Source organism: Calonectris borealis, chromosome 1 (genome assembly GCF_964195595.1).
Source record: "Calonectris borealis chromosome 1, bCalBor7.hap1.2, whole genome shotgun sequence".
Lineage (NCBI taxonomy): Eukaryota > Metazoa > Chordata > Aves > Procellariiformes > Procellariidae > Calonectris > Calonectris borealis.
Genome location: NC_134312.1, coordinates 116,759,977 through 117,047,236, shown reverse-complemented (window position 1 = coordinate 117,047,236; position 287,260 = coordinate 116,759,977). Strand labels below are relative to the sequence as shown.

General features: G+C 43.4%; 6 protein-coding genes across 33 annotated transcripts; 4 read left to right on the top strand and 2 right to left on the bottom strand.

Moving 5' to 3' along the window:
* Positions 1 to 4,386: 4,386 nt before the first annotated feature.
* Positions 4,387 to 6,629, bottom strand: OLIG2 (oligodendrocyte transcription factor 2). Its single transcript, XM_075174367.1, has one exon. The coding sequence runs from the start codon at positions 6,627 to 6,629 to the stop codon at positions 5,751 to 5,753; it is 879 nt and encodes a 292-aa protein (XP_075030468.1). The 3' UTR covers positions 4,387 to 5,750.
* A 93,081-nt stretch (positions 6,630 to 99,710) lies between these two features.
* Positions 99,711 to 115,370, top strand: EPCIP (exosomal polycystin 1 interacting protein). Of its 10 annotated transcripts, none has more exons than XM_075171491.1 (3): positions 99,711 to 99,871; positions 110,579 to 110,754; positions 111,135 to 115,370. In XM_075171491.1, exon 3 carries the CDS (start codon positions 112,382 to 112,384, stop codon positions 113,054 to 113,056), a length of 675 nt encoding a protein of 224 aa, XP_075027592.1. In that variant the 5' UTR covers positions 99,711 to 99,871; positions 110,579 to 110,754; positions 111,135 to 112,381; the 3' UTR covers positions 113,057 to 115,370. The 10 variants fall into 10 exon arrangements, with proteins under 10 accessions (XP_075027592.1, XP_075027582.1, XP_075027550.1 ...); XM_075171481.1 differs by having other exon boundaries at positions 99,711 to 100,124; XM_075171449.1 differs by having other exon boundaries at positions 99,711 to 100,124; positions 108,508 to 110,754.
* Positions 115,371 to 117,310: 1,940 nt separating this feature from the next.
* PAXBP1 (PAX3 and PAX7 binding protein 1) lies at positions 117,311 to 146,022 on the top strand. Of its 3 annotated transcripts, none has more exons than XM_075171427.1 (18): positions 117,311 to 117,849; positions 119,616 to 119,744; positions 121,413 to 121,589; positions 122,923 to 123,018; positions 123,759 to 123,862; positions 124,709 to 124,929; positions 125,861 to 126,050; positions 130,829 to 130,952; positions 133,249 to 133,348; positions 133,800 to 133,915; positions 136,231 to 136,430; positions 138,490 to 138,634; positions 138,794 to 138,915; positions 139,666 to 139,742; positions 140,004 to 140,070; positions 141,665 to 141,811; positions 142,226 to 142,380; positions 144,539 to 146,022. In XM_075171427.1, the coding sequence occupies exons 1-18, from the start codon at positions 117,399 to 117,401 to the stop codon at positions 144,654 to 144,656; spliced, it is 2,739 nt and encodes a 912-aa protein (XP_075027528.1). In that variant the 5' UTR covers positions 117,311 to 117,398; the 3' UTR covers positions 144,657 to 146,022. The 3 variants fall into 3 exon arrangements, with proteins under 3 accessions (XP_075027528.1, XP_075027519.1, XP_075027539.1); XM_075171418.1 differs by having other exon boundaries at positions 117,313 to 117,849; positions 122,923 to 123,144; XM_075171438.1 differs by lacking the exons at positions 140,004 to 140,070; positions 142,226 to 142,380; positions 144,539 to 146,022 and having other exon boundaries at positions 117,313 to 117,849; positions 122,923 to 123,144; positions 141,665 to 141,758.
* A 7,748-nt stretch (positions 146,023 to 153,770) lies between these two features.
* On the top strand, positions 153,771 to 220,208 carry SYNJ1 (synaptojanin 1). 10 transcript variants are annotated; one of them, XM_075171231.1, is made up of 32 exons: positions 153,771 to 154,041; positions 155,382 to 155,527; positions 166,925 to 167,011; positions 167,417 to 167,684; positions 169,218 to 169,443; positions 170,695 to 170,778; positions 171,576 to 171,637; positions 172,230 to 172,326; positions 173,686 to 173,855; positions 175,927 to 176,008; positions 178,251 to 178,403; positions 181,522 to 181,687; positions 183,458 to 183,481; positions 187,804 to 187,995; positions 188,136 to 188,220; positions 189,498 to 189,638; positions 190,007 to 190,199; positions 191,476 to 191,634; positions 193,842 to 193,998; positions 194,351 to 194,468; positions 194,585 to 194,800; positions 195,597 to 195,675; positions 196,738 to 196,900; positions 198,971 to 199,177; positions 200,173 to 200,301; positions 200,925 to 200,963; positions 206,061 to 206,108; positions 207,749 to 207,787; positions 207,882 to 207,952; positions 211,488 to 211,596; positions 212,301 to 212,521; positions 217,011 to 220,208. In XM_075171231.1, exons 2-32 carry the CDS (start codon positions 155,404 to 155,406, stop codon positions 217,863 to 217,865), a joined length of 4,764 nt encoding a protein of 1,587 aa, XP_075027332.1. In that variant the 5' UTR covers positions 153,771 to 154,041; positions 155,382 to 155,403; the 3' UTR covers positions 217,866 to 220,208. The 10 variants fall into 10 exon arrangements, with proteins under 10 accessions (XP_075027332.1, XP_075027341.1, XP_075027359.1 ...); XM_075171240.1 differs by lacking the exon at positions 183,458 to 183,481; XM_075171258.1 differs by lacking the exon at positions 200,925 to 200,963.
* A 135-nt stretch (positions 220,209 to 220,343) lies between these two features.
* CFAP298 (cilia and flagella associated protein 298) lies at positions 220,344 to 230,464 on the top strand. 8 transcript variants are annotated; one of them, XM_075171363.1, is made up of 8 exons: positions 220,344 to 220,377; positions 220,637 to 220,816; positions 222,681 to 222,848; positions 224,670 to 224,737; positions 226,925 to 227,083; positions 227,574 to 227,705; positions 229,875 to 229,970; positions 230,071 to 230,464. In XM_075171363.1, the coding sequence occupies exons 2-8, from the start codon at positions 220,678 to 220,680 to the stop codon at positions 230,179 to 230,181; spliced, it is 873 nt and encodes a 290-aa protein (XP_075027464.1). In that variant the 5' UTR covers positions 220,344 to 220,377; positions 220,637 to 220,677; the 3' UTR covers positions 230,182 to 230,464. The 8 variants fall into 8 exon arrangements, with proteins under 8 accessions (XP_075027464.1, XP_075027443.1, XP_075027454.1 ...); XM_075171342.1 differs by having other exon boundaries at positions 220,362 to 220,429; XM_075171353.1 differs by having other exon boundaries at positions 220,373 to 220,401.
* An 11,506-nt stretch (positions 230,465 to 241,970) lies between these two features.
* On the bottom strand, positions 241,971 to 282,164 carry EVA1C (eva-1 homolog C). Its single transcript, XM_075171218.1, has 8 exons — positions 281,911 to 282,164; positions 266,534 to 266,730; positions 262,971 to 263,094; positions 259,776 to 259,928; positions 249,187 to 249,330; positions 244,681 to 244,752; positions 243,827 to 243,916; positions 241,971 to 242,501 (listed from the first exon to the last, which is right to left on the bottom strand). Exons 1-8 carry the CDS (start codon positions 282,035 to 282,037, stop codon positions 242,113 to 242,115), a joined length of 1,296 nt encoding a protein of 431 aa, XP_075027319.1. The 5' UTR covers positions 282,038 to 282,164; the 3' UTR covers positions 241,971 to 242,112.
* Positions 282,165 to 287,260: the final 5,096 nt, after the last annotated feature.

Here is a 287,260-nt window from a genome sequence, read left to right as displayed (position 1 = left end):
GCGTGTTTGGACTTTCAAAGGCTGAACCAGCAAGTACTTCATGCCCTTTTGCAAAGGCGGAGCTGGTACAGTCTCATGGCCCTGTTGCTGTCCTTATAATTACTGCCTCCCCTTAACAGTTTTTAGTAGAAATATTTAAATATTGTTAAATGCCTGTAGTGGAAAATTCAGTTTCGCTGACCCTGCGATCCCCAGAGGGTTGGCAGACTGCAGTGTGCCCGAGGCTTATTTTTAACCCGCACCCCCTGGGATGGAAAGGGCCAACTCTCGTGGCTGGAGCCAGGCTTTTGGCAAACCTCCCTTCCCATCCCAACCCCTACATGGGCAACCAGATTTTCAGAAGCACAGGGCTGGATTGTGGGTGCTGAGCATTTGCAGAGATGCTGGTAACTCTTCTGAAAATCTGGCCCTCAGCTGTGCATTCAAAAATGCCTGAGCATTCAGAAATAATCTGGGTAACATTGAGTCACGGGCCCGGAGGTCTCCATCGCAGAGGTGGAAATACCACTCTGACACAGGGAAATCAGAGCTATGCTGCGAGCACCGTCTTGCAACACCAAGCGAGAGCTGCTGGTCTGGTGGCATCATCAGAGGCTGTTTGGCTCCTGGCTCACCGGTGTCCTGTGGGCCATCCTCTGGGGGATGGCTCAGACAGTTTGCAGACTGTCAGGGTACATGGGACATCAGTTTTTCACCCATGGAAGTGTAAAAACAAGCCCTGTTTTCTAACAAGGGAAACAGCACCCCTGGGCTGTGCCACAGCCCTAGCTCTTGTCTCTGGAACGATTATCAGTTCCAGTTATCACGTGTCACGTCCAGCACCCTGACTCTGGCATGGGGAGATTGCAGTGATTTCCAGGGGGAGTTTGTCCCCAGAATATTGGTACGATGAGGCTTTCAAGGGGAAAAAAATTAGGATTTTCTGTCTCCAACTTACAGGTATAACTAGATGTGTGTAACCTGTGCTTGTGTACCTCACCCTGCCAGTGGCTCCTGCTCCGAGCAGGCCCTAGTTTGTATTACTGGGGAGAGGTTTGTAGATAAAAAAGAACCATGTCTTTCTGTGAAAGACTGATATTTGGAAAACTGTTAAGGGGGATTTGGATACTCCCTCCAAACATTAACTCAAATGAAAAGGAAGGGAGCCCGCAGCCCCACGCAGGGGGCTCTGACAGATCCCATCCCACAGGACTAAATGGGCAGCGAGTAGAGCTGGTGCCCTGGTACCTCCCTGCGGAAGAGGCACACGTGCCTTGCAGGAGCCATGATCCTGGGCCTGGGGGGAGCAGCATGCCTCGGTCAGGGTTTCACAGCAGATTTTGGGCTACTTGGCTCAAAATTTGCCAGGCAGAAGCTGAAGAAATCCCCTGTTGAAATGAGACAAGGACATTGGGGGGTAAATGTGGAGGAACTGCCTGGGTGTCCTGACGTGGCCAACCTTTCCCTTCCCCTGGCCTTCCCTGAAGCCCTGTGGTTTCTGCCTAAAATGTGCTGCCGACCTCTGGCTGCCCCTCTCTCCCCTTTCTGTGCTATGCTTGGGAGAGTTGGTGAAGAGGGGATGGGGTGAAAGGGAAGGGAGAAGGGGGACGTGGGGAAGGAGGAAAGAGAAGGGGAAAGTGGGGAGGAGGTTGGGGAAGGGGAAAGGGGAAAGGTGTGGGTGTGAAGTGGGGCCATCGGAGGGAGCCGTCTGGGCGGGGGCTCCCTCCTGTCGGGACAAGTCGCGATAGACCTGAGACAGCCTAAAATAGCAGGAGGGGCGTGAAGGGTGGGGTCTGCCCGGCTTGCACTGAAAACAAGGTTAAATTCGGAGGACCGGTGATCAGCGGGGTGGGGAGCTGAGGATTAGGAGGGCCGCTCCAGCTAGGGGGGGGGCTGCAGGAGGGGCTGGGGGCTGCCTGCGGGAGCAATGCAGGTCCCCGGGCCCAGCTGGAGGCGCAGGTGACCCCTGGCAGCCCCGCCGGTGTGCGCTGAGCATATGGGCTCGCCCCGCCTCGCCGTAACCCTATCTGGCCGGAGCGGCGGCTTCGGCTGCGGGCGATGCAATCAGGGGAGCCCTGCGGGGCACTCCGTCGTGCAGGGGAGCATATGGGGAACAAGGCAGGCGGGAGGGCGCCGGGGGCCCGGCAGGGCGGCTAATTTCATTTGCAGGTAGCCCAGGAGGAGGGGGACCGGGGGAGCACAGCTGGCGGCCCGGCACGGCTCGGCACGGCTCGGCCGAGGGGCTGCCACCAGCCCCGGGGGGGGATGCGCAGCCCCAACCGACTGGCAGCGGGCGGGCAGGGGGGTCCGGAGGGGACCAGGGTGCCCCCGCTGCTTTTGCCACCGCGGGGCCCGGTGGGGCCGAAATGCCTCCGCAGAACAGCCGGATCCCCACGACACCCCCCCCACCTCCCCGGGGCGGTGCTGCCCGTCGGGGCTCCCCGGGGCCACCTGTTAGCGGCGGGGAAAGGCCCTCTGGGTGGGAGAGCGCGGTCGGGGAGGCAGACGAGCAGGATTTACCAGCTTCTGGCCACTGCCGACTTTTGCATCTGTCGGGGTGCTAATTATTGCCTTTAATAGAGACAAAGAACAGCTCCTAATGATGCTCCCTCTAATTCTCACCTGCTCCTGCCCTCCTTCCGCAGCAGCACTCCCTCGCCGGAGCCCTGCTAATTGGGAAAGCTGCTCTGCTTATTGCGGCCTCCCTACAGATGGAGGGGACACACGACGGCGGCAGGCCTGGGGCGGGGGGTGCAGGGCAGCGGTAGCAGGAGCAAAACCGGGGAAGGGAGGCTACATCCTAAGCGGCGCTGGCCTGACGGGAGCTCCCCATCCTCGCCCCGGCGCGGCGGGGCTCGGCACCCCCGGGCCGCCGCGGGCTGGGCGGAGGAGCGGCCTTTGCCCCTGGTGGTCTCTGCCCCTTCTCCGGCCCAGCCCGACCTTTGGCTTGCAGCGGAACCTGGCAGAAGGGCGGCCATCGGGGGGACCGTCCCAAGCCGCTGGCAGACACCTGGCTGTTAGCCCCTTATTTTGCACGAGTTTCTCCCCGCCTCCCCGCCGGAGAAAGCAGAAGCGGAGGGGCTTGTACCGCAAGGATCGTCTTCAAAGCCGCAGACCGAGACAGAAGGTAGCACCCTAAGGCGGCCTTAAAGCGAGGGGCAGCGCCAGCGCCATCCTGGCCACCAGGGTCAGGGCCAGCTCTCCTGTTGGGATGCCCGCCCCGCCGATGGCCGGTCCCCCTCCTCGGCGTTGGTCCCCGGGGCTTCATCCATCTCGGCGTTAAATGGAGTTTGTTTGCCAAAATCGGCACTGAGGGTGCCGGGAAGGGGAGCTTCTCTCCGGGGGCTGGGGCAGGTCGGGCTGGGTGTCTCTGGAGAAGCGGCGGGGGGGGGTATTTCTCATCATCACTGGGGGGGATGCTGGGGTGGGGGGCACTCCTTTCCGAGCCCCGTTTCCCTTCCCTGAAAGGGTTGGCATGGGGCGAGCCGCCGAAGGAAGGAGCAAACCCCACAAGGCAGGAGCCCGGAGGGGCTGTCGGGCCGGGACCGGCTCACACCCCGCGGGGACCCCAGCCCGCCCCTGCCGCCTGCCCGCGGGGACCCCAGCCCGCCCCGGCCGCCGGGAACCGCTTCGCTTTACTCGGTTTAAAAAAAAAAAAGGTCCCGCGGGTCTGGACTCGCTCTCATTCCCCCGCGGGTGTCTGTGCGCCCAAAACTCCTCAATGGTCTGTCACGATATATATATGCTATTTCGTATCTATGCGCATGCAGTTAGCTAGTTATTTTACATAGCTCTCTAGCCATTTATCGGTCTAGAGAAAGACGTGTAGGGATCTGCTTGGGCAAGGACGGGGGTTTTGCGGTCTCCCTGCCCATCCGCAGCGCGGAGCGCGGTGCTGGGCGGGAGCGGCCCCCCCGGGGCGGGCGGCGGCGGGACCGTGGGAACCGCGCCCGGGGAGCCCCGCTGCCCGTCCCGGCGCCCCCCTGGGGGCAGCCGCCGCCGCCGGGGGCTGCCGACCTCCTTTTCCTCAAAAAACAGGATTCGCTTGGGTTGTTCCCCTTCTTGCAGGAAAAGGGGAAGCCACAGGCTGCTCCACGCCCGCACCCTGCGTGCGTGAAGACAGCCCTTTCCTTGGGGTCTGCGAGTGGGCGAAATATTTCCTGCTCAAATACCTGAGTACAGAGCTGCTAAAATACAAACGGGCGAGAGATACTATCATCTTCGGGAGGAAAAAAATAAGACTGTCCCCAAATAATTTTCCTTTCCGTGGATTTTCGTTTGGTTGGTTTTTGGTTGAAGGTCAAGTGCGCAGAAGCGATTACAGTGAGCAAACACCCCACCGCCAAGTTTAATGTTTCCTTTCCCCGAATTAATATTTAGCTCTTGCCAAGCGCTGGATTCGGTAGACAAAAATTTTCACGTTACGAACCCAGTAACAGTCGTTTCTTTCCTTGCCGCCCTTATTCTGCGAGGAACAAATGAGGAACGGGGAAAAAAAAAAACAAAACCCGAAACGGTTTCGATTAGTCGGCGAAGCAAACTAACAAAAAACTTAGGGAAAAGGCAAGGATGCGCCTACAATGTTCCCCTCGCTTCCCCGCTTCGCGGCCGGTAACGCGCCGTTGGCTGTCCCGCCGCGGTCCCGCACCGGCGTCGCTACCCGCACCTGCCTCCGCCTCCCCGCTCGCCTCCGAACAGCAAGGAAGAGGAAAAGGCCATTTATTTAAAACGCTTTTTTTTTTTTTATTTAAAATCTCAACAGTGGATCACTTTTTTTTTTTTTTGCAACCAAACAAGTAATAAATATTATTTAGCAACTTTTTTCTTTTTTTCTTTTTTTTTTTTTTACAAAAATAAACAGATGATAAAATCTCTGCAAGGGGCAGCGATAAGAAAAGTTGTTATTTCAGAAACAAGCCCAAGTTCTCAGTATTGCAACACGGACAGTGTGAAAGTTCCTACACAGAAAGAGCATTAAAGAGTTCAAACTTTGTTAAAGGTGGCAGGAACGGAAAAAAAAAACGTGTTATACGCTTAAAAAAAACACCAAACCAAAACAAACCCAACAACCCCCAAGAACCCAAACCAACGAAATCAAAGCAAACCGACCCCTTATTCACTCATGAGGCTTACACAGTACAAGTGCACGGACGGAAAGCTCAGGCAGAGCGGACTTGCATCGTTATCGTTGAACGGTATATTTACAAATCCCGAACCAGAAAGAAAACCGAAAAAACGGCGGGCGGGGGAGCGGGGGAAGGGGGAATAAACCGACTTTCCCGGCTGCGCTTCCACCCGGAGCCCCGCTGCTCCCCCGGAGCGGCGGCCGGGTGCTGCGGGGATGGGCTTCCCGGGGCGGGATGTGACCCAGAAACGGCTCCAAAGGCTCTACGTGTTGAAGCGAAACCGGGAGAGGGAGGGAAACGAACAAACAAACAAACAAACGAGCGAACGAGCAAAAAACCCTCCGCAGTTTTGGTTCCTCCGTTTGCGACGAGCCTAGGGCTATTTTCCCCTCCTAGCGAAGTTACCGACCACAACGTAAAATTAAAAAAAAAGAAGATGCGCGGGCGTTTACTTGTGCCGGGCTGGTTTTCCCCGCCATTTGTGGAGCAGGGCAGACCCCGGGCCGGGCTCCATCCCCTGCCGCCGCCCCTCCGACGGCCCCGGGAGCGGGGGCGGGGGACCCGCCGCCGCCGGGGGGTCGCGTTTGTAGGTCCTGGAGGTGCCGGGGCGGCGCGGGGCGCGGCGGGGCGGCCCCGCCGAGGGGCTCATTTGGTGTCGGTGGCTAATCTGGGGAGGCTGGCGGTGCCCATGCCGGAGACGTGGTGGTGCGGCGGGGCCGACACCTGGCACATGCTGCAGGGGCAGGGCATCCCCCCCCAGTGCTGGAAGCCGCTGCCCAGCGGGGCGGCGGCGGCGGCGGCCGAGGGCGACTTGAGGAGCCCGTGGGGGGGCCGGATGGAGCTGACGGCCGAGAGGCCGGAGCCGGGCAGGGAGGCGCTGGAGACGGCGGCGGGGGGCAGGATGGGGTGGTGGACGGGGTGCGAGGCGGGGTGGCCCGGGTGGCCGGGCAGCGGGGCGGAGTGAGCGCCCATGCCGCCGGGGCAGGCGGCGGGGTGGAAGCCGGCGTGGTGCCCGCCGTAGATCTCGCTGACCAGGCGCTTCATCTCCTCCAGGGAGTTGGTGAGCATGAGGATGTAGTTGCGCGCCAGGAGGAGCGTGGCGATCTTGGAGAGCTTGCGCACCGACGGGCCGTGGGCGTAGGGCATCACCTCCCGCAGCCCGTCCATGGCGATGTTCAGGTCGTGCATGCGTTTGCGCTCCCGGCTGTTGATCTTCAGCCGCAGCTGCTGCAGCTCTGGCTCCGTCATCTGCTTCTTGTCCTTCTTGGAGGAGGAGGACGACGAGGAGGAGGAGGACGACGACGAGGACTTGAAGCCCAGCTTGTCCACCACCACCACCCCCGCAGCGCTCATGGCGCTGCGCAGCTCGGCGCTCAGCTCCGGCGGGGAGTCGCTCTGCGTGGAGCTGGACACGGTGCCGCCCGTGAAGCCCCCGCCGCTGCCTTTATTCCTGGCCGTGAGGAAGAGGTCATCTGGCTCCGGGGAGGACGGGCGGCTGGAGACCAGGCTGGCGTCCGAGTCCATGGCCCGGCGGGCGGGACGGCGGCGCGCACCGGGCTGCCTGCGGGGAGGGGAGAGAGCCCGCAGGCGGCCCCGGGTCAGCGCCCGCGGAAACTTGGCCGGGCGCCGCCGCCGCCCGCCCGCCAGGTCGCCAAGCCCGCTCCGCCGCCGCTCCGCGGGGCCGCCCTCGGGGGGCGCCTCCCGTCCCCTCCCCTCCCGTCCCCTCCGTCCCGTCCCGTCCCTCCCTCCGCGCCTCTCCGCCGGGCCGGGTCTCGGGGGGCGCCGCGCCGGGGTGCGCGGGCGCGGGGAGCACTTACCGTGCGCGGGGCGGCCGTGGGGAGCGGCGCGCCGTGACGGGCGAGCACGGCAGCAGCGCGCACCTTGCGGCGGCGGCGGCGGCGGCTTTATAGCCGCGCCGGGGAGGAACGATGTCACCGGGCGGGAGGGGGGCTGCGCCAATCGGCGGCGGCGGCGGGGGGGGACGGGACCGGGGGGGGCGGCTGATGTCACCGGGGCCGGTCCAGCTCGATGGGGCGGGCGGCCGGGGGGGCGACGGCCGGCAGCGGCGCGGGGAGCCCGGCGGGGGGGCGCAGTGGGGGGGAGGGACTTTTGTCAAATCCGTAATAAAGTGCAACAATGACAGCGCCGGGAACAGCTGTTGGGGGGGCGAGACGGGACGGGGACGGGCCCAAACAGCCCCTGGCCCCGCCGCCGCAACGCCCTCGGGGAGGCCGCGCTGCCCGGCTCCCGCCAGCGCGTCGGTGTTTCCCCGTGCCCCGTCCCGTCCCGTCCCGCCCCGCCGGGAAGCGCTCAGCCCCGGCCCCGGCCCCGCCACACGCTCCGGGCAGCCGGCGCGCTTCCCGCGGCGGGTGTCCCCTCCTGCCCCCAGTCCGGTCGTTATCCTCCCGTTAAGTGCCGCAAAGGGAGGCGGAGGGGTAGAAAAAAGTGATTTCGACCACCCCGTTCCCCACGAGCGGATTTCCCCGCAGAGGCCGCCGGGCGGTGCCGGGCAGCGCCGGCCCCAGCGGGACCCCCCGGCTCCGGCCCCGCAGCGACCGGGAGAAGAAGCCGGAGCGGCCACCAACACCTCCCCCCAAACAACCCTCCAACAAGACGGGAGCATCAGAGGGGAGAGAAAGAAAGAAAGAAGACGTTAACAAAAAAACCCAGACATTAACAAAAAAGTGACTTTCGGAAATGCCTCCCGCCTCCCTCCGCGCCTCGCCCGGCTCCCGGCGAGCCCCTTCGCCCCGGCAGCTCCGCGCAACAGGGCCGGGGCTTCCTCCCACCGGGGTAAATCCCCCCGGCCCCTTTGCCTTTGTTGTATTATTTTTACACCCGTGTGTTTCCCAGCTGGCCCGGCAAGCCTCAACCATCCGTTAAATATGTATTTAAAACGTTAAGAAGTGAAGCGTGGAAATGTGTTTCCCAACGGTTGCGGGGATGATCCGTAACAGGTCAATTAGGAAAATCTGTCCCAGCGACAGCCGGGCCCGCCGCCGCCCGCCGCCCGGCGTGTGTCCCGCTGCTGCCCGGGCGGCCCCCGGCCTGGCCACCCGGGACGTGCCCCGGGCTCCCCCCGGCCGGCCGGGCGGAGGGGCCGCCCCGGCCCTCAATTCCCGCACCTGCTTGCGGGGCTGCGGAGCCCGGCCGGGGGACAGGCGGGGGGGACACCCCCCCACCCCGGGGGATGGAGGGAGGGGTAAGACGGGGGGAGCTGGGGCTGAGCCCTGGAGGTGAGCAGCGGGACGGGGCGGGGGGGGCACGTCTGTGCAAACTTTGCATTTATTTCATGGTCGGGAAGCGGTGAGGCGGCAGCGGGAAGCCTGCCTCTGCCTTTTGACTGATGGCTCTATACGGCGCATTGTTGGAGCCGCATAAAACAAGGCAACAACGAGCACAACTAATTAAGCCCCGACGCCTTTCCCCCGGCCGCCGGGTCTTGGCAGGGCCCGGCCCCGGGAGACGGAACGGGCCCCGGCCAGGCCAGGCGGGGCGCCGGGGCGAGGGACGGCTGCCCCCGGGGCCGCGGTGCTGGGGCGAAAACGAGGAAAACGCCGGCATCGCCCGTCTCCCTCCCGCCTCCCGGGGCTCGGTAATTTTCCTTCTTAAAAGGCTGGAACCTCTCCTTAAAAGCTCGGACCCGCCGCCCCTCCGCACCCCAAACGGATGGGGGGTCCCGTCCTCCCCGTCGGGTTTGCGGCCGCGGGCTCAGCCCCGGGGACAGGGTTTCACCGGCCACTTCTTCATCAGCCCGAGGGCGGGACGGGCCCCCCAAGCCCCCGCGGCCGTGCCGGCCCGCCGCCCGCTCCACAGCCCTGGGGGCTCCCGTTCGGCCGGGCGGGGCGGGCAGGAGCCCCCGCGGCGCCGGGAGCCCGGGCGGAGGCTGGGGGGAGCTGCCGGGGACTGGCGCAGAGGTGGGGGTTACCTGCCGGGAGGGATGGCGGGGGAAAAGCGGCGAAGAGCCGCCGGCCCCTGCCCCGGAGGAGTGGGGATGGGCAGCGGGCGGGGGCGCGGCGGGGGCTGTGGGACTCCGGGGCCGGGCTGTGCCCTGGGGAGGCAGTTCTCGCAGCACCCTGGGGATTCCGAGGAGGGAGAAGTGGGCAGCGGACTCCTCTCTTTTCCTTTTTTCCCTTTTCCTTTTCCTTTTCCTTTTCCTTTTCCATTTCCTTTTCCTTTTCCTTTTCCTTTTCCTTTTCATTTTCATTTTCATTTTCATTTTCCTTCTTTTCCTTTTCTTTTTTCTTTTCCTTTTCTCCTTTTTTTCCTTTTTTCCTTTTTTCCTTTTTTCATTTTCCTTTCTTCCCCTTTTCCCCTTTTTTTCCTTTTTTCCCCTTTCCCTCTTCCTTTTTTCCTTTTCCTTTTTTCCCTCCCCCGCCTCCAGAGAGGAAACCCGGAGCCGCCGCCAAGGAGGAGCCGGGGTCTATGTCCCTAACGGGGCGAGCAATGCCTTTGATGATCACCGTCCGTCTGTCTGGACGTGAACTCTGTCCCGCCTGCAGCCCGCGGGGCTCCCTGCGCAGGGGAGCGCGGAGTTTGCGCGGGGCCGGGGCGGAGGCAGCGAGGCGGTGCTTCTCTGCCGTCCTCGTCGGAAGGAGGGGGGGTGCAAGGAGGAAGGGGGGTGATCTCTGCCGTGAGATGTCAAATTAAATGTCACACGTTCCCCGCTTCGATTCAATAAGGCTCGATACTGCAAACTGCCTCTCGTCGGCGCGTCCCGGGAAGGCGGCCACGCAGGACTCCCAGAGGAGCCCTTCACCCCGACTTGCTTTTGACACTAAAATGTGGAGCAGAGCCTATTTTCTTACCTATGAATATGTATTTTTTTCTTTTTTAATCGCGACTGTAGGCAACTAAGGCGTGAATGAAGGCAATCAGGGAACATGATGAAGTGATAACTTAATAAAAACCAGACTGTTGCTTTCATGTTGAAAATCACTCGGAATGTCATTAGGTTATTGTTTGGGATTGTTACTGCCTATACTCCCTCAAGGCCTACGGCCCAGAGTCCTTTCCTCGTGGATACCACACAGCTACACTGAAAGTGCCCCTGCCCGGCTGTAGGGAATCTGAGGCATCCGAAGGACGAAGAGCCTGTGTGTGACCGCGGCTCCTTGAGGATTGGCAGCTGAAAACAGTTTTAATGATGCCTCGGAAACTGTAAGGCCTGATCCCCAGTGCGGTCTGCCTCCCATCTGTTAGCAGGGCTGTGGGCTCGACATTGGGCTTTGGAGCTCCAGAGCCTTTTAAACTTTCCAGCTGAGAGTGTGGGCTTCAGGGAGTCTGCTGGGGTCACAGCTGCCCCCCCCCGAATGTGGCAGGACCACAAATCCCAGCACCTGACACTGAGGACATGAGGATGCGGGGGTCGCCTGCAAGCTCTCTGCTCGCTGCTTAAAGGTATGAGGGGAGTCTCATGAGGGCAGGGAATAACTTCTCAAAGGTTCAGGTTTGGTCCTTTTTTTCGTTTTTTCTTTTTTTTTTTCCTTTTCTTTCTGGATGATTCTGAATCAGATACAAATGTATTTTTTGTTGTTCTGGACTTACAAGTGAAGTCCAGCCTGTGGGCTTTGATGATGTTCCACCTGCCCAACTAACATGTTCGATACCTGTGATCTCTCCAAGAAAGGGACCCCAGTTCATTGAGCGGGGCAGTCGTTTTTATTCTAGTGGGAGTTGTCTTTTTTTTTTTTTTTCAGTGCTAGATTTGTTTTTGTTAGCACTTGTTCGATTGAAATGTTGGAGACACATGCTCTTTGCCAAAAACTCAGCATGTCTTCCCATTCAATCAGACTGGAAAAGCTTCTAATCTTCACAGGAGTCACCCAGAGGGAAGTCTCAGAAATACCAGAGCTGATGTTTGTGATATTTGCAGGATTAAAAATATGCAGGAAATAGGCCATCTCCTATTCCCATCTAGAAGAAAAAACCCTCTTTATTTATAAACTTTTGTCACTTATAAGCCTGCTATCATCTACAACAAATAATTAGATTGCTATTTAAAACCCAGGCTAGTTTCTGTGTCTCACATCTTCCAGGCTCTGTTGTCCCTCCTCTCAAGCATGGCCATTTACTCCAACAGGACAAGTCTCACACCTGTAAGATTAATGGGGACTGAATTTCTCTGACCTTAAGACGTTATCAAAACCACCTCATCCAGGCTCCTTTTAACTCTTCAGTGCGGATGTAAGACATACAAGATTTCTGAGCATCATTTGTTGTGTTTAATGCAAGATGCTGCATTTTTTACGAGATATGGTATGATTTCATTTAATACATTGCTTGAGGAAAAACTTGAAGGATGCAACACATAACTCCATACCACCATTTTATTCCCTTAATGAAAGGCAATTCCTAAATCTTATAAAACAGTATGATAGCTATTTCGTTTTAACAGCTGCTATGTGTTACCAACAATTTCACTTCTCATCGACAATACTGTCTCCTACGGGCAAATGAGGAGAAAGAGGCTGAAACACCAAGATGGCGCAGTGCCGGCAGGCCCGCACGCTGCCCCGCTGCCACCTCCTGCCCTGGGAGCCCTGGGCAGGCACCCGTTGACCGCCACATCGCAAAGTGTTCAAGCTCTTCTCAGGATCAGCCTCATGCCGAGGCTTCTTTTTCAGCGCTGAGTAGAGAAATACCCGTGAGGCACCGTTTCGTTGTGGCTGGCGAAGGATTTCTAGTCTGCAGAGGAGTGGGACCTCTGCAGAAAAGTCACCTCGCTAAGCAGAGGTGCGCTGCGCATCATGCCTTTCCTCGGACCCAGAGACGGGAGGTGAAAACCTGCCAGCCTCGGCTGTTGTTTAGTCCAGGTACCGCTCTGTTACATGCGCAAATCCTCCCCAAATGAGCTGCCGTAACGGGGAAGGAGCAGTGGGAACATCTGAGAGAAACAAATCAGTGCAACTGCTAGGATTGGCTTTGAGACAGACAGAAGCAAGGAAACGGAGCTGGAGAGGGAGTTACAGATCTATGCTGTGGTTTGCCCAGCCACACGCAGTTTTCTGTCCCACAGGAGGTCTGAACTGGGGACGCCTTTGAACTGGGCAGCATTTTTGTGATTTTTTTTCACATTTCGCCATTTGTCTGTATGTGGCACTCTTATACTACCCTTCATCTCTTTTCCACTTTCCATGTCTTTATTTTGACTGAGAGCTCCTTAGAAATGAGAGAGTCCTGGTGGAGTTTTAGTGATGAGCAGAACATGAAAACATGGGTATATTTTGCTTCCCATGCGAACACCTGCTGGAAACAAAATTTTCCTCAGGTTATTCCTTTGTCCTGTCCCTACCTTGCGCTCAGGAAAAAAATGCTTTAAAGATCCCGATGCTAATACGTTGTATCTGTCCGGCTGAGCCCCAAGGATTTTGTTGCTGTGTGCTTGTCATGGAAATGTTCCCCCATCTGAAGGTGTCGGTGCCCCTCAGAATGGGTTTCATATGGTGGCAACAATGGTCAGGCTCATGCCGAACCACTTGCTGGCCGTGGGCATTTCACTGCCAGCGTTACGGGAGGCCCTTGACCCTCAGGATGGAGAAGTTCTTAGCCGATCTGTTCTTTAATGTAGAAAAAAGAAGATTAAAAAAGGCTGGGTAGCAAAAGTCTCTACTAGGAATTTGGCGAGATTTCTCCTTAATTTGTGGAGACTTTTGGGGGGCTGTCGCCTTCCCGTGTCGTACCAGGACTTGCATTAATGGAGTAGCAGCTGAACTAAGCGTTCGGAATGAACATATCAAAGCCCCGAGTCTGTACGACACCATCTCTTGTCGCCCATGATGTCAAAGGTTGCGGCGAATGTCTCCCTCGCTTTCTGGGTGGCATTGTTCGGGACAGTGGCCCCAGCAGATGGCCCGAAAACCGCACCTCGGCCAAGCAAAGAGGGACCACATGTGACGAACCATAGATGTCTCATTAGCAAACGGGGGGGGGGAAAGCAAGGATGAGAAAAAAAGATAAAAAGAATACACAAAGACATTTACATATTTACATTGTTTCTCCCTCATTTCCAATTCTCCTTTAGCTGAAGTGTCAGTGGGCTCGCTTTTCTCCTTCTGTTTGTATGTTTACTTGTGCTAAATAGATTATGATAATCAGGCACATAAATGCATGCAACTGTTATTATGGCATTTTAATCACAGAGTTTTTCACTGGAAGCCTTCATTAGAATTCTCATAATCTCACTTGTTAGTGTAACAAACAGTAATAAATGCCAAGGAACTGGGATTAAGTCAGAGACATTCAGACATTAAAGGAGGAATATGGAAATGCTGTCAAATCTCACATTATTTATTGAAATGTCACGTAAACAGTTCAGGGCTTTAAATATCTTACTCATTAGAAGGAGAGGGTGCACGGCCACCTGAAGATAGCAATTATATTGTTTTAGGCAGTGCTGGAACCATATGTCTCTCATCGACTCTTCCCAACTTTGCTGGGCTACCCGGGCACTTTCTAGCTATTTGTTCATATTTATAAATTCCATCCCTGAGACGTTTAGCTCGGAGGGGGGGTTGCTCCCGGACGGCCGGACACAACACGGAAAGGCCACGCGCTGGCTTTTACGTGGCTCTTCTGTATCTTTGCAGAGTGATGCCCACCGTACCCGCTCGCACCGGGGGTCCCAGCTCCACCATCTGACCACGGAGGCGAAGGTCTCCTGACACCATCTGAGGAGGCCTCCTGACACCTCCTGCCAACCATCCCTTGGCAAAAGGAGGGAAGCCTGCAATGATGTGCTAGAGTAGCCCGGGGATTTACCCCACTGCTGTTCCCGCAGGCTTGCTTCGGGGGTGCAGCTGAGGGAGCAAGATGGGGATTTGCCACTGATTTTTCAGACCATAAAAAATGCAGCGCATCCCTTGAAGTCCTGGGGAAATGTGCGCTGCTCAGCCTGGGAGCGGGGCTGCACGCACACCCAGCCCATGCCTTCCTTGACAGGCGATGCTTGCCTCCCTCCGTGCGTTAACCCGCTGCTGCGGGGAAGGGATGCTGCTCATAGCAGAAGAAAGAGAAAATAGCTGCTCTTTTCATGCAACTCAGTTGACACGTTTTATACCGTGCAGGCGAGGCCTCCTCCCACTGATGAATATGCACCCGCGCTCCCCCCGCTCCCCGCGGGAACGGGTGCGGAGGTGGGCTGCAGGGCCTGGCCCCCTGCCACCGCCGGCGCCTATGTAAAACACTTAAGCAGCGGAGTTATTCACAGTGTCTTTTTTTTCTTCCCCCCTTTTTCCTTTTGTATTTTTCCCTTTTAAGAACAAGACGGAAAACTGTGAAAGACAACCACGGTCATACTGAGTTTCCCACTGTTCGGCTTATGGTGGGGCATCCCTTGTGGCCATCTAAGATGCGCCCTCCCAGGTGTGGGCGAGATGCTGAAGCAGATGAACGGCCTTAGTTTTGCACGTGCTATTTTTCTGCGTTCAACCAGGCAGTAGTAAAAAGTTGTGCAGGAAGAGACAAAATCTCACCATGGCAAAACTCTTGTTGGCCCCAAAGGAGTGAGGACCCCAAGTCTTGTGGGGACCGCAGAGGGATTAGTTGAATCTATACTGGAAGTGAAGTCTGATTCCCCTTTCCAGAAAAAAGACCCATTTTACAGGAGGCACCATATACGTGATAGTTCAGTAAAATTCTGAATCAGCATCCTCTGCAAGCGTGGCAGAGAGGGAGCTGTCGTTCATCTGCCTGAGAAAGAGAAAATCTGTATTAACAGCAGGAAAGAAAGAAAAAAATGAACTGCTGTGCAAATGCTGTATCACCCAGGATTTTTCATACTGACTCAAATGCAAAAGACAGATGAGGGTTATCTAAAAGTACAAGTTTTGATGCTTTCAATCTGAAGTTTCTGTGGTCTCTCCCTCCCTCCCTCCCCTCCTAAAATACAAACCATCCAGAAGGGATTTATGTTCACAGGAGCCAATGTGCAAGCGAGACCACTTCATTCCAAACTCCCCCCTTGAAACTTGGAGGAAATATTTTTGCAGACTCACGTGCGACAGCATTTTACGGGACTTGGTAGCCCTCTCACCCCATGCTACGCTTGAAGAGCCCCTCTCTGCTTACGAGATCAGCCTTCTCTTTTTGATGCCTGCCACGCCGTTTGAGCAAACATGGGTGTTTCTGTGCTATAGTCGCCCCCCCTTTCCCATTTGAATTGCTTAAAGGGTCCTCCACAGACAGCCACTCCTCAAGCTGTTGAGCTATGGAAAGATGTTCTTCAGTTGGCAGGGGTTTTATATATTTGCTGGAAGGAAAAAAAAAAAGAGGAGAGATTCCTTGCTTTCGGTAACACGCTGGCAGGAGTTTTGATCTTTTGTATAACATGCTGAATTTATTACCTTGGGTTCTTCGCACTGTTTCTCCCTCCGCCGGGTCGGGTGGGGAGCTGTGCTTGCCTGGCCGGAGCGGCGGCCCTGACCCGCTCCCATGTGCGCCTGGGCTCACTTTATCGAGGCGCAGCGATTTAAAGCACATGTTCCTTTGGAACCGCTTGAAGAAAATGTTCGCAAGTGAAAATTTAAATGCCTTAAATAACATCACTTGTTTTAACAGTTCCACATGAAGCCTCCCCCTGTCAATCCACCGACGATGCGAGTGAGGTCCTGGCGTGCTTCGCCTGAGCAGTACATCCTCCAAAGCCGCCTCGGAGGATAAGGCTCTCAGAGGAGCTGGAAGGGTTTCGTTGCCAAAACCCCAGAGCGGCTGAGGCTCTGCCGTTCGCGGCCGCCTCTCGTGTTAGCTGCCGGGGTGCCCGGCACGGAGGTGCGAGGGGGGGCCGGGGCAGGGAAACCGGGAGGGCTCAGGAAGGAGCCTGACCTACAGGCAATGGGGAGGCTCAGGTCCAGCGACTTGTGAGGGAAAGGCTTGGGAAGGACCGGGAGCGTGTAGTGAGAGAGGGCAGAAATGCAAGTTCCTGGGGGAGGGAAAGGGAAGGGGAAGGAGCGGTGGAAGGTGTGTTTCCGGGGATGGGGAGTGGAGGAAAGGAGTGAAGTGATGCAGCGTTAGGAGTGAACGTCTCAGGGGGCAAGGAGGAGGGGGGAGGGTGTTGGTGAGAAAAAAGGGGCAAGATCGGAGAAAAACTGTTGAGGATAGCTTGGGGGTTTTCTGGAAAGTCCGAAACAAGGAGAAAAGTTGTTGCCTAAAAAGGAAAAGAATTCGCAATGACTGTGTAAGCTGTTCTCCAGGCTTTAGAAAGGTCTCTATATTCACAGCATGTGTTGCATGGATTTAAACCTTGCTTAGCTGTTTACAATGCAAATAAAAGTTAACCTGAAGAAAGACCTCCATGTATTTTGACTGGACAGGTGTTGACCTGTACCAATAGAAATGAATCCAGAAAAATCCCATTTTCTCAAAAAATGAAAAATCTGTAATTTTGTGGTCTACCAGCAAGGATATGGTTTATGCTGGTTGCCCCAATGGCCTTCTTCCCCCCATTTCCAACGCTCTTCCCTCCCATCAGAACTCTGAAGAAATCCAACCACTGTCTAGTGTTGTCCCGGGCATGGGACACATCCTGATGAAGGGACCTGTGTCCTTGCTGAGGTTAAATGTCTCCGAGGCAGCAGGTGGCTCCGTATGGCCATACTCTCGTTTCACGACTTCTTGGCAAGTGGCCAGCAGAATGGAGCAAGGCACTTTTATGTCAACTCTGCGTCCCTCACGGCACCAGAAAAAGGGGTCAGGACCCCAAGGGTGACCTGTAGGGCCACAGGGAGCTGTGCCCTGGCACCTGCACCGCTTTGCCCATCCTTTACTGGGTACACATGGGTGATTTCACCCGTTTGCCATTCGATGCCTGATCTGTGCAGCCCACCTGATACTAGCAGGTCGAGGTCAGACACCTCTCGTGTGCGTTGCATACATTTCCTTCTTGCTTTGTTGTGGGCATTCGTGCCAGCTAAAGTATTTCAAGGCTTGTATCTGCCCGTGGAAATGCTCCTCTTCGGCTGCAAATCTCTCGCAGCGCGTCTGCCTGGGCTATTAGCAGGGGAGCAAGACTGGCCTGCTAGCACGACTGCAGGCACGCCTAGTTATGAGGTGCTGAGCAAGAGCCATATTTCTGCTAGAGTGAAAGGCAAGGATTTCTGTGGCGTGACAGCCTCCGCGGCCCCGGGTCTGACTCGACTGTTTTACTTTCTGGAGCGCTCTTCGCTTTCTCTAGCCAGGAGGCCTCTTTCTTTCTGCCTCTCTGTCTCTGCTCTCGGTTTTCTTGGGCTTCCTGGGTGGTGGTGGAGTTGTGATGTCTTGAATACCAATAGTGAAGCTGAACATATGTGAACCTTTCCTAATCCTGCTAATCTTCCTTCAAAAACCTTCCTGAAAGTGTAGGCAACATCCAGATTTAAAAAAAAAAAAGGGAAAAAAAAAAGCTACTGAGCATTTTAATGACAAATAATCTTTGTAAAGGGGGAGGGGTTTTTTGCCTCAGCTGGAGATGGAGCTTATGAACTACAGCAGGTAGAAATAACTGCTGTATTACCTCATGTAATCTCTGCTATTCAGGGTCAGATTAGGCCTGAATGCGAGACGAAATAGACTTCTCTTTTAAACCGGGGACTTTGTCCCCACAACGGCTATTAGGCGGTAATTAGTTGTGACACAGAATTACCAGCTGCACAATGGCAACCGGAGCCTTACAAGTCCTTTGAAACGGCTTGGAGGAGCTGAATAGATGCTACTTTCAATTTTTAAATTCTGCTCAGAGATAGGAATTATTGCCTTCCCTCCCACGCACCGCTTCTCTCCTGGCTTACATGGTACTTCCATCAGAGAGGGAGCCGGTACCAGTTGAAATATGGATGTTCCCAGTCAGCCGTCCCACCGGCTGCCCGCAGCTTTTGGCAGGAGGGATGAGATAACAACTTCTTCTTTGATCTCATTAGCTGCGATATTGTTGCGATGACTCGAGACTCGTGTCGACACGCTGGATGCTTTGAGACTTCCTAGAGCTTTGAAGGGGAAAATGAGACCTAATGAAATCAGTCAATGTAGAGGTAGGACAGGGCTGGGCTTGCCCATCGGTTAGGGACTCGAGTGACTGGAAAGCTGTCTTTGTGTGCCATCAGGCATGCCGCACACGCGCCGCGCTTCCCAGCGTACCTACGTATCGCTGGCAGCCTCTGCCTTGCATCAACGCTGCAGCCTCTGCGGTATTCGGAGTGGAGATCTGAACCGGGCCTCTGTAATATAGATTGTAGCCAGATGTGAACCTGAAACTTTTAGGAACTGGAAAATGAATATTGAGAGCTAAATCTCTATGCCGCTGCCAGTGCAGGGATGAAGGATCATGCTCCGAGTCTTCAATCTAATCAGCAGCACCGGCAACCCCGGTACATTGCGCCTTCCCCAAGGCAGCTTTTTGCAAACTGTTTGTTCAGCAATAACATGACAAATGTTTTATTCCCAGTTCCAGCTAGTACTGTAAGGCATCGTGGAGGCTGAATCATAAGGCAAAAGGAAATCTCTTTCCTACCTGGCCAGTCCCGGCACGCTTGTTGCGCTCGGCTGCTAACGGCCCCGAGGAGAGCAGAAGCCCAGTTTCTTTAATGTCCCGCGCCCTCCCCTGAAGTTTTGTGGAGGCACGCCTTTGCCACTGGCTGCCACAGCAGGGGACACCTGGCTGTCCCACTCCTCGGCGGGCAGTGCCTCCGCTCGCACCCACCAGGCAGGGGAAGGAGAGCCGCTGGGAAGCAGGATGGACGCAAGCGGCATTGCGGAGGGGCCGTGCTCAGGAGGCGTGAGCTAACGAGAACGTGGGCTTGACTGAGAGCTCTTTGGTGTGCCCAGCAGCCCGGCTGCTCCTGTGTTAGTCCCCGGGTTGACCAGGGGAGTAGCTTCAAAGGGTGGTGGCTATAGTCTACCCGTATTTCCAAAAGTAAAAATACTATAGTAGGGACTATATGTTACATATTTCATAGACAGACAACATGAACACGCGCACTTTTGTGCTCACATCCAAGTACTGCGTATGCCTCCCCAAAAGAAAAAGACATAAAACCCACACAGCCTACAAATGCCCAGGGATCACCGAACCATGGGCTCTGCTTTAAAATGAGAAAATATTTTTCTTTCATATCTAGTACTGGTCCATCTTCCCTGCCCCATGCATAATGCTCATGATTAAAGTGGGAACACAGCATCTTCCTAGAACGTAAGGAAAGCATTCACCTGCGGACCTGTTAGCATGCACCCTGTGATATTTTTTAAAGGAGCACGTTGCAACAAGGAGACAAATTATACTGGGCAGTTAAATTAAAAACAAAAGCCCAGGTTTTATTACCCTTCCCCACCTCCTTCCTGAAGTAGTCCTGTTGATTTCAAAGCCAAATTAAATCTCTCGAAAGAGAGAGGAACAAAACTGGCAATGCGCTCCGGTACTTAGGATTGTAATTTGTTAATTTTTCCACGGTAAATTAATTAAAATCGGGACCTTTGATGTAAGCACATAATAATGTAAGATTTTTTTCCTTAGGTATCACTTTCACAAAATATCTAAACTTCAGTGTTAATTAAGAGAAAAGTTTTTAATGATTCTAGAAAGAAAGAAAGAAAATGTGTTAAAAAAATGAGGCTTAAAATCCGTGTTCCCCTTTCTAGTGACTGGAAACCGACCTGTTCCTGCTGACCTTAGCAGGCATTTGCCATCAGCCTCCCCGGAGGGGACTGGACCCCTTCTTCTCTGCCAACAAACTGTTTTCTTCCAGTTTAAGTGTATATCCAGATTAACGACCAAATTAGTGGCACGGTCCCTGGCTCCGAAGCGGGCACGCCGGAGGGGCAGAGCCTGACCTCTCGCCTTGACTTCCCACATTAATCTCGAAACCTCTTGACTTCCCGAAGCCAGATCCTATATCTGCGCCGCAGCACTAGCATCTGCGGTGACTTGGGTTTGCTCCTGCGTGCTGCCGGCTTGCTTCAGCTTTGAGATTAAGGCGGTTTATTTGCCAATTGTGCTGTTTCTTACCATTTGGGAAACACCGTGTTACCCCCCAAATAACCGTGGCTTAAAGGCTGTGTAGCCTTTCTCATGCTTTACACCAAGGCGCAGGGTGTAGATGGGGCTCTCCAAGCTCTTGTTAGCCGTGTAGGGCTAAGAACGCCACTGAGACAACGGGGCCACTATTATTTACATCTGCTTAAATGCACGGCAGGCAAGGGGCTGGATGGACCTCGCTCGGTCCCAGCCGGTCTGCGTGGGGCAGACGACGTTACGCTCCCTTCCTAAGCGGGGCCGCGCTGGGGCGTGGAGGTTAAGTGTCTTATCTGTCCCGGCGGGCGCTTGGATCCAAATCTCTTGACCCAAAGCTGGCTGCTCCCGCCCTGCCAGGGATGCTCGTCCTGCTTCCCAGCCCCTCGCCTCAGTGACCGTGCGCTGTCTTAGCCTCTATCAACAGGTACTAAATATGTCAAGGACTGAAGCAAGAATTCAGGGATCTACCCTCAAAGGTTTTGTTGATTTATCTTTGCTATAAATCTATTTCTTTTGAGTGATCTGAAATTGATTTCAGGCTCATTCCTCCGTTCCCCCATTTGGTTGTAATTTGGGATGTCAAGGAAATTGTGTTGAAAGAAGAAGATGAGCCGATATGAAAAGGGATTATCTGTCCCATATGGGTAGAAGATGCTCGTGCGGGGGAGAAGGGAAAAGAAAATGTTTGTCTCTACATGTTTGCACATGTGCAGTGTCAGGCAGGAGTGGGCTTCCAAGAGGAAAGGAAAAATCAAAAGAAAATCCTTAGCTCAACAGAACCATCCCATGACAAGTTAGTTGCTTCGTTAAGACCATCCCTTGGGTAGGGAAGGATATACAGGCAAGCGTCCTCGCATGGGAAGTTTAAGTATCCGGTGGGCACTATTTTAGTATCAAATAAGGCCTTTTGCTTTCTGAGGAAACACGCACAACTGAAAGGATAAAACAGATCCCTTTTGCAGATCTGTCGGAAAATTATGAAGTATGAATCGGGAGAACACTTTCTCACTTTTCGGTGTTTTTCATCTGGATTCACTCGGAATGAGAGGACTTCTGAAGATGGCGACAAACTTTTGATGTCATCTTTTGCAGCTACGTATCGCTCAGGTAAAAACAGTGACGGATACTTTAGCATGTATCATATCCCGTGTGGATACTCTACATCTTATTGAGAAGGGGCTGCTTTGCCACATGAGTTTGTCACGTCTGGGAGCCTCCCTGCCTCCTGCAGTGCTCAGGTGATCTCCCCACCTCACCACCCTGCTTCTGCAGCTGCCGGGGCCGGGCGAGGAGGTGCCTGTCACTGCGGCTTGACGTGTCCCTCAGCGAGAAGCGTTTTTTGGAGCTCCTGTGTTTAACTGATGCTCTTTTCCCCTCACCTCAGGCTCTCCCCTGAGCTCAATGTCCCAGCGGTTGCCCTTGGCTTCCTGCCACCAGCCTGTCCAAGGCCACCATATGTTTGGATATCCCCAGACGTGCCCTCCCTTTCTGTCTGGAAATTTTGCCCCAGCGGATCTGAGCCTCGGACGTGCTCTGTGTTGGGCAGCCGGGGCCGTTCACTCCAGGAGGCCAGGCTGTAGCATCCTGCACCTCGATGGGGTGAACGCTTGGCTAGGAGCTCTTGGGAGGGTATCTCCTCACCAGTTTTTGTCCCCATCTGAGAGCCTGCCTGGCTGTCTCCTAGCTCCTATCCTGGCAGGTCTTGCCTCAGGGGAGGAGGAGGGGATGTGCGGCCCTGCTTAGCCTGTGGCATCCTGCACACTGGCAATCACTTATACATCCATATACTTCTTCCCCTTCCCTTCCCCACCCTCGTTCTTCTAGCGTGCAGCCAGGCTCCGTTTCCTTGTCTGATGTCCCCCCCAACTCTCTTCCCAAGGTGGGATTCAGGATGCTCTTGCATAGGCAGGGATCTCCCCATCCAGAGGGGCTAGGGAAAGAGCACGGTATGGCCAAAACCACTGTGCTAAAGAGCATTGGAATGACTAATAAGAGGCAGGGGTCCATCGCAGACGGCCTCTGCTCTCGGGGGTGGCACACAGTCCCTCAGAGCCAGCTAGACCTGAAACACTGAGAGCCCCTCCATGGAGGACGGCCTGGGTACATCATTCAGAGCAAGTCGGGCAATATAAGCACAGAGCACCTTCTCACCTGGCCATTGAAGGCACCTGAGACACAGTGAATGTCCCTCTTGTGTTGATGTTTGTCCCTGGAAGGCGCATCAAGGAAGGACCATTCTGCTCCACAGCTTCTTGCCAGTAGTGGTAATTTGAGGCTGCAGAACTAGGTGCCTACTAAAACGTGCATTTATTGCAAGAAGCTTGACCAAAAAAAGAGGAAAATTTAAGAAAGTAATAATATTTGCTTACAGCAGCTTGAGGAGCAAATCTGCAAGTGTCAGGTGGAGCTCACCTTGCTGTTCCCATGCCCAGCAGCTCCAGGTCCTGCTGCTGTGGGACAACTCACTGCCTTCACACTGGCGATGCCCACAGTGGTTTGGCATGTGCAAGTCAGAGGCTTGTGCGTAGCTGTGATCCAAGGCTTTTAACACCCCCTGCCCCCCGCCCCCTCCTGCGGGCATTGTCTCAGAACGGAGCCCTATCGTCCTCTCTTGGGGCTGAGGACCTTGCTCTGCTCTCTGCTCACATGTCCTTTGGTTTGGCCTCCAGCCGGGTGGTGTTTGGTGCCAGACGTTGCGCAGGGGGAGATGTGACGAGGTGCAAATAGGGCTGAAGGCTTCCCCCTTTCTGGGCATTGCCATTTGCCTTGTCCCCAGGGGTGCTGCGCAGTTTAGCTGCACACCCCTAGATGCGGGGACCATGACAGCCTGGCCGTGGGCACGTCTCCACCTCTGCAGGGTGCAATGACGGCATTCACTTCTGTGGGGCAGCGGGAATAAAAGAGGAGAGAAAGACTTGCAGTCTGTGCTTACCGCTGGGCAGATGAGATCCAAAGCTGATAGTGTTATCTTTCTGGACACCACATTATAGGTCCTGTGTTTCCAGGCTGGGAACGGTTCCCTAAACAAACATATTTGATGGACATACACAGTCTCTTAGCTGAAATCACTGAGGCCCATCTGTTAAGATGGCATAGTGCCCACTCCCAAGTTGGTGAGATGTTGGCCATAGGGCATAAACACCAAGTAACCGTGGGTTTAACATGAGCAGCCGGCGTAATCATCTAAACACTCTCCATCTCTCAGGACTCTGTGTCTCCAGCCAACGCTGCCACAGCCTTGCCGTCTTCTTCTTTGGGCTTTTCCCTGCAGGCCACTAGTTTAAGATACTGGCCCCAAGGCTGCTCCCCAGATGCAGGCAAGAAAGACTGGACTTTCGTCCATCGTTGTGCCGTGGAGGAACAGGGAGGGTGCTTTCTCCGAGAAAACCTCCCACGGGCTTTGTGTGTGTTCATGCTGATCCAGGAGCTGGGAGGAAACTTTATTTCCATAAGCAGAAGAGCTTAAGGAGCTTTCTGAGTAACAGTATGCCTAATTAGCAAGGGGGCTTGTAATACCTACATGTGGTGGGCAAAGGCAAACAGAGGTTGGGCACACATGTGGACCAATAATCAGGGTGTTACATGTCCTCCTTTGAATCAGCAAAGTTAGTCTCCTCCAGCAACGGCCCAAGCTGCAGACTCGAATACATCTACAGTACTGTCAGCCTCTCACCCCTGTGGCTACATTGATTCAGCCTGCCTCTGTAATCTAACCCAAAGTCATTTATATCAACAACAAAGTATTTACTTGGAAAAGCTCCGACAGTTTAACAGAGCTTCTGTGGGGTTTTGCTTGATCTTTAGTTGTTTGGGTTGTCCAGGCCAGAGCAACTTTTTGAGAAGACTAGCCCTCCTCCTGCTCCACAGCCTTGAAAATCCCTCTTTCAGGACCTACCGTTTGCCAAAATGGTGGCTGATGGTTTGAGTTCCTTCTCAGAAATAACCACCCACCCGGGGGGTCACAGACTGTCCCGCTAAAATGGGAACGAAGCAGAGCTTCTTCCAGGGAAGAGCCACCACTGGAGGGGACCCGGAAGAACAATTTTTTTCTGCTTGGAGCATAACTAGAAAAGCAGTCCAGCATTTTTTTTAAGGTTGGCAAGCGTGGAGCCGAAGGGGAAGCCAAAGGAATTCAGGATGGCAGTACCAGCAATGCTAGCACTTAGTGCACTGAGGAAACTTTTGGTAGTTCTGATAAAACACAATTGTTATGCGCCTACTGCAGCTAAAATGTGTAATTGCGATGATGCTATCTTTACTGCTCTGGAGCAGGAAATTGGCCTAAGTCCAGTGAAGTCAACAGAGCAATTTTAGTCTTTATAGTAATGATGATGACATGTGGCACCTTTCAGAAAAGCATTCAGGAGTGTATTTACCTTACACTTGTCAGTTGCCAGCAGAAGATGATACTCTGTGATCTAAAATAGCTTCTTTAATTTTTCAAGTGAAGCACTGAAAAACAGTTTAACTTTTTAAGCTTCACACAAGTATCACTGATGTGAGATCTCTCCCTTGGCATGTCTGTGTGTATTAAATACTCCGTACTCCCTGTAAAACTGCACCAGTGAACCAGAGCATCACAGAAACGAGAATGTCATCAGGAAGCACGTGAATGCAATTAAATCATTTAGGTGTGAAGAGTGTAAGCTGATTTAACCCAGCCAGGGATCTGACTGGCTAACTGGGACTGTAACTCACTCGTCCTGAGCAAACTGAGTTTTCCTGTGCTCGGCTTCGCAGAGCTCTCCCCATTCTGGCTGATCTCTGGCCACATGCCCCCCTCGCTGCCTCATGCAGCTTATATTTGAGATGAAACAAAAGGCATGGGTTGTTACACTTTCATGGTTTTTATGATGCCCAACTCAAGTTAAACGTGATAGGCTTTACATGAGTGATAGCGAAAAATAAAGCAGTCAGCTGTTGGGAGGGGGATGTCCCTGTATTGCCCTTGTATTTAATAATGTGTGTAGTCGTCAAGAGGGCTTTGTACCAAAGATGCTCAATTTTAAATCCAGATAACGATATGCCTCTGCAGAGAGGTTTTTGTTTTGTTTTGTTTTGTCCTTGGGGAAGAGTGAAAGTCAGTGGCCTGGCTACGTCTTCTCTGGAGATGCTAAACTTCTTACTGAGCTTTTTACTAGTCCCTGCATAGTAAAACAGGGAATTTTTTTGAAAAAGACACTTCTAGCAGCTCTTAAAATTTAATACATGATGGCATTTCCTTTTTGCTGTTGTGAGCAGCCTGTGTTAATGCATTTGTTTGGACTGTTGCACCATATTACCAGTGCACGAAATATAAAACTGGTACAGCTTTTTTACGGAAACAGTTTTTTTTTTTTGCAAGTAATAATAGGGTTGGGCAAAAAAGTGACCTAGCTGCATTCGTTTCTGCGCAAAATTCTCCTGCCGCAAGCCTGAATGCGCCTTTCCCAACGCGTGACCCAACAGGAGTAAAGACTCCTAATTTATTGGAGGGGTGCTCTTTCAGTTTGTGTTTTATTGGTAATTTACAATGCCGAATGCCCTCATATTCACCTTTCCCTCTTCTCAAGTAGGTGAACACAATGGAATTGTCTTGGTTGCAGAAAAAGGGATGCTTTCTCTGAGCATGCCCCATTAATTGGGAACCGGCAGACAACTGACAGGAGTGCGGTGGGTGTGATTATCAGCGCCGGATGAGAGCCATTAACAAAATGGAGAGTGTCATCTTCAGAGCACAAATATTTTCCCTCGCCATAATACCCTCTCAAGGGGACCTGAAGTGGACCTGCATTGTCCCGTGCGCTCCCAACACCACCGCCGATCATTTTTTTTTTGCGACTGCCGGGATTTTCGGCGCCCGCGAGGGAGCGAGTGCGGGGCAGCCCGAGAGATGCCGGCACTTAGGGGCTATTGTGCTTTCTCCCCTCGGACAAAGCGTTCCCTGGCCCTTCTCCGCTGGCCCCTGGAGCCACATCGATAACCAAAAGCCGGAGGAATAATATCCCGGGCTTCGCCCCGGCATCTCCCAGAAGCGTTTCCAGGATCGGAAAGATTTTTCTTAGACGAACTGGTTTGGGTTTAATTCCTTCCCTGCCTGCTCTCCCCTTTTTTTTGTTCCCCTCCCGGCGGAACAGAGGATGGGTTTGTCGCCCTGAATCGGGAGGATTGTTCCACATCATCGGGCCATTCATCCTCTCCCCTCCCCTGTTGTAAAACACCAGCGCTGGCCCGGGGAACAGTGGGGGCATTGTGCGGCGGCACGATACCACCCAGATTTTACCTCGGCCCTCTCCGATCCCGGGTTTTGTTCCCCCTCAAAAGAAAGCATTTGCTCGGGGGAGGGGAGGGGGTGTTCCTATTGCTTCCACTAACACGGAGGTTAAAGGAAAGATTGATGGGAGAAAGTTCACCTAGAAAACCAGGATAAATTTCTGGCTGGCCAAGGCCAGTTGTTTCATTGTCCGGGGGCCATGTTTTTTGTTAATTATCTCTCACTCTCGCCTTTTATCGAGGAAACTGGCAGCAAAGCGCGGAGAAAGGAACAGGATATAGAGGTCAGCGGGTCCCGCTTGGCCACCTAGGTATTCCATTTTAAATGCGGAGGGCGAGCGAGGCGCAGGGAGAGCTTTTCGGGAAGGGGGAAATGGGGACCGTCAAAATAATAACTGGGGGTAGCCCCAGTATTCACACCCAAAACTCCCACTCCTGTCCCCAAGCTAAAAAAAGGGGGGAGAAAAAAAAGAAAAAAAGAAAAAAGGAAAGAAAAAAAAAAAAAAAAAACAAAAAAAAAAGAAAAAAAGAAAAAATTGAAAAAAGAAAAAAAGAAAAAGAAACACTGGAAAGGGACTTTTTCTTTCTTTCTTTCTTTCTTTCTTTCTTTCTTCTTAAAGGGAAGAAAGTTGCTTCAAACAAGACCATGTTGTCAAGGAAATAAACCTTAGCGAGGGTAGGCATTAAACACACAGCTGCTGGACTTGGCCGGCCCTTAGACACTGGTGGTAATGACAATGATTCTTGGTGGCAGCAAACCAGATCTAAACATAAATAGGGCTGCATGAAAGGAGAGGAAATGGAACAAAACAGTTCCTCGGGTACCACTGGCAGAGGAATAACATCAATTTCGATTAAAAAGCAAAAGAATTCTCCTGTTTCCACACATTAGTAAAGGCATGCAAATTCATAACTCACCAACAATGTACCTTTGAAATGCAGCTGCACCCCACAAACAGGGCCTTTCTCCCTGCAGAGAAGCAGCCCTGTTTTAAGCAGAAAGAAAACAACTATTGAAAAAGCCACAAGGGTCCCTAACAGTGGGGAGGGGTGTTGGGGAGAGGTGGAGGAAATGTGTTGGGTTTGGCAGATGCGGGAGAACAGTGTTTTCCATATAATGGAGCCTTCATATCTGGTCGTTCCCGAAAGAAACGGCGCTTCCCGGGATCCGCCGGCAGGTTGGCCTCAGGCAGCTGTTGGCAACGCCAGGCGTGGACGGGGGATTTCCATGGCCTGGGGGCTGCGTCCGGCGGAGTCGGAGGGACGGAGGCAGCTCCTGGGGTGGGCAGCACAAAGCCTACAGCATCCCCGACTGCTCTCCCATCCTCCCTGAGGGAGGGCCGCTCCTCTCACCGAAGTTTCGGCAGGGTCAGCATCCCCATGCTGCCCCTGCTGAACGGTCCCAGAGAGCTGTCCTTCCCACCTGCTGCTGCTGCAGACATCGCAGGGAGCATACCAGCTCCTGTGCTCGCTCCCTCCAGCCACCCGCCACGGCTCTCTGACCTGGCACATGGCCACCCATTGCCTATTGTGGGTGGACTGAGGTTACCTGAGCGGTAGCATCACCAGCAGTCTAATTTCTTAAAGAAGCACATCTAAATAAACTGCACTGCACCCAAAATATATGTTTAATATGAAATGAGCAAAAATCGAGCCTGACTTACCAGGCTTTTTGCTCTAACACTTCCATTCTTTATTCTGGATATAGTGGGTCTCCTTGCAGAGGTGTCAGCCAACTTCTCAAAGAGCAGCACAGACCGCTTGCTATGTAGGCACCTCCAAAACACCTGCTGAAGATGGCTGCGACCAGCTGGAGGGTGCTCAGCCCCCACGTTCCCGATAAGGCAAAGCCCTTGCTCGAGTGCAGGAGCGTTTGAGCACCCATGGAAGATCTTCTGGAGCTGCTTGCTTGGCGTGCGGGGATGGCTGCTTCTCTTGCCTCATTTTACACATATGGGAGATCGTTCCCACTAATTAAATTTCATCCTGGCTGCACCAGCTCAGTGAACGTATAGAAGATGTCAGAGTTTTTACGCTTGCCACATGGACTACAGCCTCTTTGAAAAGCCATGCGTGTCTCGAGTTGGTCTCGTGGGGACTCTGGCTGGGGGAGGTCTCAGGATTTGGCTTGTTCTCCATAAGGCAGGTTTTATTTCTGCGGCTGCCTCAAGTACTGTGCAAACCCATCACCAGAAATGCTCGCTATTGGATTTATCTTCTTCATTTGATAGAAATCATTTGGAAAGAGGACAAGGCAAAGCCACTGTCATGAAACAGTGTGGCATTTATATCCAGCAGACAATACCATAATTATTGGTCAATGATAAAAATAAATGGTTGTCTGTTGGTGAGTCACTGCTTCTAAGCCCCTAAACTGATTGAGAGCTCTTGCCTTGTCTTACTGTCCACCATGGTGACAGTTGGGTCACCGACTGGGCCCATGAGCCCTGGCAACATCTGACAACTCTTCATTAATCAGCAGTTTTGCTGCCCTTGCACGAGTTGCCCGTGTGGCGAGGAGCGACTGTGGGAGCATTGTGCGGGGCCGGCAGCGCGGCCGGGCAGATGTGAGGCAGTCCGTGCATGCAGACACAGGGGACTTCTGCTGCAGGGCTGGACGTGGTGATGGGGACCAGCAAAGACGTGTCCCACCCTGGTGCTGCTGGAGATGACTGGAGCTGGCACTGGTGAGCATCCTGGCCACGTCAGAGGAAGGACAGCCTTTGACTCCCGCCCAGTCACGCAAAACTCCTGGGAGCTGCTCATGAAGACCTTTGAGAAACACTGGGCTGGCCCTTGTGCGTCTCCCTGCAACTATCCAAAAAACCCTTCTTATGTGACCAAGCAGGAAGCCGAAGGACACGGCCCCACACAGAGCCAAAGGGAAGGGGTCTCATGGTGGGGCCGTGGGGACTGGAGACTCCCCCCCGGTGCCACGTGCCCTTGCTCAAGTACGCAGGCTGTGCGATGGGGCTGGGAGCAGGGTGCAGACCCCACGCCAGTATTGCGGTGTCTACCCCAGAACTGATGTCCCCACGGCCTTCGCTTCTGACTGACCCTAACGACTGGCGAGAGAGGGCAGGGGAAAGCTGCCCCCCAGGGACCCGAACCCAGGGACCCGGATAGAAAAAGCAAACAGCCTGGTTATGGCCATGTCTGGCTGGCCAAGGAGCTGCATTTCTCCCTGTTAGATGTCTCCAAGCGAGAGTACTGTCGTGTGCCCCACCGGAGGGGGGAAAGCAAGTCCCGTCAAGCCGCAGGGGGTACAATCCGGGACAGCTTGACATTTGTGTAAGACAGGGTCAGGACATCGTGTCATCCCGGCGCACCGTGTGCTGCTCGGCTTCCCTGCCAAATGCTGGATGCAAATGAGACGGCGATGGCGGGCCCTCAGGAGAGCCCACCTGGCTCGGCGTCTGCGCTCTCCGGAGGGAGCCGGAGCTGCGGTGGCGGGGGTAGAGCCCCTGCCGCGCCGGGCCGGGCAGTCCCTGCTCTTCCACCAGAGGCGTAGGACTCGGCTCCCCAAGGCGGCGGGGACCGAGGTGATGTCTGGGAGAAGGTACGAGACCTGTCACATTGTGATAGCCTCCTCTCAGTGACGAGCCAGAAGAGCTCAGTCTTCTCATCCGTCTCCTCCCAGGGTGCGAGGGTTCACGCCGGGAGGGGGCAGGCAGAGTCACCTCCCGGCCAAGCTGTGTCAGTAGCCACCTACCACGGGGATGTGATCGAGATCTCCCCAGCTGGCTGGTTTGCATAGTGTTGGGTTAGTTGTGAGTAGGAATGGCTTTACGACACCGCCTTAGACACGTGAGTTTTTTGTTCCCCTAATTCAGCGCTTAAAGACCTCTCATCATGAAACGATGTGCAATTCCCTCTTTTGGCTGGCATCACCTTCTGACAGGTGCCTTCTTGCAGGTTTGGCTTCATTCACCCTCTTTAAGAACTGAACATATGTTTGTCCATGTCTTCCAGGCATAATATTTGAGTTTCCTTGGCTCTCTTTTCTCACAAAATCCCTCCGCTTTGTTGCAGGCTGTTCTTTGTTCATCATTGTTTCACTATTTGTGATGGCACTTTGATGTGCTGGGTGGTTTCCAAGCAGAGAAGAAGCCTCTCTGGAGTCCCCAAAGATCTCCAGAGTGAAGGGGTGTACCAGAGCTATGTGAGCCTGATCCACAGCTAAGCCTAGTAATGGAGTGAAATTCAGGGAAAATATCAAGGTCTGGAACGACCACTGCTTTTATCTTGCTGAACTTTCCCAGTGCTGTACCCTTCCTCGGTAGTTCGCCTCACTGATATAAGCTGTGCAACCAGCTTCTAAAAATGCTTCTAATTACATCCTATCATCTCCTCCTCCTTTCTGAAGTAATTTGCAGTGTTTTCTCCCCCATATGGTTGCCTGTTTTATCTTTTAAATGCTCCTCTCCATAGGATGGAGATAGGATATAGGATATCTCCCCCTCCTCTAGCTGCCTTTCCAAACAGTATGCAAAAGGACAAGGTATGTTATGGACGTGCGAGGATGCAGCATGCAGAGCTGCCCTGCCTCTCCAATATCTCTGTTGGTCACTAAGGAGAGGCATAACCTGCCCATCCTCCCGCCAGTTCCTCCAGCTTCGCCTCCTTCCACAAGCATCCTCAAGGCCTGTCCTTTTATGTGCTGCTCACTTATTGCCCCGGGTCCCCATACTTAGCAGGAGATGCCCACACTCCCCCTCGACCCCACAGCTCAGCGGGGAGTGGCGTGCTTTGCTGCAGAGGCTCTTTCTTTGGGCAGAGACAATCTTTTCTGCACAGAGAGAGAACATTTGACCAAGCCTTCACTTTGTATTTCTCTTTGCCAAGCCCATATATTTCTTTTTTCCTATTTCTCAAGAAACATTTGAATTCTTTCTCTTTGGAAAGAAAACTGATTTGTGTCAAAAGGAAGAGACTCTAAGCTCAGAAACAAACATTAATCCTCTTGTATTATCTTTGGATGTTTTCTCTATTATCTTTCTTTTTTTTGCATTATCTCTTGAATCATCTTTAGTCTGTTTCTGGAAGACACCCCCTAGTATCTAAAATGCTCTCTGCACAGGCAAGTGCCCATTCCCAATCCCAGCAACTGTTGGTTGCACATCACACATCCATCATTTTGATGTCCAGTTACACAAGCTAATGGTCCTGCAGGCAGGACTCGTAGGATGGGAGCACGTGCCTGTGTCTTTGCAAGTCTGAGGCTTAAATTCCATAAGACAGGAAGTTTTTTTTTAAAAAAGATTTTCATTTGTTGTTTCCAGAAAGGTTTCAAAGAAAGAGGATGTGGTCTTTCCCCAAAGTTCAAAATCAGCGCAGCAAACTGACACAGAAGAATGCAGAGGAGAAAGCAAGGATAGTTAATATTAAAAGCTTATATAAAGCCTATGTGTGCCACATAAGCTGAAACCTCTGTACATACACACACGCGGATGATAAAAGGGAGAGTACACACAAAGTGTGTACTATGCTGATTTTTATCAGAAACATATCGATTCCTCTTTACCAGTATAGGCAGTCCTGCAGTCTTGAAATGCAAAGGAGAAAGCTTTCCTAAGAGATCAGAAGGGAAAAGCATTCTTTTCACAAATTTATTTTACAGCTGTATCAGTACTTTCCTTCCTTCCTTCCTTCCTTCCTTCCTTTTTCTTTCTTTCTCTCTTTATTTTTTTCTTCCCTTCTTCCTTTCTTCCTCTCTTCCTTTCTTCTTTTTCTTTTTCTTTGTTCCTTTCTCTGTCTCTTCTTTCTCACTTTCTCACTTTCTTTTTTTCTTTCTTCCTTTCTCTCTTTCTTTTTTCCTCTTTCTGTTTTTCTCTTTCTTTTTCCCTTTCCTTCTTTCCTCCTCTCTTTCTTTCTGTCTTTCTCTTTCTGTCTGTTTTTCCTTTTTTCTCTTTTCTTCTCTCGTTCTCTTTCTCTTGCTGTCTCTTTCTTTCTTGATCTTCTTCTATCTTTCTTTCTTTCTTAAATGTATCTAAGTAATCAATTTAATTGTACTTCAGTAGTTTGGAAAGTTACTTTTCTTTATTTCATACAAGCCTGTATTATTTTGCTTGACATTTTCTAGATGGTTTGAAAAACTTGCTAGGTTTCTCTTTCCTGTTGACACACAGGAAGGTCTGATGTCAACGCGAAGGGTAAAGACATCCCCATCCAAGTGTCATGAATTTGCTTCTTTTAATGTTTTTATCACTTCATTATGCATCTTTTAAACTAGAGAGAGATCTGAGTGGTGGCTAACACAACCTGATTATAATCTTGAACACTTGTTTTAAACCGAGGAAGTGCTGTGCAAATACTTCACCAGAATTTCCATTCTCCTTCTAAATGCTCCTCTGCAGAAGAGATTCGGCATATTTGCCTAGGTACTTAAATGAGTTTAATATAGCTCTGGGGCTTGAGAAGGAAGTTTGCAGCTGCACTGGCTTCTATGTCTTTAGTACACTCAAAAAGCCCCACAGCAGATAGCATTTATCTGGGGTTAAACCATGGCTTTTGTGCACAAAAAGTACAGCAGTGAATAAAAATGACTAAGTGCAGCTGTAAATCTCTAACCGAATTATTCAGAGAGAGTGAACAAATCTACACCCCATCATAAAAAGGAAGATCATCTTCCTTTAAGAATAGGGAGATACTGAGAAGTCTTAAAGTATATTAGAACAGCTTAGAGCTCTCAATGTGGGGGAGAAACCGTGTATATTATCCACAGTGCTAAGGAGATTATCAATGGATTTCACTCCCCAATCCTTTTTACAACACCCATCTCATTAGAATAAGTAATAAAGATGACATCACAGAAAGGCCTAATTGATCAAAAAGAGCTCGCTTAAACTGTGTCCAGATTCACTTCTGCATTCAATACCATTTTTTTCCCCAGAAATTCAGCTTTGGCTTTGACTGAACAGTTGAAAAGTTTTAGTATCAAATCAAACTAAAGTTCTTATTATGCAAAGCTTTCCCCAGTATTCTGCTTTGGTAAATGACCTCTATTAGCATGCAGATTGACTGGGGATTACCAGAAGGTTTCCCAAAATAATCATCAGAAAATGTCTTTATAAGGGCTACTTTCCCCCTCTGCATGCGCGGTCCCAGCCACTGCGCCGGCCGCCGGCCCCTCTCTCCTTCTGCTTCTGCGAGACACTCTGGAGAGCCACCCAGATAGGTAGCAGGCCTGATTTGCTGTCCCCAGATGGTCTAAATGCTGTTGTTTTCTCCAGCTACACTTTGAATAGGCAGTGTGATTCCCAGTGGAAACAGTGGGTGAAATGGTTTTATGCAAGTCAGCGGGAATTTTACCACAGATGCCCATACAGCCAGGATTTCGCTCTCTACCTTACTTGGAGACCATGTAAAAAACTGTGGTAGAGTAGACATATACAATAAATAGATGGTATTTTATGTACATGCATATTTAATCGTTCTATTTCTCTTGTAATCATTCCCTCTTAAATAAAGGAGAGAGAAGTTTTGCTCATACCCTGCTTTTACTCCAGAGTCCCACCTGAGTAACTTCAGCCCGTAGCATCTCCCCCGGGCGTACCTAGGACTTCCCGTAGCCCGGCACACACGACTCCGCAAGGTGGCTGCAGAAGACAGAGGGGGTGGAAGTGCACAGACATGCTCTTGGTGATTAGAAAGGAGAATATAACTGATAATTAATGCCACTAGAAAAATGGCCAGCTGTGGTTAGCCATGCAGAAAGTATTAAACATCAAGCCGGGGGAAACTTTGACCTGTTGTTTTAGAGCAAACGGCACAGCCTAAAACCTGTCAGCTGAAGCCTGACCTGGCATCACAGCACATTGTGTGCCGCTGCTTCTGGTTTTCCAAAATTGGCCCCAAGTGCTTAAAACTGCTGCCCTCCCTGTGCCAGCAGCGCATAGAGCCAGCCGGCCCCCTTGTCTGTGGCTGATGCCATGGGCTCCGGGGCTGGCCAGGGGTATTTGGGAGGATGAAATCCCAGCCACCCTCTCAGGGAGCCAGCGATGCCAGCAGCAGAGGGGCCAGGCATCCGCTTTAGAGAAATGTCATGGCCAGTTCCTGATTTGAGGAATAACACTGGTTCCCATCTCTTCCTCAGTCTCTGCCCTCTGGTAATACACAGCTTCAATGCTGTGTGTCGCAGGATGAGTATTAAAGTATCTTGCAAGCCAATGTGTGGGGTTTCTTTTTCGTTTTACTTTTCAGCCGTTTCCTTCCTCGGAGGAGTCAGCGCGAGCATGGCTCACACCGTTCCTGCAGCGGTGCCCATGTTCCTGCGTCAGGAGCAGGAAGAAACAGATAGCTTTGATCTTGCCGATCCCAAAGGTGATGGGAGGTGGTGAAGATAGGTCATGTTCTGCGGTTCTAACAACTGGGAGAGCTTCGCTGAGTCGAATCAAGCTCCATGGCTTTACCCCAGATGAAGAAGTAAAGCAGACTAGTGATGGCAGGATTGCAAGTCTCTCTCCACCCAACCTGGAAAAACCAGCTGGTAGGATTTGTGCCCCCACCAGCTGCCCCCCTCCAAGCCCAACCTCACAACCTGCAAGCCAGCAGCAGGCAAGTCCCAAATACCGATGCATCTAAATGCTACGGGGGACTTCTGTGTAAACCTCGGTGGTGGTGGTGGTGTTAATTATGCTTCCACCAGCACTCACATTATTTTATTATTTAAAATTTTCACATACACAGGAAAGCACTACTAGGGTACACTCACCTGTTGCAATTAGCTGAAGAACAAACAAATGAATGAACCACACAGGAGAAACGTAGTGAACTTGTGGGGTTTTATGCCCAGAAATCTTAGCATTGAAGCTTTGCTGACACAACGAAATCCCTGCAGGTAGATTGTAAAATTGGACGTAGTTGGTGGTACACCGTACTACAGAGTGACAGAATAAACAAACAAATCTTGCTGATTTTTTTGTCTGTTCCTAAAATACTCGTAGCACCAAATCCCATCACAGGACGAACAGGCAAAACTATTGCATCTCTTTGTCCTCATTTTAAAAAGTCATGTCCAGTCTCCGTGTCTGTCTTTAAAGAACAGCTCCCAAATTCACCGTGTTTCCCCCTCAGAAGAAGAGGTGATGCAAGGGGTTGGTTTGGCTTCTGACTTCAGCTCTCCACTTCCCAGCTTATAAACAACAGGACGCTAGGTGAGTGATGAGCACCAAGCCCAAAGCCGGTTCAGCAGCCGGCATCTCCTGGCATGGCAAGGCGGGCGGCCCCCGCAGCAGGACGATGCAAGCAAGGGGGATCTTGCACACCAAAGGTTTCCACATCAGATGCCCTAGTAAATAATTCACGTGCCAGAAAAACACTCCCTGTGCAAAAACTCCGTTTGGGGGATTTTGTCCCTGAACCTTGATTATTTAATGATATATTGTATAATAGAGTTATTTATATAAATATTATTATAATTATTATTGTAATTCTCTAACAATGTTATATAATTTTTCTCCTGTAGAGGTTTTTTAAATATGACTGTTTTCTCCTCTTTGGGCATTTAGCTCTCCTGGGACCTTGGTGTGTTCCTTGTTTTTTCTCTTGATCTTGATTTTGGGGCAGTTTTCACGGCAGACATTGAGCAAGCCCGGTTTGTTTTACAGTATGTCAGTAAAACAATACGCAATTGCATGAACCCAAAATCTCCGCAGCAGAAGCATTTCTGCTTGAAAGGAGGAAAGTGTGGATACCGAGCTAGCCGGGGTCTTTCAAAGACAAATGAAGTCGCCCACTTTCACAGATCGCTGTTTTTAGCCTGTGTAAATTGTAATACCACCTCTAGCACCATAGTAACTAAGCACTTTCGAGTACAGCTTTCAGGGACATGGGAAACATCTGTTATGTGCGGGCCATTCACTTCTCCTCTTCCAAGGAGGAGAGCCCTGCCAGAGAGGTGGTGGTTGCAGTTTCGTCGCCTTGGTCATCGTGTATTTATTGATTGATGGATTGATTTACTTTTTTAAATTTTTTTTTTTTTTAAATTTTTAAAATTTTGTTTTATCCTGCATCTGTATTAGACAGGACGAGGGCAGCCGCGTGTGAGGGCGGGAGCCATGGACAGAGCTGCACTGCCTGCCTGCAGGAGGGGCTGCCGAACACCCCTACCCTCCCAAACCCAGCTGAGCGGCCGAGCCGCTTTGCCCTCGGAAACGAGGCCAGGCCCTTGACCCCGACTCGCTGTTTTATATAAAGCTGGCGTAAACAGCAAGAAACTGGTTTACTGTGAGCTCGCTGGTCTGTGTGGCAGGGGAGATGTGCTGCAGCGGGTGGCTGAAAATCTCCCCGTCTAGGATGCCAGGTTTTTATAGAAGGGGAAAAAATGGAAAGCAATTCTCTCCCAGGAGCACGGGCAAAAATGGTGCCGTGGCATCAGGCCACAAGGATGCCAGGACGGGTGGAAAGGCAAATTAAAGCGTCTCTTTCTCTCTTTGCAGGAGCGGGAGCCAGCGTCCCGGAGGATGGAGTCATTCCTCCTGGATGTGCCCGGTGCAGTTTCACTCGCCCACTTGGAGGGCTGGTACATGCAGAACCCCTTTTGAAAACCTGTCCCTATAAACATTTGCAAATGGCTTTTGAGAGCTCCCGGGATGAAAGGGGCTCATACAACCGCATCCTGTCATTACTTTCTACTATTAGCTGACATTCACTGGATGGCGAATGCCCAGTTCTTTTAATATGAAACAAAAGGCCAGTGCTTGCTGATAATGAACCATTAGGTACTGTAGCTATATGTGCATTAACAGGATTATTTCCAGGAACTCTGCCGGTCTCTAACATAAAAGTCTGCGATATTTTAAAACTAATGTTAGTTTCTTTAATACGCCACCTTTACCCCGCGTTTGCAGTCGCTATCAGCCAAACACGGCAATGCAATCTGTTCGTTCCATTTCGTTAATAGGCCATCACGCCATCCTAGAGATGGTAGTTTGTAATGTAAAGAGGCTGTATTGTTTGCTTAACAGTCAAGTGACAAATTATTTAATTAGCACATATGCCATTTGTCTCCACAGCTGTGTTCATCATTCTAATTGCAAAGCAGTCTTAATTTATTGCAGCTATATTGCTCCCTAATACTAACACGGTAATTATATGCTTCCATTAGCCCACTACACCCTATGTAAAAAAAAAAAAAAAGGGAAAAAACCCAGATTCATTCCTCCACACAATGTATCTCTCTACTAGCAAAAGGTATGCCATCACTTGCTTAGGAAGGGAATGTTTAGGTAGCTGTTGGAAAAATGACAGCTTCTGCGGGTGCTTTTTTCCTAGCCACCTTCTTTAAACTTTTTATTGCTGGAATTGCCAGAATTTTTCCGTTTTGCTTTGTTTTGGAAAGTATTCTCGTTCCACGCACAATACTGTTTTGAGATCTCCACCTGCTGGAGAAATCCCAACACACGCAAAGGAGCCGGCCTCCGGCTTCGGGAAAACACCCAGCTCCTCCGCAGCCAGCGCAGCAACACTTGCCTTTCCTCCCCCTCCTCCTCCTCCTCCTCCTCCTCCTCCTCCTCCTCCTCCTCCTCCTGGGCAGAGCTGCCTCCCGGGTCAGAAGGAAAGCGGTACTGCCCACCATTTGGAGGCATTTTCATCTTCACAGATAAGGGTGAGTCTCATTTATTGCCACTTCTGGATACTCTGCTATATGCAGCAGGAGATGTTCAAGCTACCACCAAGTCAAACTGGAGAATTTGGTGATACATTTCCCTTCTGGCAACTTCTCGGAAACTAGCCCAATCTTCTTAAATGATGACATCTTTAAGAGGAGAAAAAACTAGGTAGCAGCCACCTCTACCCAAACATCCCCCCGGGAGGGCTGTAGCTTCCCCTGGCGGGGTGGCTGGCAGCAGAGGACAGCCGGCGCTGCTGGGCCGGGAGCTGGCCCTGGCCCGAAGCAAAGCTGAAGCTGAGCCAGGCAGAGAAGTCTGGGATGCTCAGGGTAATCCTGCCCCAGATACACCGGTGTGGGCTTATTCTTTTTGACCTCACAGAAATTAAAGATCATAAACGGTAGCTGTTATTAACAGCTAGCTGTTATTAAAGGAAGGGGAGAAGCAGCCTTAGATCCTTACTCAGCCAAGCAGTTAAGCATCTACTTAATTCTCTCTTCGTTAGGCAGAGCATTTAAGTGCATACCTAACTTTTGAGCACACAGTTAAGCCCGTCTGAAGTCGAGAGGATTTAAACAGATGCCTGTCTCTAAGCCCACGCTTAAGTGCTCTGCTCACCCTGAGCAGCCCCTGCAAAGGGCTCCGGGACCTGCCGAGCGGGGCGGGCAGAGATGGTGGCTGTAGGCACTGCTTCTTTCCCCGTGTAAGGAGTTTCGTTTCGTTATCCACCCTGATTCCCCCCTGGCCGTCAGAGCTGGCCCCGTCGGGCTGGGATCGCCCACCCCATGGGAACGAAGTCCTTGGGTTTTAAATGACAGGTCGGGCTTAGTTACTACGGAAAAAGGGGTTTCAGCTCGATCACCACGAGTGCCCCTGTGCTGGGTAAGGAGTTCTTCTCTGGTCTGAGCAGACCCCCGGAAAGCTCCCCCCTCTCCCTCTGCAGCAGACCCCCACATAAGAAGATGTCGGTGGCATGGGCCAAACACCGAGGCCACCTCTCGCTGCACGTCATTCACCTGGAGTGACTGACGGGAGGGCGAAAATCCCCCCGAGGTGAGGCAGACCTACGGGCAAGGGGGGAAAGGGCAGAGGAGATGGGCCCTGTCCGTGCTTTCAGGTGGCAAACAGTCAGGGACTCCTCCAGCCCTGCCTCCCCGCCAGACGCCAAATTCAACACGGCAAATGCAGCTCTATTCTTTTCCCCCCCCCTTTTTTTTTTTCAATGCGGACTACAAGGCCACTGCCAAAAACATATCCAGCACAATCAAACATCAGATGGTGACTCCTTTCCCACAGCTTGTGTGAGTGAAAACAGTGAAATTATACCCATGTTTTAGCGGCGAATCCCCTGGTGTTCGAGCGAGGCAAGCCCAGCACAGGGCTCTTGTTCTCCTGCTTTTTGTTCCTGGACTTGCACTGTTTTTAGCACTGGACACCATTCAGCCTCCATTCAGTATTGTATGTCACTTCACATATGGTTCATCCGCTCCAAATGTGTGCATGTACCCAGAAAATGCAGCTTTTCATTATGTATTCTCTATGTAACAGAAAAGATTAAGATGTAAGCCCAGTGAATGCAGCAGGAATTAGTTGGACAGATGAATAAGGGAAAAATGAATCTGGAATGACGGCGGATTTAGTCTAATGATGGTGGGAGGGCGTTAAGAACTTGGTGGTAGGTTTCAGCCCTTTTAATCCCAGACTGTGTGTGTATTTTGGCAGGAGAAATGTTTCTTCAGAACTACATCTAGAGGGATACAGTAAAAACACTTTTAACCTGATACAGATGAAAGGCATCAAAATTGTTGGGCAAGGTATCGCCTGCCTTTTCAAAAACTGTCTAAAAAATTTTGGTTGTTGTTGTTGAAGACCCTGCAGTATTTGGACAATATAAAAAAAACTGGTTTAATGAAAACGTGGAATATCAGCCCTGCATTTATGCATTTCATTCAGTTATTCTTCCTCTCGAGATATAATTTACATGGATATCCACTAATGAGGAAGCCTTTCGATAAAACTAGGAGAGGGGATTTCAATTTTAAAAGGAGAATAAAACGAATGCACGCTAAAGTTTCGTTACACCCTCTGCCCATAAATACTCTCCCTAAAATGCTCGTGATGATGAGTTAAAGATATTTAAAAATTCAGACATTTGGAGTGGAAAGGATGGAAGCTGGGAACTGTCAAGACTTGAATAAATAGAAAAGCAGCTCATTTGATATTGTCCATTTTCAGTGTTTTGCAGAAAACAAGGGGGGAAAGAAATCCAAACCTTCAATAGGAACATTTGGAGTTAAGCTTACTTCCTACAACAGTTTTCACAGGGAGAAAGAGATATTTTTTTGATTGAAAATCAACATTTGCATCACAATGGAGATATTTCAAAAGTATAAACACAAAAGGCTGCAACTTCAGAGACTTCTTGGTCAGCTGTGTTACTTGGTTTCTAGTACATCCTCTCATAACGGCCCCGGGAAAGAGATATTTACCAATTCAGAACATCAGTGGGTAATTCTGTGAGCTGTTCAGGGCAAAAATACACGCCGTTGTTTCTTTTGGTGACTTATGTTCACCCGTTCCCAGCACCGTGAGAAATCCAAAACAAACACTTAAAAATTGAGAGGCCCCATTTGAATTTTATATGGTTTTCTTTTTTAATAAGAAGCTTTCTCCATTTGAAAAATAAAAATAAACAAATCTAACCAGGAAAGCAGCCGGATAAATAACGATTCCTTCTGGCCAGCACCGAGTGCATTCTGACACATCTTGTGCATGTGGGGCCCTGATGGCTCTGCTGCCCAGCTTCCCTGGTATTAAACATTGGCATCCTAAAAAATAAGGAGCTCCTCGTGTATCCATTCAGTACCTTTTAAATGAAAGAAAAAAAAAGAAAGTGTTTTAAAAATCCTGGTAGTGATTTTAAAAATATCTCCCCCCTCCCCACACAAGGATTTTAAGGATTAATCCCTCTAAGAAGCTGAATAATAACCTTTCTAGTTACCGAGTAGAAAATTCATATATGGTCCTTTGAAGAAATTCTCTCCCGTTAAAACAAAAATAAATTTAATTTTTAGTTAAAATTCTTCAGTATGAGAAGGTCAAAATGCACAACTTACTGCGTGTCAACTTTATCTTGAAATATTTAACGACCCAAAACTCCTGCCACTGTCAGGCTGAATTCTCCTTGGGTGGTAACTTGCAGTACTTAGGCAAAAGTTATTACATTTTATGTTTACATATAAATTTCACCCTTCTGTTAAAATTTCCCTCCTTGATGCACAGCAAGTTTCACAGTGTGACCCAAATCAGACTAACCAGTTAATTTTACAGCCCTTTGCTCGTCCTTGTATGAAGAGTTGCACTGCGTTTTGCAACTGTGTTAAACCTCATTTAAATCTGGCTCACTTCTTTTTCGTGGGGATTGGCTTTAACGGCATGTTTAGAACCTAAGAAGAAATTACAGCTTTGCCGCAAACCAAACAAAATCCCGGTGCGCGCACAATGCGTCGACGATAATTTGTCTGCAGGGACAAACCAGCCGTGCCCTGGGCTTTGTGCACGTGGGCATTGAGGGTTATTATCGGTGTCAGAGCTTCTGCAGCGTCTTTCGGTGCTAAATACAGGGCCGGACCGTGGAAAATCAAAAAACAAACTCGCATGCGGAGGCGCAATAACTTCTTCCTAAGAGGGGAGGGCTGCGTGCCTGTGGCCTATTATCCCGCACTTACTTCTGCTCCTCTTCCTCTTCCAAGGGAACGGGGGAAGCAGCAGCGCCCGCAGGGCAGGCGCCTTCCGGCCGGCAGCACCCGGCAGCCCCGAGGGGACGCCCCGAGGGGTAGAAAGGGCGGCCGGGTTGCTTCTGCAGCTCCCTGGTCTTCCAACTGATTTCCAGGTTATCCAGTCCAGGCTGCTTTAATATTTACTTTATGTTATTTGATCTTGGAGTTAATTTTCAAAGTTTCACAGGTGTATGTGGGTTTCTTCTACTTCTGCATCTTGAATTTTTTAGGGGATTTTGTCACTGTTGCAGTTGTTACCACGGTTTGAGTAGCCATTTCATTACATTAAAGCCGAAGTACAACTTACAACGCTGCATCTATCACCCACAAAGCCATGGGCTTGTCCTCAGCTTGCTTCTCCTGGGCTTTACCCTGAGTCCACTGAAGCTGTTGAGAAGACTCTACAGGCTCATTTGAACCAGGTCCCAAGTAAAAACTGCAAATATGCGCAAGAAAAATGAGGAGGCCACAAAAATGAGGAGGGCTGGGAGGGCAGTAGCAGTAGCAGGAATGAGCCGGTCATAGCCATCTGCCACACACGTGGTGGGTCTTGATATCACAGAATGTTTATTGGCTTCAGTCCAGGAAGGCCTGGAGTCCAACAGAAGAGACTGGGGTGGCCTGATCATCTTCCCAGTCACAGGCTTTCAATCTTCATTTACTCACGGCTTCCTCAGTTCGGGTCGGGGGCAGGTAGGGTGGGATTATCTCACTGCAGCAGACAGCGGTCCCCCCACGGCTGGCCCCAGTGTAGCAGGTTCAGAAAACAGTGAAAACAACCTGGTCTGACACCCATTCTACTGGACCATGCAATTTTCCTGATAATATTCCCATATGTATTCAAGCACAGGGAAAGGCGTTCTGTGCTCACATTCATACACACACCTCCCACGTACCTGGGAAGACTTTGGAGATGAATCTAAGGCTAAAATGCTGTCTGTGAGAAGAAGAGAGCTCAATATGGGCTCTGAAATTTTGTATATAGGCATTCCAAGGGAGGCAGCTGACTTTTCCAGAAATGGGGCCCATCCACAAATACCTATGAAGTCCAGGGGCTCTGCAAGTTTGTAGTTCCTCCAAAAACCTGTGTGTTTTATTTACAGCAGTGACATCAATATCGAAGCCCAGCTTCAAGTGCACAGTGTGTATTTCACTTCTGTCAGAGTATTGTCAACCCTCCTAAGGCCCAAAACTTACTGTTATTCTTGGTGAGGTGGAGACATTTAAGTTGTATCTGACCAGACTATAGCTGTGTGGGTGTCTTTAAAACAGAGGAAAACCATCACTTCAAGTAGAACAGAAATGTCCTAGAATGAGAGCTGGGGACCTGGTTCAACAGTTGTCATCAGACAAAAAGTCATTATATGCCCTCAAAGACCCTTTCAATAACTCCAGTTCTTCATCAGCCATTGCCATGGGGAATGGGAACGTTTCCACCCCCTGTGCCATTTCCTGCACCCTAAGCAGGGGCATCTGTAAGAGGCAAAGCACACTGACAAGTCATGTCTGCCTGGTAGAAAGCAAGGGAGCCTGGCCCCAGGAACGCAGCATGTACCAGAAGAAATACTGTGGTCACAAAGCCTTAATGGGATGTGCCTTACTTCCTCCAGAAAACGTGTCCCCGACATTAAGCTTTTGGAAACCTGTTCTGATCTTCCAGAAGTTGTGTCCTCCCCTACACCAAGGGGACTGCCTTGCCTCTTGATCCTAAAAGGCAGGAGGGGTGTCCACGTTCCTTGATGTGGACAAGGTGGATTCACTAAGAGGATGAGGAGAGAAGGGTGCCATTTTGGCACCTGGTGCTAACTATCCCAGGCCCAAGGTAGGAGAATTTGTGGAGACTTAGCCTCTCCCCTCACGCTCCTGCTGGTTCCCTGAAACCTCACCAAATTGCTGGATCCTTAAAGCTGCACAAGCCTGTGTTGAGAGCCATACTGTAAAGGTTGAATTGGTCTAAAAATTGAAAAACATCTATTCCTGAACATTAGAAAGCAATTCCTGAATTCAGCATCTGGTTGGGGCAGCTGAGGGGCCCCTCCCTCCTGTAGGAGGAAAACCTGGCAAAACTCTAATCTGCCTTTTTCAGGAAACAAGATTGTTCTCCAAGTTAATGAATTTCTGGTTCTCCTTTGTTTATAGAGACCAAGTTGTCAAGCAGGGAGATCTTATGAAGGCTATGAAGGGTTTTCAGAGCATTCCCTGCCAAAAGTATAAAGCCTCTCCTGAAAGCTCAGGGCTTGGCTATCCTGAAGAGAGGTGTTCAGTACACAGTGCGGTTTCAAAGATGTGGCCAGTAAAGGACAAACCCACAGGTAAGTGAGAGAAAGCTTCATTGGCAGTTCAGGTGAAATATTTCAGAGAAGAGGTTTTTGGCAGCTTGGTTTTGCCTGGGAACTGCAAACACACTGCAGAAGCTTCTTTTCCCCTGCTTATAATGATAAAAAAAACAGTTTGGTGTATACAAGAAGTGGGCGAGCTGTGTCCTCCATCAGCTCGGATCTTGCTGGCGTAAGAAATAGAGGTTGAGTGCTCCTGCTCACATGTCCGCATGCCCTGGGTCCCAGTTGTTGCGATGGCTGCTGGTTTAACTAAACAGAGGGGAAACATCTGGAGCATTGTATCAGGGAAACCAGTCACTGCGTGACCAGACGGGGTGGTTGAGTTGGGTTGGGTACCCAGCAATTGCCCCGGCTGCAGGGCATGGGCAGCACTAGGAGGGCAGAGGCAGAAGTGAGAGGAGGTAAGGTCACCACTGGGCAGAAGGAAACGAGAGGTCTCCCCACAAGCTTGGAGAACACCTTGGGGTCACCCATGCTGCAGATGGAGAGCCCACTGGCAGTGCGAGCTCACGGGCTGCTGGCAGGGCACCCCTCTGGGGGCAGCAGGCATGTCCCGGGTTCACGCTGGCTGCTTTTCCAGCGACCACCCCCTGGAGAAGAAATGACCCTGTGTCCTTGGTGTCCAGGAGCCTCACCAGCACTGACTAGATGATCACCTTTTAATAATGCTGCAAAGATTATATTGATTTTCCAGGCTTTAATCACAAGGAATATTTTAACTATTATGTAGCAGTAACATTTAACGCCTTGGTTTACTTATTTAATTTTAGCAGGCAGACAATTCCCAGCAGATCTGGAAAACTTGATATGTGTCATCTTTTGAGCTGACACAGAATACCCCAAAATGAGGTTGTTTCACCTCTGCATTAATGCCTCCATCTCACAGACTAACACTCACTGGGACAAGCAAAGATCAGCTCACAGAACCAGTCTAGGCAACTGAAAGTCCCAGTGCTATACTTAAAGCATTTTTTATTGTGTATATGACCCAGTAGCATTTACCTAAAACACAAAACAAAAATAGGAAAGCAGATATGTTGAGACTAATGCTCCTAGCTGGCTGAAAGCAGGGGTGACTGGGAAAGTCTGGTGCCCTCAACCTCCCTACACGATTGCAGAGCGTAGGGGATGGGTGAGAAGGAAGCTGTTTATTTTCTGCTTGGAAGAAGACGGGCAGAGCACACACCGGGGAAGCGCATGGAGGAGCTGGCAGTATCTCTGAGCACCTCCAGCTGGGAGAGGAGGCTGGTGCTGGTGCTGGGATGCCCTGAGCCCGGAGACGCAGGCTAAGCCCTTGGGTACGGGCCAAGCACCCACACATCTAAAAGGAAAGGTCTGGGCAGAATTGAAATACTCTTACTCCTGGTCTGTTTTGCAGTATTACATCTCAGAAAGAGAGTGAGCATGATCCGTACAGACTGGCTTTGCGTACCAGAGAGCTGCGTTAGTACAGGAGGTGTTAATGAAGAGCCATCAAACAAGGCGAGGCAGCAGGGGTCTGGCTGATGGCTCCCATGTGCCTTTATTTCAGGTAACCTCCTCTCCCTGTCCTAGCACCATGTCAGGGGACCACTAATGCCTTCATGACCAAACTAGCCCCACTTATCTTAAATATTCTCATGCCAAGAGCCAACCTCAACAGTGTATCCTAAAAGGAAGAAAATCGAGACTTTCTGTCCCATTTCAGATGCTATGATGCACTCTTTTTGTTTTTTAGAGCCTGCCTGTGTTTTGTCAAGCTGCTGTCTGTGAGAGACGAGAGCCCTGGCTCTTCCCTCCTGGCCTTCACGAGCTGGAGGTACTGGGGCCAAGGGGTGCACGATGGGTGAGGCGTTCGGCATTTCTCCCATCTCGGAGTCACCAGCAGGAGCAGCAGGAAGAGGCCACCCACCTCGTATGGCAGTAGTCCGTAAACTGATAGCAACATCGGTAGTAGGGCAAGGACTGCAGACAGACTGTGGCACAGGACACAAATTATGTATGGCCAGTTAGGTTGGCCCCTAAAACCGTGTGTTTTCCCACAGGAGGCTTTTCAGACCAACCACTCCTTTCTCCAGCACACATCTGCAGCAGGAGCCATGCCAGAGCGCCATGCCAGCTCTCCTTCGCTAGCGACACAGGTACAGCGTGCGGTTTGCAAACACCACCCGTATGTCAGCTGGCGGGATATGTGCCGAGGCCTCTGCCACCTGGGCTCTGGCTGTCTTCTGCATCACTGCTGATACATCCTTTGGGAGCTACATGGCTAACGCAGAGGATGAGTCCAAGAAAGAGGTAAAGTCCACTGACAGTCATGGCCCACAGGTTGTGACCAGGTCGTACCATGCGCCCTAAAGGGATGGTTCTCCATGGGAGCAAACCCTCTGAGTCCTCCAGAAAGGCTTCAGTTCCAGTAGATCGGGGCTAACAAAACCAGACTCTTACACTGACAAAACAAATACACCCTTACCCCAAAAACAAGACATGTGAAAAGATGTAGTATTCGCTTGTTTTGAATTCTGCCCCCACATAGACACACACACATAGATGCAAGAATTGTCTTTCCAGTCGAAATTGTGTCTTTGTGCCTTTGGAGCCTGACACAAATCAAACCTTCCGAAGTATCATCTTGACCTCAAGAGATTTACTCTATCCTTTTACCCATGTTCTCTTTCCAGCCCCCTCAGCTCGCACCCATTTCACCAGCCGCCTTCTCTTTCTGACCTTATAAGGCCCTATTTATTTTTGCTCCTAGTTTTGACAAATGTTACTGTTTGAATAGATACTTTTTGCATAGATGTCTGCTCAAGCTGGATACTTGGAAAACACCAAACCAAGTGGTTAGGACATTTGCAGAAACATAACTCGTGGAGAAGCACAATAAAACAGAATTTTTCTGTGCAAATATTATTTTTTGACATTTCCCAAACACAGAGGCATAGGGCTTTTCACAGGAAAATCTGAATGATCTGAATCTGGCAAAAAGGCTGTTTGTATATATGTGTTTTACTGCCTTTTCAAAAATGCAGCCAAATCTGGAGAAATTATAACAAAATTATAATAATGAGAGTTTTGCACATGATCAATAAAGCCTTTGTCAATTTTAGCAATTTCATTCCCTGAAAACTCTGTTGGTTTTGGGTATGCTCCAGAGCCAACTACAATTTTTGATACATTTGCAGAGAAAAATCTCTGCAGTTACAATTTTCTTTTGGCTGATGGGGCAGTTTTCGACTTGGATTCAACCTGCGGGAGAACATTGTCTCTTCTGCTATCGGTGACCCACGGGAGGGAGTCTGCCTGGCTTAATGTCAAGAGGATGAGAATTAGCCTGCTTGGAGGTGAGGAAGGAGTGCAACTGGACATGGAAACTGGGATGGAGACTTGGAAACAGGCAAATAGGAGAGAGAAACTGGGTTTGAGAGTCAGAGCTGAGAGACCTGGGATCTGGACCAGGGAACCCTACGCGGTGAGACCAGAAATGGTCAGGGCTGGGACGCAGAACGCAGATGGGAGTAGGAGACAATGGTGGGGCCAAAACAGGGACATGAAGCCAGAGGTTTGGAAAAGGCTGGGTTTGGGGAAAGGGTAGGGAGGAGGGACAGGCCAGGACAAGTCCTGCCTGATGATGGATGGGGTGAAGAATTTGCCTCAACAAGAAACGTGATGATGCTCAGAGATGCAGAGCGTCTCAGCTGCAATTGGCATCGGTATGGGGGGATGCTTTGGTCTAATGAGATGTAGGTAATGCCAGAATACTATAAAACAACAAAGCCCCCTGGTTAGCTACTACTTTTGACTGCGACCTGGTGCCTCAGCTCACTCCAGCAGTATCTCCTCTCTCCCTTTGTCTGCTGCACTTTACACAGGAGTGGTGGAGACAAATACTTGTGGGGCATTCTGACACTGCTGTGCCCACAGAAAAGCCCGCAAGGACACAGATAATTCTCCACAGAGCTGAGCTTGAACAGTGTCTGGTAAATAAGATGCACAGCTACACACCAAACAGTGACGAGAAGCCAAATACTGAAAGCTGCTCTCTAAATCAGTGTAATCGATGTTGAGTAAGGAGAAAGTCCCTGAGAACGTGTGAAACTCGTACACCCCAAAGGAAAGGGGGGTGCCTGAGCACCTTCCCTTGTGTCGTGCCTCGTCTGTCAGATGAAGAGGCTCCCCGAGGGGCCGTGGTGGGGTTCCTGGGGACAGCTTTGAGGCATGGTCCTCCACCCCTACAGGCAGGAAAGTCCCTGCCAGTGCCTGCTTAGGTCAGGGCAGGGAAGCAATGACAGCCCACACCTTCAAACCCTGGGACAGGGGTTGTGAAAGGAAATTTTTTGGAGGAGTTATGGCAGGGCAAACTTTAATCCCGTGGAGAGGACTTGCCTGCAACTTCAGTGAGTAGGTTTTTTTCCTGAAAGTGCTCTTCCTTACATTATCTTTTAGCTTTTCACTTGTGAGCATTGATTTCTCAGCTTCAGCTTTATTTCCAGGTCGTGTTGGCACTACCTTGCCTCACATGAACAGTTTGTAAAATCTGCGTGTGGCATTTTTTCATTTTTGGGTGGAATGGGGCTACAGAGCTGTTTGACGAGGTGAGTCTGCCAGGGAACAATGTGAGCACATCCTAGAGAGCTCTCTGCTCTTTTACACTTCTTGGCCCTTTGCACTACTGTTGTGGGGGGCTTCCCAATGCTCATCCCTCCCTTGGTGCATGGCCAGCTCTGGGAGCACCTTTCAGACTCTGTTCTGCTCTTGGCTGTTACAAGTCCTGCTACAAATGTCTCTAAAAATAATCATTTAGCATATTGTCTACCCCACAGCATATGGTAAGATGCATGGTACAAATGCAGAGGGCATTTCCTTTTTTCAGTTGCCATCCAATTGTTCTCCATCTTAAATGGACCGCTGTAGGACCAGTACAGGGGCAGTATCCAGAATGGTGGAGCCCATAGAAAGCCAGGAGCAATGTATGTAGGGCACAGAGCCCAGATCTTCCAAAACACATAAGTACGTCCTTACTAAACAGGATGCATCCTGAAGTTTCTGCTGTTTTCTGCAAGACAGACTGAATCTCAATCAGATGTGGTGATGCTTGGTGGTGTTTGTCCCCTGTCCAGGAAAGCCCCCGTCCCCCCTGATGCTGGGAGGGCACTGGGAGGAAGAGGAGGGCTGACACTGGAGAGTTTGGTGGCACGTTCAGCTCAGTGCTGTTCCTCACCATTCTGAAGTGGTTTCATGTTCAGGGTTGTAAAAGTAGCAGTTGTAATTCAGCTGCCGATGTTGAACATCTCTGCTGCAAGTACAAGTAGGTTTGTATTTCACCATGTCTCACAGTCTGTAGATATGACGGTCCATCACTTTTGATCAAGTTCATGTGGTTTAATATATCTCACTTTACAACTTTTTGAAGCCTTATAGACACAAGGAATGCTCATGCTTTGACTGGCACTCAGTCAACATCTTTTTCCACGTTTGTTTTGCACTCCCAGATTGCTAAGTGCTGCTCCTTGCTGCGTTACACCGGGAAGACACTTGAGGCTGAAGCGGCCACAGAAACTTCAGTTGCCTTCTCCAGGGCAAAACTACTTTTTGTCCAGTCCTAAACCTAGACAGAGGTGCAAAAAAGAGGTAGGAGAACCAAACCGGCACAACAGAGTCAGTGACAGGAGTGGGTGGCAAACAAAAGGTACCTCTGCACTTCAGTGGTGAAGTAAGATAACTTGCACCAATTGAGCCAATACTTTGTGTATGCAAAACAAGTGTGAAAGACACCAGGAGATGGATGAATTTTTCCTGGAAGAAAGTAACAAGTGCTACGTTCTTCACCGATGCAGCTCCCTTGACTTCGTTGGAGCTTTACATTTTGTTAAGCGTAGAAGAGGAGGGCTGTTTATCTTGCATTTCCCATTACCTACTTCTCTGACACCACTCTGCTGCGGAGCTGGAGCTGTATGCATTTAATCCAGCCACTGGCCTGTGAGAACCGATCTGTACTCAGGTTTTCATACCAATTTAACACCGTCAGGTTAGAATTGGAGCAGTTAAAACAATCTGTCCTCAGAAGCCAGACCGATAGGAAGAGATGTGTAAATCTTGCGCAAGCAGTGCCAACGCGGCATTTGAGCTAGCCCTCAGCTGTGTTCATTTTTTGTAACCATATTGGGGCAAGCTGTACTGTTTTGTTACTCAGCGCTAATCCGACATCTGATGTCTGCCTCCCATCATTGTCTCTGGCACAGCTGGATTCAGCCCAGAAACACCCACCAGACTTGCACCCTTTAGTACTCATTTTCCAGCGCTGGGTACCTTATTTGCGGGAGGCTAAAAGGGCTGTAAAAAATCAATCATTTGATACGCCAGCCCTTTGCACCCACTTTGCACAGGCAGGTACAAGATGCTGTACAAGGTGTGAGCGGTAGGAAATCGCGCTGCTGCCCGTTGGCTTGCGTGCAGCTCAATTTGGCCTACTCCTACGGTTAAACTGCAGGAGTTGGTTAGCAGGCTTCCTAAATATCATGGCAGACTTGCATCTGCAAGCCTGCTCGCTGCTGCAGCTGCTTCCACACCTGTCTATTAATAGCCTCCAAACGATCTTTTTTTTTTCCCTGAAAGTTGCGGCTGCAAATTCACTTCGCAGCGCGACTTGATTATCCTAGTTATTAGCGCAAATCTTGAGTTAGACCTTTAAGGAAACACAGCGAGGTATCAGTTGTTAACTTAACACAGCTCTGCAGCTAGGATGAGAGCTAAGGTCGTGACCTTATAATGGTCAACCAGCCTATTAGTTTAGCAATGCAGGACTCAAATGTCATTTCAGCACCAGTCGGATGCTTGAATTTATTACCCAGAAAGCTCCTTACTTGAAAATGATAGGATTTTTTTCTACCAGCTGCTAGAAGTCCCCTTTTTAAAAATAATAGCTAGAAATCTGCACTTTAAAAGTTGTCTCTGCGCTCCTTAAATGGTAGAGTGACCTATGGCGAATGAGTAGGCAGAGCAGGTATGGCAAACCATTCGAACCGGTGGGCTTTCAGAAAAAGGGGGGAAAAGGCAAGATAAAGGAAAAAATGCCAATCGAATTTAAATGATGATCCCATTAAATAATGATTTTCATTTAGACCTCACCTTTCACAGTTTTCGTATTTTATGGCTATGTCTTACAGGAAACAAATTCTGCCCCTTTATTTCCTCCCCTCCCTCCCCCCCCCGGTTATTAATTTGTGATATTCTGCAATAATTTTAGTCAAGGGGGAAAAAAAAAGAGAGGAAAAAACCTGACCAAAAAAATCTTGCTGTATTCAGTCCCCTGAGAATGTTGGGTCGAGTTTTTTGATCCCTGTTGCTCATTGATTTGAGGGCTGATGTAGTGCAAGGGGTCCCTATTAGTGGCGTCTGTCACTGCTGTAATGTTTTTGTTATTTTTCCTCATTTGTTCGCTCTGACATCATGTCATTACAGAATGGTGCTGTTCAGGCCCTGCCTTGGCTGTTCGTTAGCGTGTGTTTAATGAGCAGCTTAATTGAGCTGTCTACTAGGCCACCTGTCACCCTCCGGACTTATTAACATACTAATGGCCTGACATTGTATTCTCTGACAGGCAACAGGGTTTACTGATTTGATGTCTGGACATGGGGATTTTATGCAGGAATGAGAGAGGATATTGGGAAGGAGGTTTAAAAACGCAAATTAACTCTTTGGTATCTATGTATTTATGGCTTGCTTGTAAAAGTTCAACACAAAGTAGCAGGGGGAAACGGCCCTGCTTAGCAAGCCCGACTTTGTCATTGCAATTGCAGCACGTTTCTTCAGAAGAAAATATGCTTGGTGTAAGAAGAGCAGGCTTTACTTCTATTACAGTATTATTGTTGTTGCTGCTTCAAAGGAGAAATCTTCTTAAGCACAGAGGAAAGTTTTGTGACTAGTCTTTTCTCTACTGTGGCTAAACAAATGAAAGGCAAGAAATTTCCAGTTAAGGGATTTAAGTGCACGACATTGTTCCCACCTTTTAAAGCCAGATGAAGACATTCATCGCCAGTGAACACTGTTCTGAATTGTAAAGGTTCAAAGAAATGGCTTAAGTGCATGCAAGTTTAATAAAAACACTTGTTTTGATTTGGTTATTTTTTGTTGTTGTTGTTGGTTGTGTTTTTCTCCAGCAGAGGAGTAGCAGACCTTCTGTCACCAGAAAACTCGGGTTACCGAGCAGATAACAGATCCAGATGGGGTGGCTCTAAGTCCAGCACTGCAGTAAATCCACCTCATATGCACACTGCACACCCAGACGGGGGCCATATTTTTGCGGGGTGGTGTTTTTCCTTCCCTGTAGGAAAGACTAGGGCTGGGTGGGTCTCACCAGACCTTTGCACAGGTCCAACCGTTACTTGCATTCAGAAGAGAAAGAAATCCACTACAGGCAAACGCAGTGCAAAGACAACCCCCGAGGAGTGTGGTTTCGGCTGTCAGCTGTTTGGTGATGGGTGACACGACCTCGCACAGGACTCAGCCAAGAGCCCAGGCAGCCATCGGGACCCAGCCACAGAGAAAACACATGGGGTTTTGGTCCCACAGCTGCCCAGCACCGTCCTCGTGGGTGCCCGCAAATGGGTCGGGACCTGGGGCAGGGAGAAACAGACCACATGGGGCAAGAGGGGTCCCCACCGCCAACGCAGAAAGGCTTGACCCGAGCAGTTTGATGACTAGCAGCTAGTCGTCTTTAAGCATAATGGGACAAAATAGCCACGCTTCCAGCAACACAAGCAGGGCTAGGCGGGAGGAGTCTTACAAAATACCACCCAGGGGTGACCGGCTTATTTTGGTGCATCTGCTTGAATAACACCCACCCGGATCTCTCCAGCCTTAATGGGCCAGCACATGGCTAGTTTTCCAGTTTCCCAAACTATGGATGGTCACAGATTTTAAGATCAAGGTATTCTAGTGATTATATGGCATGGTCCCCTGTAAAGCATCCACTGATACTGGTAACTTCTGGCTGAGCCAAGGCTTGTCTCTCTGAGAGTTTCTCATCATCTGAGTGAGACATGGGGAGCATGCACAAGAGGGAACTGGCTAGCACTCAGTTTCAATGAATCTGCCCTAAAGTGGTCTAGGAGGGCAGCTGACAGTAATTATACTTCTTGTCTTGTGGGGAGGAGGTCATTTTGGTCACTTCTGCCAAAGTTTGCTTTCTGGAGTTTGGTCAGAGTCCCAGGTCGCTTCGAACAACAGCAGTGACCAGAGCAGCTATTTTCCATCTGTCTTTGGCAAAGAAAGCTGCTCACTTTCCTCTTGAGTGTGGATGTTGCTGATGTGGTCTGCGCTTTTTGCCTCATCTAGATTAGATTCTGCATTGGACTCCCTGCAAAATCAATGCAGCAAAAAAAGTTAGAATAAAACACAGAGGCTTGCTTACCTCCAAAGCACATCCAGCTGTGCTTTGGGGCTGGTTATTCGTTGGCCTTCAGTTATAATATAGGCTGAACATGAGCCGGCAGTGTGCCCAGGTGGCCAAGAAGGCCAACGGCATCCTAGCCTGTATCAGAAATAGCATGGCCAGCAGGAGCAGGGAGGTGATTGTGCCCCTGTACTCGGCACTGGTGAGGCCGCACCTCGAACACTGTGTTCAGTTTTGGGCCCCTCACCACAAGAAAGGCATCGAGGTGCTGGAGCGTGTCCAGAGAAGGGCAACGAAGCTGGTGAAGGGCCTGGAGCACAAGTCTGATGAGGAGCGGCTGAGGGAATTGGGACTGTTTAGTCTGGAGAAGAGGAGGCTGAGGGGAGACCTCATCGTGCTCTACAACTACCTGACAGGAGGTTGTAGCGAGGTGGGTGTTGGTCTCTTCTGCCAAGTAACTAGTGATAGGACGAGAGGAAATGGCCTCAAGTTGCACCAAGGGTGGTTTAGACTGGATATTAAGAGAAATTTCTTTACTGAAAGAGTGGTCAGGCCTTGGAACAGGCTGCCCAGGGAAGTGGTGGAGTCACCGTCCCTGGAGGTATTTAAAAGACGTGTAGATGAGGCGCTTAGGGACATGGTTTAGTGGGCATGGTGGTGTGGGGTTGATGGTTGGACTCGATGATCTTAGAGGTCTTTTCCAACCTTAATGATTCTATGATTCTATGATTCTATGAATGTCCTTATTAGTTTCCTATTATTCAGCAAAGAACTTCAGGCCTCACTTCTGAAGTTCCAAATGCTATATTTTTTGTAAAGCTGCTCATTGTTTGAACAAGGCGTTTTTGCACACAGTGTCTGTCTTTAATTTCCATCAGGGTGCAAGTTCCCTTCTGCCTTCTCCTCTCTTCCAGGATCCCCTGTGTGCTGATAGGCATTGGGAAATATAACAGTGTCCATGGAAAACCTCAGAAAGAATTACAAGTTGAATATTTAGGATGGTTTTAAAATAATACTTTTAATACTGCATTGAGGACTACATTTATAGCATCAATGTCAACAGAAGTTTGTTGCTGCACGTACCCTCTTAGTGTATAGCCGAGGTTCTAGTTGTTACGTTAGGGGTGCACGAACAACAAAAAGTTCTCTGCGCTGTCAGAAGATTAAGGCTAAAGGATTTAGAGCTGCAGAAAATAGCACTGACCACCACTCAGGTGAGTAGCCTGATCAGGTATCTTTTCTTTCTGCTTCACTGAGAACGGCTGTGAGAGCTCAACCAGCATGTTTGCAGGTCACAGCTGGACTGCAGAAGATCACCAAAGGGTAGAAGATGGACATGAATCCAGCTCTTTGCAGTGCTTGTCCAGGATCCTAACCACAGATTCAGTGCCTCAACTTGGGAACTGCTTTCTGGGCATCATTTATTAATAAAATAAATATATGATAGAAATATTGTGGTGTAAATACATGTAGAAGGACATACATGAGGTACTGAGGAGTTAACTACTCCTAGCTATAATGACATGACAGAAATGTGCTGCCAGCTTGATTTGGAAGAGCATTGAGCAGACACGTTGAGATTTATCCAAGTTGGCTATTTTATCAGACAGAAACGTGCCCCATCCCTTTATAAAAGTTTATATTCTTTCATTTCTGCCCAGGGTATTTAAGCTATTTTCAGCAGATTTCTTTGAAGTCAAAGACCTCAAGAAACTGGCACCCAGGGCTCACAGGTCAAATGCTGATGGGAAATTTTCAGAACAAAACACTTGAATGATTTCACAACTCCCAGAATTTCTCGTAGAAAAGAAATGTCTGTTTCCCTTGGATCCAAAACTGAGGGAATCTGGGGAGTCACCCTCTCCTCATTCAAGTTAAACCACCACCTGAGCATGTTTCTCTTTTTCACGGGGTGCTTTCTTTTAAGAAATGGTGGGTCCTACTCCAGCAGCTATAGAGAGAATGTCCTATTATCTTTTTCAGTGAAAGAGTAGGCAAGGATTTTGCTTCAACTGAGCCATTGTATTCCATATGTTAGAGATGATAACCAACTAGGAAACACACACAAGAGCTCTTCTAGCCTTGCAATGACTGCAAATACCCCAGAACACCTTCTCACACAAACAATGAATAGGCAAAAGCCTTGATTTCCTGACGCTTTGGGATGTATCCAGATGTACCACGTTAGCTGAAAACAATAAAAGCCTGGAAATAAGGAGTTAAAGACAAAACTCATGCATGCCTTAATTCTTTCATAAAATGACACTGTCTCACTCCAAAGGGCTTCCCATCCCTCTCCAAAGTGACATGTATATTCAGCTTCTTCAAATGTACATGGAAAAAGGATGTCATCTTCCCACTTTATCAGTACCACCGGGTTTTCAGCATTGCTCGGCTGACTGTCTCGTGCCTTTGGGAGAAGACCTGCCGTAGACCTCAAGTGCAGGGCTGCAAAGGCAAATGCACTGTCTTGACCAGGTCTTGCGTGAAGGGTTTTGAGGCTGTTATTAATAAACGTGCTTCTCTTTTTGATGAATACTAATAGGACACAAATTTGCCTTGAAACTTCTTGTACGTGTGTGGAAGAGTGATTTTCCTGGCTGTGGAAAAAACTTACCTCTGAAAATGCAGGGTTGGGTTATACCAGTACTCACTCCTTCAACATGGGTTTCACCGATTCTGTTAAGGATTATTCAGTCTTTTTAAGGGGATTAAAGGCCAAGCTCATGCCCCTCTTGAGAAAGCAACAGGACACTTGTGTGACCAGGATGCCAGCAGGACCCAGCCTGAGGCCAGAAGCCAAAGTGGTTGAGCTGGAGATCTTTGCACTACCTCTGTAGTCATCTCTTAGAGTTCCAAGTTTAGTTGTATAAATCATTGAGCTTTTCCTTTAGTGACTGGTCCCGTCCCCTCCCTTCCAAATATTGCTAATGGGTCTGAATTTTTTTCCTTAAACTTTTAAATTTGAAAACACAAGAGATGGTAGGTACATTCCTCAACCTCATAGCCGATGAGAAAATGAAACATGTCATTTTAAAACACCCAACATTTCTGTTTTATTTCTTTGCCAAAGCATTCATCATTAAAAGAAATAGAGAAAGCAAGGAGCCCAAACTTTGTGGCAGTGCAGGTTATCGGTAATGATGGCAAATTGGCTCAGGTAAGCATTGGGCAGGGCTGCGGAGATGTGTCTTTTTGCTCTTGAAAATAAAGGGCAGAGCACTGAAGCAAGGGAGAAGGAACAGAATATTGCAAATTTGTCCTTGTTCAGTGCTTAATTGGACAAAAAAGCTATTTAGCTCTGCTACCATTGAAAATACACATATAAAAATATTTTTATGAAAAGGGAAAAAAAATGTGTTTATGAATTCACTACCATACTCTTGATTTTCCACTGGAATTAGAAAGACCCCAAAGCCTTTGCCCCCAAAAGCATGGCCACTTACTGCAAGACTAGTTTGAAAGCCCAAGCACAGACCAGGGGCAACACCTTGGCAGGACACGCTGGTGCATGGAAACACAGAGTCACGCTCCCATGGAAGAGCATAAATGAGAAGGCGATAAGGGAGAATGTAAGAGGAATGAGGGGAATAAATGGACCTATGCCTTAGGGAAGAAAACAGTCCCAGGCCTAGTTTACCAGAAAAAAAGGCAGCTACACTTATAAACTGCCAGAGACCTGTAACTTGGCAAAAGATGGAGTTGTCAGCTACAAATGACGGAGGGAGGAGGCCCTCCCCTCACAACCTCCCTCATAATAAAGCCATACTATTCCTGGCCAGGAGGCAGGCACAGGAGCCACGGGAGAGCTGTTTTAGCAGCTTGCAAACCTGAGCTCGAAACCCATTTTATCCCACACACTCTGTTTTCCACCAGGATCTGCCTTTTCCTCCCTGACATTTGTGGCCATAAGTATTCAACATGCTGGGCAGGATCCTGCACACCTCCAGACCCTGGTCTAGCAAGCAGAGTAAGTGCCCGTGCAGCCTTTTGCAAGGCAGGAGGCAGGTCACATACATTAACTTCATCTGGCTCCTAGTCAGCAAAATAAAAATTGTTGTTGCTTTTAAAAATCAAATCCTGCAGGACTTGCAGGAAACGGTGCTGTGGCACCTCTTCTTTCCTACCTATGGAGGAGAAAAGCAGGAGACAGGGTCACAGGCCTGTTGCAGGTATAGCAGATGGTAAATTTAATAAAAGAGGGAGATCATAGTGCTGGTGGCAGGAGAAACAGGGTTCCTCACCATTAAAGCTGAGTGATGAGTTTTCGTCAAGTATTTTACGTTCTGAGAAGTAGAGTTGCATTGGATGAAACTATTTGCAAATGTTTAAAAAATAAAGAAACTTAAAATAGATTTTTTTTAAGAAGTCACAGATATCTGAGAACCAATAAAGGTAAGTCCATTCCATACTTTAGAAGAAAACCAAACAAACAAAACCAGCGTATGACAAAGTGTGGGAATACAGAGTTGGTGTATACCATACTTACTTCTGCTTTTGGGTCACCATCCAAAGGTCACCATCCTGTGCAGCTTTTATGGACAGCCCATATTTCTTCAAAGTATGTTGACATGGGCTGTCCAAACAACTGCTCAGGGATGTGGGCTCTGGGAGGGTTCCCCTAGGCTATCATATACTGCTACAAACCACACAGCGTAGAGACCTGGGGAGAAGGTCCTTTGCTTTGGGCATGCTTGCGTCTGGCACCGTACTTCACCTACCCAGGATGCCTCAGAGGAGCTCCACAGGCCATTCAGAGATTGTATTATTGTCATTGTGAGGACAACAGCAATTCTCTTAAAAGGAAGGATCCAAAAAAGCCTTCATTTTGAGACTACTTAAAAATAACTAAATAAATTAATTAATTAAAAAAAAAAGAAAATTCTGACATTATCTGTTGGGTTGATCAAGCTGTTCCATACTGTTTCCTCTTTATTTACCTGCATTTGTGTTACAAAGTTTGCTATAATACAAAATCAAAGTAATTTGACACACAGACCCCTACTGAGTAGTTGAGAACCCAACAAGAAATGAGAACATTTAGTTTCAAAAAGACCAAAATGTCCATCTAATACTACTGGAATCTTCCCTCCTGAAGCAAAACTGCAGCAAAATCATCTTGATTAATTTTTGTCACTAGAGCGGTATTTGTCAGTTCAGCCATTTTATTGTATCAGATGCATGATTCAGCATGTTAATAAAAACTTCAGGGTGCAAAGTACAAATTCACAATCTCCTGTGAGACCAAAGGACATAATGTGTTTTATAAGGGTCTATAGCTTACTGGTATATGCGTATTGTGCACTGGCAAACACTTGTTACATTGGTCTGAAGCAGATGCAAGTTTGAGAGGCGTTGACAGGCTCTTGCTAGCACAGGCTCCTCAGCCAGCCTTGGACCTTTGTCTGCATGGTCACCCTATGGGTGATCTTGGAGTCTACAGGATAGCCACATTTCTGTGTTTTGTAGCAGGATGTATTATTGCTGGGGGCATGCTGGCAACGTAAATGTGTCTGCTAGCTTCTGTTTCTTTCCTAAGTAATATATTATTTTTATTCTTCATGTTTACCAAGCAGGAACCTATGAAAATCAGAGGTGTTATCCTCTCAGTTTGGGGCATAGTTGGTAAAATTAACAGCAATGAAAGAAGTGTCTATGTGGTTTTCTTAGGGACAAAAATCAGAAGTTAGAAAGTGCTGATTATGCTAAACCAGAAACTTGTCTGTTATTTCCAAAATAATAATACGTTACAAAAAAGCCCAGGCATTGGTTAACAGGCTATGTTCACAGGCTAAGAAGCAAGAAAATCCCTGAGAAATGCTGATTGAAAATTAGTCCATAGATTCCCCCACCAGGAGCAGCACGTTCTTCAGAGATGTGTGTTTATGACAGTCGGGAAACGGTGTCTTTCAGAGAGTGTCTGATTATTTTCATGATCCCGAACCAAGGGTAAAATCCTCCTCCCAGAAAAGACGGTGGAAGTTTTCACCAGTGGCAGGATTTTCCCCTGCATAATTTTAGTATAATTTCTTCATAGTTCATTTCCCCTTCTGTTGACAACACTGGATCAACCTTGCTGTCTTCCCAAGTCTGTACGGGGCTCAGATGTCACCCTGTGGTTGGGAACATCTCTGCCCCCTCTCTTCTCTGCATGGCCCTGTTGACTTCTCTTGGGGGGGACAATGTGGTGGGCCTCTCCAATTCCAGCTGTTATCTGTGCTCTGTCGTCCCTTTTTGTCTCAAGGGTTTGACACACAGACAGTCTTTTGTCTTGTCTTTTCATTAACTAAGTGTTTCTTTTGCCATTGGTCTAATGCTCACCCTGGTCATTTCCACAGGGTACTCCACTGGGTACCTCCAGAAGGGCCTCCCATAGTTCTTGGGTAATTTTTCACCTCTTCCTTACATTGTGAAATGCCTGATGATTTTCACCTGCTTGTTGAAACAATATGCTAGACAGCAATCTTCTAGACCGGAATATCTGAAAATTCCCCTAGGAATAGACTTTAGCAACATCCCTCTTTTAAACAGCGGTTCTGGTTTTGAACAGCCACATCCACCCTCCTACAGGAACAGGGAGAACAGCCAAAGGTTTGCAATGGAGCATGTGTCCTCTGATTTATTCTCCATGTTTATCCCCAAGGATCAACATGTTTATGAGCCATTTTCATCAATCCTGCAGTGTCCTAAAGGATCCCTGTTCTTTTCTCCAGGTAAGGCAGTTCATGTCGGTTTATGCCCAGTGTGAAGAATTTCTGCGGAGTCCAAGGGAAAGCTTTTTTCCAGCCAATCTTTAAGGTCTCGATAATGATTGACCTGTGTCAGGCACTTCTGGAGAGCCTGCACACCTCTTCTGTAACATCCACCAACACACACACACACACAAAAGGAGATTTAAGCAATGTTAGAAACACACAGTTTGTGATATATTTAGATAAACCCAGAAATGCTTTTGTCCATCTGAACTGCTCACCCTGTTTTTCTGCTGTATTTCTAATTTCCAGAAGAGGAGGATTATCCCACTAACTGCATGTCCGAGAAATGCAGACATACCCTCTTGGCTGTGTTTATGGGAGCTGTGGCTCTGCTCACGCCAGCCAGATAATACTGTATTGGGATTTGCAAACTTGCACTCAAGTAATCCGAAATACCGTGCCTCTTTCCTGTTCAGCTCTGGCAAACCAGTTTTCCTCAGAGATGGTTTCGACTAGAAACCATGCACAGATAATGCAGGTTGTACAGCCCAGCACTGGCTTGGGACTGGAGATGTGATCTGGATGTCCAGCTGCTGCCGCTGGAGAGGAGATGTGGGCTTCTTGGATGGGGGCATATGTGGGTGGATGCTAGTTGCCATGACAAGCTTGGTTACTAATGGTGGCCTGTGGGTAACAGCTGGGAGCACCTGAAAGACTGAGGAAATTCTTCCTGAGCCTTTTCTCACCTCCAGGTAGAGGAAAACCAGAGGAGAATGGGCACCAGGGACTTGGCTGCGACACCAGAGCAGATCATCATTGCTTGCCAGCAGCTCCCGGGACACAGTCAGTGGCATAAGTGGCTCTGTTTTGTTGCCTGGCACATTCTGGGCAGACTTAAGATGGGCAATGGTGGGGGGCAACAGCTTTGTGACCTGGGGCCCTTTCTGCACTGTCAAGACAACAGCCAGGGCAAGGGAATGCTTTTAGACCATCAGCCTCTCTGAAACCTCTGGGCAGGATGGCAAAATCTGTCCCAAAGTGCTGCAGTCTCAAATGGACATTCCCAGGTTTCCTGCTCCCTAGGATTTTTTCAACACCACCACCACCACAGTGAGCATCTGGAAATGTCAGTTTAAATCAGCCAGGTTCTATGTTTGCTTCAGTGACTCGTTCTGTTCGCAGCAGTGTCTTGCACCTGACAGGCAGAAAGCACATGAGGATCCCTGTTCCCTCGCTGCCCACCCCGTGCGCCTCTCCGACACCTCCGCGCCTAGGTACAGGCTGCATCACTCCGCTCATCTCCACTTACCTGAACTGAGAAATGTTTTAACAAAAAATATAAAACGTCTTTGTCCCACCTCAGGGGCAGTTATATTCTCAGCATCGCTTTCCCCAGTCCCTCCTCCTTTCTGCCTTCCTGGGGACGCTGGATGTTGCAGTCTCGCAGTCGGCATGCCAGATGAGACGACACTGCCTCCAGCCTCTGACCTGATGCTTACTGCAGGTGAAAAGATCATTCAAAAAAAAATCTACAGGATTAGGTGCTGCTGTCACTCATCCTCAGAAATCTTTCCACGTATTTATGGTAGCAGTTGCTGATCTATATGGACACCCATTTTGAAGATGGTGACTTTATTCTAATAGGTAATTCTACACCTTCTTGTTCCTGCAAAACAGGCTGAGCTATTTCTAAGGTCATGGCCCAGATCTGTGTCTCTACAATGAACTTTGACTGGGGTCACGCATTTAGTTTTCAGTGTGTCTGCAACTGAATGGACATTACACTGACCCCGGCTAAAGAAGCCAGTACTGAAAATGCTGCCTTCAACAATTAATAGTAACTCGTTCTGATCCTCAGGCTGGCCAGTTAAGATAGCAGATGTCAGGAGCAGCTAGGGCAGATGGCCTTGAGCCTTGTCCTGCTCACCAGTTGGATGTCATGAAGTACAAGGACCCTTGTTCAAATGTGCTTTCAATTTTTCTGTTTTGCACAAAATAAAATTATCAAGCTGATAATTATTCTTCCAATTCCTGTACCTAGGGAGAAGGAATAGACAAACTCCACCATATTTGGATCTGATTTGGAAGAAGAGATGCAGTGGCAGCATTCTGTGAAGCCCAGGAACTGAAATATGGGTCATCATAACATCGTAACACATAGAAGACAAAAAATTTTCCCAAACACATTAAATCCAATGGGATAGAGAAGTAAACTGGCATTCTTGCCTCATTCTACCTGGAGAAGGGAAGAGAAAGGAAGCACCTCCAATTAGTAATGCTCCCCAAGGTATTTCCTTCTTCAGTCTTGTTTTCAGTTGCAAATTTAAAAGATCGTGAAAACCTTGGGGGTTATTTTTCCTTCACAATTTCTTTTCCACCAGAACAGTTCCTGAAAATGAGGACAGAAGAAAGCACGATGTTTTGCTCCTATCTAAAACCATAATCTGAGCCTTTTCTCTAAAAAGCTGTCAGATTGCCTTTTTTGGAGGCAGTATATCTTAAACCTAGCAGCTGGTTAGCCTTTTCATTAATGTGAAAATACACCCCATCGGTCAAATCACAGCCTTTCAGAAAAGAATAGCTTGCATATGCTTAACCAGACTTGTTAGGTTTCAGCCAGTGACATCCCTGAAGAAGATGAGGGCAGGCTTCAACACCAGACCGAGCCTGAGTCCTTCAGAAACTAACTCCGGGCCGTGCCAGGAGAGCAGAGGACATGTCTCTCTCCTGAGGACCTCCCCACTGACAGCTCACGTAACCTCAGGATGAAAACCTCAAAGATCAGAGAACTCTGCTTCTCGTTTGCCAGGAGGGCATTTCATCTGCCATTATTTGCTACATTATCACTGGAGCTCTGAGTTAAGCTTTGCTTATCTGAGTGCCTTTGCCGTCCAGACAGCAAGTGATGTGTAAACTGGAGCCTGCTCATCTCCACTGGTGTGCCCCTATAGCCTGCCCTGGCTAGGGGTGGAGTTGTCCTGATGGCTGACCTGGGTCTCTCCCGGTGGTAGTATCTAGCTAGTACAGTTGCCAGTTAGCTGCGGTGATTTTACAAAAGTCTGGAAATTCAAAACATGACTTTTTTTCCTTTTTCAAGAGCTAGCGAGAAGTCTACTCACATCCACGTAGCCCTTGTTAAACCAGATGGAAACAAAGATTAACCAGCAAAAGAATGTATAGCTGGGAAAATAATAAAAATGAATATCATTACATGCATCTGGTTTGAGGGAAAATTAAGATAAGGCCATAAGCCCTTAATAAGTCTAGACATTATAAACATGCAGGGAGGAGATTATAAGCATACCAAAAAACAGTCTGCATGAAGTGATTTATCATGGGCACATTATAAGATACTACCATGCCCTTCCCTCTAGGAGATGGCTTAGGGTCTAACGAATGAATGAGGAGCACCAGGCTCCCCGGACACAGAAGTTAAAGGCGACAAGATTTACTACACCCATTCAGCCCCGGATCCACAAAGGAGCCAGCTCTCATTATTTTCAAGGGGGGTTATGGTGCTAAATACGTCAAGGCCGTCTTCCTCACTTTTGAGTGCCTGCCATTGTTGCTATTGAAAGCCACCGGAGCGGCGTCAGCCTCACCCCCGTGGCTCTGGCCCTCCACGTGGAGCCCGCGCTGGCTGCAGATGGCAACCATCAGCGCCCTGTCCCATGAGCAACAAAGGGCCGGGAGAGTTACGGGGTGGCCACTTAACCTGATTAATGCTCTCCCTCCACTCGTAGGTAGACAAGACAATCTTACTGCCTGTTTCTGGCTGCTCACCATGCTGCTTGGGGAAGCTGTGGTCCTCCATCTTTGCTCCTTGGTCTTGCCTTCCCCTAGTTTGGGGTCAGGTCCTGCCTCCTATTTCCTACCATGAGGTACCTGAGCAGGTCGCCTGGAGAAACAGTAGAGGCTTCAAGGACAGGTCACACGAACCTTTGTATATGATGGATTTTGGAGACTGACAGTTGGAGGGAGGGACACGGGATGAGTAAATTGACCTGTCCAGACCACACCTCGCTCTGTGGGTCCATGCCTGCTCTGATCACTCTCATGGAGATGCCCTAACTTGTCCTTACAAGCCTTGCAGTAGCTGCCAAGGGCACCAGCTCCCAGGACTGCTGTAAGTGGTGCCTCACTGCTGCCTGTGTCAGTAGGAAACGGAGTTTTTCAGTGCAGCTTGAGAATCGTGCTGATTTAATCTCCACCCACTCTTCATGGAGGACAGCAGCTCTTTAGAGGACCTGCCTGAAGGGCTTACACAAGTGGCCAGAGCGCTCTGGAGGCTCAATCCCTCATCGCTCTATTACCGACGAGAGCTCCATGTCCTCCTAAGGGTCCCCAAGGCTACACACGAGCTGGGGACCCAGCCCTATGCTTTGTGAAGGCTCCTCAGGATCCTCATCCAGGCAAACCCAGAAAGCATGTCAGAAGCACTTGGAGGAGAAAAAAAATGTGCACAACACAGTGCTGTGCTGGGGATGCTCACGCTTGTTCCAGGGGTGCTGGCTGAAGAGTGTGGGCGATGCTGTGAAGCAGCTGCAGAAATGCTGTCCTGACCCTCAGAAGCCGAAGTGACACCCAGTTGTGCTGGCAGGACCACGCTGCCTCCTCCTCCTGCCCTCTGCTGGGTGGTGTTGGCGAGACTAGCACGGGAGAGAGCCGGCGGAGGGTCCCAAGTGGCTAGAACGGCAGGCCGTGTTCAGTGAGAGAGCATCAAGGAGAGCGAGCAAGAGAGGCTGAAAAGCAGATGGTGTTATGGAGCTTGACCAGAGATCAGGATGCGTGTTGTGTCTCCAATGAGGTCTTAAAAGGAAGACCTCATCTACTCTGCACTGGCATCGAACGTGCGGTGGCTCCTGACCTGCAGGGCTAAGTTCTGGTGCAGCTACGGCTCGTGATGCCCCTGGGTCCTGCTGTTTCCTCTCCGTATCTCAGTGGGATCTGATGGGTATGATTTGTGAATTATTTTGACAGGTCCTCTCAGAGAAGATAAAATGCCAAAGAAAAAAGTACAATTCAATGAAAACTATGGTTTTCATATCAGAACTATTTATCCATAGCTGCTCGTGTGTGGTACATGCTAGTTATTCTTGAAGATCTACCATTTGGAAGAAAATTTTGTTTTAATACCACTGATGCAGTCCCTGCTATTTGCAAGAACAATTAATTTCTGTCATGCTGTGTTGGGGCATTGCCAAGAAAAACCTAGATCTGATTGTAGAGCTGAGTTCTGGCTTTTATAGTGTCTATGTACCAGATCGCTACTTTGCTGCTGCAACTAACCCTGAATATGCCTGTGGCCAGACTTCGAGTACATATTTTTAATTTGATGATTCAGGACCCAAAAGAAATCAAATTCCCACGTGCTTTGTTTTCAGATGGCTAAGCTGGCATTACCCGGGTTTGGTTACACTGGAAGCTAGGGTTGCTTTAAAGTTCCTTTTTCTTGTCTTTTTTTTTACTAACTCTGATGTTTCTTTGAATTAAACATTTGATTTGGTGGAAAGCATTTTGCCCATTTGCTCAAGTCTTTGATGTGTTAAAATTACTTTATTAGAAACTGGAGATCTCCTTAAGGCTATTTTATTTTTGTCTAGTAGATCTCCCAAAGTTATTGTTTCCAATAAAAGTCACCCTTGCAGTGGCCAGGCTGGTTAATACTGCTAATCATAGGGTCATGCTATAAGGAGTTCTTGATAGAAAAAAAAAGAAACCTCCAATACATTCAGCAATTTCATCCCTTGCTGAGACGGCCTGGCAAGTGGCTCTTACGCTGGGATGCTGAGCTATAACAGAGCATAAAACCATCAAAGGCAGAGACGCCAAGGGGAGCACAGATACAATCAACTCTCCAATTTCCAGCCATCCAGGCTTCTCAGTTAAGGCAAGTGATTGCCTCCAACAGATCCTTTGCAGAGCTGCCAAGTTATTAGGAGCTGCTCAAGGGAGAGGGAGCGCAGAAGGTGTTCCCAGCAGCTGAAGCCTCACCCCTTGCCATGCAGCCGCAGCCCGGCTCAGCTCGGGAGCATCGTTAGCCTGTTTTCCTTGAGGCTGGTGGGAGAGAAAGTGAATCTGAGTTTCTTTGTGGCTGCCGTTTGGAGTTATCGTCCTCACAGTTTGGTTTGGTTGACAGCCGGCTGAACATGAGCTGGCAGTGTGCCCAGGTGGCCAAGAAGGCCAACGGCATCCTGGCCTGTATCAGAAATAGTGTGGCCAGCAGGAGCAGGGAGGTGATCGTGCCCCTGTACTCGGCACTGGTGAGGCCGCACCTCGAACACTGTGTTCAGTTTTGGCCCCTCACCACAAGAAGGACATGGAGGTGCTGGAGCGTGTCCAGAGAAGGGCCACGAAGCTGGTGAAGGGTCTGGAGCACAAGTCTTATGAGGAGCGGCTGAGGGAACTGGGGTTGTTTAGCCTGGAGAAGACGAGGCTGAGGGGAGACCTCATCGCGCTCTACAACTCCCTGAAAGGAGGTTGTAGCGAGGTGGGTGTTGGTCTCTTCTGCCAAGTAACTAGCGATAGGACGAGAGGAAATGGCCTCAAGTTGCGCCAGGGGAGGTTTAGACTGGATATTAGCAAAAATTTCTTTACTGAAAGAGTGGTCAGGCCTTGGAACAGGCTGCCAGGGAAGTGGTTGAGTCACCATCCCTGGATGGTGACTATTTAAAAGACGTGTAGATGTGGCACTTAGGGACATGGTGTAGTGGGCATGGTGGTGTTGAGTTGATGGTTGGACTCGATGACCTTAGAGGTCTTTTCCAACCTTAATGATTCTATGATTCTGCGATTCTGTGATTCTGTTTTGTGACCGTGTTCTTCCCTCCCTATGGCCAGCCTCTCGTCAGCACTTCTGTGCGAGGATTTCTCTCAGGCAATCTTCTTCCTTCCCTTTCCTCTACCCTCCCGCAGGCAGGTCTCTGTGCTTAGAGATAGGAAGTGTTTATGGATGCTGCCTGATCTTTTCATGGGACTATCCAGATACATCATAGGGGAGATGACCTGTAAAACTAAACGGCTTTTAATATCACTGTCAGTAGCAAAAAAACCCACTGGAAGGCAAATGCTGCAGGAGGAGTAGGGAAAAGTTGGAGTCCAACAAGGGTATTTGAGATACTAAGTCAACAGAGAAGTGATGGTGAATAGTCAGTTGTCAAGATTTCCCTTCCTGGTTATAATTCTTAGTGCATGGTAGCACTAAGTCAGGACATGGTTATACCAGGCCACGTACAGACACACAGCTGCAGTGTCCCCGTTTCAAAGAGCTTAAGCCAAGTCAATACGATGGACAACTCACCTGGGCAAGGAGAGGGGCTGCAGGAGGGAGCAGCAAAGTCCCCATGTGGGAAAAACCAGGCATGAGTGGGTTGGCAGGAGGTGAGGGGCAGTCTCTGCCAGAGCATCCACTGAGAAGGTGGAGCGGGGAGCTTGGGTTTGAGCACCTGACAGTCTGGAGGAAAGGGCTGAAGCAGAGATTTGAGTCATGCAAGGCTCTGCTAGTAAAGGAATCTTCCCTTCAGAAGCTAAACGGAAAAAACACCTCAGTATTTTTTTCTTGTTCAAACAAAACAAACAAACAAAAAATGCACCCAGCAAGCTAAGTGTGGGAAACCTGCTGGCTACAGTCCTCTCCTCAGGCACTCCTCAGGAGCGTGGGGGTCTCGCTCAGGCGAGTGCTGCAGCCACTCTGGCTCCTGAGTAAACCTGGAAGCAGCTCTTCCTCCTGCCATGAATCTGATCTTTCTGGTTTTGTACTTGTTTTTAAACTTGGGCAAAACAGGTGAAGCCAGGCCACATAAGCAGCTTAGGTTACCCCAACCACTTGTACTTTCTGGTGTCATTACTATTTGGCAAAGTTTAACCCAGGTCTAACTGGGAAAGTTTCTCCCAAACAGGAACACTGGTGTTACCCCCGGGATGGTGCCTGACTGTGGTGGGTACCGAGGAGGACAGAGTCCCTGTTCCATGAAGCAGGTGGTCTGAGCATGGTCAACTCCACAAGAAGAAATGTTGTTTCCCCTCCCTTTCCCTGGGGGTCAGAGGGGCAGAGACAGTGACTTGGTGCAAATCAGGACGGGAGAGGGGTTTCCTCAGGGCTCCCCTTGCCCCTGGGTGGGGGTAAGAAAGAGGTGGAGATGGGGCTAGCGGGAGGGGGCTATCGCTGACTTTAGAGAGGGGGATAGCTCCTCACATTGAAAGGTGAACACATCAAACTGAAAGGTAACATTAAAATCTGACGGGATGTGAGGCATTCTCACTGTTGAAGATGGGACATCTAACCTCTGCTCCCTGCACAGCTGGTGGAGAGAGGGGGGATCCTTCGCGGAGTTATTCAGAGCTCCTCGGGGGAAAACAATCCCTCCCACTGAGGGGCACATGTTGCAGGTAACCCAGGTGCTTTCTGCCAGGCTTCCTCCTGGGTGTCCATGCTGGAGATGGAGGTGGTGGTACTGCCCCACAGCCACCGCCTTTAACGCCTTGCTTCTTTCCACTTAAATTAGTGCCTGGATGTGGCGAGGCTCCCTCAGGGATCAAGGGCTCAATCCCCGAGGATGGAAAACTGGGTTATGGCAGACACCAGCTGAGGAGAGGGAAGCAGCAGCAACTCATGCTGCATGGGCAGCGTGGCTGCAGGTGCCCGGCCACCGGCACGGCAACTGCAAGCTCCCAGTGATGTTTTCCAGCAGGATCACCTCTCCACCAGCATGAGTGGGTCCAGCCCATCTGAAACGAGACCCTACCAGCCAGCCAGCCCGCTGCATGGCTGCTGACCTGCTCGCTGCCCCAAGAAAGTCCTTTTGCAACCTTTTGCTTGGCTGCTGCGGGGCAGCCGGCAGGGTGGGCTCAGGCAAACACATGCTAAAACCCCCAGACCTGAGCAGCAGCAAAAGCCCTGCTCTGTGTGGGCTGGGGGGCTGCCCCAGCCCCTGTAAGGAAAATGAAGGGGGGTGTTTTCCTGTTTTGCTTCCAGCAGCCCCGTGCACATTGGCCCCCAGCTCCAGGCCCTGTTGTGCAGGTCTAAATGTTATTAGGCGAGGACAAAACCCGCAGGTAAGCCTCTCCCTGGGCTACAACGGCAGCGTGGGGAAAAGCTCAGCTCCCGCTGGGCGCGACACGGCCCCCCGGGGAGGGGGACGACCAGGGTCAGCGGTGGGGGCGCAGGCGCCCGCAGCCCGGCACTTGCCCCCATTCGGCACCGGCAGTCATTGTTGCTTCCCACTGACCAGCTGCCTGCGATCCCCCGACCAAAAGCAAAATGGGTAACACAGCCCCCATTCAGCGGAGATTAAATGCCTGAAATGAGCCACACCTCTCAACAATTGCTTCCTCCTGGAGGACCAGCATTCAATAGCCAGGGAGCCCATTGATCCCCGCCATAAAGGAGGTGGGGGCCCGCAGGAACAAGGTTTCACGCCGCCCCTCGCACCAGCTCTCCGAGCCTCCCTCCTCCAACTCCTCGCTTTGCCCACGTCGCCCCTCAGTCGCGTTCGCCTCCCCAGAGGCAGGCAGCAGCCTTAAAAAACTCTCGCATTCGTCCCGCAAGGCATCGTATTCCTCGCTGATCGCATTAGGGCCATCATCTTACAACTCTCCCTCTCTGACAATTAGTTACTATCATTCACACTGTGCAATCAGCTGTTAAATCCTCATTTATGTTAATTTGAATGTGAATGTGCTGCTCAGCAAAATGTTAGATTGCCATGTTTACAAATATACTACAGGTATTTAGAAATTTAGATGATACAAAACATACTGCTTAAGCTACTTGTGATGCCAGTTTAAATAACTTAAGCCTATTTATCAGTTATTTAGCGATTCTTTGCACATACTACTGTTTTTCTTTGCGCCACCCCTTGTCACACAAGCAAAAACATGTTTGCTTTTTTAAAAAATACATATATAATCTAATAACTGGTAATCTCAATGATAGAATTTAATTACACGCAACCTCTACATGGGTAGCACGATTTAACCAAAGCACGTTTTTCTAATCCGTGAAAGCGTATTTAAAGTTGGTGCATTTAGAAATAAAGAGGAAAATAACCTCTTCGGCTTAGCGCTAGTAGAAGCTCTATCTTAGACAATGTAATATGTCCATGTGAAGTGATTTTCCCAGAGCTATTACAGTATAATAAGCTCAAGAATTAGTTTCAAGTGAAAGTTTATCTCATTATGTGCTCTGACCTGTATGCATCTCACACTTCCCATCAAAAGCTGAATTCTTCTAATGGTTTTTCTTCAATGCAGTCGGCAGGGTTAGGCCACTTAGCTGCACGAAACCTGCCTCTGATGCAGAAGCTCTTCCCCCAGTCTTTGCTGGGAGTGAGTCCAGAGGAGGTCCCACCTTCCACCGCATGGAAAGCATCTCCGGAGAGCATGGCTCTCCTCTGGGTAAACCACTGCCTTTTCATCTGGAGCATGGAGGTCACGGCCACCCTGATTTCCTGGCTGAGAGATTTTGGTGGGTCCAGCTGTCCAAGCACACCCATGTTTACATCACACCAAAACCTAAAGAGGGTTGAGACCAACCTGCTTGTAATCCTCTCTTTGGGAAAACAAGTAGTATTGAATTAATGAGGAGAAGGAATTGCATCTCAGTCTAGAAACCCTGTTAACTTTCAATAAAGCTGTAGGTTACTTAGCAGGTCCTACGCAGTGATTGCACGCTGGCTGCTTCTGCTTCCCTTTGTCCCTGGATAAACAGAGAACAGCAAGTCCCAGCCTTCCCATTAATTTTGATCGCTGAATGAATCATCACAGCGGCAGCATTAGTCTTGCCCTGGCACCCTGGAATCACGGCTACTATGTGCCACTACAGATCCTCCAGCCCCAAAGGCATCCTGAAGCCTCTACCCCTGAGAAGGTGGCAATAGGTGAAATTCCCATAGACTGTTGCCTGAAACAGAAGTGCTTTTGAAGTCAAGGGAAGCTGCATGCTTGCAGTTTTGGGGGTGGCTGTGAGATAACATGGGCACTGTTCGGAGCAATACGAGTGTGTGTAAGGATGGCAGGACACTGCAGACAGCAGAGGAGGTTTAGTTGCCAAACACATAGCACCGTGTCCTACCTCTCTTCTACCCAAAGCGCACCTCAGCTAGAAGAAAAGGAAGCATCTTAAAAGGAAGATGCTGAGCATGAGAATAGCATGTGAGGAGTTGAATCAGGCAATACATTCAATGGACCAAGCATGTGGTCCGGAGGCACAGCAGCTTTGCAGGAGCTGCGGGCGAGCATGGTGGGAAGTGCTATGACAGTACTGGTGGAGCAGATGCTGCCTTGCTGGAGCTGCGGATGCTGCAGGCTACCGCAGCATTCGCAGCCAGCTTGCATGCCCGCAGCATCTGCAGCTCCAGCAACGCAGCATCCGCTCCGCCGGTCCTCTGGTGCTGAGGAAGCTCCACAGCCACTGCAGCAAATTTTACCCCAGTGGATGTAGGGCAACAGCAGGGTGCGTTCGTAGAGAGGTAGTTTGCTCTCTTGGTTTCTGCCACCATTTGGGGGGGGGGTGTTTCTTTTTTCTCCTGCAAAACAGAGAAGAATAAAAGTCAGTTCATTCTTGTGGTGTCTTTTGATTGAGCGATGTAGGGAGGTTTGGGCTTCCCTGGAACTGTAGGCACCTGTGAAGGGTGGAAGCTTCCTGCAGGCTCAGGTCTCCATACGCACCTCCGGGGTTTCTTTGCAGACGCCAGCGTCTGCAGGAAGGACCCAGGCCCTGCAAAGGAGAGGCACGACATAGCAGAGAGTTGCCATACATAGGAATAAGGGGGGTGAAGATAAGAAAAACCTCAGGACTTCGGTCCAGAGCCCTCTGAACAGGGCAGGGGATGGTGGAAGCCATGTGGGTGGCACGGGACCCATGCTCTTGGGTCAGGAGTTTTCCCCCCAGCCAACCTTTTTGTGCCGTCGCAAACTGGTCTGCAGTGTGACTGCTTTCAAAAATTGAGAATAATCTGTCGCTTGCTCCCAGAGCTGGGATCATCCCATGCCTGAGCCACTGGGAGGGCAAAGGCGGCTGGAGGACAAGTGACTGCACCACTGGGAGCAGCAACGCAGGTAAAGGCTGCCATCATCTGCTGTCTCCATCCTTCTTGGCCCCAGCCCCAAGGTAAATAAAACCAGCGGTAGTCTCTACAATTATTCACCTCATTAGCAGGCTGCATTTCAGTCCTAGCTCTGGAGATGCCCGTGAAGTGCTAAGACCCTCCAGTGTCTAACAGAGCATGAAACATGCAGATTGCCCGCTGCCTGTACCACCACCTCCCAGTCCATGGGTCAGGCTGAAGAGGCATCCCGCTTCTATAATACGAGGCAGCTTTGATTTTTAGTATTTTGAATATATTTCATGCCCTCTTGGCCAAGTCCCCTTTCATTTCTCCTTAGCGAGAGCCGTGATTGCCAGGTGACTGTAACAAATAGTTACTTTCCATCAGAGAATCCCTCCACCAGATTCTCAACCCAATAATTGGCACTTTTTGTGAAAGCGCTGGAAAAAAAATATTTGTTATGTTCATTCGAAAGCAGAGCTGTCTCCAAGGAAAAAAAACCCTTTTTTTAAAGATGAAAAGTCAGTCGTTCAGACAATCTTCAAAGTGCTCGACTTAATCCGCGGGAGACTTGATTTTGCTTTTCTCAGTGCAGATTTCTTCCCCCCTCGTTCACACACCTTGAGACAAAGGCTATAGTTAAGACGGTGAAGGGGGAGGGAAGAGAGGGGTTTTTTGTGTGGGATGCGTAGCAAATTTATTCTAGAGACCGCCTGAAATAGGCTTCAGAAAATGGATAGAGTGTCTTCTGGAAGAAAAGGCCCCTAAGTAAACTCCACCGCCATTCAGAAGATTTGCTCTGGCACTTAACAAGTGGAGCAGGAAGAAAGAAAAATCTGTTGTCAGGTTTGGGGTGTTTATCAGCTACCCTCTAGACACTTGACCTGATGCCGGGGACCCCCTAATCCGCTGATCTGCATGCGGCGAGCCTTGCAGGATTCAGGCCCACGACCGCCGCTGCAATGGGCTGGAGCACTTGTCCTAATGCGCTGATCCCGCGGCACATTGTGTGCCACTCACCTTCTCCCGCCTCCCGCCTCCCCCCACGCCGCTCCCCCCAAATTTAATTCTACTCACAAATTGTGAAATAAGTTGTTTGGGCTGGATTTGTCGAGTGAATTGTCCTCCTAATGAAACAGTCTGGTCATTATACAGTTGTCGAAGGAAGATTTAGCTCTCCCATACCCCAAGACCCATGCAGGTTAACGTTTTGCGACGGACGGTTGACAAAGGAATGAATAGCCCAACGCTGTCAAATCAGGCTTACAAACAGCTTGGCATACAAACAGTTACTGCTTGTGTGCATGTGGATTTAGGGTCCCCGCTCTCTTAATGGCACAGATTTGTAAGTACAAATCGCTCAGGCTTCAAACTGTTTGCAAAGGGAAGAAAATGACCAAAAATTAGTTTGTTTTAGGAGTTGTTTCCTCCCCTCTCCACCATTAAAAAAAAGAAAAAGAAAAGGTGGATCGGGGAAGCACCTACTCCCACATTTGACGAAGGGCAACGTACTCGGGCAACCTGGTTTTGCCAGAAGCCCCTGAGCTCTTTCTCCCCTTTTTCTTTCCAAAGCAGCAGAAAGCCTGATCAAATTAATTCTCAAATCTGGGGATTTGCAGCATTCATTTCAATGATTTTTAATACCCATTGATTAAAACTGTTTGCAATATTTTTTCCATTTTTAATTGCATTAATCATTAACTATAATTATTGAGATTTATGAACTCTTTTGTTCAGCAGCTATGCCTGAACTAGATGAAAACAGTTTGATTTTCATAAGGTAGGGTGACTTATTTTGCCTAATGAATTGAACTAAGCAGAAATCCCAGAGCGAGAGTAGACTGTGGAAAATTTTTACCAGGTGGTTTATCACCAGAGGGACACTTTAAATCTGGATCAGTTTTATTAAATCTGCCAGGCGTTTATTAAAGCTGGAGTAGGAATAATGGCTGTCTGCAGTATCACATAATGACCATCATTCTGCAAAGCCCCGAAATAGCCAGCCGAATATGGTTTTCAAGTAACAAACGAGGATAATCTCAGGACGTGTTTGAAATAACTTGTGAGCGCCGGCCTCATCCGACACACGCTTCGCTCACGAGGACAGGGGTTTAAAAACCCCCTTTCTCGGCAGAAGTGCAGCGGCAGGGCTGGGGGTTACGCTTGGATTCCCCACCATGGCTCCTTACTCCCTCAAAATTTGGAGGAACTGAAAGCCTCATCCTCGGCGATGCATGGGGACAAGCCGGTGCCTTGGCTGCTCCCCATCAGATGTCCCCTGGGGATGACCCCGCAGAGGTAGTGCGGTCCCCTCACATCACGTTATGGGGGTGTTACTGTGACTACGTGGGACAACGGGGACAGCTTTTTTCCAACAGCCCTGGGAAATTGCTGTGAAATCCATAGAGGCGTCGGTACAAAACCTCTGCCACATCCCCATTGCCCCCATAGCTGAGGCTGGAGGCTGCGGTGCTCAGCCCCGCTCTCAGGAGACCCGCACTGGTGTGGGATTTCAGGGCTATTGCCAAGATTTTCCCCTTTGACAGGAGTCTTATTTGCAGATGTGATTTCCCTCATTAGAAACAGGGGCAGGAGGGATGTGGTTCTCCCCTCTCCTGCTCGTGGGGCCATTCACCCTGCCGGGCAGCCACGGCTCCACTCTGCAGGGCACCGAAGATGGCAAAGGGATCTCTTCAGCTGAGGCAATGGCCTCTCTTTATGCGAGAGCGATAAGGCAGGGGGGTGCCTGGTGCACGCTGCAAGCCCATGTGCCTCTGGGTCAGCCAGAACCTTTTTTCAGGTGACAAGGAGTTTTTGGTTTGTTTTTTCAAACCAGTCTGAGGACGCTGAGATAGCGGTGCAGCTAACAGCAGGCCTCCTCCAGCCTGGGTCTGGATCCACGTGGCGTATCTCCCACTGCATCCGTCGGGGAGCTGCCACCTTGCTCTGCCGAGGCTCTCTGAAGCCATGGGGCTGCCACGGTCTTGCAGCTGAAGCTCGAGCCTGTAAGCCGTGCTCAGCCACACGGCACCTAACCGGGCGTCTCTGGAGTCTGTTAACAGGGCAAAATCATCCTCCTGTGGAGAAGCTGGTCTCCCTCTTCCCTGATTATAGAGGGAGCCCGGAGAGCACCTTCAGGCTGGCACCTAGCTCAGATGGATGAAAGGAGGTGAGATAAATCTCATGCCCTGACGTATCCTGAGGTGGCTGCAAAGATCTGGGTTACAGCTGCCGCTGCTGCAGCTCCAGCAGAGGACAGAGACAAGCAGGTCTGTGCCCAAATCCCTCAAAGCAGAGAAAGCACCTGGTAGTTCCCCAGCTCCCACCCAGCACCGCACCAGGAGGAAGAAAGACACACACGTGTACCTCTGGTAGCATCTGCAGCCCTGCTTTCCTGGCTCTTGCTCGCCTGGCCACGTCCCTGAGCCCGGAGCCAGCCCAGCACCAGACATGGCTCATTTGAAAGTTGACATGCATGTTTCCAAACTGCACAGCTGTGATTGCAGGGTAGAGGCACCCCAAAGTGGACCAGCCATGTGGTGAGATACGTGGGACCTAGATGGAAGGGTAGAGGAGGTGGAGATGGGAGTGTCCGAAATGAATACAGCAAAAAGAGGAAAGACTGGAAAGAAGTTTACTGATGCGCTTTGGTGAAAAACTGGAGATGTGGGGAACTGCTGGAGTTTGCAGTGGGGTAGGAAAGGAGCTTTTGCATTTTGGAGAGGACAGAAGGCAGCATCTGCATGGATGTCTGATAGGGGACCTACAGATTTAGTGGACTTGTAGTACTGTTTTGGACGAAAGTATTTTAATAAAATGATAGTGTTATTGACAACTATCAATCTATTGAAAAATAGAGAGGAATGCACTTGGTTAAAGCATCGTCAAAAAGTTCTCTGCCCCCACTTTTTTAAATCTTCAGTTGCAGTTATGCAGAATTTCTGAGAATCAGAGCATAGCGTGTAAAACTCTCCTCCCTGACAACAAGCCCTCCCTTCCCCAGCTCGTAGGCCCTTCAGAGAACACAGGACTGAGAGGCTTGCCAGCTGAAAGCGCACAGCTCAGCCTTCCGACACCTGGTCATCCTTTAACATACTGTGGAGGGTAGAAGTTACGCGTGTCCCAGCTTTTGTAGAGACACTGAAGGGCAAATAGCATTGTGTAGGGTTTTTTTTTGCCTAATATCATATCAATGAGAGAAGGCCAAGTTCGCTTTGCGTATGAGAAGGAACAGGGCACCAAAGCAGCCCGGTAACACGGAGTCACCGCAACGTTTTGGAACAATTTTCCATGTTGGTATCATTGACCTTTTCATCTTTTAATTTAAAGCATTCACATCCTCTTGATGTAAATTACCTTCTTGTTTGCAGGCTCCCCGAGATCACTAGGCATCGCTACCAGCATATGTACTGTTTATGCGCTGTACTATTAAAACAATTGTGAACTGTGTTGCCATTAAAAATGGAAGGACAATGCAGCCCAGTCTGGCTATTTTATGTTTATTAGTGTGAGGAAGAAGGGAAAATAGGAATTTTTATTCAGCTGCAGCTAAAGGTCCGCACACAGGACTTTAACAGTAAGATTTTTAAAATTCAAAACATAAGAATAAGCGGCACTTCATTGCAGAGTTGAAAGATAATTGTGCAATTAACTGTATGAGGTCAATAATGCCAGAGCTGGATGCTTCTGACAGATAGGGATAATCAATTCAGCCTCTGTATGAAAGGCTCGGAGGTAGCAATGGAAAAATAACATAGCACAAATGTGTCAGTGTTATAATGAACACCAGACAAATCATTATTGACTTTTTTTTTTACTTATTTTAAGTGCTAGCACACAAGTATCTTCTTTGATTAAATGTAACTTTAGAATTTTGCTTTAAGTTCAGATTCTGTCCTGATCTAAGCGAGGACATTAATTTCGAAATGTAGCAAAGTCTTCTCCTTGCAGTTTCAGTGTCTGCACAGGTAACCGCCATGAAAATTTTCAGCAATGATGCCCCCTCCCAGTTTGCTGCAGAGGGGAAGGGGACCATCTGAGCTCTCCTCATGCTGGTAAGCATCCAGACTCGGGTGCATCGAAAGCCATTGAAAAACCTGGCCCTGCATGCGCACGGCCGTGGCTCCGGAGGCAGAACGAGCCCTGGGCAGGGATCAGCAATCACAAGTTCAGGAAGAAAGAAACGTGGAGCCACAAGGTTATGACGACGGACAGGGAGATCCCTTTCCTACTTAGGTTTTCATGTGTATTCAGGCTGAGCTTCAGCAGGCCTGGCCAGCACGCCAGGTATTACAGCCCCTTCGGTAAAGGCAGAAATGTGGACTGGAAGCGCTGCCAGCCTTCGCCCGGGCTTGGTATTTACCATTCAACGTTGTGACTTGCTTGTACTCACCCCGTTAAGCTATTGTCGCAGCGGGGGGATCCTTTCACAGCCTAAACCGTGTCCTAAAAGCCTCCTGGGAGGATGCTAATGAATGACGCGAAGCAACATTGCAGTCCCTGCCTGTGCTGTCCCCCGCCCCTGCCGAAGCGGCGCGGGCTCAGTCACCTCACACCAAGGAGGTGTGAACCGCCATGGGGTGAGTGGGGACAGTGACCGCAGTGAGGTGGTGACATCGGGGGAAAACGAAGCCCTTTCTTTCCCCACAGTTGAAGCTTGATGTCGCAGGTCTCGCCGTGACCTCCTCCATGTGTCTTCTGTGCCCTGGAGAAGTGGGAGAGGAGCAGCCTTGCCACCAGAGCAAGTGGAGGACGGCACCTCGCAAGGCATCCCCTCCACCTGCAGCGCCGCGATTTGGCCATTAAAACAAGCCTCGGCCTGCAAAACAATTCAACTTCAAGTGATTAAAAGGATTAATTTGGTGATGCTGCAATCAGAGCGAGAGCACGTGATTCATTATTCATCAATTACGGGTCTCATCCACACACGGCTGATTAGGGTGCATCATTGCCTCAAATTAAGCACGAAAAAGATGTTTTAAAGCAACCATATGGTTCTACTTCAGAAGCAGTTAGCTTACAAATTGAGCGCATTGACTAGTCATAACTATTGATGAATGAGGGAAGAGTGCACCAAATTTATTTAGAGAGTTCCCCCTCCACTTGTGCTGTTTTTTTTTAAAATGTGATCTAATGAATAAGCAGAGTCAGCTTTAATTGCCGACTCACTCTCAGATGAAAGGGAGCCTCCAAAAGACCCTTCTCCTCCTCCCTCCCTGCATCACTCGCTGGAAAAAAAGGCCAGGGCAGGTGATTTTGCCCCCTGGACTGAAGGCAAAACCTCAGCTTTCCTTTTTCTTTACTCCATGGCGCAAGGTCGAATTTAACCACCGCGCTGCGGCCAAGCAGGAGTGAGGCTTTACACACTTGTCAATGAGAGAGATATGTTTTTTGCCTTCTGTAGGGGGCTGGAGGGATGCAGCGAGATGCTCTCCTGGGGGACAGGAGGGGTTGTGCGGAGCTGCCACCTGCAATGGCCTCGCAGCTAAAAGAGGAGGCAGGGGATGGAAATGGCAGCACACGAACGGCTTCTTGTTGGAGAGGGTGGCCGGTGCAACTGCTGTGGTGGGACACTCGGCGTGTCCGGCAATTATGTCAAGAGAGGTAATTGTACTGGCTCGGGAGAGCCCAGAGCTTCCCTCTTGCAGGTCCACATGAATGTGTGTGTAATTTGGGGGACACCACTCACAGCCAGCTCAAGTAAAAGGGGAGATTCCTGCTGGCTTCACCAGGAGCCGGATCAGGCCCTTAAACACCAATATAGCCAATGAGGAGTGCCAAAATATATGAGATGAGGCTCCTACCCAGCTTTCTAATCTCAGACTATTAGGGTCAGAGGTGGTTTTCAAATTATAAATACTAATACTTTCCTTCTTTTTGCTAGAGTTTGCTACTTTCAGTAAAATTATAACCTGTTATTCTTCCTAAGGAACAATATAAATAAAGGAGGAGAGTCATTCTGACTGTCAGGTTTTAGGACAGAGACTTCATTTCTTATTTGTTTGTACCCAGCTGAAGAAAATGGCAGGAACTCAGTTTGTTTGCAGGCGTCTCCCCCTCTTGTTTTGATGGTTTAGTGTGCGTTGCCAGGCTGCTCTGGGGCTGCAGTCACCCACCTGGAACCCAGGGCCATGTAAACGCAGCGTGGGCAGAAAATGACACTCCATGTCAAGTTAATGTATAGTCAGATATATACTAAAAAGGCAAAACGCCTCACTCTTAAAATAAAGCCTTTTGTAATTTTTGAAACAAACTGTAGTGATATTTGACATTTGTTTGAGCTGATATTTGTTTGGATTTTGCTTTATGGAAGTTGTCAATGTTTCAACTTTTTGTTCTTGTTCAGAACTGGAAAATTATTTAAATTGCTGGCAATTCTTGAGGTTTGGGTGAACTGCAGTACCTCCAGGTCTACTTAAATTCAGTGGCTTTGTGCCCTGGTTGTTTAATTACAAAACAGAAACCGATGCAGATTCTCTGATTGTTTTCTCTCTCTTTTTTCTTCATTTTAAATCAAGCCATGTCCAGCAGCCAGGAATTTATCTGTGCTAGAAATGTTTCTTTATGGGATCCCCATGAACAGAATAGGAACCAGAATCCTTAAACAGCAGGCAGATATTTTCTTCCTATCTGCGTGAAATGCAGACTTATGTTGGTTTTGCAAATCACAGTGGATCACATTTTCCTATGCGATTTTCATTTCTTTTGGAATCCACGGTATACACTGCAATTAATTGCTTCCTCCTGAAGCTTTAAATAAAAGGTGGTTTCAAATAAAAAATGGCATCCATTAAATTTAATTAATTTCTCATGCAGCTGGCCTAGTAAAGGGGCACCTGCTAATTGAGAGCAGTTTCTAAACTGTAGATTAGTGAGACTACTCTGGTCAGTACAGGGAAAGGCATTAATATTTTTCCCTTGTACGCGAGCACTGTGGAAATTGCCATGTATAAAACTTCTTTCAGCCCTTTTACGTGAAAGCAGAGTTTGAGGAGAGGGTCTTGCTGACAGCTCCCCAGCCCGGTCCCTCTGACCGTCCCATGCAAGGGGTACAGCGCAGGTGGCAGCGCGGGAGCTCAGTGGGAAGCCCTCCAAAAGGGAAAAGCCCCCTGTTTTGGCATTCTTTCTCCTCCGTTCCCTGGGATTGCCGATGATGCTCGATCCCGCTGGGGACTGGTTTTGTAATATGGCTTCTTGATCTCTGGGAGTTAATGTTCAGCCACCAACCTCATTTTCACCAAACTACCAATTTTGGAGCCCGCTCGCCGCCCCTACCAGACAGAACAATGTGAAAAAGGAGCGCAGCTTTCTCTGTCGCTCCATGTGCCCCTTTCACGGGCAGCCGGATCTCCTCCTCGCCGTGGTAAGCTCCGACTGGGAACCGGCTCTGCGAGGAAGGCGTTTGCTCGGCTGATCCCACCAGATGACTGCTCTGGACACCAGCGGCTTCGGCACTCCAAGCTCTTCCAAAATCAGCTGCGGCTTTGTGTTGCTAAGGGTAGCTGTATGGAGGGTAATATATTGAATTCATAGTATCAGGGGCTGTTTTTTCATTCAGTGCTCCGGTTGGGAAGACAAAGATATTAAATGAAGAAAGAAAACAGTAAGTTTAGGACAGCATCAAAATATGTACAAGTTCAGGACAGCAACAATACAATGAGTTTTAAACGTAACACGGCCAACTTGCTCCGATATGAAAATCCCTAATTATTTGAATTTCCCCACTTTTACGGCTTGATTTTGCAACCTTGTCACTAACAATGGTGATATTGTCTCATTCCCTTGTTTTCATTTTATTGATGAAGAGAAATAGGAGAAAGGCTGGGGAGGAAAAGATATTAAACCATTTTCATAGCATGTCTTTCTTTGGTACATCTTTCAGTCTTTACATCATTAAACTGCTACGGGAATTTTTAAGCTAACTATCAACACATACACGCCACTGTGAACTGTGCATATCTCTCCAATCTGGTTTAAACGATCTGGAGCTTTGTAAGTATGAAATAATTTTTCCTTGATCTTGTATTGCTTCACAAGTAAGGGAAATAAAAATAAGCAAGGCTGATCATAACCGTGATTCTGCGTGCAGCATTGCCATCCGAACGTAAAGGAAAACCCTCCCCTCGTTTGCGTAACTCAAAGAAGTCTTGAGCAGGCTTTCTTTAAGGTTTCCCAAAATGGCCTCTTCCAGCTGAGATCAAATAGGAAGCTTTAGAACAAAGGAATTTCTCTGAAAAGCTACTCAACGGGAAAGGGGGATCAGAGTGGAAACTACGTCATTAGTTATTACTGTGTTTCCTACCAGCAACTGGATAATAAAAATACAGGATTGACTTTTTTTTGCAGGCATCACTCCATGACCTCTGGTCTGTGCTGGTGCCCGTAACACACAGAAAGACAGCAAACGTCTTCTGTATTTTCCTTCTTCTTAAAATACACGATTAGAAAGGGTTTGGCTTTTAGCTTTCAGTTCTTTTTATGAGTGTTTAAACACTTCAAAGCTCCGTGAATAAAATTGGCAAGATAGGGCAGGAAGCTTTAATCTTCTCCAGGCTGGCCACTGGAGGGGGAGCAGCACACTGAACTGGTCAGGAAAGCGATGTTGGGAGAGAGGGTGGTTAAAGAATTCAAGACAAAAATGCAGAAAAAAAACGAAAAAGGAGTAAATTTATCTGCTGTTTTCTCTCCTCCTCCTCCAAAGGGGGCTACCTGGCTTACTCTCCCTTTTTTGTTTATTCATTTGGGATGGGGGTGGCAAATAGATGGTCTGATGGCATCTGAAATAGATGGTCATCCTCCAACAGCTGTAATGAACTAAAAAAGCTTATTATTTAAACACTAATGTTCTTTAGCACTGTGTTTTGCTGTGGTTTTAAGTCATGCTTCATATGAAAATTGCTGAGAGTAGACTTTTTTGCAGGATCTGCTTTTAACTAGTGATGGAAATGTAGTTTACTCCTATGAAATGCCTGCAGCCGAAGCAGCCGCTGAGGCGGTGTGGGACCACCACGTGGGTAAGCAAGGGCGTGAGGAGCTACCGTGGTGGGGGAAGCACGCCGTCCAGGGAGAAGAGTCCTCAGGCCACGAGTCAGTCTGCAGATCTGTGGGAGATGGGAAGAGCGTGTCAACACTGGAAGAAAGCAAAACGTTAGGCCAGGTCAGAAGCATCTGTGGTCTTTGTGGGATGTGCATATCCAGCCTTCCCTTCAGGAGTATGAGTGAGACTGATCAACCGCATCAGCTGATACTACAAAATTATGCTACGTATTAGCAGTACATCGATGCAGAAGGAGATATTGCTTCAAAAGCCAAAGTTACCAGGGCTGTTGGAAACAGTGTGCAGTCATCTGGTCAACACAGACCAGCTGCTGAAAGCATGGGGACAACCGCTGCTGGGTCAGGCCTGGGCTTTCGAGGCGTTCTCCTGATTTATTCCCCTGGCTCCCGAGTCCTGCGTGGCTGCCTGCTGCTTGGGACATACAAGACCTTGTACGCTTATCGAAAGATTCAGCACGAAATACGCCAGTATTTAGTATTTGTGAAACTAACAGAAACATGTCACAATTTAGGATACGTATGTCAGCTACTGAAATTTGTTTTCAAATGAGATAACTATTTTTTGTGTAGAATTAGTATATTGAACAACTACTATGTTCACTGAATTCATGACAAACTCTGAAGGTAACTCTGGCTATGCTTGAATGAAAGCTTTGCAACAACAAAAATCAAGGCTATTAGCCTATGACAAATACTACTCCAGAGCTTACACATAAAGTTAACGCTTTTGGTAAAACACTGAGCCAGCTGATGGTACTTGCAAGGGATACATTGTTTGCTTGACTACTTTTGAAATCAAATGGCAGCAGTTTGGAAAATTATGCCAGGTGATGAAACACACTTTTTTAATATTTTGAGTGATGATGCAAAATGCCTCTGGTATCATAATGGACTTAATCCTAGTTTGGGGATAAACCGTACCCCTGATGCAGAGACACCTGAGCAGGTGCTAATGCTGAGTTAATCGGGGTCCAACAGGGATTACTGCTTTCCAGACAACTTGGATATTGGCATTATATTCCTGCAGCCAGGCAAAGAGGGGAGCACCACGGTGAGACACCTGCATTAGTGCCACACGGTGAGCTCTGGTGGCATCAAGGCTGCCAAGGAGTCTCAGCTAATTAGTCCTTTCGGGCCAGAACTTGCTCTGTGTGGAGCTATGTTGTTTATTTGGGTACCAATTTGAACCACTTGCACCATATTCCTTAGAGCATCTCATCTTTCATTTTATGTTCAAAGCACATCTATCCTCGACTTGCTGCGATCATGAATGTTAGTAGAAACTGTACTTGAATATTTTAATTTAAAAACAAAGTATTTTTCCAGTTTTATCATGCCATGAAATGATCTCAGGCCTCACTGTATTATGAACGGACACAAATCACACTAAACATTACTGTTGCCAAGCCATGAAAATAATGCAAAACTAATCTGAGTAATATCAACACGAAAAAACACAGTCAGTATGGAAATGGACATTTCCTTTGAGTATTATTTATAGAGTCATTTATAAAGTCCCATTTTTCTTCCCTGAGTGGGCACCAGTCCTTAAGCTTCTCATCATATTCCCTGGCTTTTTTGCTCAGCAAATCCCACTCTTCAAGGCTCACTGACCCACTTTGTCCTGTCACCTCCCTCTCTCCCTGCCAAGGGCAGCTTCTCTGCCTGGGCAGATTGAGCATCAGCCTCTCGCACGGCCCCTGTGCCCCTGCCCATCCACCCAAGCCCCATCTGTAATAGGGGCTTTTTGGAAGTGTCCTTTTGCTGTCCCATTGGGGCAGCAGGTCTCCCTACCTTGGAGGTGCCCAGGGTAATAAGGAAACATCTTTCCTACAGACAAAAGTCCAAGGGCTGGAAAGGACGGATGCAAAGAGAAACAATGCACGAAATGCCCATTTTACCAGAAGGCAATGTTTCTGTTAACAGATCCATGAAACCATATGAACTGTGTTTCATTTAGTTAGTCTTTACCCTGTCTCTGCTGGACCGCGACTAATCCTCTTTAGCCGAACAACTTCAAAGTCTTTGATTAGATACCCCTTGCAAGCATCCAGCAGCTGCCTCTTTGCCTCCGGTTACCTGCTGGCAAAAGCTGCAGGAAAAGGTGTTATCGGCGAGCATCTGATCCGGTGCTTCGGGTCAGCCCTCAGGTTGCCCCCCTGCCACAGGACGCTGCTCCCCGGCAGGCAAAGGCCCAGGCTGACCAGGTCCAAGTCACCGAAGCCGACCTCTCGCCGTCTCATCTGGGAGGGAGCCGGGGGAGGGTGGCGGCGAGGTGGGAGGGCAAAAGCAGGAGGTCAGACCCTGCAAACCCCTCTCTCCCACTCAGCAGCCCCCGCAGCGCCGGTTCCAGGAGAGGACGTAAAGCAATGCGTGTGCATCCTGTGGAAAGTGCTGCATGCCAATTTATATGCATTTATGTATTGAGAGATTGAAAAAAGTCACTGTGCTGGAACTGAATTCTGCGATACAGAGACATCGGTTTGGAGGTTAATTTTATAAAAGTTGAGGATTAGAGTTCCTCACGTGCAATCACACTCAGCTCTCGTGGGACGCCCACAGAAGTTATACGTGCTGGGCCAAAGCAACGTTAGTTCTGGATCTCTGCTTTTCAGTATGATGTTCAACCTCTAGTTCTCGCAGCCTGGCAATAGTGTTCACCACAAACTTCACTGCAATACAGCCTCTCCTTACACCAGAAAAATACACAAAACTACAGCAGCACATAGTCTACTTCCCCAGGAAAACGTATCTTCCACCATTGAAACGCCAGTCCCAGACAGTGCCTGGTAACACCTTGGTATATACTTGTTCGACTGATAAGATAAATAAGAAAGCCTACAACAGAGAAAAGATCTTTTTTTCTTTAAGACTTTGATATCATTGCTACTACCACACAGCTGTATTTATAGGGAGGGATATATCTCGGCTGTCCTTTCCATTCTCCCTTAACCCTTTAGTCTGTGTAAGTAAACAACAGCAATGCACATCAGGCAGGATCTGACAGTAGCTCTAAAACAACGTAAAAGCTCTATCTATATAACTATTTTTTAAGTTCCCTAGTTAGCTTTCGTTTTATTATTATTAATATTATGTGGAGGCCAGAGTACTAATAAGAGGTCAGGAACTGGTTACTGCTTAACCATAAAAACCTCAGGGTGATGGCTCCAGAGCCAGTATACCCACAGCACGTGCCTTGTTTTGCAGCACCTCTGACAAACATGCCTTGCTGGATGTGCCAGATTTACACACCTGGGAATAAAAATCCCTGTGCGAGGCGAGTAATCCCATGTCAGCTGTTTCCTGGCAGTCTGACACGGGGTGAAAACCAGCCTCTACTCCAAACACCCGGTGCTGTGAAGGCATGCACTAAACAATAACAGATGAACATAATCAGAATATTTTGTCTTCTTATGCAAAGATTCATTACAAATTGACTTGCTCCTAGGGGTGAGCAGTTTTGGGGACAACATGTGACCTGACCGAGGTCTCCACTTGACTCATCTTCACCCTTGTTCGGGCTTGAAGCATTTCTTTTCCTTCTGCTTTTCTAAAAAGACGGGAGAAAGTAAGGGTGGGAGAGGAGACAGACGGGACACTTGTAGTGTTTGGGTCTCTGCAGTATAGCCTCTCCTAAAAGAGGAATAAGGGGGACCAGCAGGAGGGATGGAAGGTAGGGAAAAGCCCCAGGGATGGACTGGGGGGTTTCCTCCAGGGAAGAAAGGAAGCCTCCACCGCAAGCTGAGAGCGCTTTGCTGCCCAGACGGCCAAGGCGCTTCAGTTTCTGCTCAGTGTGTGGTCAGTAGCAGGCAGACTTTCAAGACAGGTTTCTGCCTTCAGGACTGTGCAACATTTGCTCCCTACCATTTTGCCAAGGACAGGTCAATATTTGTTACAATTTACATTTAAGATTCAATTAAAATTTCCCAAAATTTAAGAAATAAAGCACATAAAATGTTTTTGTGGAAAGAAGGTTATCTGTCTTTGGGAATAATATGTCCCATCTCTCTCCTCTTCTCCAGCATCCCCCACAGCTCGACTATTTGAATGGTTTCCAGGCATGAACCGATTTATCCTTACAATGAACCTGTGAAACAGGGAAATGCTGGCAAACCCATTCTGAAGGGCAGGGAAGACAGCGAGATGTGCAAGCATTAGATTTACCACACAGCATCCTCGATGTGCGGGGTACGCTTTGTGCACCCCAATCCACCAAAGTCAACTTCATCCCACCAGTGGTACCACTGCACCCCCTGCGGTCCGGCGTCCACAGAGGGAAGATGGTTTGTATCTCTGCATTTTTGCATTAACTGCTTGCAGCCATGCTCTTACCCTGGTAACCCATGGGAGAAGGAAGGAAGCTTTCTGCTCCCTCAGAGAAGGGACATTTGTTTCGCATTTACTGCTGAGTAATAGCCCACTTGCAAACAAATTGCCATGAAGTAGCCGTTGTACTGCACGTTAGTGGCCCAGGTTGATTTACAGCAAATTGTCCATCTGTCAATATGTCTAGAATAGATCCCTCTCTCCAGGCTGTAATATTTACATCTAGCTAGTGCAGCACTTCTGAATTTAGGAGCTGAGACCACACTTGAAATCCAACGTAGTTCAGCAGCTAAATCACAAAAAGTGCTCCATCTGTAAAGAGTGGCATTATCAGAAAAGTTTGGAGCTGCTGATTTAGTGCTAGCTGGAGCTCAGTTCCCTGTAGAGGATCAAAAAAGGGGATTTCCACAAAAATAATTTTAAAAAAATTGGTAGGAAAAAAGAAACCAAACCTCAAAGCCAAACCTTTTGCTTTGGTCTAGATAGAAGTGTTTTGTTCTGGGTTTAGGTACTTCGGTTTTAGAAAATAAAACAGAAGTAAATTTTGTAAAAGAAATGCCTAAGTAATACACATCCGCAATCTCCCATTATAAACGATAAACGCTTCTGGCTGTTTTTCCCAGAGAGTTCACAACTGGGTAAGCCTGGCATAAGCTTATGACATTTAGTGGATGTCCTAAGTGTGCATTTTTTTCTTTTCATTCACTCCGTTGTGGGAAGTTCTAGAATTAGATAATTATTTGTCGCGTTTATATACTCCAACAGCGGTTCCTGCAAGCATCATGCAGAATCGCTGCTCTGCCCCTGGCTGCCACGCAGGTCTGTGGCAAACGCCTCGGGGTCCCGGGTATGCTTCACGCACGGCGTTCAGAAACCAGCACATCATTAGTTTTACGGCATCTTGCATACTTCCACGCCTGAGTGACAAGGGGAGAAACACTGACCGTAGCATTTCGTAACCTGAAGATGAGTGCGAGGGAGGTGCAGCGAGATTCGTACGGGACTATTTGGGGGAACCATCTGGGATTCTCCGAGGCTCGCAGGGGCTGCTGATCCCTGCGACGCTGGCTGCGAACCAATCCTGCTCACGTTTCACAGCAAAAGAATGGGAACTAACTGCTAATGTTCAGTTTCGCCCGAAAAATAATCAAGTGTCAATCACCGGCTGAATATGAGAGAGCTGGTGGCAGCAGGGAGGTTGCTCTTCCTACCATATGTCTTTTCTCTTGCTTTGGATCCACGGTGGCATTTGTGAAGTGTCAGTACTCGATTCTTCCCATTACCTGCTTTTAATTAACCCCCTAAAGCCCCTTTGTGCGGCTGGTGATATCAGCTGGGGCTCTGAATAGAAGCCACCCCTGTCAAAAAATTTTGGAACAAGCTCCTCTTGAATGGGCCCAATGAGCCGGGGGGCTGTTTCCTCCTTAATCCCACATTTAATAGCACGAGCTGGGGACAATAGGCAGCTTCTCCAGCTTTTTGCGCCTTGATTCCGTTTGACATCTCCAGCCCTCTTTTGTCCCCCCAGCGAGGACACGCCACCTCCGCGTGCTCCGCACGGGACGCCCTCCCTGACTGTCACCGAGATGAAACGGCCCCGGGCAGCCTCTGCCTCCGGACCCGCGCCACCAGCTCCATCGCTGGCCGCAAAGCTGCCGACCGGCAGGGAGGGCTCCGGCCAGCAGAGCAAAAAAACCTGGATGCTGCCGGTTTTGGTTGGTCTTTTTTTTTTCCTTATACTCCTGTAAGGATGTGTTTCCATCAAAGAAGTCAAAGATTATAAGATTTCGCCATGGCAACATGCTATTATAAATGCAAATGTAAAACTGGAAAAGGGGGAAGCCTTTATTTCTCATAATTAAATGACAAAAGGGTATAACATTGCAATTTTCCATATACTTTGAAACTGGAAAAATCATCCTCTCCTCTGTCATCTTTTTTTCTGGAGAGCTGTTTTTCTTCAAAAAGAGCTTTTGGCTGGAGACTGTGGAAGAAAGAAAATTTTAAAATTCCATTTTTATTTTATTTGAGTGGTGAGATTGACACTTCACCTGAACAGTGGCTAGATCTCTCTGGTTGCTGCTGTTTTGGGCAGGCATTTGCTATCCAAAAGGACGAGTAAAAGATCAGTGTGATCATCAGTCTGGGAGCCACATTTTAAATCAGGAGACTTCACAAGCAGAAGCTGTTCTGCCTGTGACCTTTCATTTGTATTTACAGCACCGGAGCCGATCACATGTTCATTAGGTATTTCTTCAAATGCCTGCTGCATGTAGAATATGTGGACTAATTAGGTTTAGTTTTGAAAAAGAAAAGTCCTAGCACATGTATAGCTGGCTAAGCGTAAAACACTGAGCAGCACATTGTACAGAGAACACCTGTTAGCATCTTTTTTTGACTTGTTCGTCAGTATTTACCTTCTTCACTTATGCAAAAAAACTTTAAAGAGTAACACAAAACAAGCAATGACCAGCCTCAGTGTCAGATTACTCCTACTTCAGGAAAAGAAGAAAAGTTTGAATTATAGCATATACTAATCCAATGTACTTTTCACATAAAAGGAAAAAAAAAACCCAACAATATAAAAGCACTGGCCTCGTGCTGGCCCAAATTTCCACATGTAAACAGCAACATGTGGGGACTCCACTTTTGGATGGTGCACTTAGGACTCTCTTAAACAGATCTTGTTTTCACAGTAACACAAGTCTTTCCAGGAAATCACACTGTCTTAGGACTGGTTACCAAAGATGAAAACAAAAATTAGTAATAACTCCTCTAATTTGTCTGTATACCATCCAATCAGACTTTTCTCCCCAGCTATTCACACAGCCCTCTTTCAAGGTCCCTTTAAAAATAAATTTCTTTAATGATGCCTGCAAACTCTCATCCTGCCCTCCGAGGATTTTTTGCTAATTTGATGAAGACCACACACATAAAATCAAATGCTTTTGTCACTTGTTTCTCATTGTATTCACTTTCTAAAAGAAAGCATCGCCTGCATTTTCTGATCATAAACATTGGTGTTTGCAATCTGGCACCTTTCCAAATGTTCATTTTTCAGGGTAGCATTTTAGATAATTGTTGAGCTTCATGGTAACTATCAATTATATGACTCGCTGGAAGCACTAGCACACTTTTCTGTGTCCTGAGATACCTTATGGTCTATTATTGGACTGGCTTTAAATCTCTTTGTGGTTTTAGTCCTCACCAACTCAAGTAAAGCAGAATTTCATCCTGTGACTTTATCACTTGTAAGAATACCCAGTGGTAAAACAAGTTCTCTTGAAAGTGGTATTATTAAAAGCCGCATCAATTGGTATACATCATCAAGAGTTATTAAGCCTTATTCCAATGGTGTATAGAAATATCCTATGGCACGTACTTCCAGCCATAGGAGCATGGCTTGTGATTTCAGTTCTCAAGCTAAGCGGTGTTTATTCTAGTAACTATTTCCAGCACAAGCAAATGCAGAAGCACCACCCATCTAGGTGCCAGATGTCAAATCCTTCAGGGCTATGACATCCACTAACTCAACACCTAACCCTTAGATGCCTGGGTCCTGGCATAAAATCCCCACTGCTCAGCTAGGCACCCAAGCTTCCTACGCACTGAAAGAGGTTTGGGTTGGGGATGGGATGCGATCCACCGCAGCCAGCCTGCCCAAGCCAGCCAGTAACATGTGCTGAAAAGGTATGTCTGAAACACAAGCTTCATCCACTTGACTCGAGCAATCCCATATGCATTTGCACCATGCCAAAACAGGCTGCCCTGGCACTTGCATGTTGGCCAACTTAATTGTATCACATAAACCCCGGACCGCACTATTCCTGTTCTCCTTCCATCAGAGTTGTCAATATAAGGCAACTCGACCACAACGACTCCTTCAACTCCCTCCTGATCTGACTGACCAAGGACACAGCTGCCATCAGGCAGACAGTGCCCTTGTTGCCAAAGAAGGGGCTCACTTCATGGTCATTTGTACCTGCTGTCTGCAGAGGGTCAAATATTGTCTGCAGGCCCCTCAAATACTTATTTGTCTCCTCATCTCTCTTCCCTTTGCTGTCCTTGAGCCCCTGCAATGCCTAGGATGCCTCACTAGCCTTAAGACTAGACCGTAAGATATACTTCATCCAAAGAGGAAAGTGGCTGTTTTCCTTGTGATGATGGACCCCATTCTCTCACCCTCTGTAATGCCCCTGACGTCCCTGTGAAATCTCCCCCTTGACGCCCCATTGCCCAGGCGTCGTTTCGATGGAGAGGCCAGAAGTGCTGGTGAGGGGAAATCCAAGTGCAGAGCCCCCAAGGCAGCTTAGCCATGGCAGACACTCAGGAGGATTCAACCAGAAAAGGACAAGACAATGAAATATGTGGTCAGTTATGGTCTCAAGCCATAAGGATCCCAAAAGTCTGCAGGCATCACAATATGAAGTTAAACAGATTTCTCATGATTTCAGAGAAATAACTTCAGATGTGCTTAGGGCCAGTATACCATCTCATAGCAAAATAACTATCAGGACAGTAAACTTTAGCTAAAGGAGTCATCTTTAAACAGACAGCTTGCCAAGTAAAAATGTAAGGGGCTGTTGCCTCTCAAAAGACGACAATCTAAGATAATATCAACCAACCTAAAGAGATTTATATGAATACAGTTATGTATATACTTCCTAGGAAATAATTTGAAAGAATTAACAAATTTGAACACCATCCTAACTAAAATTTCTCGCATTTCTTCTCAAATCCTCACAATTCACTGTTTTTGAGACAATCCCTATTGTTGTGTCAGGATCTATCCCTGCCAAGTAGATAGGGAAAAGATGAGATTTCATCCTAGAAAGGAAAAAAGTCTTCAAAAAAACATGAAATTAATCTGAAGGAATGAAATGGAAAAGTTGTTTTCATATTAATAACTGAGCTGATGAAGGCTGTATGAAGTTCAAAGAATTGATAGGATATTAGAGTAGCAACAGCATTAGGAGTCATGTGTGTCTCCACACTTGACTCCAGTAATTGTAATAAAGTCAGTATCATGTTTAGTCTTAAAATTTTTTTCAGGACTTTTTAGTGATTTTACTCTCAACAGACTGCATGAATAAAATCCCATATTTGTAAAATGTTTCTATTCATTTACTGTAGTTTCTTACTTCTGTAAAATAAATTGTTCTTCAGAATTGGTCAGCTGTTGCCCTCTGACTTCCAGGAGTAAAGCACAGAGGTGAGGTCCTTTTAGCTAGGAAGCTTCCTGCTCTCTGAAGATCCACCTGCTCCATGAAACATGTTAGTTTTCACATTCTCAGTCTGTATTTGAGCACCTCATTTTTTGTCCCGGGTGAATTTGTACCAGAAGCCCTGGTAGGGTTATTAGGGGTGCTGAGGGGAAAGCTAGCCTGCTGGTTGGATTTGTTATTTAGTTGGGTATCAACGCTGGAAGCACATTTGGGGTCCAATAAACAGCAATAGACCTGAATCTATTACTCTAAGTGTGTAAAAATGGTCACATTCAGAAAAAATGAGACTTAAACTGAGAACAAGTTTCAAGCCTTTGCCTCCAGTGTTCGCTGCTGCATATATCGTAGGAGCAGACAGAGATCAGAGGAGATGAAGCTTGCCAGAGGCTCTGCTTCACTGAATGTTTCACACCTCTTTCCTCTGCCTGCTCTTTCAAAGCCTGATTACACAAGTTAACGAAAGCCCTTTCGCCTTCTGTAAAAGGATAAGGATTAAGTGGAAGTTTGCTGGTACCCAGTTCATTCAGCCACACTTGCCTCATCTGATACAGAGCCCTGAATGATGTCTGAACAAATTGTTCGGTAGGACTGGGATATTAAAAGCTCTACTGTAAGGTTTCTTTCCTTCATTTTGTGTAGGGGGCTATCCTTTTCACTGGGTGGTGCCTTGTTGTCTGATGGCCAGTGAATATGGGAAAAGCAATTAATCTGGAGGATCCTAAATAGGGACATTTTACATAGGAAACAAGAGGCACTTCTCCTCAGCAAGAAATAAATGTCCTCTATTTAAATGCCATTCCTACCTTGGGTAATGAGACAAAGCTGCGTCACAAAGGGAGGGACACATTATAGAAATCCTGCATGATACTTGGTGCAAGTGAACTGCATCAACATTTAAAAATGATTAGACGCTGATCATCACTAAAGATACGATTGTTTCCCGTGTCCCACTTCAAACACAGAAACGTACTAAAAGGAAACTCAGAGTATCAGTAATGAGATTTATTACTCTAGAGTTGAACTTGGGGCACTTTAGGAAAACTGAGAAAGGATGAGCAGAGATGGCCTCAAAAAACTGGCAGATAAGTGTATGTAAGAGTGACACAGTTTTGGTCTTTAAGCCTGTTTTTGATCAGATTTTTTTGTAAGGGATTTTAATGGCAAGGAAAACCATTTGCTTTCTACTAGCATCACTGCCTCTGACGGGCCATGAATTTTCCCATGAGCATATGGTCAAAATGCAGTCAGGAGTATCTTGCTCTTGCTTAAGCCAACTTCTTAACTGCCACTGAAACCGCTGAGTCTTAAGCACCTTCTGCTTTGTTTTCCTGACCAAGACGTAACACCCTTCCGTTGCATCTTTAATATAAATCCTGCTTTTACTTTCATTCCCTGTTACTTTCAAGCATACAAACCAAGCCAGCATCTTCCCTGAACCATGCTCTTAGGAGAGCAATTCCAAAGGCTCAGGCAGGGAGACAGGTAACAGGATTCCCTCCATCCGTTCCGCCCCTTAAAAATTACCCTTGCCCAGACCTAATACGTAAGCTCTCCCCAGCTTCACAAACCTCCCGGTCCCTTGGGAAAAAAAAAAGGGGAGAGGAGGGAAGGAAAAGATACGTGACCAGCAGTGCAGCCTAATGGTCAACGTGACGCACACCCCGGGCGGTTTGAAACAGGGAGTCCCTCGGGGTACAGAGGTCCTGCCAGCTGCTCCGCCCTCGGCCGCGGGAACGGCGGCTGGGCACCTGGGGAGGGGTACTGCTCAGCAGCCCCGCGCAGCACTGAGCTCAAAACAGGCTCGTCTAATCCCAGGCAAGGCACCCCGGCCGGAGCTGGGGCAGCCACAGACACCAGTGGCTCAGTAGCCTGGGCCCAGGAATGCATCAGCAGCGGTTACCCCCCGTGCCCCTGTCCTGTTCCCCCCACGCCCACGTCCCGCTCCCTCCATGCCCAGGGAGGCTCCGGCAAGTACCTGCCCCGAGGGAGGCCAGCGGTCGCCATCCGTTCTCACTGACACAGGCCCCTCCGGTGCCTCCCGGTCGGTGATGACAAAGAGCTGTGCCCCAGACCTGCCTGCGGCAGGGAACCGGAGCCGCCCGGGGACAGCAGCGAGGGCTGAAGGGAAATCCCAAGAACAGCCAGAACGAGGAGAAGCTCAAGCCATCTCCGGTTTCTCCCCAGCCATCTGTGTCCCCTCCCGGCCAGGGGGGCCGAGCTGGAGGAGAGCAGCTACGCTTGCTCTGTGCTGCTGGGGGTCTTCCTCCCGCGCGGGAGCCGCTGTGGCCGGCGTGGCACGGGGCAGGTGTGCCACCAACTCATGTCCTCCACAGCCTGCGGTGTGGGCAAAAGAGGACGTTTCTGCATTGCGAATGATCCAGCAATGCTGCTGCCCAGGATCCACCGCCTCAAACTGCTCATTAAGTTGCAGAGATTAAATCTATAACGTAACCCGATCAACAGATCCTGCCAGGGATCTGACCTTGCCTTTCGGCCAGGAAGGCCGGTTTTGCGACAGAAAACGCTGGGTGGGTGGGTGGGGGGAGTGCAGGTCGTTGTCGCAAGGCCACCTCGGTCTCACTCCAGCTGCGGAGCCCGGGGCAGGGGTGCGGAGGACCCGCTCGCTCCCCGGCCCCGCCAGGCCGCCAGGCGGCGCTCGCCCTCCGTGCGACGGGGCGGGGCGGGGCGGGCAGCGCGCGGGCAGGAGCGCGCCTCTGCCCGCCTGCTTCTGCCGCGGCTGCGCAGCTGCCGCAGCGGCGGGCGCCGCCTGGCGGCGCGGGTGGGGGGCGGGCGCTGCGGGGCCGGCCGCGTCCCGGGGCCGCGCCGGCGGAAGGGGCAACACCTCCCCCCGGTGGCTCCCGGTCGGTACTTCACCGGCCGTGTCACGCACGCACGCACCCAGAGAGAGGCGTGCAAACGTAAAGCACGGACGGGTCTGTTTTGCTGCCCACCGTGGGCAGATGAATTCCGGACGGAGTGTTTTCAGCCGCTGTTGCTTGTTGCCCTTGAATGCAGGCAAGCAGCAGCTTGAATGAACCCTGAAAGCAGCCTCCTGGCTGGGGGCTTTTGGCCAACCGTAGTTTTTGATTGCTTCCCCCCTCAGCTTTGCTCTCGCATCTGTGTTTTGTTTACATAAAAGATAAATCCCTCCTACGGTACTGGAAATCCCTCTATTGGCGCTAATTCCTTAATTTGCTGCTTAGATCCGTGCAATGTCTGCCACGTCAATTTAGCTGTTTTTTCAAACCACAGGTATGTCTATGCAGCATTTTGCAGGCAAGTACAAGCTCCCACTGCCCTCACCCCGAGGCAGCTAAACAAAAGCCAGCTGCAAATTGAAATTTGGCAGTATGCTTTCTGTCCTCTGTCCTTCCCTCTTCCACCTCACGCCTCCCAGTACAGCTTGGCACAGCGGCAGGGCAACCTCTCTGTTGCCCGAGGAGGACACAGAGACGTGCCTGCAACACCTGAGCTTCTCCTGACCCTCCGGTGCCTTTGGACTGTCAAGATAAGCTGGCGATCTGCTTCCCTGAAGATCAAACAGGTTGTTGATCACCAGACATGGTTTGTTATGAGCTATATTTATCGTTGTAGTATTGACTCAGAGACTGCCTGAGGGGGTAGTTGGTGCAGTAGAAGAAGAGGAATAAAAAGGAAGACGGGATGGGAAATTCAGCCTGTACCTCAACTGCACACTGGCCCAGTTTCATGGACCTGCTACAGGTTGCATCTCCCCGAGGAACAGAGGGGCCCAGTCCCTCTCCTCCCCGCAGAGACCAGTGGCTCCAGCTGGCAGATGAGAGCTTCTTGCTGTCAAAGGACATGAAGAAACGGCACGGTTGGCCTGGCACATTACTGAACACCGGCAGACCGATTTTCTTAACGATCTCTAAGCTGCTGCATTCAGTGGGAGAGGGGGAGAGCTGAGCTTTATTGGGAATCTGTACCCAGCTGCTCAGCTGCAATGATGTTCACAAAGCCAAGATGAGCAGAGCCATGCATCAGCTGAAATCCAGGCATAACCACCAAGCACCTGAATGGTGCCAGACAAGAAATCAGCTGGAGGTTTTAGTCCAGCTGTTAGCGGATGACTGTCTCCACAACAAAAACTACAGCTATAACTGACGGCACGGTTCCTCTGGGGATTGTTGGACATGACCAACTCCAAGCCAACAAGAAAGCCATGACATACAGCTCCTAAACCAAACAATATTGCAGTCACTCTGTGTAATGTAAGCCCCGACCTAGATACCCCATATTAGTGCCAGCAGAATAATGACTGTTCATCATGGGTGAGGCCTATGCTGCTCAGCTTTTTCAAACAACATTATTTTAATAATTTTATATATTTTTTCTATGGCGTGCAATGAGAAAATACAATTAAGTGCCCTGCAGAACTGTACTCCTCAAAATCACCTGTTTGATTGGATGAAGTCAGTATAAGGTCTTAAAAGCAAGTGTTTTTAACAGGAGTAGACGTATTTTTGTTGAGACCTTTTTGTGCTGTAAATTGCTTGTACTGTACATAGAGCAGTAAGAGCAAGCATGGCTATGCTCGAGAAAGAACATTATGTCAGGTGGGCTCCACATTTTGAGCTAGGCATGTTATTTTGGCTGCCTTCTGAGAAGAAATCAAAGTCAAGTCCTCTGAAATAATCTGGCTATCAGTACAGCTAGCTTCTTTCCTTGGTTTTTGTCAGGTTTCTCAAGCCTTAGCTGGAGAGATGATCTCGCTTATGTGTACACAGTCCTTGGCCTGTGGGTTCGGATGAGCACTGGTTGCTGCCAAGTGTGGAAGTGGCGTTTTGGTGTTTGCTTAGAAAGTTTTATCCGAAGTGAGGTTTTGGTGTTTGTTTAGAAATGTTTATCCCTTGACAACAGGACAAAACATCCAGTCCACTTTATGGATGATACTGAACAGTGACTACCAATCCTAATGGTTAACCCTAGTCAACACAGAAGCAAGCATCGATTTATCACGCCCAATCATCATTCAATTCACATGGTTTTAATACTGCTGTAATAGGTATATACATAACATATGTGTTTATTATTACTCTATGTCAGCATATGGGACATTATACTATTCCATACTGTGGGATGTATGCTCTGTTCCATAAAACCTCTCTGCTACTTAGCCTCTTGCAGAATTGCTGCTTATTTTTACTGACTTAAGACTGACCTAGCATTTCTGATGCATTATAGGATTTCTCTTCACATTCACAGGAGAAGAATGCACAGGACAAGGGGAAAAAGCACCCCAATCTCAAGCCTTCACATTCTCCCTGGAGGAACGCTGAAACTCAGAATAATTTCCCGATTCAAGAAGCTATATATATGCACATACACAGAACAGCTAATAGGTGTATTTCTTTTCCTTCAAAGACAAATGGCAAAAGGTATCAGTCATCTTATGCAAGTGCTTTTTTAGCAGTCCACTTTGCACACAGATGGGAACATGCTACCATTCCCTGTGATGACGTACTGAGAGATGCCGGACATAAGCAGGAGCACTGCTGGACAAACGCCACTTGGCTCACTTATGAGTCCGTAAAACAGAGCTGAACCCAGGCAAGGCTGATATCCATCCCTCAGGCCGGCTCTGAAGCCTTTAGAGGTTTAGAGTCTGATTCTGCAGTGTTGTGAGAGCTGAAATGACAGGGATGGGAGTGCCTGGCATGTTGCAGAATCTGGTCCTCATGGAAGTAACTGACCTATTGAGAAGAAGAAATTGCTGTCTAATGGACTATGGTACTACAGGGGTTGGTGGTTGCTCATGGTAGCCCCTTGGCTGAGCAGAGAGCTACCCGCAGGTAGAAAAGAGGGCACGCTCCTGCTGCAGTGACCCTATTAGATGCAGGGAGTCAGAGGGAAAAGGCTTAAGGAAGGCTAAAGGTTGGGCTGGATTTCAGCCATCATCTTGGCAAAATCAAGTCTAGAAACTTGGCCTAGGAGCACAAGGTGACAGAGCTGTTTGTCCTAGAAAAGGAAAGACTCAAAATGACCATTTTAACATTTATTTTCAAAATACGTGGTCCACCAAGAGTGAGGGGAAAGAACAATTTACTTTATTTGCAGGTTATACACTCAGGAAAACTTTCTAATGCTAAGTTTGATTAAATACTGAAACAAACAGGAAGGCATTGGAATCTCTTTAAGCAGAGGTTTTAAAAAGATGATCTGAAATTGCTTTACAGCCTAGGGAATGAAGTATACAAGGTTTTCAGACCTCTTCAAGCTCTGCCTTTCTGGGTTTCTGTGATTAATTTTAATGTGTCCAGGAGAGTCAGCTAACCTGTCCACAGCTAGAGCACAGCAATGTGGGCAGTCTCTGTGGAGCAGGAAGGTACAACTGAAACAATGAACTCTTGACCAGTTTTTTTTTTTTACTTTTTACACAGTTCAGAGACTTAGTTGGAATAGTGAGACTTTTCTCCCATGTGGGCAGGAAAGGCTTGACGACAAGAATTATACTGCAGGCAGACATAAAGGAAGAGGTGCTGCCACTTAAATGGCAGAGCCCCCCCAGTTTCCCCTCGGCTCCACCGCCTGACTTCAGGAGCTCTGTTCCTGGGTCCCTGTTTCTTTCTGGACCCTTCAGGGTGGGGGCCTCCTCTCGGTTTGTGCAGCAGCTTGTATAAATAGCAGTATGATGTTAGCTGGGCTCAGAAGATGTGACTCCAGTTCAGATACTAATAACTGGTACTAACAGTTGTTTGGAGACCCGGCTTGTGCCCTGCGGCAGCCCATGGGCGGGCTGCGTGCCACAGGATGGCAGCCGTGCACCTTGCACCGAGCCGTCCTGCAGACACCATCTCTCCACCTCCCTCTCCCCCTGCTAGATCAGCAGCTTGTAAAAAGGGTCTCTTGAGGGAAAACACAGACTTTGAAAGCTGCCTCCCCTGTGTAGCTACAGCCAGGTACTGGAACCTCACTTCACAGAAATTCTCGGCATTTTTAGCATAGACCTGAAGCTACCAACAGTTTGTTTCACTGTGTCGTCCGAACGCTTGGGTTTGACAATTAACATTTCCAGAGCTGAAGCAATACAGCAACCTGCGGCAAACAAACACTGTGCTGACCTCAAAGACTGGGGAGAATAGTTCAATACCAAACAAACCAAACTGGGGGGATGAGTCGATACGCTCAAGGGCAGAGCCGTCACTTCAGAGAGACCTCAACAGGCTGCAAGAAACGCCAACAGGAACCTCAAGAAATTCAGCAAGGACAATTACCAAATCCTGCACCTGGGAGGGAATAGCCCCTTGCAATGGTAAGGGCTGGGGGTTGACTGGTTGGGGACAGCTCTGCAGAAAAGGCCCTGGGGGTCTGGGCTGACAGCAAGCTGAGCGTCGGCCAGCAGCCTGCCCTGGTAGCAGAGAGGACCATGAGCATCCTGGGCTGTTTGAACAGGAGCACAGCCAAGATCAAGGGAAGGGATTTTCCCCATTTACTTGCATCTGGAGTAACACCTGTAGTTTTGGGATTCGCTGTACAAGAAAGACATTAAGAAACTGGGGCAAGGTCAGGAGAGAGCCAGCAGGATGGTCAAGGCTGGAGCACATGTCTTGTGAGGAGAGGTAGAGGGAATGGGGCTTGTTCAGCCTTGAGAAAAGAAGGCCTCTCCTGAGCAGTAATGGCTGAAGAGGTGGGGATGTAAAAGCTGGCTCTGTACCTCATCGCCTGCATAGCTGTGTGTGAAGAAGACGAGTTACTCCTTCCAGTTGGGCGAGTGGGCTTTCGAACGGGACCTGGGTTTTTTCTGTTTTAAACCCACACACGAAGCCCCCAGGAAGCGGGCAGAGCAGAACAGGGTCCCACGGGGACGGTCACGGGGCTCCCCAGGCAGAGGGCCAGCGCAGTGCCGGGAGGGGAGCACGGCACGCCGGCGGTCCCGTCTCCCCCCCTGCGCACCAGGCTGGCCATCCCCCTGCGAACACGGGTCACCAGCTCCCGCTGCTCGGCTACAGCCCAGCTCCCCTCCTAGAGCCAGCAGGGAGGCTGTCAGTCGCCGCTACGCATTTCCAGGCGAGCCCTTCGTGTAGGAGGGCACACCCGGCGGCGTGGGAGCAGAGGTAACAAAGACAGGTAGGGATCCTGCCGCGGTGGCGTCAATGACAGGGGTAGACCTTGGACCGCTCTCCCAGTTGTCAGGGGAACGGCATGGGTAGCCGGCCCGCGAAAACGTAAAAGAGCAGCAGCGGGTGGGAGAGGAGGCAGTGCTGCCTGCCCCGCGGGCTGACCCCGCTCCCAGCTCCAGCCGAGCATCCCTGCCTCGGCGAGCTCGGCCAAGCGGGAAGCCGGGTGGTGACGAACCCATCCACCGGCATCTGGAGAAAGAGTAAGTCGCTGTCTTTGTTTCGGCTCTAAAAGGGGGTGGGAAATAACAGAGGAACATTTAATAGCTTGTATTTTTATGAATGAGGCCGCTTCTCTTCCAGCACGATTGTTTCCTTGCCAGTACCTCTCTTCCTGGCAGGTATTTTTTTTTCAGATTTGTGGTTTTGTAATCACGGTGAAATAACAGATTCTGCAGTTTGTCTTTCATATGTTGCAATTGTTTATACGCTGTATCTGTGTGCCTTAGGTAATAATTAATAGCTCTATGAATAATAACTGCAAAGAACGGTGGAATGATTTTGCTTCATTTTGCAATTACTTCTTTAGGCAAATCTTTAAGTGTTGGTGGGAATTATTCCAGCTGACAGGAGTTGGGTCATTTTATTCAGTTAAAACTGCCTTGAGAGGAGCACTGGAAGAGGAGGATCAGGGAAAGAGCAGCTAGGACCTGTGTTTTATTCTGCTATTTAATTTACCCATGTTTTAGACCTGTGTTATATTCTGCCATTTAATTTATAAATCAAGCCAGGGATACAGTAAGGACAAAGCAAAGTAAATACACCATCTCTATATAGCTCTGGAGTCTCAACGGCAATGACAACATCCACTGTCCGAGATACCTGGCACCAGGAGGCCCTACTCCAGAGTTTCAGTCTGCAGCTGCTTAGTGACCATTAACATTTCATAACAGCTTTCTATCATGCAGCTTTCTCCTCTTACATCTTTTTTTCTTAATCTAGGATTTGAACAATAAAAAATAAAGTGTTAAAGTACGCTTTTTATACCATTTTCATTCATGAAGTAAGCATTATGTTTTGGACTTGGTAAATCTTTAATTTAGTGTAATGCTTAACTTGAACTTTTGTCCAGGTCCGGTTAGAAAGGGCACTGGGAAATAATGACAAAAAGTTGCAGTCAAGCTTTCTTTCACTCAGTGTAAGTACGCTTGCTCCAGGGAGTAGTTGATTTGACATAAAAAAATGAGAATTTCAAAAAGTGGTTTTAAAATTAATTTTAGTACCTCAGTGTTCAAGTGCTCAGCTTGAGCCACCAAGGATAACTCTGGTTTTCAGGCAGTGCTGACCACCCATCCTTGGGACACCTGACTTCCCAGGTGGTGTCCCTTTCTGAGGACAGATGAATAAACAGGGATTTGATTGCACATACCTTACAATTACAAAAGTACTTCTTGTATGAAAATGTGACGCACTTGTGCATTCGTGAGCACAGAAATTCATGCTTTATGCATGTGTATCGCTTTTTTTTTTTAATACTCAGACTTTAAATCACAGGAAGCAGAACCCCCCTGACATTGTATCTTACATACATTCGGTGCATTCAGAGTCACCAGCAGTACTGAAGGAAATTGTATTTGCTAAGGCTTCTCTTTTACAAAAATAAATAAAATTAGTCTATCGGAAGGCAAAAGGCTAGATTGTTCAAGAAGCGAACGAGGAAGTTATTGAAAAGTACTAATCTATAATTTAGGGTAGAAGTAGGATCTTTTCACAGTGCAGCATATAACTCTGTACTCGGGTTTCTCTTTAACACAAAGCCAGGGCATGACTTTGTATTCCTGACACCGTTTTGGAACAGGGCTCTCTCATAAGCATCAGGACAAGAGTTCAAGCTGCTGGTGCTTCTGTTATCTGAAAGCTGCAGAAGACGCTGCAGAGAAATTTCAAACAGTCAACAGGCTGGAATAGCTGCCTGGTTAGATAGCAACAGGAAGAAACTTGTTTTTCTATAATGCCTTCCCTCTGAGACTCTTCATAACCACTGAATAGAAAACTGGGACCTGTAGTCATAGGTTGTACTAGCAGGCAGGATGGAGCACGCTGCCATAATGGCATTGCTAGAAATAAAATTCTGATTTTCCATTTCAGTAGATCAATAACATTGATTTCAATCCAGTTACACAGGTGTAATGACAAATCCCGCCTATGGTGCTCGAGTGGGTAAGGTATGTTTGATCTGCTGCTGCTTTGTAAAGCTGTGCAGAACAGTGCTCTCCTCCCGAGTTGGTAAAGCTTTGTACCACTTTCTTCTCACTTTTCTTTTATGTAAATGCTTATCCTGGTGCAATTCAAAGGTGAATACCCAGATCAGTGTGTGTCAGCCTTCCCGGACAGCATGCACTATGCACACCTCCGAGCTGGAATAGCTCCAGGTCTGTTCTGGCAAAGCAAATCCTGCCACTCATCTTGGTCCCCGGCTCTTTATTAGGAAAAGGGCAGACTGCATGTGTGAAGCAGGGCATGAAAATGAAGGCCTTACACAAGCATCCCTTCTACTCTCTCAGGGTTGGGAATAATCAGGCTGTGACCTGCCGAGGGCGACCTTCATCTGGGGGAAAAAGGGAGGTACCACCACTCCCAATTCTTTGGGAGGACAAGACTTCCTCCTTTCCCTTGAGTTTTCTCCTATTAATCTGCCTCCCTGCAGTTACATGTCACAACCTTCCCCGCTGTAACATTTGCCTCCGGGATGGACAGAAGCTTTGCATGAGATGGACAGGCTTGGCGATTTTGCAGAGGTGTTTTTAGATGAATTGTCTGTCCCGGAGTCTGTGTACACCTGAATACGGGAACATTTTCAAGGGTCTGTGTGTTGTTCAAGTTCAATGCAACAGAATTGCCCATTTTATCTTGCATTTTTATGATTGCTGGGAAGGAATTTGTTCCGCTACGCTTGACAGCACCACCGCTACAGCACTGGCTGCTCAGCCTAATGACAGCAGCCCAGGCTTTGCTGCACAAGCAAATACTAATACAATTTTCAAGTTATTGACAACAAGCATGGATCACGCTGCAGCCTGGAAGTCTGCAGAACATCAGCTTTTATCACAAAGTTATTTTCCTACATTTATCTGTGGAGTAACTAAATAAATATGGTAATTGTTTAAACAAAGAGACGGAAAACGAAATACCTCCCTCTCTGTCATCGGCCACTTAGGGAACTCCTAAAACTCCCACAGAGTAAAAAAGGTCAAATCCAGCATTTTGTTTCCCTCAAGGCCTGAGCCTCCCTAGGGCTTTCTGGTCAGATAATGTAGCTACTCTGCAGTGAAGACTCAGACTAGACTTATCAAGGGACTGATTCTTTGCATTTTACATTTTCCTGTAATCTTGTATTTTAACACCTGCTTAGTTCAGTAGATGTTAAAAGCTAACCTCACCCTTTCTCATGTGCATACCTCTCTGCAAACCAGAGATGTTATTTTTTTCAGTTACAATTTAACAATAAAAGTTTTTTTTCCCAAAGATCCGATAGGCTTTCAAGCAAATGGTTAGCATTATCTTTGAGCAAAAAAAAAAAAAAAGACAACTTCAGTTTACTCTTTCAAATGCCAAAGAAATTGCACTTCAAAAACCTCCAGTTAGTCACGATACGAAGACAGCACAGCCACCCAACAGTAGCCTTGTGCAGTCTTTAAAAACCCCTTTTTCAACAACCGTTTTACAGGTTAGACCGGTATTAAATACAACCGAAAGAGTACGCGGATGAAGGCAAGCCTGGGGTGTGCTTTGCTCCTTAGAGTAACGGGAGCTTGCCTGCGCCCCTCTTCCCCCTGCCTCCCTTTTGAGGTTTCTGCGTGGCAGGCGAGTAGTGCGTCGGCCCCGGTGAGATCAGCTCAGTGAAGCTGCTGTACCTACCTCCTTGCTGCCACCTTCACTCTGAAATGCAATGTATTTTTTTACACATCCCTCCCATACCTGCATGCAAACAAGAAAAGAAAGAGGCAGTCTTCGTAGTTCTTCTAAATGCTTTTGGCATTGTCCAGCCTTTCATGCTATTTTGATCTAAATTGGGTGGTTTTGGTATTCATCCTGTGCACATTACTCAAGCTGCACAAGATTATATGGATTTAAGCGCCTCTTTGCTTAATACAGCACTTTCACACAGGCACATGTTAACACAAGTGATCAATGAGGGGGTTTAATTAGGTTTTTTTCTGAATAGAGAATGGAAGAAAGCACCCTGTGAAGAAATTAATTGTATAGGCTTGGGACTTCCATTGAATAGGATTAACTTTCCTTGAGACAGTAGCATTCTCACACAACAGTCAAAGGCTTTTTATTGCTTTTTTGCAGTTTTTTTAATACACAGATCTGCAATTAGCAAAAAAAAAAAAAATTAATGGAATCATCAAAGCAAATTCAGAAACCTGAAATGACACTATTACTAAATAAGCACTGAAAATCTCCTTTAGCTATCAAAACCTGCGAAGAAAAAGGAGCAGGGATGGAATCTTGTGTGACAAAACTTCTGGGATAACATGTAATAAAACAGGGATTTCAATGCTGGAAAGAGAATACACATCTAAAAACATGCATGGCTGAAGCCATCAAACTGGAATAATTTTCTGCTGGTATCGATGTCTAGTCCGATTTTCACTTGAAAGGCCCCCCACTCAGGACAAAAATGAACAAATGATTTGCTAGATTTAGATCGCTCAAAATTGTTTTTTCAGAAGCAAGTTTTTGCTGCCAGAAGCAAGTAAAATTTCCCTAAAGTCATTAGGATTTTTGTTTGCTGCTAAGCAGAGAATGCAGCTTCTCTTCTCCCCTCCCTATCGCACAGATCCCATCTCCAAAGCGGTGGCTGCCTTTCTCCGTCCCAGGCCAGCACTACAGGCTGGAGGGACTCCGAGGTAGCTCCTGGGATCTATTTTCTCCAGTTTTTGCATGGAAGGAACAGCTCATTACTGAACAACAAATATTGGATTGGATATAAACCACACAAATCAGGAGCCAAAGCAGAAGCAGAATGGGTGGCTCTTCTAGAGAAATGTTGTTCCTTTTCTTTTACTTTCCGCCAAGAGATGCTTGTAAAGTTAGCAAAAAACCCTCCCCAGGACCTCAGTTTTGTACTCTTTCTGTATGTTCTGCCCTATTAAAGAGCTTCCTGATTTGTGGAGGAAGGCTTCCTACTCCTTCCTTCTCCTTCATTCCTCCATCCCATCTCTGGGCTTCACTTGCCTCTCCTCCACCAAGCCCTTTATCACCACCTTTCCCCCCTCTTCTCTCTACAGCTGCCTCCTTCGCCCACAGCTACCTCCTTGTTCCACCATACAGGCTGCTGTGGTGTCCTCCTCATCCACCTGCGTCTGCTGAGTCTGTGCTCTGGGGTTTAGGTACTGTGTCCAGGTACTCCTAGACATGCTTTACTATAGACTTATTCAGTTGTTAGGGAGTTGCTCTTGGTGCTTACAGCTGACTTTTCTTCCCTGTTCTCCAAGTATTCAGTTAAACAGATCTGGTTATAACAAAAAGTCCTCCAATCTGGGGTGATGCAAGAGCTTCCCCTCAATGTCAAGGAAGACTTTTCTAAAGGAGCCTACGAGGAAAACTGGATGGTAGCTTTGGACTTCAGGAAGCTTAAATGCCAGATGAAAATCAAGAAGATTGATTGATACCAATCACCAAAGCCTTCTTGATGATTAACATCTTCAGGCCAATTAAGAATCTCTTGATCTTGAACATACCCCACTTCCACCTCCCCATTTCCCAGAAAGCCCGTGCAGCAGAAGAGTTTCTATCAGCACGTTTTTTGTAATCACTGAATCTCTGCCTTCTGATACCTGAACTGACATATCTCTTCAATTCATAGAAACCAAAATCCACACTTCAAAACCTTTCTGAGGTGTTTTAATGCTGTAATTGGCAGGTAACCACTGGGGAAGCACCGTCAGCTGTTTGGAGGAGAACTGAATCAACTCAGTAATTCCCATGGGGTAGTGGTACTCTACCACTGCTCAGTGAAGTTGGGTGACTGCTTACCCAGGCATAAGAAAAAGCAGGCATAAGAAAAGACCTCTGGGGCAATACAGTCTAATTACTATTCAAGGCACTGAGTTGTTCTCATACACTGATTTAATTTTTCACTTCATTCTCAAACACTAAATGCTTACCGCATTGTGACTCTGGACAGCAAGACGGCATGGGGGTTATGACTCAGCAGCTATTGACCTACTAGTTTTACTCGCCTCTTGTTTTTTCTATTTCTAATTGTATTTCCAAAACCAGACTATGTAAAGATGGAAAGGGAAGGAAAGTAGGCTTTACCTCCAATTTACCTGTGCAGGGGGTGGATTTGTTGAAGGTTGCAGCTGTAACAAAAACTGACCAGTAACTGATAAACGGAAACGTTGCAATCACAGTGCATAATTTCAAAATACTGTGTAATTGTTAGCTGGCTGTATGAGACCAACTCAGAAAAAGTATCAATTGGGTGAAGAGCATGTTATTATATCCCACCTATGTCTCATTTGAAACATAGTTGTTTGGGATGTTGTAGAAATAATACCACCATGAAGAAACCATGTTGTTAGAATAAACCACTGTTTGGACAAATTATTTCTTTGCTGCACTGGACAAGGAGATGAACCCAAGGTGGTATTACTTCTACTGGTGGTCATCTTGCAGCCTCGTAGAGCTCTAGATTCTTTTACTCAGAAGTTTAAACCAAACCTTCAGCAATAGCACAAGATTCTTATAGTGCATACCACATTTAGGATACAGAGCCATTCTGTGTTTTAATCAAAATGTATTTATCAATCAGCTCACTGCAACTTGATGAACAAGTTCAATCACTTCTGGTATGAAAATGTGTTACCATTTTTATTACTCCAGACACTTTCAAAGGACTGATGAACATTGGGTATAAGGTTGGACAAGAATGACTGTCTAGAACAGCTGAATTGAACAATTATATGGAAATAAAATGCAGACCAGCTCCTTCTTAGCTTGAGCTTCTGTAGACAAAGGAGTTATTCTTTGCACCAGAACAGATACATAAAAGCAGGTAGGTTTTGGTTACCCATCTGTGAGGGAAGAGCATTCAGATAATTTGCCAAGTTCAGACTTGAAATACCATTCTTGTTTCCTGAGTTCAGCAATCTTCTAGTACAAACTGGAAAGCTGAAAAATGCTTATATGATTTTTGCAGGACTGCTATGCCTGCTATGCTATGTTATGCAAGGAAACTTCAAATGGCTTATGGAAACAAGTTGTAAAATTCATTGTGTCAGGCAGATGAGTCTTTAAATAGCTATAGATTTAAAAAGTTTTAAGTGGAAACAACACCCATAGATGTTTTCTTCATAACTGTATGATAAAGTTGGTAGCATAGTAGAAGAGTAAGACATAGACTGAGTCTGTTGGGTTGTTTTATCACTGAAATGCTGTCTCCTAGCCATAATCAAGGAAGAAGGCTGCAGAACTAGTTGATCACGTATGAATATGTGCATTAAATGCATATGATGAGACTGTTGCTCAGTCTCTGAATATGCAGTGATTATATTGGAAGTCTAGCTAAGCTTGATTTGAAAATTAGGGAAGAGAAGGTGGCATACCCACAAATATTTCCTAGAAAATTGTATGGAAATTCTTGACATTTAGCACGATCTGATGCATTCTTTGGGTTTCTATAGGTTACATCTAAAAATATTTTAGTGAGCTCAATGGATAAATTATCTCTGTTAGTGGAAGTGGGTAATGCTCAGAGCGAGAGCATGGTGGAAAGATGTATCCCACAGCCCAAATTCTCCAGTTTTCTGCAGATACTCTGTGGTTCTTTGTAAACTTGGAGATGATGGAGAACATAGACCCACAATAGGTAAGAGAATCATCCCATATTTTCTTTCAGCTTAATGCCAGTATTACAATAAAGGGCTTTTGTGTATCTCCAAGAGCCCAACTGAAGGCATCTTTGCATTACAAATAATCCAAAATATAAGGAATCTCTGCAAAGGAGGAAGATTTTTGAAAATAACTCTGTTTTTCAGACCCATGCTCTCCTTTGATCCTCTTTCTTTTCCCCACATCTTCTGCCCTAGCAAAGTCCTGTCCCTCAACTGCCATGTCTGCAACTTTTGCTTCACATTCTTCTTTATCTTCCTTACTGGAACTCAGACTCTTTTGAGCCACTCCTAGAGAAGACAAGCTAAAGACTTCTCCTCAGACTTTTAGCGAAAAGAACCTCTTGCTCGGTTGTGACTCCCTCCCTCCTAATGGTGCCTTGACAGCAGTAATAATTCAAACAGATACAACTCAGAGTCATCAAGCTAGTGCGGTTAAGTTTTCTCTATGTTTTAACTCGCTTCTTCCTTGCAAGGCAGCTTCCCCCACCCCTTAAAATTAAAGCCAACCTTTTTCCAAGCCTTAACCAGTGCAGAGAGCAAAGTAATTTGATTAAGAGCCATATAATGCACATTTTTCTGTAGATAATTGGTAGCTTAAGTAAAGGTGCATTGCAGGTGACTGACACTTCACGGACAGACAACCTGCAGCATATATTTCACTGCTTGCATATCACTCACCAAAGCCACACAGACACTAAATACCGAGAACTGAATTGACAGGAATGTTTCTGCGTTGCAGGGAGCAGAAGAGGATAGCAAGTATTTCTGGAGATAACATTTCCTGGAATGAATGCCAAGATCTAGAATTTTATTTCGATTTTGATGGGCAGAGTCCAAATGCTATCAGCTAAGCTAAACCTGAAAGAGAATTTTCTTTGGTTGTCTGCAAGACAGCAGAGAACTAAAGGCCCTCCACTCTCCAGGTACTGAAAAAAAATATGAAAAGGAATAAAGAGTTAAAACTAATGAGGATGCATCCAAGTATTCTATTCTAATGTTTTATGACTATTAAGTCCTCACATGTTATGTGGATAGAGCAGTATCACCCCTTTTGACGCAGGTGGGAGTTTGAAATGCAGAACTGCTGAGTCATCAATTAAAATCTTTTTTACTTAGTTCAAACTCATATTGTTAACATCGTCTAGGAATTCTTCTTGCAAATATTACCTCCAAAACAGATAAATCCAAATAATTTCATTGAGTTGTGAAACAGTGGTGATATTACAGTTTTCTGATTTATCACAACCTGTTAGCCATAGTTAAGGGCTGAGAAAAATAAGCACCGTATGGAGGTTTAGTAATAGGATTTTCATTGTGATGCATGATTAGATGCTTAGATACTGGAGACCTAATCTAGCAGAAATGATACCAGAACAGCTACAGCTTGGATAAGTCTGACCTTTGAAGTTAAATATTAGCCAACAGCTGGACTGGTATTTCTGGTATGTTCCACAACATGGATTAAATATTTGATTTAAGCATTAAAATGTCTGTATCCTTCATATGAGAAAACAACATACTAAATTCAGGGAGTGCCTACAGAATTAAATCACGTTTGAGTCAGTTTGCGTACATTTACACTATATAGGTCTTGTATAAGAATGGCCATAATCTGTCAGACCAAAGATCCATCTAGTCAAGTAGCCATCTCCATGTGCAGCCGTAAGAAGGTGCATAAAAGAGATTCTGAATAGGACAAGAACATGTGATACTTACTGCTAAAACTTTCTTTGCCTCCAATTATTTTCAGCACAGGGCCTTCTGTAGCCAGGTGTGGTGCCTGTGTACATGATAACCCCAGTGGACTTCTCCTCACTGAACTTATCCAGTCCTGCCTTGAATTTGTGAAAACTTTTCACACCCCCAACATCCTTTGCTAAAGATCAACAAGTCAGCTGTGACCCTGCTGGTTTTATTTGAGATGTCTTGCTATTGTTCTTGGAAGAAGCAGTGAAAAACTGATCTTCACCCACTATCTCCATGTTATCTGTCCTGTTATAGGTCACCACCATATCCTGCTTCAACCATCTCTTTTCCCACATAGAGTCCTACTTTACCTAGTCCCACCTTACTTAAAGGGAAGCCCTTCCATACCTCGTCACTGTTGTTGCTCTTCTCTAAACTCCAGTCCTGTGGTATCCTTTCTGAAATGGTGGGATCTGAACTGCACACCATAGGCAAGTGTCAGCAAACAAGTGATTTATGCAGTAGCTCAACAGCACTGTCCCTTTTTTTCCATCATTTTCCTATTACATCTTAACAATTTAATTACTTTTCTACTCCTGTTAAGCAATGAGCTGATGTTTTCATGCAGCTGTCTATTACAAGCTAAAGATCTCATTCCTGGAAAGGATCTGGTGGTAATGTCTGGCCCAGAGTCCACCATTTCTTATGTGCAGATTTTTCTGCCATGCGCACATAACTTTCCCTTTTCTTCCTTTTCCCATGGATGGCAAAGTCCTGGTCATTTACGAACCAACACAGTTTCTACAGATTCACTGACAAGAGACCAAACTTCAAAGAAAAAATGTGGACTAGAGGATTATATCCTCTATATGTGAGAAATGTGGAAAGTAGGACACAAACTATTCTGTCAAGATGCAGTTTTGTGGGTTTTTAAAAATTTAATATTAGTCAAAGAACACTCTCACTTCAATTTTCAGCAGGAATTGAGCTTAAAACATTTAGATCTAAATCACATACCTGGTAAACTACCATGCATATGATAGTGCTAATGAGAAAGAGAACTTTAGTGTGCTTCTAAAGACACTTTCCTTTAATTGTCCGTTAAATGACCATGGAATTTATAGCAGAAGATTCCACTATCTAATGATGGAAGAGAAGGGCAATGAAGCTGGTGAAGGGCCTGGTGCACAAGTCTTATGAGGAGCGGCTGAGGGAACTGGGGTTGTTTGGCCTGGAGAAGAGAAGGCTGAGGGGAGACCTCATCGCGTCCTACAACTCCCTGAAAGGAGGTTGTAGCAAGGTGGGTGTTGGTCTCTTCTCCCACGTAACAAGTGATAGGACGAGAGGAAATGGCCTCAAGTTGCGCCAAGGGAGGTTTAGATTGGACATTAGGAAAAATTTCTTTATTGAAAGAGTGGTCAGGCCTTAGAACAGGCTGCCCAGGGAAGTGGTTGAGTCACCATCCCTGGAGGTATTTAAAAGATGTGTAGATGAGGCACTTAGGGACATGGTTTAGTGGGCATGGTGGTGTTGGGTTGACGGTTGGACTCGATGATCTTAGAGGTCTTTTCCAACCTTAATGATTCTATGATTCTATGATTCTAAGATTGAATAACAGACAAAAACAATTTGTGTTTTTTTATTTTCCTGTTTATCTGGTATGTTTCTCCAAAACTGTAGGTGTATGTTTTCTGAGGTGCTGGAGACATGCATTCCAGACATGGATCAATCTTTTCACATGCTAAGGACCAAATTCTGCCCAGTGCATGCCCTACTGCTGCCTTCACTAGGACCTGCCACCTTTGGTCAAAATTTGGCTCTAATGTCTCTTGGTGCTTCAAAACAATTACAGTCAAATCAGACAAACTTTCCAACATCTTACAATTTGTGTTGACAAATGACATTCTGCATTGTTGCTTGTACCATCATCTAATAATATGCCAGGAGAACCCAGATGCTCCTGGTAAGATCCAACCCTGCTCTGAAAACCAAAGGGCTGGCAGCTGAGAATCCAAGAGTCCCCACCAAACATGCTCCCTACCATTTGAGGTGGAGCATGTCTGGGATGGAACCTTGCTCCATTGTCATAAGCATGCATGAGGTGATACTTTGTTTTGCCAGGGTAAATGACAGGGGGGAGAGCAACCAACAAAGCCAGGATCTATCCTGTGCTAGTTGCTGTGCAGAGACAACAGTGAGAGATGGTCCTTGGTCCCCAAAACTTACAGGCTAAGGCTGGAGCAGTCATAGCTTCATATGGATCAAAAGCAGGTTTTATCAGCATACCACATAGCTCAGAAGGATATGTGCTGCGTCCAGCAGTGCTTCTGCCTTTAACCACCCTTTCTTTCTTTCCCTTTGCCCAGTATATCCCACACTCAGTTTAAAGGGAAGGTTATCACAACCCTTAGCAATTCAGGTGTAAAACAAAACACTTGTCTTTAGCCCTTATCAGACTGCCTCACTCAGTCAAGTGGGGAACAGGGTCATTTGTCACCCCTATCTGTTGGGAAGCGGAAAAAGAGAAAGCAGAAAGGAGAAATGAGCAGGAGGAGTCCTGCCCTTACCTTCACACTGGGCAGGCTGAGGAGATGCCTGGAGAGACCAGAGGGTGTCCAAGCTGTCCCATAAGCAGATGAAACCATTTAGAGCAAAAGAGGAGTGAAAGAAGAATCCCAAACATGAGTCACAATTCATTTTTCTGAATCAGTGTAGCTGTGCTTCCCCTCTAATGCAGGGCAACCTGCAAAACTGCAGTATGGTTCTGAATAGATGAGACAGATAATGAGTGGGAAAAGCAAAGTAACAGTAACCGTTGCATGGTCTTTAGTATAATAAAGAAATTGTTTTTCCTCAGTAGGTAAAGCCAAGTGATATAACTCACTGAGTAAAAGGAGGAGACACTTGGCAGCTTGGCACCAGTACTAATGAAGCAAACAGCCTTCTCTGCTTTCTCCTTTTGGCTGGCTCTCATTTTGGCTGGCTTCCTTGGCATACGCGCCACTGGCAGTTTTGTGAGACGTCAGAAGAACCATACGCTAATTTTCACCAAGGAAAACACAATTCGCAACTGCAGCTGCTCAGCGGATATCCGCGATTGTGATTACTGCCTGGCAAACTTGATGTGCAATTGCAAAACGGTGCTGCCTTCTACCATGGAAAAAACTACCTACAATAGCCACCTGACCATTTGGTTCACAGACATCTCTGTACTGGAGATGCTCCTCAACTTCACAAGGGTTTGGGATTTGAAGCTGTCCTTCTGTGGCACCACTCCTCTCCCAACAGAATACTTGGCCATTTGGGGACTTCGAAAGCTCCAGGTAAACAAGGTCAAGGGACGATTTCCAGAGCAGAGTGTAACCATCTACAGCAGCAGCAACCACGAAAGAGAAGACTCGCTTGCGGTGCACAACAAAGACAGGCAAATGCTTGTATATATTTCTTTTCTGGATACCTCGCTTTTCAATGGATATTCTTTGCTGAAGTCGTACAGTGTGGAAAACGTCTCTAGTATCACGGAGCACTTTCCCAGCCTGCTGTACTCTGATGTTTTCTCAACCTCAGATAACAAAAGCTATGTTGTGACATTCATTTACTGAGTTATTTAACATATTCAGTAGTCAAAGGCATGGCAAACTGCTAAGAGAGAGATGGGACTTCTTTAAGTCTGTTTGGTTTGGCCAGGAGGAGCTGTGATGGGATGGACAGTTGTGACTGTGATAGCACTCTACAAGGAGGTGTTTAAAGTAAGACAGACTCATTAGACTAATTCAGTAAATGTTTTCTTAAAGAACAAAGAAAATGTGAAATGACGGTTTTAGAAAGCATCGGTACAAATTCTTTTTATATACTGTAAGCTAAGAATTGAAATCTGCAGATAAATTCTGTTTTAGGGTTGTGCCTCAGACAGAAAAAGACATAAGCATGTACCTCCAGTTGTAGAAGAACCTGAGCCTCACAGAGAATCACTGAGGTTAGATAGCAGCTTGGGAGGTCTCCAGTCCAACCCCCTGCCCCAAGCAGGGCCACCTCTGGGACCAGACCAGGCAGCTCAGGGTTTTCTGCAGTCGGGTCCCAAAAACCCCCAAGGGTGGAGCCTGTACAACCTCATTGGGCAACCTACTCCACTGCCTGCCTGTCCTCATGGGGAAACTTTTTTCCACGTATTAACCCCAGCCTTCCCTTCTCCAGGCTGAGCAAGCCCAGTTCCCTCACACTTTTCTCACAGTCACATGCATCAGCCCCTGACCATCTTGGTGGCTCTCCACTGGACCACTTCAGCTGATCCATATCCTTCTTGCACTGAGGGGGCCAAAACTGCATGCAGTACTCTGTATGCAGTCTAGTAGGTGCCGGGGCAAGGGGAATAATCCCTTCCCTCCATCTACTGGCTGTGCTCCTGTCAATACAGCCCACTGCTGTCAGGTTCAAGGGGTGCAAGGTGGTTACAGGTTACTCAAACTGGGAGAGCTGAGCTGTCCTTGCCCTCTGATACTCGGTCAGAGCTGGGAACCCTCTGCTGGGGCTGGGTGACGCAGCCTCTGACGAAAGCAGGGACGGGCTACACAGGAAACCTCCAACCTCAGAACACAACCAAAGGTGTGTTTGGGGGATGACCAGGAAGCTGTGTTCTCTGCCAAGCCGCGGCACATCATGGGAAAGCGCTGGGCAAGAGGCTACCTGACAGATGAGACACCATCTCACAACGGTGTTTTTCCCAGGGAAAGGACTGTCTCTTGCACATTGGGTGTGCTGACGCCCACAATTTCCCCAAATGCAGAGAACTTGACTTCATCTTTTGTGATAATGACAAGCTCTGCTCATGTTCTCCCCTATGAGAAAGGAGAAAGACCTCATCCAATGACTCCTGTCTGATAAGGGAGGCGAGGCTTCTGGTAGACATGTCGCAAACATTTTTCAGACGCGTTGCAGAAGAAAGATTGCCATCCCCTCAAAAACATACGTTGGGACTATTTATATAGCTCCTTGCCCATGTCTGCAGGATTTGCATTCTATGAGAGACGATTAAGGCCAGGATCCATCCATATAGTACATTAAAGGCTTTGGAATAGCAAGTACTAAGTCTTGCATTGCCAGCAAAGGATTACATGAAACTGGGATAAAATATGTGTACTGAGGGGAATGGCTATCAAGATTCTGAGGAACCAATGAATTTGCTTCAACAACTTTAAAGAAAGACTTTTTCTATAACTGTAATCAATGATGGAGCAGTTTTGCTAGGAAACAAAACTTAATTTTTCAGAATACTTAAATACATGCACACCTTCCATTACTGTGAGCTTTCCCACTGAAATCAATGCAGTAACTACTGAATTAATAGGCTCTATTTGCAATTTCAAACTAACAGACTTAAGCACACAGGTGTTTGAAGGCTGGGAATTGAACTCGATTTAACTCAGCCAGAGAACTATTAAATCAGCTGTTGTAAAGATGTTGTCTCCTTTGTCATCACCTTGGCAACAAAGCATAAGCCTTCTCCCCAAATCACAAATATTTCTAGTGATACCTCTCACGATTTGTGTCACAGGTTACAAAACGGTTAGGAGCTGGAGCTGGGCTGACAGATTGGTAGCGGGGGTGGGGGGTGTTCTGAGCACGTTACATGCCTAGAATATATTAGAGACACAGGCAAATAATTCATATTGTCTGCCCAGGAATCCCATGCTCCGACTATCTGTGCGAGAGTACTAACCTTGCCTTCACAAACTGGCTAGTCACTAATCCTGCACAGGATGGTGTTGTAAAAAAAAAAATAAAAATAGAGCTGGCACACACAAATATATTGATTTCTAAATGTTACTAACCCTCTCTTAAAAGCTGGGAAAATCAAACCTAAATGATCTTCAGCGAATTCACTAACTGAAGCTCTGCTGCCCTCTAGTAAAAAATGTGCTGAATAACACCGTACTTCCACATTGCCATGACAGCAGTGGTTGGCTGCTGTTAGTGTTCAAAATTCACACGTGCAGCAGTAACTGAGAATGTATGTATTCTGGCCTTGTTGGAAAGAAACCATGAGATTGACAAATCCATGGGCTTTCTAACACTGCAAATTATAGTTTCAGTTACTTTTGCCACTGTAGTGTTCTGAATAAGGCTGACGTAAAAGACCTTTTATTCCTGTGCCCAAGTAAGCACTGCAGAGTTTTTCCTGGAATCAGGAAAAAATCCTCCTCTCAATTACATATGCAGCAGAAATCCACGGCACCAATATTGCAGTGATCTTTCAACTCCCCTGTTCTTCTCCAGCAGATACCAAGAACCTGATTCTCCCAATTTCAATTTTATATGGCTTTGCCATATGAAAGTACTGCATTAGAAGCTTGCAGAATTTCTTCAGAGCAATGCATACAAAACATATACCACATATATTTGTGAGTTTTATTAATGCTGTTGGCAGAGGTTTCTTTTGTCTGCATGTAAACTACACACAGTGGTATGTTAAGCATCACTCTGCAGAAATAATTACGTGAGTTTGTGAATCTGTGTTAAATCTCAGTGTAAGATACTCACACTTAACCACACTCAACACCCTATGGCATTTGATTATCTATTTATAGCAATTAATATTTATATACACAATGGCTTCATTCTCCATGTATCAGGTTCAACCTGTATGTATTTGCCAGTCTTTAACCTTGATGCATGATTATTGGATATGCCAGTGAATGGAAACAAAGGCATTTTTTTGGTATCAGAAAAAAATGGAGATAGGAGCTGTAAATTTACAGTTTTCCTTCCTACTAGTAATTCTGGTGTGACTTAGGTAACTCAATGCAGATTGCAAACAGCACAAAAGTAATGCAGCGCTTTCTACGGGAGGTCTTGCTGTGCAGCCGCAGTGACAGCCTGCCGGAGGCCAGCCAGGCCCCCTGCACCCCCTCCGAGGCAGACTCCCAAAGTGGCTGGCAAAGATCAGCTGTAGGGAGTCTGGCCCTCCCGATACAGCAGGAAGGCTGAAAAGAGGTCCTTCCAGTCCCCAACACTTGTACTTGGAGAAACTGTCTTTAAAAAGGCCAGCCGTCTTTTGGCATCTGCCACCAAACTTGCAGTTTTTCTTTTAGTCAACACGGTGGCCACTAAGGCTGGCTGGACTGACCTCTGAGGACGTCCCCAGCCTAGACGAAACCAAACCCCAAAGGGCCTTGCACGGGAAAGATGCTGCTATTTAGCGCTAGCGAAGACGACCACCGCGTTATTTCCCCCCTCCAAGCCCGAAGCCAAGATTTCCGCAGGTAGGACAGGGGCTTTCCGGCAGAGGCCGTGCAGAGCCGGGGAGCGAGACCCGCCTGAGGCGAGCACCGCGCCCGCCGAGGAGATGCCGGGGGCTGGGCGCTGCGTGGCTACGTGCACCCTCTCCGCATGCCCGCTGCCGCCGTCCCCAGGCTGGTTGTGGAAGGGAAGCCCAGAGGGCCGGGGATGGGGAGGCCGAGGCTCGGCGCCCTGCCTTACCCCCGGGGGGACACCAGCCACGACACCCCCACCCCCCGCAATGGCGCACTCCCACAGGGGCCGCGCGGGCCCCTCCCCCGCCCCGCTCCCCACTCGCGGGCTGCGCGGCCACGTGACGCGCGGCACTGGCTCGCGCTGCTTTCTCGACACAAGATGGCGGCAGCGGCTGGGAAAGCAAGGGGGGGGAGTGGCGGGCGGCGAGGCGGGCTGCTCTAGCCCGGGCTCTCTACGCTCCCCGCCGCGTACGCTCTATCCTCCGTCCCCGCCGCCTCTCTATGGTCGGGCGGCCGCTCGCCGTTGGCGTGCGGGCGGCAGCGGTCGGCGGTCGGCAGGGGGCGCTGTGGCCGCCGGCGTGGCGGCTATCATGCTCGGGGAGCCGGGCCTGGGCCGCGGCGCGGGGTGGCGGGAGCGGGCGGTGTCGGTGCCGGAGCCGGAGCGGCGCGGCGCGGGGGGTCGGTGCCCGGCGGGATGTTCCGCAAGGCGCGGAGGGTGAACGTGCGGAAGCGGAACGATTCGGAGGAGGAGGACGAGGAGCGCGACGAGGAGCCGCCTCAGGAGCCGGCGGCCGGGGCGGGGGGGGAAGGGCCCGGCGAGGCCTCCATGGCGCTGGCGGCGGGATCCGGGCTCCTGCCGCTGCCCGCCGGCTGCGTGCCCCTCGCCCTGCCCGGTAGCCCCGCGGCCTTCGCCTGCGCCGCGGGCTACGGCGCGGCTCTCGGCTTGGGGCTGGGCTTGGTGGGAGGCGACAGGCCAGGCCTGGGGGCTCTGCCGGCGCCCGCCCTCCTGCCCCCCCCGCCGCCGCCGCCGCAGCAGCAAGGCAACGGGCTGCCGGGGGCCGGGCGGCCCAAGGAGAAGAAGCGGCCGCGAGAGAACAAAGAGGTGCCGCGGGCCAGCCTGCTCAGCTTCCAGGACGAGGAGGAGGGTGAGGCGGTGGGCTGCCTGCCCGCGGGCACCGCGGCCGCGCGGCCTTTGGCTCGCTGCCTGCAGGGGTGAAAAGGGCCCGGAGCTGGTCAGCCTGCGCCGGGCCTCCGCCCTTCGTCTGCCCACCCCCCGTCCCCCAAGAGAGCCGGGACCCTTGGTTTATTTCTTTTTTTGAGGCAGTCGGCTTGCCCCGTGTGATATGGGGGTGATGAGGGGTCGCGTAAGAGGAGGAGAGCCTTGGGGGCGCGGTGCGGGGGGCCGGGGCTGCACGGGCAGGGAGCGCCCCATCGGCAGCCGCCTTCGGCCCCGCTCCTGCGGGGTCAGCGTGCTCCCAGTAGCGGGGTGATGTCCCGCAGTTTAATTCCGGTTTAGCGGGGTAGGTTGCCTCTGTTTCTGTGTTGCTGGTGCCGGAGTGTTGCACCCGTGTTGCGCTCACTGCGGCTGGGTGGCTTGCTGGTCAGGGTGCAGGCTTTAGGCTGACCTGGGTTGGTGCGGTAGGAGGTACTAGGCCCAGTGCCTGTGCAGCCTCCCCTGCCTCCCCCCAGAACCAGCAGTGCTGGCCGAGGTGCATCTTTCCTGCGGCTTTGCGTGGAGTTTGTTTTCATCTGATGTGGCTGGTGTTCACAGGTCACATCGGACTGCCTGTTGTCCAAGCAAACTCCATGGGAAGCCAATGGTGTTTTGTTGCAGAGTTAGTTCATCTAGCCGTGCACAAGGTTTATTAGATTAACCTCCACAAATAGTGCAAAAAGTGCTTGAGCAGTTTCTGGACCTCAGTTTTTGGAAAAATAGCATAGTTGTGTTTGTACTGTGCTCCAGCTAATAATTCTGCTGGATTCCAGCAGGTACTGCACTCATGAATTGGTCCATTCACACTCAGATAATCTGATTATGGATAATAGTTACTACGTATTAAAAATGATCAAAAAACGATCAAAAACCACTCCTCAAACTCCAGAGTTCGTTGCGTCCCAGAATTTCAGGGTGAATAAAATGAGGAGTTTATTTTTGTGATACCTTTTGTCAACAGGAGAGTTAGTATGCATTTTGAATTTTCTTAGAAGGAATTGTCTTGTAATCACTGGAACTTGGATTCTAAGACTAGTGATTTGAAATCTTGACAGAAATACAGGAAACATGGAATTACACTATAGCCTGGAAAAAAAAAAACCCACACACTTGTGGATTTCCTACATCAAACTTTGATTTTTTTTTTTTTTCCTGTGCTACTTAGTTCGTGAACTTATTGCGTACCTTTTGGTAGGTTGTAGTGCTGCAGCTATTTGAACTGGTAGTACAACCAAAAACAGCCATTCCCTTACTCATTAGTTGTGTATATGTGTGGCTGTGAAAAGACCGTTGACCCAAAATGTTGGGGCTTCATGCCATTTTCTTCCAAATTTGTGGTCACAGTGAAGGATCAGCTGGTTTTTGTTTGGTTGTTTTTTTTTAAAAAAAAAGATTACTACAATCAGCTGAAAGCAGGCCATGTGTGTACACTTTTGTGTAACTTCTGCCTTGCTTTTCTGTGACCATGCTGTGAGCGGGATGAATGCACTTGAAAATGACTGCAAAAAGATGAGATAGACATGAGTCCACATGAAAGGATATGGGACTGTTTTTGTTGCAACAGTGCAAATGTAAAGTCACATTAAAATATGTTGTTAGTGGCATTTATTAAGTTCTAGGTACAAAATTAAGAGATTTAATAGGTAAGTATACTTCTTGGCAGGTCTAATGTAATGTTTTCCAACTTCTTTTTTAAAGAAACTGAAGAAGTTTTTAAAGTGAAGAAATCAAGTTACAGCAAAAAGATTGTAAAACAATTGAAGAAAGAATACAAAGAAGATCTTGAAAAATCAAAAGTTAGAACAGAGGTCAATTCTCCAACAGACGGTAACTGCAAAACTAACAGTAACTTTTGTGATGGAAAAGATTAAGTTTTGTAAATACGAATTACTTGTTTTCAAGATTAATTGTTAAGTCTTTTTAGAGGATTTAGCATTTAGAACTGAAGTAAAGCATGCATTAAATGTGTTCATCTGAACCTTACAAATGCTGTTCTGAAGCTGGTAGAGAGTTCTTTGATTCTCTCTGATGTGGAAATGAATGTAGAAGCATGAAATTTCTCAGCTACGTATATGGTTGTCAGTAGACCTCAGTAGTTTCTGTATTTCAGCTCTGTTTATGTCAGATAAGTTTCTTCCTATTGAATTAGGAAGGAATTAAATTAGTTTAGAACCGTGTCTGGTGCTTATCTGACAGGATGTGTCCTTGTAATGCATCCTCTCGAAAAGGAAGATTTTGGGGTGAGCAGAGTGGTGTTCTCTGTTATTAAGTAAATTATTCAACAGCTGCCTGTTTCAGGACTCGGACCTTAGAGTAGACTTAATGATTAAGATGACAGGATGAAAATGTTGTAGCAGAAAGATCTTTTAACAACATACAGTCCTCCAGAGCTTGGAATAGAGCCTGGAATTTCAATTTCATTGTACTTCTGGTATTGTTTTTTGGGAAGCTCATTGGTAAAGCGTAATGATTCCTCTTCCAGTTAGGTTTTTGTGTAGAGTAATAACCTACAACACTATGAGTACAAGCTGAGAGGCTTATGATCTAAAGATTGCAATGGTATAGCTGAAGCATATGAGAGTTGAACATGGTCCCATACAGAAAATTGCCCTTTTTTAAGTTAATTAAATTAGTCTTTTAAAAATCTTAAAGATTTTAAAAAGGCTTTGTCTGCATTTAAAAACCCCACACATTCTTTCTTACTAGAATCTTTAAGTTGCCTATGCAGTGGTATGGAGCATGAGCAAAACCAGAAATGATCATTTCTGTGGCTAATGTTCAGGTGATCTGTGGAAACCTGGATCTTAATTCTTGCTTGTCACAAAGATCCTTAAAAAATTGCATTTTGCACATGGCTAGTGTGTGCTTATTTTCTGTTTGTCTGTTTTGCGGTCTCCGTAGTTGATTTGGTTATAGTGCAAAGACCTCATGGCTGCTACTGAGTCAGTAGTCTAGATTCTCTAAACATGCTAAAGTCTAAAAACTCACATATGTGCAGCTTGGATTGGATAGCTGGATTTAATATGCATTGTTTTACATAATGTTTGTACCTGCTGCCTGTATCTGTATGTTACCCAACTAATGTAGGGTAATGTTGCAGCCAGCCCAAGAGGAAAATGAAAGGGTTCTTGTGAAATGAGTCTGTTCTCGTGGAAAGATTTGGTGTGACACAGGCAATGCTTTCTAATTACATATGTAAAAGGCTGTGTGAAGGTTACACATATGATCTTAATTATTGAGTTACCTCACTTTTTTAATACTTGGCAAAATGTAGAATTTTTAGTGGTTGTTGGGCTGTCTTCTTTGTCAAATTTTATTTTGAGAGGATGTCAGTGACTTAATCACAATTAAGAAGACGTATTTTACTAGATCTCAAACAATAAAATAATCATTTAACATTTTCATTTGATTTTTACTTTTGGTTGTTAGACCTTAAAAAAAATACTTCCAAGTGATCTTTATAAGAGTAAAACATGGGCTTTGTTGTCTCACCAGTCGAACCACCACTAGAAAAGACAGGACAAATTAAGGATATAGGCCAAGAAGATGGGACTGCAAACAGTGAGCATGGTGAAGAAGAAATGGAAGTTGAAAGTGAGAAGGAAGAAGAAAAACCAAAAGCTGGTGGGGCTTTTTCAAGTGCTCTGTCATCACTGAATGTTCTCCGCCCAGGTTGGTTATTGTAAGATGTCTGATATGTTAAAAAATGCTTTAGCCAGCATTTACAGCAGACTAATGTATTTGAGAGATTAGGAAATATTTTCCAGCAATATATCCAGCATCTGAGAATTCAGGAAACTATTTTCCAAAGCTGTTCAATTTTACAAGCCTTATGGGAAAAAATGTTTTGCTACAGAACGCTTCATCTTGATGTCAAAAGCAGGCATTTGTCTCTCAAAGTGATGACAAACTGTAAGAAAATCTAGATTTGGAATAGGTGACTTAAAATGAATTTTAACTGCTTTCAGTTAAAATTCTGTCTTTAGTTCGAGTGTCTCAGTCACAGGTCTGTAAGGTATCTCAAATGTTTTCCTATCTCATTTTGTCTAATGAGGTTCTGGTCAGGCCCTGAGGCCAAAGAACTGAGAAAGTATTTTTGAAACTAGTTTACTAATTGTTAGCTAACTTGTGGTAGCCTGCTCCCCAAATAGAAGGTGGATTTTCTGAGTCCACAGACTTGGCCACATCTCAAGGGAAAAAGAACTTCCTAGTTGACTCCTAAATCATTTTTCCTTTCAGCGGTAATTGCAACGTGGTGCGATATGTACGTTATTGCATCTCTAAATATATTTTTGGCTTGAATAGAGTATCTCATGTCAAGTATAAAGAGAATCTGAAATTTAACCTTTTGTGCATGCCTAATCAAAGTAGCGGTAAAAATTATTCATATCTCAAAAAATTGATTTTGGGGGACCATTCTTTATATGACTTATGTAAGTTGCATTAATTTTGTGCTAGGGATTTTAGATTTTTTTAATTGGGTCTGCTTTTCTTGTTTCCCCTCGATTGTACAGCCTTCTCATATTAGCTTTGTCCGGTTTGGTGTCCTCTTAATCTCTGAGCTATCATCATCTGTTGAAATGGCCAATGCTTTTTGTTCCCCCAAAATAAGAAGAGTTGGGAGCAGTATCAGGACAGGAAGTGACACAGTCAAGAGCCTCATTTTCTTCCTCTCTTTGCAATAGTCGGCTCCTGTAAAGGTCTTCCTCTTCTTTAGGAATATTTCCCATAGGAACATCAGGCTCCTGCTCTTATGGCACGTGAGCTGCTGGAAGCAGAGCCAGACTTTTTGGGAAAGATACCAGCTTTGAGGGTTTCTGGTCAGAAAGTTTGCATGTGCAGCTTGTAAGTTGCTTGCAAATGTTTCTGTGAGTATGGATTTTTTTCCTCTCACGTTTTTTTCTGTTTGCAAAGATGATTTGGTAGGGTGGCAGAGATGAGTAATAAGTCGTTAATACCTGTTTTGTTGCAGTGGTTGTTTAACGGTGCAAACATCTATCTCTAGGAGAAATTCCAGATGCTGCTTTTATTCATGCCGCTAGGAAAAAGCGTCAAATGGCTCGTGAACTTGGAGACTTTACCCCCGTTGACAATGAACCAGGTAAAGGCCGCCTTGTTCGAGAAGATGAAAATGATGCCAGTGATGATGAAGATGATGACGAGAAGAGGAGGATAGTTTTTACAGTGAAGGAAAAGTCCCAAAGGCAAAAGATTGCTGAGGAAATAGGTAAAACCTTTTTAGAAGGACAGATGATAAACACTCACACTGTTTTCTCTGCAAGTGCTCCCATTCAGCATTTTTAAACAACACGTTTTTCAAACAGGCGTGAATCCGGAGTTGTATTCCATTTCTAAGGAAAAGTACTGCATAATGGAATCTGCATATAAAATTTTGAGCACAAAATATGTTCCTGCGCTTAGAAGCACACAATTCTACTGAATGTGGTAGAAACTTACACTAAGGATCAATTAGTATTGTGCTTTGTTTTTTAGGAAGTATATAGTTGTGAAAAGAAAAACATTAGTTCTTTGGTATAGCATTCTTCTTGCTGACAAGCAGGTAAAATAACCTTTTGGAAAAGGAGAATTAGTAAGATACATAGGATTTTAACATTAGAGGGTTTTACCAACAGTTAATTGCAAATTTACCCATTGGATTTTTTAAGTGGAACCTCTGTGATAATAATTCACAGGCTAGCGTCCTTAATTCCTCATGAAGGGGAAAGGAGGCTGCACTGAGATGTTCCCACCGAAGCATGGTGTCTCAGGTTTTTGAACTCATGGCCCTTACTATGAATACATTATCTTCTCCTTTTTGTTACCTGTTTTACTCGTATTAAGGTATTGAGGGAAGTGATGATGAAGCACTGGTGGCAGGGGAGCAAGATGAAGAACTCAGTAGATGGGAGCAAGAACAGATACGGAAAGGAATCAACATACCTCAGGCATGTATTTAGTTGTGAACTCTTTCTGGTTTGTTTCTGCATGTATTGGCTAAATCCGTTACAAACTTGAGTAGCTTACAGAAGGCTGTTTCATCTGAGAAGTTCAGTGTGTAACTTCTGATATTCTTTAAAGAAATGAGAGGTCAGATTTTAAGTATCCAGTGGTATCCGTTTCATTAGTCTCTCTGTTCTGGGTAGATACTGATTGTGGTACTGTTAACCAGCATTTGCAGCCTAAAACAGACCTAGAATAATGCCACTTTGAAGAGACCTCTGTTCTTGTTTATCATTGGGTTTGTAGAGTCTATGTAAACTGTGTGTTTCTTTGTTGTTTCCGTATCTTGTGTTGCAGCATAGAGTTGGAATTTGTAGCAGGTTGTACTATATGTTATCTATGCATTCATAGTAAAGTTGCCACTCAGTTGAAAAGGATGTTTTTTTTTTTTAAAAAAACATTTCAGCAAAATTACAACCAAACGCACTGACTTGTAAGAACCTATGTCATTCTATTAAATAGTCTCAGCAAAATTTAGTATAGTCCCAAACACTTGGTTACTGTAGGATTTATAGGCTGGTTAAAATTGTCATTTAATAACTTGTTTTAAGTATAAGTATTTAGAGTGGTAATGATACAAAGAGTTTGTCCACTTAAGAAGGTGCTTCTTGAGGGAATTTTTCTTCCACCTTAGGTGCTGGAAGTTCTACACTTAAATCCACTTGATAATTACATTTTGTAAATGTACTTCCCTACATTTTTCACTTTATAACATTTGACATGTGAAAGAAAATAAGCTTCTCATTTCTTTAAAGTCTAATATAGTACAATTGCATTTCCTCTTCCATTAGGTTCAACCAAGTCAGCCTGCCGAAGTGAATAGTCTGTACTACCAGAACACTTACCAGACACTGTCTTATGGTTCATCGTATGGCATTCCATACACTTATGCTGCGTATGGATCATCGGAAACCAAGTCTCAAAAAACAGATAATACAGTTCCTTTCAAAACTCCCAGTAATGAGATGACTCCTGTTACTATTGATTTGGTAAAGAAACAGCTTAAAGACAGGTAGGACAGACCATCTTTTTAGACTTAAAGACCTGTCCCCTAGCTTTCTGTTCCTCAGGCGTCTTTTAGTCTCGGTGAGCAAACACAGAGTTTCATCGCTGGAAAAGTACTGACTGGCACATCCATTAAAAAAAAAAAAAGGCAAACAAAAAAAGCTCAAAGTGAAGATGACATTGACACTTTGTTCGAAAATCTCGTTGGATTGCTTCTCTGGAAGTGAAGCTTTAAATAGGAGGCCATTGATCTTGTTGAAGACAGGTCTGAATTGCATCTTCTGGACACTGCGCAGTCTTATAGTCAAGACTTGAAAGGCCAGTGAGGTGTTTAGCCTGTCAAGTTGCATTCTTTTAAACTGTGAATCAGATTTTTCCCCTTCAGTAGATAAAGAACTTAAATTTTAGTGTATACAGGGTTTTTTTGGTTTAAACACTGTAATCTGCTTGTCAGGTATGCAAAAGGTCCCACTGAATGAACAACCCAATTGCAGTGAGAAATCATTTGTAATGAACAACTTGCACTTTACGTGTCTTCAAAATTGGTTTGTATGCCCCTTGTAGTGTTACAGCCTTTGACAGTGAATCAAGTTAGTAGAGGAATAAGACTGCTTTGTAAAAACTATAGTTCTCCCCTCTCTCCCCCCGCGCCCCAAACCTTTCCTCCCAGTTTTACTTTAGGGCCAGCCTTAAACTATTCTAGGTGCTATCAACTCCTGTAAAAATCTGTGGGAGTGGGCAGTGCAATGCACTCAGCATAGTCTAGCAAATTAATTTAAACCATTAGCCTTGCTGTTTATGTAGAGAGGGGAGAAAGTGACAAATGAAAGTTTGCGGTATTTCCCATATATAGACTTGCACTGTCTGTTTAATATCTCAACGGTCTGAAATATACAGACTTTTGGATGTAAATTTGCTATTTATCCGTTGCCCTTCAGGTTGGACTCTATGAAAGAATTGCACAAAGCTAATCGGCAGCAATATGAGAAACATCAGCAAAGCCGAGAGGACTCTACCAAGGCAATTGAAAGATTAGAAGGGTCTTCTGGGGGTATTGGTGAACAGTATAAGTTTTTGCAAGAAATGCGAGGGTATGTCCAAGACTTGCTTGAATGTTTCAGTGAAAAGGTAAGGATGCAAAACATTCATCTTTTTTTTTAAAAAAAAAAAAAAATAGGGATCTTAGTACATGCCAAACACCACATCTCCCTCTGTTTTCGAAAAAAGTCCCCTGAGAACATATTCTTCTAAAGGTTTGGTTATTCGAGAGTTGAAAAGATAACTTTTCATCATGCTAAGTCGGTTATCAGAAACCTCTCTTTCACAGTGTAAGAGATCACTGACTTTAGATTGCCTAAAAACACTTTTAGATGATAGGTCTTCAGGATTTTGGTAGATATTCTGGCATTTCAACTTTATTCAGATGCTGCTTTTTACTTGTGTTGGATATCAGGTTAACAAAAATAAGGGCTGAATTACAACATTGCTAGTTTCTGGAATGCTTTATGAACACAGTAACAAAGACTTGTATTTTGTGTCTTATTATAAATTTCCTCCTGCCATGCAGTTTCACATACTTGGTATTGCTCCATGTCTGAAGAAGAAAAGTTTTAAAACGAATGTAGCTGTCTGAAGACACCCAAACTTAAAAATACACTTCTTTCATGTAGTGTGATACATTTGTATATGTCTAACATGAAAACTTAGTTTTTCTTTCTTATGTTACTAATTATGCTTTAATTACTTACTTTGTTGTAAATATAACAGGAGCTCCTGAATATATATATATTTATTTATATATATATGTAAACCACACACAGTAGCTGTAAAATTCAGTTAGCGGTACATAGGCTCTTTCTTCATTGTCTCCTGACTTGAATACAATAGTATAGTATCTTCTTAATACATTAGCTGTCAGAATTACTTGAGTAGTTGAAGCTACTGCTTACCCTAGCTTGTTAGGAGTGGAAGAGGAGTATAAAAGCATTCTGGTTGCTAATCGGTTAGACATTAATTGTCCGGCATTAGTAGTATTAGGAGAGTCCCATCTTCAATCCTGTAAATTGAAGAACAGCTGTCGTGAACAAACCCAGCAAGCGTGGACCAGTTAATTCACCCAGCTAATCAATTAGTTACAATAGATATTGTTCACTGAAGAAGCAGTATTCCTGAGTATGCATTGGCATTAGCTGTTGAGGGGTAGTACAGGTACTGTCCTTTGCAGCTCTGTCAGTGCTGCTTGCCCAGACGCCTAAATTCCTACTTAAAGATAATTTTTTTTTCTCCGAGATAAATTTGTATTTCAGAAGACAAGTTAAATACCTGTATCTCTATTCAGCATTTGCTTTCTAAAGACCTCTTGTTAAATTCTTTTGTAATAACTTTAAGCCATGTCTGGAGGTTCTCTTTGATAGCCCATGCTGTCTTGTTCAAATATTTTCTTTAAACAAACTGTTTTAGAATGCACCATTCTGAGTAAAAACCAAGTCTTATGGTCTCCCATATTTTGCATAAACCAGGAAAACTTACTGTTAAGTAATAGTGTAACAATTTCAGTTCAGTTTGTAGGAAGGTTATTCACCTATCTAGGTATACTAGTAAATAAATCAATTCCAGCCGTTAAACAGCAAATTAGGTGCTGATAATTTAAAGTTGCCGCCTTACAATATACCTTTGCTTTCCTGGTAGTTGGACTTCTAAGGATTCTACACCTGGACACCTTTCTCCCCCTTCCCACCCTCCCCATACCCCACCTGCCATGCCAGTCCATTGAACTTTTAAGATGTGATTTTTATCATCTCATGCTTCTTAGGGGCATTTACAGAGTTTTGCTGTTTTCAGTTGGAGGCTGCTGCAGTACCTGTACATACAATGAGTTGCAAAATTAGGAGGTGATGTCATCAGTTTAACAGGAGCATTTCATTTATTATGATGTCCTATATATTCCTCAGTTCTTTGGCCAGATAATCTGTTTTGGAATTCAGTGCTTTCAGCATGACAAAAGTACTATCAAATTCAAAACCGGTAGCCTACAGGACATGGCAAGGTTTTCTAAAAAGGAGGCAGGGGGAAGGGGACAAAATAAAGTAATAAAATCAGTATCAATTTTTAGTTAAGTGAAATAAAAAAATGCAGCAGGACAGTAAATTCTTCTTATCTTTTGAGTGTAGAGATAAATTACCTTCAGCTTTTTTGTAGAACCTGTGGCCCTGACTGCTTTATATTTAAAGTGTGTGTGTGTTTATAATATATAATGTACGTAGTTGTTATGATTATAATATACATAAGCATATAAAATGTGTATCAATATGTGTAGCAACAATTGTGTGTGTGTGTGTGTGTATATACACACACACACACATATATGAACACATATCCTAAATATGTATAAAGCTAGGTCTGTATATTTTCTTAGGACTAGTCATGATTATTAGTCAAATTAACTTCAAATTGGTACTGATGTGAATGAGAAAGTGGTTTGCTGAAGAAGCTCTAATGGGATCACAGTATACTTGTCCACTCCAAAAGAGTTTATTCCCCTAGAGTTTTCTTGTATGTCTATTGACTTCATTTTGGAGAACAAAAATCATCATCATAAATTAGACTTTCTTCCCCCTACCATCTTGTTTCTGCATCTATTCACCATGCTCAACCCTTTGTGACCCCCAACCAAGCAAAACCATTTTGGTTGTATCCTGTTTTGAAGAGATTCTGAATGTTAGAAACACTTAGCTCATTGGTAAGGTGCAGAGGAGAGTATAATGAGGCAGTTATTATGCAAATTCTAGAAACAAGCAGTAGAAATGTCAAATCCTCTATGATTCCCACCCCCTCCCCCCCATAAATGATAAAACCAATGGAGCGGAAGATGCTTGCATGACTTCCTTCACAGCAATTACTGTCAAAATTATGCTTTCTGAGAAGGCTAGAAAGTGGTAATGGTGTCTTCACATTTTGAATGTAGGAATATGGATGGGATACAGAAGGATTAAATTGTTCTGAGTGTATATTTGACATCACAGTTAGATGAACTGTTATTTTACCTGCAAAAGCAAATTATCAAAACACACTGTGTGTGTCAGAGAGGAGGACTGTAGGTTAAAATTATCCTTGCCATCTAAATGTTCAGACAGCATTTCCTCTTACACTGTTTACAGTGAAAGTGAAGAAAAAACACCAAACCACTGAATTTAAGGTATTGACTAAACGAAACACAATGAATGAGGACTGTAACTTTATAGTAGTCAGTGAAATTGTCAGTCAGTCATCAACCACGGTATTGATTATAGAAGAATAACGGCTTCTAAGTCTCTTGTGTTTTAAATGGGAAATATTTTGAGTGGATTCATATATCTGAATACATAGCTGGGTTTTTTTAATCATGAGGCAATTATAGAAAGAACCTCTAGGGATGCTTTGAAAAATTTCCATTTAACTTTTCAATTTTAGAATTCTCTTTACACGCTTAAGAGAAGAAGCTATATTTTCTATGGTAAACTGTAGTAAAACTAGCATTTTTATTAATTATTATTTCTGTTTTCAAAATTGTCTTAAATTCCGAACATACACTTTCAGCGCTGGGATATTCCCTCCTCCTATTTCTCTCTACTCTGTGTTCTCCAAAAGAAAGTTGTACATATTTTGAGTTGGTGCAGAGTTGCTTTCATTTTAATCCCTATAGCCCAGTTTAATACCACAAAAAGCTAATACTTCTTTCCTTTTAATGTCTCCACTGATGTGTGTGTCATTCTCAGACAGCTGAAATGGCCCTGTAGCTATAATCGCAGAATCTTCTATTTTACTGGAGGAGGTTCTTTGATAGCTGCTGAGTCACATTCTGAGTTACATCAGGAAACAATTTCTGATTTTATCTTTTGTTTTGAAAAAAACTTAATCCTGGATTGTTAGGCAGCAATGGAATATTTGAGCTAAAAGGCTGGAAGACTGTGGATTAAGCATATGTCTTGGAGGTAAGGAGGATATGGCTTAAATGTTCATACCAAAAGGACTTGCCTTTCCAAATTAAGAGATTGTGAAAAGTTCTGTTTTGCAATAATCTAATTTTAACTTGCCCTGGGAAATTTTTGCAAAAAATTCACTGAGCAGTGAATCTGCTGTTTAATGTCAGGAAATTCCTACTTGTTATAACATCATCTATTTTTGTTATAGTTGCTGCTGAAATTTAGTCCACTTAAAAAATAAAATAAAAAAAGTGGCAGGTCTGATCCGACTTAAATCTGTATCCTTCAAAGGTTATACTTAATGCATAACTCGCACGAATTGTACAATTTTAATTTTAATGATAGGCTAGAGTAACATTTTACTGATTTGCATTACCTGTTGGCATAACATGCTTATGCAGCGTTTTATTGCATTTCAATAATAACATTTCAGCATGTCCTAATAAGTGTTATAGCAAAACAATACCTGCTGGCTTCAGGAGGTTAGATTCATGCTTTGTTTTTTCACTGTATACAGTCAGGTTATTTTTGCATTAAAGTGTAGAATATTACTACATTCTTCTTTAAAGATAGAGAGGAAACAATGAGGTCTGAGAATTGTAAGCACCGTAACGCAATATGTAATGCACTTGGTAGAGAAAACAAGAGTACTTGAAATAACATTTCGCACTTTCTAAAATGGTTGTCTTACTGTGTAGACTCATTCAATCAACAGAAGTTATTTTCAGAATGCTATTGCTACAGTTGAAAGCTGCCAACGTTGTTAAATGCATGCATTTTCTTCACGTTGAAATATTTACTGGTCCAAATGATACAAATGGGTAAAAGGAAACAGTTTGTGCTGCTAGAAGTACAGTGACAGCATTATGCTTCGGAATAGTATGGTACCCCAGAAACTAAGCACCTGAAGAATTTGATATTACGTAGTGTGTTGTATTTTTACAGGTGCCTCTGATTAATGAACTTGAATCCGCAATGCACCAGCTGTACAAACAGCGAGCTTCCCGCCTTGTCCAAAGACGACAAGATGATATTAAAGATGAATCTTCGGAGTTTTCAAGCCATTCAAGTCAGTCCATCTTGAAGGTTTTTATTATTCATTAAACAACCTTGTTTACTTAGTATGGCTTAATTTAAATGTAAATGTTTAAAGTATGACTGTCTTAAAGTTTATCCTTACTCTTGAGATAGGTAGAAGCAAGTTTAGATAAAAGTTCTCTAATCTGCTTTGTTTTAAACTGAAAGCCACTCTAACTTTGACTTCATCTCTCCTTTCTGTTGCTCTTAACTATATTTTCTCTTTCCTAGCACTGAAAATGTATGCATGGTGGCAATGGTAATAGTGGTAGCATGTGACTCCCGATTTTCCTCTTATGTCAGGACTTTTTTTTTTTTTAACCTCCTTGAATTTATAAATTTCCTGTAACATCTACAGTTAACTCTGTACAGAGCCATGAAGCACTGGGCTAGAGTTGACTTCTGTCTAATGCTCTATTTTGTAGGCAGCATAAATATTTAATTTCAGACACTTAACTGGTGAAGCTAAAGAACTGGAAGAGACTGGTGCCGTTGTTAAAAATCAGACTAATAAAAAGTGACCCTATATGAAATACAGCTTAAAATTAGTCAGTTAAAAAACCTGCTTACTGTGAGTGTGTGGATGTGGGATTCTCATTGAGGAGTTTTCTTGAGGTGATTACTCTTCGGTATGTAAAAGTCTACAAAAGTGTAAATGTTAACTTGGATGGAAATATTCGTTCCTTGGAGGAGGTTTTATTCAGCATGTTAAATGACGGGTAAAATATCATACTAATAGTAGTCATCTTTCTGCTTTGGAGACCTTCCCATTTTTAAAAATGGCTTTGTCTGTCCTATTGCTCACCTAAAATCTTATAATAAAAGCCATTTCTTATTCTGTCACAGTGTGTCCAGAGGTGAAATTTTGTTAATACCATTAGATATAACATACTGAGGATGATAAAGCATTAGGGAATCAGAGTCGTTCATCCCTTTATGGAGTGGTTAGCCTACATATTCCCTTTAGGGCTCTATTTGGAGCCCCAGGCATCACATGTAGGCCTTGCAGTTTTACCGTGAAAATGTTGTTGTGACAACTAGAAACCTAATGTACTAGAAACATATTTCCTAAAAGAAGCTTAGAATGGATTAATTTAGACTGGAATTTAATGGTGGGGTGGGAATAGTTGCATTGTCAAGGCTGGGTTTTAAAGAGAGATCTTATTTAGTATCTGGGAGTCTTGAGAATGAATTTCACTGTCTAGAAATAGCTCAGTTCTGTCCCTCAAATTATCACAGAAACTAGGAATCGATGCCAGCCTTTGATTTGAAGTGTGTTGCAGACATAGACGATCTGCTTTTCTTCATACAGTGTCAGAACACTAAAGGGCTAGAAGTGAATTTAATTTTGTCTGCCAACTTTTGCTTTACTTCTGCGTCAAGACAAGTAGCTCAGCTTCAAATAACGTTTTAAAAATTGGACAAATGATGACTTCATCTGTACATTAATGCTCTTAGTAGTTCTGGTGTAGAATTGGAATACTGACGTAGATCATCATTAATATTTTTCATGATGGATTTGTAAATAGATTTAGTGAGAGCATATAAATTTACCCCTGAAATTTGGGTAGTATTTTGTTTAAATTTTGATGTTTATATTTTAGTGGGTGGACTTGAGCACTGGCTAACATTCAGTCCGCTTTTAAAAATTCACCTGAAAAGGATGAACTGGAAACACTCTTGGGTCTGCCTGCTGGTTGCTGATCAGCTTCACTGGTTAGCTGTGTTGTTTTCTATAATCAGGAACATCTATAATGAATCGCAGCTTAAAAAGAAGAGGGAATATGATTTATTTTCCTGTAGATTTTGATGTGTTTTAAATTTTAGGCAATCTAAAGCATATAAACTTAGAAAACACTATGACTAGAACTCTGAAATGTCATATATTCCTGCTCTGGTCACTCTTCTCTGCCTTTCTTTTTGTTCATTTTCTTTTCAAAAGGTACATGGTGAATGTGTTTATGTAAGGAGCACTTTTTGTCTTGGAACATTCGATTTAAGCAATTTCTGTTAAAACTGTTGACTTTTACATAGTTGGGCATTGTTGTGAGAGAGACAAGAGTGAAGTATAGTGAAAACTATTTGACATTTAAGTGGAGATTTTTCCAAACTCCGCTACTTCCTCTTTTAACCTCTACACTTGCGAATTCAGGCTTCTGAGTGCATCTTATCGAAAACTTCAAATTACACTTAGTTTAAAGTAGGTAAAAGGCTCTTATGAAACTGCCTACAACACATTTATATAATCATAGATAAGCATTTTAATTTTCGTCAATGTAATTTTACAGATAAAGCACTGATGGCACCAAATCTTGAATCTTTTGGACGAGACAGAGTGATCTATCAAGAACAAGTAAAGCGTCGGACTGCAGAAAGAGAGGCTAGAAGGTAGAGTACTGAGATTTCTTGTCCATTAGGAGTCTTAGCCTGCTTGCAGAATACAATTGTCCTGTGTGACATACTAATGTAAGTAGCAATGGTTGCTCCTTTCCTGCAAAGGGAAGAAAACGCTTAAGCTGGTATGCTGAGGGGTATTCCTATATATATCCCAACTTATCGTGCAAGTGTACAAAACAAGGCACCATTACATGATACTGATTTAAAATCACTAAAAGAAAGCATAGTAAACCCATCCGTATCTATATGGTCTCTGCTGGTTTCTCTTCCTTCCATTGTTTGAGGCAGCAACATAGTGGAACGTTTGAGGTGGTGACATAGTGAAAGTTTTTTCAACATGGATTTCCTTGCATTAAAAGTTATGACAAGCTTAGGCAGGTCCGTTCATTGTATAGGGGGAAAAAAGAAGTAATAACTGGTTTATACTGCTGATCCTTTTCAGAGCTCGTCGTAGACAAGCAAGAGAGCAAACTGGGAAGATGGCAGATCACCTTGAAGGCCTTTCCAGCGATGATGAGGAAACTTCAACGGATATTACAAACTTCAACATGGAGCGAGGTTAGAAAAGCTACTGAAGCTTTATGTAACAAAATACAGAAAATTTGGCAGGGAAAAAAAAAATATCCAAATGCGGCCCTGTTCGTATATTTCACCATATTTTGGAGAAAGTTTAGGAACTGTTCCTTGCTGGATCATCAACGTGACCAAAACAGTCTCTTTCGCCAAACTGTTGTGCAGCTTACAGCTAACTAAATACCATATCCTTAGTGAGATTCGTATTTAAATCAAACATTCTTTTGCTGGCAAGCAGTAAGCTTCTGTACCTTCAGTGGATACTAGGTCTTCCTTCTAATTTGTAACGTGGTTTATCATTCTTCAAATATCTGTTCTACCTGTGAAATTCTGAAAACCTCAGTGCTTTAAAAACCTTTTTTCACTTGATAGGAAGTATTTTCTGGAGTTTTGCATAAGCATCTGGAAATGCAATGGCCAAAGTTTTGTAGACTCTTGTTACAGCCTGGCAAACTTTGCAGATGACAGAAAATATTGAATGCAAACATTGCAGAAAGATCTTGTGGTACTGACTTTATTTGAAATTCATCTGCAGTTTTATGGTGATTTGCTCAAAGTAACCATTATTATGCAATTATGCATAACCCTAATTATGCAATAAATGGGGTTGTAAGTTGACCTATTGCCTCTAAAGCACTGGGAGAACTGCAAGAAACCTGAGATTTGGGGAAGTATGGATAGTTTGATGGAACAGTCATCTTTTACAGCAGCAGTTAAAAGGCAAACAATTCTGGTGGTTGCTGTGAAACCAGTAGCAAAGAAAGTAGAACATCACTGTAGTAATCCTATTACCTTTTCATTTTGAACCTGAGTACAATTATCATTCTCTCTGATTAAAGAGAATTTAATCAGATTAGAAGTAGTGTGGAGAAGGGGAGCAGCAAGGATCACGTGTGTAGAATTGCTTATGTTGTATGTGAGGAGGGATTAAACAGGTTTTGGACTCTTCAGCTAGGGGAACGATGTTGACTTTTCACAGTATGAGAGCTAGGGGGCATGAAATGAAGTGATAGGATAGGTTTGAAGGAAACAAGTCACTTCCCACAGAGAGTGTAATAAAAATGCCAAAGTCGTTGCTGTAGGTGGTTGTGGAGACCCAAAGTATGAACAGATTAAAAAAGCAATTAGATGAACTGTCTAGCAGTTGGGGCCTTCAGAAGTGCAAACAGTTTCCACACCTTCAGTTGCTGGCTGATTTACCAAAATTGTGGATGCAGGGAGAGTCTTTGATAAACAAAGCAAGTGTTTAGGGTTGTTAGGTGCTATAATTAACTTTGCTAAGTTAAATGATCTAGATTAAAAATTCAGTGTGGCTGAATTGCTCTGTGTAACTTGGCACTTTTACGTGTACAAAAGCCTTTTGTAGGAGTTTCATCAGTTTCTGAGTAAGCATAGTATTTCTAAAGCTTTTTTTTTTATCATTCATAGCTCTCGTGTTAGTCCAGAATCAGCAGTGAGCTATATGGAACAGAGGGATGCACCTTGGATCTGCTAACTTTATTTGTAGCATCTCTTTTTGATCCCAGTGTGAAAAGTGTGTTTATATGACATAATCTCATGTTCCCTCAGCCCTGTCTCCACCTGCTGTGTGTACTAGTTATGTTAATTGTGTACAGGTTGCTACCGTAACTGAACATTAAAAACTGTGGCTGCGGCACAAATGACTGATTAAAATGAAACTAACCCTGGGAAGTAGAAAAGATGAAGGGAAAATAATATATAGAGAAAAAGTTTTGGACTGCGTAGAATACTGGTACTGTAAATACAAAAAATGTAAGGAAGGTGCTAAGGAATTGTAATGGTTGCCCAGTGCTAACAGTCATGTTATGTTCAGTAGTTTAGCATGGTGTCTGCCAGGACCCGCTTTGTCTGACGTGCCGATTCAGTTGGCTTATCTGAGATGCCCTCCTGTACTTGTATTTGGATGAGCAAAGCTGTGGAATAGTTTGGGCTGGAAGGGACCTGTAGCTGTTCCAAACTCCCATGCAGGGCAAGGCCAGCTCTGAAGTTAGACCCACATTGAATACCGCCCAATACATCACCAGTCCGATGTCTGGTAACTGAAAATCATTGTATGAAATGTTTAAAGCAAGATCTGTCGTAAAACAGTATATCGGAGAGTACTCGGGTGCTCATGTTTTTATTATATTTGAGGCAGAAATAACAGAACTGGTAAAGGTGGTGGGGTTTTGGTTTTGTTTATAGGAGTTAACTTATGCCAGTGAGCATCAAAGTCCGTCTTGAAAGAGGTATTACAGGGAATAGGTGATTAACTTATTACTCTTTTTCTCCCTCACCAGATCGTATATTGAAAGAATCCAGCAAAGTTTTCGAAGATGTTTTGGAAAGTTTTTACTCAATTGATTGTATTAAGTCACAGTTTGAAGCTTGGCGCTCAAAGTACTTTGCTTCTTACAAGGATGCTTATATTGGCCTCTGTTTACCAAAGCTGTTTAACCCTTTAATCAGACTTCAGCTGCTTATCTGGACTCCTTTGGAGGTAAGGTCCTCTGCAAGCAACTTCTACGTAAGCTTCTATATAGTGGTTCTTTCACACTTCTGCAGAGCAAAGTAAATTGCACCTTTGAGGCGTGCTTCTTGTACATGCGTGTTCTAGGCATGAAGTTTAAAATGGGCACCTCTCTTGGGGTGAAGCTTTTCTGGGGAGTTTCTGCGCTATGTCCTCTGTGTTCCCAGCAGGCCAGAGTTCAATCAGCACATGCCAGTACCTTCTCAGTGAGTGGTGTAGGCCAAAAAGCCAAACAGCTTTTTAAATAATACCCTTTTAAAAATACTTAAGAGAAAATTGTGATTCTAGAGATGTTGTTTCTTCAGAAGTGGAACTAAGAAGCCTGTTTTTATGTTGACTTACAACCTATGTCTCTACATTATACATCTTCCTTTCTCTCACCTACACCTTCATACTGTGTATAACTCTAGCTGGCAATTTCCAAGTCTTCCTTATAGTACTCATTGCCCAGTTATTAGGTAGGGAACATGGGAAAAGCAGGACAGCATTGTTGCAGCCCAGTATCCCTGGCACATGTTCATTGTCCAGCGTGCATATGTGTGCTGCATGAGTAGCCATCAGGACAAACAGTTCAGGTAGCTTTTGACTCCCACTCTGTTCTTCCTACCAGTGAAAGCTCTTGTAAGGTATTTCTGCTGCAGTCAGGTGCCTATTTTCACAGTACTGGTAGGAACTTACTTTGTTCTGGCACGTTGGCTTTTACCAGGGAACGGGAGTGGGTCAAGGCACAAAGTGCGTGCAATTGCATAAGCTTGTTATTTGGTTTGGTTTGGGTTTTTTTTTTTGTTCGGTTGTTTTTGGTGTTGTTTTTTTTTTTTGGAAGCAAGGCTAATAAAGCAGATTGTCTTCTTCCCTTTCAAAACTTAGCTCATCTACAGCGCTGTCTGCAGATGTGTCAGCCTATCTCACAAATGACTGAATCCCTCCTTTTTTCAGAAGTGTGATGGTTTTTTTTATTTAACTACTAAGAGAATATTTGTAGAAAGGGATCTTCTGTCACCTCTGCTCTGATTGCAGAGGAAGGGAAGCATGAGTTGTCTTCAGAGAGCGTTCAGAGTATTTAATTTGTATAAATGAGAGAAAACCTATGAAAGGTGTCCTCGTTAAATTTAAAACTGTTTTTGTACATTCTATTGCTATTTCTATGTGAGTACCCGGGCTGGCAAAACAAAGCTCAGGTTAGTTGGAGATGTGGTACAGAATTCTCAAATCTAACTGTTTTCACTGCTCTGTGTTACTGGTCCTATTAAGCATTTTGTTAAGTTAGAAAAATTACAAGGCATTCATAAAAAGAGGTTTTTAATCCAATAATTTTCTAATGCAGCACAAATGAAGTATACTTGTCACTTTTACCCTAATCTGTGGGCTTTTTGGTTTTGGCTCAGGTGTAATTAGAAGTTAAAATCTGTAGGGCAACAGCTGCCAAAAAAAACAGTCTTACTTCCACCATTTTCACTTTCGTTAGATCTAGCAATTGTGTGATTGTCGAGTAAATTAGTTAATTTGGCTGATTTATGGAAAATTGACCTTGCTCCCCATCCTCTCTCAGGTTTTGGTTGGGTTCGGTTGTCCATATGCACTAATCTGACCTGTGGTGGCATGATTAGTAGTGTCCAGGCAAAGAGGCGGAACGCTTTCTGCACTTCTCAGGAATCAGGCTTGCCTATATTTCTGAAGGAAGTAGTATCACTGCTTCAGGAGTAGAGGAGCCAAAGCAGGTGAAATAATTTGTCCATCCTTGTGCCAGATTGAGACTGGTTTTGAGGCACTATATCTTTTTTTTGTTGCTGTTTCCAGTGCAGATGAATACCTGACATGTAGACAAAAAGGACTAGATTTTTGAGTTGTTACTGTGCTCAATTGCTGCTTACCCTGCCTGCCTAGCACACTTGGTAGACTGTTTTAAAGCAGTTTTGTTCTGTTTTGTGAGTGTATCATACTTGCATATATAATACTTTTTTTTTTTTTTTTAAATGTGTTGACTTCAAATCTCTGTTTAGGAATCTAACCTCGATTCTTCTTTTATTAGGGCAAATGTCGAGATTTTGAGACTATGTTGTGGTTTGAATCATTGCTGTTTTATGGCTGTGAAGAACAGGAGCAAGTGAAAGATGATGCTGATATTTCACTATTGCCTACCATTGTGGAGAGAGTTGTTCTTCCTAAATTAACAGGTACAGTCTTAGAAAGAAAATGGGGGGAAAAGGGTGTGCGTGGAAGCCGATGCTTGTTTGTGCTTTCAAATTTTACTGTTTTGTAAATTATTGCTTGACTGTCTTAGTACCTGTATTTGAGTATTTGCAAAGTCGAGTAATTCTTCAATCTGTTAACAGTGATTTCTGAAAATATATGGGATCCTTTTTCTACAACACAAACATCTAGAATGGTAGCAATTGTACAGAAACTAGTGGATGGATATCCTTCAGTGGTGAATGCAGAAAACAAAAATACACAAGTAAGTTGTTTTTTCTTAAATATTTTGCATAAGTTAAGGAATTTGAATATATCTTTAATATACTATATTGGAGAACACAGCATGCTTAGTGAAGAGCATGAAAGAGAATTTTGCAATTATTTCATGCTCTGCAGCCTAGTTATGGAGAGTCAAGTACAGTGATAAATTAGGAGGAGGAACTCAGTGAAGTCTCCCCAAAATAGATGCTAGAGATAAAAAGAGATACCAAATGTACTAAGACTTGTTGGTCTGCAGTTTTGCTTTAGCCAGGCTTTTCTTTTTTAGATCTTTGTAACCTTTCAAATTTATTGCCTTGAAATTTGATTGTTTTACTTATCTTCTATGAATACAAGAACCGATGTCATGAGGTTCAGGTGCCGTAACTAATGCAATGTATGCATTGCTTTTAGAATAATGAGAGATAAGCCAAAGTGCACATGTATGGGGAAGTCAACAGAAGACTAAAAATGACAAAAGCCCTGACTTCTCAGAAGCTAATTGCGTAGCCAAGCTTAACCATAAAGTAATTCCATTGCCTTCAGTTTTTATTGAAAGCGTCAAATTTCAGCTCTGTTAATTATTATAGGCTTCTCTAAGACTTTATTTATGTGTGTGCTTAAGTATGCATGCCTTTTACTGGCACAATTTTAGGGTCACAAATGTTCTTTGTTGCTTTGAAAATCAATTTCTGAGTGGTTAACTACTAAGCAGTGCTTTGGACACTTTTAAAAAAAAAATTATCTGTTTCAGATGCTTTTAAAGGCATTGTTGCTAAGAATGAGGAGAACGCTAGATGATGATGTATTCATGCCATTATATCCAAAAAAGTAAGTTTGCTTTCAACTGTGGTGTTAGACCTTTATTAGTAAGTTGGTGTCTTCTGTCCGTAGTTAACGGGTTTTTTCTCAGTATGGTTCACTGACTGGATACAGGAGATGTTTCGTTATCACACTGTGAGGATTTAGCAAAGACAAACAGGATGAAAGGGAATGTTTATAGAAATGAACTGTGTGTGGGAAGGAGGAAGCCAGCAAACTCCAGATAGAGGTGGTCTTGGTTACTCATTAAAGAAATCTCTTACTTTCCAGCATCTTAGAAAACAAGAACTCTGGTCCATATTTGTTTTTCCAACGTCAGTTTTGGTCCTCTGTTAAGGTAAGTCAGTAAATACATCCGGTAAATCTTTGGTCTCGACAGTGTAGCAATAAAACCCTCTTCAAATTTGTGTAAAATGGTAGATGGAAATTGCTTTAACTTTATTTGAAAGAACTCTAAATTAGGATTCTTCATCTTTGATAATGCACTGTGCCATCTTCAAAAGATTGCCAAGTGAAAGCACCGTCTTTTTAACTTGTACTTTGTTTTACGTTGGGTTTACTTAGCATACTCAACCCAGTTTTTTTAATGTCATTGTGCTTGTCAGAATAAAATATTCTGCTTTTATTTCACTTACATGGGAATGGGAGAGCTTGGATTGTATTTTTTTATATATATAGTGTGAGAATCTTCATGAAAATAACTTGGCCCCTTTTGGAAAGCTCACTTCTGTTTGTAAAGTATAAGAGCATTTGTGATCTTAGTTTAATTGAAACGATAGTGTGTGTGAAAGAAAAAGTTTCTGTGTGTGGAATGTGCAATATAGAGTTTGCAAAGGTCTGTCGGAAGCTATGACTGTTGCAGTTTATTTCCGATAAAAGGCTGTGAAGAAAATTAACTCCCAACTAAACAGGAAAGTAAAGTATGAGACTCATGTTGATTGAACTGCTGATCTCCATGATCACACAAACAGAACTCTCATCTGGAATTTTCTATTTAAATTGTAGCAGTGAGGGAGACTGTGTTCTGAATAGGTTTGCAATCGCTTCATTTACTTAAAATATTTGGCACTGAATTCTTTCACTTTGAAATAAAAGTCAAGTTCTTAAATGCTGTCTAGAGCAAAAAAAGCTCGTTTATTAAAATGCTGTTGTTAAAAGTGAAACAGATCGCCTATTTAGGGCTTGTGTCTCTTTTAAGAGTGAAATTGCCTGCTTCTGGCAATATCTGCCGGAGCCTGGGCAGTTTAGAAGTATGCACGCTGTTACCACTGTTTTATTTTAGGGAAGCATTAAAAATACTTGCGCTAGCAAGTCAGTTATAGCATCACAGACGAGCAGAAATAGAAGCTGGGAGGCAAGCGCTCGCTTACTGTTTCCTGATGATCTGCCTCAACAGTAAACTGCTGGCTGCGTTCATTTGTAGGAGGCTGGCAGCAGTTCTCCACAGGCCGTTCGCCAGGGGGGAATAACAGCTGTACGGCTGGCTTAGCCAGCGCTCCCCCGTGACACTTTCTGTGTCTCTTGTGTCACCCTGCCTTGGAAATAAGGGCATGCCGACAGTGTGGCTGGGGATTTCATTGGCAAGGGGGCTGTGAATTTGCCCCCGTATGGCATATGCTAGGCCTCACTTGGCTTGACGTTGACATCACATTTTGAGAACAAGATGGCTTAAAACTTTAATTCTTTTTTTCTGATTTCTTGTGCAAAACGTGAGCAAAGTTAAGGTGGTGGTGGTGATTGTTGTATGAGAATTCCTAACACCCTATGCTGGTACTTTATGGATTCTGAATAATTTTGAAGCTAACGGGAGGCATATTCCTACTGCTTACCTTGGCCATGCTGTTACATTTGAAGAGGCTCTAGAGTGTTTGATCAACTTCCTGGTTTCAGTACATTTTTAAATACTTATTTTCCCTGTGTTGTCTTTTCAGTTATTAGGAAACTTTCTCCAGTGGTATGGAATCCTTTCAAACAAAACTCTCCAGGAACTGTCAATAGATGGTCTGCTAAACAGATATATTCTTATGGCTTTTCAAAACTCTGAGTATGGAGAGGACAGCATTAAGAAAGCTCAAAGTGTAAGTAAAATCAAACAATGTTTAAAATCACTTGCAATTGACAAATTTCAACTGAAGGAAAAATACAGTTAAAACTTGAGGTTACCTATGAAATCTTGGCTTTGATAGCTCAAAGTTGTAATGTCAATGAAAAAGAGATGGTTGGGGTTTTTTTTAATTTTTTCTTTTTCAATACACAAACTAAAGAAAGAACCTTCTCTGGCTCATGCCCATAGATAGTTTAGGTATAGCGTAGGTTTCAGTGTTTACTGCTTGAATTTTGGATTGTTTTTTTTTTTTTTGTAGGTTTCTCACTGTTTCACTCAGTTGGGCCTTGTCACTGCAATCTTACCTGGCAGACTTCACAAACCATGTTAGATAGCTTTTAAAATTTTGTTATATTGTGTTTAACTTTCTTTTTCCTGTTATGTCTAGGTAATTGCATGCTTTCCTAAACAGTGGTTCGCTAATCTAAAAGGAGACAAGACTATTTCTCAGCTAGAAAACTTCTGTAGATACCTTGTTCATCTGGCTGATACAATTTATAGAAACAGCATTGGTTGCTCTGATGTAGAGAAAAGAAATGCGAGGTAACTTACTTTGAGTTAATGCAGTTGCAATTTTTGTGCTTCGTGTTATTTTGCTGATGCATGCAAACATGGGTAAATATCTCCCTACTCCTGCATGTCTTTTGAAACTTCTTTGAATTCAAACTTAAAAAATGTTACTGTATGGTAAATGGGGAGATTTTTAAGGTGTCTGAAAACAGCAATGGCTGGAAATCTTTAAACATTCATAATATATTCTGCACTACTGCTTAATGTCACTGATTCTGGCAAATTTTGTAGCTACTGGTTTTGGACTGCTCCAGCTTGTGAGCCTGTTGCCGATTCCTGCATAATGGCTCCTAAATTACAAATTGTGCTTTTGTATACGGTACAAAAGTTCTGACTTTATTTACACAACCAACTAGATGAACCTGTTTTCCCCTAGATCGAAGAATCCATTTTACTTGTATCCGATAACCAGAATAATTAAAAGTTTGGATTAGATGCATAAATGTTACTGCCAGCCAAGTAACCTGAAATGCTATGGGTGTCTCATTTAAAGCAATTATAAACTTAAAAACCAGATTGTTGCACTGACACTCAGGAATATAACAAGACTGGAAGATTGTTTATTCCTGTGCTGTTGCATGAGAAGGAGAGGTTTCAAAGTCAATAGTTCTGTTGTTCCAGCAAACCTGAAACTTGGAAAGACGAACCCCCTTGCTACCTGCATTAGTCATTCTTGATAGTTGAACTTGCTTGAGCCATCGTTGAGTTACTCTTCAATTATTGAGGCTTTCCAGGGGATTAGATCCTTCTCCCTTTTTGATCTTATGCATAGCACTGAAACATAGAGACAGAAATTTCCCTTAAACCAGGCAGAAAGATCTTGGTTAAGAAGTGGGGTTTTTTCTGGTATCAGGTTTTTTTCCAGTTACCATGTTGGTTATTAGATGCCTTTCTGTCTTTAGAGTCACTTTTGGCTGTGGCATATGAATCATCTAGTTTTCAGAGAACATCCAGCTTTGTGCTACACCGGGTTGTGCTCAAACAACTTTTTATCCGCTCTTAGGTTATGCCTCAGAACTTTGTGTCCAAAGTATAATAGTAGTGTCACATACCAATTTAAACTTCCCCATGATTCAAATCCAAAATAGAATTGTTACTCCTTCCTTTCTAAAACCAAAATGCCTAGCCTAGCATGATACTGGAATTGAAATGAAGGAGTTGAGAGAGAATCCCGTAGAGATTAAACTTTCTCTCTTTTGGTAGCCCGTTTCTAAATTTGAAAGAACTTTCTTTACCAGCTGAAATGATAACTTCGTAAAACTTTGTATTGGAAGAGAAACATCCAATTAATCCTTTTGTTCACAGTGAGTTCTAATATCCTTTCTATCTTCTGTCCTCCTGCTTTTTCCCAGCATTTAACAAATCTGTTGCCATTGCCCCCATTAAGCAGATAAAATAAGTCTGCAGCAGAAATACTACTTTGTAATGTCTTTTCATATAAAACCTAGTACAGTTGTTTGAAACAAAAATGCATTAATTTCTGCTGAGAGGTAAGTGTATCTTTACCTATGTCTGTTGGTGCTAGTTTTCAAAATGTTGGATGCGTTTTCGCAGATCAGCTAGGTTCATTTTTAAGATTAATTTTTGAACTGTACTTTTTGTGAGACTGGTCAAAGTTTCATGTCCATGCTCCTAGCAAGATACCAAAATTGTTCTTCACAGCAGAAGTACAGTCCTCCTAGCAGTTTGTTCACTGTAAGCTTCCTAGATTGACCTGAATTGTAATGCAGTTCATTGCTGGCAAGCTTCATACCTTTTTAAAGCATGCATTAAAGCATACTTGCTGCCTTGATTTTTTTTTTTTTTTTGACTTAAACATTAGTTACCAAGAGAGCTGTAACTCATTGCACGGTACCGTAAGTAATCCAAGACTTTTTCTTGAGATTATACTGCATCTAGTATTAAACCATATTGTATGATTAATTCCTACTCCCAAAATAAATTTTTCAACTTCAGTACAAAGCTGATAACCAACTTACTTTATCAGACTAAGCAAGTGGAGGAGAAGATGAGGTGAAGTTATCTGAAACTGATTTGCTATATGGATTCATAATGTAGTCTTCTGTTGAAATATTAATACTTGTACATGATTGTTGCATTCCTGTATTGACTTCTCCTTCCTTTTTTTTAGGGAGCACATAAAGCAGATCATAAAGCTTCTAGCAAGTATCCGAGCACTGGATCATGCTGTGACAGTTGCAAATGATCACAATGTAAAAGAGTTAAAGATTTTAATAGAAGGAAAATAGACTTTTCCAACAACTCATTTTGAGCTTTAAAACCATTCCTGATTTGTAATTTATGTATATATGTAAAGTTTCTTAAACTGTAAAGTATTGATCTCTGTTTTAATACAAAGTGCATTCTTATATACAGCATCCTTAAAAAAAAAAAAAAAATTTACTTCTTTGAAAACAAAAATGGAATCCCAAGATTGTCATCTTTCCAGAAATCAGATTTTCCTTAAAGTTTCTCAAAATCTTGTTTACAAAAATACTTTGTACCCATGATTAGTAGTCATCTACTCCTGTTAAGTGTTCCATGGTTAACTGGAATGTGTATAATATATTATGTGTAATACAATGTATGCATATATTTATACCACCATGTTGCTTTCACACTGGATATAGAGATCTTGTACTGTTGGAATAAGCTTTTCATTTGCTAAAAAATACTTTTGACACTAAAATTATCATATTATTGGTCAAAAGGGCTGGCAAAACATTCAAATATTTGAAAATCATTTGAGCTAAAGAGTAGAGACACTTTCAAATGGAACCTGACCTTTAAAAAGCAGCTGTGTTGCACTCAAATTGGAATAGCTAAAAAATTATTTGCATTCAGAATATGGAACTCTTAAGACTGTTCTTAAAAACAAAACAGAAAGGAAAACCCAAATCAATGCTTAATTTTTTTTTTTTTAATTCAGGCATACAATGAGAAATTGTGATTATTGCACAAGTGTACATGACAGCACCTCCTAAGCCCCAAACACCTTTGTGCAAGTTAGTTAAATTCACTGGTTTTGTCATCTTGGGGTTTTTTGGGTTTGGGGGGCTTTTTTTGGTAACTTCATACATGGAACCTGTTTCTTCTGATTGGTATGGCTAAAGATGTCAAGCAAAATGAAGGTGAAGAAAATTTTATATCCTAAGATTTGAAGTATTTATATTGTAGTAAATATTCAAATGTTACACTTCCCGCTTAAATACCATCTAAGAATAGTCTGGCAAAAAAAGCATCTAATTTAAATGCAAATTAAAAAGAAAACCCTTTAAAAATCTGGTGATTTACATCAGAACACTAGTGACTTGATCTTGGGGTCCAAGGCATGGGAACAGCTGTAATAGCCTTGGATTAAGAACTATTTCCAGGTGTGCCCTACTTTTTCGGGGAACTGTAGCAATAAATTGGCATACTGAATAACATAAGAAATCATTGTATTTTATGCTCATGTCATGTGGTATAAATGAGTATATTAAAAATGTACAATTTGTAACATGCACACTTCATTCGGACACTGAACACTTGTTTTTCTGAACTGTTGGGATTGATGGAATACATTCAGAAATACCTGCTTTTAAAAATAGTTTCAATAAACTCGTCTGTCAAGGAGCTGTTGCAGTGCAACTTGGTAAGCTTTATTCCTTTAGGAAGCTGGTAGAGGAAATGATGCGCGTGCTGGCTGGCTATTTCAATATGCCAAAGAAAAATGCATCCTTGGAAGGTCGATTTTTGGAGTGAACAAAAGTGTCTTTACTTCAAAAAAGCAATAGGATAAACAGTGGACTTCATATATCTACATAAAGAGTAGTTATGATATTTCGAAAGATTATCGTGCTGGTAGTTACATGATTTAATAGTGACAGATTTGACCTGTGCTTAAAATTTTACTGATTTTAGTATTTTATTAGACTGAAGAGGACACAAATAATCCATGCTACCAATGTTTCTAAAGGAGTATTTATGTATACTCAAGTGACTTAATCGTCAGAAAGATTCAAAGTTGTAGAATGTTTGGTTGAGGGAGGGGGTAATCAAAAATACGCAAAATGAGATTTTTTTTTTTTTTTTTTTTACGAGGAGGAACAATACTGTACAGAGACTTTTCTGCATCTTAACGCATGCCTGCCTTCCAGTCACAGGATCTCCAGGGGTGAGGATGCGTAGTTCAGACACCTTTTGTACCATCTAGTTTGGCTACTCTGTCTAGTCTAGCCACTGCGGTACAAAGCTCAGTGAAGGTTAACTTCCTGGCTTTAAGATAAAGTCTTTAACACAGGCTTTTATGGTACAACAAAACTACTGCCAGTATTCGGAATAGCCTGTGATTATGTGTGAGTGTGTGTGTGCACGTGGGACGGGTATGTTCTGTGGACGGAATAAAAGAGCTCAAGCAGTTCTAAGACCTGTGCTGCTGAGTTAGGTTGGTTGTCCAGCTGGATAGTTAGTGTTACTGTTTGCGAATGAATGTAAACAGCTAGTATTACTGCAGGGGTGAAAATGTACTTTATTTCTATTTGGATATTTTAGACAATGGAATTCCTTCAACTGAAATTACTGGAACAGTTGCAAAAATTTGGAAGCCTATCCTCTCTGAATATATTAACGTAAGTGCTCATTGTGTACTGTCAAATTCGTTCAGAATCACTGAGTAACAACCTCAAATGCCAAAGTTTTTCACTGGTTTTTCTACATCCAGAATCTTGATTGTCTTCTAATACTGAGGCTGCAAGGTGGCGGATTCAAAGATTTCAACTCTAGAAAATAAGGATAGTACTTGACCAGGAGGTGTCAGGGTTTGGATTTTCAATTATGAAATTTTTCAAACACTGGGGGTGATAAAGCTAAGGAGTGCAGGAAAAGGGTTGGAGTCAGCTATTCTCTTTTGGTGCCAGGTGCCTCTGTCGGAAAAGGTGCTCTGAAAGCCCTCTTCAGCCTTGCTCTGCTCTCTACTGGTCTCCCTGGGGTGGTGGTATGCTGGGCTGGGCTAATAAAACAACAGTAACTGAGTTTGTTTTGGAAATGGTGTTTATTCACACTCTCTACTGCCTCTCTGGGAAGAATACTTGCAATGAGTCATTCCCTCACTCTCTCCCTGGCTGTAGTTCAGCGAGGAGAAAAGCTATAGGTTCAAGCCATTGGCTAGCATCTTAAACTTTGCTTTTCTTCTAATAGTATATATATATATGTAACTACAAAACTTAAACGCAGGTTTGTAACTGCAGTTTCAGTAGGTGTGCACACTACTAATGGAGCTCCAGCCTAGTGGAGCAGCAAAGCTCAAGACATTCATTAGTAAAAATACAGGCATTTTGCTCCAATTTGGATCGTGACTAGGACCGTAAGGGAGGGAACGAAGAGAATATCTTCCTTGTAACCTCATTATAAATTACAGCTACAGAGAATCTTTTTTCAAGATAGCCTGTAGTCATTTTCCTAATTAACTGCTGCAGAAGACCAGCTGTTCATACTACACTTAGCCCATCTTCCCCCTACTACACCACCACCATGTGGCTATGGTGTCTAAGCCCTTGCACACTTGAGGAGTTTCTCCTTCCCATCCCCATACAATGTCACCATCGGGGAACAGTAACATAAAGAAACTTGCAGCAAAGTATACTTACAGGTGCTAAGTAATCAAACTTCTCATTTTGGGCAATGTGGCGCCTTTCCTATGTACAAGTGGTTAGAATTGTATATGCGCTTAACGACTTTACGTAAATAATGTTACCCAATTTTGGTTATAAACAAAATAACCACTTTCACTTCTACCGCTTCACCTGTATCTCATTTATTGATGCAATAGCTAGTAGCAAAGCGGTCATACTTTATGTAATGATCTTTACACAACGTTACACAACTGCTGCTTGGTTGAGGCATAACCCGAGGACAACTGCTTTAACATTATTCTCCCACAGTTTAACATGTGTATCTCACTGTTCGCTATCAAAAATAACAAATAATTATAACGTGTAAGAGACTGATGTCCTAGATGATGACGAAATCCCATGTGAGAAGGTGCTAAACACAATAAGTGATATGGCGATCTTAATTCTACAGGGACTCTTGAAAAAAGTCTAGTAACATCTTTAGTAGTTAGCGTTCGTTAGGGAAAGGAAAGATGTACAACATGTAAGAAAAATTGCATGTAAAATTGTCAGTCATTGATATTTTTATGAACAGGATAATGTATTACAGAATTATTACAGTTATTTCATTATTATAATTATTTTATTATACAGTTAAGTATGATTACACTTATTACAGAATTACCTTTACCCTGAAGGCCACCAACAGCAAAGGGAAAACCTTGACCTTTACTATGAAGGAAAACAAAATGAAATCTGAAATGTGAAATGGAGAAGTTTAAGGAAAAATTGTGCAGATGCAGGGAGTCACATGATTCCTCTTTCTCCTCCTTTCAGATACATCTCATTTTCTGCAAAAGTTTGTGGGTCAGTGGTTCTGCTTTCAGTTCTCCCTAAGTTACTCTACAAAAAAGGCATTTTTTTAGAAAGAACCCTAAATATATATAGCAGGGGAGGGGATATGCACCTGCAGTTTTGACGTAACGTACAGCTTTGGTAGAATGACTTGGTGAGGTTTGTTTTAACAGGCTGAACTGTCCTCTTACGCATGGTAGTGCTTAAAAGCAGTATGCCTGTCATCTCAGGTTTATTAGTTATTAGCCCAGTGAAAACTAAATGTCCTGTGATCAGTGCTCTGAAAGGAAATAACAATACCTGTGATGTGACCGTTAGGCTTTACCTGTGAAGTCACAAGCAAACCATTCCTGCAAGAGTTAGTAGTGGCGGGTACAGAAAAGAGAACTCCGAGGAGGCTTCAAAAATGGTGTTTGCAAGGATGGTTGTGGTTTTTTGAGAAACAAGGCACCCAACAGGATGGATCAGAGTTGAGTGGTTTTGCTCTGCCTGTGGTACTCCAAACAGAAAACTTCGGTAGCCTTACAGCTCTTACTTGAATTAGTCTGTCTGCATCAGGAAATAATGTAGGATTTTTTGTCCAGGAGCACTTAATTTCTGCATATAACTAAAACTCTTGCCCTAAATATGCAGAAATAAATGAATGGGGATATAATAATTGCATGGAGACAAACTTAATAATACCAGGGCCTGCAATGTAAGGCTCTGCTCTGAACAATGTCTTAAGCATGTGCTTTTGTTCAAATATGTGAACTGTCCCATTGACTCCACTTGCATTACTTTTGTGCTTGATGTGCATAGTTAAATGTTTTCATAGAGCAGAGACCTGGAGTGAAGCACAGATCTATCTCCAAGATTTGGTGTAGTATTTTTCTTACATGTTTAAGCCCAAATTTTCATAGCCTAGAGTTCATACAGGTTCTCGAGTATTATCTATTTACTTTCTTGACTTTTGTGATACCTAGCTAACAGAAAACATTAAGTGGGATGTAGGTTGCGTGACTATGGGCCTCACGTGCCCTGCGGACATGTAGCTTAAAATCATTGTATTGCAGTTAAATTACATATTGTCATTTTACCCAAAAGCTCCACTCAGGATAAGACATTCATTGAACTAAAGATACTAAAATTATGATGTACACACATGGTTATTACCTCAGGGAGCTAACAGTTCAGAGAACGTGCATCTGCAAACAGGTGGTGGGTAGAGCAAACTCCGCTTTAAAGACTTAATGAGGGGTAGGAGTTTGCAGGAATAAGGCCTATGATAAGTGCTAGGAGGGATATGCACACTAAATATCATTTCAAAACTTTCATTTATTTGCTGTTGATATGCCAATTTCGCGATGTACAGCACCACAGATGTCCCTGAGAAAATGGTGGCTTGAACACTAAGTGGAATGGGTAAAATAGTGGTGCACGTGCCAGGGCTGCTGCTGCTGCCAAGGGGAGAGGCGGGGTGTGGGAAGCTGCTGCTACTGCTGAGGCTGAGGCTCGCTCCCTCCCCATTTTTTGCCATTGCTGGTTTTTGCACTCCTCCTCCCAATTTTGCAGCAGGATCTGCAGGCCCAGAAACCTTCCTCTTCCCCTTTCAGGCATCCCAATTCTGCCTTTACATCTGTCTTCCCTGTGACAAGAGGCAGCGTGGCCCTGGGCTTCCTTACCTTTTTGATACCAAAGGTAAATGTTGCCTAGGGTGCTGAGAAGCCTTGAGCCAACTCTGCTTTCACACAGCAAAGAAGTTTTAAATAGGCTTTGCTCTGAAGCCCAGTGAAGTCATGATGGGTTGACCTTGGCCTGCAGCCAGATGCCCACCCAGATGCTCTCACGCTCCCCTCCTCAACAGGACAGGGTGAGACAACAGGATGAAAAAGCTCATGGTTCAAGATAAAGATGGGGAGATCACTTAACAATTACCATCATGGGAAACAGACTTGACTTGGGGAATTAATTTAATTTAACAAACAGAGACAATTAACACAACACCTTCCCCCCCACCCTTTATCCCAGGCTCAACTTCGCTGCTTCATTCCCGGCTCCTCTATCTCCTCCCTGCTCCTTGAGCTCCAGTTACAGAGGTATGTCTCAACATTTCCATATATTTAAGGTTGGTGAGATTCTGAAATTCAGTTGGCAGTTCAGTGGGGAAAAATTACCAAAACCTTTTATTACACAAAACTAAAGAACAAATTAAACTTTGTTTGTAATATGCTTTGCTGTATGATGCAGTATATTACATTGGCAATTAGTTAGAATCAAATATTGATTCTGATTTTCCATTAACTTATAAACAGCAGTATTTTCTGAAGTTAATAATAGCTTTATCAAAGCTCCCACTATTGGATAGCAATACATTTTTCACATTCATACTGGTGGATGAAAAATTGGATGTGAGCCAGCAATGCGGGCTTGCAGCCCAGAAAACCAGTTGTATCCGGGGCCACATAACAAGAAGCATGGCCAGCAAGTCGAGGAAGGTGGCTCTCCCCCTTGCTCCACTCTGTGAGACCCCCACCCTGGAGCGCTGTGTCCAGCTCTGGGGTCCCCAGCACAAGACAGACATGGACCTGTTAGAATGGGTCCAGAGGAGGGCTGCAAAAATGGGGGCCTCCCATTTGGGAAGGCTGGAACGATGAAGAAAAGCTGAGAGAGTTGGGGTTGTTCAGCCTGGAGAAGAAAAGGCTCCAGGGAGACCTTATTGCGGGCTTTCAATATATAAAAAGGGCTTGTAAGAAAGATGGAGAGAGCCTTTTTACCAAGGCCTGTAGTGACAGGACAAGGGGCAATGGTTTTAAACTGAAACAGGGTAGGTTTAGGTTGGACATAAAGAAGACATTTTTTACAATGAGAGTGGGGAGACACTGGAACAGGTTGCCCAGAAAAATTGTGGGTGCCCCATCATTGGAAATGTTCGAGGCCAGGTTGGACGGGGCTTTGAGCAACCTGGTCTAGTGAAAAGTGTCCCTGCCTGTGGCAGAGGAGTTGGACTAGATGATCTTTGAATGTCCCTTCCAACCCAAACCATTCTGTGATTCAATGATTCTATGATTATATTTTCAACTGATGCACTTCTCTTGACGTTTGAAAAGTCACTAAGCAAATAATGGAGTAGTCCATTTTCAACTGCATAATAACGGTTAGCTATCAGAAAGAAATTATATTACCCTGACAGAAAAAATATATGTGTTCATAAGAAAACAACCACACATGCCATCTGAATCTATTTTATCTGCTGAAAAAAATGTGAATAAACTTGATACATCAATTGTTTTATGCTACAAGTATGTATCATTTTAGCCTTGGGTGTATCTTGTAAAACAACCTTTAAATTGCTGTCCTTGTTAGTGATCTTTATGCACGGATAAAACCAGGACACACTTGCTTTGCTTCCACAGCAGCCACATTGTCATTCTTTTATTTTTACATTCTCAGTAGTAAAAAAGTTTCATGAGTTTCTTTTTGATGCTATGCTAGAGATATGTGAGCATCTACTATGGGCAAGTGAAAAATAGCATAAGCTGTAATCAGCTGTCAGTAATTTCAAAACCCACGAAACTTATCTTTAAATAGTCTTTTAAAATACCGTACTTTTATTTATCTACAGAACATTTTCACTGGGGTCATCATAATGCGTATAGGACGTTGGCCAGCTAAAAATACACGAAGATTACTTTCATTGTATTTTACATCACAAATATTTGCTCTGTGTTCTCTTCCTCCAGTGTACTCCACTCAACTGGTACTTAGCCTATGGTAGGTATGTGGGATAAGGCCATATTTAAATATCAAAAGATTATGTATACAATCTACTATTTCTTTAGAATAGGCCAGAGCTGTTCAGGGAATATATATCAAACACAACTTTTGGTGTTTCAATATAAAGTTTATAAAAAATAAAAAAGGTCTTTCCGTTTTTAATTTTTACCCTTCGCAGTAGGAATTGATCTCAGATGAGAAGGTAGCGGGAAGAAATGCTACAATCTAAAATCAAAGATGGCCCAGCTCTTGTCTTAGAAGGTAGCTATACTTCTCACACTTGCCCTTATGCATATTCTTTAGCTCAAATTATAGTCTCAGTGAAGAGAGTTTCTCCAGAGTTTTTCAGATTTTGTTTTTTTTACTTCAGCTCTCCCTCAAACTGCCACCCTGGCCCCAGCATTATCTGAAGTGCAGCAAAGCTCACTTCTCTTGATTTCAGCATGTAGCTCTCAGACCTGCCTTCTGTAGCAGCTTGCAATGTATCACCAACACAATACAGTAAAGCTCCTGTGAAGCGGTATTCCTCCTCCGCTTACAGCCTGCACAGGCTGAATGGAAATTTCCAAAGAGATGCTTACGGTCTGTCCCTAAAACTTTTGAAGCCTGTCAGGAAAAGGTAGGCTTTAGCCGTGATTCAGTGCTCCCACCTGACCCAAGGCACTCGGCGAGCATCCGCACCGACAGCTTCTATGCCCATCGCACATTTTGCGCAGCGAGGTTTTTCGGTTTGCACTGCTATTCGTGAGCCTATCGCTCAGATTTTTCTCCCTGCTGCACCTGTAATAAATACACAACCGGGACTGGGGCTGACTGTGTTTTAACATAGCCTCACCAGGCATCCAGAGCACGTTTTTCAACTTTGAAGCCTGCAATCCAGCATTGCCATAAGACAAGGAGAGAACTTCTTCTAAGGGCTCTCTTCCTACTTTTCCCTAAGGGGCCCGGTTTCCTCAGGCTGAACTCCACCCTGACAGCAGGGCTCGCCCAACCCTCAGTGCTCTGGTTCAACGTGCCCTTGAGAGGGCCTACACGATGGATGCCGCTCACAGGAACCCAGGTCTGGCAAATCCTCCACCCAGCCCGGTGCGGCTGCTCCGGTGGGCCAACGCCTCCCTGCCCGCGCACCCGCCCCTCCCGCACACCCCGCTGCAGCGCGTCCCGCCGATCAACCGCCCTCCCTCTCCCCCGCCGGGCGGCCGGCAACCGCTTAACGGCCGCCTTCGCGCCCCGCCTCACGCCAGGCCCGCGGCCCCAGTTCTCCCCCCTCCCTACCCCCCCGGCGCTGCCGCCCCCTCACGCCCTCCATCGACTTCCGGTGGCGGGAGGCGCAATGCGGAAGGGACGGCGGGGCCGGAGCGGAAGTGAGGTCCCGCCGGCTCCCGCGGCTCGGAGCGGAGCGGGCGGCCGTTGGTGGCAGGTGGCGCGGCCGGTGAGGGAGGCGCTGGTACCGCTGCGGCTGGGGGCTGGGGAGGGGGGCGGCAGCACCGGGGGGCGCTCGGCGCCTGTCAGTGCGCGGCGGAGCCGGCCCGGCTGTCGCCGTTGCGGAGCTGGGGCCGCGGGGGCGCCGCTGGCGCCAGACAAGATGGAGGTTCTGTCAACGCCGTGGGTACCGGCGGCACCGGCCTGGGGCGGGCGGCGGAGCGCGCCTGCCCTGGGCGGCAGGTGGTAGCGGGGCGGGGATCTGCTGGCCCGGCGCCGGCTCCGGCTCCGGGGCTGTCCCTCGGCCGGGCGGGTGGGAAGCTCGCGGCTCTTTGGTGGTCCCCTTCCTCCTGCCCGGCAAGGGAGAGGGGCTTCGGCTGAAGGGCCGGCCCGGCGCCGCTGCTCCCCGGGCGGTGCTGCGCCCGCAGGGGTTCCACTGGAGGGTGGGGGCCGGTGGGTTCCGTACCGGCGGCGTGCAGTCCGTGTCCGCCCTAGAGGTTACGGACACTGAGCTGAAGGGAGGGGAGAGGGCAGACAACCCCGCTCCTGGCTCTCAAGAAGAATCTTCCCTCGCTGTATGTTTGCTGAGCTTAAGCCCTTAAAATTTGGCTACTCTCGCGTTTGTTTATAGTTTCTTATTGTTTGGGGGTTTTTATTGTTTTAAAGGAAGATCTTACCTCTGTGGCTTACGGGCAGTTTCACTAGTACAATACTGCAATGTTTCAGTCGTCAGCCACTGCAGGGGAGGGTTTAAATCCAAACAAAAACCTGCTTTCATTTAAAAAAGAAAAACAAAATAGGTTAACGTTTTTGCATGATCTTTTAAAACGTCTTAACAGCTTTAGTGTTTAAAATATACTGTCCTTTTGTACAAGGTCAGAATCGGTAAAATAGATCTAAAAATTGAAGCCTGCCCAGGCTTCTGGTCCTCTGCATTTGGCATTAGTTTATGATTAAGATAAATGCCACTCTTACATATTTGTGGTGGCTAGAGAACCTTATTTTCATTCTTTTTTTTCCTAAGAAGAAATCCTATTTATTAAGTATTGTGAAAGAAATTCTCATTGTCTCTAAGAAGCTTTTAAATAAATCCTTTATTTTGAAAGATGTTTCTCAGGGTAATTGTGTTTTTGAAACATTGTTATGTTGTCTTTAGGTAGTCCCTATATTTGTGTTGGAACATGAGATAATATAAGTCTCATGAGGTAGAAAGAGCGAGCAGGTCTTTTTTTGTTGTTTGTTTTTGTTAAACATCTAAAATCCCTAGGAAAGGATGCAAGTCAGACCTGCTTTGCAGAAGGTATCTGGAAGCACAAGAAGGTTTCACTAACATCATCTTGTGTTGGACAGGACTGCTTCTGATAAAGGCAAAATGGCTTTCAGTAAAGGATACCGTGTCTATCACAAGCTGGATCCACTTCCATTCAGTGTGATAGTGGAAACCAGAAACAGAGAAGAATGTCTCATGTTTGAATCCGGAGCTGTGGCTGTCCTCTGTAAGTCGATATGTTTTGATACCTACAATGTAAAAAGTTGGCAGACTTGACATTGTGTAAGCTGTTTCTTTATGGAATATAAAGAAGCAACTATTCTGTTTTCTTATTTGCTAATGGAGAGGCTTCTGATTTAAACGAGGGGAAAAAAAAACGTTTTCATATCTTCATCTGTTGAGAGAGAATTTTACCCATTTAATTACATTTCATCAAGCATGTATATTTTCATGTATACTAAATTTTCTTCTTCTAATAGCTTCCAAATACATCTGCTTATTTCTTTGGTTCTGAACAACCTTCTCCTTTTGAATACATGATAAGTCACTGACAAGCTAATTCTCTATGTTGTATTTCATAATAAAAAAATTCTGTATTCTTAAATGGTATATCATCTTAATTTGTTTTTTATCTCATTTTGTATCATGATTTTTGATGGCTTTTTGATTTTTAGCTTTATTTTGTCCCTGTATTTTTAATCTATCTTAAAACTCTGTATTGATTTGACTTGTAATAAAATGAGTAATATTTGGAGCAAGGTGTCTTGCATTGCAAAGTTATTTTTACATGTTTTTAGTGACAAATGCATTAAATGTTTCCCTTAAATTCTTTTTGCCCCCCCCCCTTTTTTTTAAGTCATAGGACACTAAAATGAGAAGCACAGAAGAGATCCGTGAAGCCTATAGATAGGGTTCTGAAATGTAGTTTGGTTTGTATTCTTCAGAAAGACTGAGCGCCTGGTTGCACAGGGTTTCTAAGCTTTTTTTTGACTCTTACAGAAAGCTTTCATACTGTGGAAGTTTGTTTTTTTTTTTTTTTAAATCAATAGTTTTTTGATTAATTAGCTCTGATGCCTGTTTGTGGTTTTCTAGCCTAGCTATTCTGAGCACCTGATCAGAAAATGGGAGATTTGATTCACTGCCTGAAGTCTGGGTGGACTCAAAAACCTACCTTTCAGGAGGATGCTCTGGCTCTGAGGCTGTGGAGTAGGCTGAATGGGGAGTGTGTTCTCTAACAAATCTCAGAGTTAGAAACGTGATTTCCAAAGAGTGGGACTTGAGATACGTTTCCTTTTTTTGATATTTGCAATTGGCTCTCCTATATGTGAGTGTGCTCCTTGGCAGTGGCATAGTCTCTTTCTGAGCCACCTGGCTGTCCCTGTGTCCTCTGTAAGGTACTTAGAAGTTGGGCCATAGAGTCATCTGTACTGGACAGGCTGTATGAACAAGTGGTCTCTAGCATACAGCTTAATCCGCATCTTTAATGTGCGATTAGAACAAGCTGCCATTAACTGTTAGAGGCCTAGAAATGGGACGTGCCAGCATGGTTGACTTTATAGCTGCAATTGTATAATGATCCAGGTGAAAAACAATGAGTGCTTTTCTCCTATTTTTGAGAATCGTGTTTTTTTCTGATAGTTTCTTCTTACTATGTATTTAAGTAATCTCACTGACTTTGCCAGCAGTATTTGAAAGGCATTGTGTAGTGCGGATTAGGTAGGAATAAGTGTCCGGTCATAAAGCTAGTGAACAGATTTAGTGAAATCTGTAAAATGGGGAAAAATGCTTTGAAGATTTGTGGAAAACTTTATTTTAGCATGTATTTAGTAATTACTGAATATGCTTAAGCTACTTACGGAGCAATGTATTAAAAATAATTTATTCCTGGAAGTTATGCTCAAAAAGGACAGTAAGTTAGTTGCTTTTTGTGCTGTGATACACTGCAGGCAGCTGGATAAACTTTCTTCTCTAAAAATTAAAAACCATATCAAAGTTCCTGCCTTCACGTTGTTACCAAACAGAGAAAATGGAACCTGAAGGAAGTTTGAAAGCCTCTCTCCTCTTGGATTCTGTACTTAGTAATAGCATGTTATTAATCTGTAAAGGTTTGTTCTTGGTATGCTAATTGGTAGGTTACAATATAGTAAACATTCGTACTTAGCTAGAAGTAGTTACTCTGAATATTGTTTTCAGTAACCTTAACCAGTAAACTGCTTACTCTTTTTCTATCCGGTAAATGGACATATTTTCCCAATGCATATTTAGCTGTGGCATTTTGCTTTAATTCCCGTTTTGCACCTAAACTCTTTAGGTACTGAAACATGATTCTTTTGTTAATGGTTGAAAGATCACGATCATACCCTTGAACTGACAGCAGAAAAAGCGCTAGCTTTCTCTAGCTCAGTTTTTTTTTTTTTCTCTTTTTTTTGCTTGCTGTTTGCTTCTGGTATCTATTCTTTTTAATACATATTTAAAGGAGTACAATTATTAACGCTTGGGGAAGATTTGTAAAGTACTACTTCTCCATCTCTCTAGTCATGCCACTGAAACTAGTCAGAAGATTCTAGTCTGTAGCCTTACAAATTTCTGGATATTGGTACAAATCTAAAAGCCAAAGTTAATGAAAGACTGGCCCTTGGGGAAGATTGCCCAGGCGTTTGTAAAATCTGTGTGAATAGATACAAGAATGGTCAGATCAAGTATATATCAATTTAAATCCAGAAGAGCATCACTTTAAAAACTCATATTTTTTGCTGATGGTGCTAACACTTTTTAACTTTACAAAAATTGACAGTACCGATCTCAAACTGTTAGACATTTTTCAAAAGATTTTAATAAATACTGAAGATAAAATAAGGCCTTATACCCAATCATAGTTCTTACCTGTATGTAGAATGTATAATATAGGCATATTATAATAACCTAGTGAAATACACTTTACCATTAAAAGTGATTCATGTGGTTCAGTTCTGAGAGCCTCAGTGAACTGCATCTTCTGGGGTATCCATGTATAGAAATTTGGATTTGAAATGGGCTAAGAGAAAGGAATGAAAGCTTACTGATCCTTTAAATGTCATCTTAAAAGCAGTACATCTGTTATTTTGCTGAGGGAAGGATAACGGTATTAACCTTCATCCCCTTTACATTCAATGAAGCATGGCAAGATGATTCAGAGGGTTTAGTTAGGCCTCTGTATGAAATGCTATACAACTCATGTGTTGCATGGTTTTCAGTGTGTGTTGTATGTGCACTGAATCTGTTATTCAAGTCCACAAAATAAGATGGAAGAAAGGAAGAGGGTCGAAGGGATAGTTCACAGAGGTGGTTGTTGCATAATCATTCAGTCTTAATGTGGAAGCAGCCCAAGCCACGCTTCTGCTGGAAGTGTTCTATGTACTGCTTGTAACGTGGATTAGCTAACGTTAGTGTGACCAAAACATCTGAGAAATACTTCACTTGCCTTTGTATATTTAATACCTCTTTTATTGGCTCACTTCTAGTATTGGGTTAGCTCAAGATATTGAAGTCCAAGGGGATCCTGCCAACTTGCTTCTCAAGGCTTTGTAAGAGCACTTAGTTTTAAATGTCAGCAGCTTCACTGCTGATTTGTTTAGAATTTAGCGGGAGGATGTCATAGATCTATTTTTTCTTATTTGACATATAAAATAGACAGTATATTTATTCCTTGAAATAGGACTCTCTAATGAGATATCTTACCTGTAAAGATTTCATTGACTGATCAAGAGGGTGTTCTCTCTCCCTGTTCCTCTGTGGTGAGTCATAACGAAACGAGTGGGAAGCTGTCTACTCTTGTTGCCTGTGATGAGTAAAGGAGAATGTTCTGTCGTCTGGGCAAGTACTGAGCCCTGAGTGGAGAGAGCAGGAGCTTCGTGCACATCCTTTGACTTCAATCTTACAGTAAAGCTGAGAAGAGAACAGGTGTGAAGAGAAAGAGGCACTATGCCCACCCTGACCTTTCTGTAGAGCTAGATAAAGTAAGAGCTGTAATAACCTGTGTGCAGCAGGCATCCTGGTATTCATAGTCATGTTTGGCAATGCTACTCTATCACCCATTCATGCTCCACTTCTTTTTAAAAAGAAAATTCTTCCACACTGCATTCTTGGGGGGTGGGGATGTGTGAGGAAGCAGATATGCTATTATCTATCCACATTAGCAGATAGGATATAATAATTTTGCAAGAGATTTTAAGTTGATATGGTACTTGAGGAAACTTAGACATCCAGAAAAGAAACATACTGACAGATATATTTGATGAGCACCTGCTATATGTACATAATTATTAAGGAGGGTAACATTCTGTATGCTCACAACCAGAGTTGTTTTTTTCTTCGGTGTTTGCTGCCACCAGTAATAAACTGCCACTGTGTTATTCTACCCACCCCCCTGATAATGTTTATACAGAGTTTATCTCCTTAACTAGGGAACGAGAATATTTCAAAATAAATTACTACATTCTGTTTTTCATGATGGGATCCTATAAAATAAGCTTAATATAAATATTTTCCTGTTTTATATACATATGTAAAGGTACAATAATAAGAAGAATTAAAATGCTTCAAGCAGTAATTTATCCTCTCGTATAGAGTGTCTTTATGTTAGAGAGGAAAGGTCAAATACAGGCTGTGGCAGAAACAATTTTTGAATGTATTTTGATGTAATATTATATTCGTCTGAAGACAATTTAAAGGGACCAATGTGAAGGGACTAGGATGGAAAGGCAAACAGCAATTTCACCTTCCTGTCTTTGTTACTGTTTTGATTAAGTGTCATCTTCCGGACTATGCCTTCCCATTAAACAGTATCTTAAACCACTTAAGAAGCTGCAGAGAAGCAACAGCTGCAGTGGGTGCCAAGGGCTGCTGTACTGGTGGAGGAGGCTGTAACCTGACCTCCTGTCATCAGGTGCCTTTCCTAGGATTCTGCCCGAATTCACCGTCCTTTCAAATCTACTGGGAAGATGTTCTGCTCATTGCTTTCCAGGCATTTCCAACAAAATCACATGGTTTAACAAAGACAAGGTATGCTAGCCTAGCACACTTTGAAAAGTACAAGAAGTACAGTAAGAATCTTCCCAGGAGGTTGGTGAAGGCAGTAACTCTTGCTTGGGAAGACTATGATCTCTTTGAATGGCATAATAGATCTGCAAGAATTTGGTCCACAGTTCTGGAAATATTGAAAAGAAGTTACTTACAACAGAATCTGAAAACCTTTTGCTTCTTAAGGTAGACTAGCTTTACAGCAACGGTAAAGACTATTCTGTATAAGTACCACTGCCCTTTGCATGATTTTAACGAGGGATTTCACTGGCAACAACTAATTCTCTTTATGAATATTCCCTTTTCAATTCAGTAAACTTTCATTTCTATGGTAGCACGTGACAGTAAAAGTCTTGGTTTTGCCATACTGGACATCCAGTGAATGATAGCTCTTGCTAATTAAATGTCTATTAAGAGGCCTAGTTTGCATACTTCTGGAGTTACTCAGACATAATTTAGAAAAACTAATTAGCATTTTTACATTTCAGATAATTTGGTAGCTTTTTTGCATGCTAGCACGTATTTAAATGGAAAATTTTGTAATTTTGTGAATTGACTTGTACAGGCAAAAATTGCAACAGTTGGCTTTCATGTAAAATAACTATATTTTAATCAAAGCATTCAGTCTTAGAAGAAAACCTTTACAGATTATTGGTGCTATAAAGTTTTGTTTTCAATGGAGAACATGTAACTGGGTCAGAACGCCCAAATCTGATGGAAAGGAAGTGCTTGTAGGCTGTTACATAGGTCAGCTTTGTTTTCACACTTCTATTTCTCAGTTTGTTTTTTTCCCTCCTCGTCAGTGGTGTTAGTTGAAATGATAAATTTTGTGAAGTAAATTTGCATAGTATTGAAAAATAGTGTTAAAGCAACTAAACCTTTTATTTGCTCATCTGTTACAATTATTTTTTTGTTGTTGTTCCAAACAGTGGGGTTTTTTCTGATGTGTAGTATTTAAATATAATTGCTAACATCTAGAGATGTCTGGGGTTTTTTTCATTGTTGGGTAGAGGTGTTTTGTTATTTGGGGGTTCCTCCCCATAGTCTTAAGATATGTGTTGATTATGGTATAAATGTCTTTGTGAAGTGAATAATGGTACTTCATAATTTGAACTAGCAAGTAGAGTGGAAAAAAATCATCCTATTAATTCAAAGCAAATATCATATGAATTATGACATATTTAAATATCAGCTGTTGTCCAGTTTTCTGTGCATCTATTCATGTCAGCAAAGTATCAAAAGTAATAAAATGATTCTTCAGTTGGTTGATTTATAAATTAAAATGGTGACTCCACTCTGATTTTAATGTCACCTATGTGGTAATATTAAAGTGTTAGCTTTAATTTAAATACCGAAAGTTTAACTCTCCTAATTTCACAAAAAGCTTGAGAACCTCAATCTTAAAAGCTCAAAACCAAACTGTGTAAGAACAGTTCATAAGTTTTTCAGATTTTTTAAAGTGACAGTAGCATGAGCTTTTTCTCATCTAACATAAATGAGAAGTCTTGTTTCTGAAGGAACTGCACATAATTTCAGGAGCGTGAGTTTGTTGCCAGCTCAGTGTCCCATGTTCCAGCTGGGAATTGTAGCCACTAACTTATAACGTGTCATCATGGCACCTTGCGAACCCACCAAGAAGAGAACATAACTGTAGAAAGCCTAAATGATAACTTTTAATGTGATCTTAGCTTTATAATTGTTCGTATTGCAAAACTAATTTCTAATCTGGAATTAAGCAGAATACATGTTGAACAAAGTTGTCCTGAAGACAGGATTTTTAATGGGGTTCCATTTGTGTAATAGTAAGAGGGCTGACATAATCCCTTTAAAATAATTTAATCAGTCACTTTTCTTAAATGAGTCAAGTGATTGATAAGGTGTGATTATTACAGATGCACACTTGTGATTTAACTTGGAACAAATGAGATATTAACATTTAAAAATACTATGACCTATTAATTTTTAATAAAGATTGACTTAAAAGTACTTTATTCTTTTTCTCTTGACACCGCAAATGAGGCTTGCTGGTTTTCTACAAGAATGCATTACAACTTGACCTGAAAACCACATTAAAAGTGTTGTGGGTTTTTTTTTTGTACTGCTAAATAGCGAGTCATTATTTCCGTTTTAGAAGTTAATCAACTTGAATCTAATTAATGCAGTGGGTTAAACAGAAGCTGCTTTTAATTTCCTTTCTGCTTAATGTCTGAACTGACACAAAGTAATAGAAGAAATACTGCCTCGTAACGTTTTGTGTCCATCTTTATAAACAGACATATGTATGCTTGCATTGTCTACTGTTTAGTGCTCTTCTACAATATAATTTAAAATCTGTTAAGACCAGTGTTATGGATGAAAGTTGTCATTCCAGCTGGTAATTGCTGACTTTAGAAGTTGCATGTCTTAATTTGTTCTTCTTGGCGAGTGACAGCATTTTGTATTTTTTTTTGGACAGCCTTAATTGTGTTTGCTTACTTCTAGCTATTTAAAGATAAATAAATAGAAAAGTCAATTTCTCGAGGAGAAGTAGGTTCATTAATTCGTAGGACTTTATGTTTTTCTGAGCGCATATTTATATTAGTTGCATTTTTTTTCAAGATACAGAGCTCATAAATCAAAGTCAAAAGGGTTCTCTGGCTGCAGGCCAACCTACCATTCTGGGAAGAGATGTTCTCATTCATTAAGAATGTTACAGAGGAAATGAGGAAATGCTCTTGGAAATGCTCTCTCCTTCTGTCAGGATTACCTTAGCCTTCCTGTGGTTTAACTTCTAAGCTGCAGTTCACCCAGTTGGTAATTTCAGCTATTCATAAAGGAAACAGAAAGTTGGCTTTGTATACACTGAATATAAGATATGTTAGCCATGTATTTTTGTAACTTAAGTGGCTCTTGCATATCCAGCTGTATCCGATGACTTTGCATGCTGAATGAAGTGAGAGAGCATAGATCTTCATGAAGCTTAGTGCATTGGTGGAGAAGGAAGAGTTAAATATGATGTTTACAGGGAGAATCTGGATGGTTCCAGAGCACTTAGGTTGTTATTCACACTGTTTGGTATGGAGCGATATGAAAACCTGCAAATTTAATTTCGGTATCTTCAGAAATGGGAAATGCCATGTGCAGTGGCAGTCAGTAATAGATTACACTCCAGCCTCGGTGTTTGGGTTTTTTTCTTTTAGCATCCATAAATGAAAGGCATCCTTGTGGCTATCACTGGTGGAGGTGCTGGTTCAGGAAATTCTTGCAAATGTTTGGAGACTAAATGGACTTTTGGTCTAAAGCAGCTGTACAACTATTTGCGTGTTTTCATAGCATTACTGCTTGTTCATGTCAGGGCCCTGAGGACACCACCAGCCCTGACTGTCCCTGCCCAGCCCCCCTGGGGCTTCCTTCACCCTGCCCACAGCCCAGGACCCCATTTCAGTCCCCTCAGGGCTGTCAGTCCCTGCCCCAGCCATGCTGCGGCAAAGTGCTGTCCCCAGCTCTCCACAGCCCTGCCCAGCGTGGACATGGGCCCTGCTGAGCCAGGCTGATGTCCCAGACCAGCCTTGGCCTGTCCCTGTCCCCGTGGCCCGCCTGGCCATCCTGGACTGTATCTTGCCCCGGTTACCCTCACCAGGCCTGACCCTTTCCCACAGGCTGGCATCCTGGCCTGGCCTCAGCCCATCCCCACGGAGGTGCCTGATGTCATGGGCTGGGGCTGCCCCCAGCCTGCCCTGCCTCCCTGGGGGAGCCCCCATGGCTACCAGTGCCCTGGCGCCCGGGGACATGTTGGTCCCCACGGTGTCCCAACAGTTCAAATGGAAGAAAATGGAAAGGCATGTGGTGTAGCTGTGTCTGTTCCTGATTTCTTCTTGGTTTTCAGAAAACTCAAGTGCCTTTCCGTAATATTGTAGCACTCCTGACCGTGGGAAGTCCCTTATTGTGCATTACCCCGAAAGCAGCCTCAGCACTGCTGCAGTCAACCATCCAAAACATCCCTGCCTAGCGTGGCTTGGTGCTGCTGCGGTAGGGAAGAGGCAGCAGTGCCGTGGTGTAGAGTTTCTCCCTTTTCTGCTATCGGTGCTACTTTTGTGACTGCTTTCTTTTTAGCTCGGTTTCTTAAGGAAAAGGAGGTTTATGTGATAACCATTTTTTGTCCCTCTGTATTGGCTAATATCAGTCATCACCAAAACTCATAATTCTTTCAGGTTTCATGAACGCTACGGCTAGAGGTTCAAACGGGTGCCCTCAATGAAGGGGAATCTGCCTTACGAATTTATGTTACAAACTTGTAGTAGGCATGATGTGCCTTGTGGGGGGGCGGTAGGATTGTGTTGCAGGTAAGCTCTTCTGCTGCCTGCTGCAAGGCCTGTTAAATGTACCTTGAGCCTAGACTTGGGTTCTGTGGAGGCAGTGGCTGAAACCTGGGGGTAACTGAGGATGGGCCAGGGCAGGATGGATGAAGTGAACCTTCTGAGGTGCACGATGTTTGCTGTTTTCCCATGTGAATTTTGACCTTAAAAAAAAAAAAAGAAAAGAAAAAAAAAGATGGGAAAAGTGCAGGTAGTGCGAGATAGAAGTACTTACGCGCTCACTGTGGAAAAGCTTTGCTCAGAGTTCACACTGTATTAGATCTAATGTAACTGAAAAACATGGCATGAAATGCTTTTGGTTGGTGCTTGGGTGCTTTGTTAAGAAAATAATAATTGACTAGCCACAGTAAGTTTTTTCTATTTCCATTTTTTTTTCTTGTTTTTCCAACCCTTTGCTGCTTTATTAGTGGTGACCTTTTTTGTTGATCAGAATTTGCAAAGCCCGTGTTATTTAATTTACTTTGGGCATTTACTTATTAAGGCTTAGCAAGGATAACAGGCGTTCTATGCAATGGAATAAGAGAATAAATCCATAGAAGACAGAAAAGCCATTGTTCTGAAATGTCATTAAATGCTGGCAGACACCTTTAAGAAAAATCCTGCAAACGTTTGAAACTAAACTTCATCTTTTATTAATAATTTGAACTGTGAAAGAAGAACGTGGCAGTTCTCTGGTTACTGAAAGTTGAGTTTAAAAGAGTATGTTGACATCATTAAATGCTTGCTGGAAAAATGGATTGAAAGAACCAGGCTTTGAAGTTTAGAAGTTGTTCTTTCCAGCCTGATGGTGATCTGCTTAAGAGAAACATGGTTTGGTGATGCTGACAAAATCACTGTCTGTAAACAATGTGTTTAGGTTGGCTGCAAGTCTTAACACTTACTATGGGTGAGACTTTGGAAATAATCATGCTGCCTTAACTCTCTTATCTTTAGCATCTGGATTACAGGAATACAGCATATCAGTGCAAATAGTTAAAGAAGCTTTTTTAAAATGTGCTTAATAAAACATTGAATGAGCTTAGATTTCAGGCTGAGGTTAAATAATTGTTTCATCTATATTGGAGTTTCTGATCCACTTTAATAATAGAGCTAGCGGACATTTGAACAGAAGGGATGGGCTTGTGCACAGGCAGGGCTATGCTAAACTTGGGGAATACTCATTAGAAAGATTCACAACAGCAATCCTAAAGAAAATCTAGCTAATGTGAGAGAGAGCACAGCAGAATGCCAGGCTAAAAGGTGTTTCGATTTATGCTTTTCTTTATGTCAGATTCTGATTTTTTAATGTCAAAGTGAAAATTAATTAGCAGATCATTTCTGAGGAGGGAGAAGGTGCTGATCCTTGGTGACCCAGAAATCTTGATCCCTGTGGATCCAGTGTCACAGCTGGAATTGTCGGTCTTTGTGCTGCAGGTGCAGTCTCAGTCATGAGCAAAAGCTCAGGACAGGTGGGGTCTGGTTTCTGCTTTGCAGCATCTCTGTCACCTGGCTCTGCAGTCAAGTGGGCCTGTTTTTTTCGATAAAAATTGTAAAGTGTACACTAACATTAACTCCTAGGTGAGTAATGGTAGATATACTTTAATTTCTTCTAAAATATTACAATTTTTTTTTTTCCCCAAAAATGTCTATGAAAATTGTGTTTTCCTAATGTAAGACACGGCTTTTAAATACCATTATCTTGTGGACCTACAAGAGTTTTGATTTGCTTGGAATATATCTAAAACTAGTTAAAATACACGTGTGATAATCTTGTTTACTTATTTGGAAATAATACTGCCACATCACGGTTTTATTCTTGGAGAAAAAGGATAATTTTTTTCATGGGAAGAAAAGCAGCATTTAGCACTACTGTAATTTTAACTAATTACAGGAGAGTATTCTCATGGAACTCTTTTGCCTGTGTTTTAGATGCTTTTTATATTAGGAGATGATGTTAAAAATGCCAATGTTCTCCTGTAATATCACGTGGAGTTTTTGCAACTCCTTTTTTTGTTGCCTAAAAACATAGCGTGATCATAATTTGTCATAAAATCAAATACTCATTTTCCATTATAAAATGCCATATGCTCATACATTTTGATTTCTTTCCAGAAGTTTCACGTAAGCACTACTTTTGTAATCTCTTAGATTTTCAGTTTAGAGTGGACTCATTCTCCGTGCCATAGTGTATGGTCTTTTACATCATAAAATCTTACGTTTTCTCTCCATAGCTTCTGCAGAAAAAGACACGATCAAGAATACTTACTCCAAAGTAATGGATGCATATGGGCTCTTGGGTGTATTAAGATTAAACCTTGGTGAGTGAAATATGCAAAACCTTAATTTTTCATTTGGGAAAGAAAATTGTGCTGCTCCTCTAAAACTGCACAGCACAGGATCTTCGCAACAGGAACTGGGCTCTTTTTTTATTTTTATTTTTTGTCTTTGTAGAGTAACTTGCAAGTTTGGAGCACTCCCAGAGATGAGGGAGTGGACAAAAATAACTTCCGTTTTCACAATCCCTGTTAATTTGCAGCATAGTTTCGCCTGTTTGCGTTTCCTTTTCTTCTGTAGAACTTGAGAACGAGTTCTTGATGTTGGTTCTTTTTGTACTTTCTTCAGGCAAACTGGGGTCACATTGTGTGCATTTAAGCATATAAATACATGAACATCACACTCCACTAAGATTCATTCTGCTACATGTGCCTTTTCTTCTTTTACAGGAGACACATTGTTACATTATCTGGTTCTAGTAACAGGATGCATGTCTGTGGGAAAGATTCAAGACTCTGAAGTTTTTCGAGTTACTTCCACTGAATTTGTATCCTTACGAATTGATTCAACAGATGAGGATCGTATTTCAGAAGTGCGCAAAGTTTTGAACTCGGGAAACTTTTATTTTGCATGGTCTGCAACTGGTGTCAGTTTAGATCTTAGTCTCAACGCTCACCGCAGCATGCAGGAGCACACCACTGACAATAGGTTTTTCTGGTAAGTTCATAATGCGTTTTATCAGACATTACGTAGAATAATGCATGCCTGTATAAACTAATCTGTGGCAAGTTGTTATCCTGGAAGAAGACTGGGCTCTCTGTTGAAGTCAGTATTTCAAGGCTTGAGAAATGATGATGCCTGTTGACCCTGTCCAAATAACAAATAAGCTTGGCTGATTTTGACCCGTCATAAAACTTCTTAAGTTACCTGGCTTTTCTTTCAGTAAGAATCAGTCCTCGCAGGAGGTAGATGGAGTGTCCCAGATTCCAAGATCTAGAAATGTAAACACTTAAAGTCAGTCACAGAAAGTATTCTGCTTATGCACTTCAGTAAGCTTTCTTGGGCTTTTTCTATTCAAAAGTTCCAGTCTCAAATTGCCCAGGGAAAGAATATTGTTTGCTTTCTCAGTCTCCTATTGTAATGCATCTGTATACTTTTCTGTAAAGTGAATGCATACTTGATTTATGGGATTTGAATCTTCGTTAATGATTGAACTGAGGTGTTTGATAAGTTGCATTTTTTTTTTTTTTAATTATTTGGAAGTTTAGAATGAAAAGGCTAAAATTAAAGCGAATAGCTTCAACCTTTATACCATTGCAAATATGTTATTTGCAATTATGGTAGAATTTTCTGGGTGGTGACAAAACCAGCCGTCTTACTAGAGTTTACTTTTCTTTGCTAGGCAGAAAACTTTACTTCCTTTTTATACAAGTGAGTGTTTCCAAAGAAGATAAAAAACCAAGCCCCACTAGTGTGAGGTAAAACAAAAAAACTCACAAAACCCAAACTTTAGTCTTATTTACTTACTACAGTGTTGATTGGTACTACTTAATGCACAGGTATATCCAAACTGTGGATCTTTCTTTCATTTGAGCAGTAATTGGTATTAGAGAACAGTGTATGCAGTATATAATGTACCAACACTTAACCCTGAAATTGGTATTTACAGAAGTTTGAAAATCAGTTGACTATGAATGTATTCCTGGAAGCTCGTCTGGGCAAGTGATACCTTATGGTGTCGTCTGGGCAAGTGATACCTTATGGTGATGTGTAATAGAAATAATCAATGTATGTTGACAAGAACTTTATTTCGTGGTGTTGTGAAATTGAATGGTGCTTTACCCATCACAAAAAGTAACCCCATAATTGGAATTCTGGCTTGCTTTTCCCAGAGTCTGTAATCTTTGGCTTCTCAAAGCAAGGCTGAGTGGAGAAATATAAACAAGTGTGGAGTGTCGTTTTTTGCTGGGTGAAGAGCAGAGGCTATAAGGGTTCTTTTTTTTTTAAGGTCATTAAAATTCATGGCTTCACTCCCTATTCTTATTGTGCAAACGTTTAAGCTGTTCCCTTGTACACTTTGCTATTTCAAGTATGTTTAAATAAGAGCTATATCATCAAATTATAACATGCATATTTTTCTTTTCGTATTTGTAGTAGTGGGCTTAAAATATGAGAAGTTAGTAGCTGGCTTAACAATTTGAGCTGTATTTTATTTCCTCCCAGTTATTTTTTTTTTTTTTTTCCTGATAGGAACCAGTCACTGCATTTACATCTGAAGCACTATGGTGTGAACTGTGATGACTGGTTGTTACGTCTCATGTGTGGAGGAGTGGAGATAAGGACAATTTATGCGGCTCACAAGCAGGCAAAGGCTTGTCTCATTTCACGACTAAGCTGTGAACGGGCTGGCACAAGATTTAACGTCCGGGGAACAAACGATGATGGTCATGTTGCTAATTTTGTTGAAACAGAGCAGGTATGTTACGTGCACATCGTTTGGCTGATGAACTCAAGATAAGCCATGTGTGTGGATAGTTTTTTGCCGTAAATCAACAGATCACAAGTCAAGTCCGTACCAACAGATATTGGAATAATTCCTTTAGTGCTAAATAAGGAATCTAAGTAGGTTACATAATTTGATGATCTTTGTTTTTAGTGTAGCTTAGAGTAAGGGCATGCATGGGTCTGAGTTTCAATAGCTTAAGAAGCTGTTATCCATCAGCTGAACTGTTGTAGGTGGCTGTACTTCCTTTTAGCCTCCTGAGCTGGAGGTGAGTGTGTACTTCTTTTGGCCTGAGCTAATAGTAAAGTAAAAGACCTTAGAAACAAGCAAAAGAGATTTTTGGCAAATAAATGATACCTTGTGGTTCAGGAAAGATAAAAGCATTCTTATGGTTACTTGACACAGCTCCTCTGAAAGGTGGTTTTTAAAGCCACTATAATTCCACTGCATTTGATTGCATATCTTTGCCCTTATTGTACAGAAATGCAAGAAGCTATTAAATCATTCTTTGCTGGCGTTTCTTTGCTCACTTCTTACAAAAAACTAGTTACCAAGATGTTGTTCCTGCAACTGTATTTATGTGAGTAGGTATCTTTGGTTGACTCACTGACTCTTTGCAAAGCCTAAGGTGACTTCAGTAGGATTTTATCCAGGAAGCGCTCTGCTTGTACACATCCAATTTCAGAAGTTTAGTCAGAACGCTGTTACTACAGTTTCTCTGTCCAAGTTTCCTGGCAGACTAATGTTCCTAGATGGCTGTAGCATATCATTCCACTTAAAACTTCCTTTGCTGTATACTTAATGGACCATTGTATTTTGGATTCTGATGCACAAAATCTGTGCAGGTGTTCCGAGTAGGCTGCATAGTTATTTTCTGTGCATTGGTGTACATTTTAACTGTTCCTGCAGGAAGATCTTACCAAGTTTTTTAAAAGAAGTTACTCTTAGCACAGAAGTCATTCAGGCCCAAATAATAAAAACTTGCTGTATTTTCTTAGACGTTGTGAATCATGATTCTGCAAGAAAGTGTGAGAGTGGTAGAACTTCTTTTACGAGTTTTTCCAAGGGAATAGAGAGAAAAGCCTAGGAAACACAACATTTTAATTTGTAGTGTGGAATATGTAATATGTAAATATATTTTATTTACTCTATGTTTAGCTAAGGCTAAGAAACCTAAAACCTTACACTCTGTAATACCTATTAATACTATGCTTTTTTTTACAGGTGATATTTTTAGATGACTCTGTGTCATCTTTTATACAGATTCGAGGATCTGTTCCATTATTTTGGGAACAGCCAGGCCTGCAGGTAAGCAGGAGATAGATTTAATTATATAGATAATTCTTATTCATGTCTTTTTAAACATCTTACAGCAACGTTTAGGCTCTTCTGCACAGTTACCTGTCAGGATGAGGTTATCCTTTGGGAGCAAGTTGGTGCTATTGTTTAATTCACCAAGCCTGCTACTCTCGAGTCTCTGAATGCTGTTTTGCACAGTTTTGAATGTCCATTGCTTTTTAAATGTTTTCTCTTTGAAGTTCTGCGTTTTTCTGTTTTGATATAAATTGCTGTTTTAAAATAGGTTATCTAAGGGCTCTCAAAGAGACTGTTTTCTTCTGAATTGTTCCTGAGGATAATTTTTTTTCAAGAAGTCAATATGGATCAAGAGTTACTATAATATAATTTCATCCCAGTTTTCTTGAAAGAGGGATTGTATCAGCAACTACTACTGTGATACAATTTTTACAGGGAAGATTAAAAAAGGTTGATGCCTCACAGTGACTCTAGGTTCTTTAAACTAGGCATATAAGCATTTTGCAATAGAACTGCTGAAACATTTACATGCCTTTTACTCAAAACAAGAAGTAATTAGATGATATGACTAAGTATATTAAATAAAAAAAGCGATTTTTTAGAAAAAAAGAAGAGGAATTTAAGAAAAGCCTACAAAAAGAATGCACCATAGCAAGCAGAATAAATTTTAGATATTTCATTTAGAAAGTGAAATGAATTTTTAGGCCGTAATTAGTATCAAAAGAGGTCTTTGAAGAACGATTACTTAAATGTGTAAAGACAAATACTTTAATGTAATCTTCATGTCATAGGTGGGATCCCATCGTGTCAGAATGTCAAGGGGTTTTGAGGCGAATGCACCAGCTTTTGACAGGTGAAATAATGTCTTAAATTTTTGTTAATGGACTACAAACCTCTGATAAGTGATGCATCAGAGGGATGGGATATGTTACTCTGAACTGGAGGCTTTGTCTATACACGTGTATGATTCAGCAAAGCAGCGAACTGCCTGGGCAGCTTTTTCAAACTTCTACAGGATTTCTTGTGCCTTGGAATGCTTTATTGAAAAGTTTGAAGAAAATTTAAAATAGTGAAATACTTTGTTAAATTGAAAACAAAAATTATAGCATGTTTACATTGAATAATCTATATTTGTCAGCTGCTGTATAAAAGTAAAATCTGTATTTTGATTTTATTTCTGCCATGACACTTCAGCTTCACAGCCTTATGGTTTTAACTAAATGTATGTTGTTAAATTGGTGCTATTATCCTAATTAAATAGCAGTCAATGGTTGTATGCTATTATTGAGTTATATTGATTTGTTTGGACATGACATAATAAAAGGTTTGTGGCAGTTATTAGAGTACCCAGCACATTTCTGCAGCATCAAAGTCAGTGTTGCAGGTGTTTGTGTTAATTTTCTGCATGCCAAAAGATAAGTGTGGGATTTTTCTTCTGTTAACAGGCATTTCCAAACTCTTAAAAATTTATATGGCAAGCAAATTATTGTAAATTTACTTGGGGCAAAAGAAGGGGAGCACATGCTCAGCAAAGCTTTTCAGGTGAGTATGGCAATTCTCTCACTGTGCATATCGTTGGAATTTGCCTTTTGTGATGAAGCTTTTATATAGCCTTTGAAAAACGCAACAGGTATGCTATGCTCTGGAGCAACTACCACTTGTGGTTAAAATTGTATTTATCATAAAAGCACTGCTTAAGATACATAACGTGAAATGAATTTTTAAAAGCTCTATATACAATTAGTGTTTGATTACGTTCAGATTGGTTACTTTACTGAAAAATTGGTTACTTTACTGAAAAACGCTAACAGCAACATAGACAATGTTGAGGGATTTTCAGTTATTTTCATATTTCATGCTTATTAGTGGCTTATTTAAAAAATAAATCTTTTTTGCACTATAAAATTGGTGAATAAATGAATTATACTTTGTGGTATTTAATACTGTGATGTTTCTTTTAAAAATCTTTCCCTTGGAATTCCTGTATATGTTCCTTAATATTTAAAAAAATGTTTAAATTGATAAATTAATTTGTGATAAAAGCTGCTTCATGATTAAATAGAAATGTTTGTTTAGAAGATGTTAACTGTAAGGGGCCATTTTCATGAATTCTCACTAGTTAGGTTAAAAATAACTGTCACGTTGTAGTCCATAAATACTGACAATTTGAGAACTTCTGTCTGAAGCCAGACAACATAGCCATCATCGTCAACATAGTCAATAGCCATCTGTTATTTCCCTTTCCCTTTTTCCTTTTCCCTTTGTATTATAATGGCTGAATATCTTAGGCCATTCACTAGTATCTTTTCTGTATCCAGCTATCCTGGTAGGAGACATTAGTGCTCCCAAATGCATACCAATGCCCAATGCAGATCATAGTTTTGCCAACAAAGATTGTGTGAGCACTTCAAGATTTTTCAGGGAATATTAGGGAAAGTTTTGCTCAAGCCCCCCTCCACAGCAACCTAAATAATTTGTCTGTTTTTTTCAGTAGGAGTTTATAGAGTGTTTACTCAGTCCCCGTTGCTGGCGGATGACCGAGTAAATGGTGACTGTTAGTGAAAGGGGTTTCTACTGAAACAGCTCTTTGCAAATCGAAGCATTTGAACAGTAGAAGAGGCTGTAGACTGTCTTGGTGACCCGTAGTATAATAAGGAAAAAAACGACTTTGGTTGTGACAAGAAAAAGAAGAAACACGGGCAAAATACTAATCAATTCTGAGTGATTTGTTGAACAATAGTGATAAAAATGGTTTCATTTTACCTAAGAGAAAGCATGTAATAAACAAGATAGCTAATAAAACAGCTTTAAAAATATTTGCAGCCTCTTATTTAGCTTATGCTACTATATGTTCGGATATTGGTATATTTATACTTTTTTCTTCTCTTTTTACAATGTTAGAGCCATTTGAAAGCATCTGAACATTCAGCTGATATCAAAATGGTGAACTTTGACTATCATCAAATGGTTAAAGGTGGAAAGGCAGAAAAACTACACAGTGTGCTTAAACCTCAAGTCCAGAAATTCTTAGAGTGTGGATTTTTTTATTTTGATGGAAAGGAAGTTAAGAGGTTTGTGTGTATAACTTCTGTGAATTTCTTCAAATTAAATTATGGTTCCGCAATGCTTTTCACCCCTTAGCAAGAAGATAAGAGAAAAAACTTTGCTTCTTTATTGCGTTACTGTGTTTTTATTGTATCCAAGATGATGCTCAACAACTGAAATATGAGTCACTTATTTTATTCTATTAAAATTTTGTCTCATTCTGAATATGCTCTAAAAATCTTAATGGTAAATATCTCTGAGATGTTGATGGGGCATGACTTAATTTAGGCCTTTGACCTCATGATTTTGGTGAAAATGGGCAGTTGTCTTTTTTCTTGGGTGCACCACATGGGATTAAAGAATGAATAATTTTCCATCTTCCTGTATAATGTTATTGACATTTTCCTCGACGATGGAGCATACCATTTTCTCTTTGTTGTAAATGCTTATGTTCAGTGCAATCTTTTTCTAAATCTTTTTGCACCTGGATCCCCCATTTGAGAGATTCAGTTCTCCACAAAGTGTGAATGGGATGCATGTTTTCTGCCCTGCTCTGTACTTCCCAGTCCTGCTGTACTTGTACTTCTGTCCCTATTTCCCCTCCCTCTTCCTAGAGCAAAGGCTGTGCTTATCTCAGCAGGAAGAGGGAAGCAGGGCTAGAAGTAGGCAACATTCCTGCTCTTCTCCCTTCCACACCCTTCCTCCTTTTAATTAATACTAGAGCAAACTGCTGAGTAAGGTTCTCCGTGAGAAAGAGAATTGTGGAGTGAGGGGATTGTGTCACATGCAGTGGGGTTTCATCTTCTAGTGCAGTGGGAGAGGAGAAGAGGGTTCCAGTGCCACTCTGTGCTCTAACCTGGCTGTGGGATTAAATCTCCCAGCGGCAGATTTTAGTAGGCCTGAATAAGATTAAATTTAGTGGGAGGGTGCTTAGGTCCCATCTCCACCTCAAAACGTCACTGACCATTCTCCAAAAAGCTTTAAAAGTGGTGTGACATTTTGTCTTGGGAGAACACCATTTGGTCTTGATGGAGATTCAAATAATATTATCACCCATCAAAAAGACTGACAACAGAACTAAAGCAAAATAGGCTGTGGCTTGTGATAGCTTGAAGAATTGCGTTAATAAAAGATACAGTGACGATTTTTCTAAGTTCACGGACCATCTCCTTTGGAGAATGTCAGGGGTTTTTTTAACACAGATAGCAAGTTGCTTTGTATTTCAAATCAAATACAGAGATAGTAATGAAAAAAAAATCTTGGAGAAAGTTCTTCAAAACTTTCTACAATTTATTGTTAGATCTCCAAGTAAATGTGATGAAGCCTTACTGACTTAATTGGACTAAGTGTGTAGCGGGAATGACGAAAGTAAGGAGTAAGTGGGTATCATTGGGAGGGCCATCGGAATTTTGTACTCATAGCCAGGCAAGAAGAACATGGATGTTGCCTAATGTGATCCTTCTGAGAGCTTTATCACACGTGTTAATGGCCTTCTCTCAAAGAAAGGGGAGCAGTTCAGAATGCCTGAGAGTCTCAAGCATCTGTCGAGCTAAGGAGGAGAGGCTTATTTTTCATTTTTATTTGGGAAGGAAAGAGAAAGTAATGAGGGCTTGAAATTGACTTTAGTTTTATCACAAATTCTTGTTAGTTTTAGTTTAGTTAAACAAATCCAGGAACTGCCGTAATATTTTTTTTTTTCATTTTTGTTTTAACTGAGTTATTATTTCCCTCTGAGATTCTTGGGAGGTGTGTTAGTTGGATTGTTTGAGAAGAAAACTTAATCCTGCATAACACTTTAACTAAGCAAGCAATGAGAATTGAAAAAAAATGAAGAAGACAGACCCATGTTATTTGCAGAAAATAAATTAGTTTTGTATAGTGAACACTGCTGCAAAATTCACTGCTGTTATTGGAGCTAACCCTCTCTTGTTGATGCATTTATAAACATACTTGTGATGACAGTAACATTGCACTGACAATACCCTGATTTCCTGTTCTGGTTCAGATCTTGATGTCCCTGTCTTTGTTGATGGTATGTGTGTTAAATGAGTTATTTCAGTTGTTTTCTCGCTCTGTCTCTCGTTGTCCTTGGCACAGATCTCAAAGCGGTACTGTCAGAACAAACTGCTTGGACTGTCTGGATAGAACAAACAGCGTGCAGGCTTTCTTTGGCTTAGAGGTAGGAAAAGCAATGTCCAGATACACAACTGCTCCTGATGCTTCTGTAGCAATTAGGCTGTAAAAGTAGCATTACCTTCCCTGTGAAAGATGATTTAAAACGTTTCGTAGATGGCAGTTTGATTTATAGTGTGATACTTTTCTTGTTCTTCGGCAACCAGATCTTAGTAGTTACAGAAATAGTAGTTGTGTGGTAGTTGTAATTAAACAGTAGCCATGCAGCATTATGAAAAATGTTCATTCTTTTTTAGGTGTCAGTTTCTTATGTTCGTTAAGGTTCAGGCTTGTAATTCTAGAAGAGGTAGTAGTGTTGTAGTCCTTCACAAAAACACTTGCATTCACAGTTACTCTATTAGATGAAGTTCTTCAGCATATAGGATTACTGTTCTTAGCATCTGCCCGTGCTGTGGGTGTCTATTTTCACAGCACTGTGCTTTGAATTCTCCATGGGACGATATCATGGTTGACGCTTTGGCCACACTCAAATTGAGTAGTTGGAAATTAACCATGGGATTCAGTCCTCCTGCAGGGTTGTGCTTCAGCATATTGGCTTGCTATTGAAACAAAGGTTCTAGCCTGCAGGCTTATACAGTAGAGCTTGAACACATGAACCTGATAGGAATCAATGGAGTAAAATAGTACTGATTGGGCTAAAAGAGTAGCTCTGAAAAACTTTTGACAGCTCCACTCATCTTAATAAACTAAGTTTGACTCCTAAAGATAAAATCCTTAGCATGTTTAAAAATGACAGATTATGGGTGCTGTAACATTAAACTAAGTAAAAGGATTATTCTTTTGTTTTCTGAATTTTATTTAATTAAAATACTCTTGTTTTAGCACCTATAGGAGGAATTTCTGTGATAACTGCAAAATCCATTGGCTGTAGAGCAAACATTTCTGATTATGGAATGTGTAGTGCTTCGCTGCTGCCTCTACCAAGTGAACACTGTTGCCATTCAAACGGAATACTGAACTGTTTACCCTCATGCAAATACTTGGAAAATTTTCTCTTAACATTCAACATCAGTACCTACTGTAGTAGATGCAACACAGTTTGAGAGACCTAATGCCTTTTTTCTCCATTTTTTCAACTCTGCATGTACTATAGGGAGTCACACCTTTTAATTATTAAAATTAAGAAAAATCATTCTTATTGTTTTCTTTAGTTCACTGTGTGTTGAAAAGGGTAGCGCATGCTTTGAAAATCTCACAGCATTGTATTGCATTATGTAGTTTGTATATCTGTCTATCCTCTATTGACTTTGCCGTGGGAGAGACAAGTGATTACCTTAAAGTCTTTCCTGGTCCTCAATCTGTTTGCTGGAGATAGAAATGCAAGCTTGAAGTAAGCAATTAGGTTATCTTAAATGAGTCATGAGAAACATTGCCTCTTGTATTTTACTGATAATACAGTAGTATTCTATGGCATAAGAACAACTCTTTACACACTCTTAATGTGTATAGTACTTAATATGGCAAACTTAGCTTTGCAGCTCTATTTTTTCCTTTCTTATCCTTTTAAGAACTGGATTAAATATCGTCTTTTTTTTTTAGACCAGGTGTGCCAAATTTTTCCTTGGTGAGAGCTAGATTATGATTTCAGCTGAAATACGAGAGCTAAAAGTATAAAACTTCATAAAATTAATAAGAAGGAAAATTGTAAATCCTCATGAGCTGCTTACTTAAAATTCTATTTAAATGAGATATTTAAATTCTTACTTTTTTTAACATGATATATATTTCATATAACAAGTACTAAGCTCTGGATGACCACCTAAAATTACAAGATGAAGCACCCAATTTCTGAAGTTTCTTTTCTTGTTTATTTCTACTTAATTTTGTCTGCAAGTTTCCTTTTGTAACTTTTGTTGATTTCTGCCCAACCTTCAGAATTTTGCCTTTATGTCATTTTATGTTCATCATTTAGACTGCTCCTTCTTGCTGTTGGACCAAAAACAGCTTACCTTGTAACTAGTGAATTTTTAGATGAAAGTATTTACAATTCAACTACATAATTCTTTTCCTATATTACTACCTATCTTTAAAAGAAAATGAAGTGCTGGTGCTAAAGCTACATGTACAATGCAGCCTTTCAAACATGACATGGTGTCAGTTTGTTCAGAATGATACATATAAACCCAAGATTTTTGTTTTGTGCATATATGCTGAGAAAATATGATGTACCTTTTAATAAATACATTTAAAGATTTTTCTTTTGCAAATGTTGTCTTCAACTGTTGCAGATGCTAACAAAACAACTGGAGGTATTAGGATTAGCTGAGAAGCCTCAGTTGGTTACTCGCTTTCAGGAAGTTTTCCGATCCATGTGGTCTGTGAATGGTGATTCTGTCAGTAAAATTTATGCTGGAACTGGAGCCCTTGAAGGAAAAGCTAAGGTAAAGTACATTTTATTAAAAACTTCAACAGTATTCAGTATAGGTTTTAAAAAATTCTGTCATTAATATAACAACTATGAGGTTTTCTTTTTTAAAATATGCTTTTGTTGTAATCCTAAAAAAAACCCAAACAACCAAACAAAAAAAATTAACATAAAAAGGTTGATTATATTGATAACCGGGTCTTGTTTCAGTACATCCTTTCTCAGCCATGCCCATGCCTCCCAGATAACATCATTCTGTAGGAAAGGATGAAGATCAAAACTTTTATTTCTTTAGAACATAGTTCAGAAAAAGGTATATTCAAATCAACTTTGGTTTCTTTGAATATTTTCATTTTTCTCTGTGTACTTCTACGCCTATTGTTTCAGTTTCATTCACTATATCTCCTTTCTTTTAAACGTCTTTCACTGGACGTTGTTCATGCTTTTAGCATTTATTAACAGTGTTAAAATTAAACAGGTTGCAGCTGGGTGTTTTTTGTTTGCATGTTCCTCCAGCTATTTCTTTTTAGTTTTACAATTACTGAAAAAACCACCAAATTCTGTTTCTACCTTTCTTTCTAATGTTGTGATAACAATTCCGTACTACATGACAGTGTGATGCTCTGTTTCTTGTCAACTTGTTTTGTCTTTGTTGATGCCTGAGTTGTTCAGATTTTTCTAATGCTGTCTTTTATTTTTCTTCTAACAATTTTGCTTTTTTTGTTTCCATAATTCTCTCTCTTATCAGATGATACCTGTCAAGACAAACAAATTTTGAACCATAGCAATTTTTGCCCTTAGTTCCTTCAAGAATTTCTTTTCATACTATTCTTTTTATTCAAGAACACGCTGCTTCTTATTCCATATTATATACTATGTACTCATAGTCAACTGTTTTGTTTTTCCATCACTTGCTCATTCAAACCATATCAGGATCCTTCTCTGCACATGTACAAAGCATCGCAGTAAGCTACAGAAAAAGAAAATAAGTAAAACAGACTTGTTGCATGTTCTACCCATAATTGATGCATACAGACTTTTTCATTTGGGAATTACTTGTATTTTAGCGTAGAGTGGAATTTGGTTAAAGATGTTTAGTTTTATTTTCTTACAAAAATGTCACCCAGACCGTCAGTAAAACTACAGTAAGTATTTTATGGGGTATCTCTCCTGACTTTCTCATTCAGCGTTACTTGTTTCTTTTCTTAAATTACTAGTTTTCTACCATTCGTTTGGCTACTTCAATTTTTTACTTTGTAAAATGCGTTTACTGTATTTACACGTCCTTTTTTAATGTTTAAAACGCAGAGTACATTTACTCTGCTGTCTTTGTAATAACACAGGATCCCTGCCCTGGTACAACTGCTAATGAGTACCATATCTCATAAATCAAACACAGCATCCCTGACAGAAGTCCATCTATTCGAAGAGGATCTTTAATATTTGCAAAGCCATACAATCCTTGCCATTGTTTCAGTGAAACCTGACCAGGTCACTACTCAATATCTTCTTGAGTACTCTGATAATGTATTTTAAAATGTAGTTTTTAAGTTGTTAGTTGTATTCTCATTTCTCAAATGAAAAGTTTGATGGTTGAAATTCTTCCATTTCTTGCTCACCGGTTTGATTCTTCAAAGTCCAAGAGTACTTAGAAGTAAAAATACGGAAATTTAGGATAGGAGAAAAAATATTTTAACCTTAAATGTGTTAATATACATTTCTATACTGAAAAACAGTCCTCTTTAAAGTATTATAATACTCGTTACATCTAACTCCTTACCTACTCTTTCTTTTGCTTTCTCTGGGTTCCTTTCAATTAATTGCCTGATATGTGAATGGTGAGTGTGGTTTTTGGATTATGTCATAAGTTTTACATTGTGTGACAGAAAGGGAGCAGCATCCTATTAAAATCCTATTGCAATAGTATGCTCCCCAACACCTCATCCACATTGTCTTCCAAAAATCATGGTGCCAATTTACTACTACTTATCCTTGACAAAAGAGTAATTTCTTTCTTCTTGTCTAGTACAATTCATAGAACTAAATGATGGGTTAGTTTTGTAGTTTTCTTAAGCTTTTATCTTTTTTTGTATGCATTTAAGAGACCTTCATGAACAATGCCAGATGTAAACTTGGAGTATTTTTCATAATAATATAATACCATGCAGCATCCCTGATGGATTACGGTCTATATTTCGTGTACATGCAATAGCATGTGTTTATATACACCTCACAGGCAAAATACATTTAAGTGCATAAGACACAATAAACCATGTAATCAAGAAAATGTCTTTGTGCCTGTCATTGTCAGTGCTGTGTACACAGATTAACACTGCTGGTTTTTGAATCAAGTATGAGACTGCATGACGTGTTGATTACATTATCCTCTAGGTGTCTGACCCACAGGGAATATCTGTAGTAGCAGTACATCTCTTGGAGATTCTTGTTTAGTTCAGGTAGTTGGACACTGTTCTTTTGGAGCACTGTTCAATTGTGCCACTTGTGTGCAATGTGTGCAACGACAGTGTCTTTGTATGTATGTAGCTTTAGATTAGTGTATATGTTCCCTCTGGGATACTGCATGAGACTTGCATGTTATTCTAAAAAGTTAAGGGGTCTTAGTAAGTTGAAGCGCTCTCTTTTTTTAACACGGATATTTCAGAATGTGAATTCTAAACTAATATGCTCATATGTGCATATACATACATATTCATGTATCATGACATTTGGACTCAAGTGCTTGCTCATCTCTCACTATTTGGGGAAAAGCCCAAAACCCCGTATCATAGTCTAAACATGGCACTGTATCAATTTAATTTTTTAAAACCAAGGGTTTGGGGGGGAGGGGAATTCCCCACCCTGCAGTATTTTGTTTAACTTAAATAATTTAAACTGGAATAATCTGGTTGTTAGGTATTGAAGGTATTACTGTGTTATTTAGCTTTTGGAGGGGCGGGGGGAGGAAGCACACATAGTACAGTAGGCTCAGAAGGCTTTATTTAACACTTAAAGAAGGAAATTGCCTTAGATTTTAAAATCATTAATGCAGTTTACAAATATGTTACTGAATATTGCCAATGTTGTTGTGAGCAGTGTCCAACATAAAATGTTTTATACATGTTCCTCCCTAACAGGCTGGAAAGCTGAAGGATGGTGCTCGTTCTGTGACCAGAACGATTCAAAATAACTTTTTTGATAGCTCCAAGCAGGAGGCCATTGATGTTTTGTTATTGGGAAATACCCTAAATAGTGATTTAGCAGATAAAGCACGGGCTCTCTTAACCACCAGCAGTTTACGCGGTATGTGTCTTTCAGGATTTTAATCTGTCTGATAACTATTTGGTGTAAGAAGGCTGTATGGAGTCTGTTTTCAAAGCAATATTGGAAAGTATAAATGCTATTTTATGTTCTGTTGTCGTGTTAAAAGATGAAAGTTACTTCTGCTTTACTAATATTACCAAACTAACATGCTGCAGTAATTTCTTTACTGTTTATATTTTGTTGATGTCTGGTGGTGTAATAGTTAAATCTTTGTGGAGCATATTTGTCAGAACTTTACTGTAGATGCATGTTAGATATTTTCTGTTCAGTTCTTCAAATCCATTTATAGCAAGTGTTAATCATGACAATTATGTGCTGAATTTGGGGAAAGAGAAATCCTGATTTATTAAAATATTAGGTTTTTTTATTGTTTGCTAAACGTCTTCCTTAGTATGATCTTTCATGGCAGTGAAGAAATTCTCACCGTGGTGTTAAACTAGATAGAAAGCATTTATTCTTTTCTCAAGCTTCAGAATGCAGGTATTTATCTTCATTTTGGTTTCTAAGGTACTGAGGAACAAAAGGGGTTTTAGTAATGGAAGACAATTTAAGATAACAGGAGCTATCAGAAAATTCCTGATGAATGATTTTCCATCACAAAATGTTTTTTTGTGAGAAGTCGTCTTTCCCAGGAACACACCACAAAAGTTTGTCAGGCTGTGGGTGAAATTCTACATCAAAATCAGAGAGATTTCAATAAGAAACACTGCTTAGGGAGAGTAGTCATGTGGGACTTGGTCTGGTTATAGGAAGGTGGTTCACCTAATCAGAACAGGGAGTTTGAACCACAGCATCCTGCATCCCCAAACAGAGGTGTAGCCTACATGGTCCCCAGGAGTACAGTCATGTCCCATCTTTCTGTAGTTCTGATAGGCAGGGAAATAGTAAGTAGGGCTTACTACTCTAAACTAAGTGTTTAGAGTATTCTCCTGGGATATAAAAAATAGAGGAGCTAATTCTTGGGCAAAGAAGGAACTTCAATTTGAGTCTTCTTTCCAAGATCCTAAGTAAGAGTGTCCTAAATGGTGGGTTATTGCCGTTTTTAGGGATTAATAACATTCTTAATTTCTCCTTTTCTTCCCTTCCCCTCCCAATCCTCCTGGACACTTCTCAGCCTAGAATGAGAAAAACGTGTCAAAGCTTCAGTGCAAATCTGTGGCACAAGAAAAAAAATTCTTGCCCAATTGTAGTCTTCATCTTGTGGGTATTTGTGTATTTCCTGAAAGACTGTTTTCCTCTCATTTATTTACCACAAGGTTTCATGTTATTGTAACTTTTCCTGTATCTGAAACCTGCTAAATTGGGCTCACCTCAAAATTAGTTGAAAGTTGTTTTAGTTTCTTCTCACTTTCTCTGTGAATGCAAGCTGTCCTTTCAATATTTGCAGCTGCTGTCAGCTGAGGAACATTAATCCCTCTTCACTGAACATAATGTCTTTGCATTGTCTGCTAGGTGGTGAATTAACTAGAGAGATACTTCATCATACGTAAATCAATTATACGTAAATCAGTCATCAGAAGTAAATCAATTATTAATAAATCAATTATTAATAAAGCAAGAAAAGAGAATTTGTTAATGTGGAACTTTTTAGATTTTGCAGCATAAAAGATGTGCTTTAACTGATGCAAAAGGTTATGTGTAATAAATTGTATATTACAGCATGTTCTCTCACATATTGCTGAAAAATTTTAAAAAACAATTACTTATTTGACTAATCTTTTTCTTGTTTCCTTCTTACTGCATCCGTAGTTTCAGAGCAATCATTACAATCAGGTATAGTATAGTAAATTAAGCTGTAAATATCTGAGCAGCTATTGTTCTTCTCTGGCTTTTTTCTTGTGCCTGTTTGCATAATATTTGGTTGTGGGCTCACATTTTCCTAGTAGTGTTTGGATCTGGCATTCCTGTTCCCCAAAATTCCTTAATGCAAGAAAAGCTCTTTAATACAAGAAAAGTGAAAATACAAAGGGTGAAAAATGTTGCAGTTGTGCTTGGGTGTGAGTTATGAAAAGAGGCAACCAATTATTTGGGTTTTATTTTTGGAAATGCTTTATTCCTGTAGAGGAATTTGCTTTTTTATCTGGTTTGGGAGCTTCTGTATTTTTGTTTTGTCTAAATGTTTTGTTTAGGATAAGGGGTAAAATTCTTCAGTACAATTTGTAACTTCATCTTATTTATCATCTTTACCTACCTGCTTGTGTTCTTGCATGAGATGCACTGATTTTGTAGTATCTCCCAGCAAAGGTTAACATTGTACGAGAATGATCTGAAATTACATGTTGACACTTGTGTTTTGTGGAGCAAAATTACAGTCAAAACCACTGAGATATGGTTATCTCTGCACGTGACACAAAATGAAAGTATTAGAGCATCTATTTAGGTAAAACTCTCGGTAAAGAGAAGGCCTGAAGAGGGAACTTTATAGTTAACTCCTAATCTTCTGCTTTGAGACATTGCAGTAATATCTTGACCAATGTCTGTGGTGTTAGGCTTAAAATATGAGAGATTGGCTTCGGAGGATTCAGCATGACCATGAAGAAGTGATATGTAATAATAAGAATGTGTAGGGATGAGCCAGATAGAGAAAAGTGACATGAAAGATCTCTTCAATTTAAGAAGCTTCTGAAAACTCTTAGTTATTATCATTGTAAACTAGCAACATAAAAAACATAATGCCTTTGAACTTTGTTTTCCAAATTTTCTAATTCTTGGCGGAAATTCTCCTTTTTGTTGTAACTTAAGCTGTTTACATGAAGCTGCTCCATTTGGGGAGATGTGATATATACATATTTCATATTTTTAAGGGAGAGCTGTGAGTACTTGTCAGCTGTGCAATGCTTCATCATCTCCTTGTTCCCAGAAATTATTATTTAAAATAAAATATTCCTAATGCTCGTATGTTCAGATTTTACTATGTGTTGAGAAAATTTAAACAGCTGTTTCTGAGCTATTGCCTTAATAGGGTTCATTGTGCTACCTCTTGGAAGTAGGTTCAGTGAAACCAGATCAGATGCTTAGTTTCTGGGGGAGAGGAAAAAAGTACGTTCTTAATACGTGGGAAGACGAAGGGAGAGGAGGAGGGAAAGAAACAAGGAAGCTCTTAATAATTGTTCAGACAAATCTCCCATTTTAAGAAAATAGCGAAGTTGTGCACAGTATCCCCTGAAGCTGTGTGCTCGGGTAGTAGCCACTAGCCCCAAGTACTGAAGATTGACAAGGGAGGATCCTTGGAAGAAAGCATGTGGATATGTTATTGGCTAGATTGGTGTTCAAATGCATCTGAAGTGTTTAAAGATTTTTTTTTTTTCCAATTATTTTTTCCCCTTGGAAAACCACTTCAACCATAATCTGTATTTTTGAGCTTTAAATGTTTGTTCCCTTTACATTTGTCTCAGCTTTGCTTTTTTTTGTTAGTGTTTTACTGTATCTACTTCACTCTTATTGAGTACTTAAATAATGAAGTCTGAGTCACAGGTAATACACACCTGAAATTAACTGATACCCTGGCATTTTGTCAGTGTTAAAAACTGTTTATTGGAATAAACAGTCACATTGTCATTTATGGTGTTACCGTCTAGACTATATCAGCCTAGCTTATAACTCATCAAGAGTCATACATGTCAACTATTTTTTAACTTCCTGATGTAACATTTCGCTGTGGGTTTCATCTGGATACAAATTGCATATATTGAAATATATCTAGAGTAATTTGGATGTATTAGTAAAATAGTTCAATCAAGTTCAGTTGCACAGAATATCCCACCAACAATTTTAAATTAATATTCCCTTTGTAGAATTGATTTCAAATGTCTGCCTGCCTACTATGAATAGCAGTTAAAGTATTTTTGCTGCAAAATAATAGAAAATGTAATTGATTGGATTTTTAATGTAGAGTGAGACACAATTTTGTTGAAAAGATAAATAGCTAGAAATGTGTAGGAAAGAATGTATGCGGGAGGCTCAGGAGCTCTGAAAAAACAATTGGCTCGCTCAGTATTTTGGAAAACATGAAAATTTCATCTTTTTTTTTTTTTATTATTCTAATATAGAAAAAGAGTCATTCTACAATTTAGAAAGCTTGCTAGTTTAAAGGTATGAATTTAATGTTTGTAATAAGCATGTTGTCAGTTCACTTCTAAAGTTAGATTCTATCCTATCCCCTATTTTTCACATTAGGGGTTCATGACAATGTCAGGAGTTAAATAGGCAGTAATTCAATTTTGCAGCTTTCAAGAAAAGCTACCAGCAAATATGAATTATTTGGAGTAACTATTTAAAATTAAGCTGAAAATTGCTAAATTTGCAAAAGAAAAAGAAGGAACTGAAGTGGAGAGAATAAAAGTCCAAACTCTGCTTTTAAACTCACTCAGAGTACTACTAAGGCTAATCTGTGCAGATCTTCAAAGCTGTCCTGTGATGCTATTTTGGGTTTCTCGGGTTCAGCTAATCCTTCGGATGATTTGGGTACGCGTATGTATCGTGGCTACGACATCTCTTGGATCCGTTTGTCTTCAGTGGTCAGGTGCTTGCGTAGCTTCTGTCCTTGACCCTCAGAGGCTTTTCTGGCATTTGGTGGGCTTTTTGACTTGACCGTTACCTGGTGTGTAGCTACATTCAGAAATAGACACAGTATTTGGCTCTCACCTGAAGGTGTAAAGCATTCTGTTGGCTCCTTGCTGTTTTCTTGACTTCATTTACCTGGATTATGATAAGGAAAGCATGATGCCAAGCATGATCTGCTTGTAGTACCCCAAGGAGACACTGGTCAGTTCATTGTCTTTTATATGTGATTAGGCCGTATATGGATATATGATTTGTTCAGCAGTGAAAGAGTTCACAAACAACAAATACAATATATTATTTTCTTCTGTTGTTTCTAGTTTGTTTCAAAACCATGAGGGCTAGAGAATCCCTAATTTTTGTTTTAATTGGGTAGCCAAGATTCTGTAGCAAATTTAAAGGTGGTAAACTTAAAAAGAATAACTAAAAAGACGGCAACAACAGCTCACTAATCATCCTACTTTGGGGATTTGAATGAAAATATTGTGGCCGGTAGCTGACCATTTTGCAAGACAGCACCCAATGAAGGAAAGAATTCCATCTAATATTGTTTATACAATTCTTGCAGAGTCTCATAACCATGAGAGTATTCAAAATAGGTAAATTAATATCACTTAGGTAAAGTACAATGCAAACAATATGTTTACACCGATGCAATTTTTATTCCACTGAGATTAAAGAAAAAAAGGAGTGTAATTTTAAAAAATATTCAAATCTGTTCGTTTGCATTAGGAAATATATCTCTATGAGTATATTATGCAGCTGATTTATGAAGGGACTTTTAAAATCTCTGTAACTATAGTGTCTGACCATTGAATAATCTTGGTTGGTTGGTTGTTTCTCACAATGCCCTTTACAGATGGGTCATTACTCTCCCCCATCTGGCAGATAGAAACAAGACACAGAGAAAGGCTGGTGTGACAGAGAAATGAGTTTAATTGTTTTGAATCCTAGCCTACTTTCCTCACTAAAGCAGAATGTTAGGAATTCAACTGACCTAAAAAATAATTCAGATTTGTGGCTTAAATAGACATACTCTAATATGATAATGTGACTTATCTATTTTAGTAAATGTATATCAGTCACTTTTACACTTCTAGAAATTAACATATCTCTAAGTTGTTTTTGTAATGGAGATTGAATTTCATAAATGTAATCTGTGAAAATGAGGTAGATATCTGTGTTGGCACGTATGAAAAATAATGGTTTCTGTAGAGAATCACAGATAGGATGAAAGAATGACAGATATTTATAAAACATAGAAATTACGTTTCTTTTACATATTATTTTTAGATATATTACTTTGAACAAATTACTACTGTCTTTCATTCAGTCCATATCCAACCCAGACAAGTAATATGTCTGCAAATGTACTTTCCCTTGTGAAAAGCTGCATTCATCTTGCTTTCACAGTTTAACTTTTTATATGTCTGTGCATGGATTTGTTGCCATTTTTTTAAGGGAAAAATCTCATTGCCAAGTTTTCTGAAGAAACATTCTATATAAAAATAATATCTTTTCAAATGTTTTTGCAGCATCTGTAAAAGTGCTAAAGAGTATGTGTGAAAACTTTTATAAGTATGCAAAACCGAAAAAAATTAGAGTCTGCGTTGGGACGTGGAATGTCAACGGGGGGAAGCAGTTTCGAAGTATTGCCTTTAGAAATCAGACTCTCACTGATTGGCTTCTAGATGCACCAAAGTTAGCTGGTATTCATGAATTCCAAGGTAGGATTTGGTTTCTGTTAATTTTTTCTTGAAAACTCTGATTTTCATAATTAAATCAAAAACATTAAAATAGGTATATGAGGTCTTGGTTCTTAAGTTGATTATAAACAACAAATAGCTTTTCTAATATTTAAATGCAGATCGCAAAAGCAAGCCTGTAGACATATTTGCCATTGGATTTGAAGAAATGGTGGAGTTAAATGCAGGAAACATTGTGAATGCCAGGTAGGTGATACAATCTATACAGTACTAGTTTAGTTGATAATCACATTTTTTGAGTGAAATGTTATTTACATTTTTTTTCTCCTGTTGGGAGGAAAAAATGGTTGGGATTAGTCTGGATTAATTTTTGACCGTATTCCAGTTCTCTCTGCCAGTTTCTGTGCCAGGATTGCAGACTTCATCTCAGCTTTCCCTAGCAAAGCTGTGATCACTTAGATAATGTATAATGTAATCTCAAGGATCCAGTCACTACTTGACCGTATTTTGGATTGCACCTTCAGCAGCCCCTCAACTTTTAGCTTCATTTAACACTTTGAAGGAATATACTTACAATGCTTGTAGTGTTCTGCAGTCTCTATGCCTTCTTACTGCTGGGAACGGCGAGTCCTGTGAAATTCCTTCCAAAAGCATGTATTGTTGGTATGCCTTTTTATAGTGTCTTGCATCAGATTTTGATCTGTATAAAGCAAGGCTTCCTTTCATACTGTCAGTTTTTGCTGTCATTCCATGTATTATATGTATATATTATTGTGGAGTTTGGATTTTTCACCCCTAGCGGAGTGGGTTATGAAAATATATTTTTACCTGTGGTGGGTGATACCAGTGATGAAGTCTTTATGTGTAGTCCTAGGATCATATTCGCTTTGTCCATTGTTTTGTCTGCTGTTTTGCATGTTTTCTGGTGTTTAGCAAGCTTTAACTCATTGGAAAAAGCATCTAAAGCCTATAACACTGTTAGCCTTTGTACAGGCTTTTGTCTTGAGGACAAAGTGGCAGTTTGTCATTCCCTAATTTCACTCTGTCTAGTTAACACTGTTTCCAGGTCTGATATTTTTCATTTACACGCAATGCTAGCTCTGAAAACCATAGTCTATTAGGTCTTCAAGGAAGTTTCTTCTTGATCTAAGATCACGGATATCTCTGTTTTCCAATATTGACTGAGCTCTAGGGTAGGAAGTAACTTCCTAGAAAAATTCTTAGGTTTTGCTCCTCTAGTCTAGCCTCAGAAATACAGGAAAGATAGCCCTGGCTCCTAACATTGTCCGTGGTGTTGAGAAAAGTGAGGCAGCGTTTTATGAGGCTGAATTTGAAATGATGATGTCAGGACAGTCTGTAGCCTGTGTCTCTGCTAGGAGGCATTTGACCACCATTCACAACTTGGCTTTGGCTTACTACCCCAAGGTTATTGGTTATTGTATGAAGTTTATTCAACTAGATCAACACTTTAGATACCTGCTTAATTTGATTTATTTTAAAACTGGCATTTTTAATCTCGCTAGCACAACCAATCAGAAGCTCTGGGCTGCTGAACTGCAGAAGACTATCTCAAGAGATTACAAGTATGTGCTGCTGGCTTCTGAGCAGTTGGTGGGCGTCTGTCTTTTTGTGTTCATCAGGCCCCAGCATGCTCCTTTTATCAGGTCAGTGAATGCACAGCTGTGCCCAAGTTGGGTCACCTTCAGTTTGCTTTGTATTGCAAGCTAACGTACAAGCGTACTAAGAAGCATATGGGGCTCTAAAAGAGCTGTTCCATCTTCTGGGGAACTAATTGCTTAAATTCTTTTATCTTAGTTTTTAAATGCCTTATCAGTTGCCAAGAAAGCTTGAAAAGCTTGTTAGCTGGTCAATAGCTGTTGGCATTTTTCTGAAATAGCTCAGTGGCCTTACTACTGAAAGAACAACGTGGAAATGTTCTCCTGCCAACATAATGTCATATTCAGACATACTTAAAGCTGTTAACTTCTGTGCCATTGTATTTGAAGGTTTAATAGTTGTTTAACTCTTTCAGGGATGTTGCTGTTGATACTGTAAAGACTGGCATGGGAGGAGCCACTGGTAATAAAGGTGCAGTAGCAATTCGGATGTTGTTTCATACATCCAGTCTTTGCTTTGTCTGCAGTCATTTTGCTGCAGGGCAATCACAAGTTAAAGAGAGAAATGAAGACTTCGTAGAAATAGCTCGCAAGCTCGGTTTCCCAATGGTAAGCAACAACGTTCAAATTCCATAACAAATGAGAAGTTAAACCCTTTGAGCTCCAGCAGTGTCATCCAAAAGCTCTATTTATTTTTTTCATCTCCCCAGATTCCTGTGGAAATCAAATTTCCTTGGGTTAGAGGTTTTTATTAAAACAGATGATTTCCAGTGAAATGACTAATAGAGATGGTGAAGCATGAATTCACTTGCATTAGGCATCAAGGATTTAGCATAGGAAAGAGACCTTTTAGATTCCTGACATGCAGTAGAACTTCTGTAGGCACTGGAGTTAATGAACTATGAGAAAAAAATCCATGGGAAATAGCACTATTTTCAGTACATAAGAATGATTTTTGCTAACTCATTTTAACGTCAATTGTTTACTCATTTTTGTCAAGTTGGATTGTACAGTTCTGTACCATATTTTCATAAAGAATTATCAAACACCCAGGAAATACTTGATAATTTTATCAGTGTGACAAATGCTCCCTTGAGACTTAAAGCTGTCTTAAATTTTGTAGTCAAACTGTCCTTTGTTAGTTTCTATGGCACTGTGCAGGAGTCTAACATCTTATTTTACAGGGTTTTTTCATTTCTAAGTTTGTCCCCATGGTCATGTTTCAGTTTTTCTTGAAAGTACTGTATTCTTATGGTCCCCAGAAACAGCTTCCTAAATGCTGCTGTTTTAATCTGCCAGTGTATCTGCTTTGATTTACGTAAGGGCAATGGAAAAATCAAAACAAAGAAAGAAGTAAAAGTTCTCACTTTAAACCCTAGGCTTTGTTTAAACTAACAGAGCCCTTCTGTTTCTCCCTAGCCATGAAAATTGTACGTAACTGGAAAGTCTTCAATTAAATCTGAATAATAAAACCCTTGATTTGCAGTTTGTTAGGATATTGTGCCACAAGATCCCAGGGTAGTGTTTTGTTCTCTTTTGTAACCTCTTTGTGACACAGGTAGCAGTCATCATCTTAGAGCAGACTGCTAAAACAGAAGTAGAAGGATGAAGAATTTTAGGATCCAATTCAGATGATTCATGTTTCTTTAGAAATGCATACTACATAAGAAATGTTACTTCTTCTTTCATATTCTATATGCGTGAATACCATAGTTGGCTATGTTGTTCTAACCATATGAACACTAAATACAAACATGTATTTCAGTTGTCCTCATCAGCTAGAAATGATGCATATTTTACAGTTAAAAACTGAACTTCTGCACCTGGAAATAGTAAATTTGTCACTTGGTTGTTTTTAACTTCATTGTGTGCTTCTGTTTTACAGGGAAGGATGCTCTTTTCCCATGACTATATTTTTTGGTGTGGTGACTTTAATTATCGAATAGATATTCCAAATGAGGAGGTTAAGGACCTAATACGACAACAGAACTGGGATCCCCTTATAGCAGGAGACCAACTTATCAATCAGAAAAATTCTGGACAGGTATCTTAAAAATGTTACCACACTTAGGAATATTTTATTTTTCTTTTTGACTTTAGCAATTTTCTGTGGTGCTTCTGTAAATCTATATCCTCAGCATGTTTTACTTATCACTTTTGTCCAGGTAGTGGTATGGAAGTGTGGACATAGCAACATTTAGTAACTTATTCATAGTAACTGAAGAGGCAGTGATACAAATGCAGTGACTAGCTGTAGGAGTGAGGTTTTTCTTTCTCTCCTGGAAAAAAAAGGAAACTCTGTCATCTTTTTAGAACTTTGTGTTGGAGTTTACTAATTATAATGTTTTTCTTTTTATCAGGTGCAACTATTTAAAACAATATTTATAGAAGTTCTTTTGGTAATATTACTGTTTACTTTAAATTACTGCAGTAATAGGTCTAGTGCTGTTACTGTCAATTCTGTTGGAAAAAGGAATAGTCCAAACAGTAGTCTTTTTACTTACAAAGAAAAGAGCATGGAATAGTAAAGTCTGAAGAAAGCTTCAGATTTTAGATTTTTAGGGTTTCTTTGGAGGCAGCACGTAGCAATTAAAGGAATATTTGTGATGAATCACATTTTGTGTGAAAGTGTGTATTCTTTCTTTTCAGCTTTATGTGGGAATGCTGTAGATGGTAAAATGAGAGACAATCCTCTGTTGTTAGTTTTGTCTGCTTGCCAGCACTTCGATCATAAGCAGTGTATTTTCTGCATTAGAGTTCTCTTGCATTTGTGCTGGTGTCTTGTGTGCCAGAAGGGGAAACGCTGGAGGGAAAACTTGATAATTTTTAATTTTTTTTTTTTTAGCCCAGTTCCTAGAGAAAAAGAGACGTACGTTCAACTGGGCAGACAGCACGATTGTCTGCTAATTCGACCAAAACAAGAGAAGTGTAGAGATCTTAGGGACACTTACAGCAGTTATAAAGCTGGAAAGATCTATGGAAGCTACCGGAATATGAAAAAGACTCAAAATAGTCTCCTGGCTGGGAAGAAGAAGGGGTAGTATTGCACTGTTGGGGTAATATTCCGTTATTTGAAGTGGCTGGCTGGGCAGCAGGGGATATCAGCTGGCTAGTGAGGGTAGCTCCACGGTTGTTGCATGTGGCTGTTAACCGGTGTATCCGCTGTTCAGGAAAGGCATTTACATAACAACATTCTTCATAAAAATAGGTTAAGAAATAATTGCTGAAGGCAAAGAAAATAATAAATTGTCTCAGAAGTTGCGGATCTTCTGACATTCTGACATTGATCTTCTGACATTGATTTTTAAATTGACTGGATTTCAATTTATATTTCCAACACGAAAAGCAGGCTAAACTGTCATTTGATGCAGACTTGTTTATAAGATCTAAGTTAGATTTATATTTTACAGATCTCTGATGTGAAGTAAAACTGCCCATACAAGATTAAACTCAAGACTGGAGCTGGTTAAGTTAACTAAAGGGTTTTAGCTTATGTCTAGTTTAAACACTTAAGAGTGAGCAAATCTCCTGGCCTAGGGTCTTGTGTCAGCTGGCTGTATCTGTTTATGTTGCAAAGTACCTCATGGGTTTTTTGATTCCTTTCAATTGACTCTCTATCTCTAAATACCATACTTACTCTTGGCGGATAATTTCACATAATATCTCTTTTTATTCTGTTTTCCTATTCATTTGAGAAGAAATGTGATATTATCTCTCTAATCTTTCAGTTTATATTGAATGTATTAAGGACTCTTTAATTTTCTTTTTTTTTTCCTTAACTCCTATTTATTGGTGGGGCATCTTGTATCAATTTGTGGGAATGCTTTGCATGTTCAGATAGGTACATAAAATATAAACCTTAATTCCCAACTTTTACTGACATATGAGCAACTAACCAACTAATTAAAGTGCTGTGGACAGTATCTGTATTCTGGATGACCTCAAGTTCTGAATGACATTGGAGGAACAGTAGGTTGCTCATGAGCCTGGGTTTGAAGATACAAATGTTGACATACTTCTGTTTAATGATGATCTGTCTGGGTCACTATTTAGTCTTAGTGGCAAACGTAGAATGTTTTCAGCAGATAAAATTTGGAGAAGGATTCATATTATAAAATGACTTCTTTTTTTTTTTTTTGAGATGTGTATGGAGCTTTTCACTGTTAGAAAAGCGAATTCTGATTAGTTTCAAGCTGTTTCCCATCTGTTTCTGTCTTCTGGCATGACACATAACTGCTTTGTTTCTTACAGATTTTTAGGGGATTTTTGGAAGGGAAAATAAATTTTGCTCCTACATACAAATATGATCTGTTTTCTGATGACTATGACACCAGTGAAAAATGTCGCACACCGGCATGGACAGATCGTATTCTTTGGAGAAGAAGAAAATGGCCTTTTGACCGATCAGGTTTGAGTGCTTCCTTAAATTGTTTAAAATATTCTTTTAACTGGCTTATAGAATCCATTTAGTGACATTCAGAGTGCCAGTGGTTCTGAACTTCTATCCCTGACTATGTATGAGACAGAAAGCTTATAATAGCATCTGCAATAAATACAGTGACGCTGAACAGGAGGATCAAGAATCAGATACCAGTTACTGATATTTCAGTAGTTCAAAAGGAACTTCTGTGTTTTTTCTGTAAAACACTTGGTTTTGGTTTACTTTCCTTTTTCTCTTTTTACAAATAGCTTATTTTTTAAAGCATATTCTTGCAATCACTGTGTTTTTCCCCTTTTGTTTTCATTAATACTGAATGTAGCTGAAGACCTGGATCTTCTGAATGCTAGTTTTCACGGTGACAGTAATGTTCCTTATACATGGAATCCTGGTACTTTGTTGCACTACGGAAGAGCAGAGCTGAAAACATCTGATCATAGGTTTCAGTTTTATTTTATACATTACTTCCTAATCATTGAAGATTTAATATTCATGTTATATATTTTGTTGCTCAGATACTCTGCTTACAGGTTTTTCTTGTGTATTCTTTTCCAAGGCCTGTGGTTGCACTGATTGACATTGACATATTTGAAATTGAAGCAGAAGAGAGACAAAAAGTTTATAAGGAGGTGATCGCAGTGCAAGGACCACCTGATGGTACTGTAATGGTCTCCATCAGAAGTTCTTCAGCAGAAGAAAACTATTTTGATGATAACTTGATTGATGACCTTCTTCAAAAATTTGCAAGCTATGGTGAAGTTATACTTATAAGGTTAAAAAGACTTTTTACTTTTAATCTCTATTCCTCTTCATTGTTCCCACCTAGTTCCTGAATAAAGTTACTTTCTTAGCGGGCATTTCAGTTATGATCTGCTTAATTTTTAACATTTAGATTTCAACTTTAATGTCTTTACAGTTGAAAATTAGTTTTACATACCTGTATATGTCTCAGTTTTCAGACGTAATTTTTCCAGACACTCTATTTTTGACATAGAGTATCATACTGACTTTGTCAAAAATCAGTCAGAGTTAAAATTTGTTATTTATGTGATTTTATACAAATTTTGTATTCTAAAATTAGGTTAGTAGTTTTAAATGAACTGAATATAAGAGGATCCCTGTGAATGTTACATTTTCACTAAGCTGTTAATTGAACTATAAGTGTTCTGGTATTTTGTTTGGGGTTTTTGGGGGGGTGGTTTTGTTTTGTTTTTTCAGAAGACTAGGAGCATAGTCCCAAGTCCACAGTGTGATGTAATGTGGAACACCTAATACAAATATCTAACCTGTAGCCACACAACTACTTCAATGTGTAATTGTAGTCACATAATTTTTAAGAGGACAGTGCTTTTGCTGTGTGATATGTACCTGATTCTCTTTTGCTTTTTTTTTTGTTGCAAGGATACATTCAATTAAAGCTTATTAGCCAATTATATATATTTTAATGAACTTGAAAAAATAATTCTTCTCCGTCAAGCGAAACATTGAAAAACCTTTAAGATAAGAGGCTTCAAAAGTTAGTAGGGAGGATAAAGTATTTTAATTACTGTTTCCAATGGACTTTGCAGGTTCGTGGAAGACAAGATGTGGGTAACATTTTTGGAAGGAAGCTCTGCTTTGAATGTTATGAATTTGAATGGTACTGAGGTAATGTAAAAATTACTGAACTTTCATATATCAAGAGAAAATCCAACTTTTTAAAGAATACTTGCGTGGGTTGGGTTTTTTGTTTGTTTATTTTTAATTCTTAGAAGTTTTTCATGTTCCATACTAGACTGTTGCATTAATTTTTTTTTTTTTTTTTTACTTTTAATACACTTAGCATTATGTTGAGTTTCAAAAGCCAGCTGAGAGAAGTACCAAACTTAATTTATTTTTAGGAGGAGGACTGTTAGAGAAATGAAGATCCCATATTGAGGGGCATATTCATCAAATGAGGGATTTTTAATTGTTTTTTTTTTAATGATTTAAGAAGCAGAGTTTTTACCTTGAGTTTTTAGTATGAACCAGTTTATCATATTTATAGCCTGCAATTATTTAAAATTCAGCACTGCTGTACTGCAATCACTTAAAAATGTCAAAATTTCAGCTCTCATTGACTTCTGTAGGGCCAGTATTTAATCTTTGTAAAAATTTTAATTTTCATGTTCAAATTTTTACTGATCTATGTTCCTGTTAAGACTTAGATGCTGTAATGTGATGTTTGCAGGTGATCCTTGCATCTGCTGAGAGTTTCACTGACAGTCCATGCAGGATAGGGGCTCAGTGTCAGGTGTCAGTTTGCAGAATGAAGGCTTGCTGTTTTATCAGGCTCTAAAAATGACTTTATTAATGTAATTTATAAGCAAGTCTCTTTTTCTTTACAAAGAGTAGTGTTTCTCTCGGGGAAAAAGAAACCAGAAGCTTTCCTATTAACTGAAAAGGAAAATCTTACGAGATAAGTTGTTCGTTTTTCTTTAGAAAAATATTAAATAGTTGTTATTAGCAGTTTAAACTACATAAATGTACTTAATTACCAAAATGAAGTGAAAAGCATAATTATTTTTGTGATGTGTCACTGTCATTATTTACTCCCAGAAATTCTGATAATCTTATTTGTAATATTTTCAGTAATTTTTCTTTTTTTTGCTTTTTAAATCTAGAATGCTGAATTTTAATGTTCCTACTCATAATAATTTCTGCTTTGTGCATACCTTTTTGGCAATTCAGCTACTAGGAAGGATTATAAACATAAGCTTGAAAAATCCAGATTGGATCAGAAGTTTGGAAGATGAAATGAATCTAGAGAAAATTAATATTGGGCTGCCTTCATCAACAAGCTCTACTTTGCTTTGTGAAGATGCTGAGGTTACTGCAGACTATGATATGGAAGGTTTGTTGAAATAAAGTATGCCTTGTTTTTAAATGCTTACAGTCCTAAATAATGTGGTTAATTTAATGCATGTATCAATACTTTAATTTAACAAGTGTATGCCCATCTAAAACAGGTAAATTAGAAATCCCATTATTTCCAACAGTATCTTGGCAACTTGTTGAGCAGTGTCAGTTTGCACTGTATCTCTAGGTTTTACTAATTTGCTGACATTCTCTTTATTCTTCGCACTTTATCCTGTGACCTACCCTCTCAGGGTCACTTCATTCAGGCTACTTTTACTGTTCATGGAGGCACCCTATAAGCAGGATATATACAACTTGAGAGTGCAAAGCAATTCTTTTTTTACCAATACACATAATAGATTAATAGGACTAATGAGCTCCTATGCTAAGCATTGATATGCTTACCGCCCCCAAGAAGACATCTGGTGAGCCTTTGACAGGCAGGTCAATATGAGTCGGGCAAGGAAACCTTCAACCTCTGTTGCTCCTGGGAACAGGCTGATCTTCGGCATTGATGCGTTGCAGTCTTCTGGTCCTCTGTTTTTTGTTGGTTTTGGTTTTTCCCTGAAGGGTTTTTATATCTTTTCATGTCATACTTTTCTAGTAGAATCCTCAAGTTGCTAAATATCACTGTTGCAGCAATTGTACCTCTGCATTTTTGCTTTTCTTTACTTGCATGTTTCTAACCTATGTCACAGCTTATTTTTTAATCTATTAATTAATTTTTGTGAAAGGTCTGCTTCACTCTCTTCTCTACATTAAAATATATTCTTCTTATATCCTTGGCAAGTAAAACATCTGTTTTTCAAACAGCAGTAAAAAAAAAACCTGCACCTTACCTGCTGACACTTCCTGTGTGTATTGCATTTCCATATGTATTTTACAAGGTCGGGTTTTTTTTTCATTTCTTGAACAGATGTACTTTCTAGATGTAATCATTGTGTCTATATTGATTTATTCTAAGTTTGAGTAGCTCATTTGCTTTGAATTTCTATCCAAGCTCCTTAGTGGCAAACATTACGTTGCAAAAGTTTCAAGAAAAGAGGTGGCAGCTATGTATGCTGGAAGGAGTAGACTAAGTTTTTTTTGTACAGGTATTTAATAAAGGAAGATATGCTTTCGTAAGGGTACAGATATGGGAAACCTCTATGAAAAGCTGAAATTTGCGTTAGTCTTGGTGTCGTAAGATACTTCATCTGTTTTCCAATGCAGGTAGTAAACAGGACTTTAACAGTTCAGACGCCTGTATGATTGGTTGATTTTATTAATAGTCTTACGTGCAATGGTATGACTTCCTTAAAATGTGACATCTCAAACCCCACAAGACTATTAAATCAAGAGCTAATACCTAATTAGCAGCCTGGTTACTCTGTTACTGCTGAGCAGTGCAGAGTTGAAGCTGGAACTTCTGTAGAACATTGTGTGTTGTTCATGTACCTGAAGAGAGAGAAGCCTAGAAGTTATGGAAGAAAGGATTACTATGGTCTTATTGGAGTGTGATGGGATAATTGTCTATTTTAGGCATTTTGAGTATCAACATAAAAATATTCTAAACTGACGGTTTACTTGTCAAAGGCATGTCCATGTTGAACCTTGTTGTTTTAAATATCATTCCACCTTTTCAAACAGAATGTATTACAAATAACAGCTACCTTGAAGTCCCCTGCCCAGCCTTCTGAAGAATGATAAGTGAAGCTTGCCATTTATTGCAAACCAGGGAAATAATTTTTGCAAAGGTCGTCTTTGTAAAGCTAATTGTTTCTTAGATTAAGCAACATTACAGTTGGCACACTATTATAATTACCTGTAATATATATCTATAATATATATTATGCATTTGGAGTATCTTCAACTGGTTCGAATACATATGCATTCTTCATGTGTAATTTTATGATGCAAGAATCATACTTGGGTTGTTAAGCTAATTCCTTGGAACTTGAGAGCTTTTTGCAGAAAATCCCATGCCCTGAATCAGTTTGTAATTTCCCCACTTTTTAAAATAAGTAACTATTTCTCCCTTTATTTTACATACTTTTTCTTTTTTGGGGTGGGGTTTGTTATTTAGGAGACATTGATGACTATAGTGCTGAAGTAGAAGAAATCCTTCCTCAGCATCTACAGCCAACTTCAAGCTCTGGTCTTGGAACCTCCCCAAGCTCTTCACCGCGTTCCAGTCCCTGTCAGTCCCCTACGCTGTCAGATGGACCTACGCTCCCAGTGAGACCGAGCCGAGCGCCAACAAAAACTCCTGGACCACCTGTTTCCTCACACAGTGTGTATTACATTGCTCGACTGCCTCTATTACTACTATACAATCTGGCAGCTGTATGGCCCGGTGGTAGAACACTAGTTTGTAGATTATTTTTAACAGAGCTTTTAGATTAATATGAAAGGCTATTCTTGTCATTATCTAGCATTTTACACATAAGTGGCCTTGGGCAAATCACCTCATTCTTTGTGTCTCGTTTTCCTAATGGGCAATGGAAGAGCTTTGTTTCCTGAGTCTTATTTAGTACACTGTCCACTGATCTATGCTGCTGCAAACTACCTAACTTGCTCTAGTTCTTTAGCATTTCATCATGAAAGAGACATCTCAAAAAGTTATGTGATTAATAGGCTTTCTAAGTTGATTAGTTTGAAACCTCTGTTCAAAAATTCTGTTGCAAGTGTCAGTATAATCCTAGTTCACTTTAGTCATACTCTTGAAATACAGCCCACTTCAATTAATGCTCCTATCAGCTGTAATATGTAAATTGTAATCAGTAGATTTGTAAATTGGGTGTACAATATGAAAGCTTCCGTTTAAACACAACTTTATTCTACTGACGAAGCGGACATTTAGAATTACAGTGTTTGGGATGGCTTCTAGAACGGTTTATTTCAATGTAATTTGGAGTAACTTTACAAAGACTGCTAAAATCCCTTAGAATTCCCCTTGTAACACTTTTTTGCAGAGCACCTAGTTCACAGATAAGGGTCGAAATCAAAATTTGGAACTCTGCAATTTGTAAGAACGTTCAGGATTCCATGAAAAGCATATACTGATAAAAGCATATGAGACAAAAATCTTAATTTAGGAAATCTGCTTCTTTTCACCATTGGTTTATTCCTCTTGTTTTCCCTCTCTCAAAAACTTCTGTATCGTTGTTCTCAGGGCTGGGGACTGACTGTCCTCTCTGTGAAAATAACTTGCTATTAGAAAAGCTTTACTGTGATTAAAATGTATAAGTGATTAGTTTTTGCATTGTTTTCTGTCATGTTCTTCAGCTGAATTTCAGCTCGGTACCCAGCAGAAAGAGTCTTCTCAGAGCTTGGAGCCTAAGCGTCCTCCACCACCTCGCCCCGTTGCTCCTCCTGCACGCCCCGCTCCACCGCAGAGGCCGCCTCCACCATCAGGTAATGCGGTGACATATATCAGGTGGTCAGGAATATTTTGTTTCAAGTCTGTGAGATGAACTTTGAAGTTCACACCCAAAGTACATATTGTATGGTTGGTTTTGCGGCTTAATGGAACATACCATTTTTTCACTAAAATGTTTAATTGGCACATTTAATAGCAATAACAGCATGGGAAGTAACAGCATTTTTCAGTACCATTTAAATATTATTGTCTTTGCTTAGTGCATAAGTTTTTTACAATTTTTATAAACTTATTTTTACAGTTTAAAAATGTGGGCTTCCTACAGCAGTGTTTACTCAACACTTTCATTTTTATAGCATCTTCATTTTTAAAATGAAAGATAAATAATCTTGTGCATTCATTGATTTATATTCCTTTAATTTTGGCATCAGTATGTGTACATTTTATCATGTTCAAGTTTTTAATGTAGAGTTCATCTGGATCATCTGAAAATGTAAACAATTGAGCACTAAGAGAAACTGGATGTTCAGAAGCATATGGGCAACATAGTTAATAACAAACTGACCCTTGTCATTTTTAACTTTCTCATTCTTTTTCTTCTCTCTTACTGTACTGATATTTTTCATTATTGCTGCATTCATTTCTTAAATACTGTAAGGCGGTAGGAGTCCTGCACCTGCTAGAAAAGAATTTGGAGGTAATGATTTTAATTGTTTTCAAATATGACTACGTAGCAAAAGTACTATGGTGGTCTGTTGTGACAATACTTGTGGTGATGTCCAAAGGTATAAAAATGGGTAATTCTTGAACATCTATGTGATTTCTTTCTCAGGGTTTGTATCCCCCTCTGAATTACGTTTGATTTTTCAGTGAAAAAATATTTCTCCAGAAGTTGGTACATTATAGTCAGAGAGATTAAAGTTGTTCCAGGTTTTTATTACTTTGTCCTGGTCAAAATATACCCAGCTAACTTTTCTGTGAAAGGAGAAGCTTGTCTTTAGTTGTGAAAAGGCTAGCTTTTTTCACAGTCCATGACAAGGAGCATTGTAAAATGGATTGTGATTGTAGCTACTTGCAGTGATTATCCATTAGTTAATTGTTCAAGTTGAAACTACTGCTAATCTGGCCCAGTTTCCCCCAGACGATCACCAGTTAACAGAGCACTCTAAATCACTGAGCTATATTTGTCTCTAAGCTGAACACTGACATGTGGGTAGTTTATTTTTTGTTTCCGAGTCTGAAATGTGCTCCTAAGCCCTTCCCAGAGACGTGAAACATCCTCCATAGTTCTTGGAACTAGTATGTACTTCAGAAACACAAACTTAGCAAAGGAATTTATTCAGTTACTTTGAAGGCACTTGAGAGCTACAGGTCTTTACAAAGTAACAAAATCCTGAAATAATTCTCCCCTAATTCCTTCCCTTTTGATAACGCTGAGGGCCTTATCAACCCTTCAGGCTAGTTTTCTTCCATCTTGATCTGGTTTTGCATGTAATAACAACTCACGCGTTCTCAGAAGTGCTTCTTCCTGAAACTAATCTTTGTCCTTCTTTGTCACACGCTTCATAGTTGAGCTGTCCAGCTTGGACTTAAATCAGCTCATCGATACATGGGATAGAGTGCGAATAGTTAGTGTCTCTGAAATATTTCCTTCATGGCTTTTCAGACACTGCCACTCGGTAGGAAAGAGGGTTTTTTGAGAAAATAGTTCAAAAGTTTTCAGCAATATCAGAAAATAAGTAAACTATTTTACATAATATATAAATATCAGCTAACGTATTCTGATTTCAGGCAGAGATGTGCATCGCTCTTATGTACAGTTGAGGGGAGGAGGTTATTATGCCAAAGGCATTTCGAATTAGTTAAAATGCTTAAGTTTTAGAAAATAGCCAGTTTATACGTAACGCACAACATATGTGAGATTTAATTCATTGTACTACTTCAGTCCTATATAGTTTTCTGTGCACTGACACAATCCTGTTTGCCTAGTTTGTCTCAATTGTGCAAAGACCTTCTTTTTTTACCCTCTCCCCCACCATAGCTTTCCATAAAGACTTGTAACTTGCATAAAACTTGCTTTTTATGCAATCATTTAAAAGAGATTGTAGTGTTTTTTTTTCATATATTATTCTGACCGAAAGCTCATCCAACCTTTTCTATCCTCTTCATTTTCCACTCCTGGCGTACATTTATAAGGCATAATGCTTTGCTTTTCAGCGGTACCTGAGCTCAGCTCTGAGCAAGCTAGCACAGGACTAGAAACAGTATAAATGTCATAGTGTGTTACTATGCTTGGGGAAATGGCATCTGTTTCTCTTACCTAAAATGAAGGCTCCTAAAGCACTGTGAAAATATCCCTTTATCAAACTGGTTTTAGCCTTATGTAGCACATGCAAAGTGACATTGATAATATCTTTAAAACGTTGTGCATTTTAAATGTTACTTTTTTTTTTTGCTCGTGTGTTTTAACCTTTTTTTGAGTGCATCATTCCTCAATGCCCATAACATTTCTTCTAATGGCTCAGTATGCTTTGAAGATGGGAGCAGGATTTGGGCATCTAAGGTGTTGTGTGGTGTTTTTTTTTTTTTTAGAGTTTGGTCATATTTTACATCAGAAGTAACTCAGAATTCAAGGAAACAAGGCTATGTACTCATTGCAGGGGTTTGCAAAGTGTAGACTTTTCACCTGCTAATACGAAAGATTTCCACTGAGGATTTTATAAGCTCTCAGTTAAAAATTAAAAATTAAAATGTTGCACTCTGTTTACCCAGGATTTTTTTTAATACATTTAATACATTCGTATTCGTACAGAACATTAAAAATTACAAAGGCTGCCAATTGTCAATTACTTGAAGTTCAAAAATAACATTTGTTTTGTTTTTTGTTCTTTAATAATATTAGTCAGACTTTTACTGATTAATGTAGGAAAGGCTTATCGTTGTCTTTTATCATTGGTTTAAACTTTTATCATTGGTTTAAACTGTTAAAATGAGGTTAAGATTGGGTTAAGATTGAGAGAATGCACAGTATTTTCAGTATATGCAATAATTTGGGTAAAATGCATTACATTTTCACTGTGATAATCCTCCAAATAAATAAAATCAACCTAGAAAATACAATAATAAAGTTGACATTAAAAGAAATGCAAGTATGTTAAGCTATGAAAATACATGCACCCAAGCAGCAAGTACTTACTAGTGTACACTGATATTTATAGTCACACATTAAACTTAGCCTTGCAAGAACCATTCAACATCTTTATTTTTCCCCTGTAGCTTTTCTTTTTTTCAGAGCAGAGTTCAGGTTGTTCGAGTGCATTAGGATACGGCAGTCATTTTGAAAAAGCTTTTTTTGCTGGTTTGTTGTTTTTTTGGTTTTTTTTTTTTTTTAATATGGGGAAGAGCACCTTTTCTTGCTGAAGATGGAATGTTCAGTAATGGAGGAAACAAGAAGCCTTAATGCTAAAACAGTAAATGCATTGTTCAAATGTAGGCAAATGGCCTAGATTTCTCATATATATATACACATACACACATATGTGACATATATGTACATTTTACTTTATGAGAAGTTGGGGTTGCTTTATTTTCCATTAGGGTAATGTATAAATGTAATCTTTGCAAAATGTTCAGTTCTGTCTAAAAGATGTCGGGGCATAAGTTACAGTTTGTTTCTGTATAAATCTAAGCCCTTTCCTTAAAATACTATTCAAAACAAGTATGCGGTATCTTTACTTGCAAAATACCGTTTCAAACTGCAATGGAGATTTCAAGCTATATACAGACTACAGTAACAGTTTAAAATGATACCCCAAAATGTGTTTCAGGTTCAGATGTAGGTTTTTCATTGTCCTTAAGATTACAATCTTCCTGCAATGCCAATTGTGATTGCATTGTCACAGCACCATAATTTTGCTTTATCACTGTTGAAGGGTATTATTACTAAGTGAAATATGGGATATTTGACTTTTATGCCCTTTCTCTCCCCTATGATGAATATTTTTAAATTTGCAAAACCTTTTAAAATCCTCAGGCACAGAAGTCTTCCTCTGTATGGTGCACTAACATAGGAACATGTCTGTGTGCCACGTTCAAAGAGGTTCTCTGCCTGCCTTCTCCTGAAAGGAGTTGACTTTATTAATCATCTTGCATAAAACAAGATTTGCTTAACAAGAGCATCCTGAAAATACCTATTCAAAGTATGAGCTGAGTTGAGCTGTGGGAGGGGAAAGTGCAGATGACCCGTGAAATGAACAGGCTAGTTCCCTGCTCTTGGAGAGGTTTTATTGTGTCCATTTCCATTAATATTCTGAGATGCACTGTTAGCTTTATGTCTCTGTAACCACAGAGGGTTCAGAGGAGTGTCCTGTACTCTGTTGGGCTCCTCTCCACCTCCCTTTATTTTCCTCCAGTTAGCAGGTAGGCTTCTCACAGCCTATGGGTTACCACTTCCTTTTCTCCCCCAGGGTTCCTCTGGGTTGCATGGGAGAAGGGCAGAGCTAGTACCTGAAAGGAATGAAATGTTCTCAGGCAGTGCTCTCCTCCTGTGCCCCCTCCTCACAAACGCTCTCTGTTCATCCCTCCTCAGTGCTGCTTCTCTTGCAGAGAAGTTCACTGTCAGAAACTTTTGCGATGGAAATCTAATGTTAATTGGCAGAGCCTGGAACTCACCCAGAATATATAACATATGCTAGTATTTAACATCTTTGAACCAGATGTTCCGCAAAACCAGAGATCTGACATCTCTGGAGATAATCACATACCAGCCTCATCTGCAACCTTCACTCTTCCTACTCTGAGTGACACCTCCACCCATATCTGACAAAATTCACAGCACTCTTTCCAGATCATAGAGAGCTCTTGAGCAGATACCACACATTGGCACATGATGAGAAAGCATGAGGCTGTGTCATCGCTAAGGCAAAAGTTGCTTTTAAGGTAGGCTTCTTGAACACTGGCTCCCTTTCCTTCCTCTGTACTTGAGCCACTCCAGAGTTGCCAGATATTACTGATACTTTTTCCTATGCGCATGCCTTAAGGATTTCTCCTTGCATACCGTCTAGTGTAATCTATGTCCTGCCATGTTTTTACCATACAATTTTATGGACCCAGTATATGCTTGATCATATTGCAGAAATAAAATAATTCAGCATGGTTATGCATGATTGAAAATCTTCTTTCTCTTGATCTGAACTATAACATCTACACAGTTGATACAGCTTTCCCAAGTACAGAGTGCTGCTTGGAGATAACTTAATGATACAGTTCTGTAGGATACAATACATTATATAAAGTGAGAAACTTATTTCTTCCATAAAATCGCTTATTCAAATGTAGTCTTGGCAGAAACATACTACGTAGCATTCTCCTAAATTACAGGAAGCAGACTTAATGTTGCAGGGTATAACTGATATACCTGTTTATTTTCAAGTGTTTGAGTATAGGTATGTGCTCTGCTTTAGAAGAGTTTCAAGACTGACATTTAGTATCATTCTGAATTTCCAAAAGTTTGTGGAGAGTGAATACTGAAGAAATTAAATTCTCTTTCAACTGTAATGTAAAATTGAAATAATAGCATGTTTCTAAACATGATCGTACTTGCTGATCTCTAATTCGTATCAGTCTGGTTTCCCCATGCTGCTACAAACAGTTATCTCCTACAAGTAACTACAATCTAGCTAGGCCATTTTTAAATTATGTAAAGCTGTCTTGTGGCAGTGTTCTTTCTGGTTTTACTTTCTCAATCTACTGCTTTTCTTATGCAATGTACAGCTTCTGTTCTTTCTCTGAAAAGGTCTTGGAGCTCCTCCCAGTCCTGGGGTAGCTAGGAGAGAAGTAGAAGGTAACATAATAATTTTTGTATTCTAGAAATGGATTTCTTATTTAATACCTGAGTAATATTATTGCCCTTGTAATACTAAAGGTGGTTTCAGGAAGGTATTTATTGTGTAGGATCTTTCTTCTTTTATTTAACATACTTTTCAGACAGCCAAGTTGCTTCCTGTTTTTCAGTGATGGTGTGAATTGTTATAGAAGGCAGTCTTCATTTATTTATTAGACTGCACTAATCAAGAAGCATGCTTTCAAGGCTGACTCTTAGAGGAACCTGTAGCTGACTGATTGCTAGAGTAAATACTACACCTGTAACTAAATCAGGAATCTAGGAAGCCTAATTTTGCATAAAGAACTACTTATGTTCATATATTTGGGGGAGATAAACTTCCATTTAAATAATTTAGCCTATAATTTAATATTTTGTCTCTTTCTAAAGAGCACAGTGTAGGTATTTTGATTCTGATACCTAAATGTATGTGGCATGCATTTATGAGAAGCATTTCTCTTGCATTATTCTAGTTGAAGTGTGTGCGTGTAGTGCTGAATGGGTCCTGTTTTAGCCATGCCAGCAGAGTCATGTTTTTGGATTTCTTCCTATCCAGGAATGTGTCCCTTTGTAGCAAATATAGGTATGGCAATAAAAGTCCTAATATAATCACAGTCAAGATGTCCTTCTGCATACTACAATTAATTTTGGCTATATTGCTCGTTCATTTTTCTAAATTGGCAAAATCACTATATGCATAGAATAGTTCAGGTTGGAAGGGACCTCTGGTGGTTATCTAGTCCAACCTCTGGCTCCAAGTAGGGTAAACTGGCACCAGATTGCTCAGGGTATGAGTTGCATTATTGAGAACTGTACCCAGAAACCCGTTCTAACGGATCTAAGAAAGCAGGGTTGTCTGACAACTGGAAGCCAATTTGATAAACTAAGTGTCTTATGTACCACAGAGTATTCCTTCCAGTTACTGTAACTGACATGGTGATTTTACCTTCCTGGGAAATAGGCAACAGAAACACAAGCCAGAATCCTAAACCTCTTTGCCTGTTAGAAATTGTGCACTTGTCTGAGGTAAAGGTAATATTTTCATATCTTGCACTTCACAACTTGAATGTTGCATACAAGATTGTCATTAGCATCAGCATGTAAATCTGGAGGTTGGTGCTGTAATATATTTATCCCATAAACAAAAAGAGTAGGTTCAGGAACTTTGGTGTAGATGCTGTAGATTGCTGAACCATGTATAATTACACTCTTCTGATCGCATGATTTTTTGAATCAGCATGTTACATAAGTTCTTTTTGTTTTGAAGACTGCTGTTAGAATATTTGCAGAAAACAACTTCTAGCACGATCGAGAACACAGGGTACCTGTACAAGTGGGCGTCTTTAGCCTGCAACAAATAGGAGGTGCTTTGACTTAATTTGTAATTAGAAGGGTCAAATTATTTCACATGTGCCATGGGATAAGAGTGTGCTAGAGTAACAGCTTAGCTGATGGATAGACTTTAATATGTAACAACTTAAAAAAAACCACTAATGTCTTTTTGTTCCCATTTCCATTAGTGATAACGTACCATTGCCGTATAATACCCATTTGTAGCTTACCTAACAAAGATAATCTATTTTTTTTTCCATGCTTCAAAGCACAAAAAAGTCCTGGAACACAAAGAAAAGATAACTTAGGTAATACAGATACATGCTTTGTACTAATTATAATACAGAAAGAAGTTAATTTTGAAATATGTCCTAAGTCAGCGATCTCTAATATCTGTTCCAGTTCGTAATCAGCCTCCACCTTCAACTGGAATTTCAAGCGCAGGAACTGCTGGATATGGTACAACCAGACCGGTAGGTATTCTGTCTTAATGTAATTTTCCTCCTAAGTTTCTACAGTTTATTATGCTGGCGGTGGGTTTTTGTAAGTCACAACAGATGTAAGAAAACTGCAAAATTGACTAGTTATTTTACAGCTTATATGAGTTAATTCCCTCAGCAATTCTTCTCTGTTGACTAAAAATACTTCAGAATATATATACTGGACATGACTCTATTGTTTTGCACTCTATGCAGTCACTTCATGGGCTCCCAAATAATTCCACATCTTATGTCCACTTTCAAATAACTGCAAAGTGCAAAGTTATTCTTTGTTCCTGTTGACTGCGTTGCTGATTTGGCATGATAAAATGTGTTATGTTCTGTGCTGAAATGTATATCCTGATGGCAGTTAATTTCTTGCAGGCAGTTAATTTATTATAGAGGCAGTTGATGTATTATATTGCTGATTACTCGATATGTAATGGAATCTTGTACCTTGTTTTAAAAATTAATTTTGATAAGGGTCTTCATGTAAAGGTGAAACATTCAACTATTTTAACAAAACATTCAACAAACATTAGTTTTGCATTTCATTCTTTATTTGTGGAACTGAACTGAAGGAACTGAATGAAGGATTTATGGGCGCTTGAATGCTTCACTAGAAGCAAGAAATCAAGAGATGGAGGACATCTACCTTATTTCTTTTAACAGCAGCAAGTAGGAGCCTTGCGTTAGGGAAGTAGAAAGTGTTTTAATAGCTATAGGTCTTAAAGAATTACTAAGAAATGGTATTGTTTGTTGATAATTCTTTAGATTTTGCAGCATATTTCAGAGAGAATTTTTGCAGCAGCATGAAGGACTTTTCTTTCTTTTCTGTATCTATATCAACCACAGAATTTGTGCTTACTTTGTTCCCTCTGTTGTGGCAGTTCCAGGCTCTTCCAGGCTCAGATCATACCTCTTTATACCTGGACATTTTGTAGACTAAAAAGCAGCAAAAGTTGGCTCTTTCTTATCAGTTTCTTGGTCATTAGAGAACTTTTTTCCTTCTCTAACGCATTTCGCTCTTCTTATTGGGATAACGTTCACGACACTGACAGGATGGAGAGCACAGATATGAGTCTTTAGTAAGGCTAAAAAACTTTCTGCTTGCATGAATGTCAGTGGGATAGATACTGATGAGGTTTTTGACCTATCTACAAATATGGCACCTCTTCTTTAATGCCATATCTTTCTTCAGGTAAAGTGATAGACCAGTTGTTGCGAATGAGAGAGAGAGTATGAAGAAGCTATTAAAATAAAGATGCAGCTAACCACAAGAGTTTAAGTTAAATCCATATAAATTCATTTTATAAAAGGTTGTAGAGTCCTTTTCCACCTTTTAAATGAGCAAGAAACAAAAGAACGCTGCCAGCTGTGCAGAGATATCAGAGTTCTTGTAGAGCTTAAAGGAGTCGTAGCTTACTGGTATTGCTATTTCTATTGTACTCTTGTACAATATTGAAACCACTGAAAACTACTGTTGAAAGCCACCATTGAAATCGCTTTTTGCTGATTCATTTTTCTCAGAGATTGATTCTCACAATGAACAGTTCTTGATCTTTGCACTTTTTTGTTATTTTCCCAGAAATGTAAAACGCCCTCTTCTAAAATTTGGAAAAAGAAAACCTGGTATACACAGGAAAGAATGTATTATCACCATGTGCCTCACTTTTTTTTCTTTTTTTTTTTTTTTGTAATCTGGAGCCAGCACAGGATTTGCCATTTCTAAATCAAAATAATTCAATAAAAAAATCGGGCGTACAGAAGAGACTCCACCAGTATCTTGGAATTGGCATAAGTGCAAGAATTTTTGTTCATATGAACAAGACGGGAAAAAAAGTTCTCTTGTGCTGTGATTCTCCTCACACAAGCTGGACTACAGTTAGAGCTGCTTGCCCGTTTCCAGAAGGGGCCATGGTACTGCAATTGCCAGCATAATTTGACAAGGCAAAGCTGACTGCATCTCTTCTTTTGCAGATGTTGAGATTTTCTTTAAAAAACACCTAAGCAAACAAAAAAAACCCCACAACAAATCAAACAAACAAATCTAATAGGTGGTCTGAAAAAACATCTTCTAAGATCTGCTTGGCTTTTCAAGCCTTAGCTCAACCCTTGTTTGGATTTCCTAACTGACATCGCTTCTTTCTTTTTTTCTGTGTTTTTTGGGCAGCATTTCATTTCACGATTTCAGGACCAGGGACAGTAGTCACGGCGGGCGCTGCTTCCCACTGAGTGTCCTGAGGATTATGTTAGACTTCCTTTCTGTTTCTTTTTCTGTTCCTTTTTGACGTATCTTTTTTTTTTTTAATACATTTTGGCATTTAATCCAACAGTCCTTCTGCCTACTTTCAGAATATTGAAAGAAGTGACAAAATGCATCTTGGCAATTAAAGGGAAGACAGATATTTCAGAGGTTAAGTGGTTTAAAGCATTTAGAAATGTATTAAATGGACTCAGCCAAGCATAATGAATCAGATGTTATACAAAGTCTTCAAAGTAGAGTACATACATCTGGTAAAAGTAAGATCAAGGATGATACTTGTTTTGTAGCGGTGAAGTTTCTTTGCTTGTTTTTAAATCATGTTTGTGTAGACAGTTGTGTAATGGGGTTTGCTCTGAAAACCATTTCTAGAACATCCACTGTTACTAAGATTTTGTCGAAATATACCAAGTACACAAAATTTTAGAGGAAACAAATCTTACAAACTATCTTGCCTATCATCTTTTTTTTTTTTCCTGAAATCTACCATTTTTATTCTAACGCTTTACATTCAGCTTTCAAATGTGGTGTTTGTAATTCGTTCAGCTTCGGTTGTAATCTGGAATAGTTTCCTCTTTCTCTTTAAAAACTGATGTAGACTTTTTGATTTTGTTTTATGAGAGCAATTCCATTCCCAGCATATTAACTTCTATTCCAGCAAGTTTGGGAAGACTCCAAACTTCAGATGAGGCAGAATGTATGCTTCATTAATACTGTTTGCTGAGAAACAGGAGTAACTGCCTTACAGTTAGCAAACATAAGTTTCAGAGGAAAAAACTAACCATGGTCTTTTATGCGTATCTTGGACTTTCACTATATAAAATTGACTATAGCTGTTGTTTGCAAATGGCAGGCTATAATTATAGCCTAAAAGGTAGACAGTGTCTACAATCTGCATTGACAGTGGGTTATCAATGTGCCCTTACAAGATCTTCAAATAAAGTTGTTGTTGTTGTTGTTGTTGTTGTAGGTAAAATTGCCTTACTAATACTAACAAAATAATAAGCATTTCAAACATTGTTGCACAGGTAAATATTTATATAAACTTGAAAACTGTTGTAAAAGTCCTTTGCCTTGAATTGAACCCTCATAATGTTTTGAGAATATATTCTTTGCTTTTATATGTGCATAAAAAATTAGCTCAGCAACTGTTACCAAAGAATTTATTTTTCACAGAGTCCTAATTATCCTGAATCATTTAACAGTAGATGACTACAGATCCAAAGTAGAACTAAAATAATCTCTTTTTACCAATTATTATGTCAGACTGTTCCACCTCGAGCTGGAGTTATTAGTGCACCACAAAGCCATGTCCGTCCCTCTGGGGGAAGACCAGCACCTGAAACTCAAACCAAACCAGCTGAACCACCAAGGGGTAAGTTTACTTTAGAAGTTAAATATAAATGACACTATTCAGTCAAGAGGTACTGTCTCTGGTTTGAATGCTTTGTTTTCAACAGATGTCTTCGTTTTTCACTGGAAATTAAGATTCCCGAATGAGGTTTGGCAGTTTCTGTTAGTGTTGATCATCCACAAGTATTGAAAACCCTTATCAGATAATAGGCAGCAGTCAGAGGAGATCTAGACCCACAGAGTTCACGCCATCAAGAGAAACTTTGACCAGATTGCTGTGTTCTGGTCTGGGCACATTGGTGTGTCGTGTCATAGGTGTTGATCACTGGACCATTCTCTGCGGTGGTTGCTCCGTAATCATAATATTTGGAATAGTGTTTATGTTTGGCTATAAGCCACTTCCTAAACTTGATAAAGGGTTTTTTTTAATTGTATTAATATCAAAATATGCATTTTATAATAGTGACTTCCAAAATACTTTTAAATACAACTGAAGTACACTGATTTCTGGTTCTCTATTTTGTATCTATAGTAATAATTTTTAATGGAGATATGCTGAGCTTTTGATGTCTTCTCATCTAGTTGCCATGAAGACCTGCTGTTCTTACAGCCCCTTCTTCTGCAGTTTTGTCTGGTGCTTCCACAGCCATGTGTTCTCATTCACGCCATTCTTAAGATTTCTTTTACAATTTTTTACAAAGAAAAACACTGCAAATATACTTGCAGGCTCACCATTGCTTCCTGAACCACTAAAGCCTCAGGCTGCTGGACCTGCTCAGCCCACCACTCAGCCACCGCCTATGTTAAGGATGCAGGAGCCTCTGATACCTGTGGCATCGCATCCATCTCAGACAAGTGCCCCACAAAGTCTGGAACCCCCACAACCGCCTCCTCGTAGCCGATCATCTCACAGTTTGCCTTCTGAATCTGCTCCTTCACAGCAGCAAGTACGTAAAAAACCCTTGTATATATGTTTTTTCACTATATAAATTAACACAGCTTGTAGTGAATGCTGTAGATTTGTGAAAAACTCCTAAAGCAAGCAAACAAACAAAAATAAAGGTCAAAAGATTAGATTCAAAGATCATCAGGCTCTAGTAGGATAATACTTAATTGCTTATGTATTGTCCATGAATAACTAACATCTCAAATACTAAACATTTAACTTAAGATTTTATATGACAGACTTACAGCTTATGGACAGCTTGTTCTTAAAATTACGTTGTCATTTGACAACTTTGTATGGAAAAATACTCAGTCTAAGAAATTTAATTTTATAATGATGCATGACTTAAACTGTATAGTAAGAAGTTAACACAGGTTTTGATTATAAAATAAGCTTTATAGATCGCATGATGTGGTGCTTTATGTTGATGATAATTCATTGCAGGAAGACGATACTGATAGATACTAGAAATACATTTCTTCCCATTCACCAGTGTCAATTAAAATATAGAAACATAAAAATAATCTGAAAATTTAATACGGTAACATAAATATTCTGTTCTGTGGGACCATTTAGAGTGTTATTTTCAAAAAAAACCCTTTTTCTAGGAAAAGCCATAGTTTCTTATGGCTGTTTAAAAAATGCAGAAGTAGGTTTTCAGTATCATTTATATATATATAAGACTAAACTTCTTCACTAAAGGCCAGTGCTGTTAAGTTTTCACGTATCAGGTGCTAGGCCAGATAATACACTACTTCAATAAAATCACAGATTTATTGAAGCTGATGGATTTGTGCCCAGTTCTTACCAAGAGTAAATTTGTGGTTTTGTTTTCTGGTGTTTGGTTTTTTTAAACGTAAACTCAGCTGTAGATATTTATGACTATGTAAGTTTTCATCAGTATTTCAGATTTTACCTTACCTCTACATCTGAAGCCCACTTTCACTAAAGCAGTTAGTTAATACCTATTCTGTACCACAATGAAGCAGCCAAATTCAGTCCTCAGTGAGTTGATTTTGAATTCTAATTGAAAAATCTTTAAATGCTCTTCCTTTCTTTCTGCTGAACCTCTCTCTCTCTGCCTGTTAACTTTTTTTCATTTTGGAAACTTAGGCCAAAAAAAACAGAGGATATTTTTGAATATACAGGTAGAATTTCAGGACTTTTTGTAGTTTGTTAGGAAGCATGAAGTGTTGTCAGCAGAGAATATACATGGAGGCATAAGGCACTTGAGAACATACCGATTTTGTGAATAGAAAGAGATTGCATTGTGTCACTTTTGAAAGCCTCACAGCTTCTAAATGTAGTTTTATCACTGAACATTTTGTGAAAGAGGTGCAAGCAGTTCTTTCAAAATTATTATGAAAATTACATTTATTTGTGTGTATACACAGCAATCAAAAATATGCTTAAGAACACTGTAAACAGGTTTTTGAGCTCTATAATGCTGTGGCTATATTGTTAACAATATCCAAACTAGATAGTTTAAGACTAGTTCAGGGAGCTATAATTTTCTCTGCAATCAGATTTCTTTGATTAACATAGGCTGTGCAATCACAAGGAAGGCCCACTTCATGCTTCATTTATTGTCTCCAGCTTAGGTTTTTTATTTCCATTTTCTTTTTTTTCCTTTTTTTTTAGTTTAGTTATAGGATGTTTATTTCATTTCTTGATTATCATTTATAAATATGAAGTTTTCTGAGAATAGGTCTTTAAATAAATACAAAGTCTTTTGAGAGGTAGTGGATTCCAAGTCCATCCTTTGATTCAAAGCTTGATTATGATATTTAAGAACCTAAATCTCTCCTTACAAAAATAATTGCTTGTATACAGTGTGAATGTTCAGGACTCTATAGATTACCAAGCAATACATTAAAAAAGTAAAGTAGTTGTTGTAAATAGTTTTATTTATTGTAAATTAAAGAGATTTTGGTTTTTGATTGAATGAGAAGTCTTGCGGATTTTTTCAGCTTGAGAAACTATTACTATAGATGAGTGATTATACCAACACAGTTCCCAGAATGAGGGCTATCGTGTTTTTCATGTTAATAGATGGTTAGAATTAGACCATCAATAGTCATATTCTTATAGTCAGTCTTCAGAAAATAGCACAATCAGCTGCACAATGAATGTCTGTATGGAAATAACATTAGAATTGGCTTGAGCTGGTTTTTTTGACTCTTAATGGTAGAGCTTATAAGTCGTACAACAGAATAAAACAGAAATTTTAAATTTAGTATAGTGTGTAATAAATATTTTTGGTTTGTATTCATATCTCAAAAAATGGCTTTGTGAAAACTTAAAGTATTTTTAACATGAGGTTGCTTTGTTACTTGGATTTTCTTCCTAATTTTCTTTCCTTTGATGTCTGTTTCTCTTTCACAAGCAGGAGCAACCATCAGGGTAACAGGTACCTGACTATTTACCAATCTTGTATGTGGTCTCCATCTATTCAAGCAGAAAAGATGTATGAATCTTGTTTTCATACATCTGCAGTCTCATCCACGTTAAAAATCACCTGTCCACATTAATGAATTGACTGTCATACCATAGTTTGCTTTTTCCTTTCATAATGCAATTAAAATTGATACTGTTAACTGTATTTAGTAGTGCTACAGCAAGTATTTTGCTTCATCATCTTTTATGAAACACCTGGAACCTCACGTATGTTGCTTAGTCACTGCTGAATCTCCTGGTCTTAGTCTATTTGGAAAAAAATGAGTAGGTGTTGGAGTTAACATTTGTCTTTAATACAAATAAATCCTGATGCAATTGCACTGCCAAAGTTTTTTCAAAATAAAACCCATATTTCACATTTCTCAAAGAACAGAGAACTTAAAATATACTGTTTGTCACAATTGTAAAAGAATTTGGTTCCAGAATTATTCAGAGCAAATTTTTACTTACAGTAAAGAGCAACTGGGATTCGTAGTTTCTTTGGGATCTTGTACTTTTTGATTACTTGGTTAATGAACACAGGACTTAACCAGCTGGTGCCAAGCTGCATTTGATTTATATTCTTTCTACAGTTCAATTTTTCACATTTCCCCCCTCAGTTACTTGATGCCTTTGTTTTAATATTATTTTCCAAAACATTTACTATATACATATAAAAATACCAATATTGAAGTACTCTATTTATGGTTTGGTTACGTTAGACCTCATCTATTTCAGAAACTTTGACGTAGTAGTACCAAGGATGCATGTAACCGACACTGTTGTTTCAAAAAAAACCACCAGAGCACATGCATTGTTGCCAGCATACTTCGTTTCTCCTGCCAACCAAGTCAAGCTACAACTGCAATTTTTTAAAAAGAAATTGCTATGCTGGTTACATAGGGAAAAACTTATAATATTATTATTATTCCTGAGAGCCTCTAAAGACTGTAGACTAATTTTGCATAACTGCTTAGGCAGTGGATATGTGGAGACATGCTTCAAACTATTCACAATAAATGTAGTAAAACCAGGATGTTTAAAGATTGAGTGTAGGCTGATAGTTTTAGTTGATAGTTTTAGCTAACATCCTAGTTCAACAAAACATTACTTAACAGAATTTTCCTGCGAAATATCCAAACTATTTGGGTATATTAAGGTCATGTGTAAAATGACAAATTTGTTTGTGAAATTTAAATTCTCAGAAGCTGTTTTAACTTAAGCTTAATTCTTTGCATTCACTTAATAAGGGGAAGCTCCAAACTCTGTTCTGTCAGTGTGATGACTTGAACAAAGGTAGATATTCTACCTTTTTGGACAGTTGTTACAAGGTATAAAAGTTGCATTGTTGTTTGAAGAAATTTATAAAAACAGGAATATTTTGTTTTTAAAAGATGAGAAGTTCTGTGGAGCAAAGTGTCTTCTCTATTTGGTATTATTCTAAACAATGATAACTTGCCATTTTAAAATATTACAAACTGATGATCGTACCTTTACATGTCAAGAAGCACTGGAGATGCCTACAGATGCATATGTCTACATAGAAATGTCTGAAGTGCATATACTAATAACGCTAATTTTTCCTTTCATTGTGATGCTTAAATATTGCTTGTAACACCAGTGTTATAAACTCTCAAACAATGAAGTCTAGAGCCTTTTATTTCATATTTGTGCTGGGTTATCACTTGTTTAGAATACAGCATCATTTCCCAAGTTTCTTAAAGATTTTCTTATACGATGTCCACTAGTGCTTTTGGCTAGGATTCTGACCTGCATGAAGTAGATTCAAGTTGCATCAACCAGCAAGAGGGAAAATTGTGTTTAACAGCTAGTAGGCTTTTCTTCAGAGAAGGGGTTAAGGGTTATTGTTTTCCAGAAAAGAAGCAATCATTCTACTACAAGTGCGTTGTGCAAGTTACAACCAAATTGTATTGAAGTTTCAGTTTAAGGCCAAGAGCTTCTTTTCTTCTCATAGAAGCGTGGGAAATGGGGAGTTAGTAATAATCTTAAAACAGACAGCCACGTGATTACTAAGCACCTTGTTTTCTTTCCAGATTAAAACAAATGGAACGTATGGCACTAAACTTGAAACACAGTTAAACAGTGACCCTTTTGAAGATTTGTCATTTAAGCTGCTTGTGTCAAAGATGCAGACGTCTGTTCGAACATCACCTGTTCCGACTTTAAACCAAAAGGAGTTGATACAGTTGCCTTCAGCAACACAAGGAAATGCTGATGTTTTGAATACTGTAAGTTGCATGCCAGCAATGCCTCCTATTCCAACCTTTAACACATCCCAGGAACATATGCGCAGCTCTCCAAATCCATTTATTACTGGACTGAACTGCACAAATCCATTCACTGAAAGAACTCCTAATGATGGAAACCCATTTAGAACGGAAACGCAAGAGTCTGAAATAACTTCACATTTACTAGAAGGACGTGCTGCTTGCAATCCTTTCCCTTCTCTAAATCCCCCCAGCTGTAATACAAGCAAGCCTGTATTTTCTGTTGATGCATCTGAAAACACTTTTTGCTTGCGAAGTAAATCTCTCCTGGTAAAAAATGTACAGCCAAAAGGATGGGTAACGTTTGATGATGAGGAGGAGGATTTCAATGTAAAGCTAAAGCCATCTAAAAGTGTTCCAGATTTTAAGCAAATCAGTTCCAGGAAGTCAGCTGGATCTCCAGATTTGCTGGGCACTGAACAAAATACTTTTCTTGGTTCAGACTTTAACTTTGATAATGACTGGAATAAAAGTTCTACTGATTGCTTCTATACAATGCCAGCAAGAAGACCACCTGCACCTCCTATACCATCAAGAATAACCAGCAACAGATCCCCCACAGATCCTTTCACTTCTTTGGCACCTAAGGTGTCACCAACACAAGATTTTACAGAAAGATAGAGGTTAAAAAATATAAGAGGTTCTATTTGTTGTTACATTTATCCAGTAGAATAATTGGGCATTTGAGATTATTCTGTGTGCAATAATTAATTGTCAAATGCACTGAAACGTAACTCTACTCGTAAACAGCCACTATTGTTTGTGTATAAATTTTGAATATGTATATATGGTAGAGCACAAAAAATTGTCTGAAATTTATTAAAATCCTGATGTAATAGTGTTTGAATAGACAGAGAAAAGAAGGATGAGCTATGAATCTCATTAAAATATACCAGTCTTGGAAATAGTTTTTGCTTAGGGAGCTCTCATTTCTGTTCCCCTTTGTGGAATTTCAAAAAAAAAGAGGCTGCCTGCTGGTAGCCTGCCCACTCCCTTTTTACTGTTTTGTTAATTGATATTTATAAGTATTTACCAAAGAGCTGCCAAAGTTTATTGAGATTTGAATGTTGACAAGTATTGTTCAGAAGTTATTTAATTTATAATAGAGGCTATGGATATTTGTAAGGCTTATATTTGAATTTGAGGCACAACAAAAATAGTTTAATTTCAAAATACAAACAAAACTTTGCATATTAATATATTCAATATTTGACTTTAATTTTCTGTGTCAGTACATTTCAGCTATTAAATATTATTGTGACATATATTCACTAGCATTACTTCAGAATAATTGTTCCATATCATCCATTTATTCATTACTATTTTAAAGATACTTTTTTCCACAAATTGGAAACAACTGATACAAGAAGTTTTCCCTCAACTTCTGGAAAAAAATTCCCCTTGGGTTTTGAGATACAAAGCAGTCTTTACCACTTGCAGACAACGTATTGGAGTTGGCTTGTCCCACTCTCCTCTTTTGCACATTAGAAGGGCTTTCTTGTCCTATAGAAAGACCTGAGTGAGGGAATCAGCAGCCATGTTACATCAGAGAAGGAGAAAGTCATTTTAATGTGATTGGGCTGTCCGCTCAGCATCTTCCCCATCTACTAGACTTGCTGCCGTATTTTTAAAATCTTACTTTCAAAGAAACCAGGAGAACAGTAAATTCTCTGAGCTGAACCATATCATTCTGTCACTTTTGCAGTTAAAACTAAATGAGTGACTCTGCCTCGCCCAGAGACAGTGACCATCCTCTGCGTGGTGCTGCTTTGAGGCTAGTGAAGGCTAAGTCACAGTTCTACATATTATGCTATAGAAACGCAACTCTTTGCGCTTTATGATTTTCTAAAGCTCACATGAGATTACATAGAACACGATATTTTGTTATCTTGAAGCAATTTAAAATAACTGATTAACTTAGCTCCGTTTATGTATGCTATAAAACCCTGCAGTTCTCCTTACAGTGTCTTAGGACGTAACTTGTATATGCAGCTGCGTGCTTTCATCCAAAGCTGAATGTGTCACAACATTGTCATCTCTTGGGGGACTGCAAATACATGCCTACACGCATTGGCTTACTTGCGAACAAACTGTACTGGTTCTGCAAAACCAGGGACTGAAACACAACATACTAGCGTTATACTTATAGTAGCAAAATACACGATGACAGTACTTTTTTTTAAATTCTCAAATGCTATTAAAACATTATTTATAAAATAATCCACTCTTCCTTTAAACAGTGTATGGTTGGCCATGAGCTGCAGTTGGATAGAGGAGTGACGATAGTGAGTTTTATATTGTGCTTTTTTCCGTTCAGGTCATTTAACAGTACTTGTACATTTTAAACAGCAGTGGTACTATACTCCTTGTGCTTCAGTATGTGAATTACCTTGTTTTAAACTGTTGCTATAAACATCTGTGTGATTGGTGTTTTGGTATATTCTTACATTAGCAAAACAATTTTTGGGGGAAACTTTTTGCTAGTGGGAGTTACGTGATAAATATGTTCTTTGTTGACTATTTAATTACAGTGATTAAAAACTACTGTCTAAAATGTACCTGGTATACAGCACCTCTACACTTTACAGGATTACGGAGGTTGACAGCAAAGTACTGCAAAGATCACAAGAAATGCTCCAAAAATGTCGTGCGTGTATGTGTGTGTATATATATATATATAGCTAACCGCTGTAACGTGTATTAACGAAAATAATTACTAGAAGAAGTTCTGAAAAGACTAAGAATTAAAATCAGAAACGCTCCACACACTTTCATGAATTCCGTGTTCCCTGTGGTAAATGGCTGTGTTCAATGTAACGATTTTCCTGCTCGTGGCACACCGGTATTTATGGCTGTATCCCTTCCAGAGCTGCACTATCGACACTCGGTGGCGTACAACCTTCCCCACTGCCCTGTGGAAGGCGGTGGTGTATTCATGAAATAAACGTACCTGCCCTTAAGAAAGTTTAGCTTTTTCTCTCGTGGTACCTCGGGTACTTCCCCGGGACCCTGCTCGCCCCAGCGCCTCTCTCCTCACAGCTACCGGGAGGAGGGGTGCGCGGACCCTTTAAGCGTCCCTGGTGACGACAGCGGGAGGGCCGGAAGCGGAAGCGCCCGCGGGCCGGAGGGCAGGGTCGGCGGACGGGGCGGGCGCCGGGTGGGAGATAGCGTTGCTCGTGGCTGCGGTGGGCGCTCGGGCGGGTGCGAGAGGCGGCGGTACCGGGGTGCGCGGTGCCGCGCCCTCAGGGTGGCCAGGAAGGGCCGGGCGCGGCCTTTCCCCCCGTGCTGCCTTCCCGCCCCCGGTATCCAGGGACGCGGATCCGTTGCTGTGGGGGGAGGGGAGACGGCAGCGGCTGCAACGGCACTAACGGCCTCCTCCTCTCCCCACACAGGCGCAGAGCGGCGCCGCTGCGGCCCGGGCCCCGACCCCGCCATGGTGCGGCTGCACGTGAAGCGCGGCGACGAGAGCCAGTTCCTGCTGGAGGTGGCCGGCAGCGCCCGCCTCGCCGACCTGGCGCCCCTCGTCGCCCGCATCTACAACGGGAGGCTGAAGGTGCAGCGTCTCTGCTCAGGTACCGGCCCGCCGGGCTCATCCCCCCGGCAGCCGGCGGGCGCTGGCTCCTCCCTCCCCGCCGCGTACGGGGGGAGGCCGCACCTCCGGCGGGTGCGGAGCTCTGAGGCGGGTGGTCGGGCTGCCTTCAGAGCAACGGGAGCCCGGCTGCCCTGGGCTGGAGCACTGCTCAGTCTCCTGAGTGTTTGTGCCCCGCTGGCTCCCAGAGCAGGAGCTGAGGGGCGGCACTGGGAGGTTGCTTGGCTGCAGCCTCGCAGGGGTTCTATGCTGGCAGAAGTTCAGAAATACTTCTCAAATCCCAGCTTAGCAGCAGAGAAGCCATCCTCCCCTCAATTTAAGACAACAGTGAATCCCCACCAAAGTTGCCAAACCACGTGTAAACTCTCACTTTCTGGTATTTTAGTAGTCCTTATTTTTTGGAGAGCATTTGGAGGTCCGAGCTTCCCACTGTACATGGCTGAAAATTCATCTGTTGCATGACTGAACTGCAGTGTGTCCTGTCCCATAGTGGCTGCATAAATCCTTTGCGACCAGAGGTGTACCCGATATGTGAATGAAATTTTCCTGTTGCCTATTGCGAGACCCCCACTTGCCATGTGATGGAGAGTTACTGGATGTGTCTAAATTAGTACTTTAGTTCAATTCAGGAGTCAGCTTTTGAAAAATATTTACTGTTTGTCCCTGCTGACCAACTTTGGTTTGCTTTGTGGATCAACCTGGGAATACATGAATTGGGATTTCCTTCAGATGAGACTGTCCTGAAGGGTGCAGTCCATCTACACCTGATGTGCTCCATTCTCAAATGTGTATGTAGTGTATGAGGCAATACTGAGGCTAATCTGAAATAAAAAAAATTCCAAAACCCAGACACCATGGTTACCATATTTTCAGCATTCGCTCTTTCTACAGATCTCCTGCTGTTGTTTCACAGTACTTGCTACTTTAGTCTTAGCCTTTATGTTTTCGTGTGCGTGCCTATATTCCCAGCTGTGGGAACAGAATTGCCATTTCGTGGGACTTGGGGTACTTCTGGTGTGTCTGTTGTGAGATGGATATGCTTTAATTAATATGGTGATGGTAAAGAGGCTGGAGAGCCTTCAAGGAAAGGATGCTGTGAAGTGGGCTGACAGCTGGATAACTTGTTCTGGGGGAAAGTAGTGAGTGTAGCTTGCAGGCCGTGGGTCAGACGTGATAGGCTAGACAAAAGGGTTAGGAAACTGCATCCACACACTGTCTACTCTCTCTGCGTGAGACTGTGCATTGGTAACCAGCATTTACACCTCTCTGTTGTCTCTGCCAGAATTACCCTGTACTGTTGTTTCTTGATTAGACATAAATTATTGTAGAGGCCTTTTTATTTCATACTGGGTGCTAATCTGACCCCTTGGGTGGATGTCATATGGACAAAGCTGTAGGTAGTCCAGTTATGTGTTTTCTGAACTGCAAAGAAATTCATTACTGTATAACAATAAAATGTTTTTCCATTTCGAAAGAAGTTGCTTTTCCAAAAGTACTTAGAAAAAGGAATATGCAGTCAGCTAAAGGAGATACCTGACTAAGGAGATACTAAAAAGAAAGTTTATGGCCAGCAAGTATTGTCTAGGTTTGCATACCTGCACTGTGTCATTTGTTACATTGTTTCATATATATGTGAAATGTATGAATTCTAATGTAATTACAGCACATACAGCTGTATACTTATGTGTGTACATATAAACCTTATTATTTATTCCATATACTTAGCTCTTTAGAAACTGAAGGCTAGGAGTAAGTTTTGCCTGCGTGTACATAATGTGAAAGGCTTTTGTAAATGGTATGTTCTCAATAACATAGATTTTTAATCTTGTTCTCTAAACACTTTAAAGAGATGGAGGAGCTGGCAGAGCATGGTGTTTTCTTGCCTTATAATATGCAAGGACTGACAGATGAGCAAATCGAAGAACTGAAGTTAAAGGATGAGTGGGCAGAAAAGTGTGTACCAAGTGGTGGAAGTGTCTTCAAGAAGGATGAAATTGGGCGAAGAAATGGACATGGTAAATCAATCATAAATGTTTGTTTCATTCCCTGCAGGCACAGATAATCTGTAATATAATGAGGAACATGAAAACTGTAATTCTGGATCTGGACCTTTCACTTGTACCTCACTGTCCTGGAAGGTGAAAAAAAATGAGTAGATGTTAAGTATAAATATTTCAGGCCAGCATGTTAGCTGGCTCATGTTTATTTGCTAATTATAAAAATAGTCCTATAAATAAACTATATTAAAGGTACTTGTAGATATGTTAAGTAGTATCCATTTCAAGAGCCTGCTTTCACAATAGATCAGGTAAAATATCAGTTACATATATAAATCTTCTGTCTTGGATTAGGGCCTGGTGTAATATTGATTTAAAAGCCTAAGTAGTAGTATATCACTTCAGCACATATGTTATTTAACTTTGCAACTGTAGTACTTGGAAGTATGCGCCAAAGATAAGTAAACAATTATCAGAAGCAAGTTTGACTGTTTCACTTTAATTTATTCTTCCCATTTTAAGTGCATACTTGTGTACTGTTTTTCTCCAGAGGCTCCAAGATACATTAACAGGTGGTTTTTCTAATATTTCTCCTTTTTTCTCATTTGCTATGACGCAGACTTACTGAACTCACTCCTGTCACTTTTTCCTTCTGCAACTCCAGCCAAGTGGTTTTGCCTTGGCACTTGATATGTGCATCGACCACCGCTTTTAGAGTCGAGAGCATCAGGACTGATTGCACAGAAGAGACAGCGATTGTCTTCTTGCTGTTTGTCTCTGTACTCCTGACACCACAAGAGCCCTTGTTGGGTCAGCAGTCCTTTAGACATTGATTGCAGGGCAGCTCAGTTAAGGAGGAATCTTTGAATAACTTAGTCTTAACTTGTCATATGCAAACAGCTTACTCCGAGTGTCTTTCGTTGGGGAAGATAATTCTTCTAACATAACACATTGCCCAATCAAATTTAAGCCTTTGCTGAACTTGCTTAAGAGATTATATTATAGTGAAATGTTTTCCCTCCTGACTGTGTTCTCAGAAATAGCTGAGTGTCTCGTACGTAGGCATGCGGACAAAGCCCGTCTTGTTTGGCATGGTTGTGAGCAGTGTCGGGCCTTAGAGTAAAAATTTGCAAGCAACGTTAATGTAAGGACAGTACCACTTGTAGTTGTACTCAGGCATTTATTTGTTAGTGGGAGGACAGCTTTGTAATATTAACAAAATTATAATATTGAACAGCATGTAAATGTGGGCCAAACTAAATACCATCAAATGATGCGTTTAAATGTTCAGCTGTGAGTAAGTATGATTTAATTGGATTTTTTTTTTTGAGGAAAGGCTTTTTATAACAATTAAAATTGGTAACTATAATATGAAACACACATTGTATTTGCAAAACTGCATTTGCTGAATTGAAATAGATTGAAATTTTAATTGGAAAAAAGTCAGAAAACTCCAAGCTCTTGTCCCCTTCTATGCACATCTGCCAGCACAGCCCACAATAGTCGTAAGTACTATGGGAAAGAGAATCTTGGTTTTGGTTGTGTGAGATTATGGCTGTTGCTTTCTACTCAGAACTTTTGTCCCAAATACCAATCAAATGTCTTTGTGGAAAAGTAAGTTTGGTTCTCCCAGGAGAAATACTGTTTTGTTTCTTAAGTTAGTAGGAAATGGCAACGAACTAGCAAACTGGTAAATAGACTGCAACTTAGTAGTGTCTCTCTTGCTTTGTGATTTAACCATGTTTCATTTGCTTACAGTAGAGAATAACCTGGACAAGTTGTTTGCTTGGTTTCTTTGTAGTAAGTGTAGAACATTAAATATGCGTCTCTTCTTTTTAGCTCCAAATGAAAAAATGCAGCAAGTTATAAAGAAGACAATAGAGGAAGCCAAGGCATTAATCTCTAGGGTAAGTTTCCTGAAGTAGCGTGTGGTATGTGGGACTTCCTTAATAGTTGGGCAGCTTAAGAAAAAATAGACTTTTTTCAGTGCAAGGGCTAACAATTTTTGAGTAATATCATGAAGTGATGTGAACAGTCTAATAAAAACTGATGTTTCTGTTAATGATTTTCTTAATGGCTTTTGGCAAGCTGGTTCAACAAGTTAAGGAATCAGATGTTAAACTCCAAGTGAATGCTGGCAGCCGAGACCACATTGAATGATTAAATCACATTTAATTTTATCCACACGCTCTTAATTTGTTATTGATGCATTCTTTAGGCGAATGCTTGTCGTGTTTTCTGGTGAAAAATTAACTGCGTTCTGTGATGTTCCTGGTATAAAATACCTTTTGCTCATTAACATAGTCTTCTGAGTTTTATGTATAATTAATTGAAAAATGTGTTCTAATCTCTTAGATTAGGCCTTGGTTTTACAAACACTTGGACTCATGCTCAGTCCCAATGAGTTTGTGTGTTTAAGGATAAGTGTGAGGGTGTGCCCTGATGGGACTATGGTCTCAATTATTCAACTTCACTTTACCAAATCTGTAGACACTCTGTATTGTGTCTCAGCTTTCATATGACTTTGAAATACAAATTAAGTAATATTTGTTATCAGATTGCTTTTTTGGAAACATCTGCAAGTAATTTTCTTCTCCCCACCCCTACAATTCTGGGATTTAGTATGTGTGGAACTTTAAAACAACTTTAAACCAGTTGTGCAAATAGATAACGTTACTGAATTTTTAGTGTTGCCTGTGCACTTAAATTGGCCTTCTTGGCTGTTTCGTTGCTGATAACAGTGTCATATCAGCCATTTAGAGCGAGCAGCTCAGTGTTTCCAAAGGCCTCGTGGAGGTAAGCAGAGGAACTGCCCCGTTGCCTGGCAGTGCTTCCAGTGAGCTGAGTTGCACCAAACCTTCCCTGAATTGAGGCAGGACTTCAGCCAAACTGTTCTGAGTCATAGCAAAATCTGCGCAAAATGAGAGATGTTTCAGATTAAAGCTTCTGGACTATAAAGATTTTCTCCAGATGGACTTTTTTTTCTGTTGGATTGCATCTCATCAACTCTATTTCTAAACAGGGAGGAAATTAATAATATGTAGTTTTACTTCTGGAGTCGAAAATATCTGCAGATCTGGTCTTCACTTTGCGGGTCTTCCTGGGGTGAAACTTCCAACTATATACCATGTTGTCATCTACAATAAAAAGTTGCAAAACTGCCGCACCGCACGCTGACTTACTCCAGAAATTACTGGAGTGAAATTACTGGTGAATGAAGTTAAGGATAGTTTGTGAAGTGGTTTGTTGGGTTCATCACTTTATAGTGATGAAAATGAAGAAATATGCCTGTCTTTAAAACATTGATTGAGAAATCAATTGTACTTGCCAGTTAACTAGTTTAAGAATGTCCACAAGGAGGCAACATTCTCTTGCTCTCTTTTTTATAAATGTTGTTACTTAAAATACTGGAACTGTTAAATCCATAGGCAAAAACGTTTTCTTCTCTTCCAGATGCGTCTTGTTTTTCCTCTATCTGTTGCAGTAGGGTTTGGAATGATCTCAAGTATTTGATCTTACAGATCTCTGCGTAAGCTGTGCCATATGCCAAGCTTTACTCTTCTGCTCACATGTGCTCTATTTTTTTTCCTCTAATTTTAGGCCCCTTCTCTAGCCCTCACTTGAATTCTGCTGTTTTGAATCTTGTTCATGAATCAGAAGTACTTGGAACAAAAGACTCCCCATCCAGTTTCTGTGGTCATATGCGTACTTACTTGAATGCCTGATTCCCACAGACATTTGTTACTAAATGCCTCCTACACGATTTAGTGAAGATCTCTCTTCCCCTCCTCCCTCCACCCCCCCACAGTGTAAGCAAGCTAAATGGAGGGGGCAAAAGTGTAGTGATGTATTCAGAAGTCGGTATCCCCTCCTCCCTCCACCCCCCCAGTGTAAGCAAGCTAAATGGAGGGGGCAAAAGTGTAGTGATGTATTCAGAAGTCGGTATTCAAACGAGAAAATTTGTGCTTCCAATAACTTTGTGCAGCCAGCTAGCTTTGCTCAAATATGCCACTGTTGAACCTTTGAACTGACTACAAAGCAAAGTCTTTCTTCATATTTTTTTAAATTACCAATGATCCCTGCCTGTATTTCAGAAACAAGTTCAGGCCAATGTGTGTGTTAATATGGAGATGGTGAAAGATGCATTGGACCAGCTCCGAGGGGCTGTGATGATTGTGTATCCAATGGGATTGCCTCCACATGATCCAGTTAGGATGGAGTTTGAAGATAAAGAAGACTTGTCGGGAACTCATGTATGCAGTAATGTATTTGGATTATATGAGTGCCTGGGTTAAATACGTGCTATGCTGTTCTCCATTTTATCAATGAAGGTTGTTTTCACTTGCATGACAAGTTTTGTTTAATATTTTTGTCTGATAGTTTATGTAAAAGCACACCAATAGCTTAACTAGAAATAAGATGAATGAAGTTTATTTAAAATGTTACATACAAAGTTCAGGTAAGTCTGGGACTCATTTTAAATAGCTTGTAATTTCTTTCTAATGCCAGTGTTGAGAATTTATTGCCCAAAGTGTTTATGTCAGATCAAGATTGAATGGAATATGAACGAAAATGCTGTAGATTAGTATGAGGAGAAATATGTAGCAAAAGTATAGTGTAAAAATTACACTGGCCTTTCTGTTAGACATTCCAGAAATATTTTCCCAGAAAATTTTTCTGTTTTTGGAAAAAAGCAAAAATCAACCCCCCCAACACTTCACCTTGTTTGTTTATTTGTCACAGGCTGGACTTGAAGTTATAGAAGAATCAGAAGCACAATTATGGTGGGCAGGAAAGGAGTTGAAAGAAACAAAGTTGCTCTCTGACTATGTAGGCAAAAATGAGAAAACAACCATCATTGTCAAGATACAGAAAGTCAGTATCGCTGGTAGATTTCTTTACAAGTTATTCACCTTTGTCTGTCTAATTCTCTGTGGAAGAGAATTGTCCGTAGGTGTATAAAATGGATTAGATTAGTTCCGGCTTGAGTGTCTTAAAACTGTACATCTATTTTAATTTATTATATTCTAAGTTTTTCTTTAGTAATTCCTTTGTCTGTCAGTTAAATACTGTAGTTGCTATTACTTGCTCCATAGCACTTTTCTAAAGTACAGCAAAGAGGTATTTAAAAATAGATGAAATACAAACTGAAAAGTTTAAAAAAACCTCAACTGGCTCTCAGTTCCATCTCAGTGCAGAGCACTGAATAGACCCAGTCATTCATTTTTTCTACTTGTACTTGTGAATGTTTTTGTCTCCAATTCTGGCCTTTAAAAAACAGTTTTAATGTTTTGTGCATACCTGGTGTGGATACCTCTCATCCCCATTTCAGTCTGTTCTGTGTCTGAAAGACAGTGTCTGTAACTCAGTAATCCCCTGCCTGTGATGTCCTGAGCTTCTTGACAGCAGGTCCTCAAACTGTCTCAGTTGACTTGGAAATGTGGGCGTGCATCTTCTTTGAGAGGACACGGGTTGTGGAAGAGCCTGAACTTACGCCCTCCCAAAGTGTTCAGTGAGAAGTGGCTGAGTGCTAGAAGGAAGAACGAGCTGCTGGGCCTGCACCACCCAGTTGTGCTGTCGGCTCCAGCTCACCTAAAGCTCCCAGCTGAAATTTTTTTCAAGAAATGAGACTTCCCAGTTGTCAGATGTGGTGAAGCAGATGAGGCCTTCTGTATTAATTGTGAACACAGTTCTGAGTCATCCTCTGGAGTAATGAGCTAAAATGAGGCAAAGATCTCCTGCTGCTCCTCAGTTTTATGGACCTGATGCTTCAGCAAAAGCCAGTCATTAAATGTATACTGGTGTCTGACGCGATAGTCATGTTCTTGCAATATCAGAATTAGTGCCACGCTACTGTTCATTTTTTTTTTGGACAAAGTGATTTTGTACTAACTGCGCAGTTGTGTTCATCTCTGGTGAGAATGCCATAATCAAGGGAAGAATGTTTGGTGTTTCAATTCACTTTCAGAGCTCTGTCAGAAGATGCTCACCCTGTTCGTGTCTATATGTATATAATACCACATTCAGAGGGTGCTTTTGTGAATGTCGGATGTCTCAGAGTACTTAATCCATAGCTCAGAATTATTCTGGAGCTGCATTTCAGTTCCATGTCAGTGAGAGCTTCTCTGCCACAGAAAGCATTAATGTTTATGGCAAATGTTATTATCTGCAGGTGTCTCCAATAGAATTCCTCAAAGATAAGTCAAGCGATTTATGTGTTTGTTATTTAGAAGACCAGAATTGCTTTCTCTTTCCTATCAGGGTGACTGAAAAATTGTGTGACCATTCAACAGCCATTGAAGCGTAGGCTCCCAGGAAAGTTGTCTTACTGTTTAATTAGTTGATAGACCTCTTCAGAGAATGCAAAGTAGTACGGTGGTTTTCTATCTGACAAGGGATGCCTGCATTCATGGGTTGGAGAGCTGATTTAAACCACCTCAGACCCTTTTTGTTCCAGAGAGGATTCACCATCTACATTCAAACTGTTCTGTTTGCCATTGTTGACAATAGCTGTCATCAGCTGTTTTCTGCTGTGCACATCATTTCTTCCATGAGGGCAGTTGCCTGGAAAAATTTTTTTTTCTTTTATTTGTAGTAACAAATAATAAAATTTATTTTATTTGTAGTGTTTTTTAACTGCCTTCCTTCCCTGCTTTACTAAGTCATATGCCATCTTGGTCTGTATTAGCAGGGCAGCTAAAGATGGATGGGCCCATCCTGAGACATCTAGAACAGCCTTAAAGCAGAGAGATTTATTATGTCTTCTAGAGTGGAAGTTTAAGTAAAATAGACTCAATCCTGTTTGCAGCTTCCATTGATGTTCACGAAATTGACAGCGTGATTCAGATGCTGAGGTGAAAAAATAATTCTCACTTGCAGCAGAATGCAGCAGAAGTTCCTCAACATTTATTTTCCTGTCCTGAGGGACTTTACTAAGTTTGAGAAATCCTATTGTCTGAAGAAAGATTTTGCTATCTTTGCCTAGCAGCTTCTCTTTTGTATCACAAATGCCATCATAAATAAAATTTACGATTTCCCTTTCAGAAAGGACAAGGCGCTCCCGGGCGTGAACCTCTGATTAGTCATGAAGATCAAAAACAAATGATGCTGTATTACTACAGAAAGCAGGAGGAACTTAAGGTAACAGTCTCTTTTTACTGTATGTGAGCTGTGCTGCTGTAGACACTAACCGCAGGTTACATTCATTACTGCCTTCTTAACCTGTCGGTTCTGTTTACAGAAACTAGAAGAGGATGACGATGACTCATTTCTAAATGCTGAGTGGGCAGACAACCATGCTTTGAAAAGGCAATTTCATGGTGTAAAAGACATCAAGTGGGGGCCAAGATGAAGCTCTGCAAACACCTTCTTGCCTCTTTAAGCTGTTTGGTTGATACACCTGTTTGCAATAAGGAGTTGTGTTGTGTGCGGTAGATTCTGCTGACAAAAGCTGAAGTTGTCACTTCCGTAGCAGATGCCTGTTTCAGCCTTAGGTTTTCAATAAATGTTTACATTTCCATGGAACTGTAGCAGCACTTGTCTCTGCAAAGAATAGAATCAATCCTGTTGAAGTTCATTATTTTCTTAGAAACTTGTGATTTGAATATTGAAATGTTAAACTATTTCATAGATAATATATCTAGTAAATATGCATTAGAATGTTTGGTATTGTTTTGAGTGGTCTTTATACTTTCTTCCTGATTCTTGCATTTCTTTTAGATAGTACAGTCTGTTGAAGGTAATTTATTTTATAAGAAATCAATTTTCCCAGGCTAATCCAGTGAAAGTTAGTGATTTTTATGTGCTTGTTTGCATTTCAACATAGCTAGTCCCAAACTATCATTTTTAAATGAGTTGACCTCTTAACAATTGTTTAAAGGAAGTATTTTTATGTAAACACAAATAACATGAAAATCCTTGTGGAATGCTTCATTTTCATTCTTTTGGTTTAGTCTTGGAAGGCAACCTAGTGATCTCATTCAGTTTAAGAAGCTGTTAGCCATGATGCTTTTATATAAAGATTGACAGAAATCTGTTTACAAAAGTAAGCATCATTTGCAAGTAGATTGGATACAATAAAACCAAGTTTAATAGGGCAAGATCTCTAACATGGAAGTATTTCTAAGATTATGACTGGATTAGAAGTGCTTAGTTTCTAACAAATCAGCATTTTAAAATGAGAGATTATGAAATTTATCGGAGAGTGTTTCCACTATATGCTTGATATTTAGGATCCTGTCCCCGTTTCTAAAATGTATCATCAGTCAGTTCTGGGTTCAAGACTAACAAAGGAAATGCTAGTAGACTTCAAGCAAATGTTGTGCCTGTTTTTGGAAGGAGGATTCTGATTTGGGATACTGTATGACTATTGAATAATTAAATCTCTAGAATTATCTAGGTAGATAATTAATGTTTAGAAACAAGTTGCTCAAGTTTCACATGTTTAGACTTGTGTGTCCTTAAAGGAGATGTTTTTCTATGGAGCAGGTGTGCATACTCGTCGGGTCGCTTTCCACTGAGCAGTGGAAAGCCAGGGTGCCCTGAAAATTCTGCGTGAGGATCAACTGAGCGTTTTAAAAAGAGGTGAACCGATGTGGGCACTCACAGCCAACAACTGAAATGATGTCTTCGTTCACACCCCAAAGCAGTTGTCCCTAGGGCAGCAGGGAGCCGAGAACCCCCACCTTTTCAGTTCCGCGGCGCAGAAAGGCAAGCCAACTAAGGACGTTGGTTTTGTAGTTTGCAGTAGACTTCAGGAAACCAAGTTAGCCCCGCACACGTGTGCTTCTTTTCCACCTGAGCCAAACTAGATCATGTTCACAAACTCCATCAGTCTCAAGAACAGGCAGTTGCTCATCAGCTCATAGTTTAAGTCAAATTTTAATGTGAAATATTTTTTGCAAGTGCCACGTCATGGCACTGTGGTGCTAGGGCTGCTCAGAATTCTGGAAGTCAGATGGGTTATGTTTGCTGTCTGAACTCACACCCGCATTTGACATTTTTCATTGATAGTTTTTTTTGCCTTATTCATGCCCTAATCCTTGTGTCAGGAGGGCTTAGTGGCAGAGGCATTTGAAGACGCAAAAGTCTGAGATAGTATCAGCCAGAAGCTTCCTGTCTTGCCAAACCTGCTAGTGCACCAAGATGGAAGTAAATTCTGTGGTCTTCGACTGTCTGCTAAAAATACCTGGCTGTGGCTCTCCAGATTCACAAATGTCAATACTGCTAGCTTGAATCTCTGCTTGTTTGAGTCATTGTAAAATAACAAAAAGAAAGTGTTTTGCTAGCTGTTTTTTTCTATTGCAATTTAAAAATCATCATTTTCTTTAAGTATTAGCATGGTTGAAGGGACACTGATCAAGGTAAACTGAAGTGTTTGTTGAACTCGCAGCTGGAAGATAGAATACAGAAAAGAGAATTAATGCCATTAGCTATTAATGGTGTTTTTACTTCAATCACTGATTCTTCTAGGAAAGTTTTGTGTCTGGTAGGTGTTTTTTGAATATCAACTTCACGTGGTTTTTACCAAAAAAAAAATCAGTATGTGGGATTTTTTTAAGTTGCAAAACTTCAAATATTTTATATTTTAAAATTACTTGGAATTATTTCAATGTGTCAAGAAAATGGAGCAGATTTTAAAAGAATACCTTGTTCTACCACTCTGTCAGACGAAAATCTGTGTCCTGTACAATTCTTGGGAGGTTTTTGACTATTTCTATAGCTGAAGGCTTTTTTCCTGATGTGCTCCTTTGCCGTCATCAAAGGTTGGAGTGAAGAAAAACTGGAAATACTTAATATCACTGGCATCATTGCAACCCACAGAGATATGATGAGTGTTCTCAATCCATAACTGGGATTGGCAGCACTCAGTGAAATAATTATAGAATCATAAAATTCATTTATTTATTATAAAAGCTGTTAGTCACCTAGCTCCAGCTCCTGATCAGTCCTACCGGTTGCAAGAGGCCCAGGTTGCCAGAGGTGTTGCTGTGGTTTTTAAGGGGGCTTCTACAGATATAAAACCTGTCCCTCTCTCTTGTGATGCTCTCCTTAATGGGGTCCACAGGGGTGTGTACGAATGCTGTCTGAGGTCCCAAATTTCAAAACAGGTTCAGGAAAGTAATTATTTTGTTTGGGCAATTATATATATTCTTCAACAAAATCAAATCACTATTTATAGATTAATGACAAGGTTGTTGCACATTTGTTTCTCTCTTTTCCAGCAATGTTCTAAAATATTTACGTCCTTCTGGCGGCCAGAAAAAAAATGTGGCCCTGTTTATAAGCTTCTGAAGCGAGTTGTGTGGCAGCCTGGCACATTTTGTATCCAGGGGGGAGTTATAATGTGGCGGTTCCCAAACGAAATTCCTCCAGGGATTGCTTTGTTTCCCTGCTTGTGCTGCTTGTGACAACACTTTCCGCTCCCCAAAATCTCATCTTTTCTATGTAAGAAGCCGGCTGAGGACAGCCAGCTGTGCCATGTGGTTTTTGTCCTGCCGACCGGGGAGGGAGATTCCCGAAAGACGGACTGCCCATAAGCTACCTGGTCTAGAGATCCACTCTGGGATCGGGGGTTGCAATGTGACCTTACCTCACGGCGCTTATTTATTGGCATTTATGCACCCCGGTAATTATTTGCCTGCTCCTCATCATTTGAAAGTAGCTTTTTTTAGTTACTTTAGTTTAGTCATAACTGCATTGAGATTAGTAGCCTTGGCAGGAAGCTTCCCAGATGTTTTGGATCAGTTATAATGAATGCTTGAAAATATCCAACTGAATCTCTCTTACAAATAGAGCTTTCATCTTAGATTAGTGTTATTCCGAGGAGTTTGTTCTGTGGGCTCCCAGTCCTGTAAATAACTGAAGTCATCGTTGGCTTTTGGCCACTTGATTTAATGTCCCTGATAGCAGGAAAGTATTCAATAGCAGAGGAGACAAAATGAAAATAACATAAGTGGTAAAGTATCTATACTCCCCGGATCTCGTTCCTTAAAGCCCGCTGCACATCCACGACCGCAAGTGTTCCGTGGCAAAACCCTAACGCGTTGCTTGCGCCTTCCTCCCAGCAGAGTTCTCTCTGCAGCTGGCATACGCGTCAAAGGAGCCCAAGAAGCTTTATTGTATTTCCAAGACTTGTTGAGAGTTACTGTTTCAGAGAAAAAGACACTTTTAAATTACCGTTATATGGAGGATTTCAGAGGGGGCGTTTGAACAGGACCTTTGATTATGGTGCTTATAATATTGTCATTTCCTCTGCAAAAGCGAGGGAAAATCAGGAATAGGAAGTAATTAACACAGAAGAAGCTCCATTCTATTCTACGTACCTCTGACTGCTGTTCTCTGCTGTAATTGGCCATTTTCTTCTTTAGCAGAGAAAACGGTCCACAGGATCAATGCTCTGAGCTCTCACAACAGCATCTGTGGATCTGCTGGATTCATTCCTTGTGGCTGAAATGGAATGAACTTGCTGGAGAAAGATGAAAGAGTAGGGGAACAAAGCAAACCCTATAGAAATTTGCATATCTACTCTAAAGAATTCGAGAATTATGAGATAGGAACACCGCACGTAGGTTTGCAAATGTGCGAAAGCGTTTTATCTTTCTTCTAAACTGTTTATTTCCGGAAGTTTGATAGCAGACGTGCCCTTCTAGAGGGAAAATCCGTTCTTGATCAAAGGACACGCACAGTGGAACGTTGCTAAAATGTTTATTTTGTGGCCGTATCACCATCCTGATTAATGGAAATTTATATTACGTGTTGTGAAAGTTGCTAATGCCGTTATGGTCCTTCACGTGCTGTTGAGGTTTCCTTGAACAGGAGCGTGAGGGGGGGCAAGGCGCGGGCACTTGGTGCTGTGTGGACGTGGCTCCTGCGCCGCTCCCCCCCCGGGAGGTCGGCTGTGCTCCCGGGGGTGCGGGGCGGGTGCTGCTCGGCGGGTGCTGCTCTGCCTTGGGACGCCGATGCCGCTCCAGGCCTGCCCCGTGCCCGCCGGTGGGTCCTTCTGACTCCGCAAATGTATTTTCCTGTTTCGTTTTACCATGTGAGGGTCACGGGCAAAAGCCACCGGGGAGCTGGAATTTGGCTGTTGTACTGGAAGGTCTTAGAGCAGGGTGAGCCTGATACACACAAAGTGTTTTAAAGTACTCCGGTGACATTTCCTGATTAGTTTCCCTCTCCGTTCCCTCTCCTTCACCCCGCAACCCTTGTGCTCCGTTGCAGGTTTTGCAAACGTCGGGAGGGGACTGCTGTCCGCATGGCTGCCGGATGGGGTGCCTGTGGTGGGCTGCCCTTGCTGCAGAGGTGACCCTGGGGGGGGGGACAGTGAGCACCAGGTCCCCAACTCCCTGCCAGAGATGGGGGCCCAGTGGGCGCAGGGAGCTGGAGCCGCTGCTTTCGGCAGCGCTGACATCCCGCCGGGCTGCAGCTCTTGTTCCTGCTCAGCACCAACAACCGTGGGAGCTGGGAACCTGCAAAGGTCTGGCCTGATGGGGCCAGAAAGCGGAGGACACCCATCACCACGGGCAGCAAGGTCTCCCTGCCAGCAGATGGGAGGATTTCCCGGCTGCCAGTGGCTTCCCGAGCCTGTGCGCTCTGGCATGCCGTATGGGAGGAAGATGCAGGGAATTGCATCCGCCTGCTTGGTTGTCGCCGGTGTGTGAGTTGGGAGTCACCAAAAGCGTGAGCTCGTGCCTTTCCGCCGGCTGTTCCCGTCATCACCCACCATCTTGGGGTGCTGGGTGATGGGGCGGTGGTGGCCCGGGGCGCCCGCGGGCTGCCCCCTCCTTGCCACCAGCCCCGGCTGCCCCCAGTGCTGGGGGTGCAACTGTGCCTCACCTAAATCCACCTGCCCGTGCCTGTGTCCGAGGGCTGTGCGCGTCCCCGTCCCATGCTCCAGTGAGTACGGGCCGTACAGCAGCTAGAGCGGGCTTGTCTTGAGAATGAGGAAGTTTATAGCAAAAATAGGAAATCTGGCACTTCCTCAAGGAAAAAGAAAAGGTAATTATTGTTTTATTCCAAGGGTTATGTTTGTGAGAGCAGCTCTCGGCAAAGGCTGAGTAATACAACCAAGTACTTCTAATGTTGCAGTTAAAAATTGTTGTGTGGGGATTTTTTTGCCCATCAGCACACAGCTGCCCCTCGTTGCCGTGTAAGGGCCTGGGGGCACCGCGGTGTAAGCGGTGTGATATTTCACAGCACCCCTGCTCTGCCCCTCACCCAAGCGACAGCTCCTGCAGTGTAAGGATTCAACCCGTAACTGCCCCAGCGCAGTGGTCAGCCGTGAGTTTGCAGCTCTGTTTCCTCCTGCCTCTCCCTCCCTCAGCAACGCCCCGCGGCCTCATTCAGGAAAGGACATTTCACCTCTTCCCTGATGAGGGATTTTTTTGGAAATCCCGCTTTACATTTTTGCTGCAGATAGATCGGCAGGGTGGTGGAGTTGCAAGGCGACCAAAAGGCTGGGGAGCGGGGGTTGTGGCAGCTCCGAAGGCTGGCTTCCAGGTGTGGTTAGAGCCGGTCACAGGCTCGTAAACCAAATTAGGTGGGGAGGATCTCTTGAGGGCTGCTGGTCCTACCACGCACTTGGAGCAGGGCCTGGTTCTGAACTAGATCCAGCTTCAAAACTAGATCATGTTGCTCAGGGTTTTCAAAAGAAAAACAAACAACGGCAGCTCCGTTGTGACTGGACCCACCAAGGTTTCCTACGGATTTTTATTTCCCGGCTGGTTGACTGGACGCCTGAAGAAGGTGTGAGCTCAGGCTGACGCTTTCAAGCTCTTGCTGCCCCAGGAGAAGAGTGACTGGGCATTACAATCATGTCTTCGGGTCTTAAAAATATATGGTCTTAAAAATGCAACGGTCTTAAAGAAGAGTCTGGAGAGTTGTTATAGGGCTGGGTCAGTGCTCACGCCGCGGCCGGCACGCCGGCAATCCTCTATAGCCGTAATTACTCTGCAACAGGGATTGCTAACGGATCGTCGCTAATGCACACCCCCCCGGGTGCGCATTTCTCAGGTGCCCTGTGGGTTTGAAGGCACGTTCCCAGCGTCTGGTGCCTGCCCAGGCTGCCGCCAGGATGTCACCAGAGCTGTTTGTAACATCAAGCTGGGATTTGTCTCTTTCTCCACAAGAAGCCACAAGTCCTGCCATTTTCTACAGTGCTGGAAAAGGAGTTTTTTACTACAGTACTGGGCCAACTACACATTGGGACTGTTTTTTTTTTCCTTCCAGAAATGAGAACATGAGAAAACAAATCAGTCCCCTAATGCTGAAGGAGATCCCTGGAGGACTTTGTTCGCCAGGGGCATCTCAGAGCACCTGGACCAAGGGTGACCGCTGTGGGTGACCAAGGGGCTCTGTTGGGGCTGGCAGGAGCCCCCCTTTCTCTTCATCTCTAAAAGCGACACTTGGCAGCAGAGCGGGGAGCACCCTCAGCACCGCTTGAAACCGTGGGGTGATGCGCACTAGCAGGTGGGGTGTTCTGGGCACAGGCCTGGGCAGTACGGCATGCTGGCGTAGGGCTCCGTCTGCAGCAAACACAGCGGGACCCAGCCGCGCGCCTTGGCAGGGTCTCTGTGTCGCTTTTGTGCTCCCAAGCTGGAACCGGGCGCCCAAATCCGCATCTCCTCTGGGAGCAGCAGTGCTGCTGCCTTGGTGGGGCTTTGCAGGGCTCGCTCCAAAGCTCACTGGAGTGACCCCTGTTTGCTTCACAGAGTCTGGGTGGGCGTTGGGACCCCAAGAAAACCCACCACAGACGACATCACAGGCGACATGAAATCCCCTGCCTTGGCCCATGCTTGAGTTCTCCATCGCTGAGCACGCACCTTGCAAAAAAGGACGTTTGTGGTCATTTATCCCTCACGCTTCCCAACGTGCAGATGAAGCCAACCGGATGGTTTCCACGGCTGGTTTTGCTCCTTCACTCCTTGCTCGCACACATACGGTTTTGCTTTCCCAGGCTTTGCTTTCCCAGGTTGCCCCAGGCTCTGCCCTCACCCCAGCTCGCCCCCAGCCCTGCCCGCACCTCCCTTCCCCGCCGCCCCGCCGATCGCAGGCGCCTCCCGCGAAAGCGCTGGGGTGACGCCGGGGGTTTTTGGCTGCAGTGTCACACAAGCGTTAGGCACGCCACACCTGAGTGGCTGCTGACAAAAGGTGCGAGTTTCGGAAAGATTTATTTACTGCTTCCTGCAGCCTCACCCAGGGATTCCTGGTGGAAAACTCTGGGTTATTTTAAAGGCAGGAGTGGGGAGTTAAAAGAGCCACACCAGCACTGCACATCGCCATCCAGCAAGCTTAGGTGTTGACGCTGGGTCATGTCATTGTCTTTTATGCACGTAGCATAAACCTGATAGTTACAGCCAAACGACTTGCAAGCTCTCCTTTGTCATCCTTTCTTCTTAGGCTGCTTTTCTGGGCAGTTGCAGGGATTTTACTGCTGAAACTTCATCCCACTGCTGGCACCGAACACCCTCCCCAAAGTGTTGCTGCTGCCCTACGGCCCCCTCTTCAATGATATGTCTGCCCTCAGCCTGGAAATGAAGTAGATACCAGCTACGGCATTTCTGCTTCTTGTTTTTTCAGTCTACACATCCCACTAATTACCAGCCAAATCCAATTGCTTCTTACCATTGCTCGTGTCAGAGTAAAGCAGACCTGCCACTGAAACGAGCCTGGCTCCCTGTACACTGTTCCTCTTTAATCGGCATACGCTGTGTTTTCCTATAAAATTGTGATTTGTGTGGGCTTGGGTCAGGTAAGTACGTTCCCCGGTAATTTTCTGGTTTCTATGCTGGATGCTTTTTCTGCAGAGGGTGTCATTTCAGAAATAATTCAGTGTCTGTTTCTCAGGTTTTTCCTTGTTTTCGCTCTAACTTTCAGGCCACTGTGAACAGCGAACGTTTGGGAACCACTAATTGATAGCTTTCTCCAATTAGACTTGGAAAGTTCATACAAAAAGAATAAAATAGCAACCCAGACTCAGACTATAAACAATTCAGTCAAGGGAACAGCTCCTTTTGCTCCTCCCGGTCTGGAGCAAAAGCTGCTTTCCCCGCCTTGCCCAGTTACTCCTGGTGCTGGGGCTCACGATATGGCTTTGACACTGTGTTTGAGGATACATTTCAACAGGCATGCGTTCTAAGCACTTTTTTTCCTCAAAACACGTTCCCAGAGGCTGTGAAATGCTCCACGTTGGGAAGCAGGCTCTTCTCTGGCACCCGCGGAAACCTTTCACTGCCCGCCTGCAGCCTGTGGTGGCAGGCAGGGAGGAAAATCAGGAGGGAATCAGGTCTGTTAAGTCATTTACAGGCAAATATGCAAAATAAAAGAACAATAAATTGCTAATCTTCACTTTAATACAAAGGATCTTTTTTTCCTCAAGGGTTGTAAAAGTAGATGAGAGAACTGGGAGTTGGGAAAAGTGTTTTGCAGTCTTGCTCCAAGGAAGGGACTAATCTCGAAGTTACAGACTGGTTTCTGCTGATCTGCTGCCACTTTGGTTGCTTCACCACCAGGAGCGAACACCTCCGTTTTCAGCTAGGAACCCCAAAGCAGGACTATCAAATGGAAGACGTGCATGGATAAAGTGAATAAAACAACAGGGAAAGGGCCAGTGGTGCCCAGTGGCAGGACCAGAGGCAGTGGGCACAAAGTGGAACACGGGAGGCTCCATCTGAACATCAGGAAACACTTTTTCTCTGTGAGGGTGACCAAGCACTGGCACAGGTTGCCCAGGGAGGAGTCTCCATCCTTAGAGATACTCAAAAGCTGTCCGGACATGGTCCTGGGCAACCAGCTCTGGGTGGCCCTGCTTGAGCAGGGGGTTGGACCAAGTGACCTCCAGAGGTGCCTTCCAACCCCAGCCAGTCTGCGAGTCTGTGGCCACCCCTAGGACATGCTCATTTTACCGAGGCTTGAGCAAAGTGAAAGTCTGGTGGAAAGACGAACTCCCGGTTTTGTTATGATGTCAGCTTCAGGACTAAAACCCCGTGGAGGCTTACAGATAAAGAATGACGAAAGAAAATACACAAATTTTAGTGAGTATAAACATTAACTGCCGGACAGGTAACTTCCAAAAATAGATCATCTGGAGATCAGCTGGCCTGTGGGCCCCAGGCTCTTCGGGGGGGAGTTCCACTGGGGCTCAGCGTTTTGGGGAGACAGCCAGAGCAGGGCCCTGCGCTGGGGAGGGGGCAGCCCCCGGAGCCCCTGCCCTCAGCCCTCCTCGCCGTGCGCCGGAGCCCAGCCCGCTCTCTGCAGTCAAATGACGGCCTCTTCGGAGGGTCAGTGAGAGGAAGAGGATCCTTTTTTTTACTAGTATGGTCTGTCAGCAGGGGGAATTGTTGGGATGTAGATCAGTCCCCTTTCTTTCTGACCGGGAAATGGGTGGCACCTGCCCCCATGAGTCAGGAGGAAGGAGCCAGCTCCTGACCAGAGCTGTCCCACACCTACCCGCAGGGCCGGCAAAAGGAAAAATCTGCCTTTTTCCACCCTCAGGACAAAGGCACGGGTTTTTTCCAGACCAGAACCCATTCATCAATATCGTGCAGCGGCAGAGGCTGTGATGACTTTCTGTTGGAGTGGAGAGCAGAGTCGCGCAGGGCGTGCAGCCAGGCGCCCGGGCTGCGCCGAGCCTTTCACGCAGTTTCCCAGTGCCACGGTGACCTAAGCTCTCCGTCCGCCTCTTCAGCCTCTCTTCCTTCCGCTGATAGGATGCTAATCACTGCTAAGATTTGTCCAGCTGAGCACGGGATTGCGCCTTAGTCATCTGAGCAAGCCCCCTTCCTCCCTTTAAAGTTTTCCCATGCTTAATTTGACTTTGTATCAGTAGGAAACGACAAGTCATGTCACTTTTTCTCTTTCCAAGTGTTTCATACTACTTCACTCTACCTAGGCGCACAGCATCTGAGCGGGAAAGCACAATGAACTCATGAAGTATTACCAATAGGAAGTGACATTTTTCCTGCTTTTGTTCAGTAAAGTCCCTATGGACTGCAGTTAAAATATTGGAGACATTTTATTTAAAGACAGGAAGGTTGTGTTTTCAACTTAGATACATTTCTGATTTAATTTTCTATCCGACTGAAACCAAATCTGACTAGGCTGAACAATTTTCAAGTGAAGATTGTGAACTTACAAAAAAACCTTGAGAATTTAACCTTCAATCAAGTGCTGGCTCTAAACGACGCTTTAATACAGAAAAAATAACTCAGCATTTCACGTAGGAAGTAAGTGTTCTTAGTATGTGTCAACTTCACGAGTCTTTTATGAAAGCAGCCGTTTTCGAGCTTGTGCTTCACAAATTTGCCAGCATGGGTAGCAGCAGAATTACACCTCGGGCAGGTATCTTCTGGGGGTTGAATGGTGACCTTTTCCTTAACAGGGCACTGAAGGTCTCGAATGCAGACTGATTTCTGCCCTTAAGTCCATGCTTCAGCAGTGCTTTTCTTCCTAGGGCTAACCTCATCTGGTGGCTGGGTGCTGTAAAAAAGAAGCTGCAGACTCCGAGAGGTATTGTGAAATCTCTGCACGCCGAAGTGTGCCTGACTTCAGGTGCCCTTACCTCACCATCAAGAGGACTGCTACTACGGAAACTAATTCTCAAACCTTGAAAATTTTCACTGAAATATTGGGCATTTCTTTGCAGCTTAGTTTCCAGACCTCCCAGCCCCGAGAGAGACCCTTCTTTCACATCTCTCTTCTAAGTAACTGCATCAGCTGGACTCAGGAGAGCAGAATTTACCCGCCTTGTAATCAGGATAACTGTTACCGGAGGAACAGGATTTATTAGGGAAAGGGTGGATTAATGGAACAGCAGAAAAGCTTCAAGAACCTGTGTTTAATTTTGCTTTGTCCTGCTCACTCTATTAATAATACTCATATTTCTCATCAATAGAGCACGTTCTCATGTAATTTATGAGCTGCAACACACTAACTCGTTACAAGCGCTGTGTCCTAATGCTGTTTTTTCTCCTAGTGTTTCTCCATGTTACGCTGCTTAAATATTTTGGTCCTTTTTTAATATTCCTTAACCTGCATATGGCAACTGATCCCAAGTTACAGTGAAAAGTAATCCATAACATAACATAACATAACTTAAAACTAAGTTTGTAAATGTATTTTTCACAGAATGATTTATAGACAGTCAAGGGTTTGAAACTCTCCTTTTATTGCATATATTTCTTCTTACTTTACAAATAATTATATGCACTGATACAAATGTTCCTTCACAGAAGGTACATTTCTTTTTCAAAAAAAAAGGGCTAGGGTGTCATCCAAAATAAGGCATTTATTGTTCGTTAATATAAAACGTATTCATATTTCTAGGAGGTGTCATATCCAAACCACTGTTCATCCAAATTTCTTGCATGATCTGCTCCCTGCGCTCTATCCTTTCGGCCAGTTCCGCCGCCTCTGTTGAATTATAACCTGAGTAAGAAGGTCTGTAAAGTCCCGCTATCTCATCCTGGACGTCCGAATCGGAGGACTCTTCCTCCTCCTCCTCATTTTCACTGTTCTCGTACGCTCCGTCACTTTCTGGCACTAAGTGATCCTTCTTTCTGTGCAATTTCTGGAAGTCATTCGAGCATGGCGCGCGGATCACCAAAGCGCACAGCGTGAAGATTAATCCCACACAAACGCTGGACATAAACAGGAGAGCGGCTCTTTCAGCGTGATCTGAAATCAGAAAGCCAGTGCTTAAACACTTTACAAACTCTGCCAAAGCCTAGCTACAAAAAGAGTCAGCTGCCATTTCTGAAGCGCCCCGCATTACGTAGCCGTAACGGTGGGGGGTGCTTGGGGGGACGGGGGGGTGCGGGGAGGCTTTTTCTGTCATGCACCAAAACCACCCTGCACTTGCAGGCTGAACGCTGCCGTCTCTGCCTCCTCCAATTACTGTGCAAAAATCCCAACCTCTTAATAACATTATAAAATAACAACATTATCCCATCTTTTTATTAGCGGCTTACTAGCATTCTCAACCAGCTACCAGAAGCATACCCTTTTCTTTTTTCCAGCCATCCTGCCAAAACAGGCCTTACCCTCATGAAGAGGGGGCATGGGAAGAGCAACTCTGGGCTCCCCGGAGCCAGGGCAGCACCTCCAGGCCAGGCTGGGTGGGCAGCATTTTTCTCCCTTGACACAGTCTGAGATGGCTTCTCAGTATAGCAACAAGCGAGACAGACGTAGAAACAGCCCTTCTCGACGGGTTGTAAAATCCAAGCCTGGCTGCTTGGGGCGTGGCTGGGAGGTCTCAAGGGTGGCGGGGTGCGGGGGTTTGGGGCGAGCTGCTGGGGGCAGCCGGGTGCCGCCGGCTGGGAGCGTCTGTCTCGCCGTGCCGGCAGGCTGCGGCCGCCCTTCGTGCAGGCGGGGGAAGCCCTTGCAAAGGCTGTGGGATGATGCTCGACAGCTGCATGGTTCCTGCCACTTTCTAGAAGAGCAGCAATCTTAGCTCCAGCATCGCTTCTCAACGTCAGCCTTTCTTCACTTCCAAAATTCATGACTTCTCCTGTGGTGTTAGAGAGCTGGTGACCACGAATTTCTTTGCCTAAACAAAATTTGCCTTAGTGTTTCTAAGTCACAAAACCTGCCATGCCCCATACCAGAGATGGCTGGGTTTGGTGTTTGTTTTTTTTTAATGCCCCTCGATGATCCTTATATGTATGCAAACCAACATTTCCAAAAATGGATGTCTCCCGCGCTGCTCCCAGATCAGGACCAGGTTTTCAAAAATACTGCACAACTGACAGTCCCCATTGAAAATATTCATTAAAAAAAATCTTGGCTGCAGTCTCTGAAAGAGTTTGGATCCTTCAAGATGGAAAATATTCTATAAATATCAATTATGCTGCAATTGTCCCATCCACAAGACTGTGATTATATTGTAATAATACCGTTACTATAAACACGGGATTACCAGTTGTGACCTTCTGAGGTGATCCTCCCTTTTCCCGAAATGCCACAATCTAATGAACCAAACAATCTCAGCTTCATTTTCCTACCTCTAATGTATGCAAATGTAGCCAAAGAGTTGCTAACGATAATTCCATCTTTCTTTGGAAGTCTTGATTCCTTTGGATCAAGGTCGACACCTGTGACACAAGGAGGGAAAGCAAATTCAATCATATCACAGACGATGAAGCTGCTAAGCTGATACTCACCCAACTTTTGAACTAACAAGTCTGTCTAAAACACAGGCAGGCCAGTGCTGTGCCGTGGGAACCTTGCAGAACATTAGGCCAAACAATGTTTGACAAATGAAAAAAAAATTGAAATAAAGTATAAATAACAAAGTATTGAAAATATTGAATGTCTAGGAAATGGCAAAATTATTTAAAATAATCTGTTACCAGCTGAAACCCCTTGCCTACTCCCATTAAGCTTTCTGAAAGAATTTATTCCCGTTAAGCTCCACAGCTCTCAAACGGACTTCCCAGCCCAATCACTGCAGTACTCTCCCGTTACTGATGACAGCGAATACAAATTAGCCACATCATTAATTTGATTTGCCTTTAAGAAGAGCAGGTGTTGGCATAACTCTTAAAAGACTCTTCACTCTGAAACAACTGCAGTTTCACTTTTACTCTTCCCATGCTTCAAGCAAAGTTAGAAGACAGCACGCTGGCTATGGGTAGGTCTGGAGGGGTCACTCGTTTCGCAGCGGTGCTGTGACAGCAGGACCGTGCTCGCGTGGGTCCCGTCCTGCTTCCCAGCTCCGAGGGGAAGAGCAGCTACCTCAGCAGGGTTTTCACCACCTCGTCCCACCTCCCTCAGACCAAGCTCTGCAGTGGGAAAATGTCCCATTTCAATCAAGGGCAAAGGAGAGCAGCAAACCATATTTTTTGATGGTACATACCATCATTCTGTTTGACGGAAGACTTGCTATCGGTGACCAGGGGGTTGACAGCCGTGAGGATAAATTTAGGAACTGGAAAGATGAAAAGACAAATTGTGTACTGTTAGTTTTAGGAGCCAGATCCCCAGTTAATTACCAATCCCACCGCTAACGCCGGGTTTATGAATTGGGTTTCCGATGGTGGTATTGAAGGGATGGGAGCAGGTGGCCCCAACCGCTCAGAGATCAGAGCGGGCGGCTGTGTCCAGAGCCAGTGCGGGCAAGCGCCAGCCCCGCTGCTGCGCGAGCCTGGCCCCGGCGCTGCAGCCAGCCTGAGCTTCCTCGGCGGCCCAGGGACGCTCCCGCGCAGCCGGAGGAGACGGGAGCGCTGGCAGAGGTGGTGCGTGCTGCAGCCCGGGCAGGGCTCTGCTGCTCACCCCCGCCGTCCCAGCCCCAGCCGGGGCTGCTGCCGCTGCGTTGCCTTGGCTTTTACTAACCTAGTGAATGCTCTAACCCCCACAGCTGGCCAGCGCAGGGCCCCAGGAGAAGGGCTGCGCTCAGTGACATCTCCTCCTCCCTCCACCACCACCCACAGACCCGGCGCAGCAGGAGGCACGGCGCCGGGATGCTGTGGCAAAGAGCACGCTGCTCACAGCGGGTGGGGAGGAAAAGGAGGTGGGAAAGGGAATAAAGGAACCGGGAAGAAGACTGCAAGGAAGGTGGGGTGGGCAGGGAAGAGAGAAAAGGGCAAATGCAGCAGGCAGAGCGAGCCTGAGGGATGGGATGCGCAGGTAGAGAGCCAGTAATTTTCACCTAAAGATCAGCGAAACACCAAAGGGGACAGATGATGAATGCTGTCGACTCTTGCTAGAGGCTAGTAAGGGCAGCTCTGGACCTGTGACTGGATTCACACACCAGGCCCTGTGCCGCGTGGAGCTCCAGAAAGGTCAATGCAGCTGCACGCAGTGGGGGACCTGCCCCCTTGTCTTCTGCCCCCTTTTTTCCCTACCCCACAAGGGGTGTGCCAGCCGGTGGATAGGAGACAAAACTGGCCAATAACTGGGCTACAGGCAGATGCTAAACTGTGTCTAGATACTGTTTTTCAATGAAGATAATTCACTGTAATTCTCAGAGAAATGTTTAAAGTCTTGTGTGACGTCCTCTGCACAGCCTCCGAGACAAATGGTCGCTGGGGAGAAGGATGCTCAGGACGGGAAGAGATGCGCTGAGTGGGAGTGGGCTCTGTCCTTCTCATTTCATTAATTTTTTCCCTTGGTAAGTTTTCACACTCTTCTTAAAATAATTAAAAGAGCTAAAAGCAGGTGCATCATGCAGACATTGAGAGTTGACATATTCTGTGTGAGATGAATGGGCCCTTCAGATACCCAGACCCTGGCACCTGTTCCCTGTACTATGTGAAGGCAGATTGATTGATTTTCAGACTGATGTGAAGGGGGGGGAAAGGAAGAAATTTCAAGTATGAAGCTCACCTCTACCCCACATAGAAACATTTGCCAATAAATAGTGTTAAGAAAAGTTAAACAGGACAAGAGGAGACTGAGGTTTGGGGCTTAGCATAGTTTTCGTTTGAAAAACAACTAAAAATAGCACTTCTTTCTGAGCAGAACTTTTCTTTGTGTGTGGGCTCAACGTCATAGCTCTTTCCTTTCCCGATGAAGGAATTTTTTCGGGGCTCTTAGCTCCCGTTTGCAAGAGAAGGCCAACAGAGATAGGGGAGAATGAGCTCATTTCTATTTTGGCTTGTACCTCATCATAATTCTGAACTGTTTTCCAGCGGCAGAGGGTTTTTGTTGGTGCACGAGGCAGACAGCGAGCAGGTTGGTTTGTTTTCAGGCTGCGCTCTGAATTTGCGGGCCTGGCTGTTATGAACCACGTGCACGTGTTACGAACAACATCCCGGGAGGACGCACCATACCCAGCGCCTTTGTGTGACCTGAAGCTCCTGTCGCGTGGCCTGGCGCCCAGGCGGGAGCTCCTTCACCTCTGCTGATGTTCCTCCTGCTCCCCTCCCAGGGGGAACTTCCCAGGGCTTTCCTCGCTACAGGACTGAATCCTTTCCCCATGTCTTCCCACCAGGTTTGAACAGCTATTTAATATGCCATTCAAATATTAGTTGTAGGGGGATGCTTAATTCAAAATGGCATGGACAAAAAAAGCTCCTGACCGCTTGCATTGTTAATTTTCGTTACGGCTTCATTTCAGACACGAGGACTTCAACTAGGATAGGCTGCATCAGGTCGCTGAACAGAATGACTGGTACTAGCACGAGGAATTTTTATCAAGATAATCACATCTATACTACAACCTGTGCCAGCACGACCTTGTCAAATAGGGTTGGAGTCAGTCACCTACCGCAAGCTGCCAAAGGCAGCCCACAGACCGATTCTGAATGGCATCCAGGGAGTGCAGATATGAGGCAGGGCACCGGGAGCTGTGTTTCCTGAGAGAGGCTCCTGAAGTCCAGCCTCAGCAAAAGCCAGGAGATGTCACCTCGTGCAGACGTGAGATGATGCTAAGCAGGTCATCGGGGGCACTGAGACTGCGAAAAACCAGCACCTCCTGGCTCCTGCTAAGTTTTTACTAGCAGGAATTAACTGCAAAAATAAAAATGCAGCCAGACACACTAGGCCTAAATGGTTGCTGACGACTGAGGTGGGGAGTATGATTGTTTTCACATTCCTGACCATGGTGGAAATACTTTCAAGTGTGGCACAGCCCTCAGAGAGCGTGGTCTGCCCTGTTGTGCTCCTGTCACTTCACGGGGAGGCTTATTTACCTTATCTTGGGAAGCATCAGGTTAGCAGGGATCTTCTAGTGAGGGGAAAAAATGTAAAATGTCATTCTGGAATATGCCCAAACTCTTCCCACGTTCACTAGATGATCTGTAAAATAATTAGACCTGCAAATCATTGGCTAATGCTTCAGATTGCAGAGCTCAGTAGGATTTGGCAGAAGAAATAGTCTTCAAAATGTGCCAGCAACACACAAGAACACTATTTATTACCCACGTGTTTTTGCAAAACCACTTCACTAAATAACAGAATGCAAAACCTCACTGCAAACAAACATACACTGGTTTTCTAGTACATAGATGTGCAAGAAAGAACGATCTGTTATAATTATCCTTACTCTAATTAAAGAGAATTCCATTAACTCATTCATAAAGTTACTACAGCACGAAGGCAAATGCACAATAATATAACGTATTAGAGCGAAGGCAGATCTCCAGCTCTCTTCAAAAATAGAAAGCTGAACTACTGCAATGCCTCTCACCTGACAACTAACTCACAGGGAGACTAAAAAAGAAAACCTCTCATGCCAGCTAGGAAGCAGCCGGGGCTCATTTTCCTCTGATCTTCAGGTACGCGGTGATCTGGTAATCAATCCTACACCGCTGTTCCAGAAGCACATCTCAGATAACCTGTGCCCTTTGACCACCACTCGCTAGAGATGCAGCGAAAGGACTCGATGATATGTCCCCGTGGAGCTACTGCTGTGACTCCCTACGGACCAGAAAGAGCCAGAAAGGAGGAGGGCTGACAGCTTTCCAAGCGGTGCACAGTAGGCAGCGTGGTAACTTGGTGAAAAAGCTTTTACGCATCCTCTGGTTGAAGCAGAGGCGTGTGAGAGACAATCACCCCTGACCCTCACACTTCCACCCCACAGGTAGCCAGCACCAGAAAGCAGAGCCTGAGGACACCTGTTCGAGGCTGAAGAAATGCGCAGCCGTTCCTAAAAATGTGCAATACCAAAATAAGGCACTACACAGAAGTCCTGCAACCACTTTTCTCTCACCTTTAGTGATACTACACTTTGCTGTCCCACGGCCTTTGCTTTTGAGAAGAAGAACTGTAGGGAATTCTGCTTTCCCCTGATGTAAATGTATTAGTCTATGGTAAAAAGAATATGGAAAACTGTTCCCGCTTGTCTGAGGAATGAGCTGAAGTAGGCTTCAGTCCTGCAAGGGATGTATAACCGCAGACCTTTACTTTTAGTGAGACTTTGCCCATGAGAAAGGAAATCCCTCTGCAAGGCTGAAGGCTGTAGGTGTGCTCATGTGAATCGAATTTCAGGACTGGGCTTGTACACAGTGCTTCAATTATGCTGGACTGCTTTACCTGCACTGATGGCAAGCCATGCCAGGTTATTCTTCCTAGCTCTGTTGCAGGTGAATTCTTTAGAACAATCTCTTATTTTGATAGTTATTTCTCAAAATACTGAAACACATACTTTATATTTTACTGTCAATTGCATTTTTATTAGGAAAAAACCTCTTAACGCCTGCGTTTACATTAGGTGCAGCTCTGCCCATGGGATTGTTCACAAATTTGGGTGTTCTTGTACGGCTATGTCACAAACTTCCTATGTTAAAACGAAGGGGAGATTTAGGAAACCTGTGTGTGCATGTGTGTGTGTGTGTCAGTCTCCATACGTGTGCACCGTTTGGCACTGGTTTGCTTTGCAAGCAGAATGATGGCTTTAAAATGATCATGCATTTGCTCTTACCACATGCATAGCTGACGTTAAGATATTTTGTCACTCCAGGTAGGCACGGACTTCCAAAATCCCGGCTAGTGACAATGATTTTGCATCTCTGTTTCCCATAACACCTTTTTGATAAAACTTCTAGCGCCGTGTAAGACAAACAGTCTGAAAGAAAAATACATACCATAAATATACAACACTGGTGTTATCAGAAATGATAGCTGCTACATGCATGACTAGAGATACAAATCTGCTATTGATTTCAGGCATATGTTTGCCTAAGCAGGATTTCAGAATTACATATTAAGATTTGTCAATGCAAGGAAGTCAGCTGCAACGAGAATGTGAACTTGTAGCAAGCTAACTACCTCACGCTGACTTCCAGGTGCATGCTCTGGTTGTGGTAAGATTCACGTCAACCTCCAAATGAGGTGCCCAGTATAAGACCTCTGTGTTCCCTTCATGATCACTTGGAAAAAATAAGCACATTCAAATAGCTCTCCACCTATTCGATCTCAAGATGAGTGTGCAAATAAAGGGAGCTGCAATGCTGTTTGCAGGTCTTTCTCTTGGTCCCTGGGTTATTGAGATGATTTGACGGAATGCCTAATTTCAGTTCAAGTCAGGTGAGATCAATTTTTGTGTGTCACAACAGCTAGGGCTGCAGTGAAGTTCGGTGTATTAAAGGTAGCTTTTGATTTATCATGCCTGTCGTTGGTAGGAGCCATTCTGCCGTGGCGAAGAGGTCAAAACAGGCTCAATATTTAACCAGGGCAACATTTGGCTTCTCCCCCCCATACCAAATTCCAGGCTGTTCTAGCAAGGCTGCCACCACAAGCCAAGTTTGCACGCCTAAAGCAATCTTAACGGCATCTAGGCTGCACTGCCTTCATGCCCTCATCACGTGAGGTAACCCCCATCGTTTTCAAAGCAGCCTAAACTACCCCAACTTTGTGCAGATGAAGAGAGTCCAGATTGCTGAACCTCTCCCTGGGGACCGAGCAAGAAGCATGTGCCGTGTGTGACAACCTGCCTTGCTAACATCTACACTTGAAGTTGGGATTTCTTTATTCAAGACTTACACCTTCTACCACAATTTATAATATAATAGAACTTGATCAGCACGATTTTACACTGAAGCTGAAATTATTTGAGTGGGAAAGTGTGTGTGTCAGACAAACCTTAAAAAATCTGCTTTAAAAAAAGAATGTCTCTAGATGTGATTAAATTCCCGGTATCCACATGTGCTAAACTCCAAGCCACAAAGCAAAAACACCCCTTAGTTTTGGTTTCTAAACAGAAAGTATGCAGAAATGACAAGTCTGGAGTATACGTTAATACTCTTCTGAAGCTGTCTGCTTCCAGTCAGCGTTACCTCACACATTTTGTGACTTTCTGTGGACGACAGGTATTTCTCACGCTAGTCTTCCAAGGTAGGGACACTCTAGAGGTCGGAAAACATATTTCTCTGGGCATTAAACCAGTTCTTCTTCCTATAACAAAACTCAGACAAGGACGGCACCTTGTCACCTTCCCACTGCTGAAGCTCATTTGTGCCTCTTCAGAGGAAGGCGAAATAGCGCTCGCAAAGACACTCCGAAGGTTCCCCAAATCAGTCTTGTTTGGAAAGAAAGGGGAGGTTTAAGACTGGAGCTCTCGACAAAGAAGATTCACCTTTAATATGTGAAAATGGGGCAGATTTGTGATTTTTAGAGTTATCCCCTGACACCAACACTAAGTCAGTCACGTATCGGAGCAGAGCCAGTGGGAGATTTGGGCTGATTTGTTTGTTTGACAAAGGGCTCGTGGGTTACCTTTGGGCATGGATTTTTAGGAGAGCAACTCTTTCTTGGCTTTTCAGCGATCTAAAAACCTAACAGCCATGTGTCCCGGGAGGCTGCTGGGCAGGCAGGGAAGGCTGAATTAAAACATTGGATAGTTCTGATTAAGTAACTCATCTGTTTTAGTCTCCGTCCCCGGCAATTTTAGATGAGTAAGGGTATATTTGGGTGGACATTTTAGGCAGCCAAGTAGCTTATTTTGGCAAGTATGAAAACACCTGAAGAATATCAGGAGGAATTATCAGATGATTCATAAATGAATGGATTTGGAGCACAACAGCAATCTGGCAAACTGAATTCTGTTTTCGACAAAATTTCCTGCCCTGGGAGCTCCTCAGAGTGTCTTAAACAGGAGGCTGTTGTGCTGATGGTTTTCTACAAATTCAGTGATACAGTGAGTACATGTTTCATTTTGCCTTTGGTAGATGTTTGCTCATGTTTCTGTAGGAGTTAATAGCTCCTTATCATCTATATTCATGTTGGATTTGGCTCTTCTACCTGAGGAGCCAGTTGTCGTATGCCTGCAGGCTCTTGGCAGGCCAGTTTTTGGAGAACTTCCCAAGGCTTGTCTGGTATCACAGGTGAGTAAATGCAAACCAAGGCTGGCTTGCTTTTGCAGGACAGCACAAAAGTTAACTGGAAAGATGTATAACAAAAAACCCCTATTGATCAGCTTCCTGTGGTCTAACAGGATTTTGGCTTTTAGTGATTCAGTCAAAAATGTTCAATTTTTTTCTCTCTGGTTCATGTGCGTCCTTGCTATCTCCCCACTAGCTCTCCCGGCAGCTATGATACCAGCTGAGCAATGAGTTCAGCTCAGAGGAATTCTGTGTACTCGGTACCGAAGGCCACTTTTTCAAAGGCTGCATCTTCGTCTGTGCAATCTCCCACAAACAGACGTTACAGAGGTGCATCTGCACCAAAGTCAGAAGGATCAGTGTGTGCCAAAGGGACGTTCAAGCTAATTTCAACCAAACTTGCTTGGGGTCTAATAGCAATCCAGCTGCAGCAACGCAGAAATTGCATTAGGAATAACTTACCCTCCTTCTGGTCAAACGCCTTACTGCAGTGTCTGAATGAGGAGAGGATTCAGTCAGTGCTGCATTTTGAGTAAATGAGTGAACAGTCCCACTGAACAGTCCCAAAGAAATCACAGATCAGGAGATGAACATAAATAGGCAATGCGTCTCCTTTCTGAATATCTAAGTAATGTTTGAGCTACACATATGTTTATGGGGCTTGCTAAATTGGTACCATATGTTTAAAATAAACTGCCTCTTGAAAGGCACGTTCCCGGCATGCTAGAAGGCTGGTGGCATCCACCAGCCGTGGTGGAAAAGGCAGCAATGTGTGGCTGGGAAAACACTCCATTCTTCACGCCTTTCTCCCAGAGTTGCCTGCTACACACCAAGACTGCTGGTGGATCTTTTGAAACAGACACTTACATGGATGGCATGGAGATACGGGTGTCAAGGAGAGGTTCTTAATTCAGTAATAAACTATCAAATCTGACTGCAGCTATTTAACAGTTAGAGTAGAAAGCCTTGTTTCTGGAGGAAAGGCTCTTTCAGCTCCCTAATTAGCTTTGTTTAAGGAAGTTTTGGCATGCAAATGACATGCCATAAATCATGCAGGCTTTAATGAGAAGCAATTTGTCTTCTGGTTTCTTAAAGCTTCTCTCAACTGAGACAGTAGGAGCTTTTTCTCCCTTTCTTTCCACCCTGCCACCAAGACCTGCAGGTGACGGAGCAGCCAGAGCTGGCCTGAGCGTCTTGTGCCAAGCGCTGGCAACAGCGTCCTGTCACACCCTCTCCAAATGTTACTAATTGCTGTCTTCTCCCGCATCACTGTGCACAGGGCGAGCCTCAAGACACGGTGGGTAGGGAATGCGTCTCAAATGTAGATCTGCATGACATAAAAAGTAACGTGCTGGTGAAGGACCAGGGCACCCAAAAAAGAAACCCCTCCACAATGTGTCACTCCAATACTGGAGCCCAGCTTCTTCTTGCTTTCATCCCAAACTGCTGGCTTATGCTGCTTTATGCTTTCTGGGCTGTGCCTATCCGCAAAAGAATAAGGAGCTTGCTTTTAAAATCAATTGAAAGCAAAGATTTCACACTACCAAATCGGGATGGCTTGTGCTTTGTGGAGCCCAAATATCAGCTCTGGGGATAAGAATCAACAAGGGGAAACTATGGAATTCGGAGTAAGCTAAGGCTGCAGACTCCTAAAGAAAGTTACCATAACAATATGGTAATTTATGCAAGAGCATGGCACACAGGGTCCTGCCTATGCATCAGAAAAAGGCCATTTGAACCGCCGATTCTAGCAAAAACACACAATATGATCAGCAGCACTTATGAAAAGTGTTGCTGATACCTTTATATTCCAGGTCGAAGTATTGTCAGTAAATAAGGCAGTATGATACGCTAAAAATACTACTTACTGCCAGCACAGGCCATTCCTTAGAAGAGAATACAGCACCAAGGCTTTCTGAAAAGCTGCACCCTCTCTCCCCCTCTCACTGCGGTGCCTGCTGTGAGGCCCTTGTAGCCTGCATGAGATTAGCCCATTGCTTGGTTTCATTTACAAGCTGCTCTGAGTTCAGAATTCAAAATCTGTAGTATTTTGCAAAAAAACCCAAACTGGTCTTTCCCTCCTTGCATGTGCATATGCACAGAGAGGAGGATCCATCTGCCAGCACAAACACCAAGGGCAAGAGACAAGCGGAGCTCCCGAACCGCTGCAGGAGGGCAGCAGCAGGAACCAGACTCCCTCTGCTCAAACGCTCCTTGCTTTGTTTTGCACCATTTGGGTCTGCACGTACACAGGCAGGAGTTCCTTGGCTTATTTTAGACTCGAGTGCCAAGTCTACTTTTCCAAACGGTTCAAAAATCTACGCCAGAAAAAACTGTACACGAGAAAACCCCCGAATTGCTAGTAAAGAAAACATCAATGGATGAAGTGATGTGTGTCTGAGCGTGCTTCAAGCCAATGCTTGCTCAGCCAAATGTGACTTTCCCTGTTCATCTCAGCAGAACGTTAACTGGACTCTAAAAATCATGGCAGCTCTTTTCTTCCCTTCAAACAATCGCTTCTCATCCTGCCCCTGCTTGGAACATCTTTTCTTTTTGGGGAGCTTTATCTTGATAAGATTTGTTGGGGCCAAGGGGTGCAATGGCTCCTCCTGGCACCTTTTGGGGCCCAAAATACCTACTAAGCATCCCAGTTTCCTCAGGCTGACACGGACAAGGAATCAGCCTTTTCATATCTGATGTCTGCACACAGAGAGAGTTGACTTAAGGATTTTTGTGCTGGAAGCAAAATTGAATGATTTTATCCTTACTTTTGCACCCATAAAATTCAGTTGACTGTTGTCTCCCATACCCAAAGTGGCAAGGCACTAGCAGCAGAAGCTGCAAAGGAAGGGAGCTGTCAACCTACCCCACGACCCTCAGCCCTGGTCCTGCTACAAACAGTGCCTCTGCATCTACCCTGCTCACGCCATCCCTCTGCCTTCACAGCTGGAGCACATTTGCTCTTTCACGGCATCCCTGTAAGAGGTCCTATGCTGCGTTACTAAAATAACTGCTCTGCAGCCTCAGGTTTCTTCCATTCAGGAGCCTGCCACTTGCATGGCTGCCCACAGGGCTTGTGTTTGAAATCAGCCCCATAGTTAGCTACTAAATATATGCTAAGCAGATGATGCTCAGGGATGGAAGGGCATACTCAGGCCTTGAACCAGTGATACTTGCAGTCTGGAAAGGACTTACCACCTTCTCTGTAGCAGCTCTGAGCTACAAGCTCTTCCTTCTTCCCCCAGCAGAGGACTGGGCTCAGTGTTTCTGTTAACTGACTAAGTGCTCCTTGAAGTGTCTGTAGTTCAATATCCAGCATTTCCTAAATTTTGCCCAACTTACATGGTTTGTGTTTTATGGCACCTAGAAGTCTATAGCTAGCATGAACCTAGTAACTTCAGTGTGTAAGCATTTCCAGATCTGCCTATAGCCCTTTGCACCTTTATTTCATTTACATCTGCTCTGAAGAGACTTATACAAAGGACTGGCTCACGCCAGGAGGAGTATACATCTCTTGGTAAGAGAAAGAAACCAAAAGCTTTTCAATCACTGTTAGTGAGTAAGAGATGTAGGCCCTTTGAATTGTCCACAATACTGATACCAAAAAAAAAAAAAAGGAAAAAAAAAAGGAATCACAGTATCACAAAATACTGTTACATAACAAAATCATGACGCCTTGTTGGGCTGGAAGGAACCTACAGGATTTTGGAAATCTCTCTTTCTTGCCTTGCTAACACCCCTTCTTCTTAGCTGAATACCATTTCACTGGGAAGAGAGGATTAGGACAAAACCCAGCCCCAGGGTATGTCATGCCATGGTGCAGGCTCTGATGAGAGTGCCTGAATTCTCTACCTCCCCTCTCAACCTCCCAGAAGTGGGAACAGGTAAAAGAGAGGCCCGTGCTGGAAAGGACCCTACCTTCCAGCAATTTAGGGCTCTGCTGGTCATTAGTGCTCGAGGGAATGCACATCTGACCAGACAATGCACATCCAGGTGGATTTCTGGGAAGGACATTTTAGTGTTCTAGCTTGCGAGTTGCAGCTAGAGGCGACCCACTACCAAGCCTTCTTTCAAGTACTTTCATGTATTAACAGGAGTAATTTATGATTTGAGAAGTGTTTGTTGACCTGAATCTTCCTTGTACTCTCTACAGCAACCTGTTCTGGCACAACTCTCTAACTTCTTTTGGCCAATAAATTTTCTCTTTCCTCATGCACATGTTAGTACAAATACGAAAGAGAGAGTATGTCAGAAAGGGCAACAACTCACACAGGAACAAACTGCTATGGTTTCCTGCTTTGGAGCTGGGCACAATAGATTCCTCAAAGCAGAACCGTCTGCTGCAAAATTGCATCCAAAAAAGTTTTAGTTTTCTTGTGCAGTTTTTGATAATCTTAGTAAAAGAAGGAAGTTACTTTCTGTAAATTCTTTACAGTCTTAACAGTGCCAGTCATTTGAACAGCTGCAGAAGCAGGACACTGCTTGGAGTTTTTTATTTTCCTGCAATGATCTTAGAATGAAAGTAATTCCCTGTGCTTCAATGAACCCTGCTACTTACGGTAGGAGCTTACTTTGCAGAAGAAACTTTTCCTGAAGGCAAAATATCCTAAAATGCCTGGAGACAAGATTTTACACACTGTTCTTTGAAGTGGGCAATGGTGACCACTCACAGGAATGAATGGCCCTGATGACAAGTCGGAGAGCAAGATCGGAGACATGTAAAAATACTGTATTTCAGTTTGATGGTGAAAGTGGTAAGAAACAGGAAAAATAGTGATCTTACATGGAAATTTCACATTCTTTGACAAATCCTCCCTCTCCCCCAAACTGTATTGAGCAAGATGAGTTATTCTAAGCGCAGCTTTTTGTTTCTGGTTTTTAACAAAAGCAAGAGACATTTTGAAATGAAAGGTGCAAGTTACACATACAATTACATATCAGTCTTGGGACTGAAGTAGTGCTGTCTTATCAGCTACAGTACACATTAGAGAGTTTCTTGTACTCAGCAGTTCAAATCTTTACCCAGATTCAAATCTTCTCTTTATCTGAATCAGAACAGGGACTTGAATGTATGTTTCCCATAACCCATCCTGTGTGGGCTTTTCAGTTGGCTTTGTCTTATGCTAAAGCTGTTCCATTGCCTAGGGCAAGCAAGACTTAACCAGACCAGAGGACAACTCTACTGTAAAGGCTTTATCTAGCAGGGATGACACCGTGATGCCATCGCTCTTCTTCCTCCCCTGTATTGAAAATGGCACCTAATTTACATTATTGCACTGGCTCGGAAAACTAGTTCCAAGAGGAGGCAGTCATGCTAAATGTTGAGCTGAGGTTCAGGATCCTACAAGTGCTCCGAGGCCACACAGATATCACCAACACCAGAGATGGATTTATATACTCTCTTTCCTATATGGAGAAGATTTTCCATATATTCCTATATTTTCTTTATGCTAAAGAAATTTTACGTTTTCCTGTGTTCCCTTTGAAGCAAAGCTCCGAAAATCTGTCAGCTGATTTGATAGACTGTTCACAGAAAAGCAATAGTTCAGAATACACTTGTCTCAGTCCAAAGTCATTAATTGCTTGTCAGCTGTATTACATGTAACACGAGGTCACCAAAATCTAGAGAAGTATCTAATTAATTCAATACCCAGTACTCCTAGCAGGACCATATCACGTATGGATAGATGCAAAACTCTTGAGCTCAACAGAGACTTCCTATGCCTGTCATTAGGACCTACAGATGACTTCTCTTCTGCATAGTACTAAAAAAAGGTCTCACAGTTACCCTGTGATGCAGCGAAAGAAATGGAAAGGCTCAAGCACTGCCTTTAGGCTGAGATGCACAAACGTGGGTAGAAACAACAATGGATGTGAGCTGGAGCAGATTTAGCTTTTGATGCAAACATACACAAGCATGTGGGCTCTGATTCAGGAATGAAGAGCAGCTGAAGTGAGTTTTCTAAATTGTCTCAAATCGTTAAAATCATGTTGACATTCAAATTACCATTGCTCTCCCTGAGAGAAAGGTACACAGTCATTTGAAAAATTTAATCATGCACCCACTCACATATGTATGTGCTGGAAAGATCTGGAGTCAATTGCATTTGGCTCCTAAGTGCTAAGTCTTTTGTGATAATTGAATGTATACTCCCAAGCCACATAGGTGCTTTTGAAAATTATACTCACTGCAGAGGGTTATTGAAACCATGCAGGAAGAGGCCAAGCACTCTCATTAAGTAATGGGAAATCTATACAAGGATCTACCTTCTATAGCTCTACCTTGTGTTTGTCTCAGGTTTTATGCTCTCTCCTATTACCACAGTTTTAGGTTGCTTTATACAACACAAAACCAGCAACAGCCAGGGTGTTGCTCAAGAGGTGCCCGTACGCAGGGGGCCACAGCAGAGAGTTTGTTGCTGCTGCAAATTCTTTCTCCATTTATACTGGGAAACTTTATCCAGTAAGAAGGGTTTGCAGTATTCTGATCTGTGAACTCTAAGTGCTGACATTAGAGGCAAGTGAGTGATTTCCAGAGGTGAATGAAGTGCAAGAAATAAGTATGATGGCAGGCTTTCTCAATCAACTGAGCTATCTCTGCTCTGCTTTGCATCATACACGAACGCCACCACCATGAAGGATGCATGGGTCTGTCAGAAATCTGCTAAAATGTTTCCTCCACAGAACAGAGCTAAAATATGTGTGAAGGAGCACAAAGATAGCCAGTGTGAAACATAGACCTGGCAATTTTAAATAGATTCTTGTCTCAGAACACATTACAATTTTCAGCCAATACATTTTTAATAATGTCTATACAACTACATTGGCTTACAGACAAATGGCTTTTAAGACTAATTATTGATCTCTTCTTGATGTTCAGAGATGCTTCTTATAAATTTCACTCGTAGCATGTTTCTTAGGAGTAAAGTTCAGCCTTTGCACAGGGCTGGCATCAATCATTAGTCCTTCCCTGTGTGGTATTAAGGGATGTGAACAGCACACATATGTTGTGCTCGCCTTCTCCACAGCATGAAAATTTACCTTCATACCTTTCAGTGGCAACCACTGACCATATTATCCATACAAGCATCAAGCACCCTCACAACCACATGCTACTATAAATTTAGATATTTAGCAATAAAAAGTGAGTCCTAAGTCCTTAATCATACATAAGAGCTGAGATTATACAGTGAAGTCAATGACTGGTTATTGATGTAGACCATACAACTACTTATGATGTTTTGGGTTCTTTTACCTATTCAAAAGGGAACGGCCTGTGCCTGAAAGTGTTCACAGTCTGACCAAAGTAATATTAATATTATAGCAACATTAACGTATTGTTTATATATTCATTACTAATATAGTGACATTAGTATTATATATTAATATATATATCAGGATGCACCTGCACTAGTAAATCAGCAGTGAGAGGGCATCCTTCTGGCACTGCAACGCAGCGCTCCATTCTGATAAGTATGGTCCCTGCGCCCATCCGGGCCGGGCCAACCGCATCCTCTCAACAACTCCCCATCGCAGCTGAGGAGCTGGCACAGGCCAGGGGACAGCCCCAAGAAGCAGTCTGCACGCAGTCATCCTGCTTTGGAGGGTAAGAGTTTAGTACTACACACATAGGACATTCCTGCCTGCTGGACTTGGTGCCAGAGAGAAGTTCCAGGCACATTTGATTTTCTAGTATACTACCACAGCCTTGGAGTCTGGTCATACAACAGCATCTAAAGCAATGGACCCTGACCTGTGGACCCTCTCCTTAGGGTCTGCATTTAAGGCAAGGAAGAGCTGACAGAAACAGAGATCAAAGAAGAAGGTAACAGTAAGACAAGGTATCATGACACTCGGGTTGCCTAATCATTGTCAGAAGCTGGAGGAAGAAGAGAGGCAAACAGCTGATATTTGGTATATATCACCTAAGTTCAAGACAGCCAACAGAACTCAAGTTTTTGATGTCAATCATACTAAGGACTGATTAACTATACGAAAGTTTATTACTTTGCTGCATTTCTTACTCTATGTTTCTCCCTCATACTGGGCGATTTGTTTGAGTTTCAGAAATAATCTCTCCCATGTTTCAACCACTGGCGCTTCCAAAATGCCGTTGCTCTTGCACCTGAAGTTTTCTCCCCGTCTCTCTGCACCCGTTTGGAGAGGGTCTATCAACAACATAAAAACATACCAAAGGGAGGGACGCGCTCCGCTTCTGTCGAGCAGACGTTCTCCTCGTGTGCCCGTCTGCCATAGGTGGCGGAGTAGATGATAAGGAACTTGGACTCCTGGCAGTGGAGTTTCAGTTCCTGGTTTTCACATGCTGATTTGGTTTTGTATTCAGCTAAAATAGAAGCAAATAACAATATGGTAGCATGAGGCAATCTACTCGGCTGGACTGTTAATAGCAAATAGCAACATGACAGAAAACAGCTTTTCTGCAAGTTCTGTTGCGAGTGATATGTGGCACTATTACAACCAGAGACAAAGCCAATAGCAAAGCGGAGTGTTTCCTCCAACTGAATTGCTCCCACATGACTACCCAAAGCCTCCGGCTCCTTTTTGAAAGGAATTAAAAAGTTAACTTTTGCCAATCTCCTCTCCCAGAGGAACAGCCTCCCCCCTTCCCGCCTGATTTCCTGGCTTGCTTTCCACCGCTGCTCAGTAGGAGAAGCCTCATCCTTTCCTTTTGTCTCTCCCCGGGGACAATGGTGCATTCTACGCCTACTTCAGATCCCCGCCTGAGTGCTGAGAGCCTCCGACCACTCATCAATCATGGGGATGGCTGGCATCACCCAGTGCCACCGCACACAGCACTGAGCGAGCGCCGAAGAACGGGAGGCACAAAGGCACGGGGACGGGCTACGTGTCCTGAGCCAGACAGTGCTCTCAGCTATACTTGCATGGCTCCACCAAGGTCAGCGGGCTTCCCTGGGCGTGACTATCCAGCAAGGGCTCATTTGAAAGTTTTTCCTGACAAAACCATGTGAATCAGGAGCCTGAGAAAAATACACCCCCTCCCTTTCTCAGCTGGCACAGGCGCACTGGCAGCGCTCTCAGCACAGAGGTGGGAAGCCAGTGAGATCGTCTTCCAGACAGCACGGCTTATCCCTCCCAGGCAACTCGTTAAAATCTGCCGTCGGGCCAAGGAGGTCTCTTGCTGGCCTAAGCAGCCGCTCTGCTTGCAGCGCTTTACCGCTCAAGTCTACCTGGTCTAGGTATGGTGGCAAACCTTTTCACTGCAGATAAGGCCAGGGAGAAGAGTTTACTCTGCTCCATTTTTTTGTCCTTCAAAAATGTGAAAACAGGAAAAGGAGGTTCCTGAGCTGAGCAGGAGAAAAGGGAAACCTTATTGTTACTGAGTGGTATCCCTGTGAGTGGAGTAGGTGTTGGTGCTAGGGGAACTGGAGAGAGAAAAACCTCCGATCTATTCAATAGAGAAAACATTATTGTTTCATTTAGAATAGAAAGATAAAAAAATGTGTTAATGTTCTTGGTACTAGTCCAGTTTCTTCCATTCCAGCTCATCAGCAGTCACAAGTTTAAGTCTAAAAAGAGTGATTTTCAAAAATACTTGACCTGCTGCAGATTGTTACTTCTGCAGAAGCACCTGCCACACCGTACACCCATGAGGATCATGCCAAGAAAACAGAGGCTCTGACCCAAGGGCTGACAGCCTAAAGCCTTGTCTGTACGGCCGCGCTCCGTGGTTGCTGGAGAGGCTATGGAAGTACAGACAACAGAAGAAAACCCACAAGTGGTATAAAACAAAGGTAAGAATACAACAGAGACCTCTGCGGAGATACAGCAACAGAGGAAAATACAGTATTTCTAAATAGATGAAAAACTAAGGGATTCAGGCAATTGCTTAAGTGCCCACTTGAAGGCAAGGAGATTGTAAAATATACTTAAAGTTATACTCGAGTGATTTCCTAAGTAAGGATGTTTTCCACAGCCAAGCCTAACAATATTGGTATCTTACCTACCAATATAAATGTCCTGTTACATGAAATCATGTAATTTGCAGTGGAACTGGACTATTCCTCAGTTCTGAAGGCAGCACTTGCTGTTAAATACATGTTTCACCAGCTTTTGTAAAATCCAGATTACAGAGAATATTATATATTCAAAGTAGCTCACTTCCAGTGGGAAAAATATTAAGCAGCTTATAAAAGTAACAAACAGGATCCCAAACCACTTTTGATTAGTAAAAACAGATTTTGAATGACACAGACACAGCTATGATATTCAAATCCATCTACTATTAATAATGCAGTAATATGTAAAAAAAAAATCTTTAAACTATAAGATAATAAAACAGATCATAAAAATGTTAAATTTCAGACATTTTTTTTCCCCCTGATGATTGGCCTAATAAACCTCCCTGGGAGTTCTTGTGTCAGTGCTTTGCCAAAGGTAACACCTGCCTACTCCATTCCCGTATCTCTGCTCTGACTTCAATACTCTGCATAAATTGGCCCTTCAGTTTGCTTGCCACCCCGGTTCCTACTCCACCAATGATGTCTATCTTAATGCTCTGATTAAAGAAAATCTCTTTTGTGCTTTCTCCTTTAGTTGTGGGATGATATTTCTGAGTTGGCTGGTGAACCTACCCATAAATCATCATTCAACTATTTTCTTTGGGACCTACTTCAGCCACACTGGGGATGAGCTGCCAAAAAAAGCTGAGCCCCTGGGCTACTGAGGCTTGTTCTCATACACAATAGCAACAAGAAAAACAATTAAAAAACACCAATAAATGAAACCTCATGATGATTGTCTTAATCTTTCTCACACTCTTCTCATGTTTACAAAGTGCATTCTTTGAGGCAGGATTTGTCCCTTTACATATCAACGTCAATTACCTGCATAGAATACAGGTGATTCTACAAGGAAATTCTGTAATAAAGTTAGCCACGCATGTGTATCCTCCAGCCACTTTTCTATAAATGGGAGATATTAACAGAGGATCTTTGAAAGCTTTGGTCCTACCTTCTTAAGTGTTTTTGCATATTCCTTACTATGAGATCTTCATCATTTGGATCCTTAGTCCAAGCATCTGTTTTTCCTGTTCAGCTCTATCTTTCTAATAGGACATTATCATTGCCAGCTCTTTAAAAATAATTTCCAAAACATTCTTCCTTTCTAGTCTTATGTCTGACATCTGACTCTGCCAAACTACACCGGTCATTAAATTGGCAACAAGCACAATGAAGTTGTAAACACAATGGAGAGCTAAGGTAAAGCAGAAAAAAACAATTTGCTATTAATCTAAGAGTCTCAAAACTGCACGTGGATTTATGCAAAGCCTTGTGCAGCGGCATTTTAACTAAAACAAACAGCAAAACACACACAAAAACACATTTGCCTGATGTGGATTACTTACTAGGTTTGCATTTAAAGGAGACAAGGAGGAATTTAGTGGTCCCTGGACACAGATCAGGTCCAAAAACCCGACTATTGACAAGGAGTTGGCAGGATCTCAGGTTTTGGCATTCATCCAGTACTTTCTAGAACAACGGGCAAAAAGGATAGGCTTGAAAACAAGGTATGAAGCTATACAGCAATGAGAACACTTAGTTGTACTTTGTTCTATAGAGGACAGAAATCATTCCTTCACAACTTCTTGGCTATAAACATGTAAGAAACATCTGTATCACTGGATTTAAGCCACATCTCTACTGGACTTTGAGTCACGGCCAAGCGTATGGGAAGACATTCATCACAGCGATGCCCACGGCAACTTAGGATGTTACCAATTTGCTGTTGTTTGTCACTTTCCCTCTGCCCCCCAGCCAGTCGGCCGGACCCCGCTGTGTGCCACCACAGCCTCAGTGGTGCTTGGCACTCCGTGCAGAGCCCAGAGCAAGTGGGAACGCGCTCAGCCCCCAGCCTCCTCACTGACGTGTGCCTCAGGCACTCACACGCTCCTGAGAGCATTTATGGGGGTGCAACGTCCAGGTGAAGCATGGTAACTCAAAAAGATGTCTTTTTAATCATTTCATCTCGATCTACTTAAGTTTACCTGATCGTGCTCTGTAATATCTTCACTTGAAAGAGTTCTGACTAATGACTCGGTGTGCTTAGTGACACTTAAGCACAACCCTAGATTTAAGCCATATGTAGGACCTCCTGTTTAAGGGGCACTTACTTCTTGCTTGCAGTTACACACGTTATCAGATATTTACTTGACTTGCCACTTGAACAAATTTCAGAATTGGTTTGATCAGATAGCACAGATGTGCCTGTCTATCCTAAGCCTGCTTGTCTTTTTTTTTTTTTTTAAATGCTGTTCTAAGGCCATATCTACCCCAGATTTTTTGGCCTAGCAATATACCATGGGTCTTACTGTGCTGCTTCACTGGGAGTGGCAACAGAGGAGGACAATAAAAAGGTGAGCAGCGTTATATGCCAAGGCTCACGTGAGCCCTCTCCATGTCCACCAAAAGGACTGAGTACTCCTAGTGCTCACATGAGTGTTCCCACTTCGTCAGTGGTTTCGGTGCTGTAGCTATAGAAAATATGAAGACATTGCCCAAGATGAGTCTGAGTCCAGTTTTTAACACAGTCACAAGCCAAAGCACCTAAAAAAACCAGTTTAAATGCAGCAGTGTACCTATGAAATTCTTATTCACCTTCAAAGCCCAGTTTAGAAAGGGCTTTCTACACAGTATTTTTGGATAGTCTGTGTTGTTGTGCCCAGGATTCTTAAGATTTAAAATCACAGCAGGCTGCGATAAGGAGGGCGTTGTCTCTGGGTCACCCCGCTCTTAATGGAAGTAACTGTAAGATACAATTCTCTGAGAGTTTTAGGTACTCCCATAAAATCTATGGGAATTTTTGCCTTGTTTCTCATCAGAAGGGGTCTCAGTCATACCAAGAGGCCAAATCACAAATTTACCACTGTGATAGCACTCTTGTTTCCAGGCTGAGAGAGTTGGCAGTGGCTGAATCTCTCCTGTCACCCCTGGAAGCCATCCCTCCCAAGCAGAAATGATACACATTGGCAGCACATTGCAGCGATCCTGTAACGCTCTTGCCTTTTTGTTCCCGTTGGTAGAAGAAGAGGACTTGCATCCAACACTTTTTGAGCATTAAGTGCACTCTAAAGAGTTTAAAAAGGAAGGAAAAGCACAGCAGACTTAATTTTATCAGTCAATTCTTCTTTTACAGAGTTGCAAGTCAAACAAATAACTCCTCATTAATTGGGATGGTTCTGGAAGAGGCCAGTGAAATAGAGTTACATCTTTAGTAAGTGAAGATAGCTGTCCCCTACTGAGTCACCTTCTGTTTGCACCTGAGCTGAATCATCTCCTGTGCATCTGTTTGTATTTTCTCCTACTTAATGCAAACAGCAGTCGTGTTTTCTATCACGTTGCTGTGCAAAAACACGCAACCACAAAAGCAAACAATGATACTCGTAATGAGAGAGCACTGGGCTGTTAATATCTCGAAACAGATCTAACTTTGCAGTGATCCTTTTAATAGGAGGTCACTGTAAAAAATGCCTGTTATGCTTCCTCCCGGCTGCAGGGTAGCATCATGCCCGATTATGCAGACTGCAGATGTGATTCCAAAGGGAAGGGGAGGAGGGATGAGATCACCGGTGCTCTTTTCTAAGAAATTGGTTTACAGGATGTGTCTCTTCTCCTTGACAGAACCGGAGCTCCCTGAGATGCAGAGCATTCGTGTATCTCATGTTCGTGGCCTTGTCAAAATGCTTTCATGCCTTTGATCAGTGACAGTGCCTGAACGATGATGATAGTTTATACAACAGTTATCCCATGCTGCGTTTATTACACCCAAGGGAAAAAACTGTCCATGGAGACCTCACAAAGGCACTCACAAGCCCAGAATAATCATTGGTGTCACTTCACTGTAGTCAGTAAAATGACATCAAGGATGCATCTGGCCTACTGTTCTTGGTGGAGAGATGTACTTTCACATGGCCCATAGGTCATGCCTGGAATGTCTTCAGAAGTTGCAGTACAGCATGGGCAAGCCACACTTACAAAACTGCCCTAATATTGTTTCTGGAGAGAGGATATTACCGCCAAACCACTCCGTAAAACTCTTCAACTCACTAGTGGTGGGAACAGACGTTCCCTGTTGTCAAGAAGCAATGTGTCGGCTGCAAGCACAAATGTTGCAAGCTTATCAAGGCTTCTGTAGAGCATTTACAACAGCTTCACCAACAGAACATGTTCAGATTCCACTGACTACTCATTTTTGCAATGGTTTACTGAATTTGGCCTAACACTGGGCATTTTCACTATGATGAAACAAGCCTTTGATGGCAGTGTAAGTCAGACCTTCTACGACTTGTTACAAAAGTCTCCACAGCAGAAAGTAATAATTTATGAAGTATAAATCATTTTAAGCTATATTTAAGCGGGCCCAGCAAACAAACCATAGGATATTACTGATAGAAATCATGTATTCACGGAAATGCAGGCATCTGCAGAAGGGCTTAGGATCTGCTGTTTAGCTGTCATGGTGCCTTTTCAGAGTGAAGATAGGCATGGAGCCAGCCAAATGCCAGCCAGAATCCCATCTTATTCAGTGGATTTGCAACCCAGCTCTGTCCAATATTTGTATCCTCTCCTGGTGACAAGGAGGCCTGTGTGATGGATTAAGACTGGTCTGCTCAGTCATGACCAGCCCTTGATTAGAAGGGAATTGCATATTTTAGGGAACTTTGAGAATGGGGTTTCAAAAGCAAGGCAATCAAAATAGAAGGCAATTTACAAAGTTTTCACAATCCTATGGTAATATCCTGCTGGCCAGACAAATCCTTTCAGTTGTAATACTTTTGATGGTAAACTGACATAGACACAATGTCATTTCATTCAACGTTGAGAACGCTTGCCGTTTTCACACAGCACCTCTCACCGAATGGAAACCATTAAAAACATTCTGTGCATTAAGAACCTTTACAACGTGCGATACCTGCAAAGAGGTGGGTGCCACACAGTTTATGGGTTCTGTCATCCTGGTTTCAGGCTCCTGAGTACTACACATGTGGTAGTCTTGCCCGTAAAACGCTGACTGAACACTTATTGTTGAATGCCGAGGACAGTGCAGACTCAAATATTCCCCATCGCAGGCATAGGCAGTATGATTTTGCAGAAGTTTGGTTAGGTAACCTAGAAAATATTCAGCTCTGTTACAACTAGTACAGGAAATGACAAGCTCGTTAGATAATAAGAAAACCACAATCAGTCTCTGGAAAGGGCACTGTAGTCAAGGTTATACGTGTGGCCCGCTGCCATACCACATGGTTCTGTGAATGGGTCAACCTTTACATGCTAGTAACGCTCAGGTCTGGAAAACAAGAGGTCGCGTGGCAGTGAGTCAGAGCCCTGCCAGCACCCCAGCAGCGGCACTGTGTCGGAGATGTCATTTCAGAGACAATAAACGGGCTCAGGCCCTTGCCAGTCCTGGTTGCTAACAATCCCAGGGCGTGTTTGCAGAAGTTGGAAGGGCTATTACTTGGTTTTGCGGGAGAGACTCTTGCATTCCAGCTGGCTACGGTATTCCTTACACCTCCTCTTAAACGGATGCTTTGCACTTCTGGGCTCCTAGGCAGTTGTGTTTCACGCAAGTGATAATAAAAGTCATTCCCTCTGTATCAGTGAATCAGACGCTAGGATAACAGAGGAAAGGTGGTCCATAACTGCTGGACACTGTAGGTGCTGGACAGAAACGCAGAAGCAAGACATACAGAATTCTGTATTTGGTAAAGAGTTTGTCGGTGTTACCAGCAGAAGGAGAGGTAGGATCTGAATGCAGCTGTCCACCCGTACCAGCTGTCCATCCATTTGCATCTCCTAATAAGTCCATGAGCAGCAGAGCTAATGACAGCTGTCTCTCTCCTATTTGTATTTCATGGTGTACTGTCTCTTTAGCCAAGTTTTCTGTTATCACCACAAATATTTATAAATTTAATCTCCTACTGCCCTTCTATCTGTTCCGCAGAATACTTCAATGGAAACATGCAGGCTGCTACCTTTGACCATTACAAATTAGCCATTGTGATGGGAAACTATGAGGGGTAATTTAATTCAAAGACTTTCCTCACCTATACTTACGAAGCTGTGATATCTCTACCACTCCGTCACACTTGATTGAAATCTATCTTAGGCAGAAAAGGTTTGTGGGTGAAGGCGAAGAAGAGGCGTGAGGGACAGGAGAAATAAAGGATACAAAATACCAGTCTACAAATGAAGCAGTATCCTTCCTCATCCCTCATCCATAAACACGTGGAAATTAGACTCAAAACCACTTTTTTCCCCATGAGTTTTATGACAACCCAATATACTACAATCAAAGCAAATCTGTTTTCTAATTCTTCCACTATTAGCCAAACTTTTTATTAATATGCATACAGTAACTACATTTGAATAGTTTCCTTATTCTTCTACATGCATTAAATTCTGTATAATTCTCTCTAAAATCAATTCCCAACTTCTAGAACAGCAAGTTCATCCACATTCATGTCAAAAAACCCAAACAAAATTCTCCAAACCCAACATATTAAGTAATGAGAAAGCACTAAGAGCTTCCACTGATTTGAGAAAAGATTTGTAGAAGTTTTACAACTGAGACCATGATTATATACGTATCTTTTTAATTTCAAAAATTATAATTTTCCTATCTTTACCTCTTTTCCAAACATATAATTGGTCTAATTAAAGACGAAAGCTAGTATCTTCTCCTCAGAAGCCTTGCTTACCCCATTGTGGTGACACCAACATTATTACTGTTAAGTATAACAAAGAAAAAAAAACAAACCATATTTTCTTGTTTTGGTGGCTGAATCAGAACTAGAACCACAAGTTTTTTGTATCATTAAAATAAAAATTAGCTTTCTCAAAGAAAATATTGAAAAAGAGTTTGCTCAGGCCATTTAATTTTCACACTTTTTGTCCTTTTTAAACCTTTCACCAAAGTCGAGCAATTTAAAAAAAGTTTTTTTAATAGAAATTTAAGTATTCCAAGTAAATGATATGAAAATAAAGTATTTCAGTTCTCTGGCATCTTTTCCAGCTCCAGCTGTGCAACTGGCTAGGAAAATCCAGCTCCCCTATCAGTTGCTAAGTCTGGAGAAAGAGAAGCCTGCTCCGCTCTTGTCTTTGCTGTTCCTCATCTAAAGCCCAAGAGAGGACGGGAGACAGCCAGGTGCACCTTCCAGGGCAGCAAAGATGGAGGCGAGTTCCTCACCTCCTTGAACTCAGTCTGAGCCCTGGCACCAAAATCAGGATGGAGAGAATTTCATGCCCTGTATTTGCAGTCTAGATCTCAAGGAGACCAGCCCAGCAGAAATCCCCGCGGCTTCTCACAGGTTAAAAAAAAAAAAAAACAAAACAAATCCATTCCCTAGATTTTCAGTGTAATTGAGATCACAAATAATCGAGCTTTCCTGCCAGAGCCACTCCTCTGTCAGCCTGCTCCTGAAAGGTGATGAGTACTGCCAGGAAAATGGGCCGAATGCCCAATTGCACCTAAGCGACTTTGCTACGGTCCCATACTGTAATGGGGCCTCCAGTGGCATTTACTGCCGCCGAGTGCCTTTGACATTGCCATCATAGCATAAAGGGCTACAGTGTAAAAGAGTATGCAGCCCAACGTGAGTTGTGGGCACTCAACACCTTGAAAGATTTAGCCCGATATTTGTAATCACTTCAATTCTTCAGGTTTTAAGTTACTTGGAGCCAAGAGTGCTGTATACAAAACAGCCCAGTATTCCCTAAAGAATATCAGCTATGTTGTGATTTGGATGTGTTCCCTGGCATCTTAACTGCTACTTTGATCCTGCAAATTCCTAATCCAGTATCTAAGCACCTTTCTCCAACAATTGCAACTATTCAATCCTTTAAAAAAATGCCTTTATAAAAAACTTGCTCCGATTCTGTATAAGCAATATGGTTCACTTGTAAAAATAGCATTCGATGGACTGGTGAGAACAAGACAACACGCTCTCCGGCCTTCCAAGCGGCATTTAAAATGACTCTGCTGTTATTAAAATCCTTGTGTATTTGCACACAATAAAGGATAAAAATAGTAATGGAAATTGGCTGAAACCTAATGTTCTCTGATAAGAGAAGTGGTGACGTACTAGTATCTAAATTGCTTGTCTCACATGGCAGACCACATAAACCCGCATTTTTTATTACTACACACACAGGCGACGTAGACACAGGTGGAGCGGTCAGCCCTTTGCAAAGAGCGGTGCCAACTGGGCAGCTCACCGCCCATGCTGAGAAAGAATTCCCACTCAAAAAGTCACGATTTCCTCTTGCTCTTCCCTGCAAAACTCCAGCTTCTTTCCTGTCCTCATGCTGGCCCTCTGCACGTACCGGCGCGCTGCCTGCCCTGCGCTCAGCAAGGGAATAAAGTTTTCTCAGCAGCTGCCGCCTCTCACCTCGGTCCCGGAGCGGTGCTTGCGCAGGAGGGAGCAGTTTCCAGTTGCTTTCCCTCCTTTCCTGGGAAGCGTGGCCTTGTAGTCACCCTGCTAGAAAGTTTCGTCTTCTTGAGACCATGAGTATCCCTATATTGTTTACCAAATTCTGTACAGAAACACACTTCCCTCAAGGCAGAAAATTTAGCTGAACGACAATGTAAGGTTAGGGGAAAAATACGTTCTTATCTCTACAATTAATAACAGCCGTGATTATCAGGAGAGAGGGCATTGTAACAGTTGAATGGGTCTGTCACTCTTTCTGAGGCGTGCTTCCTTTTCTGCATTTCTCTCAACTGGCGCAATTAAATCAGGTCATCCAAAATAGGCAGCAGGGTGGTGTCACTGTCCAAATCAGCCAGCAGGATTGTCTCACTTTCAGGCACCAGCCCAGCACATCGCCTGGGCTACAGGCACTTCAGGGCACTATTTGCTGTTCAGAATCTCTCCTTTTGTATTTTTTTAATTAATCAATATCTATTAGTTGTGAATTCTGAGAACACTTTTTTTTTTTAAATATCTAATATGGGAGCTAGAGGCTGTGCCTGGACTACAACACACCTCCAAGTCCTGGTCCCCTGCGTGCCAGGGAAGTACTTGCTAGCTCTTCTCCGGCCAGCACATGAGGAGATTCCCTCCCCCTGGAAAGCCGGGCACAGGGAGGGCTGGAGCACTACCGCGGCTTGCCCCAGCGTGGATGGAGGGAGGTCATGGCTCTGTGTGCGCCTGGACTGGGAAACCAGAAGGACTTGTGAGTTATGGGGTTTCTTACCCTGAGCAAACAGAATCTTAAGCAGACCCTATAAAAATCCTTAGATGACTTAATGTTTTAAACCTAATGCTGGGTTTTTTCTCTTTCTTTTCTGGGCTGTTGGGTGATGGAGGAGGAGGTGGTGTTTAGCTACGGCAGTCACTTTTTCAAGCGTTATTCTGCAACGAGGAGAACTATAAATTTCCTCTTTCTTTTTTCAAAAATAATAAATGTCACTCTTCTTTAAAACAATATAAAACTTCATTAAAAAAAGTCAACTACTGTGAGAATTGTTCAAATTAGAAAAACTTGGCAATACTGCAGTGTCCCAATAACATCTCTACGCCTCTGTGTGAAAGCCCCACCAGGAGCTTTCCCATTTATCCAAGACACACATTCATAAGCAATGTATGGGGTGCTCTGCATACAAAATCATGTACAAGACGTTACAGACTGGCTCAGAAGTTAAGCCTGAATCATACGGCAATGAACAGATCCCATTGATTTGAAGGCCAGAAGGTATCATCCCACCCAACTGTCTGTATAAACCAGACTACTCACTCATTGTAACTTTTTACTGAGACTCAAAACACCAATGCAGAATCCAAGCGTAATCCTTTCTTCCAGAATTAGCCAAATTAGTCACAGCACCCACTGTGTTGACAAAGAACTTCAACTAAAAAAACATAGCACCAGAAAAACACACAAAACACTGAGGCTGAGCAGCTGAACAAAGCTTTAAGCCTTACTGATCACTTCTTGTTGCAAAGGAGGACTGATAAACTGTAATAACAATGACAGACAAAAATAACTGGCCTAAGAGAGTAAAGGTTGTAAACAGATACCTCTTTGTGTGAAACAGAGCTCTTAAGAGGTTATAGTTTTTATACTCACCATTTGCTCCTGGCATTATTGCTTTGAATAGCAACAATAATGGTAGTGATGAACCTGAAGGTATGAAAATCCAGAAAGAATTTTTTTTTCTCTTAAAAACACTGAAAAACTGGGAACTGGGGAAGTTTCAGTTTAAAAAAATATGACTACCAAAAAGCCTGGAAGCAGTCAGCCAAGAAATGTATTACGCCTCCTGTGTATGGCACAAGACAGTACAGGGTACTCAGATTTGCTGGATTTATTCCTTATAGTGGAGGATGCTAACACAAGGCCTTAAGGCCCTTTTTCCATTGTCAGCATTAGAGTAAAAAAGAAATGTGTATATTCTGTCCAGCCTCACTGCACTAGCATGAACCTCACCATATGGAAGCATCAAGGGGAACCGCATTTCAAGCTGTGAGTCTAATGCCTAGCACATATTAAATGCAATCTCAGCGTTGACTGATGTAATGTCTTTTTGGCAAGAGAGCAGCTTTGCAATGTAGTATTTTTAGACCTTGAAGCTGAGTAGCACACAGCCTACGAGGATTCTCAGAATCGGGCCTTCAAATACAGGTTTAGTAATATTAGTTCCTGTGCATCGTTCAATCTAGCTTAATTAGCACAGCAATTTGCTAGCTCACTTTAAAGACATACAAATCCATTTTAGATCAAAATAGATTGAAATAGCACACATATTGTTGTGGGAGTCCCAGAAGGCTAATCCATTCGGTAAATGCACATCAGCTCCCGCCGTCTTATGAAGAATTGTGCCAACAGTCATTAAAAATACACAAGCAAGATTGGCAAGTTTGAAGGAAGAGATCTCATGCGGTGATAACAGAATTGTTGATAAACTCTACTACAAACACCATTAGAAGCATCAATCTGGTATTTATTGGTATTTGGGATCCAGCTGCAGTACTTCTCCAGCAATATTTTCTCCATTGGTTTGTGAAGGAAGCATTGAAGAGAAATTAACCCCTAAGTTTCCTCCCCCATCCCCTCTGCCACACCCTCCACTGGTCTTTAGAGGCAGCCACGCCACAGACCATGCTGTTCAGGGTTACTGCACCATCACCGCTTTCAGAGCCGGGCTGTCTGTGCGGACATGACAGTGCCTATTTGGCTCTGTTCATAGAAGCAAGGATCTGCCTCTCGTAATTCTCTTTAGTCTCTTACCTTGGTTGTCTGCAAGTTCCTTCCGTGGTAGCTCTTTTTTAGAATTAGTAATCGTGACAGAGGGCAAAATGTTATCCAGGAAAGACACTGTTTCTAAAATTCACAACGCTATTGTTTCTTGCCCCATCTTTTTATTCTTTTTCATCCAAGTGCCTTGTCAGCATACTGTTTGAGTCATTCTAACTAGACTTGGTCTTACAGTCTTTTATCAGTAAGAAACACCCTTAGGCAGAAGCATTGTTTATTCTACTCACTGTTCAGAAATAAGTGTAACAGCTTCACTCAGCGGATACACATAAAAATCCATACTTGCTTAATATATGCTTTCTTGCATAGTCACTAATTTGACTTAATTTCCCTCCCTTGCTTGTTTTTTTCAGTGTGCCTTTTTCCACTATTCCTCTCAACACTCATATTCTCTACAAGTGACTGCTACCCTACTGACTTCATTCTTTTGCTTGTACTGTGGGAGATGGCATGAAAAGCTGGTTTGCCATGCAAGGAAAATAATTTTTGTATAATCACTGTATTTCTTAAATTACCTAAACCTTTTTGATGTGGGGATAGATGTTCACTTGGAAAAACTAGTGGTAATTTAGTTTCACTGATAAACCAAATGTCTAGTTTGGTTTCAGAGCATCCAAAGCTGTTGCTTTTCTTAGCATCAGTCCTTAAGAGTTTTCAGTTGACCATCTCTAAAGGAGATGAAGCTTATGAGATCATGATCTCTGTCCATCTGCCATTCCCTTACTCAACTCAACAACTTTTAAGCTCAATGGCCAGTTTCAAACCTGAGGGGTACAGGGCTCAAAGAAATAAAGTTCCTACGAGTTTCATGAAAATTGAAGCCTGAGCTCACAGGTCAAAGAAAGAACTGTCACTTCCAACTCAATCTAATTGACTAATGCTAAAAGTCAACTGGCTGCTGAAGAGACAGCATACTTATACTGGAGAGTTAATCAGCCTGCTGCCTATGGAGCAATTTGTTTTCACTGGCCTTAATGATAGATGAAGGATTAAGCCTTCAATAAGAAAATGCTTAAGTTAAAAGTGAAAATGCTTTCGGCATAGTATGGCAATCAAAACAGGCATCGGTGATGAAGTCATCAGTCAGGTTTTCTATGAACTGCTTTATCAACATATGCGCTTTCCTAAGGAAATGTTGTTTAATTTTTTCGCTCGTAGTCGCACCTCATGGATCATAACGTGGATCATAACCATCTTACTGAACCTAACTCTCACTGTCTGCTAAATCTGAGGGTCAAATTAAGCAACAGTTTGGTTCCACTTAAGCCAGAGAAAGGACCCAGGTAACCAGCAGGTAATTCAGTGTAAGAATACATTCAAACTCTAGAATGTGAACAGGGTTAATTCAGCCAGCAGCAGCACATGCGAGAAGCCAAGCCACGAGGTCTTTTTAGAAAAACAAAACCAAGGCATCATGAAGAAAGTATAGACCTCCTGTAACTTTTTGGTTATGCCAAATGGGCATTGTTTCTCCAGGAACCACACAACCTCTTCATATCCATGCCACTCAGCTCAGACTTGCAGTTTTATGTATTAAATTTTTGCAGCGTGGGAAAATCCATGAATCCTGCTCTCGCAGAGACCAGATGCCTATTCTCTCTCTCATATCCTGCCACAGCTGTTCTGTTTCCTTCAGACCTACAGTTTCATATTCCCTTGCGTTGTCTCCTAGGAGTGATGCTTATTTTCGTTGTATCCCAATGGCTTTCTGAGGAAATCAGAGATCCCTATGCACTTCCTTTTTCTCACTCACTTTCTCTTTTTATTTCCTTCTTCCCTTCTTGTGTTAGGAAGAGGCAAACTAGTACTGATCCCCAAAGATTTTGGTCTGTAGTAAACCCCATGCTACGGTCAGTTTACTTCTCTTAGCTATTCCACGAAGCCATAGGGGCAAACACTTGTCCTGGGACTTAATATGGAACTATTACAGTAGAAAGGGAAGATTTTCTCCCTCCTATCCTAAGATGCTGACAAGAGGTACAACACTGTTAAGGGAGACTGTGAAGCTCTTTTCTGCCTTTGCCAAAAAATCCTTCTGTTGATTGGAGACAGAGTAGCCTCTTCCAGTGCCATTAACAAGAAGCAACAAGAGAAAGGCTCAGCGGGCGGCAACTGCTTCTGGAGACAGAATGAGTGAATCATTATGCCCAAGAGACAGCAAAGTTATAATATTCTCAAAGACTGCAAGAAGGAGAACCTCAGGGACTAGAGGAAAACACTCATTTGAAAACTTGGATTTATGAACTTGAACCCCCATGCAAACCTGAGGAGGAGGGGGACTGTTCATTGCCAGCTCCTCAGAAAACAAAACAGAGGTTTCGTTTCGCAAACAGAAGTCTAACTCAAACTCTGCATTTTTTTGTATTCCCATTTATATTTGACACTCAAAAAATCAGATAAATTAGAGATCAGGGAATTTGCCTATTGAATCACGAAGTCCATCCTCTGGCAGCTCACAGATCTGCAGGGTTACAATGCCTTATAGCACAGCGAGTCCAAGCTAGAAAGCAAAAAAACCCCCACCTTACCCTCATAGCCTGATGATTTTCCTTCATCCCCAACTCAGTTTTAGCCTGAAGAAATGAAGAGTCCAAAATTGCAAAACGATTCTGAAAAATTAATGCTTGTCTTCCCATCCAAGAATAAATACAATGAAGAAAAACAGATATTTGTGGGTTGAGACCCTCATCCAAAGCCCAGTGAAATCCTTGGGAATCCTTCCAGTGACCATAGGCTTTCAATCAGGTCTTATATTATGAGTGATGTTTTAAAATTAATTCTAAATTAAGAGCCAAACATTGCTGGTATTTAATTTGTTGCCAGAAGCCACACAATAGACCTTTGAAAGAAAACTCTTAAAATGCATAGAAATTCAGATGAAATGACTCACCAATGCTGAACAAATAAGGCGCAACCACGCCTCCTTCTGCTCTTCAGCTCCCTTTAAGACACTATTTTCTCTGTGTTTGGTAATATATCAAAATATTTCAATTTTAATTGTAGATTATGGTTGGCAGATGACAGAATTCTGATAACTGGTGACTGGTCAGACAGTGCTTTCTCTGTCTGGGGACACTTGCATCAAAATCTGAGTATTTATTTGGAACAGGTCTGTAACCCCTTCCTCTAATAAAGCTGAGACTGTCTGGAAGCTCTCTCTTACTAAGAAGGGTATCGGCAGCAGATGGAATAGGAAGGCAGGGGGGACCTAATCCCTGCTATTTATTTTGAATAAAAATAACATACGATGTGTCAGGTGCCAGCAATCTGCACAGCGAGAACAAAGAGAGTTCCTGCCTGAAAGGTGCAAGAATCTGAAAGACAGACTCAAACACGTTGGTCTCTGAGCAGCGGAGCTCAGGAAGTCAGGCTTCCTATGTGTCTCATGCCTGCATTTCCCAACATCTGTTGTAGGGGTAGGAGCATCACACTATGCTGTTACTCACTTCGGGAGAGCTTTTGGAGCAGCATCCTTTCTTGGGGATGCTAGTAGGGCCTAGCTGCTTACGCTCACAAAACGTGTAGGAACTTAATAGGACCAAAGCTTTTACTTCTCTAACAAGGATGATTAAATCTGATCAGCGGATTTAACACAAAATACTAGGCAAAACCCACATCTAAAATGGGATTTCATAAGCTACACTTCCTCAGGAAAGCAGCGAGAACTGCAGAGACAGGCCTGAAAGAAAACCTCACTTCTGACACACACTTCCCATATTACTGAAATGAAACATGTTTCTAAAATGAAATGTTTTTCTTTAAACAAAGCAACAAAAATGTTCATTTGACTTTTACAAGGCAGTATCAAGAAGATGCATCATTGACATCACTCCTTTTAGCACCTCTTTAAACATCCTGGTCGAAGGACGAGCTCCGCTTGCCACGGTGAGTCAACAGAACCGACTCAAAATAATTTATACAGGATTTTATCTGACCAACACAAAACCAACAAAAAAACCTCTGCATCATTGTGGTCGGTCATGATTGATCCTGCCACATTATTACAAACAAAAGCATTTGCTTGAAGCATTTGTTTGCTTTCCTCTTGCCTGGGGGAATCTGGGATGGGTGAATGCCACAGAACTTAGTGGAAACTTTTAATGCAGAAAGGCCACAGGACCAGATTATATTTCTTGGGTGAACTTGAGTTTGCTTTTTCACTAGATCCATTTGTTTTCTCTTGTTGGGTCAGAAGGTCAAGTCCATGGAGTTAAAGCAATGCCTAGTTCTGTCTGAACTGTTCTGGAAAGAGAAAGAAAAGTTGACACCAGCGGACGAAGATTAAAAGGTTCTACCTAAGCAGTGGGTGCTTTTTCTGTTCACATCCAGAAAGTCATTCTTCAGTCCAGTTATGCAATCACACAGTTACTTCATTTTTGATCTTCGGTTACAGCCACGTTTCTTGAAAGCTGCCCAGAAAACCTGGCTGGGACTAAGGTAAAGAAAGGGAGATTGACTGATGAAGAGAGCAAAAGAGGCCAGCTCAAGCAGAAAGCCGAAGTTCAAAGCAGCATGGAGAAAAGAAGAAGAGGAAAAGGGTATAAAAAAAGGTGAATGGGTGTTCCTCAGTGTTGCCAGAGAGAAGGAATTTGTTCTCAGATGGGTAAGAGCTCACTTTTGTGGCATATGGGGAAAAGGTGAGAGAAGGAGCCAGAGAGCCAAGGAGAGAGCCGAGCACTTCTCCCATGGCCAGCAAGGAGGGCAGGGGGATGAGACGAGGGAGCAGTGACTCCTGCTGTTGGGAAGGTACACGCTCCCGAGCAAATGCCACCATCCCCAGCAAAACCAACTCTCCCTCAGCAGCAGTGGCAGCAGACAGTTGGGCTTTCTATAGCACCAGTGTAGGTATGTAAGTTAAGTGTAAGTATAGTATACAAGTTAAGTACAGTATAGAAGTTTGCTGGTTTTGCCAGCTCCTTATTTTGCCTGTTTTGGGAACCAGTCCTTGAACATAGGGGAGCTGTGAGGAAACGACTGTCATGTGGCCTCGATTTCTTGAAAAATGTGTCCCTCTTCACTTCTGACAGTCTCCTGGGAGCCCAGAGTATTTAGGATTTTGGCTCCCATAGACTGGAAAATTAGCAAAATTCACAGCAGTCTTCAGTCTCCTGGATTGAGACCTGATCTGAAATGTGAAAGCTGCAAGTGACCACTGAGAAAAACAATGTGAGGACAGAGCTTTTTCAAGTAGGAGTGAAACTGTGGACATGAATAAATATTTCAGAGAAAAGGTATTTTAGATGTGTTTTGAAGAGTAGGCATGAGGGGAAAAAAATTCTCTAGCTGTAGGATCAAACCAATATGCATACAGATCTAAGGAAAGATCTGTGGATTAAATCTCTCTCTCTTCTTCCAAACCTTCAGTTTCAAATTTGGGCATAAATGCTTGGATTCCACTTTTAAAAATTAATCATATAGAGAACTGCAGACCTCAGAGCAAACCTCTACTTTCAATAACTAATTCAATTAATAAATATGTTCTTTGTTGCCACCAAACTGCTAGAGAAGAATAGATTATGCAGATCTTTAAGTATTGCGTGTATCAACATTACTTTACTTCCAATATCTCCTGTTATTAAAAGGAGAAAATAATTTTGCTTACTGACACTAAGTCCTCCTCACAGAGTTCGATTTAGAACTGCTGCTGGAGTCTTGTTTCAGAACATTTTTCTTCCCAGAAAATACCAATTCACATACCAATTCATAAAATGTTATTGCACGGTGAAGAAATGTCCCCCCAAAAAAAACCAAAACCATCACCAAATTTTTTTTCCCAGTTAAAAGCTGGACTGAGAAACATATGAGAACAAGAACCTGCAACTCTATATCCTATAAGGGCAAGAGTAATAACAAGACCACAATAGCAATTGACCTGCAATAACCAAATGAAGAGAGTCTACTCACAGCCAGAGCTGCCAACCTTTCTCTTATGATAGGGGAGGGATAAATACTGTACTAGTTTCACTGCTTCTGTTAAGTGATCCATAAAAAATGACCACAGTTTTCTAAATGGGGACATAAACACAAGCCAGACATTAAAAAAAAAAAAAAAGAATAACCCTTCACTATCCACATACACTGTTCCCTGTTCCCCTTTCCAAAACATCAAACAGATCCCAAGAGGGGTCATCTTTGTGTGGTACAAGCAAGAAGCTAGGTCTTGTGATTAATAAATGGACTCTGGGCAGGTTAGAATTGCTAGTACAATTTAATACATACCTAAAGAGAACAACAAAGATTACACGTGCAGTTGTTGCAATCTGACAGTAGTCTGGGAAGTGAAAGCTGTCAGAATGGGGTGGGGGGAAGGAGAGAGGAACAGAGTTTGGGCTACCGAGGTAGAGATCTGATGCTGGAAACACACAGAGGGGAAAAGGCAATGACCCAAAAAAGTATGCACCTGATAATCTGAGTATAAAAGCTTGAAATCTGTGAAAAGGAGGAAAAGTTTAAGCAACTGGCCTTCCAATTCTCTGTGCACTCCTAAATTCCCAGTACCAGATCAAACCATGCAGAACACATTCAAGGTGCAGATTTCAGTTCCTTTTCCGATGACAAGGGCTGCACGTGGAAACCTATAACCTGCTGCCTGGAAGCTTTACCCTGAAAAGGGCAGGGTTAGACCTGACCCTTTGCAGAGGAGTGAAAGTGCTGGTGGTGGGTAAAGCCGGGGGAGCCAGCTCCCCGCTCCTCATCCCTAGGGATAATCCCCCAGGAGCTGCCTGCACCTTGGCAGCTGCAGGGTGCTGCCCCTTTAAACGAGGCAGATTTGTTTTCATGTAAATTCAACAGAGCTAAGAAAATCAAGTCGCTGTTCCTGCTGAGGGAGGGAGCAAATAAGGAAATTCAGCAATTCTAGAAGCTCAGCTTGAAACTGCTCTTACGGAGCTTGCTGTAATTCTTTAACAGGTATTAAACAGACCGGGGATGGCACTGCAGGGTGTCTTCTTAGGTCTGACAGTTCCTGGCCCACAGCGCCTACTTTTCCAGTAGCTGAAAACTTTGCCGTGTGCTCTGGATATCTTTTTTTAAAAGGCTCCAGTTACATTTTGGTCTTTGCTGTCATTCTGGATTAGACGTCCATGTCAAAAGTAAAAAGAAAATGTGAGCAGAATTTGTTCAGGCCTGGAAACGTCCCAGTCTGGCAAGAATTTTGGAATCTGATTTTCTTTTCTACATCTCATTTACTGAATTGTCTGCATGACGTTTTTAATACTGATCTCTGGGGTGAGACAGAGATTTTCCTTGGTCATTCTACCTATTCAGAAAGTTCGGTGCACAATGAACACTGAATACAGCTGTACTTCTGAAATGTACCTTGGATAACCTTATCTAAATAACTTCACCTGAAAAGTGAATGGACTTTTGTGAGAGGAACTTTGCTAGATAAACTAGAGGGATATTTTTTAACTCTGCGGCTATTTGAAAGGGAAAATTTGAACATTTATTTTATTTTCTTGTGGAGAACTACCATGTGATTCCAAAACTAACATCTACAAGCCAGCAGTTAAGCCAAAAAAACACCAAAGAATGAGATAGCAAGCATTTAAAAGACTTTTACATGTGAAAGGAATCTAATAGGAAAAACATAGTATATCCAAGTATATGATTCTGGTCTTTATATTTGGTGGTTGCTTGCTCAGAAATGTTCAGGCTTATGGAGTTGGACGCAATAATAAAATCACAAACTGTATTTTCCTGTTGCTGAAAAAATAGCTTCTACAGAACCATCACCAGCATTTTGAACTGTATTAACATGAACTATATTAATATGCATAACACCACATTTGGACTATTAATCATATACTAACTTTGTTCCAGTGCACTCAACTGGCTTTTGGAAAGTTCTGCTCTGTTCATTAAGGGTAAGGTTTGCTTTCTGCCCTAGAGGCAGTTCCTTAAGGTTGCAACTGCCAGGAATATGCTGTGCTTACTGCGAAATATAGAAAGGAGAGAAACTGCTCTTCCAAATAACTTTCTAACAGCAGCGAGATGTCCTGGAGCACAGGAAAAGTTACAAGAGCGCAGTCTTCTCGAACAGAAAAGAAAGATTGCTTCTTCGTTCTGCTGGGAACAAGGACATCTTTCCAGTTTCTACAGTCGTTTCATTTTGCAGTGGCACAGCACCCTCTCAGTGATCATATACGTGATTTCTGAATGACAACTAGTGCCTCTGCTCACTTTGAAGCGACTCTCACCATCCCGACGCTACGAGGCGAAACACTCTCCCAGCAGCGAGAAGTGCAGCATTTGTTCGCTACCGGAGTGAAGGACGGCTCGCTCAGGGCCCGACTCCAAGCCTCCAGGAGAAAGTGGGAATCTTTCCAGGGACTTCCACGCACTTTCGGTCAGGCCCTGGCCGATTCACGCACAGCCTTCCCACCGCGCAGCTGAGGAGAAACCGACAGCTCACGTCCTCTCGTCCCTTCCCACCTGACCCCTCTGGAAGCTCTCAGCCCTCTCTGCCTGCCTCCCCTCCCTCACACGGTGCCGCAGCTACGGGGCAGCTGAATCATGCGCTCGTCCTCCCCTGGGTACAGGCCCGCGTCCTGGCCCCGGGACACGGCGTGCCTGGAGCTCGCCGGTCAACACGCAGCTTTCTGAGCTGTTTCGGGCGGGGTCCGCCACCGGGCCGGGGAGCGCAGGAGGCAGGCGGCCCCGGCCCTCCCGCGGCGGAGAGCGCCGGCACCTCACGCCCCCGCCTGTCCGGGGGTGCCGGGGCACGACGGCTTCCCTCCCGAGGCGTTACGGAGGGCAGGCAGCCGGGAGCGCCGCCAGACCCCTGCCCGGCGGGCGGGGCGCAGGTGCCCTCCTCCTGCCCCGGCGGCCGCCGCCGAGCCCCCCCGAGCCCTCCAGCCGCCGCGGCAGAGTCCCGGACGCCGCGCCCCTCAGCCCCCCGCGCCCCCCACCCGCCGCGGCAGCGCCCCGAGCCCTGACGCCGCGCCTCTCAGCCCCCCGCGCCGGGCACCGCGATCCGGCTGACCGCTACTCGGTCCCGGCCCTCCCGCCGCCGCCGGCGGGCCCGCCCCGTACCTGAGAAGTCGGCGAGCGCCGCGACCTCCGCGCTGCACACGAGGATCACGCAGGAGAGGAGGCGGAGGAGCCGCCCGGGCTCTACCTGTCTCCGGCGTGGGTGCTGCCCCGCATCCCCTTCCCTCATGGTGCGGGAGAGGGCAGCTCGGGGCGGGGGGGGCAGACCCGCCACCTCACATGATGGAGCCGGCCCCGGCTGGCGGCACGGCCACCCCCGGCCCGCCGGGCGCCCTCCGCTGCGGGGCAGCGCCGGCTGCCCCGGGACCGCGCGGGAGGAGGAGGAGGAGGAGGGCGGAGCAGCCCTGCCCGAGGCCGAGGCCGCAGCGCAGCCGGCCCTGGCCGCGGCGGGAGGGGATCCCGGCCGGCGCGGGACTCCGGGAGGCGCGTCGTCGCCGCCGCCGCGGGGGAGCCCAGGAGGGCGGTGGGGAAGGGAAGAGGCTTCTCGGCGGCGTAGTGCCTGGCACTGCCCTCAACGCACATCGTGCGGGCCGGGCTGACTCAGACCCGGCTGCACCTCGCCCGCCCTCCCCCGGCTCTCTCCACCCTTCTCCCGGCAGTTCGAGGTCCCGGCACCTCCCTCTTGGCGAAGAGGCACGATTTCGCCTTCACACCCCGTGCGAAGGGCTTTATTTTTAACTTATTTTTCCCCCTCGTTCCTGCTTGGCAGTGGTTGGAAGGCTGTCCCGGACTTACACCCCAACTCGTGACAACATTTCCCTGCTGGTTTTTTTCCCAAGACAGATGCAAGGTGCTCCCCATCGCTCCCTGTCCCCCACAGCGCAACTTCCCTGCTTTCCCTCCTGCAGACCTCCTTGCCCCACACGCCAGACCCTGCCAAGGCTTCTGCTCCAGCCCGGCTCCTGCCTTTTATGTTGGCTCACAGGTCTCGGGGGGGAAACCCAGCTGACAATTTTGCCCAGCAGGATCCCTGGATGAGGGATTTCAGTGGGCAAACAGCTGTGTTAAGAAATGGCCCTGACTCTTGCAAAAGGAACTTTCTCTGTTTCCTCACGTTGTTGCCTGAGAACACCTTATCGCAGCCCTTAGCTTTAAGACCCATGCAGTTCAGCATAGCTGAGTTTGAAGTGTGGAGGCTTGCTTAAAGAATTCATTGCAAAGTGAGAAAACATCTTGAAGTTACTTTGAGGGAGTTCAGGTTGTTCCCTGAAATCTTTTGTAAGACTGAAAAGTAAACCAGTGGGAAGTTCAAACAACTTGTCGTTACAACCTGCTAAGCCACCTTCAAATCTAATTTGGAGCTCCTCTTAAGGTATGAGTGACTAAAGAGAATAAATCAGGACACTCATTTCCTAGTTCCTGAGCTGCCCTCGGGAAAGAGAGCCTAGAAGCAACACTGGAAACGGGGCATGAAAGCATCTTCTGCCCTGGGGTTGTGCTTGGGTATAAAGTGGGTAGGCAAGAACATCTAGCTGTTTACATCCTGGCATGCATGTTCACACTGATCTCCTTTCTCCTGAGAAAAAACATGAGTGAGTAGGTGAGAGATGACGGAACCAAACTAATTCTGTTAAATCCGTTCCTCTCCTCCTGCTCCAACTGAAGTTGGATGACGTCCAGCTTTGAATTTCCAAACTTTGGCACCTCTTTCTGGAGGTTACACTGAACTTTGACCAGCTTGAACTTCATGTTTGAATCTGAATCCACTTTCTTTCCTCACCCTCTCCCTCTTCACACAGAGAACAACAACTGGATAACAGATACATTATAGTCATGCTTCCTTAGTCTTGGGCAGGTAAGAGCAAACCAGGTTTCACACAAACCTGCCTGAGGTCAGGGACATTTATCAAGTTTTACTGAACTCAGATAAATAGGATCAAAGATGCCGAAGTAACAGGATAAAATGGAATAGCTCTGAAGCATCTGCAACTGCAAACACGGATGGGAAGAGAGAACAGTAGCTCTGCCAGGTGTGTGAAACTCTTCCTTCTGGCTGCTTCAGATAAGGACAGTGTTTGCCTCTGAACTGAACTAGTTACCCTGTGCCTTCCGACTGTGGTACTGGAAAGAGACTTGTGGGAGTCTCCTGTCTACTCCTCTCATTTTTCCCTCTGTTCTTGCCATACCTGGTCATTTAATCTGACACTTCCTGCACTCGCTGTCACAGGTCAGTTCCACCGAAGGCAGAAATGAATGCCAGGGAAATGGTGTAAGTAGCACAGATTTTTACCCCTCCATAAAAGAAAGCATTTGGGAGCCATACTTGGATCTTCTAGAAAGGTGTCTAGATGACTATGGTGAACTTACTTGTCTACCCTAACTTCATACCTGCCATGTCTACCATAACTACATATCTACCATAACTTCAAGGGAGCGCAGTCAGATGATCTATGGCTTCAGGATGCCAGACCCTCACTCCCAATACAGTCAATGGAGAGATATCTCATATTCGGGCCACCTGCTGTAGCTCTAACTGGAAGTGTGTCACCTCCTCCTCTCGGAATTGCTCACTAATCCCGGGAACATAGATGTCAAGGATGGCAACTCAGTCTGCTGTGTGTGACTCCGAGTAGGCAATGGGTTTATGACAAGTACACAATCAATGCAGAAGAATATATAAAATGTCAAAAATCACTGAGAAATTTCCTGTACTCATGCTTGAAAAGCTTTGAATCAGAAGATCCTATGGGGCTGTTTGCCTAATGAGAACTTGTGAATCTTCTCTTTCCAATGAGAGAACATTGCCTTTTCTAGCCCCGTGGTGCTGTAGGAAAAAGACCATCCAGTGGTGCAGGAATGAGCCTGGTATGCTTTTGGCACTGTGCAGGTATAACCCAAAGGCAAAGGCAGTTTTCAAGTGGAATGACTGAACTGGGAGAGATTCAAAATGTTGTAGGTAACCTCCAGGGAGGTGAGGAGGTGAGGCTGAATAACAACACAAGAGGCAGCTGGGTACTCCTATGTGTAGATATCCGCCTTTTAGGGAAGCCTTCCTATGGAGGAGAGCAACTTAGGGACATTGCAGCCCAGACGAATTGAAGACATACTTTCAGTAAAATGGCATTGACTTTTTTTTTTTCTTTTTTTTTCCCCCCTGAATGGGGGCTACTTTGGTATTCAACATTAACTTAAAATCTGTAATGTTTTTAGTAATCCCTGCTATTCCCTGCTATGGTTAGTGCTTAAATATTTAGAGACAGCAGTGTAAAACACAAAGGTAGGGAGGCAGAAAGTATTATTTATCCTGATGTGCAGAATGTGTTTCTTTGCCACAGCCTTGAAAGCAGTTTCTACAAGCTGGCAATGCTCAGTAGTTGGAAGACAATATAACTAATCCAGACATGTTCAACATGTAGAATTACAGAATCTCTCAGCCTTGGTTTTTCCTTATGATCAACAGGAGCGAGATCCATTTTTTCCCCAAAGAAAAAATGAACGCCTGTAAGTTAGAATCCAGGCTAGATACCATGTCTGCTTCAAACAGTTTCTCTCTTTTGAACCTGGGGAGAAAAGAAATCATTTCACAGTGTCAGAAATGCAGGAACTGTGTTGTTGCATGGAAGCTTTGCAAAAGCAAAGCCAAAATCTGAGCTCTTCATTTCTTTTTTCTCCATATTGTTCATTTTTCTCTGAACTTCAGCCAAACTGCCAATTTGAAACTCATATCATGGCTTAGTGTATGGAAACTTAAATAAAATTAGTACTGTCAGTTAGGAAATAAACAAACAATGTGAAATAATAGAAGACAGTTGAGTTAGATGGCTTAAAAATTTCTATTAGTAAAAAAAAACACAATAAGATCTATAGCACAGTAACAAAAGTTATCAGAAATATATAATCTCAGACATACTTTTTCATCTCCCCACTTATATCCTACTGCTTTTTCTTCCTCTTTTCTCCCCAATAAATTTATTGGGATCCGATATATGTCATTTTTCCAAGTTTCCAAGAAGTTCACTAATGTTCTCTTTGGCTTTTTGGGGTAAAAAAAATGGAAGTATAAAATCCCAGACTTTTCCCACATTTTAAAACGCTTTATATTCCTGCATTCTGACACAAATGAAATCTACAAGACAGTTCAAACAAGTGGGCTGCTATCCTCTCCCTGTTTCTATGGAAATGAGTGTCAGACCGGTTAAAACAAAACACATGCTTTACAGTAATCACTATATGGCGATTATTTCAAATAACATAGCACATTTTTCCCAATTCAACCCCTATTTCTATGGACACAAGAATGAAAATAGTGGTAGAGAAGGTTCTCTTGTATTTTTTCAATTCTAAATGTGTTTTGGATGCTGTAAGTTCTCACAGGGTGCTATAGATTTTAAGTTCTAACAAGATCTTCAAGTGTGAAGTAGTTTGAGCTTGAGAGGACCAATTCTGCAAGCAGTAATTAGGAAACATTCTCATGCATGTAAGCAGAACTTTGAATGAATACAGAATACAGTACTTCACCCAGCAGGTTTAGAAGGAGGGGAAATATTTGCCATTTTCTGCCATTTTTTGGACTCGCCTCAGAGAGAGCAAAGTTAGCTAAGTTTTGAGGTTTGTGGTCATAAGCTGCTTCCTGCATATGCTAATGGCCGAACTAATCAGAATGTCGTAGAGACCCTGACCACTTCACAAAAAAGCAGTAAGATGTTTCATATGAAGTCTGTAAAACCAATCTCCCCATGTTTCATTCCATCTGAATGAAAACTGATTTCAACTTCCTCATCGCACACAGCAGAAAGGTCACCGCTTCTCATCCTCCTGAATGCTGCCAGTCTCACTGGCACCTCTCCTGTATACAGATTATTTTTTCTAGCAGTACACCTGGGCACTTGTATAGACATGAAGTAAGAGGCATGCCCCATCTCACACTGCTTACTGCTGGAAGCAAGAAAAAAAAAGACCTAAGGTGGAGGAAGAACAAACACACCAAGAAAAAGGTCCTGGCTTTGTTGCCCTCTTAAGGCACATAAGTCATCCCTGGTCACTTCCTGACATGAATCTTCAAAGATGGACTAGAAGAGACTGTGTGTCTTGCCTCTCAGTTTGGGAAGGACATTAGGACAGAGCTGCTGGGTGGACCACAGTCTTGGAAATCAGCCTGTTTACTTGTGAAAGTGCCTTATTATAGGTTTATGAGCCTGCCTTTTGGCTGGTTGTTGTCACTGTTTCTCCTTTAAAATGCATTTAGGCTAAGATTTTCCAAAATAACTAATGATTTTGTATACTTGAAACTCAAGACAGCAGCTTTTTAAAGCCACAGAATCAATGTCAAAGCACTGAAAAATTGGTGGCTTTTTCAAAAGCCTTGGAAAATCAGGCCTCAAGGTCTCTCAAGTTAGGTATGGAAAGGCATGCAAAACTGGTAGCGTTTCAGGAAAGAGTAGCCCGCATCACT

Excerpts from the sequence above, each read along its gene's own strand:
- OLIG2 (XM_075174367.1), bottom strand. The coding sequence starts at position 6,629 with ATGGACTCGGACGCCAGCCTGGTCTCCAGCCGCCCGTCCTCCCCGGAG.
- EPCIP (XM_075171526.1), top strand. The coding sequence starts at position 112,382 with ATGAAGCAAACAGCCTTCTCTGCTTTCTCCTTTTGGCTGGCTCTCATT.
- PAXBP1 (XM_075171418.1), top strand. The coding sequence starts at position 117,399 with ATGTTCCGCAAGGCGCGGAGGGTGAACGTGCGGAAGCGGAACGATTCG. Across the intron at positions 126,051-130,828 it reads TTGAATGTTTCAGTGAAAAG|GTGCCTCTGATTAATGAACT; the intron begins GTAAGGATGCAA and ends GTATTTTTACAG. Across the intron at positions 136,431-138,489 it reads TTATCTGGACTCCTTTGGAG|GGCAAATGTCGAGATTTTGA; the intron begins GTAAGGTCCTCT and ends TTCTTTTATTAG.
- SYNJ1 (XM_075171231.1), top strand. The coding sequence starts at position 155,404 with ATGGCTTTCAGTAAAGGATACCGTGTCTATCACAAGCTGGATCCACTT. Across the intron at positions 155,528-166,924 it reads CGGAGCTGTGGCTGTCCTCT|CTTCTGCAGAAAAAGACACG; the intron begins GTAAGTCGATAT and ends TTCTCTCCATAG. Across the intron at positions 171,638-172,229 it reads AATGCACCAGCTTTTGACAG|GCATTTCCAAACTCTTAAAA; the intron begins GTGAAATAATGT and ends TTCTGTTAACAG.
- CFAP298 (XM_075171363.1), top strand. The coding sequence starts at position 220,678 with ATGGTGCGGCTGCACGTGAAGCGCGGCGACGAGAGCCAGTTCCTGCTG. Across the intron at positions 222,849-224,669 it reads TGGGCGAAGAAATGGACATG|CTCCAAATGAAAAAATGCAG; the intron begins GTAAATCAATCA and ends TCTTCTTTTTAG. Across the intron at positions 229,971-230,070 it reads GAAAGCAGGAGGAACTTAAG|AAACTAGAAGAGGATGACGA; the intron begins GTAACAGTCTCT and ends TTCTGTTTACAG.
- EVA1C (XM_075171218.1), bottom strand. The coding sequence starts at position 282,037 with ATGAGGGAAGGGGATGCGGGGCAGCACCCACGCCGGAGACAGGTAGAG. Across the intron at positions 259,929-262,970 it reads CTCCTTTAAATGCAAACCTA|CTGAATACAAAACCAAATCA; the intron begins GTAAGTAATCCA and ends CTTCTATTTTAG. Across the intron at positions 242,502-243,826 it reads TACATTTGCATACATTAGAG|ATCACGCTGAAAGAGCCGCT; the intron begins GTAGGAAAATGA and ends TTCTGATTTCAG.